At 35.4% G+C, this 287,597-nt stretch overlaps 8 protein-coding genes and 1 long non-coding RNA gene across 31 annotated transcripts; 5 read left to right on the top strand and 4 right to left on the bottom strand.

Moving 5' to 3' along the window:
- Nucleotides 1-73,233: 73,233 nt before the first annotated feature.
- Nucleotides 73,234-80,948, bottom strand: LOC106055067 (WW domain-binding protein 2-like). Of its 2 annotated transcripts, none has more exons than XM_056020748.1 (7): nt 80,752-80,948; nt 78,534-78,639; nt 77,065-77,203; nt 76,879-76,971; nt 76,355-76,501; nt 76,064-76,162; nt 73,234-75,444 (listed from the first exon to the last, which is right to left on the bottom strand). In XM_056020748.1, the coding sequence occupies exons 2-7, from the start codon at nt 78,609-78,611 to the stop codon at nt 75,296-75,298; spliced, it is 705 nt and encodes a 234-aa protein (XP_055876723.1). In that variant the 5' UTR covers nt 78,612-78,639; nt 80,752-80,948; the 3' UTR covers nt 73,234-75,295. The 2 variants fall into 2 exon arrangements, with proteins under 2 accessions (XP_055876723.1, XP_013066646.1); XM_013211192.2 differs by lacking the exon at nt 80,752-80,948 and adding an exon at nt 80,504-80,716.
- Nucleotides 80,746-97,786, top strand: LOC106055076 (uncharacterized). Of its 4 annotated transcripts, none has more exons than XM_013211227.2 (5): nt 80,746-80,778; nt 89,927-89,988; nt 91,386-91,658; nt 92,670-92,792; nt 93,385-97,786. In XM_013211227.2, the coding sequence occupies exons 2-5, from the start codon at nt 89,937-89,939 to the stop codon at nt 93,618-93,620; spliced, it is 684 nt and encodes a 227-aa protein (XP_013066681.1). In that variant the 5' UTR covers nt 80,746-80,778; nt 89,927-89,936; the 3' UTR covers nt 93,621-97,786. The 4 variants fall into 4 exon arrangements, with proteins under 4 accessions (XP_013066681.1, XP_055876724.1, XP_013066657.1 ...); XM_056020749.1 differs by having other exon boundaries at nt 80,778-80,829; XM_013211203.2 differs by lacking the exon at nt 80,746-80,778 and adding an exon at nt 81,919-82,185.
- Nucleotides 97,787-99,423: 1,637 nt separating this feature from the next.
- Nucleotides 99,424-103,988, bottom strand: LOC106055121 (uncharacterized). The gene is made up of 3 exons (XM_013211269.2): nt 103,159-103,988; nt 100,727-100,893; nt 99,424-99,645 (listed from the first exon to the last, which is right to left on the bottom strand). The coding sequence occupies exons 1-3, from the start codon at nt 103,371-103,373 to the stop codon at nt 99,548-99,550; spliced, it is 480 nt and encodes a 159-aa protein (XP_013066723.2). The 5' UTR covers nt 103,374-103,988; the 3' UTR covers nt 99,424-99,547.
- Nucleotides 103,989-114,113: 10,125 nt separating this feature from the next.
- LOC106055427 (inactive rhomboid protein 2-like) lies at nt 114,114-135,874 on the top strand. Of its 2 annotated transcripts, XM_056020745.1 has the most exons (17): nt 114,114-114,264; nt 118,395-118,446; nt 118,617-118,713; nt 118,887-119,187; nt 120,066-120,173; nt 120,712-120,791; nt 123,278-123,389; nt 124,068-124,207; nt 126,191-126,302; nt 126,431-126,505; nt 127,433-127,594; nt 128,524-128,615; nt 129,096-129,159; nt 129,503-129,685; nt 131,924-132,024; nt 132,220-132,373; nt 133,531-135,874. In XM_056020745.1, exons 3-17 carry the CDS (start codon nt 118,643-118,645, stop codon nt 133,972-133,974), a joined length of 2,199 nt encoding a protein of 732 aa, XP_055876720.1. In that variant the 5' UTR covers nt 114,114-114,264; nt 118,395-118,446; nt 118,617-118,642; the 3' UTR covers nt 133,975-135,874. The 2 variants fall into 2 exon arrangements, with proteins under 2 accessions (XP_055876720.1, XP_055876721.1); XM_056020746.1 differs by lacking the exon at nt 118,395-118,446 and having other exon boundaries at nt 114,119-114,264; nt 118,616-118,713.
- Nucleotides 135,875-141,243: 5,369 nt separating this feature from the next.
- LOC106055406 (inactive rhomboid protein 1-like) lies at nt 141,244-180,675 on the top strand. Of its 7 annotated transcripts, none has more exons than XM_056020743.1 (18): nt 141,244-141,364; nt 146,790-146,907; nt 147,150-147,262; nt 148,813-149,044; nt 151,671-151,772; nt 154,681-154,751; nt 156,493-156,582; nt 159,884-159,959; nt 160,070-160,200; nt 164,897-165,008; nt 167,547-167,621; nt 168,971-169,132; nt 170,173-170,264; nt 171,472-171,535; nt 174,717-174,899; nt 175,693-175,793; nt 177,765-177,918; nt 179,049-180,675. In XM_056020743.1, exons 3-18 carry the CDS (start codon nt 147,201-147,203, stop codon nt 179,490-179,492), a joined length of 2,151 nt encoding a protein of 716 aa, XP_055876718.1. In that variant the 5' UTR covers nt 141,244-141,364; nt 146,790-146,907; nt 147,150-147,200; the 3' UTR covers nt 179,493-180,675. The 7 variants fall into 7 exon arrangements, with proteins under 7 accessions (XP_055876718.1, XP_055876717.1, XP_055876716.1 ...); XM_056020742.1 differs by having other exon boundaries at nt 141,245-141,364; nt 146,790-146,882; XM_056020741.1 differs by lacking the exon at nt 141,244-141,364 and adding an exon at nt 141,743-141,864 and having other exon boundaries at nt 146,790-146,882.
- A 1,423-nt stretch (nt 180,676-182,098) lies between these two features.
- LOC106055456 (uncharacterized) lies at nt 182,099-190,431 on the bottom strand. Of its 4 annotated transcripts, none has more exons than XR_008776635.1 (9): nt 190,342-190,431; nt 189,369-189,524; nt 188,698-188,844; nt 188,252-188,334; nt 186,839-186,988; nt 186,671-186,757; nt 185,639-185,789; nt 183,108-183,196; nt 182,099-182,295 (listed from the first exon to the last, which is right to left on the bottom strand). It is a non-coding gene; the product is annotated as an uncharacterized LOC106055456 (long non-coding RNA). The 4 variants fall into 4 exon arrangements; XR_008776636.1 differs by having other exon boundaries at nt 188,767-188,844; XR_008776637.1 differs by lacking the exon at nt 188,698-188,844 and having other exon boundaries at nt 189,332-189,524.
- Nucleotides 190,432-194,332: 3,901 nt separating this feature from the next.
- On the bottom strand, nt 194,333-219,344 carry LOC106055388 (uncharacterized). Of its 6 annotated transcripts, none has more exons than XR_001215544.2 (7): nt 219,201-219,344; nt 214,416-214,682; nt 207,487-207,684; nt 204,958-205,091; nt 200,488-200,567; nt 198,958-199,138; nt 194,333-194,670 (listed from the first exon to the last, which is right to left on the bottom strand). XR_001215544.2 is itself a non-coding variant. In XM_056020737.1 (6 exons), exons 4-6 carry the CDS (start codon nt 200,550-200,552, stop codon nt 194,525-194,527), a joined length of 351 nt encoding a protein of 116 aa, XP_055876712.1. In that variant the 5' UTR covers nt 200,553-200,567; nt 204,958-205,091; nt 207,487-207,684; nt 208,889-208,907; the 3' UTR covers nt 194,333-194,524. The 6 variants fall into 6 exon arrangements, 4 of the variants coding, with proteins under 4 accessions (XP_055876712.1, XP_013067080.1, XP_013067096.2 ...); XR_008776634.1 differs by having other exon boundaries at nt 194,333-194,687; nt 198,999-199,138; XM_056020737.1 differs by lacking the exons at nt 214,416-214,682; nt 219,201-219,344 and adding an exon at nt 208,889-208,907 and having other exon boundaries at nt 198,999-199,138.
- A 141-nt stretch (nt 219,345-219,485) lies between these two features.
- On the top strand, nt 219,486-223,825 carry LOC106055436 (uncharacterized). Of its 4 annotated transcripts, none has more exons than XR_001215555.2 (4): nt 219,486-219,696; nt 220,725-220,955; nt 222,260-222,393; nt 223,404-223,825. XR_001215555.2 is itself a non-coding variant. In XM_013211697.2 (4 exons), the coding sequence occupies exons 1-4, from the start codon at nt 219,650-219,652 to the stop codon at nt 223,502-223,504; spliced, it is 390 nt and encodes a 129-aa protein (XP_013067151.2). In that variant the 5' UTR covers nt 219,489-219,649; the 3' UTR covers nt 223,505-223,825. The 4 variants fall into 4 exon arrangements, 2 of the variants coding, with proteins under 2 accessions (XP_013067151.2, XP_013067158.2); XR_001215556.2 differs by having other exon boundaries at nt 219,487-219,696; nt 220,725-220,842; XM_013211697.2 differs by having other exon boundaries at nt 219,489-219,696; nt 220,725-220,832.
- A 2,741-nt stretch (nt 223,826-226,566) lies between these two features.
- On the top strand, nt 226,567-272,768 carry LOC106069638 (sodium/calcium exchanger 3-like). Its single transcript, XM_056020736.1, has 14 exons — nt 226,567-227,226; nt 234,670-235,057; nt 236,994-237,196; nt 240,451-240,680; nt 241,514-241,569; nt 243,633-243,800; nt 249,149-249,369; nt 249,856-250,097; nt 250,737-250,969; nt 255,075-255,180; nt 259,705-259,883; nt 265,178-265,328; nt 268,648-268,826; nt 269,903-272,768. The coding sequence occupies exons 2-14, from the start codon at nt 234,812-234,814 to the stop codon at nt 270,140-270,142; spliced, it is 2,454 nt and encodes an 817-aa protein (XP_055876711.1). The 5' UTR covers nt 226,567-227,226; nt 234,670-234,811; the 3' UTR covers nt 270,143-272,768.
- Nucleotides 272,769-287,597: the final 14,829 nt, after the last annotated feature.

Here is a 287,597-nt window from a genome sequence, read left to right as displayed (position 1 = left end):
AGACCTACACTTAAACTGAAATTAACAAATAACTACCAGTCGAACATTGGCGCTACAGACAGAAATAAATAAAACTAAACAGCAACAAAAAAAAAGGAAAAGGTGTCTACACTTACTTAACAATTTTAAACACTACTTTTCGTTTACGGGTAAAACACAAATAACTAAAAGGAGCAGAAGGTTAGAAATAGCTGAAATTACAAACTATTCTGCACTGATCTATACAAAATGAAAAGAATATATGAAAGACACCAAATTACATATTTTCTAGCACTAGATACATTACAAGAATAAAAATAGACAAATATAGACTTTGGAGCGCCAGCTTACATTAAAATTTCTTGACTTTAAGTTAGATACGTGGACACACATCAAACATGTAAACGTGAATAAATCATTCTCACGCCCTGCTTAGAGCTCATCACATGTTCTATAGTTCATAGCTCTAAAGCCCGCCCCCTCCCCAAAATAAAAAAAAAAACGAAATGCACCGAATTTGTATAGTCCCTGATAATCCTATTTTCTGGCAGAAATAAAAACGAAATTAGTCCAACACCTGTCCCCCCTTGCTCGTCTGTAACTTGTATTGATTTCCCATCAAGTGATGATGTAAGAGCAGCATTGTTGTATGTCTATCATTCATTGTAAACAACGTCACAGAGAAACAAATCACAAAACCATTTGGCTTGCTACACACACACACACACACTCACACACGCACAAAACAATATTGTGAGGTCACCCCCCAGACGGATCAATTGTTTGAGATGCTGGATATTGCAATATTAGCTGGAACAGGATTAGGAGATTTGGAGAGAGAGAGAATGATAGAAAGAGAGAGAGAGAGAGATGGGAGATCGGAGAAGGAAAGAAAGAGAAAAAGAGAGCGACAGAATGAATGAGAGAGTGACAGTGAGAGAGACATAAATATAACCACATAGAGAGAGAGAGAGAGAGAGAGAGAGAGAGAAAGACAAGGACAGACAGAAGTCACTTCTAAATCCTCTGGCTGAACACTCACATTAAAACCAATAATGTCTTTGTTTGTTACAAATATACACGTATATGGCAACCGTGGGAGCTTATATAAAACTCATATACAATTTTTAATGTATAAATATCAGTATTTTTAAAACTTTTATTTTTTTGAATATTCAAATTTAATCCTTAACTTACATCATCATAATGATCATAATCATCATTTAGCATACATCCCATTATAACAAAAGACATGTGACTTCAGAGATGTCTTTACTTAACCACACTGTGGAAACAATGCGGAAAATAGTTTAATGCTTTCAATCCCAATTCAACGAATGAAGTCACGAACAAACATAAAATATAAATCACTTCTTTATATAAAATATTAACTTACTTATAATATTACCGTTGAATAAGTAAAGCGCAGTGAAGATGCTGATGATCAATTTCATTCCAGAATACTGACCAACGAACAATTTACTGGACAATGACCCCGTTAATTAGTTCTATTTTCAGTAAATGACATGACTTAAGTCTGTGCACTTCCAGGGGAGCATAGGGCCGCAATCAAACCTCTCCACCGAACTCGGTTGTGAGCAGCTTTCTTCATCTGCCCCCATGTCTCTCCAGTACCCTCAATTTACTGATGACTGACCTCTTCCAGGTTTGCTTGAGTCTGCCCACTTTTCTCTTTCCTTGAGGATTCCAATCAAGTGCCTGCCTTGCAACTTTGGTTGCTGGTTTTGCCTATCCAGGGTTTGTCAAGTTCTCTCCCACAAAGTGACAGTAGTTATCTTTTCTGGCCACCTAATTCCTAATATCCGGCGTAGGCATCTGTTAACAAAGGTCTGGAGCTTTTCCATATTTGTTTTAGTGACTCTCCAAGTTTCTGAACCGTATAGAAGGACAGACTTAACGTTTGTATTATAGATTCGTATTTTGTTATGTAGAGATAATGCCTTAGAGCGCCAGATTGTTTGAAGAGTTGAAAAGGCAGACCTAGCTTTATTGATCCGAATTAGTATATCATCATCAGCTCCGCCGTCTTTACTAACTCTACTTCCCAGATATGTGAAGTGATCCGTATCAAGGATATTCTCTCCATGTAGCATGATTGGGTTGGTATTTACTAATTTAAAAAATATGTAGCGAGTGTCTTTATCCATAAATTTGGTATAAATTGTAATTAGAAATATAACTATTTTAATTTAGGAAACCTATTGACTGACTATTTGGAGCCCCGGTGTTTCAGTGCCTACATGTTCAAGAAGATAGAGAAGTAAAAATTCATTTGAAGAAAAAGGTGCACGCTCATTTTTAGCTCGGAAACATTTCAGACCACACAAGTATCTGTTTAGTAAAGATTGTAGTATTTAACGCTTTACTAATAATAATAATAATAATAATAATAATAATAAGTTCTGCCCATAAGCTACTAGCAGATGAACAACAAGGTTGCATTGAAGAGTCGATGGGCTGTAAAGTACAGCTAACTATAGATGGTATTATATTGCATCAAGCTAATAGAAGAAAGAGAAATTTACACATGTGTTACATCGACTACAAAAAAGCTTTCGATTCAGTTCCGCATGATTGGCTATTAAAAACCCTGGACATCCATAGAATCAACCCAAGAATAAAACAACTATTGAAAGTCTGTATGGATAATTGGAAGATAAACCTGCACCTAAATCGTGATAAACTAGGTTCTGTGCACATAAGAAGAGGTATATACCAGGGTGACTCACTATCTCCACTCTGGTTCTGCCTAGCGATTAATCCTCTATCTACATTACTCCAAGACTCTACAAACGGTTTTAGGGTTGACACTAAATGTACAAAATGTGTGTCCCACTTATTATACATGGATGATCTAAAGCTATATGCAGAAACCGAGCAAAAATTACACACCTTAATCAAAACGGTAAAATGCTTTAGTGACGATATCTGTATGTCTTTTGGCCTGGATAAGTGTGGCATCATAAGCATTAAAAAGGGCAAGGCAACGAACACCAACATTGAATTTGAAGGCATCGAGGAATTGAACTCCGCCTCTATTTATAAATATCTTGGAATAAACCAGAATGCCAAGATAAACCATAAGAAATTAAAAGAGGACTTTCTAGGCAAATATAGGCAAAGAGTTAATAAAATCCTCAACACCAAACTGTCTGGCAGTAATCTCATCACTGCAATTAACAGCTGGGCCGTCCCTGTGCTCCTTTACACGTTCGGTGTGATCAAATGGACTGACACCGACCTACATGACATTGACAGACTCACTAGAAAATTACTAACCAAGTTTCGATGTCTACACCCCAAGTCCTCCACCATAAGGTTATACCTGCCCAGGAAGGATGGGGGTCGTGGATTGCAGAACATCTTCAAATTATGTAAGATGCAAGTTTTAAAAATACGATCAAAACTGCTCGCCTCCAGCAACAAATTAGTTTCCTTCCTACGGAAATACGACTCCGATGCAACCCCTCTGAACCTACACAATGCTGATGTCAATATCGGTTTGGACGACGTAGGGCATGAGATTCGCCAATGGGAAGAAAAAACACTCCACGGAAAATTTCCGGCTTCATTACATGGGGACAACATCGACAAGGCTGCTTCCTTAACATGGCTCAAAGCAGGTCATCTCTACCCTGAAACAGAAGGCTTTGTTACAGCAATACAGGACAGAGTAATCAGGACAAAAAATTACGAGAAGCATATCCTGAAACTCAATGTTGTCGACAAATGCCGAAAATGTGGAAATGTGGGCGAGTCGATTGAACACATTATGGCAGGATGTCCAGCCCTATCAGAATCAGCCTACCTAGGTCGCCATAACCAAGTTGCAAAGTTAATACACCAACACCTGGCTTTGACGTACAAATTGATCGGTAAGGACACTCCCCCTTATTATAAATACTCTCCGCAAGAGGTTCTCGAGTCTACTGAACATCTGCTGTACTGGGATAGGCCTATTCTGACCGACAAAACGGTAGATTTCAATCGCCCGGATCTGCTGTTTATCGATAAAAAAGAAAAAACCGCTACCATTATCGATATCGCCGTACCACTGTCTCATAATTTAAGAAAAACTGAGATAGAAAAACAAAGAAAATATGGGAACCTAGGCTTGGAGATTAAGCGTCTATGGAAATTGTCCAAAATAACAATATACCCCATTGTTATATCAACCGAGGGGATAATAACAACTGACCTCACAGACACCTTCAAGGCCCTTAACATTCCTAGGAACATCTTCGTTGCCTGTCAGAGGGCGGTACTGCTGCAGACCTGCCACATCACCAGAAAATTCCTCAGTGGAAACTGTTAAAGGGACTACGATGAATTTTGTTTCTCTTTAGCGAAACTCGACCCTGGCAGCGTCAGAGAATGACTATTCGTTCATTTCTAACATAATAATAATAATAATAATAATAATAATCTTTATTATCCGTAAGGAAATTTGTCTTACAATTTGTGCATTACACCAAACAAAAAACATTATAACTATAAGAAACCAGAGTGTACATTCACACCAGACTCACTCATAATTTACATGTGACAAAGTTTATACCAGGTTGTTCTTATTTAATGATTTGATTGCCAGGGGAACAAAAGAGTGTTTGTGTCTGTTTGTCTTTGCTATCGGTGTCTTGTATCTCTTTTGTGATGGTAAAATCACAAAATCCTGACACAAAGGGTGATTCTTTATTTCGAGGATCTTGTTAGCTTTTTTATAGATGTTTGTCTCAAACAACTGCCCAAATGGGGTTTGTTTTTTGCCAATGATTTTGCCAGCAGCATTTAGGATTCTATTAAGTTTATTTTTATTTTTAATGCTCAGATTGCCATACCAGGCAGTGATATTGAAACTTAAAATATTGCAGATGTGAGCGTGATAAAACATAGCCAAGGCCTTTTCGCTAACATTAAACGAGGACAGTTTTCTTAGTAGTCGTAATCTTTGCTGCCCTTTTTTGCTGATATAATCAGTATTTGCAGTAAAATTTAGTTTATTGTCTAGGATAGTACCAAGGTATTTAAAGGTTTGCACAATTTCAATAGTCTCTCCAGCTACAGAAACAATATCATTTTCCTTCTTGTCCCTACGAAAATCGATTATCATTTCTTTGGTTTTTTTTACATTTAATAATAAAAAATTATCTTTACAGTATTCCTCAATGTGTTCTAATTCTTTGAAATACTCATTTACGTCTGAGCTCTCTGAGAGCAGGGCAAGAAGAGCCGCATCATCAGCGAATTTTGTGAAGGAGCAACAAGAACTATCGGATTGAAAATCATTGGTGTACAAAATGAACCACAATGGCGATGTCACAGCCCCCTGGGGCGCCCCTGTGTTAACTATGCGTTCATTAGATATAACATTGTTTACCCTAACCCTCTGAGCTCTATGGGTCAAAAATTCATTAGCCCATAGTATTATGTATGGACTAATCTGCAACGCTTTCATCTTTTCAATGAGTAAATGAAGTTGTATAGTGTTAAAAGCTGATGAGAAATCCATAAAGAGCAATCTTACATAAGTGTTCGGTAAGTCCAGATGTTTGTAGACACAGTTTAAAATATTTAGGATGGCATCGTCTACACCTTTACCCTTTTGGTAAGCAAATTGTAAAGGGTCTAACTTATTACAAAGATCATTCAGAAGAAACATTTTAACCAATTTTTCTAAACATTTAGACACAATGGAAGTAAGTGAAACAGGTCTATAGTCATTCATTTCCTTCGGTTTGGAAACCTTTGGCACAGGTACAATTATAGATGACTTCCACACAGGTGGTATCTCATGGTTTAGTAATGAAGTAGAAAAAATATCTTGGAAAGGTTCAGCTAGTTGTTCAGCACATTCTTTTAAGATTCGCCCTTTTATTCCATCAGGCCCACCAGCTTTCATTGGGTTGACGTTTTTGAAAATGTTACAAACTTGCTCTTTAGTAATCGCTAATTCTAAGCAGTTGTTAACATTGACATCCTCAAGGGCTTTGAGTCTTAGATAATTAAAATCTTTCGTGTCGAAGCGACAATAGAAATCATTTAACTCGTTGGCAGTTCTTGCTGCCATAAAAATATCGAATCAAATTTTCACTTACATTAAATAATGCTTTCAGCAAAGTTTTTGTTGTTGCAATAAATTTACGATATTAAAAATAAATACGTAGGATTTTCATCTGTCTACAGCCCCCCAGTAGATACAGCTTACTCCGTCATTGTGATGCCGTTGTGTGACATATTGGCACTATTTAACTGTCAAAATCATCGGACAAGACTAGAGCAGTAGGGTATCCTACTAAAATATATTTTTATGTCTTCTAAAATTAATAGACCCCCCAACGATAATGAATCGTCTGGACCTAAATTATGCGACCACTTGCTAACAAGGACACTATATCTGTTTTGTTTTTCTTTTCATTTCAGTATACAAGCCTCGCCGACGGTTAGAGTCATATGGTGGGAATGACCTTGTCATATGAAACACTATTTTAAGCCATAATTTTACTAACAACCGGAAATTTCCAGTGACCTTCACTTGTGAATTTCATCAGTGGGCCTAACCCAAATCAGGAAATGACGTATCGGAGACTGTGGTAAATTATTAGGTTCAGTGTAATGGATGGTTAAGATGGGTGCTCCGTCCATCAAGTCCGACATCGGGGGTGGGGGGGGGTCTGGTCTAGAACCGTTCAACAATGATACTACGTCCACTATCAGAACGGACCCTACGCTCTGGCTAAATGACCATCAAGCCAAGAACCGGAGACACAAGAGAGGTGTCTTCTCAAGGGAGATAACTATAGTTAGTGGCATCACGTCAAGCTGGTCTTGTTTGTTTCCAACAGTTGTTCATGTCAGTGATTGTTGTCTCCAAAAAAATTACCGCATGGGTTATTGGAAGCTAAAAAACAAATATGTGGAACTAGTCTGAGTTTGTCTCTACCTGCATCAAGTCACCACTGCCGCAAATTTACAAAACATATTCATCACATTCCAAACTTATAATTATTTTTTAAACTTGTATTACAAATGTAGTCGCAGGCACACGTACTGCACCCGCAATACACTGACTATCCTCAAAAGATACATATTCACGCGGTAGAGATAAGACATATATATATATATATGAAACACATAGTTCTACTTATAAAACCTCCCTTTGTATTAAGAGTCAATGTATACTGTATCTTCAGTTGGACCTACATCTGCTATTCTACCAGTTCATTTAACAGAGTGATTCCTTAGTTGAGATTTAGCGTAAGTGAATTCACTCGGACGTGAACAAGACAATACATGTACTGTATGTAAGAAAAACTTGAATATGCTACATTTTTTCACTCACTGGCCTAGTACGCTGTGTGTAATTAATAAAAAAAACAAAAAAAAACAACCTTGTAATATTTATACGCAAAAAAAAAAAAAAAAGGTTTCCTTTTCCACAAAATTACTCTAATACCAAGAGGATGCAAAGGGTCTACTACATTATTCACATTACTACTATATGTCTACTCATAACTAGAAGAGAAAAAGAATTTGAAGATGAATTCATAAAGATCTATGCACTCTGCCTTGCTGACTACGGGCTAATAATGGCCAGAAATATTGTAGAAAGTTATGAACTTTTAATTGATTTAATGAAATATTTTGGCCATTTATCTTTCACGGCTTACTTAGATTTCCAGCTATATCCGCGATATTGTGGTCATACGCCCCCTTGGAAAAACCAGCGAAATAGCGAATCCTCGAGCAATGAACCGTATAGTGGCTATAAATAACTGTAAATCTGTAAACGTAGCCCACATCCACAGTGACCACTACCACTATACACAGCTCATTGACATCTGCAGAGATTAAGTTTAATTATTATTATTGCTGTAGTTATTATAATTACTTGTATTATTTGTATGTAATTATTTATATTTTTGTTTCTTTTTTTTTTTGCATAAATTCATTTATTTCATTATTAAACCATATTTGTCGGTTTTTAGAACTTTTAGAACATGGAAATTATATTTTACCCATTTTTTTAAATCTCGTTACATAGAAACTACTATTTATACTATTTTGGATGTAATCAGTGTACACATACCATACTATCCTGACATGACGCTAGAATTTTAGTGGCGTCTTTAAAAGCAGTTTCACAAACTTTGCTTAAAATGAACCTATTCTCTTCTAAGAGATGAAAATGTAACTGTAGAACAAATCATGACTAGTGCTCTCTCTCTCTCTCTCTCTGCCTCTCTCTTTCTCTCTCTCTCTCTCTCTGTCTGTCTCTCTGTCTCTCTCTGTCTCTCTCTCTGTCTCTCTCTCTCTCTCTCTGCCTTCTCTCTCTCTCTCTCTCTCTCTCTCTCATCTGTATTCAATGCTGCTTTCCTACCAACAGGCTATTGAGACGTTATACACTAGAGACATTTGGAACGCCTGTATAAGTCAGAGTCTAAAACAACTGTCGACATGTTCAATGAAAGTCTTTGAAAATAAACAATACAAAAACTGTAGAGACAAGATTCAGTGTGTACTGAGAGGACCCTGTGGCTTCTCCAAGCGTGACAAAAGTACCAAGGTCATGTTAGTACCATGTTAAACAAGGATTATCACATATTTATTGGTTCATTCATTCTTTACAAAGCTCTTACCACTAGCGAGGATATAATTAACACCATGCTGACTGACTTTCACACCGTTTGATACAACGGTGACAAAAGTATCAAATACAGATTATTATTACTATTATTATTATTAGTAGTAGTAGTAGTAGTAGTAGTATTAAATAAACATTTTGTGCCTTCATTGCAAGTATTTGCAAGAGAAGATAACTACATTGCAAGGGAAGAGAACTACATTGCAAGGGAAGAGAACTAGTTCTTGGTCGTTTCGTTGTTTTTTATATTCTCACAAATTAGAAAGTAAACTTTTCTTAAGAATTATACCGACATAGCAAAACAAAGGATGGTATCGATTACTTTTAATGGTATCGACTTTTGGCCTATGCAATATCGTAGAAGAACATTCTATTGATTTCAGCATCAAAGCCATCAATTATTCAGTGAAGAAGACACACTGGTCCAAGATCTGGGCTACAAACCATAGGGCTGTAGATAAAGGTCCTGCAACAGGGTCCAAAAAAAGTTTAAATAATCGATTTCTTTGTTGCATAAACAATTATCTTCTAACTTGGTTTGAAACAGAAGTAATTACAAGCCTTTAAAGTATATTTCTTTGTATGTAGTGGTAACAAAAAAAAACCCCGCTACATTTGTTTTTCATTTGTGAACAAAAAAGCAGATAGAAAAAAAAATGAGTGTATCATTAAGTCTGTGACTCAAAGAACACAAAAGAATCTCCAGTCTTTTCATGGCCACATTTAGAAACATATTTTCAACGTGGGCCCGTACAGAGTCTTAGATTTATGTTAGTGACTCAAAACTCGTTGGAAGCTACGAGTTAGAAAACAACACAAGGCAAAGCAGCAGCGAATTGGTCTCTGTGGTCCAATTCTCTCAGTAATTTGAGCTCACTAAAGGAGAACATGAAAATAAGCTCAAACTTCCTAATGACTAAACACAAGACTTCCAGTAGAGACGATCTTATGTGTCTACAAGTTTTTGTTTAACCTCACACTCTTCTGACTCTTGTCTCAATTTGAATTAATAAGATAAGTAGACAAATGTTTTCAATTATCTATTTCTGTATACAACTCTGTAGTGTTGATTTAAAATTATAAGCTAGGATTAAAAAAGTTTTTTTTATTTCAATTCATATTGAGCAGAGGTGACTTGTTTTTCGTTTGGGAGGGGAGGTATATAATGGTATCACACTCGTAGCACGTGCAGAATCGACGAAAAAATACGATAAATAAAAAAAAAAACAAGGTTCTCTAAAAGGAAGTATTCCACATTTACAGCTATATATCTCATTAATGTAGACGTTATTTCCCTTTTTCGATAATCAAAACAAAATAATTAATTGCTAATAATCATTAGACTAATTAGTCAATGTTTTAACTGATTCGTGTTTTGTTAGATACATTTAATAATTATTTAAATGTTCAGCTTGATCCGAGAATGGGTGTGGGAGAAAAAAGGAACAAATTTTGTACCAGACAGACAGACAGACAGACAGACAAAGGGAGTGGATATAAGCTTTGTAAAAAAAAATAAAAAAGGTCAGTTTAATGTGACTGGGGCTTCATTATGTTGTGTGGGCAGAAGTTTTTAGGGTAAAAGCCCAGGACGAAAAAAAATGCTTTAAACTGGGTCACTTCTGAAACTAGTTGATATGGAGTCACAGGACAGGAGCCTGAAGATTTATCGTCTGCTGTACACCATCGTTTAAGGGTGTCCATTAAGGTGTCGTGGCGCATTGAAAACCTCTGTCTGGATAGTTGTATCTAGTGATAGGTCAAGGACATTTTATCACCGCCATTAAATGTGTGACTGAGAGGGCATAAACAGCTTGGCTACCCAACAAGGCGGTTCGAGATCAAATCCCGATGTAGCTGACAACAGAGAGCTCATTTCTTTTGGATGTGTCATAACAGGGTTCCCGTGGCCACCTGATTTTCCAAGAGCTCCTGGAAATCTCCTAAAATTATTTAAATCTTCTAAAAACTTATTCAAATGTCCTTAAGATAGACAAAATAGTCATTTTGGGGTGCCATTCAATAAGATAAACACCAATCCTTCGCGTGATTAAAAATAAAACGGCATTGTCAGCTTTTATTTAATAAAAATGTAACGCTAAGGCGAATTTATTTTCTAATAGAGAATCTTCATTTTCAATCATTTTCCTTATCCCTACCCTGACTGGGCCGCGCGAAATCCATGTCGCATAGGGCCCCGCATTTGTTAGGGCCGGCCCTGCTTCCCATACATGTCCATACATGTCCATGAAAGAGTAGTGGCCAGAGCTCACTGAACATGCTATACCATGGAAGACTACGATAGTGATTTCAGACCTTTTAAGCCGCTCTTTTGAACCTTTACTCGAAACAAAGCCGCATACCACAATGAGCCATTTCTATTCCTAATCTCAATACTTCAACAGTAAATAGATCTAACTGCTAGAGCCGTAAACTTTACATAAATAGAGTATTTTATCTGCATATTACACATCATATACAATATCACAGGAACGCGACTATTTAGAAACTCTATAGCTTAAGACAATTTGAAAACTGCACTGTGATTGCCTGGCTATACAAGATTTAAATAATTGGATTACATTGGAAGAAAGAATGATCTCCCTTTTAAAAACTGAAACACATTTTCCACGACGGAAAACGTGTCTATTTAGCAAGTTCTCCGGGGTCTAATCCAATGAGTTTCTTCTTCCGGTTGGCGAAAAAAAATGGCGAGTCGATGGTGGCGATATTTCAATTGAAATGAATCCGTTTTTAAAGCAGATAAATGAGAAGAGGTCGCTGTTAACTAGATGACGTAGAGGCAGCAGACGCTACGTGACAGACGACAGAGAAGTGGAAGGAGGGAATCTAATTCTGTCTCCCCACCTCTTGGGATTTTTTTTTACTTCGATGTAGAGATACATTTATTACAAGACGCAAGAGATTGACGAGTGGAAGTTGCTGTGATGAGTCCTGTGAATAAAAGCTAGTTTTTTTTTAAGTTGAAATTTATTAACTTCTTGGAAGAGAGAGTTACTTTTAGAATTTTGGAGCTTGTAAAATGTATTCGAACTTAGACATTCACACACATACAAGGGTTACATGTACGTTGATCGGTCAAAACGATTGTCTAATTTCAGCAATACGCCCGAGAACATACAAAACCCGCATCAAAAACGAAGAGATTCGAAACAGGATGACCTGTTAACTACTTTAACTAAATCTCTATCGTCATTTCACAAGGTTCTCAAGGCTCTCAACGACCTTCCTTCAGGAAACAGTACATGAAAAAGTAGAAGAGGCAGACAGAGAAAGACAACATAAAAGAATGGACGGGCCTGTCATTGAAAGAAATTCTTTCCAAGGCAAAACACAGGAATGGAGAAAGATCATCAACAGATCTCTTGTGGTGCCCCAACTGCCTTACAGACTGAAGGATGGGTGAAGGTAATTTTGCCCGAGATTTCAAAAGGAAACATTTGTTGATCTTAGAAAGTTCTTTACAAACAGCCCTCAGTCTAGCTGACCAATGTTTATGGATGAGGTTGTCAAGCAATGGTTCAACTTTCTGCTACTTATGAATGTGTTGAAACCAGAAGATATGAAAGAATGAATCTTGATGGATGGATGAGAGTGAAAGCTGGACACAATGACACTTTAGGCCAAAGCCTGATGAACAGAGGACATGGACCTGACACTTTAGTCCAATGCCTGATGAACAGAGGACATGAACCTGACAATTTAGGCCAATGCCTGATGAACAGAGTACATGGACCTGACACTTTAGGCCCATGCCTGATGAACAGAGGACATGGACCTGACACTTTAGGCCAAAGCCTGATGAACAGAGGACATGGACCTGACACTTTAAACCAATGCCTAATGAACAGAGGACATGGACCTGACACTTTAGGCCAAAGCCTGATGAACAGAGGACATGGACCTGACACTTTAGTCCAATGCCTGGTGAACAGAGGACATGGACCTGACACTTTAGGACAAAGCCTGATGAACAGAGGACATGGATCTGACACTTTAGTCCAATGCCTGATGAACAGAGGACATGGACCTGACACTTTAGGCCAATGCCTGATGAACAGAGGACATGGACCTGACACTTTAGTTCAAAGCCTGATGAACAGAGGACATGGACCTGACACTTTAGGCCAATGCCTGATGAACGGAGTACATGGACCTGACACTTTAGGCCAAAGCCTGATGAACAGAGGACATGGACCTGACACTTTAGGCCAAAGCATGATGGACAGAGGACATGGACCTGACACTTTAGGCCAAAGCCTGATGAACAGAGGACATGGACCTGACACTTTAGTCCAATGCCTGATGATCAGAGGACATGGACCTGACACTTTAGTCCAAAGCCTGATGAACAGAGGACATGGACCTGACACTTTAGGCCAATGCCTGATGAACAGAGTACATGGACCTGACACTTTAGGCCAAAGCCTGATGAACAGAGGACATGGACCTGACACTTTAGGCCAAAGCCTGATGAACAGAGGACATGGACCTGACACTTTAGGCCAAAGCCTGATGAACAGAGGACATGGACCTGACACTTTAGGCCAAAGCCTGATGAACGGAGGACATGGACCTGACACTTTAGGCCAAAGCCTGATGAACAGAGGACATGGACCTGACACTTTAGGCCAATGCCTGATGAACAGAGGACATGGACCTGACACTTTAGGCCAATGCCTGATGAACAGAGGACATGGATCTGACACTTTAGTCCAATGCCTGATGAACAGAGGACATGGACCTGACACTTTAGTCCAATGCCTGATGAACAGAGGACATGGACCTGACACTTTAGTCCAATGCCTGATGAACAGAGGACATGGACCTGACACTTTAGTCCAATGCCTGATGAACAGAGGACATGGACCTGACACTTTAGGCCAATGCCTGATGAACAGAGGACATGGACCTGACACTTTAGGCCAAAGCCTGATGAACAGAGGACATGGACCTGACACTTTAGGACAAAACCTGATGAACAGAGGACATGGACCTGACACTGTAGGACAAAGCCTGATGAACAGAGGACATGGACCTGACACTTTAGGACAAAGCCTGATGAACGGAGTACATGGACCTGACACTTTAGGACAAAACCTGATGAACAGAGGACATGGACCTGACACTTTAGTCCAATGCCTGATGAACGGAGGACATGGATCTGACACTTTAGTCCAATGCCTGATGAACAGAGGTCATGGACCTGACACTTTAGTCCAATGCCTGATGATCAGAGGACATGGACCTGACACTTTAGTCCAATGCCTGATGAACAGAGGACATGGACCTGACACTTTAGTCCAGTGCCTGATGATCAGAGGACATGGACCTGACACTTTAGTCCAAAGCCTGATGAACAGAGGACATGGACCTGACACTTTAGGCCAATGCCTGATGAACAGAGTACATGGACCTGACACTTTAGGCCAAAGCCTGATGAACAGAGGACATGGACCTGACACTTTAGGACAAAGCCTGATGAACGGAGTACATGGACCTGACACTTTAGGACAAAGCCTGATGAACAGAGGACATGGACCTGACACTTTAGGCCAAAGCCTGATGAACAGAGGACATGGACCTGACACTTTAGGACAAAACCTGATGAACAGAGGACATGGACCTGACACTGTAGGACAAAGCCTGATGAACAGAGGACATGGACCTGACACTTTAGGACAAAGCCTGATGAACGGAGTACATGGACCTGACACTTTAGTCCAATGCCTGATGAACAGAGGACATGGACCTGACACTTTAGGACAAAGCCTGATGAACAGAGGACATGGACCTGACACTTTAGGACAAAGCCTGATGAACGGAGTACATGGACCTGACACTTTAGGCCAAAGCCTGATGAACAGAGGACATGGACCTGACACTTTAGGACAAAGCCTGATGAACAGAGGACATGGACCTGACAATTTAGGCCAAAGCCTGATGAACGGAGGACATGGACCTGACACTTTTGGCCAAAGCCTGATGAACGGAGTACATGGACCTGACACTTTAGGCCAAAGCCTGATGAACGGAGTACATGGACCTGACACTTTAGGCCAAAGCCTGATGAGCCGAGGACACAAAAGAACATAACTTGTAGATAAATTCAATGTTGCAAGGAACTGACTTCTTACTTAAAATACTGTAATGTGGTAGGGCAGCAAAGAACTCCACTTCAAACCTTATTCACAGCTATATTTCTCTCTATGCCAGTGTTTTTCGAACGTGTACCTAGGCGTAACCAGGATTTTGTTTTTGGGGGTGGGGGTAGAGGCAGTATCTGAGCCACAGGGGACGGCCAGGAGGTTGACTGATTGTCAGAGGCTATTTAAGACGCATGCCATTAGAAGAGTTTTATAGGTAGTGGTGTGCGTATTTCCAATACGACTTTACATCTTCGTAAACTCTTAAATCATAAACTAAATGTGTTCACTGATCCATGTTTTCCTAAAGCGCAAGGTCTGTAAGCGAAACAAAACAATGTAGACCCTGTTCTTTGAGTTGTCTCTTGACCATCGACTCACAAGAGAAAGACAAGTGTTAACGACAACATAAAAAGAAGGAATGCGTCTCTTGGGATACTGAAAGGAAACAATAGAAACGTTTGTTTTGTCTGGCATGAATGTTGATCTGTGACAGTTGTCTGTGGGACTGATGCTGAAGTCGTGCTGTGATAACTTCCATACTAAATGCATCCTTGGAATATATAAATACAGAAACTTTGACATAGTCTTTTTTTAAACAAATCTTATATCAACTCAATCTGTCTATATACCTGGTAAACATTTTGTACACGTTATGTTTCCGACACCCAATCTCGGATCAAGCTGAAATTTATTACTATCACTCCTCTTACATGAGAACACTAGAATCAATACAAACAAATTAAACAATTAGTTAATTAACTATTGGTAATTACTTATTTTGTTTGGTATCTTGAACAAGGGGAAGAAATCGTACTTGACAGAGTTGGTGGTATAAGACGAATTAGTCCCTTTTTAGGTCGCCGCTTTAAAGCAAGTCTAAAACAAACAATAGATAACTATAACAATAGATAACTATAACAATAGATAGCTTGTCAATTGTCAATTATTCCCCTTTTCTTATTTTAATGCTTTAAAAATAACGTTTACGACCAATTCCCCCAGATCATTTCTTCCTCACCCCACACCCCCCATTTTCCCAATGGGACCAGAGAGCTAAAAGCATGAAACAGCGCTAAACAAAAACAACTGATACAAATATTTCTAATCGCACAGATTGTTAGTCTAGATCTATTACAAATTTAATTGCATGACTGATCCAAAGGAATTGATGCAACTACTCTTAGCATAAGTTTGTTTGTTTTTTTAAAGTATTTTTGGATATTTTTTTCTTTTTAAATCATCCATGAAGTTTTAAAGGTTCAAATCCACTCAGGAAAAAGTCGTGCCGGAAAAAAAAATCCATTCTAAACAGTCCAGACCCTATTTCAGTTGTAAGCCTAATGATCCGTCTCTACTTGAAATAGAATGAAGCACAAACAAATATAGGAATAAACGAGAAAAATGTTTTTTAAATAAAAAAAAAAACAAACAATAAACTTATATTGAGTGTAGTTATTATTAAACAATAACAAATCTCTGTGATTAGAAATATTTTTTTACCATTTTTTTTTTGTTTAGCGCGATTTCCTGCTTGTAACTTTCTGAATGTGTACCAGTTGAGAAGGGAGGGGGGGGGGGAGGTTACCGTGATTGAAAAGCTTCTTATTTTTAAAAAGCTTTACGGTTTGAATTTGAGGGCTCAAGCCTTCTCAAACCAACTCACTAACCACTGTGCCAGCGAAAAGTTTATGATAATAGAAGGTTTCATAGCTATCCATTGTTAGTTTCCAACTTTTAAACACGACATTAATTCTCTACACAAGGTATAAAGGGGACTAATTCAACGTATACCGCCACATTGGTCAAGTACAATTTCTGGCTTTTGTTCGATACCAAACAAAATAATAAATTACCCATAATAATTGTTTAATTTTTTCATACATTCTTGTTTTGTCAGGTACAAGAAATAATTGGTCAAAATTTCAGCTTGATCTGAGATTAGGTATGGGAGAAATAGCATGTACAAAAAATTGTACCAAACAGACAGAGTGAATTGATATAAGCTTTGTTATTAGAACACTTTCGTACATATAGTGTATTTAAATTATTTCAAAAATTCAAATTGCATAAATAAACATATCTTTTTTACTGAAAATAATAGATTGACAAGAACAACCTTTTTTTCTGAAACAAATCAATTGTAATGCAAGCCCTAGTTATTTAGAAAGAATTCGCGATACTTGTGAATGAACTAGTCCAATTCGAGGCTGGGAAGTGACGTAACAGCAGAATGACGGAGCTTAGGGATATTTCCGTTCTTCATTGACCCGCGTACATGACGTCAAAGACTTAGTCCCCTTGTTTTTTTTTTTATTGTACTAGATTATTTCCCTTGTTCCAGCTGGGCTGCTCTGACACAGTGGTATTCACTCTACTTGGTTTACGAAAGAATGTACAACCGTATAACCAGTCACGCCTTTGTCTTTACGGAAGACTATATATTGAATTTAATTAAGGCCAAAAAAGAGAGTTCTTTGTTTACTGTTCTTTGTTTATAGTTTATTGTCCGGTGTCAGTCACATCTAATCTAACTACTGTAATAACAAACTGACACCTAATGGAGCCTGTTTATGTATATAAAATTAAATTTTTTACTTACAGAAAAAAAAAACAAGAAAAATATAATTCATACTTTTATCAAATAAAAGACAATACCTCTTTTGTACAACTTATAGAGAATTTTTTTGCTCTTAATAACTAATGAATGTTAAATTTTTGTTTCATATGGAACACATTTTACCCCGTTCCAGTCCCCCGCCGAGAAAAAATCTACTAGACCTTATAATATCCCAATGATAGGCGTTTAGATTGACTGAAAGTTAATTTATTAAACCTTTTAATGAATACGGCCTACATCCGAAAATACCAGAACACGTATAGTCTGTTCAAGATAAAGATTTTCTAGTTCTCTGGCAAATTTTAATTATTTTTTAATAGTTTGAAAAATTATAACCATCAAACTAAAGTTTTCCCCGTGTGGCCAACGAGTGAGGGAATTCTTTTTCCAAACGATATACATCAACAGTCAAATTTCTAGTTAAAATCGTCATAGCCGTTTTCGAGATCTGTGTCCATGAAGGAGCGACCTGAATAGAGGTATTGTAATGAAAGAAATAAAACTCCCGAGTATGTTGGCCGATTTGGTGGGGTCGGGAGGGGGCGATGGTATCAATCCCGCCCCACCCCCCATACACTTTCGAGTGGCGGGGCGGTCCAATTTATTTCTAGAAATCACAGCTTGCTAACAGAATCAATTAAATATCTTTATGATTAAAACTTGTTATTGATATTTTAACCGATCTTTATATTATGTCGATCCCTGTTTGCCGATGGGGGGGGGGGGGGGGCGAACAAAATTAATTCAATGAATATATACATTTTATATTATATCAATCCCCTTCTGGTATCTTGGCCGATTCGGTGGGGTTGGGGTTACATGTACTGCCCTCCCCACTCTAGCCCTCTGAGTGGGGGGGGGGGCGGTCCTATTTTTGATGGAGAATCATTGTTTGTGAACAAAATTTGTTGAGTCGCCCCACCCCTATTCTTTAATGCCAAATGCAATCTTTAGCAGAAATTTTTTAAGGAGCGAGGATTAATCATTTTTACTCTACCGCCCCTCCCCTTTCCAGACAGAGTTTATGTAATTTCAAATGATTTTATAATAATTATTTTAAGAAAGTTAGAATTCAAACGAAATTTTTCAGTATAAGAGTCAAGATTGAGATGAGTTCTAAACGCAGAATAGACATTGATAGTCCCTTTTCCCAACCTTTACTCAATCTGATATTTTGCTTGTTAAATAAATTTGGGACTATAACTCACAATTTATACTTGAATTTTATTGAATATTATTTATCGAATAATTATTTTTTCGGCGACGATCCTGAAATCCAAAATTTAAATTTGTGGGCTATCTTATCTTTTCAAGGAAAAAATCTGTTTTACTTGCAATGTATTAAGGGTCTTTAAATAAATTCCTATTAGAATCCTTTTCAAGCACAACATTATTCGAAAGGTCCTTTTCAATAGTATGAATAATAAGCCTTTGGTCAGGAGAATGCGTTTCTTCTGTGAAGAATGCAAGAAATCTTTTTTGGCGTCGGAACCCCACTGATGAATAATGAGCTGTAGATGTCAGGAGAATACGTTTCTGCATTTAAGAATGCAAGAAAACACTTTTGGCGTCGGGGCTTCGCCCCGAACTCTATTGATGAATAATGAGCTGTAGATGTCAGGAGAATGCATTCCTGCAGTGAAGAATGCAAGAAAACGCTTTAGGCGTCGGGGCTTCGCCCTTATAGCGCTGCCCCAGTTGTTTTGTTTTTTGCCGGAGGTTGAGAAATGCTGCTTTTTTTATTCTTAGATATATATGTATGTATGTATGTATGTATGTATTGTTACAAATGACCAGTGACAGGAAGAGGTTAACGTGTGACCCCGACGAGATAACACAGCAGCCGATGTTTTCTGGAATCTACATGTATAAACAAAGACAGGATGTGACGTTTCCTCACGTGTTATTCCAGAGGATACTAGCCGTGTTTGTGCAACTTTGGACAAGCGATTAGGGACTCTATATAAGCCAGAGAGTTAATGTGAAAGTCAGTCGTATGGAGTCGTGAGTGAGCCGTTACAGTCGATACAGACTATGTAAGACGTGTGCGGCTCTGTGGAAGAGAAATGTGTACGACTCGATGCAAGTTAACTAGGGTAGTGTTAACTGGAGTAGACTACTGTCGTTAAAGTCTATACAGCGAACTACAGTTGACTTGAACCGTTACAGTCGATACAGTCGATGTAAGACGTGTGCGGCTCTGATTCGGTAGACTTGAGTTCGACTTGGTTCAGCTTTGGGAGACCTGGAGCGACACTGGGAAGTGTGTCGTTGGTCTGTTCTGTGGAATACGGCTCGAGGAAAGTTGAGAAGAGATGAATTGCAACGAAGTGAAGAGATGAATTGCAACGAAGTATAGCTAACTGTAAACTGACAGATATTGTACAGTCTTCTACGCTACATGTTACAGTAACGAATTGTTAGAGTTAATAGTCATTAAAGTTATATGAAACTGAAAGTTTAGTCGTCAAGTTCTTTGCTGTGTTTTTATTTGTTTGCCAACTAATACATCTAGCCAGAAAATTCAGAAATACGTAACAGTATGTATGTATGTATGTATGTATGTATGTATGTATGTATGTATGTATGTATGTATGTATGTATGTATGTATGTATGTATGTGTGTCTGTGTGTGTGTGTCTGTGTGTGTGTGTATGTGTGTGTGAGTGAGTGTGTGTGTGTGTGTTTTGTACGCACGTTTATGCATAGGGTTAGGGTTTATTGGGCGTTTGGGTTAGGGTTTGGAAAAAAATCGCCCCCCCCCCACTCCAAAGTTCTGGATCCGCCAGTGATCTTATCATACCTGCCTATACCTAAACAGGTGAACAGGACTTCATAGCTTCAGTCTAAAATCCTCCAAGACCTCGTGTTGATGTACGAAATCTATCTACGAGTGTAGACTTCAGACTTTTTCGCGTACAATAACATTAATAGTTTCTCGCCCTTGAAGAGGTACTTAGTTTTATGATAATAAACAATCAGTGAAACAATTCATCTCCAGCTTCTCGTGTGTGCAGGCAGGGCCGAATTGAAGTATGGGGAGGCCCCTTACACTTTTCCAAAGCTTGAATAAAGATCCACTTATGAATAAAATACTTGTATCTAAAAGCAAGATATATTTTAGAAGAAAGATATAATCTACATGTTTTAGTTTTTAAAATAGTGTATATGTTTTAATATTTGGAGGGTAAGGTCCTTGGTAGACGCACCGTCGTAAATCCTTAGCTGTAGTTACTTATGCCAAGCATGCTTCAAGCGTACACTCCTTAATCTTGACATTTTTGCTTGCCGTAAAAATACTTTGTTTTGCATCAAAAAAGGAGAAAAATGCTACTTATTGAGAGATGTTTCTGTGTATATGAAGTTATTACGTATTTTTTAAAAGGCTTTTCTACCACTTATCATTCTCTGATCAAATTGAAATCGTGCATAGTTATTTATATTCAATGACAATGCACGAATCATTTTTTTAAAAAAAGTATTATTTAGTTAATCAATAAGTGGTAATTAATTAATTTTTTTATAAATATCATGATCATCATATAGAAAAAGGAGCTTATTCCTGTAGTATTGAGATATATGACAGTAATCATGCTGTTCTTTCCCTTAGATAAGCCATGTTGTTTGTTATTTTGATTTTAAGATTTTGCTTTTTAATAAAACAGGGCTTATGGGAGGAACAGTCACTTAAGTCACTAAGATGTTTTCCTACTTTTGACCTTTTTTATTTTCTAAAGAGTTTCTCATTTCTTAAAGAATGATTTCAAAGACTGCTAAACTGACACACATTTCCATTACACCTCACTCAAATTTGGATATAATGAGTTGTTTGTTGTTTGTTTTTTTAAACCACTGAGCCTGTCTGGCTCTTTGACGTCCAATGAGAATGTAATTTATTTCGTGTTAAAAACTGTCCGACTAATTCCCAAGTATCTTTGATCTCCATTAGTCTTATCAGCATTTTAAGGTTAGGCTAGGTTTGGCTCAAATGAACGTTTTGATCATGCCAAAACAGATTTTTTACCAAAATAAACTAAACGTGTTAACTATTGTAAGGCTCTATGTTAATGCAATTAAAACGAATTTTTCAATAAAATAACGAGGTACTTGACATACTATCTACTTTAAAAAAAAAGTGTTCTTAGCTTAAAAAGAATCTCAATTACAACTTAGAATGAATTTTTCATCATTGAAATTTTGTTACTTTGACTAGTAGAACTAAAAGTAAGTGAAACGTCTATAAACTATTGGATTAAAAGTCACTGAAATTCTGTTCACAATATGCAAGCGAGGACTAAGGCTTGCAGAAACGTTTGGATAGGTTTACATTTATTGAGAGTATTGGTGTCAGAAGTGGGACTCTGGTGAAGACACGAGATCAGCAATACATATAGGATGTATTTGTGCTAAGTTTAATTATATTGCTAAGACAAGACGTATTCTTATAATCATTATTAAATATAATGCATATTGTTTTCTACACCTCACAATTCAGTAGAACTCAATAGCAACGACAAATGGCAAATGATTCTCCACAAGACTTGAGACGTTTATGAAAAGAAAAGTATTTTATAGACATCGCGAAACCTGAATCACAAGATTTCTTGTTCGTGTGCTTTAACCAGTATTGGATAACTACCTATACACAAGTTACAATACATTAGCACATAATGAAGTACCGAAATTGTAATTACAGACATAGTATTACAAGTAGGAAAAGTAATAAATACTCAATCCACAATGTGTTGATTATGGAAAATAATGAAGACATGTTAGCAATAAGTCGCCAGGGATCGCCAATTAAATTATAGCTTCTGCTCTAAAAAAAAACAAAACTTGTTTTTCATTTGGAAAATGGCATGTTAAGAAAGTCTTAAGAAACGCGAGGTTTCAATCGATATTCCAAGATGATGTCTTTAAGACTAAAGTATCCTGGACAATAGATGTAGCCCCTGTGTGTTTACTTGCATTGTTATTGTGTTTGTACGCATTCTGTTCTTTCATCAAAGACAAAAAAAACAACATCAATTCGAATGCACTTTTAAAATCCTGATAGTTATTGCTCTGTCAGACATTAGACTCTAGTAGACATTCCCATGGACATTTCGTAAATAAATAATGAACGTCAGTTGACGTTATTCTTTGTGACTTGTTTATTTTGTTCGATTTACAGTGTTGTGGGCTAGTATTATCTGACTTCTGACTCTATCTCAATTATTACTTCACATTAGCCACAGAACATTACAAGTTAAAAATATACTTGATAACAACTTGATAACAACCTTCACTGTTATAAAATGACACCTTTATTTATCATTGGGAAGTCCGTCTAGTCTTCATAAACGTCGCTAATTCTAACTAACATCCAAAAAAGCCTACTTCTAGAAGAACGCCATGTTGGTCTCTCTTTAAGTTCACTACGTCATTAGTCTGTCTTACTACGTCACTACTTTTACCGTCGCTAACAACAATACACAGTATATTTATCTAACAAAACTAACCTACTCTCTAAACAAGTACATAACAACAGCTTGAGTTGTGAACTCTTAATTGATACTATATTGAAAACTAGCAAATCGTTTTAATTATTTTAATACCTTTTAGCCATGCAAACCCTTATCATTTCAAAATAAATAGTTCCGATGATTGGCACAGGGACTAGTAACACTTATTTCGCAAACATAATTTTTACAAGGCTTAAATCAACTCACTCCGTCCGTCTGTCTGTCTGTCTGTCTGTCTAGTACAAATAGTGCACACTTTTTTCTCCCACTTGCCATTTTTGGATCAAGTTGAAGTTTTGCATAACTTTTCATTGCCCCTGACAAAACATGAATCCATCAAAACATTAGGCAACATTCGAACATTACGTAACACCAAAACTAAAATTTATTTTGTCCTCCTCACCCTCTTGTAACAAAGCGTAACAAAACTCACCCACTTCCCGCTCCGTAGAGTAACATAAGAAGAAAATTCGACTTTTACAATAGACTTATTTATTAATTCTCATTTTCCCAAATTACATTTACCATCCTGGTATCTACAGAAATGATGGGAAAAGTCTCTACGTCTACCGGCCCTTGGATGACCGAGTCAGTCCTTCTCCCCCCCCCCCCCCCCCCCCATAGTGGACATAGACATTGGGCGGCCGCCAAATAACACATGCACACTGAAATTCTTTCCCAACACCGTGCTAAGTGCAAGTCGGACCCGCGAAAGTCAAGGGACCACTGTTATAACAATTGAAATCTATAAAGTGCGTTAAGAAACCTAATGTAGGCTCAAGGCACTGTGATAACATAACAAACAGAAACACAAGAGTTAAAGTAATAACAATGATCTGAACGTTTTTGTTCTTGCATTTGAATTTTTTTTTGTTACGACCCCCCGACTCCTTGTAACAAATCGTAACAAATGTGTATATTCCCCCTTAACCCTTTAGTCGTTACGTAATGTCCGAACGTGCCCTAACCAATTAATAAAATAGTTACTAGTTATTAATTGATTTTTGTAAGATATAGAAAAGAAAATAATTCTTACATTATTGAAATATATGGTTGTGAATGTGCAGTTCTTTCGCCTATATAATCCCTTTTTTAAAAGTATTTTTATATCTTCTTGTTATAAAGTTCATTTTGTTTACTACTTTGAATACATTTTAACTTTTGTCCTTTAAAATTGAATATCGGCTCCAGATTATAATGACATTTTTCACGATGGGACTTTTATGCAATTCTCAGCGGAGTGCAGAGTTTGGGACGTGATCATCCCATTTCGCAATTATATTTTTTGTTTCATTTAACGATTCCAAGTTTTTACTGGAAGTTGGAATTGATCAAAGAGAAACGCGTTTGTTTGTTTTTTTAGATGTTCTTCTTCTAATTCATTTATGTCATCAGATTGGAGTGTAACAGTAGCCAACCCTGAATTAATTTGAATGTCCCTCCACATACACTCTGAGCCCGTGAATCCTAGCATCCCTTATACTCGTACTACGCTACATTGAAATTGTTTATTGTTTGTTTGTTGTTTGTCTTTGTTGTTGTTTTAGTGCCAGACTCCCAGCTTCTAAATTGTATATGTAGATTATGATTGATCTACATAACATCAGAGTTAACTTAGTAAATACAAAGACACATACACCCACGCAGCTATTTCGTAATTTGGAAAGAAAAAAAAATGAATCAGATAGAATTAAGCCCCAAAGAGTGTTATTCAGAGCTTGGAAAGAAAAGGAAGTTTCATTTCATGCAATTATGTGTTGGTTTTATTGAAACGCTTTGGGACGAAACTGCGAAAGAAAAAACAAATCGTATTGGGAAATTTATCTGATGTCATTTCCATCGCAAAAATAATTTGGTTGTCCTACGTACCGTGTTATTTACATTTTTTTAAAAAAATCTAATCCAAGTGAGAGAACTAGAGATGATTCAGTCAGCTAGGACTTTGGCTTAATATTTATATTCAGTGTTTGGCTTAATATTTATATTCAGTGTTTCTCTTAATGGTTTTAATAATTCATTCGAATGTTTTGTATTGTTCATCGCTCAGTATAAATGTTCATTTTGAGAAGGAACAATTAGTATTAGAAGAAAGATTAGGAAGACATATAAAGATATTAGTGTGCCTAACTGCCTAGACAATGGGTTTTGTTTAGTTTACAAAGAGATAGGATTAGTTTACAAAGCAAAGTCAGCAAGAATAAAATTCTTTTAACGACATAAATTGACCTAGAAACAAAACACTACAAAAATGCAAATAGATCGTGATGGTGGAATTTATTTTTTTTTTGTCCTTACTCGAGATCAACTTTTGTTGGTTTTTTTTATATCCAACTTAGGTTTTTATTTCACTTCAAAACTCTTTTTACTCAGATTTCTATTCTCAGTGGGTTTTTTATATTGACATATGCTATATGTGATATTAAGCCATTCAAACATTTAATCTACTTTAGACTTGAGGAGGATGTTCAGATGAAAAGTTTGAAAACAAAAGACACGACGGAACTTTGTCAATAATTGTGAAACGAATGATGTAGGAAGACAAAAAGAGGATCGATATTAGTCGTTCCAAGGATTCGATCCTATTAATTGGTTTGCATTCAACAACGAAAATGTGAATTGATAGAACCTGACACTGTTTGTCATATTTCATCGACATATTCACATGTTGAATATGTTCGTTTTGTTTTCCGGTGATTGATTTTTATAATTGATATTCATCAACCTTGAAGTTTAGGAGGACAATGTTGACCTCAATGTGTCTGTGAATTTATTTTAATGGCGTCTGATTTTTTTTTGTTTCTTTTGCAGGCTCCACTGAACTATTTCTAGAGTTCCTACACAGTTGTTGTTTTTACGTTTATGTTCTCTATGGAGTCTTGAAATAGTTGAACTACAAAAATGTGTGAATTTGTATAAGGAATTCAAGTCTTAGTCAATAAAAATATTGTTTATTATATAAATTATTTTGATTCTAAAATATTTTTCTTCTTTAAACCTTTTGAAATATAAATTAACTATATAAATAAATAAATATATAAATAAAAATAAATATATAAATAATATATATTTATAATTCTCTTCATGGCTCAAGAGTTTAGACACCAAGGAATGGAAAGATCCCTCTTTTATTTCTGCAAGTCGGACGGACTATGGTTACCACATGTAATTTTAGAGGCGAAAAAAATAGAGGGGGGGGGGGGGACAACAAGCGATATTCATCCGTCACTAAATAGCAGGGCTGGACTTAACCATTGTGGGGCCCAATGCGAAACGGATTTCGCGGAGCCCAGCTTGGGTAGGGATACGGATAATAAGTGAAAATTAAGAGTTTGTATAAGAAATAAATTCGTCTTTGCATTTTATTCATTCTTTACTACCCATAGAATTACTACAGCGAAGTCATACAGTCTATCATAAGAATTCTGTTCCCTACATAGATCAAGCTCAATAGCAAGAATTACCAAATGTTTCAATCTCTCTTTGAGAATTGTTGACCTCGAGTAATTTGAGGCGCGAGAAGCTTCTTTTACTAGATTCCACAATTACGGGTATTGCATAGTGCAGTTTTTTTTATCGCGCGTAGGATTAGCGTTTTCCATATTGAAAGACACCCCAAATGACAATTTTTGTCATTACATTTCAGGAGATTTGTATGAGCTTTCAAAAGATTTAAATAATTTCCGGATATTTCCGGGACTTTTTTGTGTGTATATTTTGCAATTTCAGCAGATCTACAGGACCTCCTGGTAAATCAGGAGGCCGCGGGAAATCTGTTATAAGTTATTAAATGGTTTAATTTAATAATGTATAAACCTAGAATTAGCGCGGGTCCTATGAAAGTGCGGGTCCTATGAAAGTGCGGGTCACACTGCGGTCGCATAGGTTGCAGTGGACTAAGGCCAGCCCTGCAAAATAGAGGCATATGCTACGCCTCCGGTCTACTAGTATGATAATATAATAATAATAATAATGAAATATAATCATGATATTTTTTCAAAGAAATTGTTCAGCTAGCTATTGCCATTTACCATGCTATTATATTATGCTGTTTCGCAGTTCCATTTTTTAACCTCGACTTTTTAAAACCGGTTAGGCTTAGAGTAAAATAGCATCTCTCGGCCTGACAACTTGCTATATGAGAGTACCTATTCAACATGCAACACAATACCAGACTTAGTAGTAGATAGTGGAATACATATTGCATTTTATGACCTTTCAGAATGGTCAGAAAGAACAGATTCTGTTTTTATACGAGTGCACTTTTATAGATACGCAATGGTCCCGTCTTGCTAGGAAATGTTAGAAGTGAAGAATTTTTTTATCGTTTGGTCGACGTAGAGAATTATATATACAGATAGGCAACTACTCTCGGTCATAAAGGAAACATCAACTGCCATTCATTGAGACATTGCTAAAATTAGTTATCATTTCTTTTTTTTTCTCTTTCTGTCGGGTAAAAAGTTTGTATGTACTATTTTTCCCACACCCAATCTCTCAAGCTAAAATTGTGTACAACTGTTTCTTTTACCCGACAACAGAAGAATCAATAAAAAACAAGATTACAAAGAGAGTTTGTGTTACACAAACTCAGAGGCGGCCCCCGTCGAAGTCGGATCCCTGTCGGATCTACATATTCGCAAATAATATTCAAGAGGTGATTTAATTTTGATGGTCAAAAGTAATAATGTTTCAAAGATTCATTTGCCGTAAACTTAAATTTAAATTAAATAAAAAATTTTAGATTAGTTTTAGTATATTAAAACATTGCAATATTAATCAAAACGTTTGGAAATGAAAATGTACACTTTTTTTTTTACACTTTAAGTTTAGAAATTGAAATTCTACATCTTAATCTAGTCTATTTTAGTCTAAACTAGATCTAGAAATTCTAGATCTAGACTCTAAAATAATTTTAATTAGAATATAAAATCCAAATCTAGATATACTGTAATAAAAATCTAGATCTAGTTTAAAAAATCTAGATTAGATCTAAATCAAGATATTCCTTTTTTAAACGCGAGTTACATAGCGAGGCTTAATAAACATTACTATACCGAGTTCTTTTTTCATTTCATTTGAAGAATTAATTCCATATAACGTCAGAGGGAAAAAAACACTACGTCACACGGCCTAGCTAGACTAAAAATCGCATTCATCATTACGAGCCATTTATCAAGTGTTCATAGACATTGGTGCACCGAGTGCGTTCTTTTAGCATTTCTTTTAAAGAATTCATTCCATATCACGTCAAAGGAAAAAAAAACACTACGTCACACGGCCTAGCTAGAATAAAAATCGCCTTCATCATTACGAGCCATTTATCGAGTGTTCATAGACATTGGTGCACCGAGTGCGTTCTTTTAGCATTTCTTTTAAAGAATTCATTCCATATCACGTCAAAGGAAAAAAAAAACACTACGTCACACGGCCTAGCTAGACTAAAAATCACCTTCATCAATACGAGCCATTTATCGAGTGTTCATAGACATTGGTGCACCGAGTGCGTTCTTTTAACATTACATTTAAAGAGTTCATTCATATGACGTCAAAGAAAAAAAAATTCCATTACCTCACAATAGGCTAGTACCGGTACCCTAAAAAAATGTCTTTATTTACACGAGATATTTGACGAGGGTTCATATACATTGGTGCACTGAGTTCTAATAGAATTTATTTAAAGAGGATCAAAGCCGCATTGTTTTTGCGTTTTGTCTGTCAGTCGGTCTGTCCGTCATCTTGATATAAAAAAAAACAACTAAAAGTTATTAAAATTGATTAACCTTTATTTTACGTTTCAAAACATCGCAATAATTTTTAGGTATGAATACAATTGAAAAGTTTATATAATAGATTGTTCCGGATGTTTGTATAAATAGTAAAAGAAAAAGAGAATTTCAGATAAATGTAATACCGTTAATTAAATTTTTTGGATGGTTTCGTATAAAAATTAGATGTACTACAGCCATGTGGAGAGATTTTCATACCTTACTTTGGTGTTTGGATTCTGTTTTCCTTAAAAATCGGAACATAATATTAACGATAATTAGATTTTTTAATGTTTTAGGCAGAAAGTTAAATGTACTGTAAGAGAGTAGTGAGTTAAAATATTTTTCATAAAAATCTGAAAAAACATTATTTCGTAAATGAGAAGATTATTTGTTTATTAATTAGAAGAGAGGAGTTCAAACAATTATTTGGCGTTAGTAGATTTTTAAATAAATTCGGAAATTTATGGCGACGATTTGTAAGGAACAAAATCCGAAACATTCTTTATCGATTACAAAACTTCTATGTTATGTTTCAGCAAGAAAATTAAATGTCTAAAAAGTAATTTTCAGTAATCAATTCTAGTAAATTACTTTTTTTTTAAAGCCCTGAACAACCTATTGTCGATATTTTTAAAATTTGTTTAAAGATGAAAATACGGAACAATTTGATATTGATAACCAAATTATAGTGACGCATTGTCAAATAATATAAGTGTAATATTAGTAAATTATGCGATTTCAAACAATCATTAGGCATAATTCATGTTTTATAAAACAATATCCGGAACATTTTTACACTTAATGAAATATAAGTCAGTATAGAGATTTTGATTTAGCATTAATATGCTATTTACATAAAAAACGGAACAACATATTATTGATAATGTGTTTTTGCAACGTTTAAGAATGGAAATTGAATGTAATATAAATTAGAAGAGCAAACACACATTTGTTGGGGTTGATTAGTTTTGCACACAAAAAAAATCCGGAACAATCAATTTTTAGATACTTAAAACTATTGAGATGATATGGGAGGAACATTTAAAGGGTAAATCAGATTTTCAATAGCGTTTAGAGTTCTAGTTTTTTTAATCTAATCCTGACGGACAGACCGATCAACAGACAAAACGCACAAAAATAATCTTCTTTTATTCGGATGGGGGCACTAAACAAAAAATAAATAAAATCTGATTTTTTTAAAAAGTTTAATGAATTGGTTTAGCACCTGATCATGTTGCGACGTTACGCTACTGCACGAAAATCGCTGCATAAAAAGTCCATTTAAAAAAATGTGCGTGATATTAACATACAAAGTGCATTATTAGAAATGTTTTCTTTTAATTTTAGCAGCTAGTTGACCAAAAAAAACATCTTTAACTATTATTTATATTTGTTGTAAAAATTTCCTGTACATTTTAAAAATATATTTGATTTTGTGATACTGAAAATACACAAAAATTGTCCATCTTTGTTAGCATATTGTGACATTGCCTCCCTTACATTTACGTAATTGTTTTAGAATTGGTGTATTTTTATGAAAAAATCGCTTGCATATTTAATTTTATAAATTAAACGGTTTGCTTTTAGAAAACCAAAAGTAGCCGTTGCACCTAAACTTTTCAAGCCGCATTTAATGATGAAATAATATTTTTCATATCTCTTCTAGTTTTCGAGATCTGAGTGTGACAGACGGACAGACGGACATTTTGCACAAACCTAATAGCGGCTTTTTGCCCTTACGGGGGCCGCTAAAAATAAAAAATTAGTTAATTATTTATTGGTAACTGGGCACGAATTGTGCCGATATGCCCAAGAATCCAAAACTAAACTAAACTAAACTAAACTATTAGTAATTAATCATTTAGTTTGGTATGTCGAACAAGGGAAAGAAATTGTACTTGACTGAAGTGGTGGTATAAACTGAAATTATCCCCTTTATATGTCGCCGATCTAACTTGAAATAAATAATATATAACTATACAATCTTCTCTAGTCATAAGTACGTCACTAGCAGAGTGGTTAGCGCGTCGTCCTGAAGAGGCGTAAGCCAAGAGTAGATTTCAAATCGTTTCCATGAGAGACCAAAACTAATTAATAAAATGACACTTCGTATAAGATTTTTTAAAAAGTATTTTTGGTGTTTTTCTTGTTTTTTAAATGAAGTTGGCGACAGTCAAATTGAATTGAGTGTTTTGGACATTGTTGAGTTTCTCGTGAAAGTCTCCACTAGTGCTCAATACATCATGTGCTATGTAATAAACATTTTATATAGATATAGGTTTTGCTTCATTTCATAAATATTAGTGCTACTATATAGTATGTAATAAATCAACACAAAAACCATAAAGAATTGAATGCAGAGTTTCATGGAGGATGTATCGATTTGGTTCGAATGAACAAAGACACACATATAAAAAAAAACACACACACTCACACAAATGCACTTTTATTGTAAAGTTATGTTGAAAGTAACAGCAGGTTTCTGACCATTATCAGATCGTCGCTCATGGCTGAATTTAGGTTAGTATTGCTGGGGTCACTCTTGGCTGAGCTTAGGTCACACTTGACTGAGGCTAAACCAAGTAAATAAAAATCACTCCCAACAGCGCGAGGTAGCAATACATGAGTGGATCACCTCAGCCTGGTGGGGAAGACAACGAAAGTAATGGTACTGCCTCTGATCTAAAGACCATTGCTCACTTCATCTTTGCGTTAGGATGAGTCGGCATCTCAATTTTTTGTTACAGTTCAACCGACCTCTAAAACTATTACTTTGAACCTTTTAGTGTTACAGTTCATCTCACATTGAAGTCTAGCGAATTGATCTTACCGAGCAGCCTTAGAGCTGAATGTGTATATCTCCAGTTGCGGTGATAAATTCCCAAAGGCTCTTCGTCACACATTGATCACCAAACAATATTGAAATGAATATAGAACAGAAATAACGAATATAAATTTAAAATTACATACACTTTCATTAATAAATCATACAAGGATATTTTTTTTCAATCACAATATTGAATTCACAAGAGACAGAATTGTTACACCAAACTAGACGCAGATAAACAGACTAAATGCAACCAACAATGATACTCTACGAATTGATTAAAAAAAAAACTTTTTATCTTTCTTGTTTTTCTTTTTCGAACAGTAATCTATAAATGTATACATTTGATTGTCACTATGATACAAACACGCGAGGCTGAAACAAAATGTCAGTTTTACTTTTGTAATTCAATACCGAAAGTACTTTTAATAGAAACAAAAATACTATGTACAGCGGTCTCTTTATAAGCACGTCATGTAACCCATTAAAAGGAAGTTGAAACTTTAACTCTTTCTCTCCGTAATTATTTACCACATTCTTGTGGAATCAACGCTGGTATCGTCAGGAGAGAAAGAGTTCACTCTATGTTGAGAGGTGTCTTATAAAGTACGTCTTGTTTACAAGGATGTTGAAACTTTAACTGAGGGTGTCAAAAATTTTGAGTTTAACGGAACAGACTGCTGCGACTTCATTGTGAACTGTGGGCATAAGTTATAATGGGTAAGTTTTGATAGGCCAGATATGGCCCGAAAGTCGTAGGTTGGGCATCACTGTTTATATGGGTCCTTAGAAACAGGCAAGCATTGCTTATAGGGATTGCGTATCCAATAATTCAATTAGTTTTACGCACGGTACAGCATTGTGTGGCCACCTTTATTATGCTTTTAGAATCATTTACAGGAGTGACGTGTGTCTTTTAGTCTCACGGGTCTTATAAGATGTAAACAATTGTATCACAGCAAGTTGGGCTTCTATTTTTGTCTCACTTAAATTAGGTAAACAATAAAAAAAAAATTTTCATGTGCCAAAATAACTTTAAACAAGAAAAACATTTTTTTAAATATTGTAATAAACCTGGTGGTGGCACAGATGGGGGTAGTAGTGTGAGTGTAGTCAACTGAGCTCAGGGGCGTCACGAGAGTTGTAGTCATCTGACCACCTAGAAATGTCGAGCGACGTTCTGTCCGGTTCGAGAAGGCCAGTAGGGACCCTATATAAAGAGCGGAGGTGTCGCAGTCAAGACGGTTCAGAAAAGGGGTTCACGACAGAAGGTTCACTACAGCACAGTTCAACGGTGTGGCTCTGTACGGAGCATTACGACGGTTCAGTGCGGAGTACTGTCAAGTACAGTTGAGACGACTGGCGTCTTGATTTTGGTCTGCGATCGAGTCCGACACAATGAGCCTAGTGTGTGAAGTCAGTCCTGAACTGTTGAACCCAGTGCAAGCCCGTAGACGGAGAGGCCAGTGCAAGAGTTGATACGGCGGAGAGATATTTGTACAGTCTTGTGTTACGTGTTGCCAATTGTACAGTATTGGCTGTTATTTATTCAACTATTAAAGTATTACGTTACTTTGAAGCCCTGAGTTGTCAAGTTCTTTAAGTTGGTGCAGAGAGCCTGGATAGTGAGATTCGTAACAATATATTTTTATTTAAAGACAATGCCTCCATCATTAAACTTCAAATATAATAAAATAATTTTAAAAAATATTAATTTTAAAATATAACTGGGAGCGGGCAGGGTTTTAACCCGGGAACATCGATATATCCGAACGATAGTGCAGCGCGCAAATCGCCCGGGGAAGGGGTGGGGGGAGGAAGGGATATCTGGGTGGATTTTACCGTAATTTAAAAGCATTTAGAAAAACGAAAAAAAAAAAGGAGGGACATGACCTGAGTTTGAACTCGTGCCTCACAGCTCCTCGCTCCGACTCTGCTAGTGAGTAACTTATGACTAGAGAAGATTGTATAGTTATATTTTGTTTTTGTTTTTTCAAGTTAGAGTGGCGACCTATTAAGGTAATTAATTAAATCAAGTACAATTTCTTTCCCTTGTTCGACATACCTAACAAAATAATTAACAGTAGTTAATTAATTAATTGGTTACTTTGTTTTTATTGATTATTGTGTTGTCAGTTAAAAAAAAAATAATTGTGCAAAATTTCAGCTTGATCCGAGATTGGGCGTCGGAGAAATAAGACAGACAGAAAGGTTGAGTTGATATAAGCTTTGTAAACAAAAACAAAACACAACTAAACATATTGTAGACAACTGTGTTTAAAAACTTAACAGGATCATCCTTAGTATAGATCTCATGCTAAATCTCTGCAGCAAGGGGATATAATATATGTGATTTGATGTGGAGACATGATTGATGGCACTTACACGATGCAACGGAATACTCTATCACAGCGCTTCTCAACCTTTTTCAGCTAGGCGACCCCTTTTTACAGTTCCTCACTTATTCGCGACCCCCAACATTAAATTAATGTTACACAATTATAAATGGTATTGGAGGCCTAATGTATATATCTGATTTGCATTGCCAAAGCTTAATGTTTAATCACGGTACAGCATGTAACCTAATTATATACTTTAAAATATATATGTCTCCTTATTATTCAAGTACAAATAAATGAAATAATTTCTTTTTGACGTGCATCTATTTACGTAAGTATTTTATATTCACATTCCACATACGTGACAATTTTCTGTACTGGTGTTTAAACAGGCTGTTTCAAGAAATAAATATATTATTGCAAATGGAAGAAGGTGCAACAGAGACAAATAGAAACATGGCTTCAAACGCTTGATCCAGAATTGTGTCGAGGCCTAATTAAAGAGAAAAGTTGCACTGTTAAATTATTTATGTCTCCTAAAAATCTTCAACTTTGACTTTCATTGGATTTCTGGCAAGTGCAAATGAGATGTTGCGTAGAATTGGAAAGTAGGAGGAAATGTTGTCTACAGACATGCGCAAATGTTCTGTCACAGAAATTATCATTTTTCTGTTTGCCAGGTTCAAAGTAATTTCCCTCATAGAGAGCAGATACAGTTGGAAGCATGGATTTCTAAACAAAGTTTACGTATTAAAATTAAAATTTATGGATGCCTTATTCAACCTTTTTTAAAACGTACAATGTTTAGTCCATTTATTACGAATTTTAAATATTTTATGTCAAATCAAAATTATGGTACTTATACATTGTAGCATCAAAAAAAAAGAAGCCCAATAAAGAGGCAAGAGCCCAAAAAAGAGGCAACGCCCAAAAAAGAGGCAAAGAAAAGAGGCAAAAGCCCAAGGATTCCTAGGATGTACTAAGCCCGGGGTCGGCAACCTGCGGCTCGCGAGCCACATGCGGCTCTTTAGACTGGAAGCTGCGGCTCTTTAGTTCCTTACGCAAATTTTATTTTTATCGAAAAAAAAATCGTTCTTTATCTATCAACAATGAATTGGCACCGATTACATTTCTCAGCCACTTGTACTCGCTTTCCACCCCTCCCCTCCCCCGTGACACGCGTCGTCACTGTCGTCCTTCCGTTGGAAGCTCTCTATATTACGTTTTACTTGGCTTTCGACACAAGACTATTTGGCGTCTACTCCACGTGCTTTGGCTGTGAAGTGGAGTTTGTTGTTTCAAGTAAAAGAGTTAGAACTGAGTTATCTTCAAGGTCATATATTTGAAAACAATTTTGTCTGGTTTATTTTTAGAACAATAACTGTTAGCAAGGTCCTTAGCAAGGTCGTAGATTAAATTTATTACAAGTTAGTTTAAAATTAGGACAAGGTTGTGGAATTTCCATACGCTTCAACAATAGCTTAGAATTAGATAGTTCGATAAAGAAGAAAAGGGGAAGATTGTAGAGTATTAACTGTTTTAAGGAGAGAAGAGACTTTGGTAAATATATTGATATTAAAATTGTTTTGTTCATTTACCGCAATCATGGCATCTACAAAAAGAAAGAGAAGAACTACTGAAGAAGAGAATCGAGAATTTAATCTGGATTCATCTGCAACTCAGATGGCCTTCCGATTTGCCTCATTTGCCATGAAAAACTCGCACACAATAAGAAATCAAATTTAGAGAGACACTTCACTAAAAAACATACTCAGTTTGCTAGTAAATATCCAGCAGGCGAAGAACGAAAAAAAGCTGTTGACGAGCTCCAAAAACATAGATAGCAATCAAGTTTCATGTTAAGTAACTGGACTCAATCTACAAGTAATGTTAATCTGGCAAGCTTTGCGGTATCACTTGAAATTGCAAAAAAAGGCAAACCATTCACAGATGGTGAGTATGTCAAAGATTGCTTCATACAAGCATCTGAAGAACTGTTTCGTGATTTCAAAAACAAACCAGAAATATTGAAAAGAATCAAAGATTTGCCACTATCCGCTAAAACAGTACAAGATAGAATAGCTAAAATGTCTTCAAATGTAACACATATGCAGGTGGAAGATATTCAACTTTCTTCTGCCTTATCACTTGCCATAGATGAGTCTTGCGACATAAAAGACACCGCACAAGTTGCCCTTTTTGTTAGGTATATGTCTTCCCAAGGTCCAAAAGAAGAACTTCTAGGATTATTACCGCTCTCGGGACAAACTAGAGGGGAAGATATAGCAAATGCCGTGCAAACATGCCTTAAAGACAATAAGATTGATTTAAATAAAATTGTTTCAATTGCAACTGATGGAGCCAGCAGTATGACAGGAAAAAATAAAGGAGCTACTACGATTCTTCGGAGCAAAATAAACCATGAAATTCTTACGTTTCACTGCATTATACACCAAGAAGCGCTTTGTGCCCAAACATTTCCAGCCGAAGTTGTTGAGGTCATGAATTTGGTAATCAAGATTGTTAACAGCATCTTGTCAAAAGCACTCTATCATCGTCAGTTTAAAGAATTCTTAAACGAAATGGAGACTCAGTATTCCGACCTTCTTCTTCACAATAAAGTGCGATGGCTTTCCAAAGGTAAAGTGTTGAAACGTTTTGCTGTGTGCTTGAATGAAATAAATACTTTCCTAAATGATAAAGGCATTAATCACCCTGAATTAGAGAACGACAAATGGTTGCAAACATTTTACTTTATGGTTGATATTACAGAGAAATTAAATGAGCTGAATCTAAAACTGCAAGGAAAGGGAAACCCAGCCTATGTTTTGGTGGAAGAATTAGTTTGTTTTGAAGGAAAATTGACTGTTTTTGTAGAAGACATTCAGAGTAGTAAATTACTTCATTTTCCATTTCTAAAGCAATATCGCGATAAAACCAATGCAACTGTTGACACAAATTATTTCAGCACAGTTATTAAAAAAATTAAAGATGAATTTGCTGACAGATTTCAACAATTCAAAACAAACAAAACCACTCTAGCATTCATAGTTAATCCTCTCAATACAAATTGTAACGAGATCCACATTGAGCCATTTGAAATTGATGCTGGATCTCTAGAAATGCAGTTGATTGATTTGAAAGGTAAAGCTTTGTGGAGTGGAAAATTTACAGAAATGAAAAGCAAGTTGGAAGAGTTGGAGGTCCAGAAATGCATGTATGTAGCACAAAAAAAGTGGACAGCTTTAAAAGAAATGCCGAAAGTTGAGTCACTTATATTCGACACATGGAATAGTCTTCCAGATTGCTACAGTGAAGTGAAGAAGCTGGCATTTGGAGTGCTGACTATCTTTGGATCTACATATTCGTGCGAGCAAGCGTTCTCTTGCATGAATATAATTAAAAGCAAAGTAAGAAGCCAACAAACAAATGAAAATTTAGAGTCTTGTTTGAAACTAAAAACAACAAGTTATGAGCCAAATTTATCCAAACTCTCTAGAACCATGCAAAGCCAATTTTCCCATTGAATTTGTTCGCTCAAATGTATGTAATTGCTTTCCTATTTTAAATAAAAGTTACATTGTTTAGTAAAGTTTAAGTTTTCTATTTGAATAACCATGCAAAGCCATCGCACCCATTGAATTTGTTCTTTCAAATGTATGTAATTGTGTTTTTTTTAATATTGTATTTGAAGTACAAGTTACATTGTTTAGTAAAGTTTAAGTTTTCTATTTGAATAACCATGCAAAGCCATCGCACCCATTGAATTTGTTCTTTCAAATGTATGTAATTGTGTTTTTTTTAATATTGTATTTGAAGTACAAGTTACATTGTTTAGTAAAGTTTAAGTTTTCTATTTGAATAACCATGCAAAGCCATCGCACCCATTGAATTTGTTCTTTCAAATGTATGTAATTGTGTTTTTTTTAATATTGTATTTGAAGTACAAGTTACATTGTTTAGTAAAGTTTAAGTTTTCTTTTTGAATAACCATGCAAAGCCATCGCACCCATTGAATTTGTTCTTTCAAATGTATGTAATTGTGTTTTTTTTAATATTGTATTTGAAGTACAAGTTACATTGTTTAGTAAAGTTTAAGTTTTCTTTTTGAATAACCATGCAAAGCCATCGCACCCATTGAATTTGTTCTTTCAAATGTATGTAATTGTGTTTTTTTTAATATTGTATTTGAAGTACAAGTTACATTGTTTAGTAAAGTTTAAGTTTTCTATTTGAATAACCATGCAAAGGCATCGCACCCGTTGAATTTGTTCTTTCAAATGTATGTAATTGTGTTTTTTTTAATATTGTATTTGAAGTACAAGTTACATTGTTTAGTAAAGTTTAAGTTTTCTATTTGAATAACCATGCAAAGACATCGCACCCGTTGATTTATTTCGTTCGCTAAATTGTTTGTTATTGATGTACATGTTGGTGTTGTGAGTAAATGTTTGATTGTTAATTTTATATTTAAATAGTAAGTTATTACCCGATAAAGCAATATACATATATATATATAATGTGACAAACACAATTTTTATGTGAATAAATAACTACTTTTCTTATGAATGAAAAAATATATTTGTTTTTTTTTTTATTTTAAACAAATTTATGCGAGTACAATTTATAGATGGCAAGAAAAAAAAATGTGCGGCTCTTTAAAAGCTTTGAAAATTTGTAAATTTTAATTTTTGGCTCTTCAGACTCAAAAGGTTGCCGACCCCTGTACTAAGCTAGACAACTGTAGTCAAAAGCTAAAAAGCTGAGGTTTCCTAAAAAAAAAAAAAAAAAAAAAAAAATTGTAGCATCAATGCTTTTTTAACAACTTAAGTATGATGAATAACACGTTGAATTTCTGTAAACAGACGATAATTCAGAAGTAACGATACGTCATGCATTTATTTAAACGATACCCCGTCAAAATAGCGCAGAAAAAAAATATTGTAGTCATTTTCAAAGAAATACTTTAGATATCGTAAAATATTAATAGAGCCAAATTTATTTTTTTTTTTGTTTTAAAGTTATCATAATGTTTCAGACATTTTGCAGGAAACACTTTAGGTATCTTAAAACATAAATAAGCAAAAATCATAATAAGGTAAAATGAATAATTTCAAAATATAGCATTTATTTACATTATAAAGATGTACTTAGAAAACACGTAAAGATACTTGTCAAATCCACATACACACACACACACGGGTTATCTTTTTATATACCGTTTTTCATTATAAATATAGTCCCTGTACTATCCAGTGGCCTAATACAACTAAAAGTGCTTAAAAAATACAATTATAATTAAATAAGATTATTCTTCCTTATCTTATATTTCACACAAACATGAATAAGCGACAAAATAAAAGGACACATTACATGACTAGAAGTAGTACTGTTGTATTCAGATATGACACAATGTTTTTGTTTCCTGTACACATAAGTGAAAGTTGTTTATCTGTGCTAGAAGTCTTAGGAACGTTTTATATTTTTGAGTTGTCCCCCTTTTAGTATGATACCGAAAACTCATTATTTCCCTTGGTCTTGATGGAGACAATTTGTGAAATAAAAATAAGTTTACCTGTTTAGTTTTTTTTTTTTTTAATTTGTAGGTTTTTTTCTTTCATTTTTTTTTATAAGAAATAGATCACTTTCTTTTGGACACATAAGTGCAGTAATGCCCAAATACGGCCCGAGGGCCAGATCCGGCCTGCGACGTGGTTCCATCCAGCCCGTCGAAAAGTCGGCACATAGTATAGAAAATCTCACCCCCCCCCAAAAAAGGTAGAAAAATGTACCTATTTAGGGCCCTCATTTTTCTCTGATGGAATTGTACTATGACTTTAAACTTGAAACTAAGGGGATATAGCAACTATTTTTTCTTTGTGGAACATGATAATAAGCCAACGTGTTTGTTTTCTAAAGAAAGTGTGACGGTTTAAAAAAACAACAACAAGGTATAAACAGCATTATAAAACATTCTTGGTTTTAGCCGCGAATAAAAGATAGTAAAACTACGTCTAGAGATTGGAGGATCGATAGGAATATTCAGCAACAAGAGACAAGAAAATGACTCGTGGTAAGGCTAGATACAATGTTACTCAGATTTTAAGAAAAGAAATGAAGCCATTTTCTGAGTCGTAAAAAAACAAGAGATACTTAAAATATCCCATTAATTAATGTTAAATACTTAAAATATCCCATTAATTAATGTATGTCCAAGATCCACGAATTTCTAATAAAAATAGTTTCAGGTTAATTTTATTTTGTTTTTGTACCCTTTCGGTCATGTGGCCCGCGACACGAATATCAAAAATCAAAATGGCCCGCACGTCGTATAAGGATGGACATTACTGCACTAGACAAATGAACACTTTAAACATGTATCTAGATTCTCAATAAGAAAGTGAAACACCAATATGGAGTCACTCCCTTCATACCCAACAGCACTCGTATTCATATATCCCTTAGCATATATAAGTACCTTTTCTTAAATACCTTTTCTTAAATACCTTTTTTTAAATACCTTTTCTTAAATACCTTTTCTCAAATACCTTTTCTCAAATACCTTTTCTCAAGTACGCTATGCTTTACTTTACTAAAGACTGATTTTGTCTCATTTAGAAATCCTTCTAAAGAGACGAGGCCATCAACCATTAAAATGCATGTCCTCTTGGTTATCTCCGAGAGTATCCATGATGAGCTAATCTGTCATTTCTTGTCACTAGGAACAAATCTATTGGTCAGAGTGGAAAGTGGTTTTGCTTTATAGATTTAATTCCAAGAGACATGTTTTAATAATTGGATGAGAGCCCACAAACTCAAGGCATTCAATGCAAATCTGAACACAATCAATTTGTCTGCATATGTGCAAACATTGGTGTGTGTACGTGTTTGTGTTTTGTGACAGATCGAGAGGGTGGGGGGGGGGGTGCTAGCAAATTGGGTCTTGAACTAAAATAGTTGGACAACATGAGATGAAGAGCCAATTATCCCCCTTAGTTATTTCAAGATTGATTGATGACCTGCTTGTCTTTTTCTTGAACTTTTTGGTTCCAAGAAGAATTAGTTTGAAAATGTGTCCGTTACAGCTTGAATTGTGTTTGTTGAGCTCTTCACTTTGATTTCTTGAAGTTCAACTTGTCTTCTTTCAGTTTGGCTTCCATGTCTTAATGACCTACTTCCATATTTTGATTTATTGAAACACAGAATATGACGAATGAACTATGTAAAAAGTAGCTGAATTAAAATAACAAAATATGTAAATACATATCACAATGCTGAACTCAAAGGTTCACACTCAGACACTCAGACAGACACATATATTAGTTGTTTTACATAGTAGTTTTCATAATGTGGCTTTGAAAAGATTGTGTTTCTTGCTTAGGACATGACCTAAGTCGTGTACACTAGAGACCAATGCATGTCATGTCTTCTACTTAGTGTTTGTGTGTGTGTGTAGATTGAGTGTGTTGAGAGTGTGTGGAAAGAGTGTATGTGAGGAGAGTGTGTGTGGATTGTGTGTGGAAGATCAAAGGACCGGTTTGAATATTTTCAATATGACAATTATAGCGGTTTTTTTTTACTTCACAAATGAATGTGACCAGAGCCGGCCTTAGGCCACTGCAAATTATGCGGCCGCACTGGGCCCCGCACATTCATAGGCCCCGAGCTAATTCTAGGTGTAAATTAAACCATTATAAAATAACAGATCTTCCCGCGGCCTCTTGATTTTCCAGGAGCTCTTGGAAGTCTTATGGAATTATTAAAAAATCTCCTGAAAACTCATAAAAATCTCCTGAAAAATAGACTAAATTGTCATCTTTAAGGCATATTCTACCAAGAACAGCCACAATTCTAGTAGAAAGTTTAGCTCCACAAATGAATGACACCAAACTACTTTGTTGCTCTGGGAATATTTTTAACAATATCCATAAATGTGGCATCTGGTGAAAAAAGTATCTCGCACGTCAAACTATTCAAGATTGACTTGAGGTCAACAATTCACGAAGAGAGATTGAACAATTAAGTAATTCTTGCTATTAAACGTGATGATATACTTATCTTATCTTCTTATATAATCGCTACATGTAAGGCTCGTAAAGTAAATTAGATGGTGATTTTGTACTTAGTAAAGAATGAATAAAATGTAAAGAATTTATTTTCTAGTACAAAATCTTTGTTTTCATTTATTATCCTTATCCCTACCCAGACTGGGTCCCGTGCAATCCGTTTCGCATAGGGCCCCTCACTTGTTACGGCCGGCCCTGTATGTAACTTAGTGATTAATTATAGTAGTCAATGATAATATTAGGAACTAAGCAAGTCTCCGGTCTAACAAGTGTGGATATTAAAAACCATTAACTAAATAGTAGCCTACAATATAAAGTACAACACAATATTCCTTAGCTTAGTACACATCATTGAAAGCATGGGTACCAGCGATCACTCACATCCAATGCATTGCTTGTCACGTGTCTGAACGGATAACCTAAACACTTCTTCTCTGAATAGACAAAGAGATGAACAGAATCAATACGGATCTCCAAAGTATGTATTGTGATTACTGTGCAGCTACTTACTATAGTCACATAAAACTTCCTATTGAATCTTGTTTTAAAACAACGGAAATACATGTTTATATCATGAAATACATGTTTATATCATGAAATACATGCTCAACCAATGTACAAAACTATTTCTTAAAAATAGTAATTAACTTTTTCCCGTCAATTATTAGCAGCTAAAATATCATAAAACACATAAGTTGAAAATATTTATATTGAACTTTTCTAATAAGTAAATAGGAAGTTTATTTTTATATAAGTGTAATAAAATGTACATAACATTGGTCTCGTCTCCTATTTACCTTCACGGATACTATACGTAGAACATAAATAATTTGTTGAAAATAGTGTACTACATAAAGTGTTACAGCTGTCACCATGTGTGCAAATCAACCAAACGAAATCCAATAACACAGGGCGAAAGGCCAACACTATAGTCCACACTGAAACTGAATGTCGAACAAGATTAACAATAACGAAGGGAACTGTTGAATGTCGTCAAGCTAAGTCTCAACATTCCTAAAAAAAAAAAAACAACTTATCTCTAAAGCCGTCAATAATGGTCTGTTTACATCGGTTGATATTTCACTATTCTTCCTCAAAACCTCGTCTAGTTTTTACTAGTCGCATCATTGACTCTAAAAAGTCAAAATTTCCCCCATTTACGAAACAGATAACTAATTCCTAATTGTGGCATAACAATTGTATTTTTAAAAAATGTTTAACATAAAATAATTCACTTTCAAAAGACTAAGACTAGACGTTACACCTATTTTCAACACGCTACAGGATAAGATGAAATCACATGACTTCAATAGTACTAACAGTAATCTTCTTTTATCAAAACTTGATAAACAGACAGATGGACAGTTGTAATGGTATTTGTTTGATTTACAAAGTCTTCTGTGTTAAAGACATTCTGCACAACGGAGACAGAAGTGCACTAATTTATTTCTAAGTGGCTAACATTGAACTCCCAAACAGAAGACGTCTGACCTCATGTTGAAATCTTTTCTGTATTTTATTTCCCAGTATAGCAAAGAAAGAGCTGTAAATAACAATTACTTCGCCATGACAACGGTGATCATTCCTATCTCCTCTTGTTTCAGGGCCAACAACCGGAAATGTTATGATGACCCTGATTGTTTCCCTTTGTACATTCATGATCTATCCTAATAAAATGGTATGCCTATGAATAAAATGGTATGTCTATGAATAAAATGGTATGTCTATGAATAAAATGGTATGTCTATGAATAAAATGGTATGTCTATGAATAAAATGGTATGTCTATGAATAGAATGGTATGCCTATGAATAAAATGGTATGCCTATGAATAAAATGGTATGCCTATGAATAAAATAGTATGCCTATGAATAAAATGGTATGCCTATGAATAAAATGGTATGCCTATGAATAAAATGGTATGTCTATGAATAAAATGGTATGCCTATGAATAAAATGGTATGCCTATGAATAAAATAGTATGCCTATGAATAAAATGGTATGCCTATGAATAAAATAGTATGCCTATGAATAAAATGGTATGCCTATGAATAAAATGGTATGCCTATGAATAAAATGGTATGCCTATGAATAAAATGGTATGCCTATGAATAAAATAGTATGCCTATGAATAAAATGGTATGTCTATGAATAAAATGGTATGCCTATGAATAAAATGGTATGCCTATGAATCAAATGGTATGCCTATGAATAAAATAAGTGCCTATGAATAAAATGGTATGCCTATGAATAAAATAGTATGCCTATGAATAAAATGGTATGCCTATGAATAAAATGGTATGCCTGTTTATGAACAATCAAAAAAACGTGTTAGTAAGACAAAAGCGACGTTGTATTATTGAATGAAAGAACATGCGCTGTTATGACTGCCTTACATAATGCCTAGATAATTGTGTGTGTTGAAAATTTACAGGGAATCTTTTTTAGTTGCACATAAGTTGCATAGTTAATGTATTTCTCCGTTTTTACTTTCCGCGTTCGGAATTATTCATTTCCTCTCATTTGTATTTGACTAGCCTGTTAGGGTTAAACATCAGTAAAGTTTTTCTTTTCATCAGAAAATGATATAATTGATGTAGATAAATGCATACCTTTTTTATATAACACAAATTAAATTTTATAATAAAAAAAAAAATTAAGTTAATATACCACACTATACTACCAACCATGGTATCGTTAATCAGGAGAGAAAGAGTTAATATATAGCCATTGTTACTTTCAAATGTAATAAGCGTAAAAAAAATTCTTTACTGATTTTTTTCTCTCTCAAATAGGAGAGCAGTCTGTATCTTAAAAGTCTAAAGTTTTGAAAAGTTCAATTAGAGATGCTCAACCTATGGCCCACAGAACGTGTCTGCCCCCATCCAAATGTCTGCCCACTGTGCACAAGAAGCTGCTAAGGCTTGCTTCCGTTTTTTTCGAAGCTTTTTTTTTTTGTTTTTGGATGCTGCGGTCATTGATACGCGTGGCATAAATGTCACATGGTACCGATGTTGAAAAAAACGATGGACAATTCTAACAACAAACTCTTAGCTACCAAAGGTCGATTCTAAAATTCTTATTATTTATCTTCAACCACTTTCCAAATGCTTGTAGCTAAATGTAAATCTACATCGGTCTAACCTCCTGAACTCCTGACCTGCCTACAACACCCTTGAACTGATATAGGGAGTATATGAAATGAAACGAAAAATTCCCCTTCTTCTAGCTCAATAATCACTTAACAAAGCCTAAGTCATCTAATAGAACACAATCTTTCTAGTTGTTCAGTGAACCCATTCATTCTGTGGTCTTACAGACAAAAATACTGAGACTCTTCTTAGTGTTACATTGACTAGAAGATGACTTCACCCAAAACGAGAATTAGATCTAGATCTTATTACGATGGTATTACGACCATTTACATTTCACAGGATTGTATTCTAAACTTTAAAAAACGAAAGTAACAAATTAGATTCGAGGTAGTTTAATTGTTATTTAGTGGGTGGGAGAGGGGTGTGTCAGGGGGAACAGAGTGACAAAGGGGCATAACAATAAAGATACAAGTTGATTAAGGACCTTGATTTATGTGCAACTTGAGATGATGTCTCCACAAACCCTGACCCTGATATACTTATAGTACAGCCTGCACATTGGTGCACTTGGGCTTTCACAGTCCTAGACTGACCTAGTCCTAGACTGACCCAGTCCTAGAGTGACCTAGTCCTAGAATGACCTAGTCCTACACTGACCTTTTGTTTTAAAAAAGAAAGAATGCATTTAATAATTTATAAATCGAATACTATATAAACCAACAATTTAAAAAGCAGCATTTCTCATTCTATTAGATAAAAGTAGAGTGCCCTACATTACACAACAAATATGCTTAGACATTTAACTAAAGGGGACATTTTCTTCCTTGAGTCCTTGCATGAAAGATTGTCCCTTTACAAAACCCTCAATTACATAATCATTCAATTAATATCAGTTATTGTAATTTATAAGATAACATGATGAACTTAATACATCTCCGTATCCTGTGACAGCACGTAGTCAATTAGCCAAACGGTGCACTAGTATTGTAACACTATCGTTACGTGCAAGAGTCTGTATTTTATTGGCGAAGACAGAATTGTCATTGTTGATTGTTCTTAGATTATTATATTCATGATGAAAATATTGTAACCTGCCAATTTACCTGTCTGAGTGGACCACTTTGGGAGCCGATTTTGAGTTAGTGTTTACACTCACAAACATTCTTTGTAACCTTGTTTAATTTAAATATTGCTTGTAATGACGTGTTTGTATCACAAACTTCCACGCGTAAGAAACACAATCCATGCTTAGAGACATGCAGGGCTTGCAATATTTCAAAGCCACATATGGCAGCGCGTTGTTTGTTTCTTTACGCGGCTCAATAAATGTACATAGAAAAACTTCGACTTCGACCAATGCAGATCATTAATAAGCATTAATGAAAATACAATAATGCTACTTAATAAAACCCAATAAAACTCCAGCTATCCAAGAAAAAAACACGTTTTATAGAGAAAAAAACCTCAACAACTCAGTGACAGCCAAAGCGGCTGTTCTCTTTCACGCCAAGAAAGCAACTAACTCTAGCCACATAACTCACTTTGTCATACTGATAGTTCAATACTAACATAAGCTTCACATTCGTACGCTGGCAACACATCAACAAAGGTATGTAACTCTTTCAGAACATCAAGAACACAAAACAATACATTAAGTCTCACCATTCATGCTATTGACACACTCCTGTGTTTGTGTAGCCTTAAATCAACTGGGCCTGATTTATCTAAAGGTAACACAAGGCCCCAAAAATAATTAGAGCTGACATATAATACTTATACTTACAAAAGGCCCTATTTCAAATAGCTCAAGTCAAGTCTACATAAAGCACTGTACAATACAGAGAGATGAGCTACGGGTGAAAAGATCACTGGCATAGATTTAAATAGACTCACAATTACATGCTAAAGGTCTTAAAAAGATTAGACCTAAGTATCCACTAGTTCGCTGGGGAAAGCATGTATAGATCATATCAAAGGGATTCATTTTCAAAACAACATTCATCATCTAGCTTTTCAAAACCAATCTATCTGCTTTGAGATCTAAATAGTTACCGTTGCTTTGTAACAAAATATACAATGCCATTTTAAGATTCCGTGTAGCTGCTAAGCCGCCGGTTTATTTGAAAGCAGTGCAAAAAATGACTTGCTCAGTTGCTGTATCCAAACAATTCTTGTTGGTACTGAAGAAACAAATGATTTGAAGAAATAGAGAAAAACAATTTTTTAAGTGATTCTAACGAATGACTTGGTTTGTTCTGTAAATAAAAATCTCTCAGTGACCTGCTCAGTAAGGCTTGTCTTGTTTTACACTCCAGAGAGTTCTCCTGTAGCAGGATAACAAGTTCTGAGGAAACTATTTTTTGTATTCCCAAGACAACGCTGGTTCATCGCTGACGTGACATTTGGCTTTAAGTGTCAAGTAGCTTTACAAATAACTTCGAACTGGTTCAAGGTAAGTCAATACATTTTAGAGAATGAATCAAAACAATTTTGAAGATAACTTTAATTCTAGGAAGACAATATACGGTCCATCTGTGACAACAAACAATATGGTCACTGTATAGCAACACAAATGTAGTCAATCTTGGACAACAAACAATATGGCTCTTTGTAGCAGCAAAAATATAGTCAATCTTGACAACAAACAATATGGTCACTTAATAGCAACACTAATATAGTCAATCTTGGACAGCAAACAATATGGCCCTTTATAGAAACACAAATATAGTCAATGTTGGAGAACAAACAATATGGTCACCGTAACAACGAGAAGTATGGTCACTCTGTAGCTAATATCAACGAGTAGATTTGTTCTAGGAACAGCGATAGTTATAGATCAACTGATATGTATGACTTGCAGGAGACTTCAAACTGGAATTTGGACTCTCCCTTTCCGACAAAGTTGCCATTCATCAGACCTACTTTTTTTTGTTTGTCCTCACCACTGACTCCTATCGCCGGTGTCCACACAAAAACTTCTACTGTAATCATTTTGTTGAATGAAAAAAAAAATAGGAGGTATTAGAGCGCTAATGTCTGTCGTTGTGTGGGAGTCAAAACGTGACTTGTATTTCGACACGAAATCTTTCTTTAATTAGATTTTTGTTATTAAAATATTCTATTAGTTATTTTTATCAAAACAAAAATTTTGATTTGACATTACTTGATTCGATATAGTCTTGATTATGCGTTATTGCAACTAGACTTTTTGATAACATACGTCATAAACAAGGGGGAATTACTCTAGAGACTAATGCAAAAAACGCAATACAGGTTGAAGCGAGACCAAGCGTTCTAGAAGGCCTGAACACTGACCAGCAACGTCACAACCTGTGGGCAGTTTAGACCAAATAGCTCGTTTTTACGTCGTACAGAGCTGTGATGTGGCAACGAGCTATTAGTCTAAACTACCTTCAGGTTTTGACGTTGCAGGTCTCAAATGGTCTCACTTGAGATCCATACAATAGTATAACAGTACAAAGTCAACCTTCACAGATACACTCAGTCAAAACTGCATTCTAAAAGCCAATGCGTCTTTTTAGCGTCAATTCTCTAGCGAAACTGTTTTGATCGCTGTCACTATCTCCGTTAATTTTTATCTTCATTCAGTCACTTCACTATTAATTGTATCGATATCGTTTTTGTTTTATGCACCAACCCTTTCACCTCATCTATATCACAACAATAGTTCCCGGTGGTTAAATATTGGTACTAGGGAAATTTGCCCTTATACAGTGTAACCATGTATGCGGACTTCTGCATAATCTATCTAGAGGCCAGAGCTAGACACTCGACATATAAGCCCTCTATAAAGAAAAATTATATGGAGATAAGTGTGATTTATGAACCATCGGGCATTGGGTCAGGGTGTCCTGAAGTGGAAATTGGTTAGCTTGACCCTACCTAGGGAGATGTAGACAAAAGTGAACAGTTAAATTACCGAGGTTATAGTCCATTAAACAAAAGAATATACACTGAGGACATCTTTGTTGTTAGATCAATAAGACTTAGTCAATTATTTGGGGGAAGGGGCAAAAGGTTAAACTTTACAATTCATCCTTTGCTGAAAGTAGATTGATCTGGTATAGAACTAGGCGCCGATTCCCTACTGGATTTTATTGAAGGCATAGAACTAGAGGCGTACTGAGCGAAACGTGCGCCCGGGCCAAGATACTTTATTGGCGCCCCCTCCCCCATTTACATGAACATATATAGGTGCCTCTCTGTGTGTAACGCTCGGGGCAGCCCCCCCCCCCCTCAGTACGCATCTGTATAGGACATTTTGATAAAATGCCTCGTGACAAGAGAAAACGTTTCATTGTCAGCGGAACTGTTGTTCCTATGATCGTGCCATACGTCTGTTAGGGTTAACTTCTGACAACACGTTTGTGTAAACACTTGCTGCTTTCTGTTGTCTACATTCAATTCCAAGAGGGCAAGAAATGGAAAGATTGCAACACTAGGGTGAGTATTGGGAGTATAGTGGTATTGTTTTCAAAACATAAAAATTCAAACATTTTTAGCATACCTTGGAGACAAAGCGCTATTGTTTTTATTCAGACACTAACATGACATTCAGACACTAACATGACATTCAGACACTAACATGACATTCAGACACTAACATGAGATTTAGACACGACTAAGACAAAGACATAGTTCAGAGACACAATTATTTAATCTAGTCACGATAAGAAAGACATCTGAAATACAAAAATAGTGTCCATCTATGGGGTACAGTTCAACATAGGAGCAAGGTTAGATGACGTATTTATACTGATTTAAAGTATCCGTTTGACTCTGCACCTATCTTGCCCAATAGACAAAATCTCTAGCCTTGATAATGTCCCACTGGGTATTGTTACCAGGTTTACAATGAGTGTTGATTGTGATATTATTCAAATTATTACTCAAATTGTACGTTTCTTTTGCACGCATTTTAACTTAGTATGCTTTTCATTTCAATAGAGACGATCTATCTATAGCAAGGATGGTTCTCAGATTATCTGTTCCTGTTCTATTGGTATGGACAATTGTGGCTAACAGCTCTCTGAGTCTAGAGCAAGGAGGTGAGTGATCTAGATCTGGTGGGGGCTCTTTTGAGATGGGGAGGGATACAAAGAAAGCAAGAGATTTTCAAATAGAAATAGCTGATATATACTAGATGTATTTATAGATAGATAGATAGACAGACAGACAGACAGACAGACAGTCAGATAGATAGATAGATAGATAGATAGATAGATAGACAGACAGACAGACAGACAGACAGACAGACAGACAGACAGACAGACAGACAGATAGATAGATAGATAGATAGATAGATAGATAGATAGATAGATAGATAGATAGATAGATAGATAGATAGATAGATAGATAGATAGATAGATAGTGGAGGCGCCTCATGAGTTGGAGCTTCGGGCAGATGGGTTTCATCAACCAACTAATGCACTTTATCTAGGAGAGGGGTACTCTGACTTCAGACCCTCGTTGCCTTGCGGTTTACAACCTCGAAAGAAAATCACGAGTGAATCCCCTTAGTCGTTGGAGTATCCACTATGATATTCCCTCAGCTTCTACAAATGTGCCAAATGTAAATGGAAGCCTCCCTATGAATTCCATCAGCTAGGTCGAGAGAGGCTTCAGAACGAATGAGGTCTCCAGGAGTCCTTCATTGAAGGTCCCAGGAATGCGCCATGCTGCTTCTGTAAAGCGGTTAAAGCAACACGGGAGGGAACAGTTGTGGCTTTTAAATGCAACTTGATTAGCGTAATGTATATCCGTCAACTTCAGGAAAAGTGCAGAGAGCAAAGAATACCTTTGTTAATTGCATTCATCGACCTGACAAAGGCCTTTGATCTAGTCAACAGAGAAGGTCTCTTTAAAATCTTACAGTTATTAGGCTGTCCACCCAAGCTGATAAATATTATTATTTCTTTCCACCAAAATATGATGGGTACAGTACAGTTCAACGGCGCCTGCTCCGCCACGATTGTGGCCATGGCTCAGATGAGATTGGCTGTAACAGTAAGTTATGCATACTTATATTAATTAATTATGGACAAGAAATAATTGTGCAATGTTTAACTTGATCCGAGAATGGGAAGTGGGAGAAATAACGTGTACAAAATGTGTACGAGACAGACGGAAGGACAGACGGAGAGACATAAGCTTTGTAAATAAACTTCATTTTTCACCAATATACTTAGGTATAAATATTTACCAAGCTTATAACCACTCACTCTCTCTGTCTGTCTGTCTCTCTGTCTGTCTGTCTGTCTGTCTGTCTGGCCAAAAGTTTGAAGACGTTATTTCTCCAACTCCCAGTCTAGGATTAACTTAAAATTTTGCACAATTATATATTTTTACATTGGCAATACAAGAATCAATAGAAAAAATTAACCAATTAGTTAATTAACTATTGGTAATAAATTAATTGGTTTGATAACTCAAACAATGGAAAGAAATAGTACTTGATGGAAGTGAAGCTGAATTAGTCCCCTTTACATTTGCTTGGCGTCGGAGTGAATACAAACATGAAATAGAAACAATAGATAACCATGCTCATAGTCTCTTTGCTAGCAGAGAGTGGTTACTGCGTTAGCTTGAGAAGTCTGAGAGGGCTTTAACTCACTAGTTCGAATTCAGGTGGTTCACTTGTTTAAAAATACATTTTAAAAGCGATCACCCAGATACTTTATTCTTTCTCCCCTGTCACAGTCTCGGTTGACATTGCCTGTTAAATATTCACCTTGGGTTAAGAGGGTGAAAAGACACGTGAAACTCCTGATATAGAAACAGGAAGTAAGGATGACTGAATTGACTTTTAGTCAGTCAAGTAGTATCCTTTGGTCCAGGGCAGTAAGTATCTTTTTTTTTGTGATGTGGATGTGACTTTGTTTCTTATTGGATCATGTAACTGCCAAGAAGTGCGGTATTATTATGGTCAATAAATAAACTTTATATTTTGTCTGCCAAAGTGGCGTTAAGTCAATCAGTAATATCTATGTTTGTCACGTGTCAAGTGTGACTCCGGGAAGCACGAACCCAGCATTCTACGACATTCGCCACACACTAATAGTAGCCAGTCTCATGTGTAATATTATAATAGTACGTCAACACACTTAACGTTGACCTCTCCTCGACCCCTTTCCAACTGGTCCAGACATGTAATACGATCAAAGCGTATATGGAACGCTAAAAGCATGAAATTGCACTAAACAAAAACAATGGACCTCATTCACCAATCGTAAACAAACAACATTTAGCCACGTGATTCTATATTTCTTCTATACAAATTATGTAATCCATAGTGGCTGTCACGTGATACGTATTTCTCATTGTTGTATCAATATTATGACGTGGCTAAATATGTGTATTTACGATTGGTGAATGAGGTCCATTGGTAAAACAATATTTATAATCGCACATATATACATAAAGCATAGCCTATATTGCGCGAACGAGTCTTCCCAGCATCTTAACAATCTTAGACAACGACGCCTGCCTGGTTTGGTCAAGTTCTCCGGATGGGAGGACAATCGAATTCCCAAAGTCATCCTTTATAGGCAGGCAAATGGGCAGCTGGCTTAAGGAAAACTGGTCGTCCCCACTTCCGTTATGTGGATGTAATCAAACGGGACGTCAAAACAGTGACTCTTGTTGGTACTGACACGACAATATGCCGTCTGAAAATGGGTATAATAAAAAAAAGGAGGCGCGGTGGCTGAGCGGTAAAGCGTTTGGCTTCCAAACCGAGGTCCCGGGTTTGAATTCTGATGAAGACTGAGATTCTTAACTTCGGGATCTTTGGGCGCCTCTGAGTTCACCCAGCTCTAATGGGTTTATCTGACATTAGTTGGGGAAAAGTGATGCGGTTGATCGTTGTGCTGACCACATGACATCCTCGTTAACCGTGGGCCACAGAAACGGATGGCCTATAGATCGCAAGGTCTGAAAGGGGAACCTTACTTTATTAAAGTAAAAGCAGACAGCCTCTATTTTGAAGAATTACATGTTCATCTAGTCGCCGGTATGTTCCCTCAATGTAAGTGAATTCCCTTTTGTCATAAGTGCTAATTTAGTCATTTACACCTTTTGAATGTTGACGTTCAAGGATGTCTGCTTGATCGTGAGGTTTGCGCGTTGGACTGCTGTTTGGATGGTCCCGAGATAAAACCATGTCCGCTCACATCCCCCGTCGTCCTGTGGGAGGTTTGGACTAGGAAGTAAATTATCTTCAACTCTGAAGGAACATCCGAAACATGTCAAACATTGTACAGAAGTGTTTCTTTCGATTACGGTGTTTAGATGATACTCAAAGGGACACCACTGCTAGTTAACACAGCAAAATTTAAACGTGTTTGACTTCCGCTTCCCTTTTCGTTGCGAATGTTCTGCAAGTCTAGCTAGGAGAATTACTTCCCTTTTGAAACAATTACAAGCACCTTAAAAGGATGTAAGGGTCAATGGGTCAATGACATAACCATGTAGAGATGGAGCTAATCAATAGTGATGTCCATCCATCCATCTATCCATCCATCAATTCATCCATCTATCCACCTATTAATCCATCCATTCATCCATCCATTCATCCGTCCATCCATCTGTCCATCCATCTATCCACCCATTAATCCAACCATTAATCCATCCATTCATCCATACATTCATCCATACATTCATCCATACATTCATCCGTCCATCCATCTGTCCACCCATTAATCCACCACTTAATCCATCCATTCATCCATCCATTCATCCGTCCATCCATCTGTCCATCCATTTATCCACCCATTAATCCACCCATTAATCCATCCATTCATCCATCCATTCATCCGTCCATCCATCTGTCCATCCATCTATCCACCCATTAATCCATCAATTCATCCATCCATTCATCCAACCATTCATCCATCCATTCATCCATCCATCCATTCATCCGTCCATCCATCTGTCCATCCATCAATCCACCCATTAATCCATTCATTCTTCCATTAATCCATCCTTTCATCCATCCATTCATCCATCCATTCATCCTTCCATCCATCTGTCCATCCATCTATCCACCCATTAATCCATCCATTCATCCATCCATTCATCCATCCATTCATCCATCCATCCATTCATCCATTCATTCATCCATCCATTCATCCATCAATTCATCCGTCCATCCATCCATCTATCCATCCATCAATTCATCCATCCATCCATCTATCCATCCATCAATTCATCCATCCATCCATCCCAGTGTCCCATGGAAGTCTCAGGCCTGTACTAACACATCATTACATTTAGATTTCTCTCTTAAACCATTCCTCAGACCCGAACACTCTGTTCTTACAGGTCTACCTCTACATTAATGATCGTCACCCGCTTTTGTGTTGCTCCTTGTTTCAGTAGGTAAACCCTCATTTTTATCTCCCTTGTTTCCTTAGAATAGGACTACCAGAAACCCGTAATTATCTGCCACTTTTCGATATGTTACCTTGACATTTAGATACATTTCTGCTAATTTATGATTATTAATTAGTGTGCGCAGCATTTGCCTAGATCTTTTCTTTTATTGTTTCATTTAATTATGTTAGGATTTTGCTGATATAAAAAAGGTAATTGCTACGATATCAAAACGTGTTAAAGCTATCTTCCCATTACATTGAGCAGGGCGGACAACAACTGACCACCTGGTAAGGCTGGAAGCTTATATTAGAAATGCATTACTCAGAAGAGAACATCTAGTAGCTGTATTCTTCGATATAGAAAAGGCCTATGACACAACCTGGAAACATGGCATTCTACGTGACCTGGCGCTTATGGGGCTTAAGGGACACCTCCCCCGTTTTGTGGAGGAATTCCTGAAAGATCGAAAATTTCAGGTTCGAGTGGGCAACTCCGCTTCTGACACTCATGACCAGGAAATGGGTGTACCCCAGGGCAGTATTCTGTCAGTCACCCTGTTCAACATTAAAATAAATAGCATCATAAATGCGCTGTCCCCTGGCATAGAGTGCTCTTTGTATGTTGATGACTTTGTCATTCTTACTTATGGGAAAAACATGAACACCTTAGAAAGAAAATTACAGTTATGTTTAAACAAAATTCAGGGTTGGGCAAACTATAATGGTTTCAAATTCTCAGACTCCAAAACAGTTAGTATGCATTTTTGTAATCTAAGGGGACTCCACCCAGACCCTGAACTATTTATACACAAAAAGAAGATCCCTGTCGTGAAAACTACAAAATTTTTAGGCCTCACCTTAGATTCCAAATTTAATTTTCTCCCCCACATTAAGGAACTTAAGAAGAAATGCCAAAAGTCATTAAACATACTAAGAGTACTCAGCCATACGGACTGGGGAGCTGACAGAGATACCTTGCTGCTGCTCTATCGAAGTCTAATTCGATCCAAGCTAGACTACGGATCCATAATATATGGAGCAGCAAGGAAGTCGTACCTAAAAATACTGGAACCAATACAAAATGCTGCCCTGCGTCTCTGTCTCGGCGCGTTTCGTACATCACCTATCCCAAGTCTCCATGTGGAGGCTGGAGAACTCCCCATGGATATAAGAATGAAAAAGCTTGCAATTCAGTATATAGTCAAGCTAAAATCCAACCCCACGAACCCTGCTTTTGACTCCATATTTAACCCCACAGAGGTAGAATTATACAATCGAAGGCTTAACGTCATACAGCCGTTGGGCCTTCGAATGAGAGAACCCATCCAAAATTTAACCCCACCCATTGACCAAATCTCTAAAATAGAAACCCCTCAGAATCCTCCTTGGCTAATGAATAAACCCAAATTAAATTTATCCCTCCTTAATTTCAAAAAAGAAAATACAGACCCAAGCATACTACAAGTCCACTTTAGGGAACTGCAGGAGAGCTACGGAGATTGTGGCACCATCTACACAGACGAATCCAAAATGGAGGGAAAGGTCGCGTGTGCCTGCTCCTTTCGGAACAAAACAATCTCCCGTAGACTCCCCGATGGCTGCTCCATCTTTACGGCCGAATTGCACGCAATATTGCTTGCACTTATGGCCGTAAAAGCATCAGAAAGGAGGAAATTTATAATCTGCTCCGACTCCAAATCTGCATTGCAAGCTTTAGGGCGGATGAAGACTGACACCCCATTGGTACATAAGAGCCTGAAGCTGTTGGACCAAATAACAGCCGACCGTAGGGATGTCACCTTCATCTGGGTCCCCTCCCATGTTGGCATTGAGGGAAACGAAGCCGCAGACAGAGAAGCAAAGAGAGCCCTAAATCATGCGGTGTCAGGAACCCAAATTCCCTACTCGGACCTGAGACAAAGTATTGCCTCTGCCACCTATCGAGAGTGGCAGAACCGATGGGAGGCTGAGACTCACAGTAAACTCAGGCAGATTGTGGCGGATGTCAGGTGGCGGCCCACATCTAAGAGTCTGACAAGGCGTGGTAGCACGACCATGTCCAGACTTAGGATTGGCCACACCTACATCACGCACTCTTTTGTACTGAAGAGAGAGGAGCCCCCACTTTGTGAGTACTGTGACTCTCGCCTCACCGTGGAACATATCCTCGTTGATTGCCCCAGATACCAGGATGTCAGGGCGAAATATTTTGAGCCACTAATTTAAAAACACTATTTGATAATGTCGACCCTGGGAAGGTACTGGGCTTTATTCGGGAAGTGGGGCTATCTACGAAGATTTGATTTCTGAATTTGTGAATATGCACTATTTACATTAGATTTTTACCAAATATTTAAATTTTTACTACCTTTACTATTTTAACTGTAAATAGACCTTGATTTTAATTATATGACTGTATAGAATCTGACCCTTGTTGTTTAGAGATAGAGTGGTCCTTGGGGGACTGCAGGCACGACATGGCCTAAATTGTGCCGATGTGCCTCAAATCAAAAAAACAAACAAAAACAATACATTGAGCATCTTCAAAACGTTTAGCTTGCTGAATTACTTCCCCTTAATAGTTGCACGTTCAAAGACAAAATGATGCCTAGGAGGACTGAGTTGATCCGAGCAAGTCAACAGCAGGTCTATGAATTGTTCGATGGAGTGAATCAGTCAACCAGACGTACGTGGTCAAAAAGAACGAGACTATCCGATCTAATTTTGGAAAATATCTTTCTCTAGCATTACCGTTGTTCCCAGAGTGTATAGTGTTTATTTTGTCATAGACCAAACCCAATTTTCTTTATAACTTATAACAATATAATGATATAAAGTTAAACGCTCCTCCATACATTCCTATGGCCAGCTAATTCTAGTTGAATTGGACCAGCTCGTAAATTCGAGTATCACTTCTCTCCATCCCACCCCTCATCCCTCCAAATTTCCTCAGTAACAAATAGGGCCTAGTCTTATAACATTATATGACTACTAGTGTTACCCACTGGCTAAGCCCGTTGATTTAGCCCCTGGCTATATATTGTTTATTTTGCCATGGACCCCCCCCCCCCCACCTTCGATAACGTGGAACGGCCCGTAAATTCGAGAATCACTTTTCTCTCCCCCCTTCAACTCTCCTCCTTAGCAAACAGTCTTCTTGATCCTGTCTGACTCTACTTCTGCTTGTCAGTTTTCAATGAATACTTGATAGGCTCTGTGCTATTTTTAGTTGGTCCTTTTTTTTTAACTTTCCCCTTCCGGCGGCGGGGTTCAGTACCGAATCCCGCTGGGGGAGCTCACTGCGCGCCCACAGACCCCCTTGCTGGCAAGATTAGAGAATATACATTTTTCTCACTAACTCCTGGAAGATCCTATTCTATTGTATAATAAACATCTTCAGAAAGAATGAAGGGTCAGACGTTCTGTATTCAACAAACTCACATTAAATTATTTCAAGTATAACAAGGTCACTATTTGATCTGTGGCAACTTTTCGTGTCGAATACAAATGTTATTCTTTTTTTTTTTTTTTAAGAACAGACAAAAAGTGATAAGTTGTTTCACTTCGCATGTGACATGTGTATCAGTGACTTCTAAGTGTGATGGTCACAGTGATTGTGATGATGGATACGACGAAAAAAATTGTGGTACACGTTTTTTTTGTTTTTTGTTTTAATCTTAGCTTCCATTTACTTGTTAACAATTCTCATTCCACACCAGTGGCGCCATCTGGCCTGTTCCAACATATCTTTTCATTCGGATCTCTTCTATTAAATTTTCGTCATGACTCCAGGACTGCTGTTTATAGTCCTGCCAATACTTCATCAAGCCATCTTAATCGAGGTCATTTTCTTTAGGTAGTCAATACAGACGGATTATTTAATTTAATTATTTTTTAATTCTAATTCTACTCTAATTATTTTTCAAAAAACATCTAAAACTTTCCGAATGAAAATTTTCTTCTTCTTTTTTTTTTTCTTTTCCAGAATGTGCCGGCGAATAAAATGTTAAATGTGCCGACAACGATTGTATCGCATCCAAAAAAAAAAAAGTGCGACGATAGGCACGACTGTAAAGATGGATCAGACGAACGTAACTGCAAAACAGATCCTGGTAAAACAGATCTTTTTTTCTTAGATCTTAAAATAGGGCTCTAAACATTGTTCTTCGTCGTCCATCCACGCCAATAAGTCAAGGGCGAGATTTCATGCCTGATCGTACATAGGGATCATCAGATCCATGCATCCACGCCAATAGGTCAAGGGCGAGATTTCATGCCTGATCGTACATAGAGATCCCGCAAAAAGGTCAAGGGCGAGATTTCATGCCTGCTCCTACATAGAGATCCCACCAATAGGTCAAGATCGAGATTGCATGCCTGCTCCTACATAGAGATCCATTCAGATCCACGCATCCACGCCTATAGGACAAGGACGAGATTGCATGCCTGCTCCTACATAGAGAACCATTCAGATCCACGCATCCACGCCAATAGGACAAGGACGAGATTGCATGCCTGCTCCTACATAGAGATCCATTCAGATCCACGCATCCACACCAATAGGACAAGGACGAGATTGCATGCCTGCTCCTACATAGAAATTCATTTAGATCCATGCTGAACTTTTCGTCCATTACATCATCCTATGATTCGTGGTCTTTCTTTTGGTTGTCTGTCCTTTTGATTATCTGTACTTAGACAATTTTTGTGACTTGCCCTACCTAATGTGTTCTTTTCTATTTCTGTCAATAGAGATGGGTCTTCATTTTAGATATATGTCCTGGTTAGTACGTGCCCTACATTCAGTTTCGTCTTGTTGAGACTTATGTATGTTTTTTTTTCTGATTCTTCTTTTGCCATATTTTTAGCAGATTTTGTGCTGCTCTTTGTCAGTATCCTTTTTCTCACTTGCCTACATAAGTTTTGACATAATGTTGGAGATTTTCACCATAAACTAAACAAGGACGCTAAACTAAACAAGGGCGCTAAACTAAACAAGGACGCTAAACTAAACATGGGCGCTAAACTAAACATGGACGCTAAACTAAACAAGGACGCTAAACTAAACAAGGACGCTAAACTAAACAAGGATGCTAAACTAAACAAGGACGCTAAACTAAACAAGGGCGCTAAGCTAAACATGTTCGCTAAACTAAACAAGGACGCTAAACTAAACAAGGACGCTAAACTAAACAAGGACGCTAAACTAAACATGGACGCTAAACTAAACAAGGACGCTAAACTAAACAAGGGCGCTAAACTAAACAAGGACGCTAAACTAAACAAGGACGCTAAACTAAACATGGGCGCTAAACTAAACATGGACGCTAAACTAAACAAGGGCGCTAAACTAAACAAGGACGCTAAGCTAAACATGGGCGCTAAACTAAACAAGGACGCTAAACTAAACAATGACGCTAAACTTAACAAGGGCGCTAAACTTAACAAGGACGCTAAACTTAACAACTTAACAATAGGACGCTAAACTAAACAAGGACGCTAAACTAAACAAGGACGCTAAACTAAACAAGGACGCTAAGCTAAACATGGGCGCTAAACTAAACAAGGACGCTAAACTAAACAAGGACGCTACTACTAAACTAAACAAAGAGTTACGCGCTCTTGGCAAGATGGCTGCTCCATGTTTACTGTTATAAGAGATGAGTTAAATTTTTCGTTTTGTTGTATTAAAATCAAACCAAATTCATTAAAAAAAGCTATTTAACTAATAAACTAATATCTTTAAATTATATATTTAACTTAATTCAGCATTTTTTCCACGAATTAATTCCAATTAACAACTCTTAGCTTAGGACTAGATCTAGTCTATATTTATTATTATTATAATTATTATTATTAAATTATTAATTATTAAACAAGGACGCTACTACTAAACTAAACAAAGAGTTACGCGCTCTTGGCAAGATGGCTGCTCCGTGTTTACTGTTATAAGAGATGAGTTAAATTTTTCGTTTTTTTGTATTAAAATCAAACCAAATTCATTAAAAAAAAGCTATTTAACTAATTAACTAATATCTTTAAATTATATATTTAACTTAATTCAGCATTTTTTCCACTAATTAATTCCAATTAACAACTCTTAGCTTAGGACTAGATCTAGTTTTTAGTCTATATTTATTATTATTATAATTATTATTTTAGATCTAGTCAGTCTAGTGTTAGACTTAGACTTTAATTAAGGCTTTAGATCTACTAATCATCTACTAATACTACTAATAATAACTAATAGTAATATTCTATATAGTTAATTATACACGTAAATATATTGATCTAGAATTAGATCTAGATCTAGTCTAGGAAACAACAGTCATAATCAATCATCACACTTTTTAGATCTAGTCTAGGTCGTCTAGGTCCATATTTAAAAATATTTTGAATTTAATAAACCATTTCATTTGATTTAATTGTCATTGTAAATTAGCTTTCAACTTAGATTTAGACATAAATTAGGCATTGTAAACCTTAAACTTAAACTAGATTTAGACTAGACCCCTTTAAAAACTAAAATCAACAACAGTCATCATGAAATTGCTCTGGCTATTTATCCTAATAATTACTAAATACACACTAGCTGAACACAGAACCAGATCTACCTTATTCAACACTAAACTTAAAAAGGAAACAACAGTCATAATCAATCATCACACTTTAGATCAAAGCAACCTAAAAAATAACTTAACATACACATCCATAACACTAAAGAAGATTACCCATCACAAATGGAAGTTCTCAATCAGACACAGCAGAAATAAATACCTATCACTGTTAATATCAATAGCAGGAGATGTAGAGTCAAATCCAGGGCCTAGATCTAAAGATAAATGCAACATATCTGCAAAAAAGTATTCACCATGAAAAAGAGAGCCATTCAATGTGACACCTGCAATGAATGGTACCATGCATCATGTCTCCATATGAATACACCTGTGTATTATGCCTTAGGCAACAAAGATGCATCATGGCACTGTGTACCGTGTGGGTTACCTCAGTTTACATCAGGACTGTTTTATTCCTTTGATGCAGACACTTCTAACCCATACAACATCCTAAACACCATCCCAAACCAAACTCACCAACCACTAGCTAGATCCACTCCTGTTAAACCTAAATCTACTAAAATTAATACAACAGCCTCACTAAACAAACCTACTAAGGAAGTAACACCAAAATACCTTAAAACCTTAGTAATAAATTTTCAAAGCATTAGGAACAAAACACCAGACTTAGAAATTTTATTAGAATGTGAGAAACCAGACATAATTGCAGGCACAGAAACTTGGCTACATCCTGAAATTTATAATGCAGAAATTTTCAATAGTAATTATGAAATTTTTAGAAAAGATAGGGCTGATAATCATGGAGGAGTTCTTTTAGCAATAAAAACACTCTTATATCAGAAGAAATTACCTTACCTAACTAAAAAAATATAGAATCAACATTTTGTAAAATTAATACCACCTCAACATCCCTAATAATAGGCAGCATTTACAGACCACCAAATTCTAGTTTAGAATACATGCAGGAACTATGTAATCAGATTACTACACTTAAAGAGACAAATAAAAATGCAGTTTTTTGGATTATGGGTGATTTCAACCTACCTGATATAAATTGGAAAACACTAACCATAGATAAACACCAAAACCTTAAGGACATAAATGAGCTTTTCATAGAAACTTTACACAACCTAAGTTTAGATCAAATCATTAAAAAGCCAACTAGATTAAACAACACATTAGATCTCTTCTTAACCAACAGACCTGGATTAGTAGTTGATTATGATATTATCCCTGGTCTATCAGACCATGAGATCATAAAAATACACAGTCAGATAAAAGCAGTAGCCAATACAAAACCCAAAAGAAAAATCTTACTCTGGAATAAATGTAACCTAACACAACTACACCAAGCTGCATTAAACTTTCAACAAACATTCTTATTAGAAAAAGACATTAACCAACCAGTTGATGACCTCTGGAATTTCATTAAAAACCATCTTAAAAGCATTATAGAAAATCATATACCAACTAAATACACATCAAACAAAATAAATAAATGCTGGTTTAATAATAAACTAAAGAAGCTTTGTAAACAGAAGGAAAACCTATGTAGAAAATTTAAAGAAACTAATGCAGAAAGAGTTTACAAAAAGTATATAAAAATTAAACACTTAACCCAAAAAGTAAGCAGACAGCTGCAGAGTGAATACATAAACAATGTAATATCTAAAGATAACAACAAAAACCTATGGTCATACATTAAGTCTAAGAAAATGGAAACAACAGGCGTAGCGCCATTAAAAGATGAACATAACATAATACATAATGATAATGAAACTAAAGCAAACATCCTAAACAAATACTTTGCATCAGCATTCTCAGCCCCAGGAGACAAAGACATAATACTGAATTTGAACCAAGTAGACAACATAGAAGATATAGTAGTACAAGAAAATGGAATTCAAAAACTATTAGCCAACACCAAACCAAATAAAGCTTCTGGACCTGATGGTATTCCAGCTAGATTACTCAAAGAACTAAGTAATGAGTTAGCCCCAGTGTTCAAAATACTCTTTCAGGCTTCACTTAACCAGGGCAGAGTACCAAAGGACTGGAAAGAAGCTAATGTCACCCCCCTATTTAAAAAAGGAGAAAAATCTGACCCAGGAAACTACAGACCAGTATCACTTACCAGCATCACATGTAAAATCCTAGAACACATAATATGTAGCAACATCATAAACCACTTAGACAAACAAAATGTCCTCACACCATACCAACATGGCTTTAGGAAATATAGATCATGTGAAACACAACTAATAGGACTAATTGATGATTTTTCAAAAGGTTTAGATAATAGTGAACAAATAGATGCTATCTTACTAGATTTTTCTAAGGCTTTTGACAAAGTTCACCACCATAGTTTGCTTAAAAAATTAAAATATTTCGGCATTAATGGTCCACTGCATCAGTGGATTAAGGACTTTCTGATAGGGAGAGAACAAACTGTAATAATAAATGGCTCTAAATCAACACCGATAACAGTAAACTCAGGTGTACCTCAAGGAACAGTCTTGGGTCCACTACTATTTTTAATTTACATAAATGATTTACCAAATTGCATTACTTCAAGAACAAAAGTCAGATTATTTGCAGACGATTGCATAATATATATAGAACAATAAAAACAACACAAGACACAGATATTTTACAAAGAGAATTAGATGAATTACAGAAATGGGAATCAAATTGGAGCATGTCTTTCCACCCAGAAAAATGTCAGTTGTTAAGAGTAACAAAAAAACTAAAACAAATTAATTCCACTTATCTTATTCATGGCAAACCAGTAACACAGACTAAAAACGCAAAATACCTAGGTGTTATAATAAATGAAAAACTGTCATGGAATCCACATATTGATGAAACTACAAAAAAATCAAACAAAGCATTAGGATTTATTAAAAGAAATTTCTATAAATCAAATAAGAACATAAAACTAAAATGTTATTTAACCTTGGTTAGGCCAATAATAGAATATGCATCCTCTGTTTGGGACCCCTCAACTCAAGAAAACATTAAGAAACTAGAACAGACACAAAATAGAGCAGTGCGATTCATAACAAACGAATATTCACATTTGACTAGAGTAACACCTTTAGTAAAATCACTAAATTTAGAAAGCCTTCAGGACAGAAGGCTCAAAAGTAAAGTAGCAATAATACATAAAACACTGAACCATAATCTTCAAATACAAAAACAAAATTTAATAAAATACTCTGAAAGACACAAAGATAAAGGCACATTCCTCGTCCCATATGCTAGGACAAATTTGTACAAATACTCCTTCTTCCCTAGTGCTATTAGAGCATGGAATGGGTTGCCTGAGCTAGCCAGGAAAACCAGTGACTTGGCAGAATTTAAGTCATTGGTTAATATGCATGACTAAATGCATGACGCGTAGGACGTAATCATCTTCTTTTTTCAAGTAACGTCTGTATTATATAAGATAAGATAACTAAACAAGGACGCTAAACTAAACAAGGACGCTAAGCTGAATCTCTTTTTTTTCAACCAAATAAAAAAAACAAACAGATTAATCCTTTTTTAGCGGCCCCCATAAGGGGAAAAAGCCGCTATTAGGTTTGTGCAAAATGTCCGTCTGTCCGTCTGTCACACTCAGATCTCGAAAACTAGAAGAGAAATGAAAAATATTATTTCATCATTAAATGCGGCTTGAAAAGTTTAGGTGCAATGGCTACTTTTGGTTTTCTAAAAGCAAACCGTTTAATTTATAAAATTAATTATGCAAGCGATTTTTTTCATAAAAATACACCAATTCTAAAACAATTACGTAAATGTAAGGGAGGCAATGTTACAATATGCTAACAAAGATGGACAATTTTTGTGTATTTTCAGTATCACTAAGTCAAATATATTTTTAAAATGTACAGGAAATGTTTACAACAAATATAAATAATAGTTAAAGATGTTTTTTCTGGTCAACTAGCTGCTAAAATTAAAAGAAAACATTTCTGTTTGTTTATAAAGGCTAATAATGCATTTTGTATGTAAATATCACGCACATTTTTTTAAATGGACTTTTTATGCAGCGATTTTCGTGCAGTAGCGTAACGTCGCTACATGACCAGGTGCTAAACCAATTCCTTAAACTTTTTAAAAAAATCAGATTTTATTTATTTTTTGTTTAGTGCCCCCATCCGAATAAAAGAAGATTATTTGTGTGCGTTTTGTCTGTTGGTCAGTCTGTCCGTCACGATTAGATTAAAAAAACTAGAACTCTAAAAGCTATTGAAAATCTGATTTACACTTTAATGTTCCTCCCATAACATCTCAATAGTTTTAAGTATCTAAAAATTAATTGTTCCGGATTTTTTGTGTGCAAAACTAATCAACCCAAACAAATGTTTGTTTGCTCTTCTAATTTATATTACATTCAATTTCCATGCTTAAACGTTGCAAAAACACATTATCAATAATATGTTGTTCCGTTTTTTATGTAAATAGCATATTAATGCTAAATCAAAATCTCTATACTGACTTAAATTTCATTAAGTGTTCCGGATATTGTTTTATAAAACATGAATTATGCCTAATGATTGTTTGAAATCGCATAAGGCTTTAAAAAAAGTAATTTACTAGAATTGATTACTGAAAATTACTTTTTAGACATTTAATTTTCTTGTAAAACATAACATAGAAGTTTTGTAATCGATAAAGAAAGTTCCGGATTTTGTTACTTACAAATCGTCGCCAGAAATTTCCGAATTTATTTAAAAATCTACTAACGCCAAATAATTGTTTGAACTCCCTCTTCTAATTAATAAACAAATAATCTTCTCATTTACGAAATAATGTTTTTACGGATTTTTATGAAAAATATTGTAACTCACTACTCTCTTACAGTACATTTAACTTTCTACCTAAAACATTAAAAAATCTAATTATCGTTAATATTATGTTCCGATTTTTAAGGAAAACAGAATCCAAACACCAAAGTAAGGTATGAAAATCTCTCCACGTGGCTGTAGTACAGCTAATTTTTATACGAGACCATCCAAAAATTTAATTAACGGTATTACATTTATCTGAAATTCTCTTTTTCTTTTACTATTTATACAAACATCCGGAACAATCTATTATATAAACTTTTCAATTGTGTTCATACCAAAAAATAATTGCGATGTTTTGAAACGTAAAATAAAGGTTAATCAATTTTTAATAACTTTTAGTTGTTTTTTTTTATATCAAGATGACGGACAGACCGACTGACAGACAAAACGCAAAAACAATGCGGCTTTGATCCTTTTTAAATAAATTCTATTAGAACTCAGTACACCAATGTCTATGAACCCTCGTTAAATATCTCGTGTAAATAAAGACATTTTTTTTTATGGTACCGGTACTAGCCTATTGTGTGTGAGGTAATCGAATTTTTTTTCTTTGACGTCATATGAATGGACTCTTTAAATGTAATGTTAAAAGAACGCACTCGGTGCACCAATGTCTATTAACCCTCGAAAAAATTGCTTGTATTAATGAAAACATATTTTAGTCTAACTAAGCCGTGTGACGTAGTGTTTTTTTTCCTTTGACGTCACATGGAATGAATTCTTTAAATGAAATGCTAAAAGAACGCACTCGGTGCACCAATGTCTATGAACACTCGAGAAATGGCTCGTGTTGATGAAGGTGATTTTTAGTGTAGCTAGGCCTTGTGACGTAGTGTTTTTTTTCCTTTGACGTCATATGGAATGAATTCTTTAAAAGAAATGCTAAAAGAACGCACTCGGTGCACCAATGTCTATGAACACTCGATAAAAGGCTCGTAATGATGAAGGCGATTTTTAGTCTAGCTAGGCCGTGTGACGTAGTGTTTTTTTTTCCTTTGACGTCATATGGAATGAATTCTTAAAATGAAATGCTTAAAGAACGCACTCGGTGCACCAAAGTCTATGAACACTCGATAAATGGCTCTTATAGATGAAGGCGATTTTTAGTCTAGCTAGGCCGTGTGACGTAGTGTTTTTTTTTTCCCTCTGACGTTATATGGAATAAATTCTTCAAACGAAATGAAAAAAGAACTCGGCATAGTAATGTTTATTAAGCCTCGTTATGTGACTCGCGTTTAAAAAAAGAATGATATCTTGATTTAGATCTAATCTAGATTTTTTAAACTAGATCTAGATTTTTATTACAGTATATCTAGATCTGGAATTATATTCTAATTAAAATTATTTTAGAGTCTAGATCTAGAATTTCTAGATCTAGTTTAGACTAAAATAGACTAGATTAAGATGTAGAATTTCAATTTCTAAATTTAAAGTGTAAAAAAAAGTGTAGATTTTCATTTCCAAACGTTTTGATCAATATTATAATGTTTTAATTTACTAAAACTAATCTACTATTTTTTATTAAATTTAAATTTACGGCAAATGAATCTTTGAAACATTATTACTTTTGACCATCGGATGGCTGCCTGGTCGTGCGGTTTGCGCGCTGGACTGTCGTTCAGATTTATGGATGGCCCAGGGTTCAAACCCTGCCCGCTCCCATCCCCCGTCGTCCTGCGGGAGGTTTGGACTAGGAAGTAATTATCTTCAACTCTAAAGGAACATCCGAAACGTGTAAAACATTTTACATCAAAATTAAATCACCTCTTGAATATTATTTGCGAATATGCAGATCCGACAGGGATCCGACTTCGACGGGGGCCGCCTCTGAGTTTGTGTAACACAAACTCTCTTTGTTATCTTGTTTTTTCATTAAATGTACTAGCCTATAATTTTAAAATGCATAATTATATGCTGTTGTGGCCCATTTGTTTTAAAATAACTTTTACAATTCGCCACTGTCATAGAGTAAAGGGCTAATGCTTCATTCAAACTGAAATTATTTTGTTCTACAAAAGGCAGAACTTTAAAAATGTGATTTTTTGAGTGCTAAAAAGTACCAAAAAAAATGGAGTACACAAAATAAAATCCTTCACACTGTTGACTCACTGATTCTCACACTTGCCGTGGACGATAAAATTTAACCTTTTATCAGTGGCATCGCTAGGGGGCTGTGTGGGTGCGGGCCGCACCGGGTGTCACCCACCAGGGGGATTAGTAGAAGAAAATTCACTTTTGCAAGAACATACTTTTTTTCAAGAAAATAAGTGAAGTCGCTAGATACCCAAATATACTAATTCTTATTGATATCGTATTAATGATTTTTTTTTCTTTTCCTTACCACCAGACGATTAAAAACGTTGTATTGTTGATAATATCAACACTGTTTCAATGGATGAATTCAGCACTCTGTGTGTATGCTCACATTAAAAGTTGATTTCCATACAAAACATTTTTCTTTCAATTTGTTTTTTTTTTTTTTTTTTTTTTTTGCTTATTTTCATTGTGATATTCATTCCGAAAGATTCAAACAAGGCTTCAAATTGTTTTGAGGTAAACTTACTTCACCCTAAACTTTTAGATCTGCAAACCTTTTTATTAAAACTGCACATGAATCTTAACATGGGCATATAACTCAATAATAACTCTACAGTGTCATCTTTATATCAGTATAATCGAAATTAAAGTGTATTTCGAAACCAAAACTACCGAAGGACGACGAGGGATGGAAACGGGCAGGATATGAGCCCGGAACTATCGAGACGAACGAACCACAGTCCAGCGCGCAAACCGCTCAGCAAGGCAGCCATCTGTATTAATTAAAAAAGAAACAAGAATACTGAACTAAACACCCAACAAAATAAATGTAAATAACTATGGGACAACAATTTAGCAAAACATTTTTCATTAACAAAGATTACAGAGTTTTTTATTTTCGCTTTATGTTTTTGTAAATATATCTCAGATTCTACTAAATCTAGTCACACAATGATATAGTTAGTGCGTTTGCAAATATTTTATTACAATTATATTTGATAAAGTGCAGCTTTCATCTTTATAGTAATGCTCGAATCTTTTTTTTTTATTTATTTATTTTTGTGAACCGGGAGGTGGGAGAGATGGAACCATCTGGGGTAAGGTTCCCGCGCTATCTTTACAAAAGCAACACAAAATGTCATATTCTTGTTTCCATATGGCCGAGTGCCTTACTCCCGCTGTGTGAGAACCTCGAGCTGATATTCAACAGCAGTGTTCGCGTTGACAGTATTTTCACAACAAGAGGTTGGTTTGACCTGGAAATCCGGTAGAAATAAGATTTATATCGGTTCGAAACATGAAACAATACTTAACGGTGTAGCACTCAGGAGATATCTGGGGTATATATGACCTAAACATCGTCTGCCCCATACATCGCAAGGTCTAAAATACTCTGAAAGGGAAACTTTTTACTCAGGAGATATAACATATATGCAGTCTTCTTTTAGGCATTTCAGTTTTAGTTTTGTTCACATGTAAAAATATGTGTCTACTGTATTCGAACATGCACTTGTGATATCAGTTGATACTAGCGTTGACGTCATCAAGCGACGGCTACAGACGAATGCAACTTGTAGAAATGCACCACAGTGCTGCGGTTGAGGGCAGGATAGCAACCAGCACTATGGAAATCAATTGATACAGATGCTACGTCTAAGTAATAATAAACAAAACAAGAACAACATTTTTTAAAAAGCTTATTAAGTGTGATTGTATCCATTAGTTTGGGTCAGTCATGCCATTATATGTACCGTGACATAATAAATCTTTACGATTCGAAATATTTTTAACAATTGTTTTTGTTTAGCTTTTTAGCTTTCTCACTGCGCTATGATCCTATCACCTGTCTCGACCAGTTGTGAAAGGGGGGGCGGAAGAAAATGTTTTTTTTTGTGAATGTTTACATGATCGTTTTTTTTTTTTTATGCATTTAAAAAAAAGTTATCTGAAGGCTCGATTCCTACAGGGAACTAATTCAACTTATACTACCAGTTCTGTCGAGTGCGATTTCTTTCCCTTGTTCAAGATAATAAACAAAATAATTAATTACTTTATATATAATTCTCTTCATGGCTCAACAGTTTGGACACCAAGAAGTAAAGAAAAGATCATTCACTATCCAGAAAAAAAAACCCCTCTTTGTAATGGAAATAGTGAGTTCTATCTAGATTACAGAAAACCTTCTACACTTTTGGAATGAAAACTATTGATGCTATCACACTTCTTATGTATGTAGGCATATGCTATATGAAACATTACATAATGTAACTCTCTATACATATAAAATGTAAGCTTTATGAAACAGACATTTAAAAGGTAGACTTCACTCAAAAAGTACACTTTACACTCAAAAGATAGACTTAAGGAAACCCACACTCAAAAGGTAGACTTAAGGAAACCCACACTCAAAGGGTAGACTTAAGGAAACCCACACTCAAAAGGTAGACTTAATGAAACCCACACTCAAAAGGTAGACTTAAGGAAACCCACACTCAAAAGGTAGACTTAAGGAAACCCACACTCAAAAGGTAGACTTAAGGAAACCCACACTCAAAAGGTAGACTTTTAAGTGTAAATTTGTGCTGCCTGGTCGTGCGGTTTGCGCGCTGGACTGTCGTTCAGATTTATTGATGGTCGAGGGTTCAAACCCTGCCCGCTCCCATCCCCCGTCGTTCTGCGGGAGGTTTGGACTAGGAAATAATTATCTTCAACTCCTACTAGCCTAATTTTAAAGGGTGATTTAAAGCATTGTGTAAGACATTTGATATTTTGGGGTTTTTGGCACATCGGCACAACTAAGGTCATTTCGTGTCCATAATCCATCAAGGGTTACTTCCCCTTTATAGGTCAAGTGCTAGAAGTTACACAACTGAATTATTAAAAAAAAGGTCCACTCACAACTCAGAAAGTATACATTCATAAATCTAATAAAAATCTGTTTCAAACACATATTTACAATTACTGTGCCAGATCTCAGCTCAAAGTTTAGTAGTCCCTCCCACCTGCCAGATAAATCCTAGTGTTTATAGCATTGTGTAAGACAGTCCTGCAGAGATTGCTATTGTCTTGTGCATTGTTTACTCTATTACGTTTGACACGAGATCACAGTTTTTGTTGAAACCCTGTTCTCTGATTGGTTGCGAAGTCCTGATTGAGAGAACACGTTCTGGTAACACTCTACAAACTAAACGTGAACTGCAAATAAACACAACATCTATAGAACAAGTGAAGGCATATAAATATGTAGATGTCATCATTAATAACAATCTTTCATGGGAAGACCATCTTGGAATTCTGACAAAGAAAACAGCCCAGTGACTTTTTTTTCTATACAATAGCTTTAAACTAAACAAGAAGATCCTAGATACTTTTTACGGCGCGACTATACAAAATCTGCTAACATACGGAATAATTTGTTGGCAAGGCAACGCTTAAATTCATCTAAACTGTTGCGACGTCTGGAAAACATCATAAAAAGGGCATCAAAAATTACACTCACATTACCACATTTAAAGGAACTTTTTGAACAAAAGTGTCTAGGAAAAATCGAGAAAATCTTGGAAGACAACGGCCACCCGCCACAGGTCGTCGCCATGTGGGCGACTACTGTCAATCAAAACAAGAACAGAGCGGTACAAAAACTCGTTCGTACCTCACTCGGTCAGACTATATCAACGCCACTCGTGGATCAGGAAAAGGACCAAAATGCCTGTGTGTAGTTGCTGAATGAACTCTTTATGTTGTGTCTGTTCTATTTATGTGTGTTTCTGATGTGTTGTCTTTATATGATAATATATGTAATCACAACAAATTTCAATAAGGGTCAATAAGCCGTCTTAGTCTTAATGAGATATTTCTGTTCTTGTTTTTATAGACGTGTTTGTGATTTAGTTGGGTAAAGAGTTAGTTTAGCGTCAGAGGAACGAAATCTAAATATCTACAATACGTATTCGCGTGGTGAGACTGTGTATTGTAAAGGTATACACAGTATTGTAAATGCGGCTTCGGTATGATCTGGATAGCTATTGCTATGGTAGTAATGCTGAAATGGACAATTTTAGTCAAACAGAATTTAATTTGTTTGGACCAATAAAATTATCTTATGTTCCTGACGTAATTTAAAAGTTCCATCCCCAAGTTGTCCTCCCATTTATCTGCATTTCATTTTGCTTCAATGGTGCAGCGCCTGTTGAAATACTTCAGAAATACGCTCAGACCAAAATAATGGACCTAATAACTATAGTGACTGGCTGTACCAAGTGCGCATAACAAACTTCTGAGACATAATATGCGTATATCTTTCCTTTTCATTTTATAACAGGTTAGCTAGAAAAGAAATAAAATAAAAGAACCTTGAACTGTTTGGAATTCATCTGCTGCTCTGAATGAAACATATTCCCTTCACCCACATCTACAAAAGACAGGCCTAATGGACCTGAGCATGCTGTAGCGTGAGAGGCTTTAGGGTATAGCAATTGAAATGAATTAAGCTGGATGACCTATTCACTTGTGACTGAATTGTCTTTTCTTTTTGTAATAAAAATCCATTCCGCTTTTGAAAAAAAATGAACTACTTTATTTTTATGTGAGACAAAACATGACACTATTGACCCACCAGTATTCCAATAATGTTTGCTTAAATTGCACTTAAACTAAAGAGTCTTTAAATATAGTGGTCTGAACAGAAGTAGGCAATATTCATAATTAATATAGTGATTATTTTTGCCTATATTGGCTTATCTGCCCAGTGCACTTGTGTGTTTCCTATAAATTACTCTTTCTAAATCTTGACACCATTAATAAATAACACTGCTTCCACTGCATCATGGCGTTTGCCCTAAAAGAACTTAAGTTGTTACCTAAGAGAAACATTCTGTGATCACATGACTTCCCGTTTTATTTTTAATCAATGTAGACCAAGGTGTTTACCAAAACCTGGACCTGTCACATAATTATATTTTCAATGCATAACAGGAACTATATAATTTGCAATGACAGTGAGATACACTGCTTAATGTACGCAACCGAATATTTGAAGAAAATAGAAATGGAGTTCTACCAATATAGCCTTAGTAATGTTCATGCCATTTCACTTGTTTTCAAAGCCTAATTGTATTAGCAGGCAGATATACAATATACATGGCTGCCTGGTCGTACGGTTTGCACGCTGGACTGTCGTTCAGATTTATTGATGGTCCCGGTTTCAAACCCTGCCTGCTGCCATCTCCCGTCGTCCTGCGGGGGGTTTGGACTGTGAAGTAATTATCTTCAACTCTGAAGGAACATCCGAAACATGTAAAACATTTTTTTTTCACATCTCAATATACAAATTAAGTACATTAAGCAATGGATAACCCTATTTTAATAACCAATACAAAAATGACATTAGTAGTTTAATGACAATTTGTAACATCACAGTTAATTATCAAAGTAATATAGTCAGTGTTTTTCGTTTTGTTTTTTCTTTACTCTTGGGGGAAAGAAATGAACATAACAATAACTTCAAGATACAAAGCATACATAGCCTTTCCCCGTAGACAGTTCCAATAAATATTGTATGTACAAACATAAATAAATCCCTAAAACTGTAATAACAATTACCACTAATTTCAATTTTAATACTGTTAACTACTGTGAAATTTCAAACCTAAAAGATTAGTCTTTAACTTTGTTTTATGTTGAAAACAAATTAATTACTTGAACTGCCGTTTAGTCAATAGAACATTTAACTTGCACTAGTCAAAAAGCAAAACTTCTAGTCAAGGCTGTAAACTAGAGTTTGGTCTTTCTAGCCTTGAACCACTTCCTTCTCAGAGGGTCAAAACCTACACAAAGCAAAGAGAACGGAAACATCTCTCATTCTCTTATCAAAATTATTTTGCCTGATGGTGGAATCACTCAGTGCATCATTCCTTGGCCACACATTAGTTACAAGCAAGCCCTATCAAAGGGAGTTCATACTCCATGTTACACTCAACCATTAATACACTAGCCTCTATTCTAAGACTCATAACAAATTTGTTTTGGGTTGACACAAAAAGCTAACAAAGAAACAACAAAATAATTCCAGTTAGCAAATAGCCTAGGTTAATAAAATTGAGAAAACATGATCCTATTTAATGCTACTGAGGAAAGTTTTGACAGTAACAGACAAGCAAGTCAGCAAATGTGATGCTTGAAGAGATTAGCTAAATGATCAACCCATCAGGATGTACATTTGCACTTCATAGGCCATTAAAAAAAAGTGACAAACATGGAATCAAATGTACAGGCTATCACATTGTATAGAAAACAAAATCAGCCTCAAGTTATGAACACAGCCAAAACATAGTAAATACTATATGTTAAATATTTTAGTGACTGAAGTTGCTTTGAGACTTAGCTTAATTACTTCCCCAGCTCTAGCTATGGTCCTGGATATCAATTAACTGACTCAAAAAAAATAAAAATTACAAAGACTTCTAAAATGAGCTTTATTAAAACTCTCACCTAAGAGTTAAGATATTCAATTGATTCACTGCACATATAATACTGAACCACTTAGAAATCATATTATCTTTAAAAAAAAAAAATGTTGAGAAGCCTTTAAACATTGTATTTTCAAGGTTATTTGTTCACACTGTCATTCTCAAAGCATCAATTCAAGCAGTCACCTTTACAATTGTAATAGAGCCATTCATAAAGCATTAGTGTACAATAAAGTTATTAAAAAAAAAGGGAAAAAATGCATGTCAGCATGAAACACAATACAGAATGAAAGATATATACAATGCATTGGTCAATCAATACACAAAGTGAAACTTCAAATTAAAAACAAAAAATTATATAAAAATGTTGCTAATCAAAGAGATTTTTAATTACTAACCTATACAATTTTTTATCAGAAATGTCTCATATAAACTTTGTAGGTAGAATGCTAAATTTTGTCAATTGAGATGATTGGTAAAAAAAACAATTATGTTGTTATCCCAAAGATACAGAATTGTTTTATTGTAATAGTTTTTTTTTCTGAGCCCTAATTACCAAAGACATGTTTGGGATTCAGATGAAAGACGGTAGTGTTGGACTAATTTTGTATATGTTCAAAATAATCATCCTATTGAATGAAATCAGTATATAGAAGAACTTAGTTCAAAGGTGTGACAATCTTTCTTTACAAAAGAGCAAGACACAAGTTTTGTGGGCAGGTTTCTGATCTCTTCTAAGTCACATTGTAATTATACATATTCAATTTTTTTTTTCTGTATAATACATTTCAACATTAAATAGTGTTTAAGGAGAGTACTCTGCAGTTTATATCTTCATGTTTTTAAACAAATATAGTTGTAAAAATAATCATTAATATCTAAAAATTACACGATTAATACATAATGAACAAAAGATGTGCTTCCGATTGGATCATCTGACTAGTTTGACTTTTTCTCGTATTCACTGTAAGCGGGTGGAGGTCCAGGATATGTAGGTGGGGCCATTCCATATGCAGCTGGTGCATACAAATTATGCTGATTTGATGGATCATAATAAGCACTGGCTGCTGCTTCTTGAGCTTTAGCATCTGGACAAGTGGATGAGAGAAATACAAGGAACAAATAAATAAATACCATTACTGAAAATGATCACTAAAAAAATGCACTACTTTCTTCTTTATTTAAACAGATTTTTTCTGCTGCACTGTAAGCTCTTTTGTATTACGAAAATATACATAAGTGGATAAATTGTGTTAATACACAAATAATAATATAATAGTAATATAATATGGAGTACATATAATAGAATCTTTCATGAACACAGTAAAGCATATTTAAGAACTAGAATAAATGATTAAAATAAGAGTCATAAGGTTGTGTAGGATGCAAGAAACTAAATTAGAATCTTAGAAACCAAGATACACCTAATAGCTCTAGACTAACAATCTAAAAAGCGTAAACTTTTTTTTTTTTTTTTTACTTGAGAGTTACATTATAACTAGAATTAATTGTATTTATAATAAAGTATAGTTGTAGATAGAAGCAAAAGTATCATAATTAAGAAAGGAATTTTCTGCTTGCATTTGAAATTATTTGTTTTGACAAGCACCTTGACAGTAAAAACACAATAATGGGTCAATGAAATTCACTGATGACAACAAGGCTTAACTCTCTTTTATATCTTAGAAATCTGGACACATTACTTACCATGACCATTAGCCATAGGGGCTGATGGTGGTGGATAGGCAAGGTTTGGATCTACTCCTGGATAAGGTGGAGGGGCTTGGTACATATACACACCATCAGCTATTTGGAAATAAAAATAGTTAAGCACTATATAAATTGATTTGTATATGTCAGAATACATCATTACAAATAAATCATATCACAAATTTAAAGGTAAATTTATGGATCAATAATATCACACACTAGAAACTGAGACAAAAATTAACATGTATACTTTAAAGTACTATAAAAATATTGTATATGATACATTACCAGGTGGTGCAGTAGGAAAGGTTTCATATGGCACCCAAGAATAATAGGAATTTCTCGGAGGCTCATAAGCCGGTGGAGGTGCAGCATAGTAATTTGAACTAGGTGGTCCTTGGTATGGTGGAGGATTGGTTGGTCTGTTTCGTGAAGCTATCATTAATAAAAAAAATAAAAGCAAGTTGTAAGAGAATAGGGCAGAGAGTGCATGTAACCAAGTGTATGTGCATAGCTCCTAATTTAGAGTGTATAGAGTTTGAAGCCCAGTGTTCTGAAATTATAATTTTAATAACTTTTGAAGTTTTAAATTTCTTCTTATTTGTATCTAGTTGGAATTTAGTGACACTATGTTAAAGATATATTAATTACAGAAATGAAGAAGAATTTACCCCCCAAAAAATAATAAATAACTAAGATTATTATTTTTATATGCAAACTATTTTGAAAACTTTAATGTTAAAAATAAAAAGAACAATATGAGAACATAGTCCTGCATTCAAAAATAGAGTGGATCATACACAAGTTTGTACCTAGAGATGCAGCATGTAACATGGCCTTTCCAAACTCAATAGCACCTCCATGAGTAAAATGCATTTTAAACTTAGCCTCTCCTTCCCAGTTTCCTGTGAAATATGAATACAAATTTTTAAAAAATATTAGCAAGGAAAAAAATGACTTTAAAAGCTAATATAACAAAAAAAAAAAAGCAAACTAACCCATAGTCTCCGCTATTATTCTCCCTTTGATATAGTTAGCTCCAAATATTGGTTGCTCTAGTTCGACTTCTCTCATAAGCAAGAAAGGAAATGAAAATGATTGCATTTGGTCTTTGCTGTCTAAACTGTTGAATATCACCTGAAAAAGGAAAGTAAACAAAGTCAAAAGAATACAATTCTATTTTAGATAACATCAAGACATGTAAGTAGATGAACACTATTCTTTAAAAAGTTGTATAGTCTGCCAAAAGATCTACTATTCTTTTCATATTTTCACATTCAAACATCTTCCAGAAAATAAATATTAGATGGAGTTTATAATATAAAAGGGGAAGAGAAGAAATACTTCATTAAGAGTCAATTTAGAAATAGCATTTTTTATTTCATGTGGAATTCAATTCAATTTATGATTTTTGTGTCTTTATATTCGAAGATGTTATACCTGTTCATTGTACAAATCAATTTGTTTATTTAAATTATTCAAGGTTGTTTAAATATCAAATTGTATGTCAGCGATCAAGTCTTACAGATCCAAATCACATAACTGTGTAAGTCACTAGATATAGAATCATTAAAACATGAGACCTCTGTGATAATAACTCCACTAAGTCTTGCACATAAACCAGTAACAAGATAATTAAGTGAAAACATTTAGTCAACAATTGTCACTAAAGTGACAAGTTAAACCTTTTTAATATTAATTTCATACAGAAAATATCACAAATTTTTTTTTTTTTAATTTACATTAAATTAGTCATTTTAATTCTAGCATACCCTTAATTTCATGCAATCAATGATCATCATCATATTTCAAACTGTCAACAAAAACAAATAAAACCTAAACAGAATGTTCATTTTCTGCATTTGCAAAGCCAGTATATAATCATCTGCGATAAATATTATATTATGATTTTCTCTAACAGGCCTTCTATACAGACTTCTCAACACAACACATGTAACACAAGAACTTGACAACAAGCGAGTTCCAAATAACAATGTGGCCGTTTAATAACTAAATACACCAACAGCCAATACTATACAATGGGCTACACTAACTTCAAATGCTTTGATGTACATAACAAAACTGCTGTTATCAAACTCTCCTGTCTCTCTGTTTACTCCTGGACTCGTACAGCTACATTCTCAAGGACTCAAATTGTAACGCACCATCCTTACTGCCTTGCTGTCCTGGACTGAACTGCCCTTTCTTATACATTGTCTCTGGTCCACGAAAACTTCTGATCAAATGATCAATACCATTAGTCATATATTTGCGTGTACTAGTTGTACAGACCCTTGTCCATTGATAACAGTTGACCTGTGTTATTTGCCTGAGTCAGTGTGTCAGTACATCGCACACATATTAATCCTATCAGTATCTCTCCGCCACTAGAGTTACAACAATATTAAATAAAATGCATACTGTTAAAATAAAAAGTTAGAGGAATAAAATGACAAGACATACATACTCTGTGTGTAGTCAGAAATATTCTTCCTTTTTTCTTTCCCTTCATCTGAGTAACAGATGGAGGACCTTCAAATGTCATTTCAATACCATCATAGTAAATGAGTATTCTGAAAGAAAAAAAAAATTCTGTAAATCTCTGTATATTACATATAATACTAATACTAATACTATTAGTCTATATAAACTATTACTAGATCTATATCATATATATGAGACAAGTTAATGCAGAGCATCTGAAAGTTCATTATGTATGTTTTTTTATTGTTTATACCTGGCTGCCAGCCCAACTCCTCAAAAAATATTAAATACTGGTAAGGGCAGTAAGTAAGGCCAAGCCTAAGGCAAAAGGGCTGTATAAGGCTAATTAATTATAATTAAAATTATAATTATAGAATATAGATCTAGTAGAATAGATTCTAGATTGACTAGATAATCAAGTAGATAGAGTTGAATAGTTGAATCAATGAGACTCACTCAAGAGTCAATGACTGACTATCTGACTAGATCATCATGATCTAGAGACTAGATTCTAGATTTAAAATATAAAAAAATTTTAAATCTATAGTAGCTTCTTATATTAGGCACAGCTCATCGAATTCTCCTTTAAGAAACACATCGCTTTTTTTGTTTATAATTAATTTGTTTTTATGTTTGGAGCTAAAAACAATGTTTCGGGACAGTGCATGTCCAATTTTAGATAAGTTCCTGTATTTTTGTTCCGCTTTTCCAAAGCAGATGGCAGTTTTTTAGATTCTCGGTAACCAAGTATGTAAAGCTATTGTATAAACCTCCCCCGGCAATTCATACCCATATAAGGGATGAAGGCTATATTATGAGCCTGTTTGATCTTAGGCTGGTGGATCTATCAAAATAAGCTTCCAAACATCTTTAGAAAGACATTTCAATCACATTTATTCCGTAAGCTGTTAAATAAAATTAAAAAGGAGGTGTTTCAACATTAATAATGAATTTAACACATTCTCCTATAGTGCACAAGGCAAAATCGTAATAAGAAATATTACTGGGATTAATAAATCTATGATTTTTTCAATGAATAAAAGTGACCTAGATCGAGATATCTAGAATATATAATTTATGAATGAAAGAAAAAGTGCGGGCTGCTAATTTGAAGCCAGAGACCATGCCCACTGCAGGTGATCACACCAGGCGAGAGCTGGTGGTGAGGAGAGTTATACACTAAGCGTGTAGTGTCACAACCTATCTCATACAGGCAGTGGAGGGAAGGGGGAGAGAGTCATGAAAAGAATTATAAGCATCTATAATATGGGAGGGAGGGGATGTTAAGGTGTAACAAAACAAACATCCAAAATATATAAAGAAGAGGGTCCTTGGATGGGAATTAAAAGAAAGAGACAGAGAATACATGTAGCCTAGTTGAAAATATCATGTTTATTAAATTATAATAATTAATTTATAGATCTATAGTCTATAGTCTATGATTTATAGAGATTTATTTCTGTCTGTTTCTACACATAGATTATATAGGAAGGCATATATAAAGAGACAATATACTATAAATACATATTGCAGAAGTGAATCTACTTCTTTTAATACAATCTAAATAATTTTTAATTAACACAGATATAATTTATTAGCAATAACATAGTGGTGTTTCTTAACGGTGCTCGGTGTGCGCTAAAGGAGAAAGCACAAAAACTGCGTTTATTATAGGAGCATGAAGTGAACTGATTTTTTTTTAAATAAAATCTTGACAATGTGAATGAGTGGTAATTCAAAGAATCACAGCTATTTTTATAGTCCTTTAGTTGCAGAATAAGAATCTACTTTCAGTTTTTTTTGTAAGTTAAACCGTCACCAAATAAAAAAATAAAATAAAATTTTGACCTAGTTCCCGAATACGGTGTGCCTAATATAAGAATCTACTATACATCTTAGTCTTAGACATCTAATCTAGATATAGACTAGATCTAAATCTAAATTTAAATCTACCTTTCACCAGCATATATCAATACTCCACCATGAGCATGAGAATTATTAAGTGACATGCTTCGCCTTTGGTCTGGCCTAGAAGTATATAGTCTAGACTAGATATCTATCGGGACTAGATTTAATGTTATGAATATTTGGATCTGTCTGACTCTTTTTCTGTTTACTGAATTACAAAATGTTTTGATACAATAATGACGTCAAACCGGAAGAGGATGTTGTCTACAAAAATTTTCTATTCGAGAACTTACTCTTTCTAGGCTGGCAAAGGCCGATAGGTCTAGTAAAGTAGATCTAGGCCTACAGTCTAACTCTAGACTCTTGTTTAGGTCTAGATTCTAGATCTAGAATCCATTAGATGTAGATCTATAAATTAAAAAAAAAAATAGCCCCTGCCCTTATTTTATTTGCTTGTTCTATTCTTACTTAGACCACACAAATAAAAAAAAATTGATCAAGATTGAAGATTTAGACTTAGACTAGTTCAACTAAATAATGACAATAAGATATAATATAGAATCTATAGATCTAGATTTAGGAGTCTTGCTGTTCTAAATGTCAGATGATGACTGCATCATTATATTTATTTAAATACAACGTATTAATTTTGCACAATCAGGTCGTTCAACTGATAAAGTATTTAGATATATTACATGAGCAGATTATATATAGTGTTTGCCAATTTGCATTTTTTTATATAATCGATAATCGATCTCATTTAGAATCTAATCTATGTATTATATTATATAAAGATCTACATCGGCCCTGGTCTATATATACTATATATATACACAGAATTTTAGAATTATAAAAAATCATGTAAATCTCGATATCCCATCCAATGAATTAAAAAAAAAAAACATGCGAATATAGCATCTAATAATTAACATTATGGTACTCACAATTAGTGGGGTTTTTTTTATAATACAGTATAAAAAATAAGATATTTAATTTATTTCTTATAGCCTATATTGCATTCGTATCACAGTATAAGCAGATCATTGAAATAATAATAATGTGTTGTTGTTGTTTTTACAATTTAATGCCTAATTTTGTTAAGTTGTATAGATTACCCCATTTTGAAAAATAAAATATGAATATAAACTTGTAAAAAGATGTAGGCCTAATGTTACAAATAGCAGATGAATTTACCCAAATTATTTATATATTATATGGAGGGACTTTGAGTTGTTTGATCAAGTAATAACCAACACTTATGTCGTGTTAATACTAAGACTGCTTTATACTTTATTTATCCTTATGGAAATTTGTTGTGATATATATAAGGGCTCTTTTCTCATATAAAGTAATGGCACAAATTATTCATATAATAAATTTCATAATATATATATATATATATGTATATATATATATATATATATATATATATATATATATATATATAGTCATAGTCTAACGATAATGAATTTACTATTGAATTATCTTGAAAAAGTGAGGAAGAGGTTTCACTAACCATAGCATTGTCTCTTGTTCTCGATCTACAATAGCATTATTTAGACAGATCTACTACATTTTGTTTGCATACAATTTTAATAGAGTTGGCAACTCTGTTTGTTATTATTATCATAGCTAGAAATCAAACAATGATCTTTCAGTCATGGCCAATAAGGAAACGAAACAATAAAGAGATCGAGATCAATGTTTATGTTGATTTCTAACTAAAGGCAAAAGCGTTAATCATTCTAGTATATCTAATTAGATCTAATATCTAATCTAGATATTGAAGTCTAGCTCTAGGTCTATTTCTAAACACTTGTTTTATCAAATTATAGTATTTATAGGTCTAGTCTAGAAGGCTAGACTCTAAATTATTAAATACTCTAACTCTAATCTCTATATAATATAGATTAATAATATAATTATAATTCTAGATAAATAATATTAAATAGACCTACTACCTAGGCCTAGAGTTCTAGATCTAGTACTTATACTAGATTCTAGATCTAGATCTAAATTATTAAATATTGAAAATATTCATATTATTATATTAGTGGACGAATTGTTAAAGTTCCTAGTAGACAGGGCCGGCCTTACTGCCCTTAGGCCACTGCAGCCTATGCGGTCGCAGTGGGCCCCGCGCTTTCATAGGACCCGCGCTAATTCTAAGTGTACATTATTAAATTAAACCATTATGACGTATATAAAATAACAGGGTTTTCGCGACCTCCTGATTTTCCAGGGCCTCCAGGAAATCTCATGAAAATGCAAAATATACGATAAAGTCCTGAACCTTTTTGAACTTATTCAAATCTCCTGAAGAATAGACGAAATCGACATTTTGGGGTGCCTATAAATAAAAAGTGGCATTGCGAGCTTTCATTTGATAAAAATTTATTGCAAAGACGAAAGTAGGCCTATTTTCTAACTTAAAAAAAACATTTTTGACATTATGCTCATCCCTACCCAAACTAGGCCCCACGCGATCCGTTTCGCATAGGGCCCCGCAAATGCTAGGGCCGGCCCTGCTAGTAGATATCACTCTTAAGAACTTTAAAAGGATGGGTGTGATAATAACTTCAAAAGGAAGGATGTGCTAATATTATATGATATTACGTCATTGTTTGTTGTTTATGTTTTGTGCGAAAGAAAAAGGATTAGAGGGAAATAAAAAGAGAGTTTCCATTGGATTGAGGAAAGATGAATAACTCGAGTGTGAAGTTTAATTCTGAAATTATAGACGCCAAACCCGAATAATGGACTATTCTAGCATTATTAAGAATAACTTTTGAATCTGTTATACTTGATTCTGTAAATTTTGCTTTAAGGTTAATTAGTGTAGCCATAAAATACTAGCCATTTAGATCTATTATTAGTAAAGGTAACAAGATACCTGGAATTCGCTGTATATCCTGCAGTTTTATTCGTGGCAACAAAGTTTAAAATGTAAAACAAACTTTAAAAAAAACTTTGATCTCTGTGGGAAAAAATATTTTTAAAATGTCAACAAAGTCAACGTACTGATAGACCTAGATTTAGGTTTAGTCTTTGTGATAAATTTAATCCATAAATGTTGAAAAAAAAAAAAAAAAGACACCCGTTGACACTATTTGTCAATCAAATATATATTAATTTATGTATTTACAAATAAATTTCGGACACCCATTTGGGGGGATTTTAAAATTCTCCCCCTCCTTAGTTACGCCACTGGTAATATCCTATTTCAGCTCATTTATTTATTACTATTACTAGTAATACTAGTCTAGTAGATTAGTCTAGAATAGAATTGAATAGATCTAAAATAATAAATTGACTTTAACTTTAATTTTTACTTTATCTAATTCTAAATCATTGTCATTTAAATCTAGTCTAAATTACATTCAAAATTGCCATTGTGATTGTTATACTCATGACTACTTAAAGTTTACTTATTAAACTTAAATTAAATCTTTTAATTAATTTGATTTTAATACTCTAGTCTAGATCTAGACTGATTCTAGACTCTAGTAGAGACTACTACTACTACTACTAGTACTAGAGTATTCTAGAGTAGAGCTATCTAGAAGAATAGATCTAATTATTCTAATAATTAACTATAATATAGCCTATACTATCCTATATGCTAGGCCTAGATCTATAGATGATAGACTATCTAGATTCTTGATATATATATCCTAATCATAGATCTAGTTATAATAATAATAAGGCTTGTCTTTGAATCCGAATATTAATGAGTTAATGAGGAATGCCTGTCACCTGATGCACATACCTTGCCGTGGTGTGACAGCTTGAGTGCCTCAATGACCCTCAGATCTATACCGGCGGGAGCTCATCACTCCTGGCAGTTACTACCAAGCCGGACAGGTCTGTTAGGAAAGAGGCCAGACAAAAGGTGCATCCCCCTCCCTGGGACACAGGGGTTGTGCTATAGGCTAACAACCTGTCCATGGAAAAGAAAAGTGTTATAGAAACCAGAACAAAAACACAAACACTAAACATTGTCAGAGGCGAAAGTAGAGCTCCACAAAGGAGACTTATGAAGCTATGCAGGGAAAGTCAAACGAATCCTGTGAGGTCGACCACTCTACTTAAACCAATGAAAAAGAAACACTTCCTTATTCAGAAGGCAGCATTTAACTTAGGAACATGGAATGTCCGTACTTTAGTACTTTACTAGAACCAGGTAGATGTGCACAAATCGCCAAGGAAATGGCCAACTACAAACTACAGATCCTGGGAATGAGTGAAGTTTGATGGAACACATTTGGTGAAACAAGACTGCAATCAGGAGAAACCCTTCTCTTCACTGGAAAGGAAAAAGAAGATGACTTACATGAAATTGGTGTAGCACTACTACTAAACAAGGAAGCTTTCAAAAGTCTTTTAGAATGGGAACCAGTTTCAGAACGAATAATTAGAGCCAAATTTTTTGTCTAAGTTAAAAAATGTTCACATCATTATGTGCTATGCTCCCACCAACCTTGCAAGTGATACTGACAAAAATACATTTTATGACCAACTGCAAAGTATAGTTGACAAAATACCTAAAGATATGTTTTGATCGTCATGGGAGACTTGAATGCCAAAGTGGGTAGTGACAACAGAGAGAGAGAGAAAAGTTTGGGCACCCATGGACTTGGCACCATAAATAAAAATGGAGAAATGTTTGCAGACTTCTGCACATTTAATGAATTAGTGATAGGAGGCAGCATTTTCCCCCACAAAAAAATGCCACAAAACAGAGAATCAAATTGACCACGTTACCATACAGCGGAACTGGAGAAGCACATTACTAGATGTACGAAACAGAAGAGGAGCAGATTTTGGCTCAGACCACCACCTAGTTGTTGCCAAACTAAAAATGAAGCTGTCAAGCAATAAAACAAAGAAACAAAAGGAAACAATTTGACCTAGACAAGCTCCACAACACCCAGATTAAAAAGTAATTCCAATTATCCCTTCAAAATAGATTTGCTGTGCTACAACTAGATGAGGCCGAACAAAGCGTTGATAAATCTTGGCAAATTTTCAAAGAAGTTATTACTGAAACAAGCAATGAAGTACTAAGCCTTAACCCTAAGAAGAAAAAACAGTGGATTAGTGATGAGACAGGGAAATTAATCGAAGAGAGGAAATTCGCTAAACAGGCAGTTAACCTAGCAAAAACAAGAAACCACAAGCAACAATCAAAACAAGACTACCAAGCAGTTTCACAACAAGTCACCAAAATGCTCAGACAGGACAAACGATCATTTTACAATAATCAGGCAGAAGAAGCAGCAGGTAAAGGAGATATAAAACAAATATACAAAATCAACAAACTTCTCAGTACCAAAAAGGCTAATTGCAATGTTCCAGTCCGAGACAAATACGGAAAACTACTTTCTTCAATAAATGAACAACTTGAAAGATGGAAAGAATATTTTCAAGAAGTGCTTAATAGACCTAAACCACGAAATCCACCAGATCTAAATGCAGGACCAACACTAGACATAAACATGGAAAAAATAACAAAAGAAGAAATAAGGAATGCACTCAAACAAATGAAGACAGGTAAAGCTGCTGGAATTGACAACATACCACCCAAAGTCCTAAAAGAAGGAGGAAGTGAAATAGTTGACCAAATGCACAAACTATTCAACATAATTTGGTTAACAGAAACACCTCCGGGTGAGTGGAAAAAGGGCTTGCTAATAAAAATACCAGTGGAGATCTATCACAATGTGAGAAATGGTGAGGCATCAGTTTGTTGTCTTTACCAATCAAGATTTTCAGCAGAATCCTACTAAAAAGGAGCATGCAATGAACACCTAAGGGAAGAACAGGCCAGATTCAGAAAAGGGAGATCTTGTGCTGACCAAATAGATACACTCAGAATAATTGTAGAACAATGTGTCAAATGGCAATCTCCTCTCTATGCAACTTTTGCAGACTTTGAAAAAGCTTTTGATAGTGTCGACAGAGAATCTATCTGGACTGTAATGAGACATTATGGGATCCCCAATAAAATAATAACCATAATCAAGAACCTTTATGATGGTTTCACCTGCCAAGTAACCCACTGTGGCAAGCTGTCAGAGGAATTTCCAGTCACAACAGGAGTCAAACAGGGATGTCTTCTTTCACCACTTCTGTTCCTTCTAGTATTGGATTGGGTCACAAAAGAAGCCTACTCTAACACAGGGAAAGGAATCCAATGGACTCTCACACAAAAGCTGGAAGATCTGGAATTCGCTGATGACATAGCTCTATTATCACACAGACTACAGGATATGCAAGAAAAGGTCACAGCTTTAAGCGAAGTAGGAAAAAGAGTAGGCCTCAAAATAAACCACCAAAAAACTAAAGTTCTTAAAGTAAACAATAAACAAATTGGAGACATAATACTGGATTCTCAGACAATAGACCAAGTAGAAAATTTTATATACCTCGGGAGTGTAGTTAGTATATCAGGTGGAACAGATGAAGACATTAAACGCCGTATAAATCTAGCGTGTCAGACATTTACACAGCTAAAACTAACCTGGAAATCTCCTCACATCTCAAGCAAGACTAAACTAAGAATCTTTAACTCTAATGTCAAGGCTTTCCTACTGTATGGTTCTGAAACGTGGAGAGCAACTGAAGCCACAACAAAAAAAATACAGACCTTCATCAACAGATGCCTGAGAAATATCCTAAAAATACAGTGGCATGACAAAGTAGAAAACACCAAACTGTGGGAGATCAGTGGACAGAAAAATATAGAAGTGCAGATCTTAGAGAGGAAGTGGAGATGGATTGAGCACACCCTTAGAAAAGATACCAGAGCTAGGCAGGCCTTAGAGTGGAACCCCCAGGGAACAAGACGCAGAGGTGGACCAAAAAGAACATGGCGACGCAGTGTACTTGAAGAAGCACAGAAGACCGGGAAGAGCTGGGAAACCATAAAAAAACTAGCAAGAGACCGTGGAGAGTGGCGTTTTTGTCGAGGCCCTATGTTCCATGAGGAACTCAAAGGAGTGATGATGATGAATGAGGAATGCAGTATATCCAGTGGTTACGCAGCCCCAGCTGTGACCTACATATTATGCCAGGTGCAGGGCAAGCATAACCATTGTCCGCTGGTGGTCGATTAAGATTTTCTTTTCGCCGTCTGTGTCTGTCCTCGGCAGCAGACTATTACTATTACACATTATTTGTACCCTTTAGTTTAGTGTTATGATAATGTGCGTAGCCAGGATATTTTTGGGGGTAGGGGGCAATTTTTTTCTAACCTCCCACCACCATATATGATATGTGTGTGTTTGTGTATGTAATAAAATCTTTATTACAATCTGACCATTCATTCTTTCGGAATAAACGTATTGTACTCTAGAATAGGTTCTTCATTTAAAACAAAAAATGCATATTTTTCTAAGGTATCAACAGTGCATTATCTTGCTACTAAAAAATTTTAGTTTGAAAACCAAATGTGCTATTCACTGCACTTTGTTAAAATGGAGCCCAGTGACTGGAAAAAATTTGTAACCCCTCTTGGCTACATTTATGGAATTAGGTGGTTGTAGTTTGCCTTAAAGATTTTATATCAAAAAGGGAAGTTTTATCAACAAAATTATTATTTCTAAGGATTTTCAATTAGGTTTCCCGTGAACCATTTGTCAGGTGAATTAACTGTCATGAATGATTTGTCATGGAACCGTCTGTACATGGAGCTTTCATTCTGAGAGACTGAAGTCTGGGGTTAGACTTGAGATATGAAATTTAACACTTTCAGAGCAGTATTACTCTCAGGGAGTATCTTTACTAGCGTTGGTGAATGTTGTTACTCTCAGCCAGTATCTTCGTATATTATATATATTTCACTATCTTTTTTTATGTTTTTTAAACGTTTTTTATTTAGTGTAGGCTGGGTGTTTCCTCAAGCTTTTTTAAAATATATAGTCCCCGCATTTTAAGGGAGTTTTCAGTCTTGTCAATTTTCTCCAATACCGATATAAAAGGAAACATCTAGGTCTGAAGACTGTAGCTGGAATATCCATGGGACAAGGTGGGGTTGGCCAATGGTCCATTCTCCGCCATCCATAGAGCTCGCCAAATGGAACTTTTCTGCAGTAGAAAGCTTAAAGTGGAGTGTGCCCTGGGTATGCCCTTTGAAATCGTCACATCCTAGACCTAGGCCCCTTCACAATATCACATTCACCAGATCCAGAAAAAAAAACTTCATGATGGGTTTATATCTAGTATTGGAGTGTAGTGGGACAAGGACCTCCGTCTGGTGTAGTGCAATCCAGACCTCCGTCAAAAAGCACCTAGTGAAATGCAAGTGGGAAGGCAGTGGGGTTATTTATTTGTCTTGGTCATTTCCAAGCCCTGATACCCATACGGGGGAGTATCGCCACAAAGTGGAGGTTTGGAGTCAGAGTTTTCCTTCTCCTAGATGGGTTGCGTTATTTAGGCTGATGTGCCCCATCAACACGAAGCTAAACTGGTTTTGAGGCACCAGTGTTCCGCCTTTCATCCCTTCTCATGTCAGTTTGTAAGAACATGTTCCGCCGGATTTTTGGTAAAATCACACCTGAAGGCCAGGAGCTGGATTTGACTGTCAGAGGCATTTAGAGACACAAGCCATGGGAGCATTTCTTGGAAAGTGGGTGCTTATCCCCACTTTCGCCCCCGGCATTGAGAGTCCTTTGGAAGAAGAAGAAATGTTTTTTATTTAAACTTCTTAAATTGTTCTTTGCTTTTGTAGTAAATAGGATGCAGGACCAACACATTTATTTTTTTAAAAACACAACATTGTGTTAGTGGTTCCTCTTTTTTAGTTAATTTCCCGTGACCTAAAAAATGTAAATAATACAATTTCTTAGTGCATTTGTTCATCTTTTATGAAATTTGAAGTGATAAAATGTGTTTAGTGTTGTGATTTTTTCAATATTTATTAATTAAATGTTTAATTAAAAGGCTAAATCTTTCAGTCAATCGACTTTTGTAAGGAATTTTTAATATATTTCCTTTTCCTTGCTCTGTTTAAAATAAATTTTAAAAAAATGTGTTTCTAAAAAAGATTATTTTATTTATTACCCTTTTGTTGCCCTTTCATCTTCCTTTAAAATAAAATTAAATACCTTAGATTATTAAATAAAATTTTTAAAAGTTACCTAGTTTTAGTAACCAAATCCCCCCTTGAAAACTATTGCTCATCCCGGAAAACTCTATGTTTTCAATCAAAATAATTCGCACTGAAAGAGTTAAGAGATTACCGTCTCAAGTGGAAATTAAAATCTGGATGCAAACGTAAAAATTAGAGTATCATGCAGAACAAAAGTAAATTAATATCTAGTTTGTAACTTTTTAGAAGAAAATGATAGTTATAATATACAAAGTTAATCTACTTCTCTAAAATTGTTTCTCTCTCTCTCTCTGTCCGGAAAAACACAACAAAGTCTGATTTGTTTATATTCTTTTAAAATTAAATTTATTTTATAGGCTTCATGCAATGAATCAGTCTGTACCTAATCCTCCTCAGCCTCCTCACAGTCGACAGTCTGGTAAGCCATAATTCTTTTTACCAAGCTTATATCAACTCACACTGTCTGTCTAGTAAAAATTTTGAACTTATTTATCTCCCACAGATCAAGATCAAGTTAAAATATTCCACATTATTTATTTGTCCTAAAATAACAATATCAAAATACATTGATCAATAAAAAAAATTAACCAATTAGTTAATTAATCATTATTAATTATTTTGTTTCATATCTCAAAAGGAAAATAAATTATACATTATTGATAGATATAGTTTTAAATATAGAGTTCTTCTTGGATATGCTTTGTTTTATTTGGGTCCCCTCCCTTGTGGGAATAGAGGGAAATTATACTTCAGACAGAGAAGCAAAGAAAGCCCTAAAAAAATGTCAGATTCAGATTCCCTGCTCAGACCTGAGACAGAGTATAGTCTTTGCCACCTAATGAGTGGTTGGATCAGTGGGAAGCTGAGACCCCCTACAAGCTAAGACGAATTTTGCGGTCCACAACTAAAGGTCTGACACAGCGTGGAAGCATGACCATGTCCAGATTTAGGATTGGCCACACCTACATCACACACTCCTTATTGCTAAAGTAGAGAAGCCCCCTCTGTGTGAGTACTGTGACTCATCTCACCATAGAACATATCCTTCTTAATTGACCCAGATACCAGGATATTAGAGGGAAATATTTGGAACAGACAATTTCAAAACACTGTTGGATTATATTGATCCTGACTAATTACTAGCTCGTTGGCCATGCAGGGAAAACTCTTGTTTGACTATTTTTATTTATCAAAGTAAAAAATTGAAAGGAATTAAAAATTTGGTTAGAGAAGACTGTACAACCTTCACGTATTGCTGCATTCATTAATGTTCAGGAAAATTAGCACAGTCAATATATAAGGGCTGTCATTGGAATATTATAAAGTGTTAGTGTAGTACATCCGTTTAATCAGGCTGCTTAACCAAGAATCTTTCTCTGGGAGAATGGGAGGAATTGAGGTGGGTAAAAAATGTTCCATTATTTTTTAATGTAACATTCATTAGTTATTAAGAGAGAAAAAATTGCTATATAAGTTGTATAAAAGAGGTATTGTCTTTTTAAAAAATTATTTTTAATGTTTTATATTTTGCTTGTTTTTTAGTTTATAGGCAGCACAGATTAAAATTTCTCAATAAGTTTTTTTTTTAATGCATTTTTCAAAAGCTTTAGTATTCTTAAAAAAAATTGTGTCTTTATGCTATATATATTTCTGTATTTTTGTATATTTATTTTCTGTTTGAGATAGTACTAATTTCTGTGCCTTGTAACTTTTAGACAGTAGTTGAAAGATTTTATTTTTAATGTGTCCTTTGTAAGTATTTTAATTTCGGTTGCATTTTGGTTTCTATCAATATTTTTTTATCTTTCGCATTAGCTGCTAATCTATCCAGGTCACCAGTAACACCAAGAGCTCAGTCTAGACCTTACGCTGAATATGTTGCCCAGCAGCAGAGAGTTTTGGCCAGCTGTAGATCTGGACACAATAAAGATTTACCTGATGGACCTCGACTTTGGCGCCAGATGATGATAGGCTTCACTTGTGCTGGTTTTGTCGGCCTCACTATGCTAGTTCTAGGAACAGTGTTTATTGCTGAAGCAGTGGGCAAACAGCAGCCTATAACTGTTATGCTGTGTGTTATGGGAATAGGTAAGTTTCTTTTGTCATTTGAATAAATCTCAGTGGAGTCTTGCTTACAATCTAAAATTAAAGTCAATACAATTGAATTATGTTAATGACAGGATTGCTTCCATGCACGAACGAGTTGATTTTTATAAAACCAAATTTTAAAAATTTTACGCATTCAACACTGAAGACATTCAAGTTAGCAATGATTAATTCCTCTATAATAACTCACATTTTTTTTTCTGCTCTATTTCAAAGGCAATAATCTGATTATTTTAAAATATCACTGTGCAAGAAAAATGTTCAAAAATATAGGCCAACTGTGCCATTAGAACATTCCCATGCTTGACTATATTAACATGTGGACATGTGAGGATGTAATTATCTTCTCTTTTGAAGGAATGTCTGTAAATTATAAGATAAACTATGATAAACATCACGGTAGACCTGAAAGTTTGACTTAATTTGGTTCCTTATTTAGCTGTATTTTGATTGAAATAATATGTTCATCAGCTAACCATAATTAAAGAATATTACAATAAATGCAATCCAGCATAACAAGGCTTATTATAATACATACAGATGATATATATTATCTCTTCCTAGTGGCCAGGAAATAAAGAATTAATACATTCGAACTGCCTGAACTCCGTACAACTTAAACTTCTTTTAATAATAAAATCAAACTTTTACTGTTATTACTAAAATGAAACTTTCATCTATTTTTTTTGTCATATTGTCATCTGATCATTGTTCTTCAAAGCATTTTCTTTTCTTGTCATGTACCTTTTACACAGTAGAATAAATCTTATATAATCTATTTCTAATGTTGCTATGTACCCTGTAATGCATATTACCCAAAAAGAAGATGAACTGTATGAAATCTGAATAAGTATAGCTACTTAGAAGTTCATAGCTTTGCTCCATTTATTTTATATTTGTTAAATCTGTATTTTTTTTTTTTAAACTCTTTCATTGTATCAATTATTCTGTTAAAAAAACAACAACATATTTTCATTTACTCTTTTCATGTAGTGTTTGGCATTATCATTCTTGTTGGCACAATAATTCTTGGAAGACTTTTGATATCTCGAAAATGGCTAAGATGTCAAGGAAGAGAAACAATGCCAGCATCTCAGTGTTTTCATACCTGTTCAGGTAGAAGCTTTTTATATTTGTTTGTAACATTTGTCTTCTAGTTAAACAAGAAAAACAAAAACTACATAAAAGCAAAGTGAAAATCTAAGTGTTGTTATTGTGTTAAAATTAAAGCACACATCCCATACTCTTATTTTGATGGGAATGAATGCCCTGAATGTAGTCACATTTTCTGCAACCTCAAAGTTTTGTTCTAACTCTGCCTGAATTACAATGAGAATGTTCATGCTCCAAATATGATGACTCAGTGAATTCTGATTTTATTACCCTTAACACTGATTTGCTTGAAAGGCTATGTATCCTAAATAATGTTACATAAAATCCATTATAACCATCGGCACCAGTATTCAGAAAGTTAATGTCAGCTTAGCGCTTAATAATCTGTAGGTTGTTATTTTTGCTAGTGCTATTTCACAAACTTGCATACATTTTAACTAATTTTAATAGACAGAGCTTGTGCTAGCATTTGCGAGATTAATTATTGATGTTTTCTATATCAATGACTTTATTACTGTGATTATTATTCCATCTAATCTAAAGCATTTTGTTAAGTACGTCATACAGTTTTAAGCTATTCACATTTTCATTGCAGTGATTTACAGCCCATCATTAGATCAGCTGGGTGCCAGTGAAACCATGTTGGAGGCACCTCCTGCTTATGAATCAGTCATCTCCATTGTCCTCCATCCTCTGCACAGCCACAGTGCTCCAGCCTATGTGGAGCATCCTGTTGATGAAGATGATCCTACATCGATCATGGTTTTGCCACCAAAGTATGATGAGGTAAACATGCCTTTACCAGAATATTATGAAAAAAGAGACATTTAGCTCTCCTATATCTGTGTTCTTCTTGTTGTGATTTAAACATTATAAATTTGTAAATATTTACACATTTCTTGTATCTTATGAATTCACCATCTATGAATCTAATGTATGAGTCCTTTTAAGGTGGTCATTTTTATATTTTTCATTTGTGAAATATATACTTGAAAATATGTACAATTGATGTATGATTATGAATGAAATTCACTTTTTAATGCTTGCATTTTAGATTGAAATTTGAATTTTGAAGATGTATAAGAAACATTTTTAAATACCAAGTATCATACAACCAAAACATACCTTTTTTGGTAAATTAGAATTAGCACATTACAATTTTCCAATCGCCTTAAAATTTTAACACAGAATGTGTGATTTTATTATTTGACTTAAACATTAAGACTAAATGGAGTGGGCTTCTTTGTACATATAACTACCTGATTATATTCTTTCATGAAATGTTTTTGTAACTGATTTTGCAAAAGTTACTTTGGTGTAATTTTATTTTACACAATTTCTGAAATTTAAACATAAATAAATCTATTTATTGTATTCCTTAACAAACTTCTTGTTTTCTAATGGCTGTGCATTATTTCTTCTCATTAACTTATTATTATATTGATTTTGTTTTTGAACATACACACAGTGTACTGTGCTGTCAGTGTTTGGATTAAATATTTGTTTATCAAGTATTTCTTGTATTAAATATTTGTTTGTTAAGTATTTCTTGTACTAAATATTTCTTTATTAAGTATTTCTATTAAATAATATTGTTGAGACATATCTTTATTCATAATTGAATCCTTTTTATTTTTGTTCTTACTATTGTCTTGATTTTCATTCTATACAAAGCTAATAAAAAAATTAAGGTCTGAGCTGAAATATAACATTTATTTAAAAAAATATTTTAGATGAATGTAAATTTTTTTTTATTAACTTTTAAACCTTCATATTTTGTGCTACATAATTAACCTAGTTTAAAAACTACAAAGGTTATTATTTAATGTTGGCTCTTATCATTGAACATACATATAGCTATGTCACCCTCAATCTTTTACCAAGCTTATATCAACTCACTCCGTCTGTCTTGTAACAAGTTTGTACTGGTACATGTTACTTCTCCCACACCTAATCTCAGATTAAGCAGAAATTTTGCACATTTATTTCTTTTACCTGGCAATACAAGAATGAAAAAAAAAAAAGTTAAACTATTGGTTATGTAGCAATTGGTAATTATTATTTTGTTTGGTATTGAACAAGGAAAAGAAATTGTACTTAACTGATGTGGTGGTATGACTTGAATTAGTCCCCTTTATACTTTGCTTTAAAGTTTGAAACTAACAATAGGTAACTATAAATCCTACTATCGTCATAAACTCCTCTCTGGTACAGTGGTTTGTGTGTTGTAATTAAGCTAAAACCCTCCAGTTCAAATCCAGGTTGTTCAACTTTAAAAAAAAAAATTATTTTAAAAGGCTATCATGGTAATATTTACCCAGATACCCCCTTCTTTCTCCCCACCCCACCCCCACGGCTTTTCCAACTGGTCCAGACAATTGATAGGATCATAATGTACTGAGAAAGCTAAAAGTATGAAATTGTGCTAAACAAAAGCAATTGGTAAAAATATTTCTAATTGCACAGATGTATTATTGTTAGTTTAGCTCTATTACAAATTTAATTACATGACTGATCCAACTAATTGATACTACAATGCTTAATATAAGCTTTGTTTTTTAAAAAGTATTTATTATTATTTTTTAATAATTTTTTTGTTAAGTTTTTTTTTCTTCCTTACTTATTTAGTCTTTGTGATACATTTTTGTGATGTGCCTTTTTGGGTATCATTGCATTTTTCACAGTCTCTACTTTCTATCTTTGAGTTTTACTTCTTTTATGTCAGATATTTTCATTTTTCTTTTCTTTATAATTGCTTAATTGTGCTTAATCTTTTTTTTTCTTCCTATAATTTGTTTTTTCTAATGATTCTGTTTGTTCACTTTAACACTTTTTTGTTCTCAGTATTCATGTTAAAACAAAAAATGTGTAAATTAAGATGATATTATTGAACTCTGTTGCTGTGATTTGGTGTATTTTTACATTGAAAAGTAATTATTACTGATTTTCAAAATCTCCCTGCAATTCATAAAATTCCAAATGTTTTATTTTATTTCCTTTAATATACTTTGTTCACTTTATTCACATTTTGTTATAGTCTTATTTAGTAACGTTGTCCAATGCAATCCTAGTTATGGAGTGCATCATTTTATTGTTTATCAAGAAGACAACACAAAGCTCATCTCTGAATGTTCTTTTGCTTTGAGTACTACTGTAGTTGTATTTCATTTGAGTAATTCAAGTTTTCTTGTCAATATGGATTGAGAATGATAGTATATTTTCTCATTTCATTTTGTACTTTTTAACATTTTATCTTGTTTATTTCTAAATGATAATAATTTGTGTCCCAGAAAGAAATCTCATTTGCATAAAACTTTTATTTACAAATGTATGGATAGCTATTGAGTTCAATGTCGAACATTTTTCAACCTTCATTAATCTCTCATTTTTATTTGGTTGTGTTGTGGACCTTAGTGTATTTCTCTTTTTAACTTTTTTCAATGCAATAGAACTGATTATCCAGATAAATTGGGAACAGGGCCTATCTGGATAAACAAAGGCAGAAGATTATTCACCAGCAATATAAAAATATTAATGGTGGTAAGACACCATGCGTAAACTTAAAATTGAAGTAAAAGTCAGCATATTTGATTTCAGGTGACTGGCATCCGGATATTTGATGTTCCGGGTGACTGGCTTCTGAATATTTGGGGTTCCGAGTGACAGAAATCCGGATAGACATTCTAATTTACATTGCTTTTTTTGTAATCAAATAGGTGCCAGTACTCAGGGATGGATCGCCTTACTTTTAACTACTAATAAATTAGTAATAAATGTTAAAATTCAAGAAAAGTAATAATTTTTTCCCCACATTGAAAAAGGTGCCGGTACCAAGAAAGCACTGCTAATTTATATATAGAACAGATTTTCAAAATTCGTTTGTTTTTTTTTTATTTTTCTTGGGCCTTTCCAAATTATTTCTGAACATATAATTGAAGGGTTGTTGATTTTGTTTTGTTTTCCTGTTACTCCTCATCAAATGGATTGCTTGAGTGAAGTATTTGATTCCTATGTGGATTGAGGTTTGGAGACGGGGAATGATACAACAATGATATACAATATTTATTTCAGAAGTAACTTTTTACCATCTGTATTAGGGCTGTTGTGATTTGTGTTTTGTAAGATTAGCATGATCGTACTGAGTCATGTCTTACTACTAGCGTGCAAACTGTTCTAAGGAGAATTTTCTGAAACTAAAAATTACTGCAAGTGGTACATTAATAATGTTGAATATATTAATAAATCTTGGTAAGCAACTCAACGAAAGGGACCCGCAATGGATGAAAATGTTTTGTTACAAATGAGAATGATGCTAGAATTAAATAAACACACACACACGCATACATAGTAGTTTACCTCCAGCTACACCAATTCTATTTGTTATCGCCCTTCACTTTTGAGCTGAAATCATTTTATCTCTCACTGCTATCAAAAATCAAAACTGAATCATTCTATATTCAAATGAAATACTTCATCACGAAAATATTGTTTTATAATAGTTTAAATATATTATTCGAAAAATACTTTTTCTAACTCAGACCAGTAAATATACACTAAGACTCAGAATATATACTAATTCTACATTTCTATAATTCAATATAGATCTGCATAACACATTTAGAACTAGTTGGGATATATGTCTATATGTGTTTTTGTTTTTTACAATGTATGCCCTGATTGTAGTTAATGATTGACTGACTCAGCTGAACTAATCCGTTTAAGGATGTGCTGATTAAATTCATTATAAAACTTGTTTCAGTTTGAAAGTAGATTATGTAAAGATGTATATCTGTTGACTTTAAAAAAAAAATTAAGGTAGTGAGTGACCATTATGTGTAGTTGGAACATCTTTAGTTTTATTTTTATGTATACTATAATATTTACTATACCAGTATATACAGATGTATATCAGTAGTAGTTAAAAGTTTTACTTTTCTGGATAATGAAAGCTGAGCATGTATCAAAACTAAATAAAATACAGTACTCACACATTTCAACTTTCTTCCTGAATTAATTATTTAATATATACATTTCATTTTTACTATGTAGTTTTTGTTTTTGTACCTTTTTTTTTTTATATGTTGTTTTAATTTATTCATAGTACTCGAAAAAAAAATGCCAAGTCCTTTTAAGAGCGGGTCTGCAAAGCATTCACACAATCCTGATGCAGTCCCAGCTGCGATGGGCAGGACATGTATGCAGAATGGAAGACCGCCGCATCCCTAAACGACTCTTGTATGGCCAACTAAGCGAAGGAAAGCGCCCGGAAGGTGGTCAAAGAAGACGCTTCAGCGACACCCTCAAAGCTTCTCTGAAGGCGTTCAGCATAGACCCAGCCACCTGGGAGACAGAGGCACATGACAGCATCATGGCGTCGCGCTGTGAAAACTGGCGCACCGGTCGCTGAGGAAAAGATAACAACGCTAGCAGAAGAAAAACGCCAGAGAAGAAAAGCAAGGCCAATGACACTAGCTCCAGCTGGAATAACCTGACCAGTGTGCAGCCGAACATTCCGGGCTCACATAGGTCTCACCAACCAAATGAGAAGGCATAAAACCCCAGTGCAAAGCTTTCAGCCCCCTGGATGACAAACTGGTCATCATCGAACCACTATACATAAAAGTACTCGATCCACTTAGTTGTTTATCATCTATGTCACTGAAACAACTAATGTTCAGAATATGATATTTGATATTTTGAGTTTTTGGCACATCGGCACAATTTAGGCCATGTCGTGCTCATAAACCCTCAAGGGCTATTTCCCCTTTATAGCTCAGGATCTAAATGTTATACAGCTAAGTTATTAAAAATAAGGTCCATTCATAGCTCAAATAGTAAAAATTTATATAATATATTTATATATTAAATTTAATAAAAATCTTTTGTATAGATATATATTTACAATTACTTTCCCTATTTCAAATTAAATTTTCCTAGTCACTCCGCCCCACCCCCACCCCCACCCGATAAAGCTCAGAATATGTATGTCACACTAAACTAAAGCATCATGTGTTCAAAACATGAATGTCACACTAAAGTATCTGGTGTTCAGAACTTGTTTGATAAGTGCTATGTCACCATCAAGTAGCCCTTTTATTGCTCTGTGATTGGCAATGTAACGAGATTTTAGCATTTCTTCCTATCTCTGTGAAAAACTTTATTTCTTGAAATTCTTTCTGTTTTTTTTTTTTTGTACTGTTTGGCCATCTTCTAATACGTTATTAGAGATTCCCATACTGAAGGTTATTGGCAGTAATCTTCTCTGTTTATAAATGTAGTTAATCAATAACTCTGTATTCTGTACAACAGATGCACTAAAAAGCTTGCTATTGATTTGCCTCTATTTTATGGAAATCTCTGATACAAAAAAAAAATCTGATGTACTTAACCTTTCTGCTCCAATTGTAGCCTTGTTACGCAGCTGACCACATCTTCAAAAGCACTTCCCTGTAATTTTCCCAGCATCATACGAGTAGCCTAACTATCTTTCTGTCCTATAATTAGTTTTACTTTCTTAGCTTTATGATGTGTTTTTTTTTTCTGCTCTAAATTAGCTTTCCTTTGATTTGACTGCCTTATGTTGTAACAACAATTAACAAATGTTCAATATTAAAGAAAACAAAGTAGTTGAACATGTGCTACGACCACGGGAGTTTAATCTGTGTTTCAATGTTTCACCTGCTTTGAGTGCAAGCTCTCAATACAATAGTTCAAAGTTGCATAGTTTTCATCTGAACGTTTGTGGCACACGATAAGATTCAACAAAGTGGATCCGTGTAAAAATACTTCGCGCCAAATGTGTTCTCCCAGTTTTGATAAGCACCAGCGTACTGACAGTGATCTTCTTTCCAGTAATCTGCCAAACAAAGAAATTATAAAAAAGAAATTATAACAAGATTACAAAGAGAGTTTGTGTTATTACACAAACTCAGAGACGGCCCCGTCGGATTCCTGTCGTATCCGCCTATTCGCAGGGAATATTCAAGACGTAATTTTATTTTGATTGTCAAAAGTAATAATGTTTAAAAGATTTATTTGCCTTTGTAAAAAAAAAATGTCTTACATGTTTCGGATGCTCTTTCAAATTTAAAAATAATTAACTTCCTTGTCCAAACCTCCCGCTGGACGACGGGGGATGGCAGCGAGCTGGGTATGAACTCGGGACCGTCGAGATAATCACTCCAGCACGCTAACCGCACGACCAGGCATTCCTGTTAACTTTATAACAAACTGGTTAGCAGCTAGTTGACCAGAAAAGACACCTTTAACTAATATTTATATTTGTTGTGAACATTTCTAATAAATCTTATAACTATATTCGAGTTAGTGATACTTAAAATACAAATATATTGTCGTACTTTGTAAACATATTAGAACATTGCTTCCCTTACATTTACGTAATTGTTTTAGAATTGGTGTATTTTTTATGAAAACAATCGCTTGCATAATTAATTTTATAAATTAAAAGGTATGCTTTTAGAAAACCTAAAGTAGCCGTTGCACCTAAACTTTTCAAGCCGCATCGCATGGTGAAATAATATTTTTCATATCTCTTCTAGTTTTTGAGATCTGAGAGTGACAGACGGACATTTTGCTTTTTCCCGCTAAAAAGAGAAAAGATTTATATCAGCTTTTATAAACACACATAAGGTCACAGGCTTAAGCTAGGTAAATTTTTAGCTTAGCATAAAAAATATATTTGTAAGTATTAAAATGAGAAAAGTTTCTCTAACTCAACATGTGTGATTTGTTCACATTCTGCAATATAAATCATTGTATAGAAAAAGTTATGTCACGTGTTTCGCAGTTACGCGCCACTTGTGTCCATGTCGATAACGCATTTCTGCAGCTCCGAATTGCAGTAATTATGCGTGGCATATAAATCTAGTATTTTAAGTAATTGCAAGTTAAGCCATGGCCTTTATTTGTTTGCTCACCGAACCAGTTCGCTCTTCGTCTGACGTCGAATGTTTCCCGTGGGAGACCATACGGTAAAACTCTCGGATCTGGATCCTCTGGGGAGCAGATATTTCTCGCTAGTGATTTCGGTACATTGTATGCGATTCCCATGCAGTAGCGTCTCATTGGGCAGGATTCAAGAGAGCTTTGGGAGAAAGTATAAATTATATTAATGATCTACTTACTACATAACCTTCAGTAAGGCTGTCATGACGCTATATTAAGACATATAGGCCTAGTTGTGTTGTTGTTTTTAACTAAGACTTAGTACATGATAAACTTACATAAGACAAACTGTTTCGAGGTGTCTATGAATTTTTCTAGACTTTTTCCGCGCACAAATTTTGAATTTCACTCTAAACTCTACACTGCACGAGACTTGACACTTGACTTTTTAAATAAATTATTGTGGTTAAGCCTAGAGGCCAGTGAATCCGCAACTCCAAGACCTTATAAAATCCAAATGAGTTTAAGTTGATGCAGGGCTGGCCTTATATAGGCATAGGCAAACTAGTCAACCTCTAGGGCCTAGGGCCTCTGATTGGTTGGGGACTCAATCAGGACATACAACAATTTTTTTAGGGAAGAAATAGCGAAACTTTGTGACTATAGTTGTTGTTGGAGTAGGCCTACACCTCCTACAGGACCAGTACTTCAACGGAACCCATTTCAAAATTTAAAATACATATCTAAAATCTAAATGATTGTTTTTGATAGTCTTCGTTTAACGCTACTTATTTTGTATCAGATTTATCAAATGTCCGTATGTTCTATTAACATTTCAAATCTATCATTTAATGCGGTTGTTGTTTTATAGAGTATGTTACATACCAAGATTTTACATATAGCTTATAACAATTAACTCACTCTGTTTTGTCTGTTAGGTCAAAAGTTTGTACACGTTATTTCTCCGAAACCCTATTTCTTATCAAATTTTCACAATTATTCTTTTTACATGCCAAAACAAGAATCAATGAAAAAAAAAAGACTAATTAGTTAATTAAATATTGGTAATTAATTACTTTGTTTGGTATCTCGAGCAAGGGAAAGAAATTTAGTACTTGACAGAAGTGATGGTATAAACGGAATTAGTCCCCTTGATTGGCTTTAAAGTAAGTTTGAAACAAACAATACTAGAAAGTATCGATGTAGTTGATGTTATAGATTTCTTTGCTGCACATAATTTTCTATTTTCATGCCCACCTCACTAGCTGAGTGGTTAGAATGTCGGCTTGATGAGGCTTGAGTCACGAGTTTGAATTCACGTCGTTCTCATTTATTTTTTTAGAAATGCTTTTAAAAACGATGATGGTTGAATTCACCCGGATGTCCGTTTCTCCCCCCCCCCCCCCCCCATCTTCCCAACTGGTCCATATAAGAGATAGAATCATAATGTAATGAGAAAGTTAAAAGTATGAAATAGCGCTAAACGAATTGGTAAAACTTTCTAATCGCACAAACTTATTCAGCTTATTGTTGTTGGTCTAGATTCAGGGGTGGGCAAATTACGAACAGCGGGCAACAAGATAAGTGCTTGAAGATTTGGAAACTAAACTAATTATGCGGTCCTCAAAAGAAAAAGGTTGCCCACTCCTGGTCTAGATCTATTAAAAACTTAATTACATGACTGATCCAAACTAGTTTTTACAATTAGAACTACACTTCGTATAAGTTTTTTAACAAAATGTTCTTCTTGTTTAAAATTGTTTTCAGTGTCAATAACATTTTTATCATGAGGCTAGAATAGGAATAGATAAATATAGGACTAGTTATCAGAACCCTCAAACATAACAAGGAGAAAGCAGAAGCACAAGAGCTACATTTCAAATGTCTAGTTTACTACCAAGTCCACCACGCAGCTTGAGTAGACCTATTCATGCCTTTCGTAAATATGTACGTTTTCACTTAGCCCCAGCTCCACTAATGTAGGCACGTGGTGAGACTATTCGTCTTTCCAATCTTGTTTCAGCTAAAGGTTGCAAAGTGAATTTTAATAGTTTTGTTATCAAAATGTCCAATCTCTAATTGAATGCAATCATGCAGAGCAAAGCCTGGCTCTTGAACAATATAATTTATCTAATAGGGGCCTACGATTTTGAAGTAGTTTTGCGGAATCTTTAACTACTAAATTAAGACTGAGCTGAACACTGATTAAAAATGCATGTGGTTTTATAAATAAATAAACAAAGGTAACCTTGGAATAAATTTTTGGCCGCTTGCTTGCAATGCACATAGGTCCCCCTATTGCGCAATATGTTACTGCGGTCTCTGGCCGAATACTTTATTAAGAAATCAGCGCATAGTGTAATATAGATTGTCATGTGAAAGTGTGTCAGTGATTAAAAGTACTAAGTAGACTACGCACTGGTACTTGACATGTTACAGAAGCCTTACTATTAGCCTTACTCACAAGTGTGGATATCTCGGACGGGGCACATAAGTCCAGTCTTCTGTTGTTGTTTGAGATGGCGGTAATTTCAGGCCAGTCAAAGGATCGAAAGGTTTGGCTCTTCTTTTCATGTGTCTAATGGGTAAATTGGGATTTGGGATCTCGGTCATAGTGGGCAAATGGACCACGAAATCCTCTGTGATATAACGTTTTCCTGCTCCAGGTAGGTGGGTCATTGGTGAAACGTCAATTTAATCCCTCAATCATCAAAACTTCAACAATGTCATTTTGAAGTTAAGTCCAAATTTAAGGCCCTACTCTGGATATCTTCACAAAATCTACATCTAATCCTAGTAAATACTATAATATATAGGCCTATGGTATAGTCACAGTGTATCTTAATATGATAGGCCTACTATCTAGATTCTAGATATACTATAGACTAGTATATACTAATAGTCTAATATACTAATTATATTTCTATTCAAGATCTTAATCTAGAAATAAATATAGATTTTAAAGGTTGACTAAATTAGGCTATAATTTGATTTTTTCTTTAAATCTATAGAACATACAGAAGGCAGTCGAGCGCTTTTGATATTAATCTATATGTTTTGTTTTAAGAGTAATTTGATTAAAAGTCTCGAGTTAACTATTGCATTTTTAAAAGCAAGTAGCTGTATTCACAGGCTATGGCTGTATCATAATTGATTAACATCAAAAGGTGCTAATAAGTGCAAACAAATGAAATATGTTCACTGGTGCGCAAGATATCCAAAGATTAAAGCAGCGTAACATCATCATCAGTATCCAGTAACGTACCGAAGAAAGGGTGGGAAGAGCATGGAATGGGTTGCCTGAGCTAGCCAGGAAAACCAGTGACTTGGCAGAATTTAGGTCGTTGCTTAATATGCATGACTAAATGCATGAAGCGTAGGACGTAATCATCTTCTTTTTAAGTAACGTTTGTATTATATTAAATAATATCAATCCCTAGTGCTATTAGAGCATGGAATGGGTTGCCTGAGCTAGCCAGGAAAACCAGTGACTTGGCTGAATTTAAGTCATTGGTTAATATGCATGACTAAATGCATGACGCGTAGGACGTAACCATCTTCTTTTTTGAAGTAACGTCTGTATTATATAAGATAAGATAAGAATTTAAATTGATTTTAATATATTTGAGACTTTCAAGTAGCTTTTGACTGACTGGCATAAGGCCACTGGCGGATGCAGGGGGGGGGGGCGGTAGGGGCGATCGCCCCCCCCCACTTGTCCGACCCCCCCCCCCCCCGAGTGGGGGGGGCGGACGAATTATAGTATAGAATTCACACAATTTGTATGCGAATTTATTACTTATGTTAATAATATATACTAATTATTTATATTTCAACCTATTTTTAGATTATTTCGCCCCCCCCCCCTTTCTAGTATTTTGGCCGATTTGGTAGGGTCGGGAGGGGGCGATGGCATCAATCCCCCCCCCCCCACCATAAACTTTCCAGTGGGGGGGGCGGTCCAATTTATTTGTAGAAATCACAGCTTGCTAACAGAATCAATTAAATATCTATATGATTAAAACTTGTTATTGGTATTTTAACCGGTCTTTGTACAATTTCGTTCACCTGTTGGCCGATTGGAAGGGGAAGAGCGAATACCTCCACCGCCCTTCCCATCTAAACCCTTTGAGTGGGGGGGGGGGCGGTCCTACTTTTATGGAGAAATCATAGTATGTGAACAAAATTAGTCGAATATCTACATAATATGAACAGGTGGAAGTGCGATACATGCAATCCCCTTCCCCCCATCGGACAAATCAATACTTTTTCCTTTTGTATTATAGTAAGAAATTACAAAATTACAAAAATCTGTCACTAATATAATTTATATATGCTATAAAGTAAATTCTTATATCGAGTCGCCAAACCCCTATTCTTTAATGCAAAATGCAATCAATAGAAGAAATTATAAAAAGGAGCGAGAATTTATCGTTTTCATTTTACCGCCCTTCACTTTTCCAGACAGAGTTTGTGTAATTTGACATGAATTTATCATAACTATTTTAAGAAAGACATTGCTTTGGAAAAGTTATAATTCAAACGAAATTTTTCAATATAACAGTCACGGTTGAGATTAGTTCAAAAGCCAGATAATCTTTTCCTAGTCGACTTTTTCCAACCTTTACTCTATCTCATATTTTTCTAGTTAAATAAATTTAGGACTATAACTCACAATGTACGCTAGAATTTTATTGAATATTATTAATCGAATCATGACTAATAAGTAATGAGCTGTAGATGTCAGGAGAATGCGTTTCATCCGTGAAAAATGCAAGAAAACACTTTTGGCGTCAGGCTTCGCCCCGAACCCCACTGATAAATAATGAGCTGTAGATGTCAGGAGAATGCGTTTCTGCAGTGAAAAATGCAAGAAAACGCTTTTGGCGTCGGGGCTTCGTCCCGATCATCACTAATAAGTAATGAGCTGTAGATGTCAGGAGAATGCGTTTCAGCCTTAAAAAATGCAAGAAAAGTCTTTTGGCGTCGGGGCGACCCACTGATAAAAAATAAGCTGTAGATGTCAGAAGAATGAAATAACAATAAAAACAACACAAGACACAGATATTTTACAAAGAGAATTAGATGAATTACAGAAATGGGAATCAAATTGGAGCATATCTTTCCACCCAGAAAAATGTCAGTTATTAAGAGTAACAAAAAAACTAAAACAAATTAATTCCACTTATCTTATTCATGGCAAACCAGTAACACAGACTAAAAACGCAAAATACCTAGGTGTTATAATAAATGAAAAACTATCATGGAATCCACATATTGATGAAACTACAAAAAAATCAAACAAAGCATTAGGATTTATTAAAAGAAATTTCTTTAAATCAAATAAGAACATAAAACTAAAATGTTATTTAACCTTGGTTAGGCCAATAATAGAATATGCATCCACCGTTTGGGACCCCTCAACTCAAGAAAACATTAAGAAACTGGAACAGACACAAAATAGAGCAGTGAGATTCATAACAAACGAATATTCACATTTGACTAGAGTAACACCTTTAGTAAAATCACTAAATTTAGAAAGCCTTCAGGACAGAAGGCTCAAAAGTAAAGTAGCAATCATACATAAAACACTGAACCATAATCTTCAAATACAAAATTTAATAAAATACTCTGAAAGACACAAAGATAAAGGCACATTCCTCGTCCCATATGCTAGGACAAATTTGTACAAATACTCCTTCTTCCCTAGTGCTATTAGAGCATGGAATGGGTTGCCTGAGCTAGCCAGGAAAACCAGTGACTTGGCAGAATTTAAGTCATTGGTTAATATGCATGACTAAATGCATGACGCGTAGGACGTAATCATCTTCTTTTTTGAAGTAACGTCTGTATTATATAAGATAAGATAAGAATGCGTTTCTGCAGAGAAAAATGCAAGAAAACGCTTTTGGCGTCGGGGCTTCGCCCCGAACCCCACTGATAAATAATGAGCTGTAGATGTCAGGAGAATGCGTTTCATCCGTTAAAAATGCAAGAAAACGCTTTTGGCGTCAGGCTTCGCCCCGAACCCCACTTAAGAAGATTACAGCGCTCTCCCAGACCCCCAAGCTAGCAAGAGAAAGACTTTTTTTTTTCTGTTTTTTTCGCCGAAGATTGAGAAACAGTCTTATTTTATTCTCATATGTCGAATATATATATATTTATATTTATGATGTACGCACGTTTATGTATAGGGTTAGGTTTTACTGGGCGTTAGGGTTAGGGTTTGGAAAAAAATCGCCCCCCCCCACTCCAAAGTTCTGGATCCGCCAGTGCATAAGGCAGAAGCTGTCGAAACCTTTAACTTTGATGTTATAGCAAACTTTGTGAGTGCAAATCATGTGAAGTAGGCTACTTCTGTATGAAAACGCGAAAAATGCGACTGTCGCTACAGATTGTAAGTTCTGTATTGTTTACTGGTGTATGCTAGTATGCAAATATAGATTACGGACCGACACCACACTTTCATAAGTGTGAAGCGCACCGGCGACGGCCTCACAAGGACGGGGAAGGGGGGGTGAGGCCGGTCATTTTACTTTCAAGAGACACATAATTATTTTCATTGTATCATAGAAGTAAAGTGCCCCCTTCGGATCTTGCTATCTATGAGGAAGATGATTGTGACAAGTCAAAAGTTCGCTGCCAGAGTCACTCAAATTTATCACAGCATTAATTATTATTATTCATTATCTATTTATTTTATTTTAGTTATTTCCCCATCCTACCCCCAAATTCTTCACCCGCACCACCTTTTCCTCTCCAGGCTAGACTTAGTTGACCACATTGGAAATAACTAGGCCACGTCTTTCGATTTATCTTCCCTTGACCGGGGCAAAGATACACACAGTCTCTTTGATCTTACCGGCAGGATGTCTGACGGGCGCAGTTGACACCACCTTATGTGGAATGCAAGTCACTCTCCCCCCCCCCTCCCTTTCTCCCACGTCTCTCTTTGATTTAGGAGATCACGCGGACCAACACGCCCATTGACAATTCCAAGGTGCGACTCCCACCTCGAGTCAAATTCACCCACGTGTAGGATAATTCTAAGCCTATGACATTTTCTGTTTCCGCCCGCATTTTCCAGGCCTATATAAAGTAGATCCAAATCAAATCAGACCCTCTTATTTCTCATTGTCGTTGAGCAATCGAGTCTGGACTATATCATTTATTTTTACTCCTAGAGGAATACCTGGTGGTAAGCCGAACTTAATCACAAGTTCCATCTTAATTACTCTGTGCATATTTCTCACTGGAGATTATCATGTGTATTTTATTACTTCACGTATATTTAATTAGTGCATTGCGTATTTCTCACTGTCGTAAGTAGAAAACATAAACATGTCCTATGTATGTATTTAAGTATTGCATTAATCTATTACTGCTGCGTTGCTCAATTGATCGTTGATGCAACCATGTATATATTTGTACATCTTATTTTATTTCCTTTATCTCGGCTGTCCGCCTTGATAATTTTACTAGCGCACTGAGACTGCGTTTAGAAGAGAAGATAAATGAATTATCCCCCCTTTACTCATTATACTCTAACGAGAGTTGCGCCCCTTGAACGGACACCCTCTCCATTCAAGCGCGCTCCATTGTTCTCGGCCGACGGTCGTATGTAAACAAACCGTCATGGTCGTTGACCATCGCCCATCTCCCCTCCCCCCTTTCTCTCTTCCAACTTGTGTTGTTTATTTGATATTATTATTTCCCCTTTTATGTACATTTTATATTGCTACTATCAGCCATCTATTTTTCCATATCATCATCTTCCCATTGTGCTTTAAAGCAATGTTACCAATCTGACGAATGCACCTCAGTCGAGGGCATCGATAAGATGCATGAGAGACATGTCCTAACTTGTCTTTATTTATTCGCAGCCTCCCTCAGGTGTCTGCCTATTTGTCTACTCGACACCCCTCGACTATTTACCTTTGTGCTTAGTGCTATTCAGCGCTGTATTTGCTATCGAGAATTGCCTATGTGCTTAGTGCTATTCAGCGCTGCACTTGCCTATTTATCGGATCACTTGTCTACTTGCTATTGAGTATCAACTCCCGCCTACGCGGATCTACTCAACTCTACTACTTGGCGCTATCGGCCTTGCCCGCCTATTCGACAGCCCACCTGTCAACTTATTAGGTGCGACGTCCCTATAGACTCAGATCTGTGCGAGACGTCATAGCTACGCCAACCCTCTGCAACTCACTGGACATATCCTGCTCATTACGCTGCCCACGGCAGATCAGCTCTGCCCGCAGTACACTTGTGCCCACGGTAGCCGGCCACCCGCCCTACTGTGCCCACTACAGATATCAGAACTTTGGATTGAGACTCCACAAGTACTGAATCACCGGCATCCCTCTATCCGCTAGAGCGCCACCTCCCGCTGCAGAACCTCAAGCCAGGACACAGCCAGCTGCGACGTCAATAGGACAACCAGCTAAGTTCAGAAGACAAAGTGACATACTCTCTTATTAAGTGCAAGAGTGATGATTAAACATAGTATTCACTAGAGATAGATGCAAACCCTCCCCCTTTTTATTCTCATATGTAAATATTTATGTAAATAAATACTCTTCATTTTTAACTTTGTATCTATCTTTCATTGCTTGTCTCGTTGCGTGCCTGCTCCCGATTTATATGCTGACGGGTGGGTGTGTGATACTTTCAAAAATAATCATCCCCTAGACATTAAACGCGCCAAACACACATCCATTTCCCCAACCTGTCACAATGATGTTAAGGTCATCTGTTTCTGTTAACGAGAGTGGCCCTTGTGGCCAGCACAACAACCAACCGCATTTACTTTTCCCCCAACTAATGTCAGGATATATACCCATTAGAGCTGAGAATATTGAAAGTGATTATCGCCTATGAACGGGCCAGAAGGTGACATGAAGTGTTGGTGCTCTATGTGGGTTGTCTGGTCAAAAGGGTGTCTGAGAAACAGTGGAGGAGTTATTCTTGGGAGTGGAAGATATTCGTGCTGGTTTTTGTTTTTAAGGCAACCGTTCTTGAAACAATCAGACAACAGACTGTCGTGAGGTGACATTGACGGCGACAGTGAATCTTGAAGGCAAAAGATTTGGGGGAAAGTGGTGTAATATGAGATACTATAAAACCCATAATTGATTCATTTTTACCACCTGCTAATACAGAAAGGATTCAGCATATATGAAATAAACTTTCTACTAAAGATCAGATAGATTGAAGCATTACGTTTTGAGTTATAGGAATAAATTAAAATCCTTTGTGTGCCCCGTATTATCCTCTGTGAATGGGTAATATGGGATACTCAACCAATATCAGAAAACTTTACAAATAAAAAACAAAATATAATTGTGCATATCAAGGAAACAAAACAAGCATTTTGAAACATCACAAAAATGTGTAATAATCATAGTCTATGTGTGTTATATTTTACAAATATTTTCTGTTAAGTAGGCAATAAAACAAATAACCGTGTAAAGTGAACCGTGCGCACACCGAAGCCTCATTTTAATTAATATTCTTGGCCACTATCGGATCCAGAACTTTGGAAGGGGGGGGCGATTTTTTCCCAAACCCTAACCCTAACGCCCAGTAAACCCTAACCCTATACATAAAAGTGCGTACAGCAAATACACAGCAATTAATCTCACTGCTCTATTTTGTGTCTGTTCCAGTTTTTTAAAAATGTTTTCTTGAGTGGAGGGGTCCCAAAACAGAGGATGCATATATTATATTATTGGCCTAACCAAGGTTAAATAACATTTTAGTTTTATTTTCTTTTTTGATTTATAGACATTTCTTTAAACCCTAATGTTTGTTTGATTTTTTGATAGTTTTATCAATATGGGGATTCCATGACAGTTTTTTTTATTTATTATAACACCAATGGGTATTTTGCGTTTTTAGTCTGTGTTACTGGTTTACCATGAATAAGATAAGTGGAATTAATTTGTTTTTTTTTGTTGTTGTTTTTTTTTTTTTTTGTTACTCTTAATAACTGACATTTTTCTGGGTGGAAAGACATGCTCCAATTATTTGAGTCCCATTTCTGTAATTCATCTGATTTCTTTGTAAAATTTCTGTATCTTGTGTTGTTTTTATTGTTCTGTATATTATGCAATCGTCTGTAAATAATTTGACTTTTGTTCCTGAACTATAGGGCCTAAGGCCTATGCAATTGGGTAAATCATTTATGTAAATTAAAAATAGTATTGGACCTAAGACTGTTCCTTGAGGTACACCTGAGTTTACTGTTATTGGTGTTGATTTAGAGCCATTTATTATTACAGTTTGTTCTCTCCCTATCAGAAAATCTTTAATCCACTGATATGCAATAGCATAAAATCTTTAATCCACTGATATGCAATAGCATAAAATCTTTAATCCACTGATATGCAATAGCATCAATGCCAAAATATTTTTTAAGCAAACTATGGTGGTGAACTTTGTCAAAAGCCTTGACAAGATAGCATCTAATTGCTCACTATCATCTATAAACCTTTTGCGCTATAAAGATTTATTCAGGCGCCATTTCACTCTCACTGGCATAGAGAAAAGTACCTGGCAGCATTCTCATGCAGCAGATAGCCTCTGAGAGAAACAGTTGGAGAGCTCTTACAAAAACTGCGGGACAAACATTTGAAACTCAAAGAAAAGCCATTATTGAAGACATGAGCAAAAGACGGAAAGAAAACTTAAATAGAACACCAGCATACAACGGCTTTGTCTGCATAAAATTCGGGAAAATATGTAGGTCGCAGTTGGGTTGGCGTAGTTATGTGAAACACTGGACTCAGCCGTAATCTTCGGAATTAAAGGCAAAAACAGCCAATATTATCGTTATACAAAAATTATGTCAAATAATTTGCAGTGATTACACACAAAAATTAATTGTAAAGACTTTCTTTCAAATCCTAAGAATAGTCTTTGTTTAATTTTTTGAATATTAGGGCCTACTGTTTTTAGGTTTGTAAATTTAGTTTTATTTTTTAATATAAATATTATTATTGCTGAATTCACTACAAAAAGAAATCAAGCTAATGGGAACCTTGTGCTCCATGCAGTCTGACAATATTAGAAATTTTAAGCTTTAAATTTGCCAAAGCAATGCGAAGGTCTCTTCTAGTGGCTACATCCAGTCTATTTCTTTGCTTATTCATTAACTTTGTTACGCACTAAATCTAGGTTATGGGTTAACCATGTATGTTTACTGAAAAGCTAAAACATAATTCCAATTTCGACCACAGTTTTGGAATTTTAGTGAAATATTTAAATGCAGCCACATCTCTGTTGTGCATCCAGGGGCGTAGCTAGGAATTTTCATCGTTTGGGGCTAGGGGGCTTGACATCTTTGGGGGCCGCTGCATTTTGCTTAATATTTGCCCCCCCCTCCCTTTAAATGGGGGCCAAAAATCCCCCCCCCCACCCTAGCTACGCCACAGTGTGCCTCCTATGTTTACATTTTTTTTTACTGAAGACATAGTTTTGTAAATCTTTTTTTTCATGCAACTCAATTTGAACATCAGTAACAGATGTTTAATAATTGTCATTTATATATATATTTTTTTTAATTTTTAGAAGCGAATCTTAATTTCTTCATAGAGCAATGTTTTGTGAATTGCATAGATATCGGTGTCATTGGGCAGTAATTCATTTGTCAACAAACAAGTTATGTGAGATTGTAAAACTCTTTAAAATAGATTTAATATCTCTATAAAAGAGAAAATGATATTATCAATAAAAGCCAATCTCTTTCCTAGCAGACGGAGGTTCGTTTCCTTCATTTGCGTTAGATGCCTACCAAGTAAAACAATTTTTTTAGCCTGCTTTAAGTCATCGCCAATCGTCGAATCTTCCCGTTTCTCAAAAAAAAAAAAAAAAAAATATTTAAGAGCTTAAAAAACGAGCCATAACCATTAACAAACCCCTTTCGGAATCCAGCGAACTTTAGTTTACAACAAAAGTCTAACTTCTTTTTCATCCTTTGTTTCACAAATCTGTTGAAAATTGTGAAAGATGCCCTTATTTTCGGCATGGGTTTGTATTTTATTTACAGTTTTATAATTAGATTAAAATAGAAATGAAATTGCGGGCTAAACTTTTCTTGTGTATCATAGCTCACAATGTGAATAGATTTGTTCTTTATTCTATATTACCTATGAAGTCATTGTAGCGTCCAACCACTGATGGTTTTCTATATGTCCTCATAAGCTACATAACTAGACAATTTTGAAATAATATTTCATCTCTAACAGAAAAAAAAAGTCTATTTGTGTTACATATTTTTTAAAATAAATTTAGTTTTAATCAATTTTTCAACAATATCATACGAATTTTTAAAAAGCTATGCATTTTTCTAAGAAGCCATTAAAACATATGGCTGCTTTACCGTTTTTTTGTTTTTAATTGTAGATTTTTATAATTGTTCAGGAATATTCTTAAATTATTTTTGGATATCGCTATGAAATTGGTTTCATAACCTCATCTGAAAATGCCGTCAAAGTAGAACTTACTTTTTTTCTAGTGGCAATTCACTAAATCTCAAGGAAATATTACATGACATACCGGTGAGTTTTTGTAACAACATTTTATCAATGTTTTTTGTTTTTAAAAAATTATTCTGTTAAATGTTACCTTTAATGTTTTTTGCAATTAACATTTACATATCAATATATTAACATATGTAGATAAAATAAACTATAATCTAAAAGGCGTATTGCCTACTTTGTTTATCAAATCTTAAACGTTTAGACGCGCGAGATCCAAGGACAATAAATACACTCCAATGGTAGCAAAAGAGTAAGAATTTAAAAAGAGAAAATGGGATTCCCGAACTCAATTTCTAACGCTGTTTCTGTTCTTAAATTAAAAGCAAGTTAACTATAATTTGTCTATATTTAATTTCCCAGCTATAATGTTGAAGAATTTTTAAATTTGTTTTGTTTCAGAGCACCTTTAGATTCTTCTTTCCGCCTTTATTCCCCCTAACCGCCCCATTTTGTGCCCAGCGCCCCCCTACCGCCCTTTGGCTCTCAGCGCCCACCAAAATCTCGAAAACGCCTCCTAGGGGGCGATATCGCCCCCATTGAAGACCACTGATCTAGATCTTTCTATATTAGGGAGATCGTTGAAATTATTTTTTACAAAAAAAGGAGATGTTCCGGCCAGAAAAAAAAAAACAACAAAAAACTAATAACTAAATAAGCCTATAAATTATAAATGTTATCTGTCTAGAATAGTCTAGATTCTAGGCCCATGTCAGATTATTTCATACTATTCTATTCTAGATCTAGATCTAGAATGTCGATCTATAGTTTCTAGACTAGATCATAAAAAATTACAATAATCATAATGAAGGCAGTACGACGTTCACGTACTCGTATTGATACCCTCATACAATCCGGAAGAAGGTAACGATAAAAACATTGACTCAACTCTTACTCTTAGAGTTATAGACTACTAAGATCTAGATAAGGGTTTAGATCTAGAATCTAGATTTAACTTAGATCTATATAGATATAGACACCAATAGATCTGGCTCTAGATCTATATACTATTATAGTGGTAAATTATAGTAAGTAGATTCCAGTATGATCTAAATCTAGATCTAGATCTAGATCTAATCTAGACTCTATATGACATTTTAAAGTTTAAAAATTAAACTAAAGACTAAAGTAAAAGTAGCTAAAAATTAAAAACTTAAATAATAAATACTTAAAAAGCTAGTACTAGATCTACTTAGTACTACTAGAGACGATAGAGTAGTACTAGACTTTACTAGACTCTACTTCTAGTACTCTCTCTAGTATTTATGTGTATTTTTCTGTTGTGTTGTCTACTTTATATGAGAAAAGAGTCCTTGTAATCACAATAATAAAGCCTAAAGCAGTCTTAGTCTTAGTAACTAGATAACTAGAGTAACTTACATCTATCGAACACCTTCATTTTAAGGTACTTATCGAACACCCCATTTTATTTTTTAAAATTCTCCTTTATTTCGATGATTATGAAGAAACTAGTCCATTCATATTCAATATTGTCACTATTGTGCATCATCCATTGCTTTATTAACTTTATAGTTATACATTTATTATAATTTATAGTTAAGTTGTATTTTATTATTTAGTTTCATTTTCACCCGAGGATAATTTTTTTTACTTATATCTTATATTCGAAGTGCATTGGTAATATTTAATATTGGTATAAAAATTTCACTTTTTTTGACCTCTTGGGAAGAGTGAAGTGAGTCTCGGGTTAAGAGTTAAGGGTATTTTTTAATGCCAATGATGCTTCAGCTAAACAAAACCTATATAATTAATATGCTTCTAATTAGGCTGAGAAATAATTTGCAACTATTTGTTTAAAGTGTCCTTTGCTACCCAAACATGAAAATTGAGGTTTAAATAGGGGGTGTTCGATAGTAGCTTATCTGTTTTTATATAAGCAATCTCAGCAAAAAACATCAAAGGGATATAACCCAAAGAAGACAAAATATTTAAATTATATATTTTTTAATTGTTATTTTTTTAAATAATGTAATGCAAAGTACAGATATATAAATTACTCATATGTTACAATTTGTATCAGATATTTGTGGTTTACCGTAAATGTGCTATATTTTTCTAAGTAAATAGATTTACATCGATAACACCACTAATTGTACCCATTTTTAAAGCTTGATTTTATGACACATATAGTTTGATGCTAATATCATCGTTGTGATGACACCTGAATATTAAATCCAGAATATATTCAGTTGTGTTTTTTTTTTTTTTTTCAGATGCCCCATTCTATTAACTTCTGAATTATGTGTTATAAACAAATACCTAGCGCATGTGCTTGATGTGAAGAGATGTTAATAAAATGAAAGGGCTAAGGGGGAGGTATAGAATGTAGATATGGTATTTTGAAATAAAAATGTCTTTGGTAGGTAAAAAATAAAAGGGCGGGGGGATAGAAACAGTCAAGACACTGTATCAAGAGATCATCAATAATTGATCGACCATTAAAATGTGACGTCAGCCTCAAATACATAGTCAGTTGTGCTTCTCGATCTAGACGTGTGGCACCGGGTCTATAAAATTATATATATATACATTTTTTTTTTGCCATAAAGTATGATAAAGCTCATAACGTGCTACAAAGACACTCCTTTGAAACATCACAAATACACTAAATAATAACAATAACACATTTAACCACTCTCTTATTCTGCCTACACCCCCTTACCCGCGCTTTCTTCTTACACATTTCCACCCTCCAACATTCACACTTTTTCAGTGCAAAGTAACAACGTAAATTTCAAGACTCAATCCAAACGCAGCCACCAGACTAACACACAACAACAAAAAAAAAGGTCAGTGATAGCCCAACAAACAGGTGTAAACCAGGCCACCAACACAGCCCCAAAACATTGTTCAAGTTGTAGTAAGAACAATGTTGAGGGGAAAGGGGGAGGAGCCATCAGTCGAGTACCTACGGACAAGCCGCTAATTAGGTCACAAACACTAGGCGTGATATATATATATATAGATATGTTGTTCGTGTGTGTGTGACAAATACTAAGCGTGCTCTAAAATATGGTGTTTTTTTTTGGGTCAACCAGGTGATTTAGGGAGGGCGGATCTATCTACATCTATAGGTAACACAGCTCACAAGCTACCATAGCTTTTCAGCCCCTCCCCTTCCCCGCCCCGATCGAAAAATATCTTAACACTGACTTTTGGGCTGATACATACACTGAGCATGCTAGATCGGCGGCTAGTTACGTAGGGCCGCGTATGTTTTGTTTTTAGGTCAACCAAGTAAACTGTTGTGTCCTGCAATGACTTGGGGAGGGCAGGATTATCTATAGGCTACCAAAGCTTATTAGGCTCTCCCCCAAATAAATAATATCTGAATTTATTAATGGCCTTATATCTCAAAATAGCTTATACCTAAATAAGTACTGGTACGGTAATGTGTCGGTAATGCGTTACTGGACTTAGCACCGTCAGTTTCTAAGCATAGCTGATCAGTGATAGATTCCTTCGATGTGGAGCATGTGAAAATGACTAAAATCTGTCTGTCTTGACATGGTGTAAAAAGAAAATGATATTTATATAAATAAAAAAAAATATAGATTATAACACATTTGAAACACCATACTTTTCACAAAATTTTAAGATTATAACACTTTTAAAACACCATACTTCTCGTGTGTTCGATAGTTTCCTTATATGTTCAATAAGATAAGATAAAGGTAAAACGATGTTCGATAATTTAAGCTTTTGAAAGCATCTACCTGACCCACTTTAACATCAAATATAAGTTTAACTATGAGTAGTAATAGAATAAAACATGTCTACTTTTTAAGAAAAATGGATGAGGAGTTCATAGATACAATCAGTTTTTTTCTAGGTCTAATTTTTACGGGGATACACAAATTCAAACATAAAAAATGTCGGCGACTGAGCTTAACTTGTTCGATAAACGTAAGTTACTCTAGTAGAAGGGAAACTCCGATGGTTTTTCAAATTTGAGTTATTGACATATTTAAATTCTGCGTAAAAAGCTGTAATAGTAAACATTTTACCATTTTGTATTGCTATTGAGCGTGATCTATATACATACTTTTGATGATATGCTGTATTATATTGCTACACATAAGACTCGTATTGTAAAGCTAATTTAATTGTGATTTTGTCTTTAGTAAAGAATAAATAAAATGCATTAAAGACAAATTTATTTTCTAATACAAAATCTTAATTTTCACTTATTATCCTTATCCCTACCCATAATGGGCCCTTTGCAATCCTTTTCGCATAGGGCCCCGCAATTGTTAGGCTTGGCCCTAACTGTAGGCCACAGAAACAGATGACCTTTACCTCATCTGCTCCATAGATCGCAAGGTCTGAAGGGGGTACTTTACTTGTATTAGCTAAATCTCATTTTGAAATCTGTAATGACCAATAAAGGAACTTGGAGCCTATCAAACATTTTGATATTGACTTGAGAAGCTTACAAATAATCAGAGATTGTATTTAGGACTTTTTGTTTTGGTGGGCAGGTTTTTATTATTATGTTATCATCAAGCATCCAATTTAGGTTTTTGGCTGCCTAGAGGAATAGATAGTCCTTGAAGGATTAACGGGCACAACTTAGCCTCATTTTTTTGTTACATGCTTTGGGTGTTCCTTCAGATTTCAAGATTAATACAGCCTATCCCAAGCCTACAGAAAGAAGATGGAGAAGGGGGCATGAAAGCGACCCGGGTTGGATCCCCAGAATCATTGAGATAACAATCTAGAGCACATATAACAAACAATGTGCTAAAAAACATATCCATAACCAATAACCAGGGAGGGGGAAGAAAATTGATTCTGAAATTCTTGGCTAAAAGTAGGTAATGTAACAAGTACTAGAATTTACGGGCCAAAAGTATAATAAATAGTGACCGTCAAATAAAGAGACGTTTTATTGAAAATGAAAAAAAAAGGAGTGAGGTTCTTGTAAAAAAACTGTGATTTAGCAGAAAGATGCAAAGGATGAATTTTTAAAAAAGGCAAGGCGGGGGGGTCTTCCATTTTTTTTTAAAGTGAATAAAAAATGGGGGGTTAGCTAATCAAAATAAACAGTATATATACCATGGGAACAAATCAATGGGCATAACCAGTATTGAATAGAAGTTAATATATATAAAAAAAATTTCAATGTTCTTTTCAGACACGTTACTTGAGCATGTCACCTGACTGAAAGAGTACTGTTTTGTCCTTGGAAATATATTGCGATTTTATTAAATAAGCTACTTTAAACAAATTTTATCAAATTATAATTTTTAAAAAAAATTTAATTAGAATATTTCTGTTTTTTAAATTTTTTTTTTTTATATAAAAAATTAATATCTGCCGAGCATTCATGATGCCTAACCTTACAAATATTAACAGGTAAAATTATTGAGTAAGACAACAGAAATGGATTCAAGACTGCCCTCTCAGTCTGAGGACCTTAGTCCCAGCCAAAGCAAAACAAAAAATTATAGACAGTAAGAGAGCTTTTTTTTTTTCTTGTTTTCTCCAAAAAAATGTATTTTATTTGTAATGTGTTAATATTTGTATTAGATATATTACATACTTGAATTCTGGTTGATGTAATAAAAGAAATGGATTAAAATAGGCACAAAATAGGTTATGATTAATATTATATTTCTAATTATAGAAAAGCAAGGAAAAGTATTGCAGTTTTCTTTGGTGTTAGCGAAGAGGATGAAATGAATCAAATGCGATGGGAAAAAAGACGAATGAGGATAGCAAGCTCCATTGGTAAGGGGTTAAAAGATGAATATTTTGATCAACAAGACATGACAGATGGGAGGCCGTCTGTTATAGATCCTCTGTCTCGTACATCAAGGCAAATGTCAAGGTATTCAACTCACAGTGCTATGGGTGCCATAGGCCGAAGAGATACGCGTAAGAAATCTGTAATAGCTATGACAATGCAAGGCATCGCTGCATTAAATGTAAGTACTTAGAATTTTAGGATTTTTTTTAGCATAAAAAGTAAAAAATTTTATCTTTGAAGTCTTGTAATCTCTTTAAAAAAGTATGTCTATTTTACTCTCATGTCAGTTGTTATCCAAATATATTATATTCAATCTCATTATACCCTTAGCTTTGTTAATTTAGCATTAAATTGCATTAAATGCCGTTTTCACATCTAAAATATTCTTGTGGCTTTCATTAGTATAGTCAAGGACATATTCTGAGCATATTTATATAGTCTGTAATTAAACCACTGGTTTGTGTTTTCCTTTTGACGATCCAATGTAGAGTTATCAGGTTTTTAGCACAAGTTTTGCAACTAGGATTTGTGAATACTGGAGACCCCAGTCAGGCCATATTGCAGTGAGTGAAGTGGTCATCCATGAAATATACTATTCTTTTTATGATCATTCCTACAAATGGGAAAAATAAATAAACCTTTTTGCGAAGTGAAAATAATGAGAACTCATTCAAAAAAAAAAAGTTTGATCCAAAAAGCAGCCCAATAGATTCCTTATCTGCTTTTCAAGGAATAATTCTTCATCATTCACTAAACTCAGACATTGGTTATAACAAAATCTGAGGGAATAATTGTGTAAAGTTGCAAATGTGTTTCCTTCATTTTGGCTTCTTTCTCTTCTGAAACTAAACAATTGTTAGCACTGTCTTAATCCCTGAGAATGTGGAATGAAGTAGTTGTTGGGAAGCTGGAAATGACCCAAATACATGAACTTACATTTGAGTTAACTATACTTTTAAATCACTGATGAAACTAGTTTATATTCAGTGTCTAAATGCAACGAAATAGTTCTAAATTTTTCTATTTTTTTCTTCTTTAATTTGAATGGAACACCAGGCAAATAAACAAGAAGCTCAAAGAAGAAAATCATTCAAATATCAAGGCCAAAGCTTTTCAAGAGGTCAAAGTTTTGCCAGGGGAAGTATGAAGCCAACTTTGGAAGCAGTAAGTCATTAATAATTGGAGCTTTCTGTGCAATACATTTTATGAAGTGTGTAAATCAGAATTCAAACTGCCTAATATTGTTATGCTAGTTCAAGGATATTTCTAAAGTAATTTTTCTCAAACTGTCAGACTATTTCTCAAATGACAAAAAAATTCATGTAAATTCATATTTGAATATTAACTCTGTAAAATGACATTGTTACCAATGTTTCAGTTACTAAAATGTATTAAGTAAGGCATATCATTTGTTCTAAGTAGTACCTTGAAAAGCTTTTGAAGCAATATGAACTCAAATCTTTGTCACAATAGTCAGTCAATTGTATTTGTAATATTTTCTTAGTTGAACATTTTTCAACTAAATTTTTATTTTTTTGATTGACAACAGTAATTTTATTCTCAGTCTTAGTTTTAAAAACCTTCCTGTCTTAAAAATAATTTAAAAAAAACAACAACAAAGCAACTTGACACTATTGACAGAGTTGCTATTTTAAATTTAAATAAAATGTTATCCAAATCTATTTTAACATCTCCTGTACAGCAACACTCAGAGGATGCGTTTAGTTTAGTGGATGATGTCTTCTTTGATGAGAGCCCTGTAACAGCAACCAGAGTTTCTGGGTAAGTTTAGATGAAGATTAGTCTCCCTTTGTGTTGCAAAACATGTTTTCTTGTCTAAGTTTAATTATTGTGCAGACAGTTTGTAGACATTTTGATTATAAAAGACGTAAGGTGTCTTTTTACAAAGCTTATATCAACTCACTCTGTCTGTCTGCAAGGTAAAAAGTTTGTACAGGTTATTTCTCCCACACCCATTCTTGGATCAAGCTAAAATTTTGCACAATTATTCCTTTTACCTGACAACACAAGAATCAATGACAAAAAAATTAATTAGTTAATTAACAATTGGTAATTAATTATTTTGTTTGGTATCGTGAACAAGGGAAAGAAATCATACTTGTCAGATGTGGTGGGATAACTTTTTTTTTTATGCATTTAAAAAAACGATCATGTAAACATTCACCAAGATACCCCCTTCTTCCCTCCCCTTTTTACAACTGGTCCAGGCAAGCGGTAGGATCATAACACATTGAGAAGCTTAAAGCTAAGCATAAACAATTGGTAAAAGTATTTTTAATAGCACTGACTTATTATGTCTAGGTCAAGCATCTATCTATCTATATATATATAATTCTCCTCTTCCCTCAACAGTTTAAACAAGAAGTAAAGGAAAGATCACTCTCTTATTTCTGCTGATAGTCCACGAGAAAGCAAGAGTAGTGTTCACACTACGGATGACTGCCTGCTCGCCAGACTGTCGTTTAAATCTATCAAACCCTGCCCGCTCCCATCCCCTTTGTCCTGCGGGAGGTTTGGACTAGGAACTAATCTAAGTAATGTACTATGTATATATATATATATATATATTGTTATATATATATATATATATATATATATATATACTAGCCTGACATTACACGTGGCCCGCGGGTCTAAGTTTGTGTTTACTAATCTAGTGGATTGGATTTAGATGTATGTTAATTTTAGCTAATGATCCTTTCAAGTTTTTTTCTCTTTCGCTACGAAAATAAAATTAGTTTTGCGAAAATGGGTTTACCCGAAGCCGATACATTCATATCTATTAAAAACGAAAATAGCGATAGCTTTGTTAAATAAATGGGATTATAAAGTAAACAAACGAAATAATTTTTAGTATGCGATTCATGAATGAATATAGGCCTATCTCAACTCGGCTTCGCAGCTTTTGTAAACGAATGTAGTCTATTAAAAATGCTTTAGAAAACCAAATTTGAATGCTTATTTGATCAAAATATGAAATGAATGGACTATAATTAGTATGTTTATGTGTTAAAGTATAAAACTATGTGTGCGAAGAGAAGTTTTATCATCTTAGAGTTGAATTAGAGTTTTAGATCTAGGGATGGCATTATAAAGTAAACAATTAAACGAATTAATTTTTAGTGCGCGATTGCCTAATGAAATAATGTTTGTCAGGAAATCTGTATTCACAGATATAAGGAACTAATTTATGTAAAAAATTGTTTTGAAGCACAAATTTGAAGGTTAATTTTATTATATAATGAAATCAATGGACCTTCTTTTGTATTTTCGTGTGTCAAAGTAAAAAACTATATGCGCAAAGTGTATTTCTTAAAATTAGATATAGATCTAAATCCTTTCGATCTTTTCTCATGTCAGCATAGTAAACATGGCCTAGATCCACTACTATAGCCATTGAGGGGCCCTATGCGAAACGGATTTCACGACCCAAGTTTGGGTAGGGAAGCGAATAATAAGTCAAATTTAAGAGTTTGTATTAGAAAATAAATTCGTCTATGCATTTCATTCATTCTTTACTACATACAGAATTACTTTATGAGCCTTGCGTTTAGCAAAGTCATACAGTATATCATAATAATTCTGTTTCCTACATTGATCACGCTCAATAGCAAGAATTACCAAATGTTTCAATCTATATTTGAGAATTGTTGACTGCAAGTAATTCTTCATTAGTTTGAGGCGCGAGAAGCTTCTTTCACCAGATTACACAATTACGGCTGTTGCATAATGGCGTGTGTAAGATTGACATTTTCCATATTGAATGACATCCCAAAATGACAATTTTTGTCTATATATTTCCGTATATTTTAAGGACTTTTTTCGTATATTTGCGATTTCGGGAGATTTCCAGGAGCTCCTGGTAAATCGACAAGAGGGCGCTGGTAATCTGTTTAAAGTTATAAAATGGTTTAATTTAATACTTTATACACCTTGAATTATAGCGGGTCCTATGAAATTGCGGGGCCCACTGCGGTCGCATAGGTTGCAGTGGCCTACGGCGGCCCTGCAAAATAGCGGCGTATGCTACGCCGCCGGTCGACTAGTATATTTTATTACATAACTGATCCAAACTAATTGATACAATTAAACTTAATATAAACTTTGTTTTTTTTTTTAAAGTATTTTTTTTAATGTTATTCAATGTTTTCAATAATAAATTGTTAACATAGATATGGTTTGGATTTATTATTATTATATAAAAACTTATTTATTTCTCCATTTTTTTAATTCCTTTTTCATTTCAGCCCAGCAGGAGGCCCAGGACCAGGTTGGAGAAGAAAGCCTCCCGAAGCTTTACCTTCAACTCCAGGTGCCGATATGGTGGATGGTTTTGGATTTCAAAAGATAAAGGAAAAAGTAAGATTATATTTCCTTTCTTTGATTTATGGTCGTATAACTTTCAAAGTATTTGAGATAAATTTATTCTTTCTTTAGGAAATTAGGTACTCCAAATATTTAGAGGTGGTTGAAATAATTTGTTCACACCAATTTTAGAATCTACAAACTTATTATTCACATTTAACAATAAAGTATGGCCATCTTGCCATTACAATAGCTGCAGTCAGCTCCTTGTTACTCCTGGATCAGTTACCCATGATTGTTTTTAAAATTGGTTTATGAACTTTGACCCTGATAACTCCATATATCCTTTCAACTAATAACTTATTAGTAGTATGTTACAGTTACAAACAACATAAATAGTATCACCTTTTTTCTACTACAGATTGAGATAACTGACATAGGAAAATTTTACATTTCTATTTATAAAGAAGAAGACTTAACTACTTTTGTACTGCATAAATCTTATTCTGAGTTTAGAAGATTTTTCTAATCTTTAGAATAGCATTTATCTGCTCTGTTTTATCAATAGTGAGTTTTTAAATGGATTTTTACGCCCAGTTAACATTTAATTCTGTGATAGCTACAAAATGTATTTTCTTTTTTTTTTAATAGCTGGCTTTTAGATAGGAATTATTTCTTGAGAAAATCTTTTTATTTCTATGTACATTAATTTAGTGTTTTGTTGATTTGTAGGTGATTAGTACTGCAAGGAAACATGATAAACGGCAAATTGGAATGGGAGTTTTGAACAATGTGACAAGACAGCGCTTAAAGAGTACAGTTTTAATGAATAAAGAAATCAAACAACAATTGGATGACATTGATGATCACAGGTAATGATTTAATGACACTGATCTGTAACAAAAGGTATTAACAATTATTTAAAAAAAAAAGGAAAAATTATCACTCAGCGTCAAATTCAACAAGTGACAGTGCTTCCTTTTTCCTATAAACAAGGTGTTTTTAAAGAAAAATGAAACAACTGCTGTATTTAAAGTAGGCACGGTGGCTGAGTGGTAAAGTGCTTGGCTTCAGAACCGAGGTACCAGGTTCAAAGCCTGGTGAAGACTGGGATTTTTAATTTTGGAATCTTTGGGTGCCTCTGAGTCCACCCAGTTCTAATGAGTACTTGAGGAAAGTAAAGGCAGTTGGTCGCTGTACTAGCCACATACAGACCTGCCTACCGTTACGCAAAATGCGTATTCGTTACGCAAAATCTCCCAAAAATGACCGCCAGTACGCAAATACGCATTTAACCCGTCGCGTTACGCATTTCGTATGCTTTTTTGTTCTCCTCTCTAGACTAGCTTACAAGCGGTCACGGAGGTCACGCTAAGCCCACCTGTGGGGAGAGGGGCGAAACAGAAAAGGTGGGGTGAACACAATGTGCCCAGATCTATACGTTGATTGGTACTTAATAGCAATTAGATGTCTAGAAATGAAGAACGCGAGAGTGAGGGAGTGGCGGGTTGGTACCAGGTTGGTACCGTCAGTTAGCTGATTCACCAACGTGACTTTTGTTTTTGTGTAAGTTCATGAGTAGAAATTAATTATGTTGGTGCATTCCTGATTCTCGTATTCATTTGTATAGAAAAAAAAATCGAAGAGCTATCGATTAAAAACACATTGAGTGACATTGTAGATATCTAGTCTAGATCTAGATCTAGAATCTAGATAACTTGTTATACAGGAATAGATCTAGCTCGAGTCTAGCTAGTCATTACGTTATGATTCTCTACATTAATATTAGTACATTACCCTACAAACAAGTTATAGTATGATTTAGAATTTAGATTGACTAGATCTAGATCGATAACATCTACTACCATCTAGTCTAGATCTAGACTAGATTCTTAGTCTTAGTATAGAATAGATCAAGTATGAAGGTAGGCCTACGAAAGTTTGGAGTAGACCTAGAATCCTAGATCTACGTTTGTAGCCGATCCACGGCATTGGTAACACTTTTGAGCCCAGATCTAGAGTAGATTATATTCATTATATAGACATAGATCCATATCTAGTCTAGATATCTCTATTGATCTAGATTTAGATTGTAGATCTAATCATGACATCTAATATTATATATATATATATATATATATATATATATTATATGACAAAATAGAGGATCACGTAAGTGTTACGCATTCTGGTGCCAAAATACGCATTTTGACCGTACGTGTTACGCATTTGGACTTTTTTTGGTAGGCAGGTCTGCACATAACACCCTCCTTAACTGTAGGCCACAGAAACATAAACTTTTTTTTACTGTACTTAAACATTGCTAGCTAGTAATTGTTTTGTTCAGAAATTATGCTTATTTATTTAGTAATAGTTGCTAAATTAAAATATTGTCCCTCTTTGGGGTGAGCTCCAAACATTTAGCCATACCAAGATGGATGTTCAGATTTTTTAAGTTTAATTGTTTTACAATTTATTTGCAATATTTCACTTATTGCATAAAAATTTTTTTTATAGACTTGAGGTCCATTATGCATGAGAAGAAGTTATCTTGTTTTTATAGCAAAGAAAATTCAAATCTTCAAATGCCAAGTAAAAATCCATCTAAAACAATTCACAGTTGATATAACCTTTAATTTGTCATCCCAGCTTATTAAACTGTATATAATAAAGATACCTATAATAAATTATGAATATCGATCTTGATTTCTTGGGTAAATTTGAAGGGGATGTTGAATAGCCAGACTGGTTTAGAATGGTGCATACTTTTTTTTTGTACCCTGCCCCTGTGTTTACCTGTATATCTCAGTTAAAAGGCCAAATAAATTGCTTTAACTTTGTATTTTCTATTCCAGGCCATTCTTTACCTACTGGGTGACTTTTGTACAAATTGTTGTCTTTGTAGTTTCACTTGCTGTCTATGGTATAGCACCCATAGGATTCCAGACAACTATAGTGTCACAAAATGTAAGAACTATATTTTATTGATAAATTCAATTTAATTCTTAACTTTGGTATTAAAACTTGTAAAGGTGTGACATATGACCTATACTTTATTTGATATTGACAACTTTTGTCCATGTACTTTTCTAAAGGTTCGTATGCCGAATCTTGCTATCCAGACTGAAACGCATGTAGAGTATGATAATTTATGGATAGGGCCTCGGCAGGTAATTAAGTTGTTTTCTTCCTTGAATCTTTATAGTTTCTGGTGTGATATAGTAATTAATATTGGTACATGTTGTAATTCGGGTAAATGGCTTGACATGTTTCAAATTAGTTCAAACATGTGAATGCCACTTAAAAATGGTATAGATGTATATATGTCATTTGTAGTGTTTTTTTACTGTAATTATTTGTATTTTATGTACTAGCAGGACTTTTTATTTATACTTTCTTACTTGGCTATTTTATAATTACCACATGCACATATTTAAAGTTGACATAATAATAATAATCTTTATTGTCTGTGAATACTTTCTTTGCATATACATGTTAATCTAGTTGTTTTTGTTACTTTAAGTGAAGGTAAAGTTAATGCAGTCCATTTTCAGTTGGAGTGATGTTGTATTTGAATCAATTCTTTTAACAGTAAATTAATGAACAAAAAGCTAAATATAAAAAATCCTCTTTTTAAAAAGGAAGCACAATGGCCGAGTGGTAAAGGGCTTGGCTTGATGAAAACGTAAATTTTTTAATTTCAGGATCGTTGGGTGGCTTTGAGTCCTCAGATGACCTTTACATCATCTACCCTATAGATCGTAAGGTCTGAAAGGGGAACTTTACTTACTTTACATTCTATTAAAAAAAACAAAAACAGTTTAACTAAAGGGGAAGAACTCCACCTTTTAAACATATCTATCAATAATGTATATACTGTATAAGGTATTTCTTTTTCAAAATCAAATCAAATAATTAATTACCAATAATTAACTGACTAATTGTTCATGTCTTCCAATGAATAATTGTGCCAAGTTTCAACTTAACCTGAGAATGGGTATGAGAGAAATAACGTGTACACACTTTTTGACAGACAGATAGACAAACAGAGTGAGTTGATATAAGCTTTGTAAAAAGAATATATTTTTAACTGTTAGGTTGACCTCATTCACCTTGGTGCCAAATATTCTCCTTGTATGAGAGTGGATGAAAACTTGAATGAAGCTATAGGCTATGACAGAGCTGAGGAGAGAGAATCAGCTTGCTGTATAAGGAATGATGGCTCTGGTTGCGTGCAGACTGTGCAGTCAGGGTGCAGTGTAAGTATCATTTGTTTCATTTCAATGAAAAGTGTTTAATTTCACACATTTCACCCCCCTCCTCCGGGACAATGCTTATATTATAACCAATGCTTATGAAAATACAATTCCTTGTATAGTCCAGTGATGTTTAAAGACTCTTGAAGTGGAAACACTCTGCTTCTTAGTCCACTTTGCAGCTGAAACTTTCTTATTGTCTAATAAATTAACTTCTAGTACAAGACTGTGCATTAATAGGATTTTTTGGAACAAATGTATACATTAAATATGTAAAACATTTTTTTCTTATGAATAGTTTTTCTAAAATGAACTATTCATAGACGGAACAATATTTGTTGAGCAAAACAAAAATAGTAATACAGAAATGATAATATAGTTTACAATAGCATAAATAGTATTATAAAGAAGTTTTCTGCTTTGTATATTATTTCATGGCTTAAGTAGGCATGTTGAGCTCTTCACTTATGAACCAAAGGTTACAAGTGTGAATCCTACTGAAGACAAAGTTGTTGTTTTTTTAATGTCCATGTGTTTGCCCAACTCAGATTTTTTAAGCAAAATATGAGACTTAACCTCAAAACTGGACACATACCAAATTAGGCACTGGGAAAGGTGAACGTAAATTTATCTGCACTGTAGACATCTCAACTTTGGCCTACTCAGATTTTATAAGCAAAATATGAGACTGTTAACCTCTAAACTTGTCACATACCAAATTAGGCACTGGGAACAGTGAACTTAACATCATCTGCACTGTAGGCATCTACATTTAAAAATAAAATGATGTATATTGTGCTAATGTTGAAGGTAAAGCTGCCAACTTGTGTAAAAAAATATAATTCACAGCATTTTAAATACTAAAGTGACTTGATGAATCTTGTATTTAAAGACAATTTTGAAACAATTTTCAATTTTGAATTCCCCACCAGAATGTTTTGTCTCGATGGGAGAAGTGGGCTGGCAATGATTCAGTTGGAGTTTCTACTAGGTCCAGTGGCTCTGTCTGTGGCCAAGATCCTAAGTAAATATCTCACTTTTTATTTTCTAAAAATAATTTTTTTTTTCTTTCCTACTTAGCAGAATTAAGTTGTTTGCCAGGAAACAGTAGAATTTACTCTCTATTGTTTGCTAGGAAGTCGGGTACTAAGTAGACAAATGCTACACAAGCTTGCTAGCCAATTTTATGTAGTTTTTCTAAATGTATCTCACATGAATATGTTGGAAGATTCTCTTTTATAGTATAAATAATAGCATTACATTAAGAAAGAATGGCTCTTGGACTGAATTAGAATTCCATTATAAAAATCTATAAACATTTTAATGTGAGAGCTAATTTTATGAACAGTATACATTTTAATGTGAGACAGCTAATTTTATAAACAATAAAAAAAAATTTTTGTTACTCAGTTTGTACTTTATATACCTTCTTTTTGCTGATTCAGCCACTAATCATGTTGCATTCTCTTCATTTTTAAAACATTTTTGAAACAAAACATTTCAGATATTGTAACAATCCTTCTTCCACACCACCCTTTGAGTGGCCTGATGACATCACCCATTGGCCTGTAAGTCATACATTTGAGTACTAAGATCTACATCACTTAATAATCAATTTATTTATTGATGCACAGTTAATGATCAGCATGCTAATTTGATACATGATTTACATTAAGAACTTTTATCCCTCAAAGTCTATGTTTATTTGTGAAAATTTATTTAGTTTTAATTCTCTAATTTTTATATTCTGTAATTTTGTTTGCAGTCAGTATGTGCATGTAGCTTATGAGTTAGTTCTAGATAGTTGTTTTTTTTTAATGCACTCATATTTCTACGTTTATACCTTTTCAGACAAAATCTTTTCAATTATAGTTTTTGATTCATAACACTGAATGCTGTATTTATTCACAGCTGTGTTTGGAAACAGCCAAGCCCAACCAATCGCTTGCTAGCCACAAAGATGAGCATATGAGTTGTGAAATACTAGGCCGGCCATGTTGTTTTGGTATCCAAGGAGAGTGTATTATAACAACAAGGGAGCATTGTGATCTTAAGAGAGGTTTCTTTCATGAGGAGGCTACTCTGTGTTCGCAGGTAAATTTTAAAAAAATATTTTTACTAGCTTAGAAAAATGTTGGATTTAAGTCACATTTTTGATTGTGTAAAATTGTGAAGTGAAATTGTTCCTAGATGCTAAACTGAAAACCCTGGGTTTGTAACCTGATTGAGTTCAGACATTTTCACCTCATCTGAAATCTTGAATTCTTGATATAGAAACTGGATAGTTTTAAACAGCTTAAAATATTGTAATGGCGAGTTATTTAAATTCTCAATTTAAATAGGTCAGACATGAAAAAATAAAAGTTCTAAACAAGCTAAATATAAAAAAATCCTTTTTTTTTTTTAAATAAAGCTTATCTAAAGGGGAAGAACTCTGTCCTTAAAACTATATCTAACAATAATGTACAAGCTATTTTCCATTTAGATATCAAACAAAATAATTAATTACCAATAATTAATTGACAATTGAGTATTTTTGTTTATTGACTCATGTTTTCTTAGGTACAATAAATAATTGTTTAAAGTGTCAACATCAGAGAATGTTTGGGGGATAAATAGCATTAACAATTATTTAAGGTGACTAAACCCAACAAATTTAGCCCTATATGCGAATACTGAAGTATTAGTTTTCCTTGTTGCTATTAAACAAAATAATAAATTACCAGTAATTAATTGTCTAATTTGTTACTTTTTTAAAAAATTGATTCATGTCTTCTCTATGTCAATGAATAATTGTGCGAAGTTTAACCCATTTGCTCCTTCTGCAGTTGAAAATGGTTTCTCGTTTTTGTCCTTAACTGTTGTAGAATGTTTCTAAAATCTTCTTTTCAATATACTTGCTTTAAATTTTTAATTAAAAGATTTCGTCTCGTTACAAGCCTGATTACAAATCATTGTTGAGATTACGGATTCTATTTTTTTTCAAATCAGGAAGATTTTTATTGTTTAAATAATTTTTCAAACAAACAGCCCAGTGTTTATTCCCCCACCTGTGATGATTATTATTATTATTATTATTATTAAAAGTATATATTTTTTAAACTAGACATATCATTCTATTCTTTAACTTTTTCAGTGCGAATTATTTAGATCGAAAAAATGCTAATTATTTAGATAGAAAAAATGGAGTTTTCCGGGATGAACACAAATTTTCAAGAGGGGTAGAGTTACTAAAACTAACATAACTTTTTTATTTTATTAAATAATCTAACATATTTGATTTTATTTTAAAGAAAAATGAATGGGCTACAAAATTATAATAAATAAATTTAAGTATTCAAGAAAAATATTTTTTCATAAATTTTAAACTGAGCATGGAAAAAAAATGTATATTAAAAAATTCGCTTAAAATCGATATACTGAAAGATTTAACCTTTTAATTAAACATTTAATCCACAAATATTGAAAAAAACACAATACTAAACACATTTAATCACTTCAAATGTCATAAAAGATGAAAAAATACACTAAGAAATTGTATTATTTACATCTTTCGGGTCCCGGGAAATAAACTAACAAGAGGAACCATTAACACAATTTTCTATTTTTTTTAAAAAAAGAAAGATGGTACTGCATCAAATTTACTACCAAAACAAAGAACAATCACTCCCACATTCGAGAAATAAAAAAAAAGAGAGAAATAAAAAAGTTTAACTTAAAAAGATAGTAAAATAAATATTATAAACCAAGTTACTCGCTGAGAGTAACTCCGCACTGACCAGCACTAGCGAAGTTACTCGCTGAGAGTAACGCCGCACTGAAAAAATTAAAGTTATTTGTTTATTAATTAGTTTTAGATCTTAAATTTGATTATTTTTTCAAAATATTTATTTTTTAGGATTTTGCTTAGAGCCTGGGAAGGGTTTTTTCCTAACCAGAAATAGGAGCTATTGGGTTAAGCTTGATGTGAGAATGGGTGTGGGAGAAATAACATGTACACACTTTTTTACCAGACAGAGTTGACATAAGCTTTGTAAAAAAAAGTTAAAAATCTATTTGAACATCCTTTTACATTGAATGAAACATGTATTATTGTAGATAGTGCAGGATTTTAACATTCAAATAATGCATTTCATACTTTAAAATTAAATGTAAACCATTAATTTTATTTTATTCATTTTATCAAATTGTTGTGTTTTTTTTTTTATTTAACCTTAAAACATATCATTTTTAGCCTGATAAAGTTGTAACTTAGTTCTCTAGTTGCAATATGAAGCAAGTAGCAGATTGATAAGACATGATTCCATTGTTAAGTGGTTGTCTCTTCTCTAGGTGAACTGTTTTGAAGAAATATGTGGCATGATTCCTTTTGCCAATCCATCTTATCCAGACCAGTTTTATAGACTGTGGACATCTCTCTTCCTTCACGGAGGGTATGCATAAGTATATTTAATCTTATAGGGGAAAATGGCTATCACTTAGTTATCTTCACGGAGGGTATGCATAAGTATATTTAATCTTATAGGGGAAAATGGCTATCACTTAGTTACATGGGTTTGGTCTCATTGTAGTGGAGGTTGGGTGAAGATTGAATCTTCTTTGTTTACATTGCTCCATTATTTCCTCAGACTTCTTCACTTATTGTTGTCCATTGTTTTCCAAATGTGGATCATGAGAGATCTGGAGAAATTGATGGGAGCTATTCGTATCTCTATCATTTACATTGGTGCTGGAGTGGCTGGAAACTTGGCCAGTTGTACTTTCATTCCCTATCAAGTTGAGGTGAGAATGTTTCAATGAAAGTTTGTGTTTTGGAAGAACTGATTGTGGTGATTGATAATATATAGATGTGGATTTGATGTTTACTTTCATCTAGTTCCTATTGGAAAAAACATCAATACAAACATGAATCAAAGATCTCATGTAGTTCAAAATTAGAATATTCTGTTCTATTATAAAACCTAAATACAATTAAAACATTAGCAACTGACATTTATGTTCACTCTCATAAATAAATTCTCACCAGGTGGCACTATTATTTGCTAAGTCTAGTGATCAAAATATAAAATTCTTGGTCCTGATGACTGACTCCCTGATAATCACTAATTCTCCTACTTGTTGTTGACGATAAATTACACAAATTTAACATATTTCTTACTTAATTTAAGCTTATGACAACTAAGCCATTTTCAAGATCAAAATCACAGCTGTCAAATGTACCAAATATGACTTTTTTTTGTCATTTCTACCAAACATGCTTTTGACATTTTAATGTCTAAAGGGGGGTGGAGGAGCTTTGTAATGCTGGATTTCAGAGTGTTCAGGGCAAATAAACATATATATACCAACTATTGCAACCTTAGTGTAGCACAGGTTTCAGCCAGTCAAAAATAAAATGTGTATTAATGTCTAAAGTGCAATGATAAAGTATTTCCTTGAGAACACCAAGCTCTGTTATTTATGAAACACTTGACTTTCACCCAGATTTAAATTGATTTGACATGTCCTTAATGTTCTGGAATAAGAAGTCTTGAGTTTGTTTCATGTTATTAGTGAATATAGTTAAATTATTATACTTGCAATAAATATTCATGAAAGCTTATTAAGTGTTAACATCTACTATTTGATAAGTTACATAATATTCTTATCACAAATTAAAACTAGCATTAATATTGTCAAACTAGGTCAGACAGGGACAAAGACAATTTGCTAATGACAATAAAGCGGAAAATTTAATAGAAGGGGTACAAATAATTACAACAAACCTTTAAGAATATTTATTGCAGCATTTTTTAGAAGGCTTTAAATTATCAGATGTATGATTGGTTAAGAAAGTACAGTATAATTACCATAAGAATAGTTAGTAAATTGTGACCACCTCTTGCCAGCTTCAATGTATAAAGTAATGCCTAGCTACAAATGTTTTTGTTTGTCCACAGGCTGGCCCCTCTGGTTCTCAATTTGGCATTGCAGCTTGTTTACTTGTTGAAGTCTTGCAGAGTTACCAGATGTACAAGCATCCTGGACTTGCCATCATGAAAGTACTCGGTCCAGTCCTTTTCTTCTTCCTTCTTGGACTTCTTCCTTGGCTAGACAACTGGGCTCATCTTTTTGGCTTCTTTTTTGGCTTTCTCCTGGCATTTGCTTTAATGCCCTATGTTTCCTTTGGCCAATTTGACAAGCGAAGAAAAATCATTAGTATCATTGTATGCCTAGGTGGCGCTATTGGCCTGTTTACAATTTTAGTCCTGGTGTTCTATGTGGCTCCCTTAACAGATTGCCATTGGTGTGTTTACCTTAACTGTATTCCCTTTACAGCAGACTTTTGTGCTAACATGGGGGTGAAAATCAAGAAAAATGCTACATATTCTAGTTACACATGAAATAACATTGGTATTAACCTGTCTAGTATATTTGTATTTTTGTTTACATAATTCTTATACTATCTTTATTTCATTTTCCCCATAAATCTCAAATTTCCTTATATTTCAAAAGTAAATGAAAAACCAAGTCTTGGTCCAGAGAGTAATTGCTTTGATTGCCCTTGTTTGCTGGATTAGAAATGGAACAAACCTTAGATGACAATGTTGATCTATTTCATTCTAACATTCCTTTTTTTTTAAAAATAAAACAATAATGTCCTACAGATTTTGGTCTGCATTTGGTTGGAATTTCTTGTTAGAAAACAAAGCAAATTAACATGACACTTGGTGGAGCTGTTTGTTAATTTATGGTGAACAATGTTTTGATAGTGCTTTGTTTTGCACAGCTTTTTCTGTGCATTCTACGTTTCCTGAATGGGTTGCAATATATCTATGCATACAATGGTCTGTAATAATTATTTTGGTAGGCATTTTATAGCTTTGATCTCTGAAAATTTAAGCTAAATGTCACCTCTCAATTTTTTTGTGCTAATGTATTTTTTTTTTTCACCTTTTGATTAGTTACTGATATATTAGGATATTAAACAAATCTTATATGGTACACTTTAGCATTAAAATATTTCAGTTTGCAAAATAGAACTATTCCTATTAACAGTATTAAGTTTATCATTTCAAAAAGGATCATTCCAATAAGTAAAAGTTGGTCCTTATGCTTTTTCTTTTTAAGATAATTTGTAAATTGTTGATTTTATTTTAAATTTACATTATGTTTAACTGGAGTATCTAAAGTACGGAGTTATTTATCTTAAAACTGTAATAAAAAATTTTGGTTATTGATAATGGTCATATAATTTTTGTTTTTATCCAGTCAGTTAGTAAGATTCTATTCAAGGTCCTGTTGGCAGCTGATGTAAATGTTACCATTTTATTTAGGGTCTCTTTCTTTATTATGGATTCTTTCGGAAGTATTCTTTAGAAAACAAACTGTCTTTTATTAATAAACTTTATCTGCATATATTTATTTAAACTTAAGTATATACTGTACACCTGGTGTAGAAATGCAATAATTTATTTCAATCTGTTTGATATTTTTTAAAAATTTATGATGTGGTTTCCAGATGTTCAGCTATACTTCTTTCTGACCATGAATAAAGTATGATTCTGTTGCAACTTTGTTTCAGTAGATGTTATAAATTGTTTCAGTATATGTTATAAACTATTTCATGAAGGCTGAAAATTATTTGCTTTTTTTTTCTCCTGAAAATCATTGTTTATATAATTATGCATGACTAATACTAGTTTGTTACAAAAAATATTTTTTTAAAGCATTGATTTTGTTTTGTCTTTTAATGCTGCACTACTTCAACTAACTACATTTTAGTTGTGCATTACAATTGTATCAAAGTAGTGAGATGATGGCTCATAAAATGCTATTGATGTTGACTTAGCTCATTTCTATTATATCAAATGATTTTAATATTTTTAAAAATAGATTTTCCTTATTGAGGCATAATGTGGATTATAAATTAACTGCCATCATCTCCCTTGCCATAATCATCAAGTTTTATATAATTTTCTTGGCTATGTTTTAATTTCAATCCAAATCTTCAACTCAGCATTTTCCTTGCCAAAACATAATGTATAACAGACTATAATTTAAACTACTCAAGCATAGCATAGTGTAGTGAGAACAAATGTTTGTTTTACATCCTCATTAAGGACAACAAATTATTCTTTTAACATTTTGTTTTGGATAACCCAGTTTTGTTTAAGTTAACAACTCTTATGACGAAGTGCTCAGATTTTCTGAATGGCTCACTTGCTGTAACCCAAGTTTAGTCCTCTGTGGCATCAGGAAATATAAAAACGGAATAAATAAAAGCAAAAAAAAAAAACGAAACCACAACTTGTTTTAAGTAAAATATTAATTCTGTGTGATATATATATATATGTATAATCTGTGTGATATTTGATGGGTTTTTTATACTTTTATATTCAAACAATGTTGTACTTATTAGGTCCTACCTATACCATCTTGATTGTAATCATACTCCATTGTCCTCAACCTCAAAATTGGAAGAAATGTAGCAGTTGAGTTCAACCTTGTTATGTGAATTTAGCATGTTTAAATGTCATTCTAACAAAGTTCACTGATACTAGAAGCCAACCGTTGTGTTTTAAACTTGAATTGTTAGAATCCTTCACAGTCATAACTACCAGACACTGTTTTCTAGTGGTTACTAAATGTGCATGTCATGTGCCTCTTTTAAAACTTGTTGCTTTTCTTAAAAGTTAAGATGGTGGTGAGGAGGGTAACCACAGGGTGTTTTCTTTTTACTGGCACACCATAGTAAATCTCAAGTGTATATAAATAAGTTCTTTTTTTTTTTTAAACATTAATTTTAATGAAGCAGACTAGGTTGATTTTTTGTAAACCTAAGTATAAACATCTAGCATTTTAAAGTTCTGTTAGCTGGGTAAACTTAAACTAAGGAACAGCGTTAACATCTACAGTACTATTTCTTTTGACCTAAACATATTTGTGACAGTTACAATATTTTCATAGAAGAAATGTAGGAGTTATAAGATATATTAATTTGGTAAGTAAATTGCATAGTCACAAAATCAGTATTTGTATTTTTTATACTTTTTTCTCAAATTGGCTACCACATTTCTTTAATATAATTGCTATTTCTAGATATATTGTTCTATATTGTTATCAAAAGTTTTTAGTAGCTAACTTTCAATGTTGTTATAAATCACTATTCTTTTCAAAATTAATTTTATGAATAAAACTAATTCAAATGGGCTTAATATTTTGTATAAGTAATTCTAATTAACAAATTATTTGTGTGTTGAATTCTGTATCAAACAGATATATATTAAACATTTGATTTTAAGCTGTAAATATTCTAAGATTTTTTATGCTTTGAGTATGCTGTAAATGTTTTTTTTTAAATTAACCATTGATTTGTTAATGTTTTGTCTGAACACACTCTCATTTGTATTTATTTTTTCTATATCCTCCATGACCATGTTTAGTATCAAGTTTGACTTTATCCTTTGTGAAATCATAAATCAGTTAACAAGTTAGACTTTATCCTTTGTGAAATCATGAATCAGGGTAACTTCTTTAGGCAGGCAATGCTCTTATAGCACAGTTTTATTTTTAATTTTTTTTGTTAGTTAGGGTTAGGGCCAACAACTTAATTGTTGAAGGTTCCAACATATTGGCTGTTTTTCAAAATTCCACACTCCACATGCCTGTTCAAAATATTCCCTACATTCTATATGTGCTTTGGTTTTCAGTTGATTGAAGTGCTGATTATTTGAATCCATTTGTGCTGCTTATCTACTGAGTTGATTTTTTTTGGTCAAATACAGGTAGCTCAGCGTCCAAGATGTCTATTGAACTCATGAAAATTGTATGTGCAAGATGGAAATATGAGTTTTCTTCTCTTCTTAGACTAACACTCTGCTGAAAATACTTCATTAGTGAGTTGAGCTAAAAAGTTGCTATCCAGAGGTAAAGGTGGCTGCCAGGTTGTCTGTTGTGTGTCTGTTGTGTGTCTGTTGTCATGCTAGTCCTGAGTTTGAACCTCGCCTGTTTCCTCTGCTGTCCTGGAGGAGTTTTGCACAAGAATCTAATCATTTTGCATTCTAAAAGAACAGCCAAAACTTGTAAGACAAACAAAATAAAAGATAAATGTTTTATGTGATGTGAAAAATATTAACAGATACTTGAAAAAACTTCAGAATATTTGTATATGGTGGTGATGCACTCAAATGTGTCCATTTACCCTAATTATTATTATTTTTTATTTTTTTTGCTTAGACAGTTACAATAGGAAAAGTTTGTTTGAAAAATGTTTCAACTAGTGTTATGTTTGTAAAGAAAACCTAAATAAATGCTAATGATCATATTTACTTAAGAAAATTTAAAATAGAAATACAGTCTGGAGTTGAAAACGGAGAGGGGTGGGTGGATAGGTTGAATTACTTGTTAAATCTTTCAATGTGTGTGTACATACTGACACTTGTTTGTTTTGTCATTTGTATGTTATGTAAATAATATCCAGATTATTGTTCCACACCACACTCACTATGGGAAGTATTATCAACCATGTTGTCAAATGTACAGTTTCCTCATATTTCTTCAATGTGTGCTATAATTTAATTCTTATTACAATTAGCATCAGTGAGTGTATTTTTTTTTTTAAACGTTGGCAATTCTTTCAGTAATGTTTGTTTGGTTTGAAAAATAAAATTATATATTATATAAATAAAAAGACTATACTTTGTCTCTCTCATTAGTGAACTAGTTACAGAGGACTAAATTTTTATATATTTTTTTTTATATCGAATTTCCAAACTTTGATCAATTCTTAAACATAGCAGAGCTCTCGATGTCAATAGCCTAGCTCAAAGCCTCTACTTTGACTTGAACACTTGTTAGACTACCTATGTTAGCAGTCCCATATGTTTTGGTGAAAATGTCGAAACATTTCGAGTCTGGTTTGTTGAAAGCTTATGACATCTGCAAGAATATATTTAAGAAGCTTACGGAACCCTCGTCGCATGCTACGGAGATTGCTCTATATGAATTTCAGTTAATTATTGGCTTAGATTTAGATCCAGGTAGGTTTTTTAAAAATGGCATAATTTTATTATTTTGGTGTTTATTATTTACTTTTTGTTTCATTTTGGGCCACCAAATTCATTTCGCCTAGTGCCTCCAGTTACCTAAGGCCGGCCCTGCTTTTGGATTATGTCATGTCCAAAGGCTATCGTTCTGTTCAATTGTGATGAAGACCTCGTTATAGCTATGAGCTTGCAGTTTATTTCAAGACAACTGATGATTTTGCATTGCTATGTGTATTTAGGTATGTTAACTCTCAGATATGAAATCCCAGAAATGACTCTTGGATTCTTATTTCTTTGGGTATTCCGTCAACGAAGTTCAATACAATCATGATCAATCAATATCAAAAACTGATGCTAATCAACATATTGTACGCCTTGAGTGATTTCCATAAGCCTAAATATAGAGAAAATTTTAATTGGATCGTCTTTTTATTTTTATAACAATTACATACACAATATGGCCTGGGTTTTGCAACGACGTAAGTATTTTGTAGTTTTGTATGATTGTTCAAAGAAATCAAATGTACCAGGGCTAAGATTTGTTTGTAGTACACCTTAAAGATAGATTAATATTCGCGAAGACCCACCAAATGAAAGCTGCGGGAAAGCACACTATGCTAAAAATGCTTACGTACATTGATTCGTGATTTCGCATTTTTTAAATTTAATATTAGATATTGACATGCAAAAACATATTGAATACTAGACTCTAGATCTAAGTAAAATTATACAAGATTTCGATAATCTAAATTCTTAGTCAACATATTTTTTTTTAGAATTTTTTAAGGATCTATGTTGGCCCCTATTTATCATTGGTACGAGTTCATTGAACACCTTCGCGCCATGCTTGCTGCGCCCATTTTTTTTTCTAACCCGACAGAATCGAATGCCCATTCAAAATAAAAAAATAAATTAAAAATTAAATATAACAAGGTTTATATATAAGTCTAGATCATTTAGATTAGAGACTCAATATGTAGATTCTATATCTATAATCTATCTATCTAGATCCAGATCTATATATATGGGAAAGGACCAATGGCGAACGCTTTTGTGCCAGTTTTTAATGTAGATTTTTTTACTCCACAATGGTTAAACTTATTTTAAAAATGAAAACATCTGCGGACTCCTCAGCTATTGGGCGATAAAACTAAATTTGACTCTTTTTTCCATATCAGCTATTAAATTTATAATTCAAGTCAACTTACGGTAGGGGTCGGACCTAATCAGCGAACGCAATTTTCGCGGGAGTCATAATGAGCGAAAGGCCGTAAAAAATAGCGAAATAGCATGTTAAAATATAGGAAATTGTGCTTCAAATAGTTCTACTAATTTCTTCCATGAAGCATTATAACTATTGTCCTCCTTGTGGCATTAAATTTGTTTTCACTTTTCCCGTGCTCCACATCTCCTTTCTCTGCTTGGAACTGATGTCTATATATAGCCAACGAAACTTGCGATTAAATATTTTTTTTTAAAGAAAGAAACTACAAAATTCGATCTCGCCTCCTCCCTATAGGCTAGTCCACGTCGTTGTACTCTCCATTTCATAAACTCTCGTTACTGCGACTATTTTTTTTTAAGAACACACGTTCAGTGCACTTAATCACCATCAACTCGATCTCCCCCCCCCCCCACACACACACACACGCGCGCTGATTGACCCGAATGCGATGGATTGATGATGTATGGGGGGGGAGGGGGCAGATCTACAACAGCTTGGGTTTCGGGCATGGAGACGAAAGGCTCAGAAGAGATCTTGTAATTTTATACATGTATATTATATGATAATTCTTATATTTATTACTAAATATATAGTTCGCCTTTTTTCCGCTCCTGAAATCGAATATTTTCTTCTGGAAAACTCTTGGAAATCTCCTGAAATCCCAATCTCAGAATGGTGGGGGAACCCTGTGAAAATGAATTCTGATCTTTTAAACATTTATACACATATTAATATCATTAATTAGTAACAAGAGGTTAACCAGCCAGTTAAAAAAAGGAGGACGGCAAAACAGAGGTCCCCCGTATAAGCCGTATAGGCCTAAGCGCTGTTAAGATCAACTGAAGCGCCATTTCACCCTCAATGGCACAGAGGAAAGTAACTGCCAGCATATGACCTCTGAGAGACTGTTGGAGAGCTGCGAGTCAAACATTTTAGACGGAAAGAAAATGCGGGAAAATATGCTGGTCGTAACTGGGCGTAGTCATGTGAAACACGTAATGCACTCATCCTTAATCTTCGAAATCGAAGACATTGGGTTAAGGTTAAAAATAGGCCTATTATTTTAATATTTCAGTTTAAAAACAATAACAATAGATAAGACAAAAAGAAAAACAGATTAACAATAACAATAGATAAGACAAAAGAAAAACAGATTAAATCAGTCACTAAATTATCATTAAATGGCTTTTTAAGCTTATTATAGGTGTTTTCGCTGAATAGGTTTTCAGTTAAAAAGATTATTTTGAGCGAACACCCCATAATATTTTTTTTTTCAACGGAATAAATAGCCTTTGCTATTATAGCTAACTATTTCCTCATCTAAGTACAATATGCAAATTTTTTTCGGCCGATATCCATTGGTGCTTTAAAATCGCCTTAAGTTCGGACCTATTCTCGTTTATCCGGAAACCTTTTGAGAATGAAATTTCCATACATGTCAACTATGACCTTCAGCTATGCTTTATTGTTTGAGGGAAAACGAAAGTGAATATGTGGGAAATGTAGAAAAATGGAGTCTTTGTAATACCATTTTATTAGTTCTGCAGTTACTTTTGAAATAAATAAGAATGGATAAAAATTACGGGGAGGTGTTCGCTTTATATGCTATTTTGCTGATGGGTCTTTCCTATATAGGCTATTTATTTTAAAAATTAAATTATAGTAGAAATTCATATATCACTGGAAGCAATGCCAGGAGCAATATGGTTTGCATGGCCATCATTAATCTAGATTTCTTTTATTTTTACAGAGATAGAATTACGATAGATTTAGACGTTTTATCCTTATTTCATATAGAATGATTATTCTAGATCTAGATTTGTTTATGTCAATTTTTATGTCAATTTGAATGTAGATCATTTAAGCCTACAGGTAAACTTAAATTAAAATAAGGCCATTTGGCAGCAGGAAAAAAAGGGAACGAAAACGATTTTCAAAATTGGACCAGATTAGAAATAGATGACTACATTAGTCTAGATTAATCTAGATCTATACATAGATTAAATCTAGATATTTGAGATGTAAACTAAAACTAGATCTAGAATGCTAGATCTAAATCAACATCACTAGCCAGACCAGAGATTCAGATCCATTCAATTTAGATCTAGATCTAGTAACTCTATTAGACTTAGTCTTAGTCGACTTAGATCTAGAGTAGTTTATGCTATTCGGACACCTATAGATTCTAGGCCCAAATTTGAAAGTTTGACTTTGACAGCGCATTATTTGACAATGGTTCGACATAGAAAAGAAAATGAAGTATCAAAATCTTCTTTAGTTTAAGGAGAATATGGATGACTACTTATATTTGTACCCCTAACCTATATTTGTTATTATATTTAAGGTCAAAGAGGCTGTGTGTTTTCATTTAATTCGGACAAATTCGACCCACAATCACATTATTTGATTCCGGACACCATTATTTATTTCGGACAGTCTCTATATTTAGGCCTCAATAAACTCAGATTTTAATTCTTTACTAACATTAACTAAATTTTAAGATCCCCAGGCATAACCCTTCAAATTAAATCATTAAGATGTTTTGGAATTAGGCATAAATACGAACACAAAAAGTAAAAATATGAACACACTTATTCTACCAAAATTAGGTCACTGGGATAGTGACTTCTATACTGACTTTTAGACTTTGAATTGTTTGCATGATTATATGTGTGTTGAATGTTTGTGTTTTTTGTTTATTAATTTAATAAATTTCTAATACAGATGTCAGATGATCTTTTGTAGTATAGTACATGTTAGGATAGCCATTCTTGCCTAACTGAATCCTCTATATTCTCTCTATATAAATCTAGATCTATCTAGTAGGTCTAGATCTAAGCATTTAACTTCATTCAATGTACCAAGCTCACTTCAAACATTTGCCCATTTATTCTCTATTAAAAAAACAACAACAAACGAACAAATATAATATAAGATCATTTTTATTGATGTCCAAAACTGGCTGTCCGAAATAAATTTTGGTAAGAAAATCGCAATTTAATTCGGACACCCTATTAATTTTTTATTTGTATGGAATCATACAACTTGGCTTATAAATCAAATAAATCAGCTCCAAAAACAGAATAAATATTGCCGGGCTCATTAGTATAAACTTAGCCAATCAAAAAATATGATCTTAACACTAGGAAGAGGTAAAGTCATCCGAGCAACATTGGATAAAACAACAACCTGACTAACAAATTGGAAATTCGTTTTTCTTACATAAAAAGACAGCTAAATGGAAGGAAATGGGGTCAGAATCATTGGAAAATGGACAAGCACATTATACAGCGCATTAGTTTTATAATAAATATTAAAATAATTATTTAATGACCACGAAAACAGCGAATGTCTGAATTCATGTAATGTCCGAATTAAATAAACTACTATAGATCATACATACAATCATAGATCTTAAGACTAATCTTCTACATCTTCACTGATCTTCACTTAGATTTCTAGTCTAGATCTATAGTAGCTTCTTATATTTTGGACACCCCATCAAATTCTCCTTCAATGAACAGGTCGCTTTTTTTGTTTGTAATTCATTTGTTTTTATGTTTGGAGCAAAAATCGTTTCGGGACTGCGCATGTCCAATTTTAGATAAGTTCCGGTAATTTTGTTCCGTTTTTCCAAAGCAGATGGCAGTTTTTTAGATTCTCGGTAACCATGTATGTAAAGCTGTTGTTTTAACCTCCCCCGGCAATTCATACCCATATAAGGGATGAAGGCTATATTATAAGCCTGTTTGATCGTAGGCTGATGGGCATATCAAAATAAGCTTCCAAACATCTTTAGAAAGACATTCCAATCACATTTATACCGTTAGCTGTTAAATAAAATTTAATAAGGGGGTGTACAACGAATAATAATGAATTCAGCTCATTCTCCTTCATTGGACACAGCAAAATCGTAATAAGAAATATTATTGGGATTAATAAATCTATGATTTTTTCAATGAATAAGCTTGACCTAGATCGAGATGTCTATAATATATAATTTATGAATGAAAGAAAAAGTGCGGGCTGCTAATTTGAAGCCAGAGACCATGCCCACTGCAGGTGATCACTCCAGATGAGCTGGCAGTGAGGAGAAGTATACACTCAGCTTGTAGTGTCACAAACTATCCAACAGGCAGTGGAGGGAAGGGGGAGAGAGTCATGAAAAGAATTATAAGCATCTATGGGAGGGAGGGGGGTGTTAATGTGTCACAAAATGAACATCCAACTTATGAAAACAAGAAGAGGGTCCTTGGATGGTAATTAAAAGAAAGACAGAGGAAATACATGTAGCCAATGTAGCCTAGTTGAAAATATCTTATTTATTAAATTATAATAATTAATTTATCGATATATATCTATATAGATTTATTTCTGTCTGTTTCTACACATAGATTACATAGGTATATAAATAATAAACTATAAACGATATATATATATATATATATATATATATATATATTCTATATAGATCTATATTCTATAATATTATAGAGTTAGAGAGAGAGAGACAGAGAGAGAGTATATGAGGAAATAGACTATAAATACATATTGCAAAAGTGAATCTACTTCTTTTAATACAATCTAAAAAAAATTAAGTAACACAGATATAATTTATTAGCAATTACATAGTGGTGTACAATGACGGTGCTCACTGTCCAATTGAGGAGAAAGCCCAAAAACTGCGTTCAATATAGGAGCATGAAGTGACCCACTTTATTTTAAAATAAAATCTTGACTATGAGTGGTAATACAAAGGAATACAGCTATTTTTATAGTCCTTTAGTTGCAGAATAAGAATCTGCTTTCAGTTTTTTTGTAAGTTAAACCGTCACCAAATAAAAAAATAAAATAAAAATTTGACCTAGTTCCCGTAAGTCGGTGTTCAGGTATAAGAATCTACTATAGATCTAGAATCAAAAGCTAGAGACACACATTCACATACTGACTCTATTTAACTATTAGGCAACATTATGATCATATTATCATAGACATAGATCTAGACATAGAAAGATAGAATCTAGATGTATCTAGTAGCTAGAATCAACTGAACTTATCAAGATCTATAGTAGATCTAGAATAGAATATAGAATTTTTATAGATCTATCATCTCTAGATCTATTCTTATATTAGGCACACCGTATTCGGGAACTAGGTCATATTTTTATTTTATTTTTTTATTTGGTGACGGTTTAACTTACAAAAAAACTGAAAGCAGATTCTTATTCTGCAACTAAAGGACTATAAAAATAGCTGTGTTTCTTTGAATTACCACTCATAGTCAAGATTTTATTTTAAAATAAATCAGGTCACTTCATGCTCCTATAATAAACGCAGTTTTTGTGCTTTCTCCTTTAGCGCACATTGAGCACCGTTAAGAAACACCACTATGTTATTGCTAATAAATTATAGCTGTGTTAATGAAAAATTATTTAGATTGTATTAAAAGAAGTAGATTCACTTCTGCAATATGTATTTATAGTATATTGCCTCTCTCTCTCTCTCTCTCTCTCTATATATATATATATATATCGTTTATAGTTTATTTATTTATATATGCCTACCTATATAATCTATACAATGTGTAGAAACAGACAGAAATAAATCTATATAAATTATAGATCTATAAATTGATTATTATAATTTAATAAACATGATATTTTCAACTAGGCTACATGTATTCTCTGTCTTTTTCTTTTAATTCCTATCCAAGGACCCTCTTCTTTTCATAATTTGGATGTTCGTTTTGTTACACCTTAACATCCCCTCCCTCCCATAGATGCTTATAATTCTTTTCATGACTCTCTCCCCCTTCCCTCCACTGCCTGTATGATAGGTTGTGACACTACACGCTTAGTGTATACCTCTCCTCGCCACCAGCGCCCGCCTGGCGTGATCACCTGGGCATGGTCTCTGGCTTCAAATTAGCAGCCCGCACTTTTTCTTTCATTCATAAATTATATATTCTAGAAATCTCGATCTAGGTCACTTTTATTCATTGAAAAAATCATAGGATTTATTAATCCCAATAATATTTCTTATTACGATTTTGCCTTGTGCACTATAGGAGAATGTGTCAAATTTCATTATTATCATTGAAACACCTCCTTTTTAATTTTATTTAACAGCTAACAGTATGAATGTGATTGGAATGTCTTTCTAAAGATGTTTGGAAGCTTATTTTGATATATCCACCAGCCTACGATCAAACAGGCTAATAATATAGCCTTCATCCCTTATATGGGTATGAATTGCCAGGGGAGGTTAAAACAATAGCTTTACATACTTGGTTACAGAGAATCTAAAAAACTGCCATCTGCTTTGGAAAAGCGGAACAAAAATACAGGAACTTATCTAAAATTGGACATGCACTGTCCCGAAACGTCGTTTTTAGCTCCAAACATAAAAACAAATTAATTATAAACAAAAAAAAGCGATGTGTTTCTTAAAGGAGCATTCGATGAGCTGTGCCTAATATAAGAAGCTACTAGTACTTACTAGTAGTACTATAAATAACTAGGCCAACATTTACATACATTGTATTTGCATTTTTAATAATTATTTTTAATACTTACTAGATCTAATACTCTCTACTCTAGATCTATACTTATACTCTTTGATGTAATCTACATTCTATAGGGTGACTAAAAAGAATGTGTCACAACCATTATCCATTGAGCTATAAATAATACAATAGAAATTAATTATTAAAAAAATAATAATTTGATACCTAGTTGGAAACAAGTGTATAAATTCAAGTTTTTATTTCATGCTTTAGAAATGCTTAATGTGACCTCCACCAGTGCCATGGACAACATCAAGCTGATTTGAAAATTCATTCCAACTGTCCTTCAGGATGTCCTTGTCCATTGTGTTGAATGCAGCTAGCTGTTAATCAATCTTTCATATCATTGATATTTACTTTGTCTTAAACATACCTCCACAGGAAAAAGTCACACACAGTGAGGTCGGGGGGACCTGATAGGCCAAGTTCAGAGAGCTATCTATAGATCTACTCATAGATGTAGAAACTAAGAAAGTAATCAGTTGTGCTGTCATTACAAGTACTATTGATTACTAGATCTAGAGTATCTATAACACATAATGTATATATTTTTACCTAGAATAATCTAGGAAGACTCTAATCTAGATGTAGAATAAGCTTTGTGTCACATGATTATATGGTGATAAGGCTACATCATTTTATAGAGAGATCAGATAGGCCTAGATATATTCTTTAACATAATATTAGTAATAATACTAACATTTCGATCTATATATTTTGAGTGTATAACTTTTATTTCAGATCAGGACTAGTTAATCAAGATCCAACAATTGCAATTGTAGCTTAGCAGCAATGTCTTCAGACGATGATATAAGTGTTGAGCCTAGTGCTGCCAGATTAGCCAAGTACAGAAAGTGAGTAGGCCTATCTAATAGTTTCTAATGTTATTCTATATTTATTAATTGATTATGGACCTAAGTATTAAAAAAATTAATATGTCTATATAATGGGTTATTTATTAAAAGACATTTTTACAAATGAAACAAGAACATGTAACTAAAATTTTTGTTATTTAACCTTTGTTAGATCAATTTTAAAATGTTCATGCTCTGTTTGGGACCCCTCAACTTAAGAAAGCATAAAAAAACTAGAACAAATGAAAAATAAAGTAGTGAGATTTATAACAAATGAATATTCATATTTGACTAGTAGATTAACATAATTTGTAAAATCACTTTAGAACAGAAGCCTTAAAAAGTAAAGTTAAACATTAAACAATAACTTAAAAGTTAAAAAATGCAGGTTTCTTGAATCAGCCAGGAAAACCAAAAACTAAGCAGAATTTTAAGTCCTTGATTAGCATGCTTGCATTAATAGATTAAATCTTTCTCTCCATAATTATTTTCCATGTTCTGACTGGATTATCCATTTGGCTTATTTGTATTTGACTACCCTGTTACGATTAAACTTCAACAACTTTGTTTGTTAATAAGTTAATGTTTAGAAACTGTACCTGCAATGGGTTCATTTGTTCTTTCACAGCTCTCATGAGCTCTTGGATAGTCAGTTGTACTACGAACAGGCAGGTGTCTTGATCCTCATCTTCATCCACTAAGCCTTGTCAGATGCTTTCTTTATTAGTTTCCTTGTTTCTTTCAAAGCATTTCTGTTCTCAACATCAAAGCTCTTGTTTCAAGTCTTTCAGATCAAGTTCATCCAGCAGTTTTACAGAAGCCATAGGAAATCCCACTTGATGACAGCAGTGTCACGATTCTCTCTTGGGCTCTCTGTAATTTCTGCTCAACACAACTAACTTAAGAACTTGACAACAAGAGTTCCAAAATAATTTTATACTTATATAATAAATAACAACCAATACTACATAATTGGTAACACCATACACTGACTACAAATGCTTTACCAGTACTTTCTCTTGTACATTGACACAGTTGACTGTTAAGTAGCTTGCTGACCTGTGTCACATGTGTCAGCTGATTGCACACAGTTAACCCTATTGTGTTCCCAATACAGTTATAACAATATATACTTTGATAGTTTCGAAGACGAAAACAAAATACTCCATTTCCTTGGTAGGCATATGCTATAAACTGTTGTATCGGCACTTTTGTTAAACTAAGAAAAGAGCTATACACATCTTGTTTTCATTCAAATAGATTCAATAAGATTCTCATTTTGTTGGGAACAAGTCATGTTGAGCTCTTCTTATAAGATAGTTTAACCTATTGTCATTAACTTTCTATTGCATCATATCACAATAGGTTACCGTAAACACTTCATACTGTTGCAATAGTAGTGAATGGTTTAATCCACTAAAAATATTCTGATTACTGTACTTTATTTCATACCAATCTGAAGTTTGTAAATTATAAATCAGAAGTGATAGTTTTGTTAAGCATAAAAAACTGTATAGTAAATCTGCCCATTATTTTCTTTTATTTATTAGGAACACAAGAAAAAGTGTGGCAGTGTTTTTTGGTGTGGATGAAGAAAATAAAAATGCTCAAAAATGGGAAAAGCGTCGTATGAGAATGGCTAGCTCTATGGGAAAAGGAATAAAAGAAGAATTCATAGATGAAGAGGAGATGGAAGGTCCAATGATGGGTTATGTACCTCCAGTGGATGTCAGAAAGAAATCTGTTGTAGCCATGACCTATCATGGGCTAAAGCCAAAAAGTGTAAGTTTAGTTAGAGCAGTGTTTCTCAAATTTGTTGTCTCCCGGCGCAGTAAAAAAAACTACAAAAATCTCGCGGCACACCACGAAGAGCAACAGTTGTTTTATAATAAAAAGAAAAAATATTTTACCTGTTTTTAAGTATTACATTTAATGTGAAGGGTTTGCCTGTTTTTGAGAATGCGATCTAATCGAGGCTCCAAAGTCGACAAACAAACTCGCATTTCATCGTCTATTGTAAGAAATCTTTCTTTCTTATACTTGATTTTAGTCAGTGCGGAAAATCCAAACTCACAAATCCATGAAGACTTTTAAACTGATTGCAGAATATAACTTGTTGATTGAAATTTAAAACACATCCAGGCTTTTCTCAGCAAACTTGACTTAAGAGCTGCATTGTTTTTAAAACCAATGAGCTGCTCTTCTTCTTCAGTTTTAAAATTTGTAGCTTCATTGTTTCCAAATGGATAGCTGACCATCCATATTCATTACTTCCAACTATTGGAAAGTAATGCTGCAATGCTGACTGCAGGTGTGTCAAAGTGTCCAGAATTTCGGGGGTGATTTCTTTATTTGAAGCATGTTCATTGTAAGTAGGAAAGCAGTCGAAGACTCCTTTCGAGATCTTACTTTGCCACAAAGAAAATTTTTCACCAAATGACTTCAGTTTTGAGGATGCAGTGATGATGGTTTCGATGGTCCCTGAAGACTTAAATTCAATGAATTTAATTTGTCAAATAAATCAGAGAGAAATGTCACCTAAACCCACGAGATCTCATCATGAATAGAAAATCCAAAGTCTTTTTTTTTTCAGCCTCCAAGAATGAAATCAGCTCAACCTTGAGTTGGACAACATGCTTTAATACTTTTCCCCTGGAGAGCCAACGAACGTTGGTGTGATACAGGAGACATTCGTAGTCTGAATCCATTGCTTCACAAAGCTGAGAGAGAAGTCAGAATGCAAGCTGTCGCGATTTCATGAAGTTTACAACTTTAATCACTTGATCCAGAACAGACATCAAATCTTCTCTGTGGATCATGCAGTGAACAACTAATACATTTGGATTTTCTAGACGCACAAGAGTGACAAATCCCTTTCTATTTCTCAGCATGGAAGGACAGCCATCGGTGCAAACGCTGACACAGTTTTTCCACTGTAGTTTGAATAGCAAAATATTTTCGTTCATAACATTGAAAATATCTTCGCCTTTGCTCGTAGTTGGTAAGTATTTGCAAAATAAGAATTCGTTGTCACATTTTTCATCCTTTATGAACCGAATAAAAGCTAGCTGCTGATCTTTGCCGCTAACCTCAGTGCATTCATTAACTTGAAGAGACCACCGCAGAGACACTTCATCGTCAGTCACATCGAAGTGTTTGCAGATTTGTAAATCTGACGATAAGTCTTCAATTCTGCATGAGATAGTATCATTTGACAAAGGAACTTTTTTAACTTTTTCGGCGGCATCAGGTCCTAGGATCGTTTGTTTCAACAACTATTGCTAAAGCTGGTGCAATGACAGATTCAGCCCCCGTGTGTGCTTTCTTGCGTTTTGCTAATAACTGAGCTTTCTTATGACTAGCAATCTGGCAGTTTAAGGTAGTTGGTAAGTTTCCTAGCTTGTTTATTTTGTTGAGCCCTGATGTTTTCAAAGTATTCTTTCAGTTGCGCTTTTACAGCTGGATGTTTTGTTTCCAAGTGTCTCCTCAATTTGCTTGGAACAAGCGTCTCATTTGACAGAGTTACATTGCAGATCAGACAGAATGGCAATGGAGCATCTTCAGGTCCCAAAGATATGAAACCATATCTCTTCTTTGTACCTTTGTTTGGTTCCTTGATTATCATTTAACGCTTTCGCAGTTTCATTCTTGCTAACATATTTCTCCATCGATAATAAAATATAATGTTTATTGATAATTTGTTATTATTAGCAAACACCAAAAAAATGTACATGAAACACATCGCTTATTATTATTGTTACCAATTCAAAAACTGCTGTGCGTCTGCTAAGGCGGCCTACATTTGAGTCATTATAATAATATATGTATAGTGGACATTTCCATAACCTGAATAGCTAACACCCCTTTCCGTCAATATGGAGCGATCCACTACTATTACTGGTCGTTGCAAGTGGGGACGTAAAATAGAAATTTAATTGTAGGCAGACCTGTGTAATATTGCACGTGTGTCGTTCTGAAAACTTCCGCGGCACATCTGCAAATCTTCCGCGGCACACTACACAGTTTGAGAAACACTGAGCTAGAGGCATGCCTTTGTACTCTCCTGAGAGAGGTCAAATCTGAATCCAGGAGAAATCAGGCTTTCCCGTTCACTTCACTGTGCTTTGAAAAGTTGGTTTTGCTATGAATTTGATAAAACAAATGTTTAGAGATACATTTTCAAATGATTATTGAAACATGTTCTAATTAAACAACTTGGTTATCTTGACCATAAAGCCTTTTTTTTTTCTGTGCAAAAAGAGCATATTGAATTTAAAAATTAGTTTATGATAAAGGGATCAGGACAGCCATATGTTTTTTGTTGGACATGTTTTTATCTCTATTGTTTATTACTTTGTTTTTTCTTCATCATTGCAACTTTTAGAGAATTTTTTTTCTTCCCAAACAGGCCCTGGTCAAACAAGAAATAGAACGAAGAAAGTCAATGAAAATACCAGGTCAAAACTTTAGAAGAGTGAGCATTTCAGCAAAGATTCCAACAGACAAAATGGTAATTTAGTGTTTAACAATGCGTTTCTTTTGTCTAGTTAATGTAATAAGTCTAGTAGGCACTGCCCAAGTGATATAGCCTTGAACCTTGTTGACTATCAAAATTGCAACTAGTATGACATCTGATTTTTCTTCAGAGTGACACCCAAAGACTTTCCCATGATTGAATAAAGCTGCAAGCAGCAGAAGTTTGAATTGAAGAGTTTTCCTTCTCCTAGGTGGGTAGCCAGCCATGGCTAACGAGCCTCTCATGCCTGAAGCTTACTGGTTTAGATTCCAGTTACTCACCTTTGCCCATTCTCCTATTTGTGAAAACATTTCTGCCGGACTGAGCCATATGTGAAGGCCAGAAATTGGACTGGTTGTCAGAGGCTATTTGAGACACATGCCATTAGGAAGCATTATATAGGTAGTGGAGTGCTTATATACCTTCAAGGGGCATTCAAGGCTGAGTGTATTAGCAAAAGAAAAGCATTAATTATTTGCTGACAAAAAAATTATTAAATTCAGGATCTCATGCGACCTCCGTCAACACATCTGTTTGTTTTATAAAACAACTTCAAGCATCAGAAACCAGAATAAATAGCTTTATCTTACAACAGCTATTGAGCAGACTCAATAGCCCAGCTTTTAAATTAGAAACAAGTTCAATGACTAATTAGGATTATTTGCCTGAACAAAAATCCTTAAAATGTTTGTTATTAGTGATTGTAGAGGATGCCAAAGCTTTCATTGCTAACTTTGCAAAGAATGATCTGAAAGAAAAGTCTAAGCCTAATTTCACTTGTAACAAAAATTCCCATTCTTTTGAATAAATTTTCTGTTGCCGCTATCATGGAATATACAAGAGGCATTATGATGGTGAAATCATTGCCAAGAACGGCAACATTCTAACATTCTAGAAAAGTCTAAGACAAAAACTAAAAGGGTAAATATTTAAACAACTGTACAAAATTTTTAATATAACTTAACTTAGGATTGCTGCATTTTGGGTATGTTACGTGCTTGAATGATTTTTAGTCTTTCCTGAGTATATTTCTATATATTTATATATCATGAGTAAAAATACACATTTGCGCCTCAAAATACACATTTCCAGGTCTGGGGATACACATTTCCCTTTTGGCATGTAAGCATCTCTGGGTTCCCCAACAAAATAGAGCAGAAAAATATTTTTTCATTCATTTACAAAAACTACTTCAGATATCATAAAATATTAATAGAGACAATATTTTTTTATTTTAATGTTATCGTTTTTTTTTTCAGCAATTTTGCAGGGAACACATTAGATATCTTAAAATATAAATATGGAACATTATGAAAAAATTATAATAATCTATAATTAATAATTTCTAAATATATCATTTATGTAAATTAAAAAAAAAATGCTCTTCAAAAAAATGCTAATATACTTCCATACTTTTTAGATTTAGGCCTACACACATACACGTGCACACTTTTACAAAGTTGAATTGTATGAAAAGTCACAGAAACTTTAACAGTGGTTTGTTTCCATACATTGGCAATATAGCTGCTAGATGTCTGTTACGTTGGAGGCACTTGTTTTGCTTGCAGCTTTACTTCCTTCTCCAGCATTGTACCTCAGAATCTTGTTCTCAGTGTTGTCCTGTTTTCTGAGAAAGTGAGAGATAACATGTAGACTTTGGTGGTGACAACTTCAATAGACAACTGGTGCCATCCCTCCACTGAATTGTTTGTTCTTGGTAAATTGTTCTGTAATTGTCCTCTAACATTCCATGATGCTATCAGAAATCTTGGAGTCCAATAAAGTTGTCCTCCCAATATTCATATTATATAAATTCCCTGTCAGAGCATCATTAAGTTCTTCGAAGGCAGTATTTACAGATAAGAGTAGTGATTGACAGCTTAACTAATCCTGACACGCCTAAGTTTCCCAATGTTGTGCAAGAGATGCCCTGGTTAAAGAAAGATGCCGCAGATAATCAAGATTTCTAATTGTACTATAAAACATGTGTAACACACACGTATAATCATAAACCTAAACCTTGAACGGGATCACTACATTTCAAAATAATTGTTAGGCAATTTAAATATTGATGAAAATATAGCATACTTTTAGTTCTATTAATATTGAAGAAGATAGAGACATCAACGAAAAATGCTGCTCAGGACCTTCACTTACTAAAACCTGGTACTTTTATACACGTCATATATAAGTCCGCGCTATTTGTCTTGCGCTATTTTGTCGGGTCACCGCATCTCTGCTATTTACCATATTTTAGCACAATCATGCAAACTGTTATAGATTCTTGTCAAAAAATTATTTAAAAATAATTGTATTACTAAATTCATCTTCCTGGTACTGTTCCCTGAAGGAATGTCTTTGCGAGCCCTGAGGACCTTAAGATGTGGCCATAAATTTGAGTTTTTTGACAGTGGTTAGAAGGTCATCGTGGGGTCCAATAGCTGTATTAATCTTATTTCTAATCTCCTCTTTCATGAAGTGGTCTTTGTAATTTTCACCGAGAATTTAACTATATCTTTATAACTATCATATGAATATTAACAATGTAATGATAATAACATTAATAAATTTCCATTTTGTGTGGTATCACGTTAGTCAAACTAACTATACAACAGTATCGGCAACACTTTCAACATGAGCATGTCTCTTCTTTTTGTATCAATGAGTATAGGGTTGTATTGTTGATAGTTTGTAGTTCATAGTTTCTGATATTCTTCCTGAAAATATTGAAACATTTACCTGCCTCGGCAGACCACTTCGGGGGCCGATTTTCCACACAAACTGTCTTTGTTACCTTGTAGATATTTTAGAAACTTCTTCATTATTATAGTAATGAATAGAGCATAATAAAAATATGCTTGTTTTTTTGTTTTCTTTTTACATTGACATTTCCAAAATATAGGAAGAGAAACCAGGTATTCAGTTCCAGCCTCACAAAGATGCATTCTTTGATGAAAGTATACCTAGGCAAAGGTGAATAAATCAATCTATATTATATTTATCTTGACTTGTTTTGTGTTAACATAATTCACAGAAAAACATTTTAAAAATGAAAATGGATTTAGAATACAAATCAACCAATAATTGTATAAGATATTTCAAAATCTATAATTGCAGTGGAATATTTTTCTAAACATTAGAAAATTGAAGTGTATAATTGAAACCCCATGCAAAATATTAAAAGGAGGTCTATGAATGCATGATGTGGATTACAGTCCTTTAACAGTTAGAAGTTTATACATGGAAGGAAAAAGTATTCTATATGTATGAATGAATAGAAGCAGTGAAGTCCTCCATTATTGGTAGAGCTAACACAATATAAGCGCATTTGTGTTTACAATGTATGTACACCTACAGCTAGAGTTAGGTACAAGAGGGTTGAAAAAGTTTACATAACTATAAAGTAAACAAAAAACTTTTATTCAAATTATTTGTTATTTTTGTTTCTTTGCTTATTTTTTTTACCTACAGTCCCTTCATATCATTCATTTTTTTTTTTGAATAACTCTGCAAATGAATCCTGTTAGTTGTAAACATTTGATATTTGTCTACATTTTGATTTGAAGCATGATAAAACACACGTTTCCTAAGATTTAAAAAAAAAATTAGAAGCATGTTTTTTTCTTGCTTTCGTTCTATATATACAGCACATTTCATTTCTGGAAATTTTGGAAAAATACAATAAAACCTGAGTCATTATTTCTTAACAGTAATTGATTTCAGTAAGAAATTAAAATGCTTTTTCATTACTAATTTTCAAAAAGAAAATAGCTGATCAAGTATCCAAATTCATATATATAATTATCTCTAGGTTTCAGTATGAAGTTATCTATTGTAGCACTTTTACTTATTTATACCTATTTATATTAATTTTTATTATTCTACATTAAGTATACATTGTTAGCCTAAAAACAGGGTGGGACCAAGGTTATGAACACAATATTTTCCTGAGAAGTGTCCATGAACTTAAATGTTCAATTCTGGAGCACAAAAGTCTAATATTACACTTTATATTTGCATTCCAACTATAATTATTTATTTTTAATTTAAAACCCTTAAATATATATAAAACCCTTGATTAGTCTTCTTAGAAAAAGCTTCATTTGCTTTTGTGTTGTCATTTATCAGCTGATTTTCTTTGTCATGTTTAAATATTTTAAATATCAAAAACTAAAAGTGATATTGAATATCCAATGTCACTGTTGACTTCATGGATAAATAGGATCCATTTATGGAGACGCAAGGCTACTTTAGGTTTTTTGAATGCAAACCCTTTTGTTATTAAAATTAGATTTGCTTATTGTGTACATATAAATATAAACCATTTTTACAATAAAACTAAAAAGGTTTGAAGTTTGAATTATTTAATAATCTAGATATAGATCTACATTTCCATTGTTTATAAAGGTGATCTAGATGTGAATTTGTGTAACATGATGTTCAAGTGATTTTCAGGGGTTGACTATGAGTTTGTGTATATCATATTCATATCTTTACTTGTTATATACTTTGTCTTCTGTCGCCACTGCGAAATATAGATTCTCATTTCTGTGCTGCAAAAATGTTTTCAATTGTATAGCATTTAATATTATAACCTGACATACAGTTTGTCATTTCCTGATGTGTTCATAACCTGGGACCCACTGTAAACCTTAGAAATATTTTCAAAATGAAGAAAATAAAATTTTTCAAAACCTTTCGCTTGTGGCAAAAGGCTTAAGCCTACCAAACAGATTGAAGATTCTGAAGATAAAGTAGCTATTGAATCTAGTTCAAGTAAAATGGAGGCAGTTGAGGCAGAGAGGTAATGGATTTTCTTTGATTCAATTGCTCAATCATTCTCATCTAGTCGAAAGATAACCATTAAACTAGACTAACAGTCCAATCTTCCAAATTAATTGTTAATGCACAATACAATGAAAAGTTATTTGAAAGAATATCTAGATCTATAATATAGTAAGACTAAGAATAAGGTAACAGTATGTTTCTTTTAAAGGAGCTTTTTCTATGCCTACATTGTAACTATTGTTGCCGAGTCTGTTGGTAAACTTAGGCTTTTATAGATGTTGTACTTGTCAAGATCATGGATGCATAGGACATCAAATCAATCAAAGTGGTATAGAGATTTCTATTGTGTCTGTATTTTACCTGCTATGGATAGACTGCAAATACCATTTCTACTGTTCCTCTAGAGTACCTGAAGCTGCATTAACTTTCTGGTAATTGGTCAGCCCAGTTGTAGGTAGTCTTTTGTCAGGGATAGATAGGAGAATATCAGCAGAGGTTATTATAAGTAATGTATCTCTTTTGGGTGTTTTATTTATTTCCAGTTAGAAACCTTCTTTAATGATGTCTATGTTTAACAAAGCTAATGAGAGTAGCTTGGCACTTTGAAGTCAAGGTACTTTTGTTATGTCATTAGACAGTAGTTTAATTATTTCATTAATCCAATCCTACTTGTCTAATAGTATGGATTTCATAGCAAAGCCGACACATCAGCTGTACACCTTTTCTTGCTGCTTTTATCAATCCAGAGAAAATATTGCCTGTTTTACCTCTGTACCCCTCTGTAATTTGACCTTCATTTGCAAGCTGCATTTGAGCATAGCTATTGTTGTGGTTCAAAATAACAATATTGTACTTGGTTTAACAATTGATAGTTAACCTCTGAAAGTTAAATTACTTGACAAGAACATGGATGCATTGCACATCCAATCCATCAAAGTGATGCTGAGATTTGTACTTGTCTGTATTTTACCTGATGTTGATAGACTGCAAATACCATTTCTACTGTTCCTCTAGAGTACCTGAAGCTGCATTTGAGGGCTGCTCCAGCTTATGTTATGTCTTACAGTGCATTTAAATCTTCTGGACAATTTCATCAAGATCTAAAAGAGTGCAAATATTTCATATGATAAGTGTGAGTTCTTGTACCTTGTTAGGTTTCATCTTGGTTTTTATTCCTTTTGTTTTGTTTTCTCCTTCATATATGTTACTGGAGACTTGCCATTTTCATGAGATACAAAGAATTTTTGGGCATGTTTCTCACTTTATCAGTGTCATTCCTAAAAAATGGGTTGCTTTAAACACTCATCCACCACATAGTCTATGCTGTTCACATACAAGGCTACCATCAACACCTAGGCCTACTACTTTGTCACTTATTTGTTGCTGTACAATTTCCGATCAATGAACATGTAAGATAGGATTGTGATTTGCTCATGAAAAACTATTAAAGTGTGGGATATTGTGCTGCAACCTTTCTATTCCAGTGGCAGAAAAATGTCAGGACAAAAAGGAATTGGTTTTGGGTGCAGTGAATGACCAGGTTTCCGAGGTGATAACCCAAATCTCTTGTAAAGAGTGTTGTGCTATGCTAGGAAGTGAGCAAATATCACAAGGTCTGAAAGGGGAACTTTTTTTTTTTTTTTAATATCTAGACTAACAATAATAAACTTGTACTATCGGAAATATATTTATGAATTGTTTTGTTTATCGACACTTTTGTGCGCTATGATGGTCCAGTCACTTTGGTGGAGCAGTGGTAAGGGGAGGGTTATCTTGGAGAAGGTTTCCTTGCTGCCTATTTAAAAGCTATTTTTAAAAAAAGTTGCTCGAGTCAGACTTTGAACTCTGTGTCTCTAGCCTCCATGATGGAAGGCCAACATGCTAGCCACTGAGCTATTCCTATACTTATAAAATTAGGTTTTATAGACTTGTCAGTTAAAAATTTTTCATCAAACAACCTATTACTCTACATTAAGGCTATGTCGCCTACATTTTCTCTATAAAACTAATCTAATTAATCATGACGATTGACTAATTGTTTAGTTTTTTTTATTGATTCATGTGTTGTCAGTAACAACGAATAATAGTGCAAGGTTTCAATTTGATCGAAAAATTGGAAGTGGGAGAAATAACATGTAAATGATTCCACCCAGACAGGTAGAGGACGTGAGCTGATGTAGGTTTTGTACAAATAATTCACACTTCTCAAATATTTGTTTAGTGCGACACCTCTACATAAATGTCTATTTCTACATTGCCAAGTTCCAATGCAAAGATAAATGATTAATGTATGTGCACTTCAAGGATTCCATTTTCCAAATGATTTTAATTGATTAATATTTTCACTTAATGAAGCCTTTCATTTATTGATTCTTGTTATAGATCTATTCATTAGAATTTATCACTTTTACTACGTAACCTTTATATTTGTTCTGCTTGTATGGTCATGCTAGTCTGAATAGTATTCACATGTTGATTTATTAGAGGTATGGTATATATTTATATTATGAGTAACATAAAGTCTTCAGAGAATGAACTACAGATCTAACAAAACCAGATCTTTGTTTGTAGAGTTTGTTTCACAGTGTTGAAATCAACTAGTATAAGGATATATTACCTCAAAGAAAAGTTATTAGGCAAGCATTAGGTGGTAACTTCAATTATTCCATTTTTAATTTAGTTTGAAGTTATTTATTTCTTACTTCAAATTGGAGGTGTCAACTGTGGGTGGATATTACAAAGTTATAACTTTGGAAGTAGGGGGTGAGAATAAAAAATTAATATTCAATTAACCTATGCATAGCATATATATTCAATGCCTGCATTTGTATTAAATTTTCATATAACAAAAAAAAAGAATGATGGCAATGATTGTGTATTATGAGTAAAAAATAATTGGAAATTGTTGTTCATGAGATACAGTCAAGTTACTAGAAACTTATTTCACTTGAGTTTTTCCTTGTCCATTTTCTTTTCATTCTTTCAGTTAGTGTATAGTGTTTATTCTTTTTTTACCTTTTTTTATATACTTACTGGTTATTAACCTTGCATTTTTTCCCCTTCTTATTTCACTTATGGTTGCAGCATTCATTACCCTATGGATATGGCTGTATAAACATAGAGTTTAATTCCCCATTGAATCTCTTATATGCTACAATTAAGTTTAAGAAAAAAAAAAATTTAAATGCGCAACATAAGTGCATAGTACTGCATAAAAATGATGACCTGTTTTCAAATCATTCATTATTGTTTAAAATTAATTTAAAAAATTGTGTCCTCTTTTATATTTAGTTTTTTTTTTTGTTTTTAATTTTTAGAGTCCCAAGTCCTTCAATAAAAGAATCATATCTGATTGAACATAAACAAGTTGGATTCCAGAAGATTAATGAAACCGTTAGTATAAATAGTTTTAATAATCATTAATAAAAAAAAGTTACTTACTAATGACTAATATAATGAAAGACCACTAAATAAGACATTTTATGATTTAATTCACACTGTAGGTGATTAGTAAGAAAGATAAACGGCAGTTGGGAATGGGTACCATGGGCTCATTTACCAGACGTCGACTTAAAAGTACTGTTATGGCCAGTAAAGAAATTAAAAAACAGCTTGATGACTTTGAAGACTACAGGTATCAAAGTCTTTTTTTTTCAGTTCTTTCTTTTTTCTTACTATTTACCAACTATGCAAGCTTACAAAATTAGACATAATATTTGTTAACACTATTTCATGCCTGATAGACCTGTACTGAAATATTTCATTGGATTTGAAATTAATTTCCAACTCCCTTTTAAAATTTAATTTTCATTCAGTGTGTAATGATAATTATCTCATTATTTAAAGAAGTGTTAACATATATTTTGACTCTCATAGAGAACTTGTAAATTTCTTTATCTTCCATATTGATGTTCTTATATTTTTAACATTTAGCACATTGCCAATACTTTATTCATTGTATTACCTTTTATTTTATATAGTTTTATTATAAATAGAGTTACACTTAACTTCTCCCTTGAACTGGGTTGTATCTAATATTTCTATGTTCTTAGTTAGACCACTATTAAATGGCACTAACGAAAATAAAAATTTTGAGTAAATTATTAAAAAAAAATCTTGATCTATATCTAGCCACAATATTATTTCTTTGGTTGGTAATGACATTGCTTTAAGATGTTGAAAGATACTTTGGACAATATTAGTTTGTGTCATTTCTCCTTACCACCCTTTCATTGAAACCTCATGTCTCCTTTTTTTAGCGGCCCCCGAAGGGGAAAAGACGCTATTAGTTTTGTGCGAAATTTCTGTCCATCCGTCCCGTTTAGATCTCATAAACTAGAAAAGATATTGAAAATCCGACATCACAATATTTTAGACCATTCAAAGTTCTGATGCAACTGCTACTTTTTTTTTCCTGAAAGCGAAAAATCTAATTTTTAAAATCAGTTATGCAAGCAGTTTTTTAAAGAGAAAAAGCTAATTAGTATGCATTATAATTTAGACCCAATTTAAAACGAATAGTAATCTTATAAACTTTATTTTCTTGAACATTTTTTTAATAATGTATTGATTTTGAGAATTCGAATAAGAGATGAAGTATTTTCAAAACAATTACATCAAGTGAAGACCAGGAGAGGCACAGTAAAGCGCTCATCTTCCGAACTGAGGGTCCCGAATTCGAATCCTAGTGAAGACTGGGATTTTCAACTTCGGAATCCTTGGGCACCTTTGAGTCTACCCAGCTCTAATGGGTACCTGACATTAGTTGGGGAAAAGTAAAGACGGTTGGTCGTTGTGCTGGCTACATGACACCTCTCATTAACCGTAGGCCACAAAAACAGATGAACTTTACATCATCTGCCCTATAGACCACAGGGTCTGAAAGGGGAACTAGTTAGGCCAGGTTCACATCTAACTTTGCATTAACTTGCACCTATCCTTTGATCTGCTGGACCGTTGGGGCACTACACAAGATCTGTCAACCTTTTTTCTCCATTCTTATCTCTCATTTGTCTTTGATATAATTTCATTTGGATGTTCTTTCTGAAAATTTTAAAGCCTGCCTGGGTGGACCAATTTGGGGGCCGATTTTGAGTTTGTGTTTCCACACAAACTGTCTTTGTAACCTTGTTTTTTCTAAGCTTGCATCTAACCATAAGCTTACTGTTCCTTTCATGTAGCAACTGAAAGTTTCTCAAAGACATCCTTCATCTTTGATAAAGTAATATTTCATCTCCTGTTTTACTTAGCCTTCTTGGATGAAACATATTATTCTGTTGGTTTTAAGTCACAGAGCTGTAACAGATCATTTTATGGTTGCACCTGGGTAATGGTCCAAAGACAAAGAAAGATGAAGAGAGCATTTAACTGAAAAGAAAAAATTCCAATATGTATAACAGACCTGCCTACCTAAAAAAGTCCAGATGTGTAACACTGAAGGTCAAAATGTGTATTTTGGGATCTATATCAAGTATTTACAATTATATTTGTATAGTCTCTAATTATCTTTTGCAGAGATTTCATATCAAATCTCTCAACTCAACATCAGTATATTTTCTATCCAATGCATTTTCTGGTCTTAATTTGGCTATAAGCAATGCTTCCAAAGTGTCATTACTGAGGCTACTTCTTGCATCAGTCTTATTTTTCTCACAATTGAGAAAATGCATTCACATTGAGCAGATGAATGAGGAATAGTCAGAACTGACATCATTATTTGTGGCAGAAGTTTAAATATTTTCTCATGTTCTTTTAATTCTGCTATTGCTGACCATGTTGAATCTTGTCTATCTCTTACACAGCATGTATTATCAGTTATTACCTAGGTTGCTTACTCCAGTTGGATGTCAGCTACTGTTGCTTTTTTTGGCACTATGGTAGGAAATTTATCAGCAAAGTAATCAATGGCTGAAGTTTTCCCATCAGCTACATCATGTAAGGATGTATCTACAATTTCAGCATGTTTTAATAGCTCATGCTGAAGTGGAAGCTTATTTGTGAGATATTTAACAGAAGTTACATAAAACTGTTTGACTGCTTCCAAAAATTCTTGCAGACATTCCTGTCTAGGGTGAACCTCTTCTTTTCTCTCCTTGAAGTCACTTGCTGACTGACCTAAGTGAATTTCTGAGGAGTCTTTTAAGTTAGTTGCTACATCAATATTCACCCCCAGTACATCTTTGTTTACCATGGCAGATGGTTTGACAAAATGAATGAGCACGGATTGGATCAGCTTTTCAAGCCTTCTTCTTAGAACATGAACCATTGGAGAAGCACTTTGCGATTCAATGATGATGTCATCATCATCAAATGGTTGAAGAGCATCAACCAGAAAATGACAAATCAGTCGGTTAGTAGGTGAAGAGAAAATTTTTCTTAAGCTATCTGCCTTTTCACAAACTGATTTTGCATGTTTTTCTTGATATTTGAAAAATTCCAGTAAAGGCTCCCAGTTTTCCAGAAGCCTCTGTAAAAACCTCTTAATACTCAGCCACCTGGTGCTGACATGCTTCAAAAGCTTTGAGTTTGTAATTACAGTTGCTTTGTCTGACACAGCTTCTTTTAAAATAATAAAAACATTGATCAAAAGTTGGTCAACACTGAATGGAAAGCTTGATGCACCTTTTATGCTGCAATGTGTATCAAATGACAGACACAACCAGAAAAAAAGTTTTAGGATTTCTTTTCAAAATATATCCATAGACTCCTTTCTCTTTTCCAGACATTACTGGAGCATTGTCTGCGCCAAGAGAAATACAATGTTCCCATGGTACTGAGTGAGTTTTAAACTCATTTTCAATAAGGGTAAATATTGTCTCACCTGTTGCAGATGTCTCACATGCTGGCACTGTGAGAAGTTCAGACTCTATAACAGAAGATTCTAGATTTAACACTTGAATAACTATTGGAACAAGTTTATTTCTTCCAAAGTCATTGCTTCCATCTGTGGAAATTGTAAAAGAAAACATCCGCATTCTTGCTGCAAGACTTGTCGTACCTTTTGCAGCTATCTCCTTTACAATGGCAGTTCCTTTAGATCTTCCGCATTGAAATTTCTGTTCCACATTGCTTTAAAAGCTTTCGTCAGTTTTGTTGAGACATGCCAATGGTATGTTCATTTCTACTGCAGATCTACTAGCATTACTTCAGATCTAATAACCTCATTGTCTGTTTTGGAATCATATTTACTGGCAAAAAACTACTTATAGACTTTCTCTCTTTCGCACGTTTTGACAAATCGACATGTTTTTGGCTAGCAATGTGTGTATTTATGTCGAATTTTCCACTATGCTTTATAGAAAACTCACAATTACATATTTCACAATTAGCATTTGACTCACATGTTCATCCCACTTTAACAAAAGGAAACTCAACAGTATATTACTTTTTGAAAATTTGTCAACTTTTTTTTGTATTAGAAGGAGCAATATTTTCAAAAGCTGCACGCTTAGACATTCTCGATTCAAATGAACCAGAAAAATAATTGAAGGCTATTATAGTCTTCATCGACTTTTGTTTGAATTGGCCATCAAGAACCAATCATTAGTTGACTCACGGTACCAAAACATCACACACAACGCAATGTCTTCACCCCCCTTTTTTCCCCAATTAGACAACTTAGAGTGACCTTCAAGACCACTAGTAAGCTATCAAGAACCAATCAATAGTTGACCTATGGTACCAAAATGTCACACACAGCGCAGTGCGCTCTCTTCACCAGATAGATCTAGTATATTCACCCCACCTTTACTAATTATTTTTTTCCCAATAGGACGGCTTAGCGTGACCTCCGTGACCGCTTGTAACATAGTTTAAAAAGGAAAAAAAAGGATGTGAAATGTGTAACCCTACGGGCTAAATTCATATTTGCGTACTGGCGGTCATTTGTTAGAGATTTTGCGTAAGGAATACACATTTTGCGTAACGGTATAAGTAATGTTTAATTAATAGCAGCTTCTGTAAGGAAAAGCTGTGACTGGTCATCTTGTTTAAATAGCAAAAAGTATCAACACTTGAATGATTTCATTATCAATTTTATACTGCTCAAAATGAGTGTAGCTGCTATTTTAAATTTTCTCATACATTTTGATTTTAAAATTAATTAAAATAATGGCGCACTTGTGTTTGTTAAAAACTAAGTAGCCTATGCATATCTTTTTTAAAGCAAGATTTAAAAGGTAGTTAGTCTTAATCCACAATTCTCATTTAATAAGAAATGAATAGTTAAGTTTACAACTTTCTTACAAGGGCTGCCTTTGAATTTTTGCTGAAACAAATGTTTTTAATTTGTTTTATTTATGTATTTAATTTTTTTCAAATTGTCATTTCAGACCATACTTTTCATACTGGGTAACAACTGTACAGGTGTTGATATTTATTATTGCCATATCTGTGTATGGAATAGCACCTATCGGAGTTGGGAAAGCAACAGTAGTTGGCAATGTACATTTTTTAAATTTCATTCTTAAATATAATCCAGTATATAGTAACAACCTCTTCATATTTGTATGCATTTTATATTTGAAGTTTATCTACTTTATGAAAGATATAGGGTTAATTCAAGTTAATTGGCTCAAATAAATTAATCTTAATAAGAATTTCTCAAACTAAGATAAGCTTTTATCCTGGGGGCATAGTATAGCTGTCAGGGGTATTCAAAAGAATGTGGTTAACTGCACAAAAGGGCTGGCCTTTAAACAAATTGTTTACAGTGAACATTTTATACATTATATCTATACACATTGTCAGCGCTGGAGGAGCTTACAAGAATGAGAGAAAATTTCCAAAAACTTAACATAGTCTAAAAACTGCCTTCATCTTAACTAGCTTTCAGAAGCATAGCATAGCTAGATAGCAATGTAAAGCATAAAAGAACATTCAAAGTTATAGGAGTTTATATTGTGAAGCATTCAATTCAGTTCTGAGCTTTTTCATTAAATAGACATTTTATTAGATGGAATTACTCTACTTAAAGGAGTTTATTTGCTTCTTTAGATTACTCACTGGTTTTAAACTAATTGAAGGTATCATTTCATTGCATGCTACAGTGTGTTCTTTTATTCCTGATTCATATTCAACTGAGGAGCAGATAAACTCGCCATTGACATTTGTTTAATGCAATGATTATTGTGCTGGGTGCTTATAAAATTGGAGATACATGTAGATGATTTTAGTGGTCCAATCAAATAGAAATATGTTTTATTTATATTGTTATTTCTATTGAGAAACTACAAGTGGCTACTAAAGTCTGCAATACAGTATTCATTTTTTCATGACCAAGGAATAGACTTGAATAAAGACATTGAGCTTATCAATAGAGTTTTTAACAAAATCCTACTTTACCCCTTCCCCTTCTGACTGTATGTTCTGTGAAAAAAGAGTGCACAAGCTTCTATTGCAGGGGTGGGCAAATTACGACACGTGGGCCACATGCGACCCACTGACACCTACAAATATTAGGTGTGCCTACATATTATATCTTTAAAAAAATGAAAATTTTAAACTTTTATTATTTCTATATATTATTTCTATATAAATTATTGAAACTTATGATAAAGAGGCTAAAGAAACAATCTCTATACATGTCATTCTAAAAAGTTTGAAGAAAACGAAAATTATACTAATTGGCAATATGTGGAAATATTTAGTTAAAGACACAAAACTCTGGCCAGTTTATTCGTGCTATGAAGAACTATGTTGAAAGTGTTAGCATGGAGCAAGATAGAGAGTTGATCATCTGATGGAGCCAGTGCTTTGACTAAGAAAAACATTGGTTTGTTAATAAAATTAAAGAACAATATCCCAACAATATACCCTTACCTATTCATGGGGAAGTAGCCTGCTTGAAGATTTGGAAGCAAAACATTTGGTATCACTGGCTTAGCATGCATGGACAATGTATTGAAAAGAATATTAGATCTCATAGAAAAAATTGTTATGTTCTTTAACCGATATTGACTTTGACTTTGTTACTAATGTTTCTAATATGGAAGACTTGTTTGCCATCGACATAATTGCAATGGGTTGTTTACTGATAAAGTGAATGTGCATGTTAAATCTTCTCAAACAAAGATAACTCATTTCTCCAGGTCTTATCATTTCTAGTGCAAGATTTACTTGGACTTCTTATTGTAGAATTTAAAAGAAAATTTTAAGACATCAAGAACTTAAGAACCAGTTTTCAATAACCCTCAGTTCACTATTTAGTACAGAAGCTGATTCCACTCCAAAAGGACATACCAACAAGCAAAGTGAATGTGTAGTTCAAGTTTTTCCACTGAATTTTTATGGCTCTTTACCAGAAGCTGCTTTACCTTTTTTCACTTTATTTGGGAGTAAATACATATGGGAACATGCTTTACCTTTTTTTTGAAAAAAAAAAAAAGTATAAGAACAGGTCAATGCTGACTGACTGTAATTTGACAGCAGTTACGATGATAACAACTAGTAAGCTAGTTCCACCACTCCGGAACATTATGCACGAGTGTAAACAGTTAAATACTTCACATTAAGTACAACTATACATTTGTGGGGATGTAAAAGACGATAGTATAATTACTATTAATATATGTAAAATTAGTTTCAGAACTCTTTTTGTAATTCCTCAATTGATAATGTAAAAAAGATTAAATGTAAATGTATTATACAATATCAATGTAAATTAAAAGACATTATATATAGTATATATATATGCGGCCCCCCAATTCCCAAAATTTTTTCTATGCAGCCCTCAATAGAAAAAGGTTGTGCACCCCTGTTCTATCACATAACATTAAGTCTAGATAATGATCTTTGACACTACATTATTGGAAGATATCTCTAGTGTTTGTTTAGTTCACATGCATTGTAATCTGAACAAAAAAATGTCACATATTATATATTTGTAACATTGCAATAACTAAACATGGATTCTTTAAAGTTAGAAATGAGCTATTAGCTAAAAAAATTACTTAAGCTACTTAAGTTCATATGTTTTTTTAGGTGCCAATGCCGAGCCTAGCCATCCAGACGGAAAGTGAATTAGAGAAAAGAAACATGTGGATAGGACCCAGACAGGTATTTAAAAAAAATTGTTTTTGTTAGGCTGTCACTGTGGCAGGTCTGCTTACCCTTGTTTTTATATCTATAGTCATTGTGGCAGGTCTGCTTTATTTTGTTTGTTAAGGATGCAGGTGCGCTGGATTGACTCATTGACTGGATTACATTTCATTCTCATAAGCTTTCTTTCTCCTTGCAGTCTCCTTATCTTCATATATATGTAAAAAGTTCCAGATTTTGCTTTAAATTTCAAAAGTTTACTCAGTGCTTTGAAGATGTTTTGCTAAAATTCTGCCAAAGTAAGCCTTTAAAAAATTTGGAGGAGCCTTTTTTTTCTTGTCCAAGTCCAACTAATCCCTTACTGCAATTTTCTTATAGTGGAATTGTGACAAAAATGCATAATATATTTATTAATACTAATATGTTATTAATTAATTATTAGTCACAAATCTATTACAATGATACCAGTAGCAGATCAAAAAATTAGTTGATGTACTTTAATTATGTTTCTCTACATTCAGTTCACAAAATAACTATCTGGAACTTGACCTTATTTAAAAGTGTTTTTTTTTTAGTACAGGTTGTAAGTTAAATAAGAAAAATATAATAATATCTCTTGAATCAAAGTTCAGTAAGTGGTTGTGTTAAGAATATGTGCTACACTCTGGCAGAACCTGTGATGGCCCGCTGATCCCAAACTGTATTTGCTTTTGCCATTCCTTTGGTACTTCAGCTGCATGGAGAGGGGGTAATTGCTGTATGGGCGACATTCATCAGACCTTAGATATGTACAGGCATTAATTCTTCAGACCCTAGATATGTACAGGCATTCATCTCATTTCTATGAGATGTTTCATAGTGGCTTAGAGTTGAAGGAGGCCATAGTAAGGGTTACCGGCTCCTTATTTTTCCTTAGGGTTAACTTCCGAAGCCTTTCCCATGTTTGGGTATAGCCACAAGGCAGCAGAGGCTTGGATTAAGATTATCTCCTATGTGAGTAGCCATGTGTGTAACAAGCCCCTCCTGCTTACTGGTTGCTTTCTTTTGTCCTTTCTCCTGTCAGTGATATTAGTTCCACTGGACCCAAGATCTGAGCCACTCGTGAAGGCCAGGCTAGTTGTCAGGTTATTAGAGATGCATGACATTGGAAGCATTTTATAGATATTATAGTGGGGTGCCTATATCCATTACCCCTTCCAGCAATAACAACCTTATGTTCTAGATCATTGTAAATCATGTGATTTGTTCTTAGTTAATGAAATTGAAATGATTTATCAGTGATGTATTTACCCTGTTTTAAATAGATTACAAGGGGATGCAACCCTTTTATCTTGTAATAAAATGTTGTATGCACTTGTCTGTTGTAGGCTGATCTGATTCATCTTGGTGCCAAGTACTCTCCTTGCATGCGTCCTGATGAAAACTTGATAACGGCTATTGAGCTGGATATTACTGAGGAGAGATCGTCTGCCTGTTGTATAAGGAATGATGGTTCTGGTTGTGTGCAGACAGTCAAGTCAGGGTGCAGTGTAAGTTTTTACCTACATTTTGTGTCCTTTTAATTTTCTGAGATTAAGTAATGAGAATTTTACACAGGGTTTCAATGATTTAATTCACTTGATGTCCTTGAATTGGGTTAAATCAATTTGATTTATAATTTACAATAGAATCAATATCTAGGTGCAGGGTGGAACTGAACCCATGACTCGTATATGTACGTTGGCCACTGATTTACACAATCCTGATTTAACAATTAAAAGAACTTGCTCAACCTATATGAAAACAAACAGATTTTGTAACTATAGATTTTAAAAAGGAGGATTTGAGCCTCTCAGATTCTCCGTTAAAGTTCACTTGTGCACTTCAAAGAACTTGAAGCAATCTGAGTCTGTACATTGCCGGTAAATCACTGTTCAATGGAGGAAAAAAAAATTATAACATTTTTATTGTTCAAATTTTCCATTTTCTTTTTTCTTATAACAATAAAAAATTCCTGAAATAAAATCTAATATCGATCTATGTCAAACTCTAGTTCAGTATACATAATGGGTTCCTAGTTTTTCACTTCTGATCATGTTTAAATCAAAACCTAGCAATGTGATATTTACTTTGAAAAACAAATAATCCAGAATAAAAAATCTAATTTCATAATAAACTAATTGTAATCATATCAATCTGTAATTAAAATCTCTATTATCTGAAATGTTTTTAACTACTACTCATCTCTGTCTTATCAAAACAATTATTTGTAAAAAAAAAATGCTATTGGACTGTTTTTTTGTTTTTTATTTCTTTACTTGAACCTTCCTTTTACAACCTTCTCTATTGCTCTCTGAGAGGGGAGATATACATTTCAAACTGGAAAACACTGCTTCAGATGGATTTTCTGTGATTAAATATTAAAATCTCAAGCAAAATAAATCAGAGGGTCGTGAATATCACATGTTTGTGTCATGCACTCCACATGTCAATCAAACAAGTTGTTAGATCATGTGAAGAAGATGTTTTTCTATTCTTCTCTTGTTTCAATCCCTTGAATGAGCTCATAAAGTGAAACTGTTTTGTTCAGTATACTTTGTCATCATGGTACAAGTGGAACTTAATGGATGGCACTGAATTTGCAGCCATGAAAACTGGTTCAGTTTGTGGCCAAGACCCTAAGTAAACCAAAGCTCATTTTTGTTTGTTGTTTTTGTTTTTCTTTTGTTTGTTTGTTATGATAAGTTAACTTGAATAAAATATTTTCAAAATTTATTGGTACATAATTTAGGTTGTACTATTTAAAGCATTCAAATTTCTTTTTAACATTTTATTCATTCATTGGTTTTTCAAAGACTGTATTTTCTTTTACAAATTAGTACTTTTATTCTTATAAATAAGAAAAGGTGTTCAATTCTTTAATTCCTGATCACTTAATCAATTGATCATTTAATCCAGCTAGTCTATTAATCCTCTGGTGGCTTAATCGACGGGTCATTTAATCAAGCATGCTTTTAATCCACTGGTCACTTAATCAATGGATCATTTAATCCAGCAGTTTTTAATTCCCTGTCACTTAATTGTTTTATTCAAGAAATTTGAATTTTAAACATTTAGAAGTCAGTAATATTTTAAATAATTCAATTCATCTACATGACACGGTAAATAAATGATCATATGTAAAGATGACAATGCATTGACTCTTATCACTGTACAGTATTTGTAATTTATATCCTTTATGAAGTAGTATGAAGTTACTTTTGTAAAATCCAAAGAGGTAAAGATATCCTCTAGGGAAGCAATTATCATTGGAATTATTTGTTGAATGATTCTTAATTCTCATTTCCTTCTGCCTCCACACACTATTTTGGATCAAATACTCCAAAGGATATTTTTATAACCTGCTTGCCTCTTTTATTTTCCCCACACCTTGGCAAAATCATCTTTGACATGGTGTGCACAGGATAATGTTGAGATCCTCTAAGCAGAACCAAATAACTAAAATATATCCCTATTCATTAGAACTTTTTACATATGTTCTCTTCAAAAGTACATCCACCATCCCACTTGACCCTCCATTTACATCTTCTAAGCCATGTTTCATAATTCTCTGATCTGTCATAGATCTCCTCTCTAGGCTAAATTTTAGATAGGTAAGAACAGGTAAAAAATATCAACAAGAAGCATGTATGTAGCCAATTATATTAAAAGAATACTTAAAAGTCCAAGCCTTAACAGCACTATAACACAGTGCTGTGTAAAATATATTACTTTGGGAGTGACTGAGGATTAATGTGTTGGAGAAGAAGTGACCAGTATTTGAAAGAAGCAGTAATTAGAGAGTATAGCCATGCTATGACTGATATCACTTTGTACTTCCTGTCCACAGATTCTGTAATGTTCCGTCATCCACTCCACCTTTTGAATGGGGAGATGACATCACCAAGTGGCCTGTAAGCTTTTTTTTGCAGACTTTTTTTGTTGTTGTTTAGATGATATATAACAGGATCATTTTACTGCTGTTATGCCCTAGGGAAATAGGCCTACAACTCAAATGGACATCTGCAATGCACTAGTACTGACCTCAATGGTGGATTTTTTCAATTCATTACATTTTGAGTGTTAAATTACAAATCTTAAAATTGAAAAGATTTATTGTTCATGCAATTTGAATAGCACTACCAGGTGCTTAAACTTTTAATTGTGAGAACCTGTGTCTGTTGATTAAATTTGAAAGGAAAGTCTTACTCCATTGAAGAAGACAAAGCAAAACCTATAGATGAGGGCAGACTCTGGAACTGATGAATCAAAGAACTTTGTGTGTGTGCATGGGGAACTTAAATTGTGTGTGTGCATGGGGCTATAACAGAAAGCAGTTTGTGTGGAAACATGGTCGAAAGGCAAAGTACTCTTGAACTTGGCTTGGCTAACTTTGCAAGGGGCTTGAAGTCCGACAGCCGACTTGAGCAGAGTTATGTTTACTGAGCGCCTAAAGGCAGCACAGAAAACCTTTTCCCAGATACTGTCAGGTGGGGTTCCAGTTTACTTAACTAGGGGTGGATATACTTGCATTGAGTTCCCAGGTTCCCCCCACCTGAACAGTGTAAACCAGAACAAAGAGTATTAGCATATAAAACTTAACTTGCTAAACATGGAATAAATCTCATTCAACTGAACAGTTAGTGAATAACAACGATTGTTCAACACGAACAATATTAACCCTCTTAAGACGAAGCATTTTAGCATGTCTTGTGCCAAAAAGACGGAGCACTATTTCCAGCCTTAACACTTCTCTTACAAAAAAATTCCTAACAAATTAAACTAATTACTTTACATGCACAAAACTATATATATTATTGAAGAGAAATGAAGGAACTAATTTAATCTTATGGAATCTATCTGAAATATTAACATTTATTAAAATAAGCCAAGCTAATTTGCATAATTTATGCGCATAAAATTCCAAAAATGTTTTTTCAAAACAGAACAGAATTAAAAAGGTAAGAGTTTTTAAAGAAGTTTTAGGCTTGAATAAGCTCTAATCATGGTCTAGAGAAACAAGGCACACATAGAGACCCTTCAAACACTTCTATCACATTATTTTACTACTTTTCTCCCCCCCCCCTCCCCCATAAACAAACACCTTCATTTTTGTGACAGTGACCCATTTATAACCCAGGAATCGTTTTTTTTTTAGCTGTTTGTTGGTCAGAAAGTTGGCATATTATTATTAGTCTCCCTGACAAATATTTGAACTAAATTGATAGTAAAAAAAAAAGCATAAAACAGTCTACGGGGTGCTAATCCCTTGGGGTTCTCAAATGGGTCTTCTCTATCCAGCTCCTCACCCTTACCTCTAAACCATGTTACAATGAATTATAGACATCATCAACACATTCTAGATCTAGTAATAGTGTAAACTTAGATCTACAGCTTTCCTCAATACTGCCCTTATTTTAATTAGAGTTATCATAGTTTAAATAAAATCAGTCAGTGAGTTTGCTTTCATTAATATCACTGGCTAACATGTAAAAATTTTCACCTCTCACTAGCTAACTTAAAAAAATCACTAAAAAAAAATTATCTTGTTAAAACAGCAAAGGAAGCCGCCATTACAGTCTACTAATGTGTAAAAATAGTAAGAACTAATCTAATTGGCTGATACAAACACTGGCTAACCAATCCTGTGGTTTGAAACATCGAGGCCGATAGATTAGCCACTTCGTCTTTTTCGCCAAATAGCCTTGGGCCGATAGATCGGCTGCGTCGTCTTAAGAAGATTAATAATAATGATAAGTTAACTTAATTAGTTAACAACAAGAGCATAAGTTTAGCAATTTAATGAATAAATGAAGTATTATGATATGAATGATGAAGTCTCAATGGTATTCACAAAAGCAAGTATAATCAAATTATTTACAATAGATATAGCACACCTTAAGCTTGGTGCCATAATTCGATCAGGGCTTGCAAAGCCCACAACCCAATGCCATGGACCATACCAAAAACAAATCACTGTGAATCAGGCTTGGCTACAACAGCGCCGCAAGCCCGTATCCCTAAACAAGAAAAATACGCATTCCTTGAGACCGCCATTCACAAGATTGTATTAATAATGATTTTAAAACTACTACGAGAAGAATAAAGCAAACTAAACTAACTTACCCAATACTGGGGAAGAAAACAACAAAAGAAAACTCCAACAAAAGATCCGCCATCAGCACAAACACAACAGAAGTAATGACATCAACATAGCATGTCCTTTGGAACTAGTACACAAACCATTATGGTGCATAAAAGAAAACATCAAGCAAGAAGCAACTCTAGATGCGCACGAGATACCTCCTGCCCCCACTGGTCCACAAATAAGATTGGACTGTAGCACTCTGAGCATGCTATAAGCTTGAGAGTAGCGCTATATAAAAGCTATATATATAAAATAGTAACTATGGTGGAGGAAAAGTGGAGGCATTGTATCTTGATATGAGCTGTAATTGATGGGTCAAAGAATTTTTGTGGGGTCTAAATTTTACAAGTAGGTGTCCTTCTCAGACTGATATTTTATACATCCTTATCAAATACAACCAAAAGAAAAAAACACTACCATTAGTAATTCTAAGTTACATCATAAAGATTCTGGCGCAATATAGATAATGGCTTAAAGCTTAGTTGCTAGCAATGGATGATGTCTCAATATGATGAAATTATGTATAAAATGTCTTTTTTATTTTTATAATATTTATATTTTTCTGGTAGAAATTTGTTTTGTATAAAGGACCTAAAATATTACAAAATTTTGCCATGTCAATAAAATGTGCATCAATTTACTTAGGATCTACTTTTTGTGTTTGCAAAGATTCAAATCTAGCAGTATGCCTCCCTTTCACATGCAATTTGAGTATGGAACTACTTGAAAATCTTGGACTAGTGGCTTATTTATTGTGTTTCAATGAAACGTCTTTGTCACTATTAAATTCTTCACGTTTTATTGCAGTGTATTCATGTAAAAGAACAAATGCACTGCAAGTTTGACATCTGCAGAGCTCATTTTTATGTCTCCCATTTCTTCTAGATCTTTTTTTTTTACCTCCCATTTGGTCATTTGTATGAACTGAGTACTTGCTTTTTCATTAGATATGTCGCGAAACAGTCAAGCCAAACAGGTCTCTTGCAAGCCCTATAGACAGGCACATGAACTGTGAGATTTTAGGACGGCCATGTTGTTTTGGTATCCAGGGTCAGTGTATCATCACAACTAGGGACCACTGTGACCTGAAGAGAGGCTTTTTTCACAGTGAAGCAACCCTGTGTGCTCAGGTAAATGCTTTGAATTCTCTCTAAGACAATGCTGTATTGCTAGCTGAGGTTTAGTATTCTCCAGCATACTAATATATATATATATACATAAAGACTTTTGTTCCTGAACTAATGCAATTTGGTAAATCATTTATGTAAATTAAAAATGGTAGTGGACCTAAGACTGTTCCTTAAGTTACACCTGAGTTTATTGTTATTGGTGTTGATTTAGAGACATTTATTATTACAGTTTGTTTTCTCCCTATCAGAAAATCATTAATCCACTGATGCAATGGACCATCAATGCCAAAATATTTTAATTTTTTTAAGCAAACTATGGGGATGAACTTTGTCAAAAGCCTTGGAAAAATCTAATAAGATAGCATCACTATTAGCAAAACCTTTTGAAAAATCATCAATTAATCCTATTAGTTGTGTTTTACATGATCTATATTTCCTAAAGCCATGTTGGTATGGGGTGAGGACATTATGTTTGTCTAAGTGGTTTAGGATGTTGCTACATATTATGTGTTCTAGGATTTCATAGGTAATAAACACTTATGCTGGGAAACATCAATAAGTTTCTGATTCAATAAAAACAACTAATGCTCTACTTAAATATTTAATTCTGAAAAAAAAAAGAAAAGATATCCTTTAAAATAAGTTTTACAAAGTTTCAATTGGAACAAATGTTCTATCAAAAATAGATGATAAATTGTAATTAACATTTTTTTAAATATACATATTTTAATGCCAATGTTGTTATTTTTTAAAAAATATTTTGTGCTTTTAAGAAATGTTTGATTGAATGTAGGTTCGCTGCTTTGAAGAAATCTGTGGCATGATACCTTTTGCTAGACCACATTTCCCAGACCAGTTTTACAGACTATTTACTGCCTTATTTCTTCATGGAGGGTATGTATCTATGCATATTTACTGCTTACAATCTGAGCATTTCTCAAGCCTATTTCATATATATATATATACCAACAGTTCTTAATCTGTATTTCCTTGCCACTAGTAGTCCCTTTTTTTCCTTGTGTAGATTTTGTGGATTTTAAATTAATAGGAGCATGCCATATGACTCTTGATTTCAAAGACATGCTTTTTTTATCAAGGATAAAAACTCATAAGGATTTCCTTACACTAAGGCAAATAGATACAAGGAGTTAGTCTTTCCAAGTGTCATTTGGTCTTGATGGCATAAATCAGCCATGAAAACTGATGCTTTAAAGATTTGGACAGACCAATATTCATAGGCTTACCATATTTAAAGGAAGATTTGTAACTATATTGTTCGTCCATCGTGGTTCGATGATGACCACTTTGTCATCCAGGGGGCTGAGGGCTTTGCACTGGGGTTTTATGCCTCCTCATGTGGCTGGTGAGACCTATGTGAGCCCGGAATGTTCGGCTGCACACTGGGCAGGTTATTCCAGCTGGAGCTAGTGTCGTTTGTCTTGCTTTTCTTTTCTGGCGTTTTTCTTCTGCCTGCGTTGTTCGTTTTTCCTCAGCAACCTGTGCGCAGTTTTCACAGCGTGACGCCATGATGCTCTGTCGTGTGCCTCTGTCTCCCAGGTGCCAGATCTATGCTGAACGCCTTCAGAGAAGCTTTGAGGGTGTCCCTGAAGCGCTTTCTTTGCCCACCTTGCGAGCGCTTTCCTTTGCTTAGTTGGCCATACAAGAGTCGTTTTGGGATGCGGTGGTCTTCCATTCTGTAGACGTGACCTGCCCATCGCAGCTGGGACTGCATCAGGATTGTGTGGATGCTTTGCAGACACACTCTTCGAAGGACTTCTGTATCTGGTATTTTGTCTTGCCATTTGACATTTAGTATTTTTCTCAGACATGTCATGTGGAAGCGGTTTAGTCTCTTTGCATGTTTACTGTACACTGTCCATGTTTCTGAGGCATAGAGCAATGTAGGGAGGATGACGGCTCTGTAGACCCATAGCTTGGTGTTTGTGGTGATACCACGTCTGTTCCAGACATTTGTAGACAGTCTGCCATAGGATGCACTGGCCTTGGCGATACGCAGGTCGATTTCACTATCGATTTTTCCATTTCTGGAGAGTGTGCTGCCAAGATATGTGAATTTGTCCACTGCGTTTATATCCTGTCCATTTATAGTAATGCTTGGATCCGAGATTTGTAACTAATAAGATATGATACTCCATAGTAACATTTTCCAGAGACTGAAATGTTTTATTTCTATTAATTAATAATAGTAATAATCCTTAAGGAAATTTGTCTTACAATTTGTGCATTACACCAAACAAAACATTATAATTACAGAAAACCAAAAATATACATTCACTCCAGACTCACTCATAATTTACATGCAAAAAGTTTATATCAGATAGTTTCTATTCAATTATTAAGCAGTAAATAATTGGAACAATGCTCTACAAATGTGACCTTAGCTCTTTTTGTACCTAATTTGATCTGTTTAGTTTATAATGCTCTCAGACTCTTCAAAATAATCACAAATCAGCAGAACTTTTGCTTCTTACTAGTTCTTTGCCACCAGTTTTATTACTTAAAAATATTACTATGCACTCTAAGCAGTGTCAGTGTCCTTAGATATTTATATCTCGGAAGATAATCTATGACTCAATAGTTGCTTATTGCACAGCTACTACATACATTCAATAAAACTTTAATATCATTTTGGATGTAATTGAAGTCTTACTCTATTCCTTGATGACCATGTATTAAAAAAATATCAATGTTCCAGCCTGCAGATATTGAGTGGCCTAATACTGAAAGTTTTACAAATCTAAAAGTTTTACAAGTACACAAAATAATTGTTAAAATTCTAAAGCACTTTGTGTCACTTTAAATCATTAACCAAACATTTGTTTTTTTTAATGTTGTTTCTGCCAGTGTTTTACATGTGGTGATCACAGTTATATTTCAAATGTGGGTACTGAGAGATCTGGAGAAGTTAATGGGATGTGTGCGCATATCAATTATCTATATTGGCTCTGGTGTGGCAGGATACCTGGCCAGTTGTATCTTCATCCCATACTCGGTTGAGGTAAGCCCTAATGATATATATAGAAAATAGAACTTGATGAATGGAAATTTTAAAGTCATATGTTAAGGACATTATTTATGCTTAAATTTAATATTGGTAAATATGTTGTTAAGATATAATATTACAGTCTGTTATGTTAAGAATACAAGGACCAGAAAAAAAAACTGGAAAGATTTTTTGTTTTACTGTTTCAAACTTTACATTTAGAAATTTGATAGCCTGCAAAGTAGGAAATTAGTTTATGGCTTCTATTGTTTCATAGAAGTCAGTTTAATATACAAGAAACCGTTAAGAGCATTGTACACTACTAGTTAACTACAAAACCTTGTTCTGTAATGAAGCTCATTTATACGTTTATGGGGGCTAGTAAGAACAGCCATTCAGAGGGAACATCTAGACAAGGACAAAATAGTGTTAGGGATGGAAGGGTTGGTTTTTTTTATTCCAAACATTCCATTTTTTGCTGATAAACTATTTTTTTATTTTATGTTCAAAGTAATTTTAATGTGTATCTAAATTATAGAATCTATAGGAATTTAATTTTAATCAATCAATTAACATAGGGGTATTAGTAATTAGTTTGCAAGTAAAAAAAATTTAATTAAAAGACGGCTTGAGTTTTCAGCACACTAGTCTAAGTGCAACAGTACAATGAATCTGAGATGAGTGCTGACCCACAGTTTATTAGATATAGCAGATATTTATATTTACTTAGACAATGTTTATTAAACAAATGGTGAGGGCAAAGTTAATATTTAATAATTTAATAGAAACATATATGTATTTTAGTAGAAAAGTAGGGAAAAAATTGTTTTAAGTTTTGGTGAATTATAACTTTAAGCTAACTGATGATGAACATGTTATTGCAGTGATTTCATACATTTAATTTATTATAATAATTTAATAGGAAATCTTATTGGAAATCATTTCTCATATTATTTTGCATATTTAGTTTGAAAAGTAACTTATCAAGTTTGTTTGATTTTTGACTTAGTCAACTGAAATAGAATTTTGTGGTTCATAATTTCATTGACATCTGAACAAAAAAGCTTTATCTTATCTCTTGACATTTTATTTTTCCATTTACAATTGACTTCAACTAAAATGATTTTGTTTTTGTTCTCTTGAAGGTTGGACCCTCTGGTTCTCAGTTTGGAGTAGCTGCTTGCTTGATTGTGGAGGTTCTACAGAGCTACCAAATGTACAAGCACCCATTCTACGCCCTTTTAAAAGTCAGCACACCTCTCATTTTTCTCTTCCTCCTTGGTTTGCTCCCTTGGTTTGACAATTGGGCCCACATCTTTGGATTTTTCTTTGGCTTCCTCCTGGCCTTCTCCCTGATGCCCTACATTACTTTTGGCACCTTTGACAAGCATAGAAAGTTGGTAGGCATAGCTTTGTGTCTTGGCAGTGCTATTGGGCTCTTTGCTATTTTGGTTTTGGTCTTCTACGTGGCCCCCTTAACAGAGTGCTCTTGGTGCATCTATTTAAACTGTATTCCCTTCACGCCTGACTTCTGTGAGAACATGATGGTAAAGATCAAGAAAAATGCTACATACTCCATGTATCAATGAGCAGAATGGAGCTGGACATTCTAGCAAACTTTGCAATTCAATTTGAGAAAAGTTCATTAAATTAAATTTAGAAAATGACACATTTTAAGAAGCCTGGTTCATTGATAGTCCTTCATTGTTAGGAAGACTGATGGTGGTCTAGTGAAGTTTTTTACAATGCTTAGAAGTACACAGAAAGCTTATTCAAAGTTCACTTATTGCTGTAATTAATAATTAGCAGGTGTGAAGAAACTTTGCAAAATGACCATCCATCTTAACGTTCACTAATATACCTGTATACAGTGTACACTAAAGAGCTAACGACATCGTAAGTTTACAAATAAAGATCAGTTCAACAGTATTGAATTTCTTTGCCACCAGCTTTGATGTGTATTGATAAGAAGGGGAGGGGGAATAATTCTTCTAACATTTCCTGTTTATGTAGGAGTTCTAATTGCACTCAGGAAGTTGAAGAAGAAGACATGTTACTCTCCCTAGCATGTGTTACTCATGAAATTCTCTCTCAAGAAGTGTTTGATTGTAACTAGTAAAGTAAAAAACTTGGCTTACAAAACAGGAAATACTACATACATCTCCTAGGAGCCCCTCATCTGCTGAGGATAGTTAATCCCACTACTGTTTGGTGTATAGAGCAAACCCCAACTCCTAGGGGATTAAAAAACCCTGTCAAGTTAAAGCTTTAAAAAAAATCTTTAAACATGTTGCAGATTACTTTGGTCTATAATTTTTCTTTTTTTTTTTTTTTTAAAGATCATTTAATGATCTTCTTGTTCAAAGAAAAAAATACAATGAAATGATTATTTGAGCATTCAGTTATTGACATGTTTTTGTAGATTTGAAATGTTCATTGACTATAAGCCATCCTAAACAATGTATTTTTCATTTGGCACTAGCTGTTTCTCATGTTTCATTTCTTGCTGTTTATCTGATATCTAGTACATTGGAACCTGTTTCATTTGTGAGCTTCGGTACTAGTATTGTTCCTAACAAGAACCTGGACAATACTGATATGGGGATGCTTTATAGGTTTTCAAATTTAAGGAAGCCAATTAAGCACAGTTCACTGTAACATGACGTAATGTTCACAAGCAGTGATCAACTGTGGTAGGAATTATGAATTTCTTTTGTTGACTTTGTTAGTGTTACATTTGTCTGACATATGCAATAAACTATTTTTGAAAAAGTCTCTTCTTGTTCAACTCTTGGACTTTTTTGTTTTATCAGACAAGTCATTTAATGTTGACATAGAAATGATAAGATCATCACACAGGGTCCCAGAAGAATTGTGTCTATTTGCAATTCTGCTGGACTGTCTTCCTTTTTACATATACCCATTAAGTCAAGCTGATCGGCGACACACATCAATAATGTATCCTATTGGTTCGTTCCTTCAAAGTTGAGTTGAAGATTATTACTCCCTAGCTTAAACCTTCTTATGGATGGTTGTGGTCGACCCGGGGCCATTGAGTCGCCAGTCATACCAGACAGTTATTTTCACCCTAAACCTTGTCACTTTCTGATTTGCTAGTACGGTACCAGTTGGTTACTGTTCTAAAGTTGCATGAGCAGAGGGAAAGCAGACCGTTATGTTGAGAACTTCTTTAAAACTTAAGGAACAGATTCATCTACAAAAGATGGGACCAGTGTAGTACGGGACGCTAGGGGGCTCAGACGAGGCTGATGCTTGATAGCCTATGAGAAGGAATCTGGCTTTTTCAGCCAGTTTTCAGATTTGTCACTGCCGGACTGATGCATATTTGGCAAGGATTCCAAACGTGGCCTTCTCAAAGAAATATTTTCTAAGAAACTTTATTGTACAACTCACAGTTTCGATTTTGGGCTTTGTCTTTAGGTGCGAATGGTAGTGGGTCTTTTGTCTATAAATTACAGACGTTACCGGTATTTGAAAAGAGAAGATAATTATGTTCTACTCGTATGAATGTCTCCTTGAAGACGGGTAGCACAGCAAAGTTCTTGCTGCAAGACGAAGTCTCAGAGCAGTCAGGTTTACCTTAGTCAACACATTCGGATGTCCGCTGCGGACAAAGTCAACACAACAGGACGTGTCACATTGTGACAAGCCTCTTTACTCAAAGTTTAAAAAAAAAGTACGTAACAAAATAAACAATGGGTAATGCTACTAGAATATATCAATGTGGAGAGAGAGGAATCTTAGCTGAGAATATCGCAAGTTAACCATAAAACTGCAACCAACTTTGATTCTAAGATATATGCTTTTGACCTTATTAGAGATTAGGAACAAGACCTAATATCCGGACTAGATTTTGCAGCTCAGTAAATTCCACAGATTGTAAACACACGAGGGCTGGAAAGTGTAGGTCGCACTTTACGTTTCATTTAGTCTACATATACATACTTTGCTATCAATACAAGCGACCAATCGATACAAGTAGCTAGCTGAGACCAATCGTTATAAAAGACTTCAACACTGGCGTGGCATGTCAGTCGTCTCTGGCTAGCTTGATGTTCAAATCTGTTCGGCTGATGCTTTGTGTTCCAAACAATGCATCATTGCAATAAAACAGATCTATGTTACTTTAAAATCAATGTTACGATAACCAAAAAGAAAAGGCCAAGCAAGAAGATGGGAACTCTTCTTTTAATTCAACATTTCAAACAATCTTAAATACGGTAAACTTGAGCAGACGAGAGGGACTACATTTAACGTTATTGTGCCACTAAGTTCTGATGTCCTTCTAATGTTAGCCAAAGTTTCGATGACGTATGTAGCACATGTGCTCTGGACCAGAGTAAGAAGCTTCATAAGGGGACCAGTCAAAGTCTGTAAAGACAGAAAACGAATGTAACAAAGACAGAAATAAAACGAGAATTATCGTTCGAGTCTAAAGGCTCTTGAAGTAAGTATTCAGCGATCTACGATGGCGTAAAGGGGCTAGTGCAACTACCAAACACTTCTGCTATCCTGAAAAAAGAGTTCATTTACTTATCTGAACTGGATGCACTATGGAGGCAATATTTCCGTTAGAATAAAAATCTGGGACTTTTAGGTAATAAGACCAAGATGTCGGCCACTAATCTTCGTTATATCTTTCTACTCTTTCAGCCAGACGTCTCTAATTATTTATTTTGTTCTGATCGAGTTGCTCTTTTTGTTTTTTAAAGATTTATCAGCTTGCAAATTCTTCATGGGTTCAGGAATTTTAAAAAAGTTGGAACCTAGACACGGATCTCGAAAACGGGTGTAACGATGTTTTTAAAATAGAAATACGAAATTGGTTTAGCTACTGTCTTTTTATGTTTCTTAGCCTGGATCAATATCACCATACTGGATTCTTCTATAGGCTACCATATCTTGAACTAGCATTGTATTCTAGACTAATGTCTTATGATGTTACCATGTCCAAATCTGTATCACCAAAGTAGAATTTTATATAGTTCCATATTCTGTGTAGATTTATACATGCGCGTAACCAGGATTTTTTTTCTTCGCGCGTGTGTGTGTGTGTGGGGGGGAATTGGTGTGGGTTAAAAATTGTTCCAATTTTATAAAAATCTATCATTCATTAGTTATTAACTCATTAAGTTATCACTGTTACAAAAAGTCATCAATTTATAGACAATAAAAAAACGTACGTGAAAAATTGGGTGAACACCTTGCGGCACACAGAGAGTTCACTGGACACTGACGCATGTACCTTTGAACTATAGGCGGCCTGTGAAACCTGGTCAATGGTAAGAGATTGGACATCGCTTAGCCAACACTCATTTTAGAGCACGGAGAGCTCATGTGTCAAACAAGAACCTAGGCATTCAATGTTATTGGAGTTTCTTACTGCTACCAAGAAATATTACACACATAAAAGGAAAAGTATAAAGATAAAAGTTTTCTAGGATGGCTTTAGTAGGTTAACGACTTGGCTTATACCTAAATCTGCTCTAGATTAGCTTCATCACGTCACCTGTCTTACACCTAAACCTGCTCTAGATTAGCTTCATCACGTCACCTGTCTTACACCTAAACCTGCTCTAGATTAGCTTCATCACGTCACCTGTCTTACACCTAAACCTGCTCTAGATTAGCTTCATCACGTCACCTGTCTTACACCTAAACCTGCTCTAGATTAGCTTCATCACGTCACCTGTCTTACACCTAAACCTGCTCTAGATTAGCTTCATAACTCCACGTCACCTGTCTTACACCTAAACCTGCTCTAGATTAGCTTCATTACTACACGTCACCTGTCTTACACCTAAACCTGCTCTAGATTAGCTTCATAACTCCACGTCACCTGTCTTACACCTAAACCTGCTCTAGATTAGCTTCATCACGTCACCTGTCTTACACCTAAATATGCTCTAGATTAGCTTCATTACGTCACCTGTCTTACACCTAAACCTGCTCTAGATTAGCTTCATCACGTCACCTGTCTTACACCTAAACCTGCTCTAGATTAGCTTCATCACGTCACCTGTCTTACACCTAAACCTGCTCTAGATTAGCTTCATTACTACACGTCACCTGTCTTACACCTAAACCTGCTCTAGATTAGCTTCATCACGTCACCTGTCTTACACCTAAACCTGCTCTAGATTAGCTTCATCACGTCACCTGTCTTACACCTAAACCTGCTCTAGATTAGCTTCATTACGTCACCTGTCTTACACCTAAACCTGCTCTAGATTAGCTTCATAACTCCACGTCACCTGTCTTACACCTAAACCTGCTCTAGATTAGCTTCATCACGTCACCTGTCTTACACCTAAACCTGCTCTAGATTAGCTTCATTACTCCACGTCACCTGTCTTACACCTAAACCTGCTCTAGATTAGCTTCATTACTCCACGTCACCTGTCTTACACCTAAACCTGCTCTAGATTAGCTTCATTACTCCACGTCACCTGTCTTACACCTAAACCTGCTCTAGATTAGCTTCATTACTCCACGTCACCTGTCTTACACCTAAACCTGCTCTAGATTAGCTTCATTACTCCACGTCACCTGTCTTACACCTAAACCTGCTCTAGATTAGCCTTATTACTACACGTCACATGTCTTACACCTAAACCTGCTCTAGATTAGCTTCATCACGTCACCTGTTTTACACCTAAATCTGCTATAGATTAGCTTCATTACTCCACGTCACCTTACACCTAAACCTGCTCTAGATTAGCTTCATTACTCCACGTCACCTGTCTTACACCTAAACCTGCTCTAGATTAGCTTCATTACTCCACTTCACCTGTCTTACACCTAAATCTGCTCTAGATTAGCTTCATTACTCCACTTCACCTGTCTTACACCGTAACCTGCTCTAGATTCATTACTCCACTTCACCTGGCTTACAATCATTTTTTTAAAGCCCCACTTCAAACCATTCCTACTGAAAAGAATAACGATAAAAATAAAGTTCCAAATATCAGATCCATAAGTCATGTAGTCTTAAGTGTGAATATTACCCATCGCTGACGATGTGAAAGAATTTAGGGCTAGAATGTTTATTTTTTTCCCAACAGACTCATGTCAATTTGTTAAGCAGTTTTTCGTTTGATTTTCTTCTTTTAAAAAGGGTAAGAATGACGGGGTCTGCCAAGCTCTGTTACAGTAGTTCGTCATTTCGCGCATACTTCATGTTTATTACTTTACTTTTGTTTTTAAAAGCCAGGCTTATAGTGAGTGACATTTAAACAATTATTTGGAATCAATCATGTCATTGATTTTTTAGTAAATCTAGATTAACAATAATAAATTTGTGACATTGGAAATATTTGTAGGATTTGTTTTGTGTGGGCAACTTTCATGCTTATTGAGGGCCCAGTACGCTATGGTCCAATCACGTTGAAAAACAAAATCGGAAATAGGGGGGGGGGGGGAGAGAAAGTTTCTGTGCTGCCATTTTAAAAAGAGGTCTCAAGCCTCTTTTAATGGAAGGCCGACACTTTGGTCACTGAGCTATTCAAGTACTTTTAAAAAATACAAGTTTTTTATAGTCTAAAAAGTGTATAGTTTAAAATTTTTAGTGAACGACCGAATTCTCTACAAAAGGCTTATCTGGAGTTTCCATTTATCCGATAATGAGAACTGGCAGAAAAAAAAACCTGTAAAAGACTTTGACCAGACCGACAGGCGGAGAGAGTTAATCTAAGCTTTGTAAATAGACCAAAACCTGCCTTGGCAAATGTGCCACGTTGGGCTTTTCATTGACATAGTCTCTCCAAAGCAGGTTCTCCAGCCTACGCATTGGACAAAGAAATTCAGGGCAGTTGGGGTTCAACCAATGTAAGTCCATTGTAGTCTCAAACTCCTGGAAGATGTTTCTGTAAGTAGAAGAAGTTCAGACTTCGTGTAATACAGTTCTTTTTAATATACATTTTAAAGTCGATATTTAAAAGAAACAATAATTTTTTTTTTTACAAAGCTTATATCAACTCTCTCTGCCTGACTGGTAAAAAGCTTGAACATGTCCTATTTCACATTCTCAGATCAAGTTAAAACTTTGCATCCATTGAACCTGACAAGACATGAATCAATAAAAAAAAACAATTGTTAATTTATTGTTTGTGATTAATTTTTTTGTTGGAATTCGAAATAAAGGGAATAAATGCTACTTAATGAGACATGTGGATATATATATGGATTTAGTCTGAGTCTGGTCTGAGTCGCTGGAAGTAAAGGGTTGCTGTATATAGTTCCCAAATTTCACTTTCATCCAAAGACAACAGACTTATTTTATACACATATTCTTACAATTGCTTTTATATTGCGCATACTTGAAACTCAGTGCGCTATGGTCCAATCTCTTTTGTGGACCAGTTGGGGGAGGAGGAGGAAGGAGGTATCTTGGAGATTTGTTCTGTGCTGCCTGTAGGCGTTCAGCAAACATAACGCTGTTCGAGTCTGGGTTCAAACTTCATTGTCATGTCTTCGCTGCGCGGTTTTGGCCTCTCAGCCACACACCAAAATTATTAAGCAGTGTAACTTTATTATGGTTGGTTAAATCTCTAATGTTTGTGTGTTTTGTTTTAAATATAATTTAGTTCTTTTGTAAATGTATATAGAACAAAGATCGAGGATAAACGCGATGTTTTGAGTAAAGAAGACCTATGTAAACTAGTTAACTGCCTACGAAAGTGTTGGTCACAGAGATTTCAAGTCCTATCAAAGGAAAACTAAATATCTAGATTCTAGATCTACTTACATTTACTTCACGAAGACAATTATTTGGATTCTCGAACACTTTGACTTATTGTGTTTGTTTGCGTAATCCCTTGACTTGGTTTGTAATCTGAAAGATAGTAGACACACATACCAGAACGTTTCGATTTGTCAGTTTATAATTCATGAAGAACAACAGCCCAAAACTTACTGTATCTGCCGATGTTTACCGGAGGCGGCACAAAGCAAGGAACAGGAAACTGATTCTGGTACTCCCGGAATTGTGGGAGATAGGTATAATAAATATTAGAGGAAGGAAATGGCGGAAAGGAAGTGCCGTCTGGATCAAAGTTTGTAAAACCTGAAAGTATAGTAAAGATTCAATCTTTATTAAAGTAGCATTCTCTCAATCCTCTAAAGTACACATCTTTTAGTTCTACTTTGGTCTTTCTACAGTGTTGTATAGTCATGGGCTAAAAGATTTTAAATTGTAGAAGTCAATATAGTGAAAAGACTGTGGAATCGCTGGCTGGTATATTATTCAGAAACAAGAAACACACAAAAAAAAAAATAAATCAAATCCTCTTTATAAATATGAGATCATCAATTTTATTTTTCATTCTATTTATTTCTTGTAATGCTTCTTCATTGCAAGGAGTCTTTCCAGTGAACGTATTATACAATCATGTTCTCTTAACAGTACAGCTAATGATTTCTACTTAAGACGGCGTGCAGCATGTTGGTGTAGGTCTATTTATTTATTCAACTCTTCACTGAATACAAAGAAATATTTGAGTGGAGTGCGGGAATTCAAGAAACAAGCCAAATTTTTGATATAAGATGATTACATTTTAAAAAATTATAACGGTCAAACTAGAGTTTTCACTGTGTGCCCAATTAGGTAGCTATTTTTTCCCCCAGAGATATTCATAAACTGTCAAATTTCTAAGAAATTCTTTAGAGCCGTTTTTTAAATACCCGTCCACTGTACAGGTTCCAGCCTGATTTCTGAACCCATGAAGAGTTAGCAAGCTAACAGCAGAAATTGTAAAAAAAAAAAATGCGTAAAATAGGACTTTTTAATACATGAGTAAACCTATTCCCTCGTATTCGTAACTGTTGACATCATAATTCATATATAGTGTTGTGTATGCCTATAGATTATTGAGTAAGAATAACTCTGAAAGAACTCTTGGATGTGATGAAAGACAGTAAAGACAATATTGAACTCAACTGGTTAGGGAATTCTTAGAACTGGTTATAGCATTGATGTACAGACTAACGCCCGGGAGTAATATCCACCCCTTGAAACTTTTACCACAGTGCATAATGAAGATGCAGAAACTTGGTTTCATTCGACGCTACGGCTTGTAAATGTATATCCCTCTCCCTGGGGGCTGGAAAAAGTTAGACACTACTGCGTTTTAGAATAACTGGCTGATCTTGTGCTAGAATTTTTTTTCTCGGTCTGGCTTCAGTGTGGTAGGACTTCGGACTTATTGCCTACCTTCACCATTGTCTATAGTCTATGCTCAATTCGTATCATTTGATGTATTTCGAGCTAGACTTTTTGTCCTCACGCTGATTGGCCTATCCAGCAAAGAAAGTAAAAAGTAGTACTTACAGCTATAGTCCGGTCTGGTTCTTGCTTCGTGAAGAGAGTTCGCTAAATTCCGACAGCCCGATCTGTCGCCGTGTGATAAAAACCTAAAGACAACAATGAGTTTGATTTAAAACCATATTTAAAAAAAATATTCATTAATTGATCAAGTTATTCGTATATTAACACATTAACGAATTATGTTTATTAGATATACATGGCTCCCTCTGTTTCGGGAAGGGCAGTGGTGGCCTGGTGGTAAATCGTTGGCTTCCGAACCGATGGGGTCTCTGGATTGAATCTCTGTGTAAACTGAGATTTTAAATTTCTGGATTTTTAGGACGCCCCTCACTTTAACGCTTGGTCGTTGTGCTGGCCACATGAAACCTTCGTTAACTGTCAGCCATTGAAACAGATGACCTTAACAATCTCTGCCCTATAGAATGCAAGGCATTAAAGAAGTCCTTTACCTTACATCTCAATTAAAAAGGGGACAAATAAGCCACCCTGAAATCATCCTTAAATATTGTTGTAGTCACCCTTTGAGAGATGACCTCGCCGAGGCGTATACCAGTACTTCGGTGAATGGGATTATGAGTTGTCAATGAAATAGTGAACTGAAATGAAATGAAATAAGTTAATTTAACAAAGTTTAAGCAGCTTTGGAAAAAAAAATTCTGCTAAGAATTTCATTTGGTTTAAGAATTTGGTTTAAAATTAGGCTTTTACATGTTTTTATTTAAACACACACACACCTACACAAACACAGGAATCGTTGAATACCAGATGTTTACTATAAATAAAAAGTTCAGCATCAAGCCCCTAGGACGTATTGAGAAGGACATTCTACAACTTGCAAATGATTTGACGACTAAACGCGTTTCATATTCTTTCAAAAGTCGTCTACAATTATCTGGAGCATACATTCCGTTCGCCACCAGCTTTCTAATAGCCTACTTCTTGCAAGAGGTCTAGGCCATGTGAATCGTACTTATAAGTAAAGAATTCTATAGAACTATTTCTACTTTGTAAGACCTATGTGTCCAAGTCTTTATTTACTAATCATTGAATGTCCTCTTTTCTGACGTCCTTTAGCGTTGTTACCGAGTTGCTACGTCCACTAACTATCTAAAAGTTTTACCAGATGGAAGTCTGAGGTTTACACCAGTTTGAGGCAGGACGTCTGTTTATTGTTTCAGCATCAGAAGGCAACTTTGGGTCGTTCATAACCTCAATGAGACAGATGAACCAATGATGTTTCCACACAGCCGGATGAACTTTACTGTGCGTGGCTGCTCTGTTAAAAATTAATCATTTTAATCATATTAATGTATGAAGAGGTCGCAGTGGCTGAGTGGTAAAGCGCTTGGCTTCCGAACCGGGTTCGAATCCTGGTGGAAACTGGGATTTTTAATTTCGGCGCCTCTGAGTCCACCCCAGCTCTAATCATCATCTGCCCCTATAGATCACAAGGTCTGTAACATTGCACTACACCAGCAATGGTTCAGGAGGAGATGAAAGGGTTCCAAATAAAATTCTGTCAAGGTTTTAGTTGCTGTCAACGTTTAGGAGAAATAATGTTTCGATGCGTTTTTTTTATAACTCTAATTCTTTCAGTCAACTATTCCGAGTTAAAAAAACAAAACAAACAGACAAAACAGATAGGGTCTACATTAGTTTGGTATATTGAAGATTTTAATGCGCTCTGGTGGTAAAGCAATGATCTGCTTATGTAATGAATAGTCTCAAGAAATGTTTTGTTTCCTGGTTTCAAAACTTTCTAGAAGCCCAGGCATGGTAGAGAGAGTTAGCATGAAAGTAGGAGAGTAATAATGAAATTTCTTGTTTCTAGACACACCATTCATCATCAATTGTCTAGAGCTAGCATATTCCTAGATCTACATTTAAAATAAGATTTGTTCAGTTTATTCAAAAGTTTATGCAGCAACTTGAGCACAGGTCTGTTCAGTTCACATTGCGTCGTTATGTTCATTTCGGACAAATATTTATTAAAATTAGATATTCTAATGACTAATTCTAATAGATTAATTTTAATAGGTTAATGTATCGAGACATCTAGACTAAATCTAACTAAAGGGTAGCAACTACTTCACCTTGCTGAAGTCTCACGTTTAATGGTGTGTTCATCAAGCTCAGTATCCTGGACCAACGTAGTTGGAGATGAACGGAAATATTTCTAGCTTTAGACAACTTTATTTAGAACTTACCATACCACATACCTATATATATATTATATACGTCTGTGAGCCATACGCATTGACAGAAATATATATAGGTCTGTGGGTCATACGCATTGACAGAAATATATATAGGTCTGTGGGCCATACGCATTGACATAGAAATATACGTAGGTCTGTGGCCCTGCCTAAAAAACGTTTCTTTTCCTTGAAACTTAAGGTTGACAAACATTAAAGTAGTAGACGTTGCTTTGTAAGGTTTAGATTGGTCTTGTAATACTTCCATATATTTTAAACTTTATTATTATTATTTTGAATAGCTTAGGCCTTAGATGGATATGTGCTTTCCATAAATGCGATTTAGTTTTTGTGAGATGAAAGGTGGTCAGCGTAACAGAGGTGCCTCGCCCTCGAAAGCACTTTCAAGATCAGCGTAGGAAGCTTGCTTTGGCGGATATAGACGGGAGCACTTCCTAACGAGACAGCTGGACATTTCTTACAAAGGTCTCGGGATACACATTTGAAAGCAAAATAAAATCCACTGCCGAGGACAGACGTAAACAGCGAAACGAGAACTTCAACCAACCAGCGACAGACAGTCTGTGCTGGATGTGACAAAGTAGACCTAAACCAACCAACGACAGACAGTCTGTGCTGGATGTGACAAAGTAGACCTAAACCAACCAGCGACAGACAGTCTATGCTGGATGTGACAAAGTAGACCTAAACCAACCAGCGACAGACAGTCTGTGGAGGATGTGACAAAGTAGACCTAAAGCAACCAGCGATAGACAGTCTGTGCTGGATGTGACAAAGTAGACCTAAACCAACCAGCGACAGACAGTCTGTGCTGGATGTGACAAAGTAGTTAAAGCAAAGACTCATTAAATTAAGTCTTTGTATTTATTAGTAAAAAATGGTATGGTTTTCAATATTCAAATATCTAATATTTATGTCAAAAGCAAATTTCAGACTATAAATGAATCGTTTGCTTATGGCCCTGTACACGGAATGGATGTCTCTTTGGTCTTGTGGTCAAAATTATACTCAAGGACTGTGTTTATACTATAGTACTATACTCAAAGACTATGTTTATTGTTACATACAACTGGTAAAAGGAGCGCACTCTCCTAAAAGAAAAGAAAAGAAAAGTAAATATTTTGCTTAGGCCTATTGTTGTTGACGGCCGTTGACTTGTAGCACCGAACTGCTGGTAGACCGCTGTAGACGTCTTATAGTTGAACTGTTAAAGTATGAAATAACGTGAATAACTTCTTTTGTGAACGACATTTTATAGAACTTTTAATACAGTATAGACAAAAAAAAAACAACTTATGATGAAATGCACTAAATATAGTAGACTTTAATAATACTATAAAAAGGTATTCTAAACACAATCTAACTCACTACACTAACACTTCATCTCAGTCTCAAGTTCTGGAGTCGTCTGTCCTAAGACCGCTAACAAGTCATTGGTTAACATGCTTGACGCTTAGGACGTAATCATCTTTTTTTGAAGTAACGTCTGTATTTTATCAGATAAGATAAGACAACAGTACCGTTTGTCTTGCACCACTCACAACCAATGGCAAACATCTTCCCACCGTCACCATAAAAATACAAACACTCCATAACACACATGTTAAAAGTCTCATAATGTTGGCTTTATTAATCTGGCTTTCCTGCTTTCTACACCAGTGACACCTTTACCTTTAACTATCCTTTAGTCTGCTGGACCGTTTGGGGCACCACACAAGATTTGTCGACCGTCTTTCTCCATTCCTCTCTGTCTTTTGCCTTAGAGTCTCTTTCAGTGGCAGGCCCTTCCATTCTTTTATATTGTTTTCCCATGACTTTCTTTGTCTGCCTCTTCTTCTTCTTTTTCCTGGGACTGTTCCCTGAAGGAGGGTCTTTGCAAGTCCAGAAGACCTTGTAATATGGCCTTCTCACCAGTGATGCTCAACCTAATTCGACCTGCGGGCAATTTTAATTTCCGATACTCGTGTCGGGGGCCACATGACCGAAAATGTAAAATTGAAACTGACCTGAAACAATTTTATTAGAAACGACAACACTACCTAGCAGTGACGCAAAGCGAATGAAACCAATAGGAATGTTTCAAACAAATATTATTCTGGTCCAGAGTCATTCGCCCTTATGCAAATTACGATCACACTGGTCAATGGTCACATGCCCCAGCTAGTCCTGCCCTGAAACGACAACACCGCCTAGCAGTAACACATTGCAAAGCGAATTTAACTTTTAGACCACAGGAATGTCTAAAAGAAACATTCTTCTGGTTCAGAGTCATTCGCCCTTTTTCAAATTACCACCTCAGTGGTCCATGGTCACATGCTATATATATGTTTTTACTAATGTTTTGAGCCCTGCTGGTGCTTTTCATTTGTGCTCAATATTTATGTACCTATCATTGGTTACAGCCCCTAGCTTCGAATTGATAATTACGTTTACAGCTTAATTGCTCCTACTCACTGAAGCTTCTGTATATAGTAATGTAGTGTACTTATTTTGTCTACTTGTTATAATGAGATATACACAATTAGATAGAGCCATTGTTTGACTAATACATGCCTTACGGCTGTCTGTGTCGGCTCTGTTGGAATAGTTAGGAATCACTGTACTACGCAATAGATGCGTCCTGATAAATACTGTCACGTGGGGTCAAGGTTGCAAACATTGGTTTCTGGGGGCTTCGAGTTTCTAAACAAAAGAATAATGTTTGAGACTTAAGTAGCTTCCAGTATCAGAACTTTTGATTTCTGAGTTTGGGGAAAACCTATAAATAGGAGAGACGAACGGACATCAGGGTTCTAACCAGTTCATCGAGTCTGTATAGTTCAAGCCTCAAGTCTATAGAATGATTTTGTATAGGATTTGGATCATAATGTCTTTCAATTACATGAAATACAATGTGTTTTTTCTTGTTTTATGATTTCAACTTGGCCAATTCAATGATGAGAAATTCTGTTGCTACAAACTACGCATTGAACATTAGATCATAAAATTTAACTTCTGAGAATAGTAGTCACAAAATGGTAACCTAGAGTAACAAAGACATACATGTACTTAGTAGACTTCCTGCGATGTATTCGTTACCGATAAGAGTTGAGGGCTCGCGTTGCAGATAACTTTAGGGTTTTAGGTTACATAGGCCTACATAGTCGACCACCGTCCTGGGGTTTCGCATCCTTTTGCCGACGTCATTCTGGCAACCTCCTGGAAACGTCCATAATAAGTCATGGGTAGGGAACGATAATCTCCAGTGAGCTTCCACAGAAGCGAGTACATTCCATGTGATGAGGAAGAAATAAAGGTTCGCTCCTTGTCATCATCCGCCAACCTGCTCCTAACGAGGTCACACGTGTTGGAGGCCATCTCACGCCTAGTGGCGACACATTGTAGGAATACTAATGACTTCTGTGGAGTTCGGTTTCGGCCTTACCACGGCCGGCGGCTCAAAGAACCATGACCACACAGAACAGATGACTCTACAATTGTTGAGAGATCTGCTTAGCCAATATCTCTTTATTGGCCTCGACGAACAATTCTCCCCATTGTAGCTGGTCTTTGGGGACTTCGAAACTATTTATGAGCATTCTCAAAGGAGTTTCGCGCTATGAATTTGGTAAAGCGCCGAAGAATAAATAATGTGCTGTTTTTTTTTTAAACATACAAAGGTTTTGCGAAGAGAGAGACCCCCCTCCCCCAAGCTAAGCTCAGTTTTGCCATCTTTTGCTCATAGATCACTAAGTGCGCATTCTAGATTAGAAACATTAAGGTTAGATATATTACAGACCACCCAAAGTCATAACGTACTGGGAACGAAAAGAAATGTGTAAAAGTCGAATCAATTATTTACGAACTTTAAGCAACAAATAGATTTTTGAAGCGTTTTATTTTTCTTATTCCCCACTGAAACAAATTCACATGACAAGTCAATATCCATGTGATCGTTAATAATCAAAACAGCTTTGCTCTAGCTTCCATGTGCATAGAGTCAACGTGCGATGTGGGTGAGTCACTTTGCTGCTTTAGATGGTTGACATTCTTCTGCAGACCGGAAGTGCTCATGGTTAGATTACTTCTGGATGAGAGTGCTGCTATTGAGTTGACTGTGCCTAGTCGGCGTTGACTTGCCGTAGTAGTTGACCTTAGCTTTCTTCCTGGTCAGTCTGTCCAGTAGGGGGTAATAGCCATCTCGCTGTCTTGATTGCATCCAAATGACTGTAACACGAAATGAGCTTTACAAAGAATACACAAATAAGAATTCTTTTAACCTTTTTTTTTTAAATCTACTAGTATGACTCTGTTTATCATTGATTTACCTGGGAACTACTATTTCCTCTCGAATTGCGGGAGGGGAATGGTATTGATTACTTCCGTGTCACATGACTAAGTGTTTGATTTTGTTTTCGTTTTGTAGCTTCCTTTTTATAAAGCCTTATAGCGACTCTGTCTGTCTGTCTGTCCGGCACATTTTTTTTTGTACAATTTTATTTCTCTCGTACCCATTCTCGGATGTATTTTTAACTTTGCACAATTTGTTTGTTGTACCTAACAAAACACGAACCGATTAATAAACGTAAATAAATGCTACATCTTGAGAGATCTGGCTGTATATGTGGTGTTCATACTCTTAGAGAAGCTTTTTATTTTTTTAAATTCTATTACATCCTTCAAGGAAGTGCTGTACGATTGTAAGAGGCTAGTCTTAACTTGATCTATAAACAAACTCACCACTACGAAAAATAGTTCCCCTTTCAGCCCCTGTGGTCTATAGTGCAGATGATGTGGCCTACGGTTAACGAGGGTATCATGTGGCCAGCACAATGACCAACCGCCTTTACTTTTCCCCAACTAATGTCAGATTCCCATTAGAGCTGGGTGGACTCAGAGGCACCCAAGGATCCCAAAATTACAAAATTCCAGCCTAAAATTATGATTCGAACCCTGGGACCCTCGATTCAGAGACCAAGCAATTTACCGCTCAGCCACAGTGCCTCCTACTACGAAAATTACAAATGTAAAGAAACAACACTTTGTAACATTGCGCTGGACACAGCACACTTACGTCATAACTGGCTATAATAATACAATTAATTGCATGACTGACCAGTAGTCTCTTATGTGTGTGCACTGTTAGACTTAAAGCTGACATGTTGACTGGACTTTGTAAATTAATTACAATTATGTATAACATTATGATTTTCACGATAATCACGTAATAATACCGCACATTTCTTGTCTCCGTTGTAATAACTAGAACATAATATGCTGATAATAATGACGTGTGTGTACCACATCACCCGATTGTCCAAACATTGGTATTGGGTATAATCTGGACAATAATGCAAGTGTAAGCTTAAGGTTTACTGGTGAAATAAAATGCATCACTAGAGTTGGCTATCTTTAGAATAAAAATCAATATTTTTTCTTTACATATTTTAGATATTATTCCCTTCTCTCTAATAAAATCCTTTCACCTTTAAACTTTCGCCTTGTTCATTTAAATTAATAATACTTTTATACAACACATTAGAAATCATACGACCACTCTGGATTATCTTTTTTTTTTTAAAGCTATTCGCAGAATACATTTAACTTCCTTTGATTCTCATTGTTCGACCCCCCCCATGCCCAAATCAAGTTTAAATTAATAGGTCCTATTATCATACAGATATTACCTACAGAGCCCATTCAATTGTTAAGTCATCCTTCTTTTGTTTAAAAAAAAAGAAGCAGAATTGTGAAAACAACTTGTTTGACGTCTTCAGAGTACTAAATGTATGAGCGCTATGAATGCCTCTAACACACTGGCGGATCCAGGGGGGGGGGGGCGGTAGGGGCGATCGCCCCCCCCCACTCGGACGACCCCCCGGGGGGGGCGGATGAATTTTAGTATAGAATTTACACAATTTGTATACGAATTTATTACTTATGTTAATAATATATACTAATTATTTATATTTCAACCTATTTTTAGATTATTCCCCCCCCCCTCTAGTATGTTGGCCGATTTGGTGGGGTCGGAAGGGAGCGATGGTATCAATCCCCCCCCCCCCCCATACACTTTCGAGTGGGGGGGGGGGGCGGTTCAATTTATTTCTAGAAATCACAGCTTGCTAACAGAATCAATTAAATATCTGTATGATTAAAACTTGTTATTGATATTTTAACAGATCTCTATATTATGTCGTTCCCTGTTTGCCGATTGGAGGGGGGGGGCGAATACCTCTACTGCCCTTCCCACCTAAACCCTTTGAGTGGGGGGGGGGGCGGTCCTACTTTTATGGAGAAATCATAATTTGTGAACAACATTAATTCAATTAATATATAAATTTTATATTATGTCAATCCCTTTCGGTAGGGTTGGGGGGAGGGCGATTGCATGTACTGCACTCCCCACTCTAGCCCTCTGAGTGGGGGGGGGCGGTCCTATTTTTATAGAGAATCATAGTTTGTGAACAAAATTAGTCGCCCCACCCTTATTCTTTAATGCCAAATGCTATCGTTAGCAGAAATTATTAAAGGAGCGAGGATTAATCGTTTTAACTCTACCGCCCCTCCCATTTCCAGACAGAGTTTATGTAATTTCACATTAATTAATAATAATTATTTTAAGAAAGTTAGAATTCAAATGAAATTTTTCAGTATAAGAGTCACAATTGAGATGAGTTCTAAACTCGGATGATACTCTCATAGTCCCTTTTCCCAACCTTTACTTAATTTGATATTTTGCTAGTTAAATACATTTGAGACTATAACTCACAATTTATACTTGATTTTTATTGAATATTATTTTTCGGCGTCGATCCTCAAAGCCAAAATCTAAATATGTGGGTTATCTTATCTTTTCAAGGAAAAAATCGGTTTTATTTGCAATGTATTTAGGGCCTATAAATTCATATTAGAATACTTTTCAAGTACAACATTATTTGAAAAGTCCTTTTTTAGTAGTATGAATAATGAGCGTTTGGTCAGGAGAATGCGTTTCTTCTGTGAAGAATGCAAGGAATTCTTTTTTGGCGTCGGAACCCCACTGATGAATAATGAGCTGTAGATGTCAGGAGAATACGTTTTTGCAGTAAAGAATGCAAAAAAACGCTTTTGGCGTCGGGGCTTTGCCCCGAACTCCATTGATGAATAATGAGCAGTAGATGCCAGGAGAATACGTTTTTGCAGTGAAGAATGCAAGAAAACGCTTTTGGCGTCGGGGCCCCGCCCCGAACTTTATTGATGAATAATGATCAGAATGCAAGAAAACGCTTTTGGCGTCGGGGCTTTGCCCCGAACTCCATTAATGAATAATGAGCAGTAGGTGCCAGGAGAATGCGTTTCTACATTGAAAAATGCAAGAAAACGCTTTTGGCGTCGGGGCTTCGCCCCGAACTTCATTGATGAATAATGAGCTGTAGATGCCAGGAGAATACGTTTTTGCAGTGAAGAATGCAAGAAAACGCTTTTGGCGTCGGGGCTTCGCCCCGAACTTTATTGATGAATAATGATCAGAATGCAAGAAAACGCTTTTGGCGTCGGGGCTTTGCCCCGAACTCCATTAATGAATAATGAGCAGTAGATGTCAGGAGAATACGTTTCTGCATTGAAGAATGCAAGAAAACACTTTTGGCGTCGGGGCTTCGCCTCGACCCCACTAGGAAACCTTACAGCGCTGCCCCAGTTGTTTTGTTTTCGCCGGAGGTTGAGAAATCCTGCTTTTTTTATTCTCATATATATATATATATATATATGATATATATGTGTGTGTGCTGTACGCATGTTTATGCATAGGGTTAGGGTTTACTGGGAGTTAGGGTTAGGGTTTGGAAAATAAATCGCCCCCCCCCACTCCAAAGTTCTGGATCCGCCAGTGCTCTAACATCACTTACAGCGATTGCCATTAGTTGCTAAATATACGCTACTTTTAATCTATTACTTTTACTAATTCTCTCGCTCAGCCCCCCCCCCCCCAAAAAAAAAAAAAAAAGATGTTTGGTTATTTTATAAGAATTGTTGAAACGGTTCCAGATAGAAGAAAACAAAAAGTTGGATGGTCGATAAATATCAATTAAGGTTCTATAATATTCAACACGTTTGCCACAAATGATCCCCACAAGGAAATATAGTATGAAGATAAAGAAGTTATCGACTCATTGCTAGTTATTCCAACATGTTCTGCTGAGTCTGCACCATTGCTGTGAAGACACACGCTCCCCATCACACCCAACGTGACCGCTTAGCGGCTCTGCAATTGAACACAATATTTTTGCTTTTCATCAACTGTAAAATGTGTGTGTGTGTTTCCTCGCGTTTATCCGTGTCCCAAAGCGCCATTATCCTAATGGCCGTTGGAAAGGATTTTGTAAAGCTGGCGTAGCGGACTTATTGGACTGGGTTGTCAGGTCAAACAGGATAACCCAAAGGAGGTTGTGTTCGCTACCCATCATTGGCCTGTGCGTATGAAAAGGAGAGAGAGAGGGAGAGAGAGAAAGAAAAAAAGAAAACAAGAGCGACCTTAAGAGGTTTTGACAATGAACTAAGTACACTTGTATTACTCAAGTCATCTTTTTTCTTTCTGAAGTCTGGCTTCAATCCAATCTTGAGAGGACTATATACAGTTTCTTCAGGTCGAGGGGACAGCGATTCTACAGGTGTACACAGTTCTGGCCTGTTAGGTATGGTTAAAGTAGCTGACCTGAGAAGACAATAAGTGCATTGGGTGATATTTAGGAGAGAGAGGACGAGAGAGAGGGATAGAGAGAAGGAGAAAGAGAGAGAGAGAACGAGAGAGAGAGAGAGAGGGAGAGATAGAGGAGAGAGAGGAGAGAGAGAGAAAGAGAGAGAGAGAAGGAGAGGGAGAGGGGGAGTATTAGAAAGAGAGAGAGAGAGCGAAAGGTAGAGAAAGAGAAATGCTTCTTTCTAAAGGATAAAGCAAAAATGACAACAAACAAAATCATGATATCAGTTTTCAAATTTAGACTCCAAAATACAATACATTTTTACAATACCTCTATTCAAGTCACTCCTTCATGGAACCTGGGTGAACGCGATTCTCGAATACTGCTCTAACTCTAGTTTGAACGTTATAATTTTTCAAAGTAAAAAATAAATAAATGTACATTTGACTAGAGAGAGACTAATTCTAGGTCTAGATCCAACATCGGTTTTGAAAGGACTATTGCGTTCTTGAAAGGACTTTCGCGTTCGGGTATTTCCGAATGTAAGGCTTTATTGATTCAAGAGTGAAATAAATGAATGCCCAGGCCGTCTTGTAAGTGTAGGTGTAAAGATGCATCACGGGAATCATTCCGATTGGAAAGTCAATCTGATAGAGATTACATCTAGATTCTATACCTATAAGTAGATCTAGACTAGTTCTTAAGACCTTCAAATCAAGACTTTAACTTTAACTTTAGGCTTAAGTCTAGTGTTAGATCTAGATGTCCATATAATTAAGATACCAATAAATTATCGCACAGGTATGCCTTGCCCCCTGGCCTTGCCCCCTGGCCGAATCAGAAAAAAATGTACGTTCATGCAGCTAACAGTGTCACGAATTCGTTACCCGAATGGAGTCAAACATTTTTTTTAATGATTATTTTATTATATGTTAAGTTCAATAATGAAGGTATTGTCTTTTATATATATATATATATATATATATATATATATATATATATATATATATATATATATATATATATATATATATATATATATATATATATATTAATGTTTCTCTTGTAAAAAAAAAAAGCAAACAAAAGAAATCCCACTGTATGAAGCTGGCCGTGGTCTCCTAGTATTTATTTGATGTAATGTTTGCCAATTAAGAACCTGATTTTTTCCCCAAAGATTTACATAAAATGTGAGAGCCGTTTTCAACCTTCAAGGACTTTTTCTTCCAAACTTTTTGAACCCATGAAAAGAGTTGACATGAACAAATTTATACGAAACGAAACAATAAATGTAATGCCCTGAAAGAATTTGAACAATGCCATAACACAAAATGAAGCCTATTGTCTCTAACAGAAATGAACTCACCATTTGCGAAAAGCTTCTAGTCCTTGTTGCTTCGATTCTGCAAATATTCCCGTTCTTGATGACATTTTTCAAACCAGTTCCTCAAATGATCCAAAGAAGAACACAACGATGTAGTTCAACAAGTCTTAATCATTAATATACACTATGATTTTCTTTTTCAAGTGTATTATATAGTTAGATACTGAGACCAAGGCCAATGTTTTTCATTAGAAAACACCTGACACTGCAAACGTTTTCGCAACTATTACTCTCGTCTAGAAGCATTCATCAACTCTACCTCTACCATCGTCATTATCCTAAGAGTTGAGTCTAAGACTCTTAGAACGCTAGGCTTATGGAAGTTTACCTCCATCTGCTTGTCTGAAAACAAACTTCTGTCTGGGAAAGATCAAAGCAGATGTAAAATGGTTAGTATTCGGAGACCCATGAGTTATAAGCGAGGTCAAAGGCCGAGCATCCCGGAGAAGTCCACCAATTTTCTTTTCTGTAACACATCAGCCGTGCTGATGTCCGCCATACAATATGTCCTTTGTTGGGGATTTCTTCCATCCGCACCAGCGCTATGGACTCGGTCCTTCTTCATCCCAAATCCCAAATAGTCATATCTGATAATCTCAAAGACTACACCAGAGTCACACATAATGACTAAATTTAGAGCTCAGAAGATCGTGTAATCATTCAGCAACTATTCCTTTGTTCTGTTGACCTTATTAGGCTGGGCACAAAATATGCTTCATGTTAGGTACGTTCTCTTTCTATTTACAAATAAACTTTTTTTAGGCCTGCAGACTTTGAGATCTTGCTCCATCCTAACAGAAGATTGAGGGTGGTATAGTCTACGAGAGTTCTTAACAACAGAAGATTGAGGGTGGTATAGTCTACGAGAGTTCTTAACAACAGAAGATTGAGGGTGGTATAGTCTACGAGAGTTCTTAACAACAGAAGATTGAGGGTGGTATAGTCTACGAGAGTTCTTAACAACAGAAGATTGAGGGTGGTATAGTCTACGAGAGTTCTTAACAACAGAAGATTGAGGGTGGTATAGTCTACGAGAGTTCTTAACAACAGAAGATTGAGGGTGGTATAGTCTACGAGCGTTCTTAACAACAGAAGATTGAGGGTGGTATAGTCTACGAGCGTTCTTAATATTATTATAAAAGCCTAGTAAGAAGCAGTCTGTAAATATCAAATAATTTCTATTATTCTTGGGCTTTAATGCCAGAATCGAAACACGAAGTCCTGTCATATAAATCTAGTATATTAGCATATTCTAATATCATTGAGTACTGTAGATTGGATAGAAAGTAGAGATATTACAAGTTTGAGTTTTTAGTTTTTGCACATCAGCACAATTTAGGCCATGTCTTGCCTTCAGGGGTTACTCTCCCTTCATACCACAAGAGCTAAATTTGATAAAGTTAGGTCACTAAAAGCATGGTCTATTCACAGTTAAAATAGTAAAAATTTATTAATTTAATAAAAATCTATTGTAAATATTATATTGTTATAAACCTGGTGGTGGCACAGATGGGGGTAGTGGTGTGAGTGTAGTCAGCCGATGCAAATCGCCCCAGGCCAGCGCTAGACGAGCGGTCAACCGTGACGAGTTACGACGGTCAGCCGAGACGAGTGTCAACACGGCGGTTCGGGAAGGATCGACGGCGGTCCGGGAAGGATCGACGTCGTGAACAGAGCTCAGGAGCGTCACGAGAGTTGTAGTCATCTGACCACCTAGAAACGTCGAGCGGCGTTCTGTCCGGTTCGAGAAGGCCAGTAGGGACCCTATATAAGAGCGGAGGTGTCGCAGTCAAGACGGTTCACGGCAGGGGTTCAGAGCCCGGTTCACTACAGTCCGGTCGACTACAGCACAGTTCAGCGGTGTGGTTCTGTACGGAGCATTACGACAGTACAGTTGAGACGGCTGGCGTCTTGATCTTGGTCTGCGATCGAGTCCGACACAACGAGCCTAGTGTGTGAAGTCAGTCCTGAACTGTTGAACCCAGTGCAAGCCCGGAACGAGACGGAGAGGCCAGTGCAAGAGTTGATACTGCGGAACGGTGTTATCGGAGAGATTTTGTACAGTGTACGTGTTGCCAATTGTACAGTATTGGCTGTTATTTATTCAACTATTAAAGTGTTACGTTACTTTGGAGCCCTGAGTTGTCAAGTTCTTTAAGTTGGTGGTGTATGGTGCAGTTTGCAGAGAGCCTGGATAGTGAGATTCGTAACAATATGTTCACAATTTCACAAGTGTAACTAGGAAACTCTATCATAATATTGTTAGTGTCACAAATTAATGCAACATAATTTTAGTTCCAATCTATGATATTGTGTGTGATTGTTTCTGAGTGTTGGTGAGCCTAAATAAAGAAATATCACAACAATTGTTGAAAATTTCGATTTTTGAAATTGAAAAGTCCCTCCCCCCACCCCCAATAGATCGAGATCTAGTTCAATCGAATTAAACATTTCGATTGACTTGTGTTGAATCGATACACTTGTTTCCTCAATCATTTAGACAAATCAATATTTTGAAAAGTAGTCAATGCAAGGCTTACAATCCGCTGCCATTAATATCCTATTGATGTGCTGGACGAACTACGCCTCAAGGACTAACTCTGGCCCGAAATGAAATGTTTAATCCAGCCTCCCACCTATTTTAAAACAAGAATTTTAACCAATAATTACACCCATAAAGCCAAAATTTAAGTGCATATGCACTATTAATTCTCTCCGACGCATGTACTAATTAAATTTGAGATAAAAGGGAAACAATCAATAAGGTCCCATTGCCAATAGTCGATCCCCACCTTAGACGTTTCTAACAACGATTTGTTCTATTCGCCAACTATTTACTTACAACTTTACTGATTATACACGTTGAAACCGATAAGCTACTGAGGAGAGATACTTCAGAGTGCATTACAAATAATTCCATGCAATTGAAAAACATTTAGATATTTTAAGTTTCGCATCTTATCATGGACATTGTAACAGTGAGACTAGACCTGCATTTTTAATTGCTTAAACTAAATTAAACTAAAATTAGTATTCTGTTGAATTACAGTTTTCCAAATTTAATCTCACAATTTCATCTGCCGAGAATGTAATCAATTTGCACTTCCAAATATTTTAAGCCGTTTTTTTTTTTTGTATGTAAATTCATAATGGACGTCATTCACCAATCGTAAACAAACAACATTTAGCCACGTGGTTCTCTATCTCTTCTATTCAAATTACGTAATACACACAGGCTGTCACGTGACATTTTAAAAATTGTTTTATCAATATTATCACGTGGCTGAATGTTCTTTGTTTACGATTGGTGAATGAGGTCCGCTAGGTTTAGAAAAAACAAACAAACTGTGTCATAAATAAATATATTGGTTTAATTTTGATATTATACAATTTTCAAATTAATTCACTGTATTTTGGGATAATGAACAAATCATTAGGATTATTGCCCGTTAAGCCTTTTTAGTTTTTGGTCTGCTCCTAAAAAATGTGTCAGCCTAGTGGTTTGTACCAACTGATATAGTATATACATCAGAAGAAATAACTCTTTAATCATTTTTATAGACCTATATATTATATTATATATATATATATATATATATATATATATATATATATATATATATATTGATTTAGATTTATAAAGACTTTTATACATAGAAATTATTCTAAATCTAGACCTCAGAAATTCAAAACATCACTGCTCATTTTATTACCTCGAGTCAAACTAGCAACATTTTGTTCAAAAGTGTGGGCAGTAACAAACTAATATAGAGGATGAAGTCAAAACTAAGCCTACTTCAAGTGAGCTCTGCAGTATCTTCTGCGAGTTTAGATTCTTAACATTGTTTCCGTTTTCTAACGATGCTCTTATAATTGTAGGAAAAAGGAAAAATGCGTAAATGTATTTATACTTGGTTCAATATTTTTGTTAGTCTAAACCAGAGGTTCTCAGCCTTGGGGGTCGATAGAAAATTTGCCAGGGGTCACCTAAGACCATTGAAAATATGGATTATTTTTCTTTATTCTTCTATTGCTGTGTGGGTGGGGGTCGCGGCAGAGTGGGGGGATCATAAAAAAAGGGGGTGCCGAGCTTAGAGGTTGAGAACCGCCGGACTCTAAACAAACGCAAATATTCAATAAAAACGTCCTTGAACTTTATTGCAAAACGAAAGAGAGAGGGCAGTAAGAATCTAATACTAGTAAATCTCCAGGTGTGGATCTGACCATCTGGTCTTGAAAGAAAAGAGAGCATACATTTCATTATCCACGAGCAAGTATTTAAAGTGTATTCGCGACTCGCCAGTCAAATTGCACGAGAACTTAATGGACCCTACTTGTCACTTCATGGACGCTTTCTACAATCTCTTTCTACGCTCACTTTAATGCCTTTCCAATTCCAGCTGCACATTTATCGAGTGCTCAGCAACCTTAAAGTTTCCATTTTGTATTTACCTTTATAGAAAAATGACGTCGCAAATGATCTGATTCAGTTGATTCAGTTGCTTCTCAAGTCATCGCTGCCCCTTGGCTCAACATAGTACTCCTGATAGACGTAGGTTATTGGTCGGCAGTTGAGCTTGTCCGCTCTAAGAGATGCACATTAGTCAGGCAGTGAACAGATGGTGATCATAAAAAGGATAGTTGCAAACATTTTTTGTTTTTTTTGTACTATAAGAACCACTGCTTTATATAGTTTACTTACTCAGCTATAGGTAATGAAATATTTTTAAAAAGTTCCCCTTTCTGACATTTTGGTCTATAGGACAGATGATGTGAAGGTCATCTGTTTCTGTGGCCCACAGTTAACGAGGGTGTTATGTAGCCAGCACAACTACCAACCGCCTTTATTTTTCCCTAACTAATGTCAGGTTTCCATTAAAACTGGGTGGACTCAGAGGCTCCCAAAGATCCCAAAATTAAAAATCCCAGTCTTCACCAGGATTCGAACCCGGGACCCCCGAGTCAGAAACCAATCGCTTTACTGCTCAGCCAATGAAATATTTATACACATCAAAATAAACACCTATCCCAAGTGATGCATTAGGACGCAATTAGCAATTTATTTTGCTTTAAGTATCCCTCGCAGGGTTAATTTTATAGCTCAGGTTACACTTGCCTTCATCCACCCATCGCAGTGGCTCTACAGACCAAGGAGGGCTCTGGCCTGCTTCAACACATCCTTCTATTTAAATCTCTTGAAAATTTCGGCTCCATGCCCGAGCTTCTAAATTGTACATCTGCCTCTACATCATCATTTCATCATGTTCGTGGTCAGACTTTGAGGCGCCTGCCTTTGGTTTTTGTCGGTCACTATTTTCGCTTCTCTGTTCTCTGACATTCTTTCAAAGTGACCAGTCCAGCAAACCTTGTTCTTTTTTTTTTTTTTGAGTTCAGTCCAATAACATTTAGCTACCATTGCCTTTCTTACAACAAATCCTGTACCCAAGTTGTTAGTAAAGTTCCCCTTTCAGACCTTGCGATCTATAGGGTAGATGATGTAAAGGTCATCTTTTTCTGAGCAGAATCTTAATGGGGCACTTCAAAGCATTCACTGGACGCAACTGAAAGTCACTTCGATTGATAAAAGAAATAAGTTCATTTTGATCACTTGTGAGCGCTACGTCAATAGAATCTCGGCCCACCAGACACAGGGTAGCCCAAGCTAAAGTACGCTTAGCCTGGAGATATTCGGGGAACCAGTTGGGAGACACACATACAAGAAAAATTAAAAAAGAAAAACATCTTTTGTAATTTGGTTGCTACATGTACACAAAGAAGTACTTGGTACAGAAAAATAGGTTGGCAAACGCAATGCTAGCATATTATCGATTACTTTGCTCATTAACTTTTGATTACGGTGTTTCCAAAGCTGCAAGAGGAGGGAATGGCCTGGTGTGTAACGCACACGAGGTCCTATAATGGCGAGACATGGGATTGAGACAAAGGTAAAGGGGTGGCTGTCTGCTCGTGCGTATGCGCGCTGGACTGACGTCGGACTTATCGATGGTCCCGGGTTCATACCCTGCCCACTGCCATCCCCCGTCGTCCTGCGGGAGATTTGGACTAGGAAGTAAATTATCTTCATCTCTGAAGGAACATACGAAACATATTAAAACATTTTACATTTGACAACATTTATAAATCTACCTCTGCCTTCTTCAAATTAAAATGAAGCTTCGCTCTTTTTAAATATTTAAATCTTGTGATAAATATCTAGTCTTACTAACTTCAATTTTCTCCCAAGGATAATGTAGAAAACATTTTTTTTAAATTCTTATAACTTAGGATAAAGGTAGAGGCGTACCTAGCAATGCTCAGTTATTGAGGGCCGCACTAAGCATCACATTCCCTTCGTACGTCACTGGTTAAATGTTATTGCCATTGTGAAGATGCGCCTATGTGACTTTCCTTTCGGGATAGGTGTCCAACCCTAGTTAGCTGTCGAATTTTAGCTTGTGCCTCTACACTGTTTACACCCGGCTTCTAGAAGATCTTGGCTATTGGTAATGTAGTCTAATCTTGCTATCCTATGCCCTATATGGAGCGCAGGCAATTTTGAAGCGTTCAAGGAGTCTTAAATGCATCATATAAAGCACCCAGGTCTCAGACTAAAGAACCACTGCTTTATATACTTTAATTACTGAGCTCCTCAAATCACTTTGAACGACTGCCACTTAATGCAGTTGACCACAGCACAGTGTCTCACAACGCATTACTGTTTAGAAAAATAAACAAAAGTTTGGCTAAGGCCAACAGCATTTTTGCTCGCTTCCAAATGAATCGGTCCCTCCACATACCGCTTAAAAGCTAGGCTAAAAGTAGGCATAGTATCTGGCCATTTAAGTCAACAATTTCATTTTCTTTTGTTATTTGTTATACATACAAGACTTGAGACCTATTCACTTACACTCATTAGAACACATGAATTTGGTAAAATATTCAATTTTACACTACAATATATTTTTTTTTTTTGATGATTACTTGGAAATCTCTGGACAGCACATCTGAACACCATCGTTGTAGCAAGTACCCTTTCTTGAAGCTTCTCTCATCTCTTTCCTTAGAATTCTCTCAGTGGGAACCACGTGGTAATGTCGGAACATGTCTGACTCAGGCAGTTTGACGCCTGCCGGGTGTAGGAGGTGAGCTTTGGCTTGCATGGGACTCTGTTTGTGCAGACTGGAAGAAACAAACAATTGGCTCGTAAATCTACATGTTGCGTTATTTACTTTTTAGCGCCCTTGAAAGGGGGAATAGATCCTATTATTTTAGTGTGGTCTGTCTGTCTGTCCGTCAGTCCGTCCGTCCCGTTTAGATCTCGTAAACTAAAAAAAGATATTGAAAATCCAACATCATGTTATTTTAGACCATTCAAAGTTCTATGCAACGGCTTTTTTTTTCTTTTCTGAAAGCGAATAATTTAATTTTTTAAAATCATAAAAATACACCTTTTTTTACAACTATTCACTATTGATAGTAACAAACACTGGAGGATATTTAGTAATGGAGGAAAGCATTTACTATATTTATAACACATTTATGCAAACGGTTTTAGATTTGTTTTGTAAAAAAGTTAAGATCTATCATACTAACTACTACATTTACAAAAAATATTTACTTTTACTTTTAAATAGGAAAATCTATTTAGTATGCATATAAGTAGAACATAATTTAAAACAACAATTAATAAGTAGTTATTTCATATTATCGAGTGAACTGAACATACCGCAGCACACAGACGGTACACTGAACTAAAGGAAGAGGATTTATTTTAAGGGAATGTTTTTCTCCTTGAGGCTTTGAATAAGAGATTGACCCTTTATAGAACAATTAAATCAATTAGATAAACATTATATGACATGTTAGGCCAGGTTCACGTTGAACTTCTCCTTCACTTTCACCTATCACTTGGTCTGCTGGACCTTTGGGGCACCACACAAGATCTGACAACCTTCTTTCTCCATTCTTCTCATTTCCCTTTGATAGAATTTCATTCTGATATTCTTTCTGAAAATATTGAAACCTGCCATTTTACCTGCCTGGGTGGACCACTTCGGGGGCCGATTTTGAGTTTATGTTTCCACACAAACTGTCTTTGTAACCTTTTTTTTTTTTGTTTTTAGATTTTCAAAACATTGAGGCAAACCAATAAATAACCCTGACCTTGTAAAAAAACAAACAACTAAGACCAGTGGCGTAGCTAGAGTATATGATGCCTGGTGCGGTACCTCATATTGATGCCTTCCCCCCCCCCCCCCAAAAAAAAAAAAACAAAAAAAAAAAAAAAAAAACTAATTAATAACATTGCAAAACCTTACTTTTTTTTCAAAATAATATGTATTCATTAATCAAATATTGTTAATTCTTTCATGACCTTAATGACCTTTCATGACCGTACAGCCTTGACCCCTGCAGTCCATTATGTCTTAGCCATCCAAACGCAATTTCTCTAGAATCATCTCAGCGATTCCAGCAGCATGCTTGTCCTTTGTGTCGATGAAGTCAACAAAAGACTCAAGAACCTGCACCCCGTCATTCTCCATGACAACATACCGTAAAATTTGGGAAATTTGATCCAGCTTTGAGATGTCAGGTGTACTGTCAAAAATAATAGAGAAATATTTGGCTTGTTTTACTTGCTGTATGATTTGTTTTTTAGCGTGATCCCCCAATATTGTAATAAATTCATTTTGTATTTGTGGAGACATGTATGTATTCGGACTGGAACAAAGCTTAGTTCGAAGCACATGCTCCCTCAAGAGTGGATCGTACTTTGATAGTAATTTACTAACTCTCCAGGTTTTCGTCTCTTGTATAATCAAATCTTGGGCCTTGTTGCCAATATTGTTCCCTACTCTCAGGCAAACTTCAAGTTCCCTCCAAGCAAGCGATGCTCTGCTGGTCTCATTGAATCCATCTTTGGATTTAAATGAAGATTTGGTACTTGATCTTGTTGAGAAGAGTGTGCAGGGGAAGCAAAATAAGAATTCTTTTTTTTTTTTTTTGCGAATAACACATCCACTTTCTAAGAACTTTCTCGCCGTTTGACATTTGCCTGAAAAACCAAGCCTTTCAAAGCTTTCTAGCCTTTCCTTTTGCTGATTCTTGATGTCTATACGCCTCTCTGAATTGACTGTCCATACGCTGAACTGTTTCAGATCCTTGAGTGAAAAGGTGTATGGGAATATTATATGTGATGACATCAGGCCAATCTCCAAATGTCGTTCAGTCTAGAGTTTATTATCCTGCTTTCTGTATTGTTTACACTGTCTGATGGTTCAGCTTCTTCAGTATGAATTTTTGAGGACATGCTTGTGTGCTGTCCTTTAGTCTCTAGAACCTGCGGTATTGAAGTATTTTCTTCTTTTCACGATGTCGGCCTCATCATTTTTTTTCTGGATTCAATGATAACCGTCTCATCTTGCTTTGTTGCTTTTAATTGTTCAGTTAATTCATACCCATTAACAGATCGCCTATAGTCGGTGGACTCTGGCAATGATGTGACTTGAAATTGTCTCGATGTTTCTTTAGACTTAAGAAATTTAAGAAACGCACCTCACTGCGGTCAAAGAAACTGCTTTATGCGGATGACATTGTCCTCTGGTCAACCGGCAAGAAAGCCGACCTAATACATGCGGCATTACAAGCAGACCTCCAAACCATCTCCTCGTATTGCGACAAATGACAGATTCAGATAAACGTTGCCAAAACGACCTGGTCCCTGTTCAGCCTAGGGATCGACATTCTTAAAGCTCTATTCGAGCTTCAACTCGGTGGGCTGCGACTCCAACGTGAAAACACGCCAAATATCTAGGGGTAACCCTGGATAGAAAGTTGTCAAATGTTCCAGCACGTCCAGGAAGTTGAAAGAAAAGCCTCGGAGAAGTTAGCGTTACTAAGAAAGCTAGCCAGCACAAAGTGGGGTGTCAAAGCTTACATGCTACGCACATTGTACTTAGGGGCACTCAGATCACAATTTAAATTGAGTACAGCTCAAGTATATGCTAGTAAAACTGTCCTCGAATCACTCAACCGAGTACAATCACATGCACTAAGGTTCGTTTGTGGCACTGTAACCACTGGCCGAAGGATTGTATTAATAAGTTGATAAATTCATATGAAGTGAAGAAAGAAACATCTCTCTGTATTTTCTTAAAACTTCTTTAATAATACTTCTTCAACTTTCACATCAAATTAACTTCTCAATTCAATAACAACTTGACTTGATACTTCATAAATAAAACTTAAAGAAACATAAAACTTCACTTAGTATAACTTCAACTTCAACTAATAAAACTTTAACTAATGAACCTGCTAATATCACAAAACTTGAATAAACCTTTACTAAGAGAAGAATAATCGAGGACCATCGCTCTACAAGAACTACTACTATGCGAGGACCCCGTCTAACTGACTTTCCCCTAATTAATACTTTCTTTGATCGTATGTTCCAGAATCATGGAACTTTCTCATATAATTATTTTAGTAACTTTGAACTTCTAGAAGCTGACGTGTGCTATTTTTTTCCTTAACCTCTTTCTTTGATTGGATACCTAAAATTAACTTGTTTACGCTGGACACTTGCACTGGTTTGAACTCGCTTCTAGAAACTGGTAGAAATAGGTCACAGACTCGACTCGTGACAGGCACCTTTCGGACAAGCCCAACAAACGCTGCTGAAATCTTAAAAAACGTGACCCCTTTACATTTAAGGAGGGAGAGGGCGGTACTTACAACCTATGAGGGCTATGAAAGGGGCGACTCTAGGCTTCCCACCTCAATATTAGTGCGACAGTGGAGAGAGAGGAAAAGCATAAAATGCGATCGTTCCTCCACATTGCGGCCAATTGGTCAAAATCAGCTGGGCTCTCCACTGACAGAATCCCAATTATAATAATTAGTACTTGCCCTCCGTGGAGGAGAAGTCGGCCCCACAAATAAGCATGTCCCTTATAGGGCAAGAGGGAGCCACCAAGAGGCGATTAACACCTGCCATACTCCAAAACTTGGCATCAGCTACACTAAAGTCCTACCCATCAGATACCATTTTCTGTTATACCGATAGGTCGGTAATAAGGGACCCCGATAGATCTGGGTATGGGGCCCTTATAGTCTACCCAGACCGGACAGAACCAGAGATGCCGATTTCTCCGTCTGAGCTTAAAAGGGTTTTGAGGCGCCAGCCAGACTAGTCAGTCTTGAGCATTATTCATCATTTTGTTTACGTTACAGTATTACAATTAATTAGTTAGTTAAAAAAAAAAACTCGTAGAAAACAAAGGTTAGCTTATTTTAAAATATTGACATTACAATAGAATTAATTCCAAAATTAAACTCTAAAGAATCATAAAGAAATGAATAAACTAAGACAATTGTTTGGAGCTAGAGTTTAGAAATATATTTGTAAAGTCAATATCTAGATTAAACCAATGGACTAAACAATGAAGTAAAAAAAGGTTGGCCTATCTTCTTCTTTATATTACAGAGCATTGATCCGTGTAGTAACAACATGTACCGTGTGTCCGAAATAAATCTAGTAAATTAGATACAAACTGTTCTATAGCTTACATTGTATGGAAGAAATAGTCAAGGAGATGAAACAAAATAGCGACATGACTAGTTTATAAATCGTTAGTTCATGTTTAAAATACAGTAGTTTATGTTTGTTCGTGTCCATACAATTAGTCGTTTTTACTGAAACGCCTACGGAAATTAATACACACTGGGGGAATTTTGGTGCCCCTCTCCACTTGGTGCCCTGTGCGGCCCGCACCACCCGCACATTGGTAGCTACGCCACTGACTAAGACTATGGCTACAGGGAACAGTACCAAGAAAAAGAAGAGGAGGCAGACAGAGAAAGCGTCAACATAAAAGAATGAAATGGCCTGTCATTGAAAGAGGTTCTACCAAAGGAAAAAATTATAGAGAAATGGAGAAAGACGGTTGACAAATCTTGTGTGGTGCCCCAAAGGTCTAACAGAAATATGAATAGATAGATGAAGGTGAGCTAGAGAGCAGATGATTGTAATGTACGTTTAGTCTGAACATCTCCACTCATTGAGACGAGTCTTGAGTTCTGAACATCTCCACTCATTGAGACAAGTCTTGAGTTCTGAACATCTCCACTCATTGAGACGAGTCTTAAGTTCTGAACATCTCCACTCATTGAGACGAGTCTTGAGTTCTGAACATCTCCACTCATTGAGACAAGTCTTGAGTTCTGAATATCTCCACTCATTGAGACGAGTCTTGAGTTCTGAACATCTCCACTCATTGAGACGAGTCTTGAGTTCTGAACATCTCCACTCATTGAGACGAGTCTTGAGTTCTGAATATCTCCACTCATTGAGACAAGTTTTTAGTTCTGAACATCTCCACTCATTGAGACGAGTCTTGAGTTCTGAACATCTCCACTCATTGAGACGAGTCTTGAGTTCTGAACATCTCCACTCATTGAGAACGATGAAACGAGTCTTGGGTTTATTCATTGAGTCCAATCGAATCAAAGACATATTAAATAAAGACAAAAGCTAGGTCTCGTTTTAATTATAACACAATGAAGGATGGGGAGCCGGGCGAGGTGTTCATGTAGAGCAGTGATGCCCAAAGTACGGCCCGCGGGCCAGAACCGGCCCGCGACGTAGTTTCATCCGGCCCGCCGAAACGTCGGCACAAAAGTAGAAAATCAAATCCTCACCCCTTCAAAACTGTTAGGGCCTCCACTTTTTCTCTGAAGGATTGGTGCCATGACCTTTAACGATTGTGCGTTTATGAGTTTATGAAATGGGAATCTACCGAGAAAAGTGAATGGATTTTTTTTGTGGAACATGATAATTAGCCAGCATATTTGTTTTGTAAAGAAAGTCTGGCTGTTTCAAAAACAAGAACATATACAGCGGCATTATAAAACAAATATGAAGGCCTTTTTGGTTTGAGCCGCGTATAAAAGATTGGTCAAACTACGCCTAGAGATTGGAGGGTCGATGGGAATATTAACCAAAAAGAGACAAGAAAATAAGTTGGTGGTAAAGGTAGCTACAATGTCGCTCACATTTTAAGTAGAGAAATGATCCCATTTTTAGACGCGTAAAAAATGATGACTTTAAATATCCCATTAATTAATACTAGATCCAATATTTTCAAATAGTTTTTGGAGAATTTGGATTTCATTATTTTACCTTTTATTGATGTGGCCCGCGACACGCGTGTCGAAAGTTAAAATGGCCCGCAGGTCGAATTCGGTTGAGCATCACTGATGTAGAGAAAACGCCGCTTGCAATCAGAGAGACTCAATGAAGACTTGGATTTAAGTATTTAAGACTTTCTTTGCATTTTTTTTTTGGATTTAAAGGCAGTCGGTCGTTGGGTTGGCTACATGACATCATAGTTAAAAATGCCACCCGTATTACAGGGTATCAAAGGGAAATTAATTTCTTACTTTTAATAGTTTTATTTTTATAGAAAATTTTTTTTCAGCTTTGGTGAATGGATTTTTTTTTGTTTAGAGTTAATGGATAGTGAGTGTACTTAGCATTGATGGTTCCCAATTTTTATCTTTAATTAATTTATAGTGAAGCTAGTAGTTATCATTTTTTTCCCATTTCATTTAATTAAATAATCAAATTATCTAAATATCCAATCAGTAATTAATCTTCATTGTTTCTGGCTTACTGTGTGTAAGTTATTTAGTGGATTCATATAACTATTTTTTAAGAACTCGTGCAAGTAATAATTAAATGAAGTTAGCAAGACATCTCAGGGTACATAACAGCACCAGCAAAGGACAGCTAGTGTTCATAGATTATGCCTTTCAGTATCAAGACGATGGTCTGGAGCTTACGTAATAATCTCATGTGGGTTTTTTTTTTACAAAACAACTATTGATTTGGGCCGACACATCTTACTCACGCAGTGTCGCTACTGCCGGCATGAGCCTTGCAAACAAACTTCGGCCTGAGGCTGCAGCCAGGGTCCACCCATTCCTGTCGGGACTGCGGTCGTGGAAGTGGAGGATACACCATGTTAAACCTGAACATGTCGGATTCTTGAGTCTTGACGCCTGCTGTGGGCATCCTGTAAGCCATTGTAACAAGGGAGAAAACTTAGACGCTCTTACTGACTGACTTTCTACCTCGCTTCTTCTAAGTCTGAGTCTGTTGTAGCCTGCTGACTGGTCTAGAAGTTAAAAAAAAAAGCACAAAGGTTCAATTATTTAGAGGTAAAAGTCTTACTTTGAAAAATGAACCTCCCTTTTTTTTATAAAGCTTATATCAAGTCTGTCTGTCTGTCTGCCTGTCTGTCTGGTAAAACGTTTGTACACGTTATTTCTCCCATACTCTATCTAGGGTCAAACTGAAATTTTGCACAATTATTTCTTTTACCTGGCAATAGACAACTATTGGTCATGAATTATTTTGTTTGATATTTCGAACAAGGTAAAGAAATTGTACTTAACTAATAGGGTGGTATAAATTGAATATAAGCTTCGTTTTTTTTTAAATTATTTTTTAAAAATGTTTTTAATTGTATTTTTTGTCCATTTAAACTCTGTACATACTGAAATTATCCTCAGAAGGAATTTGCCATAACTTAAAATGATAATAATAGGAAGAGGGAATGAGTTGACCTATTGATTTAATCCAGTAAACTTTCCACTTATGTTTCTCTCTAAGTGCAGCGCCAAGTTGCACGGCGGGTGATCTGATTAGACTTTCAATTGAATGTCCCATGAGGTCTGTTGTTATTTATAATGTTCACTGAAAGTGTGTGAGATCTAGTCTAAAATTACTGTTCTTTGACTGAGTGGAACTTTAATGTAATACTTGTGCTGATTTTAATGTTTTCCTGTTGGTTACATCGGATAAATAAATTCTATGATCAACATTTGAGTCTGGATTTAATTTGCTGTATCATAGTGCTAAACATGAAGTAGAGCGACTAGAGCTTCACTTGATAGAACGTAGATTACATACTGCGCTTGATACACAGTCCGTAACACAGCAATTACATTGAGCTTATGTTCTAAATCTAGATCAAGGTGTCTTAGGATTTAAGTCGATATCAAATCTAGATCAAGGTGTATTAGGCTATAAGTTGACATCAAATCTAGATCTAGCTGTATTAGGGTATAAGTCATAAGTTGACATCAAATCTAGATCAAGGTGTATTAGGCTATAAGTCGACATCAAATCTAGATCTCGCTGTATTAGGGTATAAGTCATAAGTTGACATCAAATATAGATCTTAGATTTAGATTACTAGTCTAGTAGTACTTTAGATAACATTACTCGTTGACTTATTTAGTACTAAATAAATGACTTTAAAAAATATAGATGCAAGATCTAGTTCTACGTATCTTATATAATACAGACGTTACTTCAAAAAAGAAGATGATTACGTCCTACACGTCATGCATCTAGTCATGCATGTTAACCAATGAGTTAATTCTGCCAAGTCACTGGTTTTCCTGGCTAGCTTAGGCAACCCATTCCATGCTCTAATAGCACTAGGGAAGAAGGAGCATTTGTACAAATTTGTCCAAGTATATGGAACGAGGAATGTGCTTTTATCTTTGTGTCTTTAATCAGGTTTTGTTTTTGTATTTGAAGATTATGGTTCAGTGTTTTATGTATAATAGCTACTTTACTATAAAGTCTTCTATCCTGAAGAATTTGCATCCTGTGGTGATTGTATTAAAGGCTCAAAGGCTAAGGCTAAACTCAAAGTGTTACTCGTCTTCTAGTCTAGTCAAATGTGAATAATTAGTTGTTTGTTATAAATCTCACTGCTCTATTTTGTGTCTGTTATAAACAGTGGCGTAACTAAGGGGGGGGGATGGGGGGAAGGAGAATTTTAAAATCCCCCCGGGCCCCCACCTAGGGGGGGCCCCCAAATGGGTGTCCGAAATTTATTTGTAAATACATAAATTAATATATTTGATTGACAAATAGTGTCAACGGGTGTCTTTTTTTAATCAACATTTATGGATTAAATTTATCACAAAGACTAAACCTAGATATTTTAAAAATATTTTTGCCGCAGAGATCAGTTTTTACGAATGTAATGCATCTTCCGTTTTACAATTTGTTGCCACGAATAAAACTGCATGATATACAGCGAATTCCAGGTATCTTGTTACCTTTACTAATAATAGATCTAAATGGCGAGTATTATATGGCTACACTAATTAACCTTGAAGCAAAATTTACAGAATCGAGTATAACTAAAAGTTTTTCTTAACAATGCTAAAATTGTCCATTTTTCGGGTTTGGCGTCTATAATTTCAGAATTAAACTTCACACTCGAGTTATTACCCCTTTATTCATCTTTCCTCAATCCAATGGAAACTCTCTCTTTTTATTTACATCTTATGATCTAGTCCTTTTGCTTTCGCACAAAACATAAACAAAAAATAATGACGTAATATCATATAATATTAATACATCCTTCCTATTGAAGTTATTATCACACCCTTCCTTTTAAAGTTCTTAATAGTGATATCTACTAGCAGGGCCGGCCCTAGCATTTGCGGGGCCCTATGCGAAACGGATCGCCCGGGGCCTAGTCTGGGTAGGGATAAGCATAATGTCAAAATTATTTTTTTAATTAGAAAATAGGCCTACTTTCGTCTTTGCAATAAATTTTTATCAAATGAAAGCTCGCAATGCCACTTTTTATTTATTGGCACCCCAAAACGTCAATTTCGTCTTTTCTTTATGAGATTTGAATAAATTCAAAAAAAGTTCAGGACTTTATCGTATATTTTGCCTTTTTATGAGATTTCCTGGAGGCCTGAAAAATCAGGAGGTCGCGAAAACCCTGTTATTTTATATACGTTATAATTGTTTAATTTAATAATGTACACTTGGAATTAGCGCGGGTCCTATGAAAGCGCGGCGCCCACTGCGACCGGCACTGTCTACTAGGAACTTTAACAATTCGTCCACTTCTGGTTGTCTTGACCGAACAAGTTCTCTAGACGTTGGTCTATAACTGTCTGTTTCGTTTGTTGCAACAGTTTGCAGTTCATTGTCTTCATCGGTATCATAGTACCCAGAGATGTCTTCATCGAAACTCTTATTTAAAAAGCGTTGATTTCTTCTGTATGTTTTCCCATTGTTTGTCTTTATGATGTAAGATCTGGGTGCTGAATGTTTTTTATGACAACTGCTTTCTGCCATGTTTGATCTAGACGAACTCTCCGACAGAATAATCTTTAGGTAGTCTTGCTTTTGCATCGTATTTCACTTAGCTTTTCATCTGTCGTTCGTTGAGTAATGTCTCTGCATTTTCAGCTACCAATGGTTTCAATAGTTTGTGATCAGTTGGAATGATTCCCTGAGTCTTCTACTCGTCAGCAGTTGTGATGGTGAATACGGCAGTCCACTTAACGGAGTATTTCTATACTCGAGCATAACGAGATATGGATCTTTCCCACTTTTGTATACCCTGAATCCTTTTGCTTTCGCACAAAACATAAACAATCAACAATGACGTAATGCCATATAATATTAGCACAGAATCTTCTTCATGCAGTGGAAAATTAAGAATTTTTTGCCTATCTGGAATTCTGGTCAAAGCTCCTGTGCCCAATTAATATAGTTCGGAAGAAACTACAAAAGTCTGGACTGCATATACGGGAATCTGCTAAAGAAATTAGTACCCTTTCATGCTTTCTGCAAAATGATGAGAAACTGACAAAAACCCAATCCATCGAAAAAGCAAAAGAAGGTAGTGAATACTATGGATTCCCTGTAATCAAAACAACCATATGAAAGAAAAGACTTGATGGGAAGTTGAGTTCTAATGTAGGACTGTCAACACAACTGCAATTCAAACGTGTTGTGACAGAAGTGCTGGACAGATTTCATATGGAGATGAAGGGCAGATTCCAAAGGCTGGAAAGAAAGTGGATACCTTTGGGTTTCTTCTTGAACCAAGACACCTGTTAGAAAACATGCTTGTGACAAACTGTGCTACTATTCCTGTTTGTATGATGAAATAAATGGAAAATAGCTTTTTCAATGATGTCATTGATGCACGAGCACTTTTCATCAACAAACAGTAATACAATCACCAATAGACATATTGAGGAAACAGGCTTCATATGGGAATTACGTGTGCTCAGACTTTGCAACCTCCTCCGATTACCGCTAACTCAGGCCACTTCCATTACGTCATGTGAGAGATCATTCTCAAAGCTCAAGTTCATCAAAAACTATCTCAGGAGCACAATGACGCAAGAAAAGCTTATCATGATTTTAATGTCAGTGAAGTCACAAATACTAGAAAGTATCGATGTAGTTGATGTTATAGATGTCTTTGCTGCACAGAATGCACGACGTGAAGCGATATCAATTTAGATTTGTCACTTGTGCATTATTTAACTAATAAACAACGGTATTATTCATTAAAAGAGTCTTGATGATTACTTTTTGTTAAGTTTACTGATATACTGAACCAATTTGATTTGGGGCTTATATATTTTTGCGTACATTATCTCATGATATATGTCGAATGTCAAAATGCAAGGGGCCCCCAAAGAGGTCAATCCCCCCGGGCCCCCAAATCCCTAGTTACGCCCCTGGTTATAAATATAAGTTAAAATATAAGTTTAAAAAAAAATTAGCAATTAACATAATGGTGGTAAAGCTAAAAATGAGCGATAAACAGCAGATATAATATTTTTATTACCATGAAATAGACTAGTCAGTACTGCTACCAAGACCGGCAAGAGTGAACATTTGTTTTCATGAAATTACTCGGATCTAGACAAGGTGTTTTTAATACACCAAGAGGAGTTTCCCGATTTTGTGTGCAATGCTATTCCGGACTTGTTGATTTTTGTTGATTTTTTAAAATCTTTTTTATATTCTTTTTTTTTTTTTTAACTTTAAGCTGATAAGAAAATAAAAGATGTCAATAAATTTCTCAATAAGAAATGACGCTAACAATAAAACAAAAGGGGGAAATGACGTCATTATTTTAGTTACCTACAAATAACAGCAACAACACGACAACTAATAGAAGACATGAGTCTACCGTAGTCTACTATTGTTTCAACAATGTTTTGACTATCATGTAAATTAAAACATAATAAATACAATTGAAACTAAAGAAGACAACGGGACCTCTACCTGGCCATGTCTTTGTTCAGTGGATCCCAGAATATTCTCATCAATAACCTACAGTGAGTTCGTAGTTTTATTAAAGTTAAAGACCTTTTCTATGCTATTATTCTAATAATTCTTGCTAGAATGATGAAGAGTATACATTTCATGCTAGATAAGACTGATCTCTTGCTCTTTAGTTTTCTTTTAGATCTAGATTTCTATTCAATTTTAGATTAAGCTAGATCTAGATCTTTCTAGCCTAGTTAGTAAAGTTGTTATTGCCGGAAGTGGTCATGTAAATAAGAACTCCACAACCTACATGCTTCCAAGCACAACCAGTTGAGCCCCTGAACTTCACGTGTGGGTCAGATACTTGGTCCGGCAGAAATGACCGACAGTAAAACACAAAGAATATCGACACAAGCAATATAATGATCAGAAGTTTAAGGTTTGAGAACCTGAGAACCAGCTATTGAATGGACTTCAGCGTTACACACCGAGGCACTACTATTTGTCAAGAGAGGCACTACTATTTGTCAAGAGAGGCACTACTATTTGTCAAGAGAGGCACTACTATTTGTCAAGAGAGGCACTACTATTTGTCAAGAGAGGCACTACTATTTGTCAAGAGAGGCACTACTATTTGTCAAGAGAGGCACTACTATTTGTCAAGAAAGGCACTACTATTTGTCAAGAGAGGCACTACTATTTGTCAAGAGAAAGCACACAGGTGTTTATTGTTATTATTTACATACCCCCCATGGTTTTGACCAAACGTTATTTGGGATGACTTTTATGGTTCACCTAAAATACCGGTACGTGAAATCGTCTCGAAGTGTGCGAATTATGTCCAGAAAAGGCATGAAATGAGTGCTACAAAAACTCATTTGTCCCCTACTCTACTCGTTGCTGGAAAAAGGTCAAGAGGTCAATGAATCTCATTGGATTTTTGTCTGTTCTTTTTTTTTTTAGTATGTTTTAAATTGAAAACGCTTATGTGATTATAACATATTTTCAATTAGGATCAATGAAGTTGTCTTAGTCCTAATCATTAATTCTCTCTATGTATTTATCAACAAATTATCGACACAACGTTTTTTTTCAGGGAGGACTCCCCGCAAGATAACATCCGATTGGCCTTGATCACATGTCGCCCTAGATACAGCGCTTTCACCGTGTCGTCCAGTAATGAACAGCCTTGGGTCATTTCAGGGTCTCTGTCTGTTAAGTAACTTTTTAGTTAAATCATTACTTGCTCCAGACCAGAACTGACAAGACGAATCCACTCTAAAAACACTGCAACCGAAAGGGGATCCAGTTGAGAATTCTTCTCTACGTGCGTAAGCTAAGGTCTTAAGACATGGCCTACTATATTCCATACCGTCGTGAGTATGAATTGTTCAAGTTTGACCCCATACAGCATTTCCAGAAGGGTCAGATTATCTACACCTACCAACCTGAACCGATGAAGCCTTTTCCAGAATTTTCTCAACATTTCGGGTACTATTCTAGAAAGAAATGAAAACAAACAAAATTAGTTCCAAGCTAAGTCATTAATATTGTTATAACCCTGCCATCCCATCCTGACACCTGTTGCTATAAATTCAAGGAAGGCAACTCAACGAGGAAAGGTGTTTCTTTACAGGACATTACAAATATAACAGTCCACCTTAAGCGCAGATTCTTCTTTGACTTAGGGCCAAACTTCGTTGTTTCTACCTTGTGACAACATTCATTCCGAGTTGAGAGCGCACACCTACAGCACTAGCTTAAATGGCGATGTGCAAGGCAGGGTTATAACAATATAATACATCATATAATAATTCATTGCTCGCTACATATTGACATATAGGAAACGTTTTGAATAATGTGTAAAGGCAAGAAGAAAACAATTTTAGCTGGTCCTTGTGTTGATCAAATGTGTTTTGTTTCATCTATATGTTTAGGTGAAACATAACACTAAACCATATATTACAATCACATTGTAACTTGTTTAACTATTAAAGAGTTCCCCTTGTATTTACTGAGGAGAGGAAAAGAACGCTCGGAAACATTTAGGGGACGACATGGCGTAAAATGTTCCAATGTTCCAAAAATTGAAATCAAAATAAAAGCAACCTAATAAAATACTCAAAAAGAAAGATAAAGGCCCCTTCCTTTTTAATTTGCTTTAACATGGCTTTCCGTCGTTTTTTTTTTTCTGCCTCATTATTTTCCCTGGTACTGAAAAGTCTTTGCGAGCCCTCGAGATTTTATGGCCTTACAGCCATAGCTTGCGTTTTTTTTTTTTTTTTGACAATGGTTTAGAATGTCATTGTGGGGCGCCATTGTGGGGCGTCATTGTGGGGCGTCATTGTGATCATGTTTCGTATTTCCTTATGAGTGGTTCGACCTTTGTAGGTGATACCTAAACTCCAATTGTGGCAAAGCCATTGCCATCGACACAAAAAATCAGACTGAAGCGCTCCTTGTTCATGGCGACATTCTTTGCGAATTTTGGACTTCATAACTAGACATTAAGACCAAAGTCATGGATTGGAGATGCTATACAAGAGATTACTCGTGCTAGTTAAGAAAGTTCTAGGCTACAATGAAAATCTTGACATTCTTAATCCGTGTACTTTGAATGGTCTTTCTCAGGTCAAGGACACCTTTAGAGGAATGCTCCATGTTTGAACAGCCTTATTTCTCAAGCAGGTATATCCAGATGCCTACCAACTACAACACTTTCTTGCCAAGATGGGTCAATGCTCGGATTACCAAAGACAACTTATGTAAGCAGCCACCCGCTCATTAACTAAGTCAAGTCTACGGCAAACACAATTGGACATGTTAAAAATGTCTACTTTCATTGTGTCATCTTAGTGTGTATTTTGTATTGAAAGATACGTTTTTAAAAATATATTCTCATAGCCGAGACAAAGTTGTGACCCATAGACCTGCCACACTTAACGTTTCTCTACTGAGTTGATATTAATCTCTTTGTCTGCTCTTTTTGTTTTCGACGGTAGTGTGTGTGTGTGTGGTGTGGAGGAGGGTCTCTAAAGCACTAAACCAATTATTGTTTGCTGCTCTATGTCCTTAAAAGTGCTAAGGTCACTAAGGCTGAAACGTTGATATACTTTCTAAAGAGACCTAGCACTAAAGTCTTCAAGCCAATAAAGTGTCTGGGAACTATTCCCTTGTAAATGTAGAGGGCGACTGGAAATGACAGCATGCAGGATTCAAACTTGGGATCACGGGGATGACAGTCCGTAGCGCATAGCACACTTAAAAGTCTTAGTTTTTAATGAAACATACTTAAGTATAGTAAGTCTACAAGACTGATTGAACTCAAATGGCTGCTGCTGTGGACTGTCTCTCTGGTCCCGGGTGCCTGCCTCACCCCCCGCCGTCATGAGGAAGGTGTAATAACCTTTAATCCGAAACTTGTCTTACAAACTCTATAGGAAACTTCGTCTTTGTGGTAGAAGATGATCACACAATCTTATTTTCTAAGACTTCGAAGAACACTATGAAGTTCAATCTTTGCTTGAATAGCTGACCCGCACATAGCGTACGTTAAGACTGTTGCAGTTTTAAGATTATTTCACTAAACTGACTATCGTTTCAAAAGGTCAATCTTTATTATCGTTAGGTAGTTCTACTTTCACTGTACCAGACATTGCACGACAGACTGAGCCAGCCTTAATAAAGGAAGAGCTTAGCGATGTAGTGAAGGTCTGCGCGTATCGTGGAATAAATTTACTGAGTCAACAGATTTGTTTTTCATCTTCCCTGACAGCTGTTTGGGCCAATGCAGGCATCTATCACGACAGGGCGTTTGGTGAGTGGCACAACGTCTTTGGGCCGCGCTATTTGTATGGGGAGAACAGACGACTGTGATCTGGTTTTTGAGGCTTCCATCAAGTCAACGCACCAGACTAGGGAAGTTGTTGCGAAGTTTCAAACAGCCCAGAATGTACATGAAATTGTTTCATGTTATCTGCAAGTCAGTTGCTGAGTCATCAACATCAATGAAAGGGACAAACAAAGCAGTTTAAAACAAAAAAATTTTTTTGATATTTTTGTAACTTAAACAAAAAATGTGTTTATATTACCATCAAGTACACATTTTTAATTGCGTTGATACTTTCATTCATCAGAATAAAAAGTGTATTAATTTTTTTCATCAAAGTAAATAAATCCCCCTTGCACTATACATCAGTAATGAAATGTGTGTGTTGATATGTTGATTCGTGTTTTACAGCTTCCTCAACGCTTAGCTCAAAGTTCTGATTCTACTTTTTTTCTTTTCTGAAAGCGACTTTTTAAAAATTTAATATGCAAGCAGTTTTTTTTTCATAAAAAATATACCAGTTTTACAACTATTTACTATTAATAAAAAATAAACTGGGGGGGGGGGCACTATATTAAGGTTAAACACATTATGAAATTTTTTTTTTTTTTAAGTAATGTTACAAACAAATTAGACTTCTAAGCCACCAAAGATGTTTGCGCTCCATCATGGACATACGGTGGCAAGACTGCAGTACAAACAGCGATGTCCTCCCGAACGCCGGTATGGGCAGTATAGAGGGACTTCTTTTGGTCCGACAGTTACGCTGGGTAGGGCACGTATCCCGTAAAGGAGACGAACGTATGCCAAAGGCAGTCTTTTTTGGTGAGCTAAAAGGTGGTCGACGTAACAGAGGCGCCCCACGGAAACGCTTCAAAGACCTACTTTCCTTGGCTGACATAGAAGAGAGCACCTGGTTGCATGCACGGGAAAAACTGCATTCCTCACTAATCCTCAGACTCGAAGATAAGCCTTATTCAACTCTGAAGGAATATCCGACACATAAAAAATATTACAAACACACATAATCTACTTCACGACCAGGCAGCCATAAGAAACTTTTTAAAAAGCTTGAAGGGGCCTCCCGTTAGTTGGGGCCCAAGACTCAAATCATGCTTGCCCTTCAACCCGCCCTCCCCCAACGTCTCCTGGCTTGATGACATTAATGAGTAGGTCTACTATACCTTCCAAACTAGAGCTCACATTTACACAAAATATTACAAACACACTTATTTGAAAGTTATGGGCATTTTGGGAGGTGGGGAGGGCAGAAGGACCAGCACCTCCTCAATGATCTGGGGTTCAAATATTGAAGGCGACGTGCCAGGTGTCATGACATTAGTCTAACGTCTGTCTGTAATTGTGCTCTCTTTTGGTCACTACGTTGGTTCGCCCACAAGTATCCGAGCTGTATCTAATACCAGTGAGAGAAATCGATTTTATTGAATGGTATCAGTATCCTCGTTTATCGGTGAACCATGGTGGAGTTATCGAACTTAATATCACCATCAACTGACGGCCATTTTGTTTGTGTCTGCGCTCTACCATTACTTCTGTGTAAATACTCTTTGAAACACATCACGTGAGAAGGATAAAGAATACAAACAAATATTCCGCTTCTTTTATGTACAAAATATTGACAATCAAATTGAATACAAAAAAACAACTTTCAATGCATAAAGTTTGTATATATCATGTTATGCTTGAATGTGATCAGTGACTTTATGTTTCCCACACATAAAGATGCAATAGAAGGCATGTTACCTTATGTGCTGCTCAGTGAGGTAAGTATTGAAACAATAAAATAAAACCACTAATACAAAACACACACACATACACACACACACAAACAATCTTATGTATTTCCCAAACCTAATGGTAACATTCAGATGGGCTATGTTTTGTTTACGAGTCCCCTTAGTTTAAACATTTTATTTAGAAATACTTCAGCAGGGATATAGAAACATCTTTTTTATATTATTATAGCATTAAATATTTTATTAATAACAAAAAGTAGCAAAAAAAAATATAATTTTTCTCTTATGCCATTTATAAAAAGTGCGCCGAGCTAGAATACAACATTGAAGCATAATTTACAAATAGAAAACAAAACCTAATGAAATACACAGAAAGACACAAAGATAGAGACACATGTCTTATTTCAAACGCTAGAACAAATTCATAGTGTCATTAAAGAATGAAATGGGTTGCCTGAATCAGCCAGGAAAACCAACGACTTAGCAGAGTTTAAGTTATTGATTAACATGCATGCCTAGATTGACACATGAAATGCGTATGATTTAATCATCTTCTTTTTTGAAGTAACGTCATCACAATGGACCTCATTCACCAATTGTAAACAAACAACATTTAGTCACATGATTCTCTATCTCTTCTATACAAATTACGCAATACACTATGGCTATTGCGTGACAGTTTTTTTTTTCGTTGTTTTATCTATATTACCACGTGGCTAAATGTTGTTTGTTTACGATTGGTGAATGAGGTCCATTAGTGATTGTTGTCCTTATAGCGACTATTGGTTTATATGGTTTATACGTATTATGACAGTATTTATTTAAATTTGTTTTGCAAACAGGTCAAAAGTTGGATTTGTTTTATTATTTGCTACCAAAAAAGAAGTGCATAATTTGAGCCGCAAAGAGACTTCTTACACTAGATTTGATATTGCTGTCATCATCTGGAACTAGAATTTTAAATGTAAAATATGAAGACGTTGATTTCAATATTTGAATTGTCTTATATAGCTGTCAGCATTCCATTTGGGTTTTGGGTTTTGCTGGGTAGATAAATAGACTTTAAAAGTCTAATGGTCACGACATGGCCTATGTCGAAATGCCAAAGAACACATTTATAAAGTAAAGGTCTAAAAAGTACGCTGAGAACTTCTGGGCCGTGTCACGTGTGTACCTCGTTCAAAGAACTTCTCTAGGCGTGTACTTTACTGCCTTCATCCCCCCTCCCCTGACAACATCAGCAGCTTGACCGGTTACCAATGACGCCATTGAAAATAACAAAAAAGTCATCTGCGTCTGTAGTTATTAGGCGGTCACGTGACTGCTTGAGCGGAAACAGTGCGCGGCCACTTTTGGCAAGAAACGTTTAGAGAAAGAGAAGAGTTTTTTGTTTGTTTGTTTTTATGGGGGAGAAATTGTTCTCGGATAGTTTCTCTTTAATGTTCTGGTTTGTTCTGAATGTGATTTCATGACGTCACTCATTCGATAGTGACATGAATTTAGAGGTGCAGGCATAAACAAAATAAAATGCACTTTCAACCAACGTTGTGAAACAAAATATTAGGCCTATAGTAAAAGGAAAATCAGAATGAAATTGAAATAGTACGGGATACTTGTGATGGAACAAATAGGACAAGCTCCAGCCTGGCTAACTACTGGAATGTTCTGGATAATATGGATAATAGTTTGTTTTTTTAACTGCTCATTCAAAGCATTCTTATCTTATCAAGTGCTTACATATTGACCACATGAAGACTATTGCGTGAGATTCAGTTCCTTATCAAGTGGCTCATGTTTAGAGTTTTCAGTTGTGCAAGTGTATTTCATTTTTTTTTGCCAACAATAAGACCAATGAAAAAAAAAAGAGTAAATTACCTATCAACCCAATACTTTCTGACAACTAAGTAAATTTATATGAAAAAAACTGATGTATTCGTAGTCTCAATGTTCCCTTCATAAAACTGCATCAGATTATGTAAACATTGACATTAACACATATTTTCTTGAAAAAGGTGTGTATAGATAAACTAACATCTATATAGTTATTATTATTATTATTGTTATTATTATCATCATCATTATTATTATTATGTTTGAAAATAACAATTATTCATTCTCTGGCGCTGCCAGGGTCGAGTTTCGTTAAAGGGCAGCAAAATTCATCGTAGTTCCTTTATCTTTTTCCACTGAGGAATTTTCTGGTGATGTGGCAGGTCTGCAGCAGTACCGCCCTCTGACAGGCAACGAGAATGTTCCTAGGAATTTTAAGGGCCTTGATGGTATCTGTGAGGTCAGTTGTTATTATCCCCTCGGTTGATATAACAATGGGGTATATTGTTGTTTTAGATAACTTCCATAAACGCTTAATCTCCAAGCCAAGGTTCACATATTTTCGTTGTTTTTCCAACTCAGTTTTTCTTAAATTATGAGATAGTGGTACGGCGATGTCAATAATGGTAGCGGCTTTTTCTTTTTTTTATCGATGAGCAGCAGATCAGGGTAATTAAAATCTACCGTTTTGTCGGTCAAAATAGGCCTAACAAAGTACAGCAGATGATCCGTAGACTCGAGAACCTCTTGTGGTGAGAATATGTAATAAGGAGGAGTATCCATACCGATCAAATTATGTGTCAAAGCCAAGTGCTGGTGTATTAACTTAGCAACTTGGTTATGGCGACCTAAGTAGACAGATTCCGATAGGGTCCTGCCATTATGTGTTCAATTGACTCACCCACATTTTGACATTTTCGGCATTTGTCAACAATATTGAGTTTTAGGGTATGTTTCTCGTAATTTTTTGTCCTAATTACTGTCCTGTATTGCCTTCTGATTCAGGGTAGAGCTGACCTGCTTTGAGCAATGCTAAGGAAGTAGCCTTGTCAATGTTGTTCCCATTTAATAAAGCCGTGAATTTTCCATGGAGCGTTTTTTTTTCTTTCCATTGGTGAATCTCATGCCCTACGTCGTCCGAACCGACATTAACATCAATATTGTTTAGGTTCTGAGGGGTTGCTTCGGAGTCGTGTTTGCGTAGGAATGAAACTAGTTCATTGTTGCATGTGTGCATTTTTATACTATTTTTAAACTTGCATCTTGCACAATTTGAAGATGTTCTGCAATCCACGACCTTCATGCTTCCTGGGCTGGTAACCTTATGGTGGAGGACTTAGTGTGTTAACATCGAAATTTGGTTAGTAATCTGTCAATGTCATGTTGGTCGGTGTCAGTCCATTTGATGACATTGAAAGTGTAAAGGAGCAATGTTTATTGCAGTGATGAGATTACTGACAGACAGTTTAGTGATAAGAATTGTATTTACTCTTTGCTTATATCTACCAAGAAAGTCCTCTTATAATTTTTTATAGTTTATCGTGGCATTCTGGTTTATTCCAAGATATTTATCAAGGGAGGCAGAGCTCAGTTCTTTGATGCTTTCAAATGCAATGTTAGCGTTGGCTGCCTTGCCCTTTATTATTAGTATTATTTTTTATTTTTGTATTATTATTATTATTATTACTATTTTATTATTATGTTAGAAACGAACGAGTATTAATTCTCTGGCGCTGCCAGGGTCGAGTTTCGTTAAAGGGAAAAGAAATTCATCGTGGTCCTTTTATCAGTTTATTATTATTATTATATTTATTATTGTTATCGAAAACAAGAACTAACAGTGATTCTCCGACTCTGTCAGCAATTGGGAATCGCTAAAGGGGAAAACATTTTTTTTATTCCACTGAAAAGATTTCTGGTGATGTGGCAGGTCTGAATCTGTACCGCACTTTAACTAGGAACTAGAATCTTCTTAAGAATGTTCTGAGCCTCAAGATGTCTGCGATGTCAGTTGAAACATATTTAAAAAAATCAGTGTTAAAAAGTATAAAAAAAAGAGAATAATAAGCTCCGATGACTTTTGGTGACTCATTCAGTAGCAGACGTTGAAATTTAGACCGTCAAACTTCCTGTACCATCTGTACAAACATCACGATTAGTTTTCAGTGAGATGTTCCAAAAATGAATCAACTTTCTGATATCTCGTGTTGTAGTCGTTTCGAGTGGTTTGCAAAAGAGAAACTTGTCTTATAATCGTCATCATTTCTCTACCAAAACATACCTCTACATGACTTGGTCTCCATGTCTGCAAAGCTCAGATGTTGAATATCAATAGAACGCTGCAGTTATTTAGGTTACAGTGATTCTCATTATAAAACTTCGCTACAAATGTAGCACTGGAATTTCAAATTTCTAATTCCCGCTTATACTGTTGAGGTAAAACCAAACCGTAAATAAATCAACGTATTATTTTCTGTTCTTAAAGTTTAATTTCTGTTGGTTCTTCCCTGATGAAAGTATTTCATTTTCATACCATGGACTATTTCAACAACCTATTACTTCCTAGAATCTCTTTTCACTTTCGCTATGACGTTACCATACAAATACAAACTACGATTCCGCATCGTTGCGCTACATTAATGTAAACTAATAAAAAATTATGTATGCTGCGACAATGGATATGTTAAAGATCACTCTGATTTAGTTGTCTATTCTTTAACATCAAAAACAAAAAATATGAACTTCCAATAGAAAAACTTTGTACAGTGTCAAGTTTTACAAGTTAGAATAGAGTCGAGATAGTAAAAAAAATCCATATTTTCGATGGTCTTAGACGACCCCCAGCAAATTGTCATTCGACCCCCAAAGGGGTCGTGACTCACAGGTGAGAACCCCTGTTGTAACCAGTTATCAGACTACGGCCTTACTCTATGTTCTCAAAATACACCAGTGTTAAACAAATAAGTTTATTTTTTAAACCCTGGCCTTGACGCATACATTACGTGACACACATGTTACGGTGAAGGGTTTTTACCCATGCTAACGTTAGCTTTAGTGGCTTTAGAAAAAACCTTCATGAATTTTCTTTCGGGGGGGGGGGGGGGCCTTACATCTACAGAAAAAATAGCATGGCCTTAAAATGACTAGAATTTAGATGATAAAAAATAATTATATATTTCTTGGTCTATTTCCTTCTTAGAGTACTAAAAAATAACTTTTACTATGCATTTTAGAATCTCTACTATTTATGCATTGTTTAGAATACTTTCCATTATATGGTCAAAGATCATTGTTCAATCTTGTCTGCATAAACACATTACTGGTTTGGACACAACGAAACGACGACCCGCGCTACAATTTGTTTGATTATCGGGAAAGAAAAACATTATTTGGACTATGAAGCCTCGCTGTTGGGCATTAGAAGCCCGCTGTTGGGCAATTGAAAGCCTCGCTGTTGGGCATTACAAGCTCGCTGTTGGGCGATTGAAAGCCTCGCTTTTGGGCATTAGAAGCCCGCTGTTGGGCATTAGAAGCCCGCTGTTGGGCGATTGAAAGCCTCGCTGTTGGGCGATTGAAAGCCTCGCGGTTGGGCATTAGAAACCCGCTGTTGGGCAATTGAAAGCCTCGCTGTTGGGTATTACAAGCTCGCTGTTGGGCAATTGAAAGCCTCGCTTTTGGGCATTAGAAGCCAGCTGTTGGGCATTAGAAGCCCGCTGTTGGGCGATTGAAAGCCTCGCTGTTGGGCATTAGAAGCCCGCTGTTGGGCAATTGAAAGCCTCGCTGTTGGGCATTAGAAGCCCGCTGTTGGGCAATTGAAAGCCTCGCTGTTGGGCTTTTGAAGCCTCGTTGTTGGGCAGTAGAAAAAACTAAGCATTTACTTTCACTTTTTAGAAATTACTTTTTCTAATTAAAAAGAAACTTTATTTAACAAACACACAAACAGTACAGAGAGAAGTTAACACAACAATCTAATTCCATTTTTTTTTGGATGCATTTTTTTTACTGCAAGCATGCAGGACGAGTACAATAGTAGCCTACTGCTTAGAGATCAGACGTAGAAAAAAATGCAGATATTATTATAAAACTAGTCTGTTACACTGGATATAGATGTTTACGTTTTGAGAAGTTCCATCAACGCTCCATGTGAGTGTAAACTTTTAGTCTCGCGAATCTACTTTTCTAACTTTACTAGAGTCGATGTTTACATTAGAGATTCTTTCCTGGACTCTAGATGTGTATCGCTACTTAATTCATTTTTAAATATTTTCAGTTGTCAAACTTTACAGTGTTCTAGATTCTAGAGCATAGTGCTATCAAGCTGGTCATATTATTGGTCATAATATTAATAATAATAATAATAATAATAATAATAATAGTAATAATAATAGTAATAATAATAATAATAATAATAATAATAATAATAATAATAATAATAATAATAATTAGGCATTACTGACGATAGGGCTGTGACCAGATAAAAATAAAATCTTCTCAGTCAACAGATTTTCTATATACGTTCCTCCCAGGTCGACGGCACCTAACAGTTGATGTCTCTATGACAACCAGTACAGGTCGAACCCGCCTTGACACGCTAGGCATAAATCATGATTGTATCAGGGGGGGATGGCCTGACATGTCAGTTGGCCAGCGGCGTGGCCTGCCAGAGCTACTTTATGTCATAGCTGTCGTCATCCCGTTTGTCTTGACCTCCGAGGCTAGTCAATGACATTGATCGTCTGGCGGGCCCACAATGACTTGACTGGTTTTAAGACACAATGTTTTGTATATGGACAGTCTTAGTTAGTCATTGGGTCACTCTGAGTTTGTCATCAGTTTATTATAACATTTTACTATAACATTCAACTATAACATGATTTCGAATGCAGTTTTCACTTTGAAAGTAAATTATTTGAAGTCAGTTGTGGGACAAGAAGGTTTACCTTCATCTTCACCTCTCCCTTAGTTTGTTGAACCGTTTGGGCATTACACATGATCTGTTGACCGTCTTTCTCCATTTCTCTTTGTCTTTTGACTTCAGTAGAATCTCTTCCTGTGACCGGCCTGTTCACTCTTTGTCTTTTGACTACAGTAGAATCTCTTTCTGTGACAGGCCTGTTCACTCTTTGTCTTTTGACTTCAGTAGAATCTCTTTCTGTGACCGGCCTGTTCACTCTTTGTCTTTTGACTTCAGTAGAATCTCTTCCTGTGACCGGCCTGTTCACTCTTTGTCTTTTGACTTCAGTAGAATCTCTTTCTGTGACAGGCCTGTTCACTCTTTGTCTTTTGACTTCAGTAGAATCTCTTCCTGTGACCGGCCTGTTCACTCTTTGTCTTTTGACTTCAGTAGAATCTCTTCCTGTGACCGGCCTGTTCGCTCTTTGTCTTTTGACTTCAGTAGAATCTCTTTCTGTGACCGGCCTGTTCACTCTTTGTCTTTTGACTTCAGTAGAATCTCTTCCTGTGACCGGCCTGTTCACTCTTTGTCTTTTGACTTCAGTAGAATCTCTTCCTGTGACCGGCCTGTTCACTCTTTGTCTTTTGACTTCAGTAGAATCTCTTTCTGTGACAGGCCTGTTCACTCTTTGTCTTTTGACTTCAGTAGAATCTCTTCCTGTGACCGGCCTGTTCACTCTTTGTCTTTTGACTTCAGTAGAATCTCTTCCTGTGACCGGCCTGTTCACTCTTTGTCTTTTGACTTCAGTAGAATCTCTTTCTGTGACCGGCCTGTTCACTCTTTGTCTTTTGACTTCAGTAGAATCTCTTTCTGTGACCGGCCTGTTCACTCTTTGTCTTTTGACTTCAGTAGAATCTCTTCCTGTGACCGGCCTGTTCACTCTTTGTCTTTTGACTTCAGTAGAATCTCTTTCTGTGACCGGCCTGTTCACTCTTTGTCTTTTGACTTCAGTAGAATCTCTTTCTGTGACCGGCCTGTTCACTCTTTGTCTTTTGACTTCAGTAGAATCTCTTCCTGTGACAGGCCTGTTCACTCTTTGTCTTTTGACTTCAGTAGAATCTCTTCCTGTGACCGGCCTGGTCACTCTTTGATGTTGTCTTCCCATCGCTTTCATTGTCTGCCTCGTCTTCGTTTTGTCCTGGCACTATTCCCTGAAAGAAAGTCTTTCCAACCCCTCAGGACCTTGTATATGGCCATAAAGTTCTACTTTGCGTTTTATTTTACAGTGGTCAGCAGGTCATCATGGGGACCAACTGCCGTTGTGATCTTATCCCGAATCTCCTTTTCTTTGTAGGATCCTTCTATAGCATCTCAATTCCAGTACTAGGATCCTCTTCTCTAATCCTCAAGTTAAGCGTCCTAGATTCGAAAATAAACAGGAATGTGACGATGACCATGGAGCGTATCAGTCTGATTTTAGTGTCCTGGGCTATGCCATTGTCTTTCGAAATTGTTTTGAGTTTGTAAGTGTTGCTGTGTACTGTGCGATTCTGACCAGTAGTTCAAGTTTGGTTTCTTTATCTGAAACAATAGCTCCAAGGTTTTTAAAACTTGCCACTTGCCAGCTTTTCACCTTCAATAAGTCCATTTTAAAGACCTAATGGCAATTGGTCATAATGTGTGTTTTTTCGGCATTGATTTGCATACCGCCCTACCATATGTTACAGAAAACTTGTTTATGCGCATCATCAAGTCAGCTAGCCCTTCTGCTGTCCCTGCCAGACCATCTATGTCAGCCGCGAAGCGCAAAGGAGATTGCCATCCTGTGATTTTTTTGTGTGACGGTACGCACCGGTACGGCATACCGGCACCTTTTTTAAATGTGGGGAACTTTTTTTTACTTTTCTTGTATTTTTAACGTTTATTGTTAATTTGTTAGTAGTTAAAAGTTAGGCAATTCCTCACTGAGTACCAGCTCAAAGCAATGTTGCCATCTATCGGCGAGGTTTATGATACGACTAGCGACTAGAGGGTTATGATGCGGCTAGCGGTTAACGAGGGTTATAACATCAGCAGTAGTCAACAATGTTTGTGATACGACTAGCACTCAACGAGGTTTATGATGAAGCTATTAGTATATTCGAGGGGGGTCGTGTAGTTAAAAGCTAACTAGTTCTATTTATATGCCATTTTGTCCTCTTCTAAAGAGGATATCAGTAAATAAAGGAAACATTAACTAGTCTTTTCATCTTAATTGCTCCACCCTAACTCCCCCTTTCTCCAATATTATACATAAAAATCCCCTTTCAGACCTTACGATCTATAGGGCAGATGATGTGAAGGTCATCTGTTTCTGTGACCCACCGTTAACGAGGGTGTCATGTAGCCAACACAACGACAAACCGCCTTTACTTTTACCCAGCTAACGTCAGGTCCCCATTAGAGCTGGGTGGGCCCTCTAAAGATCCCGAAATTCAAAATCCTGGTGCTCATAAGGATTTCGAACCCGGAACAGGTTCGGAAGCCAAGCGCTTGACCACTTAGTAACTGCACCTCATTATACATAATTGAAGTTAATTTTTTTTTTAAATTGATGTCTGCCATTTAGGCATTAGTTTTATATTCTAGCTATTTTTATTGATGAATCTATTTATGATGAGAGAAAGTGGCACTTGTTAGCTCAAATCTATGCTATAACCTAGACTTAAATTTTGTAATGTCTCATCCGCAGCTTCAGGTCTAGTTCTGATTAGTCTGTTTGTCTGCTGGAGATGTTCTCGTGCCAATGCTGGAGAATGTCTGCAATGGAAGCATCATAACATCACATCTTCAAAACAGTCATGTGACCAGCGTTGTTAACGCCACAGGGCGCTATGAACAACACCTGTAACTATTCCACCTGCTACAACGTTGGGCTCTTGCTCCCTATCCTGAACGAGTCCACCTGGTCAGTGGGCGCCAGGATATTCTTCTACGTTATTGGCATGCTGTGGTGCTTCCTGGGATTGACCATCGTGTCGGACTCGTTCATGTGCGGTATTGAGTGCATCACAAGTAAGACAAAGACAGTCACAGTGGCGAAGTCTGGGGGCGAGGGTTTCCAGCAGATTGAGGTGAAAGTAAGTGACACTTTTAAAAATTAATTTTTACTTTTTTTTTTACATACAAATATGTTGCAAGCTTAAACTTAACGAATTGTAAATAAATACATTTATTAAACTATTTTAGTTTATTGTATAATAATAAAATTAGGTTACAATAGATGGATAAGTTTACTGTTATCAATTATATACCTGAGTATAACCTTACCCGACACGACTAAATAGCCAACGACAAAATAGCTAACGGCAAAATAATACTGACGAAATTGTGCTGACAAAATAGCGTTGATAAAATAGCGTTGATAAAATAGCGTTGATAAAATAGCGTTGATAAAATAGCGTTGATAAAATAGCGTTGATAAAATAGCGTTGATAAAATAGCGTTGATAAAATAGCGTTGATAAAATAGCGTTGATAAAATAGCGTTGATAAAATAACGCCTACGAAATTTTAGAGGAGGAGAGGCATTTTTTTTAAGAAACCCTAACTCTATGTCAATCATAACCCCACACTCCGTATATATATACTGAATCGGGGGCGTGGTGGCTGAATGGTTAATTGTTGGCTTCGTACCTAGGTCCTGGGTTCGAATCTCGGTGAATACTAGGATTTTGAATTTCGGGATTTTTAGGGCGCACCTGAGTCCACCCAACTCTAATGTGTACCTGACTTGAGTTTGGGAAAGTAAAGGCGGTTGGTCGTTGTGCTGGCCACATGACACCCTGTTCGTTAACCGTTGGCCAATGAAAAAGATGACCTTAACATCATCCGCCCTATAGATCAGCATTTATCTACCGGAGGTGTGTTCATAAGCCATCTCTTGTATTCTTAGAGACACAAAACCATTCTTTGTTATGTCTAGAACTCACTAACAGTGGCCTAGCTAGAGATTTGGGGGCCCGGTTGGGAGGGGGCTTGGCTTCTTTTGGCCTCTGCATTTTGACATCATAAGATGAGATAATTTACTTAATAAATGTATGTCTAATGTGTGGGATATATGCAACAGGGTCACTAACTTATATATCATCGTGAATTGCAAGATAGAGTGGCAGTGGCTTAAAAATATAATGTAAAATAAAATAGTTCTGACGTGAATTCGGGGGCCCATATCAAGGAGGGGCACGGGAGGAAATTTTAAAGTTGGACCCTCTTCCCCCTCCCTTTGCTACGCCACTGCTAACTTACCATACTATAAAAAAGGCAGGTCAAATTAAGTTAAATAAAATCAAAATGGTGGGTATGGTCGTCTTTGCTAGTCAAGGGGGCTCTGGGGGAGCGTTCCACGTCGTAAACCGAAAAACAAGTCCATTTCCAGGCCTAGGTCGTTTTCCATTGAGATCTGTCCGGGTTTTCTTGTGTGTAGAAGCTTTCGTAACAGTACTTTTTATAAATATATATATATATATATATATATATATATATATATATATATATATATATATATATATATATATATATATATATATATATATATATATGTGTGGCAGGGTTGTTAGTAATTGACTAATTGAATTTTTTAAATTGATTCATGTTTTGTTAGGCACAATAAAGAATTGTTTGAAGTATCAACTTTTTTATCCACAATTATTTAAGGGGACTAATCTCAACAAATTTAGCCGTAGATGTGAATACTGAATAATTAGTTTTTTGTTGCTGTCAAACGAAATAATTATTTATCAGTAATTAATAAATTAAATTGATTACTTAAAAAAAAATTTAATTCATGTCTCGTCTATACCAATGAATAATTGTGCGAAGTTTCAGCTTGATCTGAGAATGGGTGTTGGTGAACTAACGTGTATACACTTTGTACCAGACAGATAGAGGGAGTTGATATAAGCTTTGTACAAAGAAACGAATTTGTAATATGGACCGACAAAATACTGGTATGAAATATTTACTTAATTCTAAATGACTGTCTGTACAAATCGTAAAGCTATTTTTTCAATTCCAGGTCTGGAACGACACGGTGGCCAACCTCACGTTACTTGCCTTCGGCACCAGTGCACCAGAGATCCTCCTTAACGTCATCGAGATATGCGGGCAGAATTTCGTTGCTGGGGACCTGGGTCCAGGGACGATTGTTGGATCAGCGGCCTTCAACTTGTTTATCATCACCTCCTTAAGTATCACTTGTATACCAGACGGCGAGACCAGGTCAGTAGGAGTCTGTTTAGCCCTCAACCGTTGTCCTGTATATCAAAACCGCTTGACCAATCTTGATAAAACTTGGCAGAAATGTTCCCTGGGTACTAACTTAGACCGTAGAGTATGTATTGTACCCCTAAAAAAAAACTTAAGACCCTCAAAAAAAAAATTGACTAACTCTATGAAAGTATAGTATCTTATAAATCTAGGCCATGTTACCATGTTTACATGATGTGTCACTGACTAAGGTTTCTTTAACAGTGGAAGACACAGATCTAAACAGAAACTTGAAATAACCGAAAAAGAAATGTAGGCTAACATTATCATAGACAATCTTTTTTTTTATTACTAGATGAATTGATATACTTCTTAAATAAATTACCACCTTTTTGTTTAAGTCATTATTAATTATTCAAGCTGAATAAATGTATTGTTACGTATTTCTGAATCTTCTGGCTAGATGTATTAGTTGGCACACAAATAAAAACACAGCAAAGAACTTGACTACTAAACTTTCAGTTTCATATAACTTTAATGAATATTAACTCTAATAATTTATTACTGTAACATGTAGCGTAGAAGACTGTACAATATCTGTCAGTTTACAGTTAGCTATACTTCGTTGCATTTCATCCCTTCACTTCGTTGCTATTCATTTCTTCTCAACTTGCATCGAGCCGTATTCCACAGAACAGACCAACGACACACTTCCCAGTGTCGCTCCAGGTCTCCCAAAGCTGAACCAAGTCGTACTCAAGTCTACCGAATCAGAGCCGCACACGTCTTACATCGACTGTATCGACTGTAACGGCTCAAGTCCACTGTAGTTCGCTGTATAGACTTTAACGACAGTAGTCCACTCCAGTTAACTCTACCCTAGTTAACTTGCATCGAGTCGTACACATCTCTCTTCTACTGTCTCGCACAGTAGACAACAGTACCGACGACTCATTCACGACTGACTTTCACATTAACTCTCTGGCTTATATAGAGTCCCTAATCGCTTGTCCAATATTGCAATAAACACTGCTAGTATCTTCTGGAATAACACGTGACGAAACGTCACATCCTGTCTTTGTTTATACATGTAGATTCCAGAAAACATCGGCTGTAGTGTCATCTTGCCGGGGTCACAAGTTGTGACCTCTATCTGTCACTGAACATTGCTAGTACCTTTTGGAATAACATGTAAGGACACGTCAGATCCTGTCTCTGTTTGTACATGTACATTCCAGGGAGCACCCGCTGCTGTGTAATCTCGTCGGGGTCACACGTTAACCTCTTCCGGTCACTGGTCATTTGTAACAGTATGTTATTTGCAGAAACAAATCCGAGCAAAGCCGGGTAATTTAAAGCTAGTGTTACAATAAAGTAGCCGTGAAATCATTATGTTACTTCAATTAGAACTATTTCCTTTAACTCTGCCTCACCAACCTCCTGTAGCTCTGCCTCACCAGCCTCCTGTAACTCTGCCTCACCAGCCTCCTCTAACTCTGCCTCACCAGCCTCATCTAACTCTGCCTCACCTGCCTCCTCTAGCTCTGCCTCACCAGCCTCCTCTCTCCTAGCCCGAGATAGAGAAGAAAATAAAAAAAAATTGTAGCGACCACTTTAGAAACTGTAAAAGCCAATCTTGGACTAGATGCTAGATACATAATAGAGGCAGACTGGACACAGACTGGACACAGACTTGTCATAGACAAAACACGGAGATTAAAAAGCTACCATTAAAGTTAACTAGCAGCCAATGCAATAAGCGAATGTTGCCAAACTAAGCAGAACAAAGAATATAATAAATCATTACTTCGTATGCATCGAAAGTGCCGGATCTTTTTTTGTGCACATGAAGGTTGAAAGTGCGCACAAGTTTCCATAGTATGACCATGGAACTATACTAAAGGAACATTAACTTTTTTACAAATCTGTATAGAAATTATGAACTTTGCATATCATATGTCCTATTTTAAAATAATGACGGAGACAAAGAAGGATTTCACGCCTCGATCACGCGCGATGTACTCGTGTTGAGAAGAACTATTTTGTTGGCTCTTTATAAACAGATTCTTAAAAAACTTCATACATTTTCAGACAGTTGTTATGATAGATATAATTTGTCAGAGTAAGAGATCATCAGAACAATGATATATTGTAGATCACCCTTCGCGTCCATTTTCACTGTAAGTAGATGCTTCAGTTTTCAATTTGCAGTTTATTTAGTATAGTTCTATGGTCAAATGTTCCTGCCTTTTGGACTGATGAAGTAGGCCTATAGTTATACAGCAGACTTTTCTTTGGAAATATTCCCATTTGGAATTAGCGTCAATTAAATTTAGATCTCTTTCTACTTAGGTATTTTCCAATCAAAGTTTCGTTTTTATATCATGCCAAAGACGCTAGGTTAAAAGATTACTGTTTGCCAACTAAATAATTAAAATTAGTTTGTGCTACTTCTTCTTCTTCTAGCCAGCTTTATTGCTGCTGAGCTGTGAGCTCTTTTGCAGACTGTGCCAAGGAAAAAAAGTGTGCTGTTTTCTTCAGTTGTTCAGCACTGCCGTACAGGGTGTTTGTTATGTTGGTCTGTAGTGGAAGTAGGGTCTGCCTAAGGTGGATTAGGGAGGGGCATTCAAAGAGGATATGGTTTACGGTTTCAAAGGGGTGGGCGCAGTGTCTGCAAAGGGGTAGTTGTCTGGAGTTTATTTTGTTCAGGTGGTAATTTAATAGTGGTGTGTGTCCTGTTCTTAGTTGGAAGATTGTAGACTGTTCTTTGCGGGGGAGGAAGTTAATACTGTCCAGTTTGTTAGGCGTAGTCATTTCCCTGTACATGGCTCTGCCTGTGTTTCCTGATGCCCATTGGTTGAGCCTCTCCTCTTTGTGATTGTTGACTAACATTGACCTTAGGGTGAGGTAGTTAACAGGTCTATCTGGTTGTTCCATAGATGAACCTGCCTTTGATAGCTTATCTGCCTTTTCATTTCCCATGATGCCAATGTGTCCAGGGATCCACTGTAGTGTGATATTGATATTTAATTTAGTTTGTGCTACAGGCAATAGAGCTTAGACATTTGATTTACAACGGCAAAAAAGTGCACAAAATAATCGTACACTTTTACAAAGCTAATGAACACTTCCTACATTCTGAACACTGCATACACCAAATAGTTAAAAGTAATTCGTCAAGGATGAAAATCTCCTGAAAGTTATTTGAAAAATGTTTTTTTTTCTCAGTTATTGTTTTTTTTTTCTTTTATTGTTCTGAAATTTAGGAAAATCAAAGACATGCACGTGTTTGCCTTGACCAGCATCTCTGGCATCCTGGCTTACGTCTGGCTCATCCTTGTTCTTCTGGTAATATCTCCCAATGTTGTGGATCTGTGGGAGGCCATCTTGACCTTTATGATGTTCCCGGTACTTATTGTTAGTGCCTACGCTGCCGACAGAGGTCTCTGGTGCCGGCCCAGGAACAAAACTTCTGCTCAAATTGAAATAGCTTTAGGTAAGTTTAGGTAGGACATTTGGTTGCTACCGAGTACAGAGACCATGACTCTGAATGTCTGATAGAAAAGGTATTTCGGTGCTAAATAGTCCATGTCTCTGACGTTTTTAGGTATATGTCATTTGAGTGCTACAGAAGTTATGTTTCTGAAGTTCGTGCAGAAGAGTTATTCGGGTACTAAAAAGGCCATATCAGTTAAACACTGAAAAGAAAGTCCTTTTGGTACCAAAGTGGCGTTTTGTGAAACTCTAATAAAAAATACAATTTTGATTACTTTTTTGAAGTAACGTCTGTATTTTATCAGATAAGATAAGATAATGGAGCGATGAGGCGATTTATGATTTTGTGGTTGTATTTGTAGTTGTGTTTTCATATTGAATTCTTTCTTTCACTCGCCACACAGCAACTTCTATGAAGACACCAACAGCAAGTAACTTTGTTAATGAGCTACTAGCCGTTATATAGATCATAAATGTACATGTTTAGTACACATTTCTCATTCAAAAGGAAACAAGGCGATCTAACAAACTATATAATCAACAACGTTATTAGTATAGCCAGTGAGTCATGAACCCCCCCCCCCCTCCCGTTTAATTCACTACGATCAGACATATATACGCCACTATAAAAAAATTAAGTTTACCTCTCAGACCTTGGACCCCAGGTTTGGAAGTCAAGCGCTTAATCACTCAGCCACCGCGCTCCCATACACCACTATGCCTGTCTCCAATACTATTACTAGCGACTTCATCTCTCTATTTTAGTTTGAAACATATACACGCTAGCAACACATTTCTTCTATTTCATTCTTTGACTCAATATCTTCCTTACAGAGGCTAGTAAACGCAAGTCATATAGTAGTGATACAGACATAATAGATGTGGCCAGAGTAAGTACTTTGTATATATTTTGTATCATTGCAATATATTTTTATAGACATCTTTATCTGTTTTTTTTTCCTGCTAATGGCTTTCTACTTATTAAAATTCCACTTCCTCTTTATCTTGTTATCTATTTCGACTTTACAATGTTTCATAATATGTACATATGTATTGATTTGTTTAATAATCTGTACATATGGATTATTTTGTATCATACTCTGTACATATGGATTGTTTTGTTTAATAATCTGTACATATGTATTGATTTGTTTCATAATCTGTACATATGTATTGATTTGTTTCATAATCTGTACATATGTATTGATTTGTTTCATAATCTGTACATATGTATTGATTTGTTTCATAATCTGTACATATGTATTGTTTTGTTTCATAATCTGTACATATGTATTGATTTGTTTCATAATCTGTACATATGTATTGTTTTGTTTCATAATCTGTACATATGTATTGATTTGTTTCATAATCTGTACATATGTATTGATTTGTTTCATAATCTGTACATATGTATTGTTTTGTTTTATAATCTGTACGTATGTATTGATTTGTTTCATAATCTGTACATATGTATTGATTTGTTTCATAATCTGTACATATGTATTGATTTGTTTCATAATCTGTACATATGTATTGATTTGTTTCATAATCTGTACATATGTATTGATTTGTTTTATAATCTGTACATATGTATTGATTTGTTTCATAATCTGTACATATGTATTGTTTTGTTTCATAATCTGTACATATGTATTGATTTGTTTCATAATCTGTACATATGTATTGTTTTGTTTCATAATCTGTACATATGTATTGATTTGTTTCATAATCTGTACATATGTATTGATTTGTTTCATAATCTGTACATATGTATTGATTTGTTTCATAATCTGTACATATGTATTGATTTGTTTTATAATCTGTACATATGTATTGATTTGTTTCATAATCTGTACATATGTATTGTTTTGTTTCATAATCTGTACATATGTATTGATTTGTTTCATAATCTGTACATATGTATTGTTTTGTTTCATAATCTGTACATATGTATTGATTTGTTTCATAATCTGTACATATGTATTGATTTGTTTCATAATCTGTACATATGTATTGTTTTGTTTTATAATCTGTACGTATGTATTAATTTGTTTCATAATCTGTACATATGTATTGATTTGTTTCATAATCTGTACATATGTATTGATTTGTTTCATAATCTGTACATATGTATTGATTTGTTTCATAATCTGTACATATGTATTGATTTGTTTTATAATCTGTACATATGTATTGATTTGTTTCATAATCTGTACATATGTATTGATTTGTTTTATAATCTGTACATATGTATTGATTTGTTTCATAATCTGTACATATGTATTGATTTGTTTCATAATCTGTACATATGTATTGATTTGTTTAATAATCTGTATATATTGTTGTAACTCTCTAAGGCAGGCACTCAACGAAAGGCATGTCGGCAACAGTAAACGATGTATTTATTTATTATAAGCATCAACAAATAGTAATAGTTACTAGTTAGACTTGGACTTCTGCTATAAAGTCACAGAGAGTAATATGTCTTAAGTTTTAAGAGTCCTACTTCATACCAGAACAGCAGAACAGACCACCGAGACACTTCCCAGTGTCGCCCCAGGTCTCCCAAACATTTCCCTAGTATCACACAGGACAGCACTCAGTACCAGACTTCAGACTCCCATGACTTCAAACCAGTCCTTCTTCCTAGTCTAAACATGTCTCTACTCCTTGTGTTGAATGTCGCTCTGATGCGCACCATCAGTGAGGCTCGGCAGCGGAGTTACAACACTATGAATTGATTTGTTTAAAAATCTGTTTATATGTATTGGTTTATGATTATCGATTTCCACATTTAGACTTTTATACAACACTTATGCTTTGATTCTTCGACACATTCATGTCAGACTACTATGAAACTGATCTGAATCATATTGATCTTATGGTTGAATGACTGATGGACTGACTGACTGACTGATGTAGTTTAAATGATGGAAAGTCTCACATCCTACAGAAGCTGGCCAGAGACAAATCAATCAACGAAGACGACGTAGCCCAAGCCATGGCTGCCCAGATTGACAGCACGAGGCCCAAGACCAGTAGCTGGTACAGAGTTAATGCCAGTCGAATGATGTCCGGTGGACAAAAGTTGGTGGTGAAACCCAAGAAAAGCGCTACGGAGGTAAATAAATATAACTGGAGATTTGTACGTTAAATTAAACAATGTCAAGGACACTACATTCAGCGTCACTGTTGCCAAATAAATAAAAAAGAATAGAGCTAGTTGTTTTTAAACAAAATGTCAATGCGTGGCAGATTATCTTCGTGTAAAATCTTTATTACCACTATTTAGTTGTCGATTTGTTTTAAAAAAAAAACATTCTAAGTCATATCGTGAAAGTCTACTGCCCCCTTCCTATTCAAATTAGTTTGTGCTGTATATGGAAATAGCTTAGACCAGGCATGTCAAACTCATTAAGGTGTATGGGCCACAAAAAATCTTACTATGACCTGAGGGCACTGGCGGATCCAGGGGGGGGGGGGGCGGTAGGGGCGATCGCCCCCCCCCACTCGGCCGACCCCCCCCCAGGGGGGGGCGGACGAACTTTAGTATAGGATTCACACAATTTGTATACAAATTTATTACTTATGTTAAAAATATATACTAATTTTCTATATTTCAACATATTTTTAGATTATTTCGCCCCCCCCCTTTCTAGTATGTTGGCCGATTTGGTGGAGTCGGGAGGGGGCGATGGTATCAATTCCGCCCCCCCTACACTTTCGAGTGGGGGGGGCGGTCCAATTTATTGGTAGAAATCACAGCCTGCTAACAAATCAATTAAATATCTACATCCCTGTAACTTGTTATTGATATTTTAACCGATCTTTATATTATGTCTTTGCCTGTTTGCCGATTGGTGGGGGGGGGGGGGGGAAGAGTACCTCTTCTGCCCTTCCCACCTAAACCCTTTGAGTGGGGGGGGGGGCGGTCCGTTTTTATGGAGAAATCATAGTTTGTGAACAAAATTAGTTGAATTAATATATAAATTTTATATTATGTCGCTCCCTTTCTGGTATTTTGGCCGATTCGGTGGGGTGAGGGGGGGGGGGCGATTGCATGTACTGCCCTCCCCACTCTAGCCCTCTGAGTGCTGGGGGGGGCGGTCCTACTTTTGTGGAGAATCATAGTTTGTGAATAAAATTAGTTGAATATCTATATAATATAAACTACGTATTGATATGTGACCCATTGTAAATTTGTCGTACCACACTCTAATCTCAAATTGTATCATTAGTAAATTTAAATGAAAAAGGGTTGTACCAGGTGGGAGGGGCGATACATGCAATCGCATTTCCCCCATCGGACAAATCAATACTTTTTCTTTTTGTGTTATAGTTAAGAAATTACAAAATTTAAAAAATCTGTCACTAATATAATTTATATATACTATAAATTAAATTCTTATATCGAGTCGCCCCACCCCTATTCTTTAATGCCAAATGCGATCTTTAGCAGAAATTAGTAAAGGAGAGAGGATTAATCGTTTTCACTCTACCGCCATTCCCATTTCCAGAGTTTTTGTAATTTCACATGAAGTTATCATAAGTATTTTAAGAAAGACTTTGCATTGGAAAAGTTAGAATTCAAACGAAATTTTTCAGTATAAGAGTCATGATTGAGATGAGTTCTAAACTCAAATAACGTTTTCATAGTCACCTTTTCTCAACCTTTACTCAATCTGATATTTTTCTAGCTAAATAAATTTGGGACTATAACTCACAATTTATACTAGAGCATTCTTGAATACTATTTATCGAATAAGTTTTTTTTCGGCGGCGATCCTCAAAGCAAAAATCTAAATACGTGGGGTATCCTATCTTTTCAAGGAACAAATCGGTTTTATTTGCAATGTATTATGGGCCTATAAATTCAAATTAGAATATTTTTCAAGTACAACATTATTCAAAAGGTCGTTTTGAATAATGAGCTTCAGGTCAGGAGAATGAGTTTCTGCAGAGAAGAATGCAAGAAAACGCTTTTGGCGTCGGGGCTTCGCCCCGAACTTCATTTATGGGTAATGAGTTGTAGATGTCAGGAGAATGCGTTTCTGCAAGGAAGAATGCAAGAAAACGCTTTTGGCGTCGGGGCTTCGCCCCGAACTTCATTTATGGGTAATGAGTTGTAGATGTCAGGAGAATGCGTTTCTGCAGAGAAGAATGCAAGAAAACGCTTTTGGCGTCGGGGCTTCGCCCCGAACTTCATTTATGGATAATGAGTTGTAGATGTCAGGAGAATGCGTTTCTGCAAGGAAGAATGCAAGAAAACGCTTTTGGCGTCGGGGCTTCGCCCCGAACTTCATTTATGGGTAATGAGTTGTAGATGTCAGGAGAATGCGTTTCTGCAAGGAAGAATGCAAGAAAACGCTTTTGGCGTCGGGGCTTCGCCCCGAACTTCATTTATGGGTAATGAGTTGTAGATGTCAGGAGAATGCGTTTCTGCAGAGAAGAATGCAAGAAAACGCTTTTGGCGTCGGGGCTTCGCCCCGAACTTCATTTATGGATAATGAGTTGTAGATGTCAGGAGAATGCGTTTCTGCAGAGAAGAATGCAAGAAAACGCTTTTGGCGTCGGGGCTTCGCCCCGAACTTCATTTATGGGTAATGAGTTGTAGATGTCAGGAGAATGCGTTTCTGCAAGGAAGAATGCAAGAAAACGCTTTTGGCGTCGGGGCTTCGCCCCGAACTTCATTTATGGGTAATGAGTTGTAGATGTCAGGAGAATGCGTTTCTGCAGAGAAGAAAGCAAGAAAACGCTTTTGGCGTCGGGGCTTCGCCCCGAACTTCATTTATGGATAATGAGTTGTAGATGTCAGGAGAATGCGTTTCTGCAAGGAAGAATGCAAGAAAACGCTTTTGGCGTCGGGGCTTCGCCCCGAACTTCATTTATGGGTAATGAGTTGTAGATGTCAGGAGAATGCGTTTCTGCAGAGAAGAATGCAAGAAAACGCTTTTGGCGTCGGGGCTTCGCCCCGAACTTCATTTATGGGTAATGAGTTGTAGATGTCATGAGAATGCGTTTCTGCAAGGAAGAATGCAAGAAAACGCTTTTGGCGACGGGGCTTCGCCCCGAACTACATTGTGAAGAATGAGCTGTACTTGTCAGAAGAATGCGTATCTGCAGTCAAAAAAGCAAGAAAACGCTTATGGGGTCGGGGCTTCGCCCCGAACTCCATTGATGAATAATGAGCTGTACTTGTCAGGAGAATGCGTTTCTGCAGTGAAAAAAGCAAGAAAACGCTTATGGCGTCGGGGCTTCGCCCCGAACTTCACCAGAGAACCTTATAGCGCTGCCCCAGTTGTTTTATTTTTTGGCCGAAGGTTGAGAAATGCTGCTTTTTTATTCTCATATTTATATATATTTATATATATATACATATATATGTGTGTGTGTGTGCGTGTGTGTGTGTGTGTGTGTGTGCGCGCGCACTGTATGCACGTTTATGCGTAGGGTTAGGGTTTATTGGGCGTTAGGGTTAGAGTTTGGAAAAAAATCGCCCCCCCCCCACTCCAAAGTTCTGGATCCGCTAGTGCCTGAGGGGCCGGAGCAATAAATCAGTTACAATGTAAATTAGAAACAATACAATAGAATACAATAATTAATGGCATACATGTCCCTTAGTTAGCTAAATTTCTAGTACTATTTGATAATTAAAAATTACTATGATTATGCATTATTTTCTTTGTCCTGATGCTTGACATCTTTTCTGGGATACAAGTTTATTAATGTCAGGTTGAAGTTTGTTTGTCACTGGCACTTTCATCACTGGTGACACATTCTGATCAGATAATCTCGAACGGTGAGGTGATTTTGTAGCTTTCATTACGGAAAAGAACTGCTCACAGAGATCAGTGATTGCAGACATAGCTCGAATTCTGGCTGCAAATTTCCGCAATTCAACTTAGTGTTCAGGGTAAATAACTGTACAATTTTGGCACAGTCATTTCAATATACTTCGATTTCAACAAAGAATCTGCTATTCTATCAGCTCTAGTTGCACATTACCAGCAGTATTTTCAGAATCAAATGAGAATGGAGATACAAACAATGACAATTCTTGTTCGTATGAAACGAAGTCACGAAAACGGCCATTGAAAGTATATACTAACGATTCCAGGTGTTAGACATATTTACCAAATGTTGTAACCGTATTTAATGTTTTTAGTTGCTGACATGTTGTTCAATATTTGGTTTATCTACAGTCGTAATTTGGTTTGAAAGCACTTCACATCACCACACGCAGTTGTGACAATTTTGTCTTTACTTTGAAGTTTAAAATTCAAGTCGTGCAGGTGACAAGTGAGATTAACTGCAAATGCCAAATCTTAATTAATTTTTTAAGTGGCCAAGCTGGCCGCATGCCAAGTGGTCGCGGGACGCATGAGGCCCCCGAACGCTGTGTTTGACATACCTGGCTTAGACCATTTGATTCTGCAGTGTTACACACAAATGATCACATAAACCTTTAAAAAAAACATAGTTTACAAACACTTCCTTTAGTTAAGATACCGTATACACTAAAACAGCTGGCTGTTTATAATTTCTCTGTTATGTAGGAAATTCTCCTATTCAAATAAAAATCACATAAAAATATTCATAATAGACATAGACATAATAAATGATCACGTAAAAAGACTTCTATCAATCGTTGTAATGTGAGAAAACATCTTCCTATAAGTTTGGATTGTTAACCTCGAAATATGTGAGCTTAATAGATGCTTCTTTAATTACGAAACTTTTGCCAAGGTGGTGAGTAATTGTAATATTGATAAGGCCTAACTTGAAGAGGGAAGATCAGTACACTATTTACAAAGTTTATCAATCTATGAACTCATTCCATCTGACGGAGCGGCATCTTCTGCACGTTATTTCTCCTTCATCCAATTCTCAACTATTTATTGTCCAAGACAACACACGAATCAATCCAAAAATATAATCAATGAATTAATCAATTAGTCATAATTAATTTTATTTTATATAGAAAACGTACTAAGCTAATGGGAGATAAGCCTTATGAAGAGAATCAGGTCGTTCGCTAAAAATTTTAAACTAACAATAGACTATAAAACTTTCTATTTTTATAAGTATATGAATATCTTAGTGGTAAACATGTCGACCTTCCATCGTCAGGCTCGAGTTAAAATCTTTCTCTGTCTCCCTGTCTCTCTCTTTCTCTCACTGTCTCTCTCTCTCTGTAACCTAAAATCTGAGGTGCAATATTTTATATACATTTAAACTCCAAACACGTCACAATTGTCACAAAGTATACATACGCACAAAAAACATGACCCTTAACACTTTAAAATGCACTATCCTTTCTCAAAATTTTCTCAATAACAATATATTTTATTACATGTGAATACGTACATTCTTATAGAGTTTGAAATTCAATCATTCCGCAATCCCAAAATATATCTCGTCCATCATTCCAGTCAATGACTAACTTTTTTTCGGTCTTGCTGTGGTTAGCTGCTGGAGAAAGTCCATGCTGGATCTTCCGATTTATCTCGGCTCAATGATCATCTCGCCAATGGAGTCAACGGTGCTGTTTCGTCTAGAGACGTCAATCTACAACCCAAGAAATCTGTCATAGAGTTTACTTCCGCTTCTTGCAGTGTCCTGGAGAATGAGGGAATGGTCAGAATTGGAGTGAGACGGACAGGGGACTTAAGCAGACAAGTGACCATTGGGTAAGCGCTAGAGCTAAAGACTAGAGATAAATCCAGGTAAAAACCATTTGTCCACCGCCCTTTATTTCTCATATTAAAATTATAATCAGTATGATCATTAAACTCCATGTGAGTGAGCACCCGAGAGGTTCAAATGCTTTCTTGCCATTGTCCTGGACTAAAACCATGTTGTTGTGCATAATGCACGAATTTTTAAAAAAATCGAAATTTGAAAGTCCTTTTGCATTTTATGAACCATATAATCCGTTCGGCTGTTTTAGAACGGCCAAGTCACTATCGAGCTTAAACAGCTGCCTGATCACTGCACATCAAATAATTCTTCAATACGTCCCTAATCAAAACTACATAGATCTAGTTTATTCTGTACAATAGAACATACGGAACCGTCCTTTTAACTAGTAACCCACTATCTTATCTCTAACCTAAATCTGGCATCCTTCAGGGCACAAGGGTATAAAATGATCATTTCATCAATTCTATTGACAGAGTGGAGACTCTCGATGGCACAGCTCTAGCTGGGCAAGACTACAAGCCCACCAAGCAGCTGATGATATTCGCAGCTGGAGAAAGCAAGAAGGAGCTCTACGTTGATATTGTTGATGACAACGTCTGGGAGCCGGACGAGTTCTTCTACGTCAAGCTGTTCCACCCGACACCAGGTAGCACTGTGGAGGACGTAGAGATAGGCAAGGTAGCCACCAACAAGGTCACAATCATTAATGATGATGGTAGGTTCCCCGCCTTTTTAGCCGCTATTAGTTTTGTATGGTTTGTCTGTCCCTCCTTCCTTATGTTTTTTACGAAGTTTTTATCAACTTTGTCTGTTTGTCTGTCTGTACGTCCTTCATATGTTTTACTTTCTCTGTCTTATCACTCTCTCCATATTAGTTAACAAAATATTTGTATTATTGTGGATATCCATTAACAATTTGTATTTAGCAACAAGAGAAGAAAAGGTTTACTGCTTAAAATGTTTTTTTTTAATTAACCTGATATTAGGTAACTTTTATGGTTTATCAGTGAATGTGTGTTTTATTAATTTTTTAAACTCTTTTTTTTTGTAAATTGGAGATTTTTTTAAATACTAAATGTTATTCCCAGTTATCTATTTTGAATTTACATATTGATATTTAAGTGGAATGTACTGTCCTAAAACAGTTCACACTTATTACTACAGGGTTAAAAAAAAGTGTATAATTTATCAATATTTTTCCACGCCGGATACACCAATAAGCTTGCTATTTATGGATTTCCCTACATTTTATGAATCTCTCCAGTAAGAATATTTCTTTATAAATATAACACACAAAAAATTAATAATGTGATTAAACTGTTTAAGTCAAGCGTGATCCCTGATTATTTTTCAGAGCCAGGTAAATTGGAGTTTAGCAAGCCAATTTATATCGTCAAGGAAAGCGCCTTGAATGCCAGTTTGATGATCAACAGGGTCAACGGAGCAGACGGCGAGGTTCAGGTCACCTGGACAACGACTGACATCACCGCTAGGTCGGAAATGGACTACGCTGGCGGTGAAGGCAAAGTGCTTTTCACACACGGAGAAACCAGCAGCACCATCTCAATCGACATTTACAGCAACAAGGTAGAAATACGCAAAGAAAAGTTTTCATTCGCTTGGGAATAAAACGATGTTTGGTTTCAATTCCAAGAAATATTCCCTCTTAAAAAGGCTGTCTGGTCGTGTGGGATTCGCCCTGGACTGTCGTTCGATGGTTCGAATCCCACTCCCACTCTCCTATATGCCCAAAAAGAAAGTAATGGCCTTCACACTTGCTTAAACTCCACCTCCTTTTCCCAGTTATGTCCTTGACCTGATCCCATGTTTTTTTAAAAATAGATTTACCATAAAACTATTTCAAAACTCTTATATAACTTTTTTTACGCTATCCTAAAATTCTTTTTTTTAAAAAAAAAACTAAAACAAAGTTTTCTAGAAAAAATAAAGAAAAACATTTTTTTTGGCCAATCTAAAATTGTGATAAGATTTTTATTTCTTTCGCTGGAATTCCCCGCCTTAATGTTTTGGATTGTTCCATATTGCCTCGGTAGCCTGGTTGATTTCGTGTTAGTCCTGGCCAAAGTATGAATCAATAAAAGTCACTGAGAGCTACATCAGCGACAAAGTCTTCAGGTGAAGACTCAATGTTTAGATTTAAATCTTTTCCCTTAATAACATTGTTGCAGACTGTGTATCACCTAGACGATAAACAGAAGGTCATCGACATGATACTTATAGAGTTTATAAATGAAACAGAAGGTCAGCGACATGATACTTATAGAGTTTATAAATGAAACAGAAGGTCAGCGACATGATACTTATAGAGTTTATAAATGAAACAGAAGGTCAGCGACATGATACTTATAGAGTTTATAAATGAAACAGAAGGTCAGCGACATGATACTTATAGAGTTTATAAATGAAACAGAAGGTCAGCGACATGATACTTATAGAGTTTATAAAGCAAACAAAAAGATTAAAACAAGAAAGACATTAAAGAAATAAAATTTTTTTAAGACAATATCTCCATTATACAACTTATAATAATATAAAATTAAAAAAATAATCTAAAAAAATATTTCTTAAACCGGGTATCGAACTCGTGCCCTACACACTGTTAACTCCTCGAACGAACGATGCTCCCCATTAGGTCAGAGGGCGTTGTTTACTTAATTTATTATTTATTGGTACTTTCATTATATACACGTTAGAACTAGATTTAAACTTCTGATTTAGAACTCTGAATATGTAGTCTATATCTAGATCTACTTCTAGATCAAGGATATAAACATAATCTATATTAGATTTACGTAAAAATCAAATTCAGATAAGCTATCAATAAACTTTAAGAAATTTTAAATTTAATAACAACTCAGTTAAAGGTACACTACGGCTAACTACGCCAAGTTTGCTTTTTTTTTTTACCCCAATCTAAAGCCAAATTAAAATTTATTTCTGTTATAGTTAGAAAAAATTATAACGTTGAAACCAAAGTCTTCCCCGTGTGGCCATCGAGCTAGTCATTCTTTTCTCAGTCATTAACTGTTCAATTTTTAGGGAAAATCGTTAGAGCCTTTTTTTGAGATCAGCGTTCAGGTACCTCCATGAAGTTGTGACTTGAATAGAGGTATTCACAAAATTTAACATCTTCTTAATGATAATTCTATTATTTATTTGAAAAACAATAACGTTATTGGGGTTCTTTTCAAAGTGATCCAGATGGATGAGATTTTAGGAATATATAATCCAAGAAGATTATTTGACTATTGGTGATCCATCATTCTCTGTAAATATGTGAAGTATTTCCCTTAAAAAAAAAGTACGAAGATACCTTTTGTCAACTCGTTTCGTGTGATTAAACTTGAGGTCCAAAAATAATTGTTATTGAACGCTCTCACGCACCGACGTTATTAGAAGCAGTTTCAACATGCCGGCTGTAAATCTGAGAAATGACTGCGATTCACGTCATGAGAACAATGCTTGCAGATTCCCAATCAGTCAAAGATTATGGGATACAGATTATCGGATGCAGAGCTCTAGTCATGTTTGAATTCTATTCGATCTATTTTCGGTTCATTGTTTTCGTCCCGAGCTATTCGGACTGCATTACGTTATCTTGAGGCTGTCTCTCATTTAAGGTCTGTCCAATGATTGGCTGATTTTAAAACTATACAGAGTTCTAAGATGGTTCTGACTAAAAAGTTGGCGTCGTGGAAGTTTTCATTCCGCATGATACGAAAGTCTATGTCAAAGCTTGCGTTAAACAGATATTAAAATAAATCAATCTCTTAATGACAGTCTCTGCATAGATATTTTAAGATTCAGTTTTAATTAATCTTTGTTTACTTTCATATTTGTTCACTTTCATATGTGTTTACTTTCGCATGTGTTTACTTTCATATGTGTTTACTTTCATATGTGTTTACTTTCATAAATCAATTACTTTCATATGTGTTTACTTTCATATGTGTTTACTTTCATATGTGTTTACTTTCATATGTGTTTACTTTCATATGTGTTTACTTTCATATGTGTTTACTTTCATATGTGTTTACTTTCATATGTGTTTACTTTCATATGTGTTTACTTTATTTTTAAGATCTATGACATCCTCCAGTGACTTACTTTTCAATACCATTACAACACATCGCGTTTCATTCTATAAGTAACTGCACTAATGAATTGTACTAACTTGACCTCGTGGTGCACAAGGTCATTTGAACTTAGATCTTCTCATCAAAACGTTTGGTTTTCAACCTTACCAAATGAAGGCGTTTTTTGTTTTCATAAAAGTACACTATTTTACAAACTTTTTTACTGTTAATAGTAAAAACTGGGGAGGCTATATCAAGTAAGGGAGGTGGTATGTGGGAGGTGGTATGTGGGAGGTGGTATGTGGGAGGTGGTATGTGGGAGGTGGTATGTGGGAGGTGGTATGTGGGAGGTGGTATGTGGGAGGTGGTATGTGGGAGGTGGTATGTGGGAGGTGGTATGTGGGAGGTGGTATGTGGGAGGTGGTATGTGGGATGCGTGGTCGAGAGGCCAAGTACGACTGAATTTTACTTGTCTTGGCTATCTATGAAGGGGCTTCGACACCCGACTCGAGTAGAGATGTGTTTACTGAGCACCCAAAGGCAGCACGGAAAACCTTCTCCCAGATACCCCCTTCCCTCACTGGTCCACAAATGAGATTGGACCATAGCGCTCTGAGCATGCTATAAGCATGAAAGTAGCGCTATATAAAAGCTATAATGTAATTTTTAATTTATATCTGTTATCACATTTATGTTTTTGTCCCTAAGTAATGTTTGAAATTTTGAAACACTATTAATATTACTGAATTATGGGCTTTCTATTATACAGGCTACTGGAAATCTACTGAAACGTCTACTTTCGTTTTAACAAAGAATGAATGTATTTTATATGCATATAACTAATATACGTTATATTTTCAACTCATTATGTTCAGTTATTGAACGAGAGATTGGACCTTCGCCAACCATCAATAGGACAATCATTCAACCACATCGTTAGGCTTGGCTCACATAAAAAAAAACCAGATATAAATAACAATCAGTTTATTGATCACCTAGGAGTTCAACACTGAAATACAAAAATCTCATTTTGTTTTTGTTTAGAAGTTTCAGATGTTTCTTCCGATTCGAAGATTTATTACTTCCAACAGGACGGCGGGGGAGGGGTGGGGACGGCGGGGGATGGCTGGGGGCTGGGCTCGAACCCGGGATAATCGAGATGACAGTCCAAAGCACATACTACAAGACCAGCCACCAAATCATTATAATAACATTGATATATCTTCGTACATTGCGGTATCGTAACGTCAGTTGGCATCACAATATAACCTGCACACATCTATGTTTGGTTTGGATTGTTGTTGATAGTCTAGACTCTATAGCCTCTTATATTCATGCTGAAAAATGGAATTCTGCACTTTTACCTGGCTAGGTGAACCTTTTCGGGGATTGATTCTGAGTTTGTGTTTCCACAAAAGCTCTCTTTGAAATCTTTTTTTTTTGCAACATAGATCTACTTTTAAAACTTGAATACTTAATATCTTGGAAAGATTTAATCTACTGTAGGAAACGTACTGGTTTAATAATAATGTCGGTTGTACCAACTCAGCATTGACCAGTGAGACTGACTTTATGATTGTTTTCTCTTGAATCAGACCAAACAAGATGAACTAAGTTTTCAGGTTGAGCTGTCCAACCCAACAGGTGGCGCTGACCTAGGAAAGATTACAAAAGCGGTGGTCACGTTGATAAATGATGAAGGTAAGTGTCCCACCTCGTCTTCTTTTTCTCAAGCCTGTACAAACATACAAACAAACACACACACAATGAGTCAAGCATAGTGGGTTAAAAGTTTAGTTCAGTGACATTATCCCCCTCTTTTGCGTATTGATAATTGACATGATTGTTGAATAGGGCTGTGTTTTTTTTTTTAAATGTACTTTGTTATGGCACGATTAGGAATTAGTTATTTGTTTCCTAGAAAGGGAAAGTTTTGACTTAGTGACAGTGACGGGCGACTAGTAAAAACAAGACGAGGATTTTGGAAGAAAAACGAAATGTAAACAGACTAGTTTTGACGGCTTTATAGAGAGGCAGGTTTTAGGAACGTAGAGATTTAGCTTGAGGACATTCGACGGTTCCCTTTGTTATTAGTAAACTTCTCGTTCGACGTTCACTATCAGTGTCGACTAACTTATTTTGTTGACCTTTCACCTGTGTTGGTTGATTTCGTTATTTTAGTGTTACCTCCCTAACCGTTGATAGGACTCTGTGCGGAAGGGCCTAACAACTCTGTGCGGAAGGGCCTAACAACTCTGTGCGGAAGGGCCTAACAACTCTGTGCGGAAGGGCCTAACAACTCTGTGCGGAAGGGCCTAACAACTCTGTGCGGAAGGGCCTAACAACTCTGTGCGGAAGGGCCTAACAACTCTGTGTTGAAGGACCTAACAACTCTGTGCGGAAGGGCCTAACAACTCTGTGCGGAAGGGCCTAACAACTCTGTGCGGAAGGGCCTAACAACTCTGTGCGGAAGGGCCTAACAACTCTGTGCGGAAGGGCCTAACAACTCTGTGCGGAAGGGCCTAACAACTCTGTGCGGAAGGGCCTAACAACTCTGTGCGGAAGGGCCTAACAACTCTGTGCGGAAGGGCCTAACAACTCTGTGCGGAAGGGCCTAACAACTCCTTGAGGCGTATCTGTCACCTGAATTTAAATAACGCTGGAGATTTCCTTTTTTTGAACAAAATAAACTTGACTTTTATTCACAAAATATTTGCAGGTTTTTAGTCTAACAAAAAACCAACACAATTTCAATGACAAAATTCAAATCAGTTCAAACCTTTCCATCTTCAATGCTCTTGTATACATTCACATGCCTCTAGAAATAACATCAGTCGATACACACACACACCTACCATAACACTGACTATACAGTACTTATCTGAGCCCAACACGATATGATATAGATCTAAGTTTACATCGCTTTGTTTACAGATATATTGGAACTCAGTCTGTAGTAGGGTAATCAGAGATGAACGTTAGAATGATTTCACTACATTTTAGTTTGTAATAATTCAACAAGCTGCTCTCTGTTTGTTGTTGACGGTCGTTCGGTTGTTGACTTGTAGCACCAAGCTGCTAGTAGACAACTAAACCTCTGTAGGAGTATTACATCTGAACTGATAAGCTTGAAATGACTTGAATAACTTCTTGATGAACAAGACTAAATGTAACTTTTATTATAATGCAGACATAATCAAGTTAATATGGAATAAAAGAAATGTCCTAGACTTCAGTAATATCTTTTAACAAAATCTATCTCACTACAATAACACGACCTTTCTGTTAACAAGTTCTGGAGTTGCCTTTTTAAATGAAGACGAGTGACGACACTGCCAACTGTCTTACAGCATTCACAACCGATCGCTAACCTCTTCCAACCTCACCGTTTAACACACACACACACACATTCCATAACAGCGTTTCAATGAGCTGGTCGCTATATCAATAAACTGGTCATTGTTTCAACAAGCTGGACACTGTTTTAAAAAGCTGGCCACTGTTTCAACAAGCTGGACACTGTTTTAAAAAGCTGGCCACTGTTTCAACAAGCTGGACACTATTTCCAAAAACTGGCCACTGTTTCAACAAGCTGGACACTGTTTCCATGAGCTGTTCCCTAGTTCAAAAAAAAAGGTAAAAAAAAAAGCATTGTTAAGTTTGGAACTAATAGATACACCACTGAACTAGTTATGGAACTAATAGATACACCACTGAACTAGTTATGGATTTAATAGATACACCACTGAACTAGTTATGGAACTAATAGATACACCACTGAACTAGTTATGGAACTAATAGATACATCACTAAACTAGTTATGGAACTAATAGATACACCACTGAACTAGTCATGGAACTAATAGATACACCACTGAACTAGTCATGGAACTAATAGATACACCACTGAACTAGTTATGGAACTAATAGATACACCACTGAACTAGTTATGGAACTAATAGATACACCACTGAATTAGTTATGGAACTAATAGATACGCCACTGAACTAGTTATGGAACTAATAGATACACCACTGAACTAGTCATGGAACTAATAGATACACCACTGAACTAGTCATTGAACTAATAGATACACCACTGAACTAGTCATGGAACTAATAGATACACCACTGAACTAGTCATGGAACTAATAGATACACCACTGAACTAGTCATGGAACTAATAGATACACCACTGAACTAGTCATGGAACTAATAGATACACCACTGAACTAGTCATGGAACTAATAGATACACCACTGAACTAGTCATGGAACTAATAGATACACCACTGAACTAGTCATTGAACTAATAGATACACCACTAAATTAGTCATTGAACTAATAGATACACCACTGAACTAGTCATGGAACTAATAGATACACCACTGAACTAGTCATGGAACTAATAGATACACCACTGAACTAGTCATGGAACTAATAGATACACCACTAAACTAGTCATGGAACTAATAGATACACCACTGAACTAGTCATGGAACTAATAGATACACCACTGAACTAGTCATGGAACTAATAGATACACCACTGAACTAGTTATGGAACTAATAGATACACCACTGAGCTAGTTATGGAACTAATAGATACACCACTGAACTAGTTATGGAACTAATAGATACACCACTGAACTAGTTATGGAACTAATAGATACACCACTGAACTAGTTATGGAACTAATAGATACACCACTGAACTAGTCATGGAACTAATAGATACACCACTAAACTAGTCATGGAACTAATAGATACACCACTGAATTAGTCACGTTGTGTCTCATTGACGTACAGAACTAATTAACGTTACTTCGAGTACAATGTCTTAGGAATTCCATCTACTATCTTGTACAACTACAGTTTCATCCAGGCAGGGCCGGCCTTAGGCCACTGCAACCTATTCGGCTGCAATGGGCCCCGCACTTTCATAGGCCCCGCGCTAATTCTAGGTGTAAACCATTTTAACTTATTATTAAAGGGTTACAGCGGCCCCTTGATTTTCCAGGAGCTCCTTGAAATCTCCTGAAATTGCAAAATATACTAAAAAGTAATGCAAATCTCCTGAAATTATTCAAATCTTCTCAAAACTCATAAACATCTCCTGAAAAATAGACAAAATTGTTATCTCGGTGTGTCATTTATTAAGGAAAATGCTAATCCTACTCGCGATTTAAAAACAAAATGTCTTTATCAACTTTCGTTTAATAAAAATGTAATTATAAGGTGAGTTTTAACCAAAACAAGAAGTTCAAATACTTAATTAACTTTAATAGTCACTAGCATACAAATCTAGAACTAAATCTATCTCGACTTCTTAAAAAAAATCAAAAGCGATATTTTGCTGGTCGATCGTAAATCTAAAAGACAAAATGAATGTTTATCGGCTTTTTGTTGGAAAACTATCATCTACTGTAGATGGCTCGTAAAGTTAATTTGACTGTGATTTCATACTTAGTAAAGTATGAAAAAATGCAAAGACGAATTTATTTTCTAATATAAAATCTTAATTTTCACTTATTATCCTTATTCATACCCAGACTGGGCCCCACTCAATCCGTTTCGCATAGGGCCCCGCAATCTGTAGGACCGGCCCTGCATCCAGGCGTGTTGTTATTATGTGCAAAGTTTTTCTCCGCCTTCATTAGTTTTTACTAACTTCTTCGAGGTGTAACTTCAAGTTGTTACGTCAAGTTGTAACTTCAAGTTGTTACGTCAAGTTGTAACTTCAAGTTGTGAGTTCAAGTTGTAACTTCAAGTTGTGAGTTCAAGTAGTAACTTCAAGTTGTGAGTTCAAGTTGTAACTTCCAATTTTGTTTCTTCTTAATTGAAGTTGTTACTTCAAGGTGTTTATTTCAAGCTGTTCCTTCAAGTTTTTTTCGTTATTAAATGTTTCTTTAAACTGTTTCTTTAGATTTTTTCTTTAAGTTGTTACTTGAAGTTGTTACTTCAAGTTTTTTAAGTTGTTGCTTTAAAAAAAAAAATCTACGTTGTAAGTCTTTTTCTTTTCTCTCGCCATGAGTGTTGTGGACTAAGATTTGGACAACTTGGACCAAGAAGCTGAGTTACAAAAATGTGGCCACTTTTTACAAATTATATGACAACTATTGAAGCATATATTCAATGTGTACTTTGTTTTCTTTCTATGAATGAAATTGATGTCTTGAAATAAAAAAAAAAAGAAGAAAAACATAGATTTAGTGTTTTTTTTTTTTCAGAGTTCGACCGAATGGTAGCTCGTATCGCCAGTAAAACTCAAAAGAATCTGGACAGTCTGAAGTTAGACACCAGCACCTGGGGGGAGCAGTTCCAGTCTGCCATGAACGTCAACGGAGGAAACCTGGAAGCTGCCAACTATGTTGACTACATTTTACATTTTGTAACCTTTTTCTGGAAGGTAGAAGATTTGTAACAATAAGTTCTTTGTTAGTTAATGGCAATATCAATATATAGGAGATAATAAACCACGTCTTGGCTTGTCATGTACGAGTGGTATTGTAGACTCTAAGCCCTTTTCTTTCAATGTTTACACATTAACCAATAAGTATTAAGCGGTGACGAGATTCTGAACATTGCCTACTACATATTACCTCTACTAGTATCTTCCTGTCATGTTAACAAGAAAAACAAGCACAATTTAAAAAAAAAAAACTAAAATAAAAATTAAATCGTGTAGAAGGGGAAGAACTGCACATTTACAGTCATATAATCTCAATACTGTTTGATATATTTCATTCTTCCTTATCAAACAAAATTGATTTATTACCGCTAATTAAATTATTAATTGGTTAATTTTTGGTTGATTCGTCTGTTGTTAGGTACAAAGAACAAATTTGTGCAAAGTTAATCCGAGAATGGGAAGTAGCAGCAATACCGTGTACAAAATGTACAGACAGACCGACGTGAGCTGATTTGTACAAATCGATTGATACGCAACAGCCGGTGACGATAGAAAGAACTCCCATAAATGGAAATTCCTCGAGATGCCCTTTTGTGCCCTAGAGATGCCCTTATGTGCCCTCGAGATGCCCTTATGTGCCCTCGTGATGCCCTCATGTGCCCCCGAGATGTATCTAGTTTTCTCATTTTAATCAATGCTTAACAGTTTTAACGGATCTCGAGCCGTCTGTCGAGGTTCATTTGCTTATAGATTTAGTTGTTTCGTTTAACTTCTTTCACACTTTTGGTTTAACAAATCTATTTATATGAGTTCAGTGTTGTGAACCTAAATATTCTTCTTCTGGGATCTAGTATATTCAAGTATTTAGAATTTCTTTTCTCAGACTTTTTCTTTGCTTAAATGTGTATATATAAAGTGTAATATATATATATATATATTATTATATATAATATATATTAAATATGTTGACGGTGGGAAACAATGTAACTGCTGAAGCAAATTTAAAACATCATTTATTGACTCCTTTATTTTAAAGGCAGCTGTCTAATGTTCAAATAATATTACAACAGACGCTTATTTCGCCTTAATTAATAATGCAGCAGTTTCATCTTGACGTCACATCCGGGTCGGAACACCACTATTGCACATGGCCAGACAGTCTGAGCTCTGAGTTAACTATTAAGCCTTCGGCATTTGGCATTTACAGCGTGCGCATAAACGATAAGTTTTTTTTTTAACACTTCTCATGTCCACATTGGCTTCCCCCCTCCCCACAGCTCCCATGTCCACTACGTTCCCCGCCCTCCTTCCCCACACTTCTCGCGTTGTTTCTCACATGCCCATATCAGCAGCATGAAGAACAAATAATAATAATAAGGCCAGTCTTTGAGTCCGATGTTTGCTTTCAATAACAAATAATAATAATAATAAGGCCAGTCTTTGAGTCCGATGTTTGCTTTCAATAACAAATAATAATAATAAGACTAGTCTTTGAGTCCGATGTTTGCTTTCAAGAACAAATAATAATAATAAGACTAGTCTTCAAGTCCGATGTTTGCTTTAAATAACAAATAATAATAATAAGACTAGTCTTCGAGTCTGATGTTTACTTTAAATAACAAATAATAATAATAAGACTAGTCTTCGAGTCTGATGTTTGCTTTAAATAACAAATAATAATAATAAGACTAGTCTTCGAGTCTGATGTTTGCTTTAAATAACAAATAATAATAATAAGACTAGTCTTCGAGTCTGATGTTTGCTTTCAATAACAAATACTAATAATAAGACTAGTCTTCGAGTCTGATGTTTCCTTTCAAGAACAAATAATAATAATAAGACTAGTCTTCTAGTCTGATGTTTGCTTTAAATAACAAATAATAATAATAAGGCTAGTCTTTGAGTCCGATGTTTGCTTTCAATAACAAATAATAATAACAAGACTAGTCTTCTAGTCTGATATTTGCTTTCAAGAACAAATAATAATATTAAGGCTAGTCTTTGAGTCCGATGTTCGCTTTAAAATAAATAATAATATTAAGTCCGATGTTTGCTTTCAATAACAAATAATAAGAATAAGCCTAGTCTTCTAGTCCGATGTTTGCTTTCAATAACAAATAATAAGAAAAAGCCTAGTCTTCTAGTCCGATGTTTGCTTTCAATAATAAATAACATCGCGTGCGATTCTTTCTGGTCATTTTGTTAAAAGCTGAAGGTTGCAAAGCAAATGTATTCTGCTACTGAGACATAAGTGAGACAATTGTGGTGTGTCTAGCGCCTCAAAGAAAATGGGGATAACCAACTCCAATGTCTTGACTTCCCAAATAAAAATATGAGTTTTGAAACAAAATATGTGCAGGTAGTCCATGCATCATACACATGTTTGTTACAAAGCTAATATCAACTCTCTCTCTCTCTCATTCTCTCTCTCTCTCTCTCTCTCTCTGTCTGTGTGTCTGTTACAAAGCTAATATCAACTCTCTCTCTCTCTCTCTATTTGTGTCTGGTACAAAGCTAATATCAACTCTCTCTCTCTCATTCTCTCTCTCTCTCTCTCTCTCTCTCTCTCTCTCTGTCTCTGTCTGTGTGTCTGTTACAAAGCTAATATCAACTCTCTCTCTCTCTCTCTCTATGTGTGTCTGGTACAAAGCTAATATCAACTCTCTCTCTCTCTCTCTCTCTCTCTCTCTCTCTCTCTGTCTGTGTGTCTGGTACAAAGCTAATATCAACTCTCTCTCTCTCTCTCTCTCTCTCTCTGTCTCTGTCTGTGTGTCTGGTACAAAGCTAATATCAACTCTCTCTCTCTCTCTCTCTCTCTCTGTCTCTGTCTGTGTGTCTGTTACAAAGCTAATATCAACTCTCTCTCTCTCTCTCTCTCTCTCTCTCTCTCTGTCTCTGTCTGTGTGTCTGTTACAAAGCTAATATCAACTCTCTCTCTCTCTCTCTCTGTCTCTGTCTGTGTGTCTGTTACAAAGCTAATATCAACTCTCTCTCTCTTTCTCTCTCTCTCTCTGTCTCTGTCTGTGTGTCTGGTACAAAGCTAATACCAACTCTCTCTCTCTATCTCTCTCTCTCTCTCTGTCTGTGTGTCTGGTACAAAGCTAATATCAACTCTCTCTCTCTCTGTCTGTGTGTCTGGTACAAAGCTAATATCAACTCTCTCTCTCTCTCTCTCTCTCTGTCTGTGTGTCTGGTACAAAGCTAATATCAACTCTCTCTCTCTCTGTCTGTGTGTCTGGTACAAAGCTAATATCAACTCTCTCTCTCTCTCTCTCTCTGTCTGTGGGTCTGGTACAAAGCTAATATCAACTCTCTCTCTCTCTGTCTGTGTGTCTGTTACAAAGCTAATATCAACTCTCTCTCTCTCTCTCTGTCTGTGTGTCTGTTACAAAGCTAATATCAACTCTCTCTCTCTCTGTCTGTGTGTCTGTTACAAAGCTAATATCAACTCTCTCTCTCTCTCTGTCTGTGTGTCTGTTACAAAGCTAATATCAACTCTCTCTCTCTCTGTCTGTGTGTCTGTTACAAAGCTAATATCAACTCTCTGTCTCTCTCTCTCTCTCTGTCTGTGTGTCTGTTACAAAGCTAATATCAACTCTCTGTCTCTCTCTCTCTCTCTCTCTCTGTCTGTGTGTCTGTTACAAAGCTAATATCAACTCTCTGTCTCTCTCTCTCTCTCTGTCTGTGTGTCTGGTACAAAGCTAATATCAACTCTCTGTCTCTCTCTCTCTCTCTGTCTGTGTGTCTGTTACAAAGCTAATATCAACTCTCTGTCTCTCTCTCTCTCTCTGTCTGTGTGTCTGGTACAAAGCTAATATCAACTCTCTGTCTCTCTCTCTCTCTCTGTCTGTGTGTCTGGTACAAAGCTAATATCAACTCTCTGTCTCTCTCTCTCTCTCTCTGTCTGTGTGTCTGGTACAAAGCTAATATCAACTCTCTGTCTCTCTCTCTCTCTCTCTCTTTCTGTGTGTCTGGTACAAAGCTAATATCAACTCTCTGTCTCTCTCTCTCTCTCTGTCTGTGTGTCTGGTACGAAGCTAATATCAACTCTCTGTCTCTCTCTCTCTCTCTGTCTGTGTGTCTGGTACAAAGCTAATATCAACTCTCTCTCTCTCTCTCTCTCTCTCTCTCTCTCTCTCTCTCTGTGTGTCTGGTACAAAGCTAATATCAACTCTCTCTCTCTCTCTCTCTCTCTGTCTGTGTGTCTGGTACACGTTTTTTACACGTTATTTCTCCCATTTTCCCATTCTCGAATCAAGGTGAAACTTTGCACTATTATGTATTGATCCTAATAGAAAGCGAATCAATTAAAACGAATAATAAACAAATGAACAGTGGTGATTAATTAATTTTGACATCTAAAAAGGGAAATAACTCTTAAAGCATTGAAAGGTATGGCTGGAAATATTGAGTTCCTCTCCTCAGATAATTATTTTAAATAGTTTTTTTTTTATATTGTGCTTGTTTTTATAACTTAAAATTACAAAAAAAACAAACAAACCCAACAACACAAGATCAAGAGTTTAAATTTGTATTAATTTTAGATCTAGATACTAGAGATTATAGCCCAACAAAAAAGCAAGACAAAACATTACATTTACTTTTTTTGAAAATACGATACCTACTACAGGTACCAAATAGACATGTTCATCAGACAAATGGAGACCAAAGTTTGGCGATACTCTGTCAAGCACTGCTACAGATACCAAATAGACATGTTCATCAGACAAATGGAGACCAAAGTTTGGCGATACTCTGTCAAGCATTGCTACAGATGGCGCTGTAAACGATCTTGTGTCAAAAAAAAATATTTTTGTATGTAAAACAAAAAAAGTTTAAAACTTTAAAAGATGTACAAGAACTGTATAACTTAAAAACTCAGTAAACTGACTAGAGAATGGCTACAACCAATAACTCGTGCTACGGTGTATGTATCCATTAGAGATTGGTGGACTCAGAGGCGCCCAAAGATCCAGAAATATAAAATCCCAGTCTTCACCAGGATTTGAACTCGGGACCCCCAGTTTGGGAGCCAAGCATGGTACCACTCATCCACCGTCCCTCCCACAGGTTATATTCAGGTCTACTTTAATACCAATAGTCCTCTTCTTATTCTTTATCTCTGCGAGCTGCTGTGTTCACCAAAGTTTGCTCTCATTTGAAATCCTAAACGTATGCTGTCTGGCACGTCATTAGAAAGACCATGAGTAACTAACTAAATAATGAAGGCGTTTTTCTGTTCATTTTATATTCTATCCTTTTTTTTTTTGGTCTCAATCTTATTTCTGCAGGTTCTGTTTGCTTGTTTACCTCCACCCTCAGTGGGAGGGGGCTGGCCCACGTTTTTATCTTCTCTAGCTGTGATTGCACTACTGACCGCTATAGTCAGCGACATGGCCAAAATATTTGGTTGCCTGGTTGGCCTATCCGATTACATCACAGGTAAGCAGGTCAAAGTTTCATTTGATTACAAGAAATCAATAACAAATTTACTGTAGTTCAATTTTCTGATCGATAGACAAGATAAGATTTTGACTACTTTAAAAAAAAAACAATAAGAAAATGCGAAAATAAAATATCTATAGATTAGCTGTAATTAAAGACGGAAAAACCCCAGGGCTACAAGAGAGCGAGAGAGATGCCGCTACAAGCTGTTCATGATTCAACTATATGGTGTTGTTTTTTTAGTTTGAAAATTGATAAAGAGTGCTGCATATTTGTATTTGTCTCTATGGTGCTGTCGGCCAACGCGTTCAGCTGTTAACCGAAAAGCTGATGGTTCGAGCCTAAACTGAGATGACATTTTTTTCACATCTCATTCTTGACATTCCATTCTTCACATCCCTGCGTAAACCGATCAAGTATTTATTGTTAGTTGGGCTTACAAATTGTAATATTTTTGTCCACATTTATTTGTATCTGATTTTAAGTTCTTTTTGAGGTGGGTCTTGAGAGTGGTAGTCTTTCAGAATGTTGTGTATCCTACATGAATGATAAATGTACAAAATATTGTCTTGATCTGATTAAAAATATTTTTTTTTAAAACGGTTTTCATGCTTAAAAACAACAACCCACATCGCTCTCTTAGTTTTGTGCTGTTTGTCTGTCAGTCGTTCACGTAAATGCTGAAAACTTCAAAGCGTTGTAGAAGAGCCACCGCCCGTCCAGTTTTAGAACCTCTGTGACAGAGATGCCAACTCTTTAGTGTCTTAATGAATTTGTAAATGTATAATCTCGAAGCATCATTAACACAACTAGATTAAATCTCGTACATAATGAAACGAATAGAGAGTAAACTTTGATATTTAATGATGAGGTAAAGAGTTCACTTGTTTTGTTTTCCATAACATAAATAGTATCATGTAATGATGTTTGTTAAATTCATTCCATGAAGTTAACAATGTGACTCGTTGGTGCAAATGTTTATTGTGGCCTTTTACACAAAATTTGAATTAAAAATTTTGTTTCAAAAATATATTTAAAAAACCGTTCCTGGTCATGTGGCATACGCTTGTATTGTCTATCACTAATCTTTATGGTCCTGGGTTTGAACCCTGCTCGCCTCCATCTTCAGCCATCTTGCGGCTAGGGAGTAATAATCTTCAAATCTGAAGGAAAGCCCGAAGCATCAATAAAAACATATTTAAAGATCAGTTGGTGTTTATTTGCTAGTAGGCTATGTAAGACTGACCTAGGCTACAAATAGTGTGCTGCTTAATGTGTTAATTAAAACTGGTCTGCAAGTTAAAATAGAAAAAAAGTAAAGTTCCCTTTTCAGACCTTGTGATCTACAGGGCATATGATGTAAAGGTCATCTGTTTCTGTGGCAAACGGTTAACGAGGGTGTCATATGGCCATCTCAACGACCAAACGCCTTTACTTTTCCCCAACTAATGTCAGGTACCCACTAGAGCTGGGTAGACTCAGAGGCGCCCAAAGATCCCGAAGTTGAAAGTCCCAGTCTTCAACAGGATTCAAACCCAGGACATCGGTTCGGAAGCCAAGCGCTTTACTGCTCAGTCACCGCGCCTCCTAGTCTGCAAGAACCGCCTACAAGTCTTATTGAACTCCTTTCATTTTCTTGTCTGCGTAATACTTGTCTTTCAGTATTCGATTGCATGCGTCTATTGTATTTATAGCTCTTTTATACAGTTTATATCAACGCACTCAATTTACCAATTAGTCAATTAATTACTGGTAATTTATTACTTAGTTTGATACCAACAAGGGAAATTAATCATCCAGTATTTAATGCTATGGCTAAATATGTAAGTTTTTCAACCGTCAAATAATTGAAACCGTTATTGCTACCACACCCATTTACGTATGAAGTTGAAACAATACACAATTAGTTATTGTACCTAACAAAACATGAATCGATTTAAAATAAACTACTAACAAATCAATTAATTATCAGTTATTTATTAATTACGTTCGATATTGTTTAAGGGAAATAAAAATCTTATGGCTATAAATGTACAGTTGTTTTCCTTTTATAAGCTCTGTTTTTTTTTAAAGTATTTTTTTTTTATATTTTGCTTGTTTTATATGGTGCTCCTATTCATCTGGTATTCAGATGTGTATTACATTCCTTGTCTATGTTATGGCATCCTTTGGCTATCTCATATCCTCGTTTCTTAAAACCACGGATGTCTCTTTAAGAAAGTGATTAGATGTTTGTTTCCTGGCTATCTCACATCCTCGTCTCTTAAAACCACGGATGTCTCTTTAAGAAAGTGACTAGATGTTTGTTTCCTGGCTATCTCACATTCTCGTCTCTTAAAACCACGGATGTCTCTTTAAGAAAGTGACTAGATGTTTGTTTCCTGGCTATCTCACATCCTCGTCTCTTAAAACCACGGATGTCTCTTTAAGAAAGTGACTAGATGTTTGTTTCCTGGCTATCTCACATTCTCGTCTCTTAAAACCACGGATGTCTCTTTAAGAAAGTGACTAGATGTTTGTTTCCTGGCTATCTCACATCCTCGTCTCTTAAAACCAAGGATGTCTCTTTAAGAAAGTGACTAGATGTTTGTTTCCTGGCTATCTCACATCCTCGTCTCTTAAAACCACGGATGTCTCTTTAAGAAAGTGACTAGATGTTTGTTTCCTGGCTATCTCACATCCTCGTCTCTTAAAACCAAGGATGTCTCTTTAAGAAAGTGACTAGATGTTTGTTTCCTGGCTATCTCACATCCTCGTCTCTTAAAACCACGGATGTCTCTTTAAGAAAGTGACTAGATGTTTGTTTCCTGGCTATCTCACATCCTCGTCTCTTAAAACCACGGATGTCTCTTTAAGAAAGTGACTAGATGTTTGTTTCCTGGCTATCTCACATCCTCGTCTCTTAAAACCACGGATGTCTCTTTAAGAAAGTGACTAGATGTTTGTTTCATGGCTATCTCACATCCTCGTCTCTTAAAACCACGGATGTCTCTTTAAGAAAGTGACTAGATGTTTGTTTCCTGGCTATCTCACATCCTCGTCTCTTAAGACCACGGATGTCTCTTTAAGAAAGTGACTAGATGTTTGTTTCCTGGCTATCTCACATCCTCGTCTCTTAAAACCATGGATGTCTCTTTAAGAAAGTGACTAGATGTTTGTTTCCTGGCTATCTCACATCCTCGTCTCTTAAAACCACGGATGTCTCTTTAAGAAAGTGACTAGATGTTTGTTTCCTGGCTATCTCACATCCTCGTCTCTTAAAACCAAGGATGTCTCTTTAAGAAAGTGACTAGATGTTTGTTTCCTGTACTTTCAGCCATTACTTTTGTTGCTCTTGGAACTAGCATGCCCGATGCCTTCGCCTCCAGGTGCGCGGCCATCAACGAAAAATGGGCCGACTCATCCATTGGGAACATCAACGGAAGTAATAGTGTGAATGTCTTCCTTGGGCTGGGCCTTCCCTGGCTGTTGGCGTCTGTATACTGGAACCTCCAGGTGAGTCAACCAGAGGGACCGTTCATCTCTGTTGTCTTTAGTTTTTATGGTGTAACATAAGATTACAAAGGGAAACTAACATGTCAGTAGCTTCTTTTCATCATTGATTTACTTCTCTCTATTTTATCATTAGATGTTGTTTTACATTGGTTACCTACTTATACATACATCTATTTATTGTCTGTGGAGATTAACTTGATGTGGTTTTAATATTTGTGTTCTTTTCAATGTCCCAAACATTGTGAGTGCCCAGACCATTTAGGGCATTTCTATTTTAATCGTATACAGCAGTGATGCCCACACTTATTCTGCCTACAAATCGTAAAATCTTTCGACACTCGTGTCTCGGGCCACATCAATATAAAATTTAAATAAAGGAAATGGTCAATAAACCATTTTGGTTTAGAAACTCGTTGATCTGGTGTGTATCAAAGTTCATGAGAAGTGTATCCTAAGCCAACGTTCAAATATCCGGCTGCATAGATAAGACACCCAGTGGAAGCACTGAATCTAGCATTCTAAATACTCATCGTGAGACTATTACGTAAACTAGGTTTCGCACGATTCATCACTGAAAAGGTTTGTCCCCACAAATAAGTGCTTGTAATTATTGTGATCATTGTAAACCCTTTTTTTTTTCTGAGATTTAGAAAAGTTTCTGCAAGCAACACGAAGGAGACTTCAATTTCTGAATCACTTGAAATTTAAAGTCAACCAGTTCCAGATGCAACTCTGTCTGGGCAATTAACACATTGGCCGCAGATATATTTTAGAAATTACGAATATTGTTCAATCTGAACACGATTTTCATCCCATGGTCCAGGCTGAACATCTTGCTACATACAAGGGCTTGCTTCCATTGGACTCGACAACTTTTCTAATAACCCTCAAAATTCTAGATTTCGCCTGGATTCGAACCAGAGACTACTCTGCTCGAGAACCTAGTGCTTTACCACTCAGCTGCACACCCTCTATTCTCAATGTGTTGTTCGTTTGTTTTTCGATTTAGGATTCTAACACACTGATGTTTGTATTGTTATATTTGTTACTAATATTTAGTCTTTTTTTTTCACCAGGGAAAAGACTTTTATCATCCTTCTGGAACAGTCGGACTAAGTGTGACACTCTTCACCATCTGCGCCACTTTAGTACTTCTTGTACTAGTCGTTAGAAGACGCATGGCCAGATTTCATTTCGCGGAGCTGGGCGGTCCAAAACTAGAAAAATATTTGACTGGAGTTGTGCCATTGGGCATATGGGTCATCTACGTGTTGCTCTCGTCTCTCCAGGCCCAGGGAGTTTATACTGCGTTCTAGCCAGTCAGAGAAATCTGGCTACAAAGTATGCAGGTGTAACAAGTACATATATATTGTAAATATTAACAGAGTCGAACCAAAACTGAAGCTTCCATTTTGAGGATTCGCAATTCTGAGGATTATTTTGGATATCTATCTAGGTTTAACAAAGATAGGTACACTCCATCTCCTGGAAGGAACTATAGTGAAATGCTGTGAATGTAATAATCAACTTAATGTGTATAAGACTTTCATTCTGATAGTGAGTGGCTGGGAAGACTATTGATAAGCTCATGCAAACCATGGGAAAATTGTAAATCTTTCATTAACAATCACGCTGACCTTTAACCTATACGTGATTGATTGTTTGATAAGCTGAATGCAAGTAAAACCTGGATATGATCTACGCCCACAGGGACATAAAACACGTAGGCTTAAGTTGAATGTACCTAACTGTATGCAGTGTATGTTGTGTTAGTTTATGTTGAGTGCGTAGACATCGGAACTTGGAGACTGACTAAGAAATGTCAACTTGATTTTCGTCAGTGGTCATCCAAAACCAATCTGTTGGACGTTTGGGAACAGAACCAAACAAATACTCTTTCTAAAAGAAATATTTATTATTGATAATTTAACATTTGATAGAAGCCTTTATTCAAAAGTACAAATTTATGAAATACAGGCTCAGCTGTAGCTTAGTATATCTATCTATCTACATAAAAGCTTCTTCTCTCGTGGTAATTACAACAATCACATATCCTATGAACTCAAAGATCACTGCATTAAAAAAAAAAGCACATTACATAATGTAGAACACTAGATCCGCATTATACCAATTACCTCGCTATAGGACCTTGACCCATCTATTTACCTATGACTCAGCTGTTAAAAACTGACTCAGTAAAGAGTTAATAAGCAATTTCTTGTTGAAACAGGAGCCACAACATTTGTTTTATTTGAAAGGGACGTACCGCAAGAAAACTGGGGCTACGTCTTTCATTCAAAGTTGGCATTACATTTTTTCTATTAGGAGTTATTGATGTTGGTTCGTAGCTTTGTCAGAGAAGTATTAAAGATACTTGTTTTGCAAATTTGTCATGATCTGATGACACTGTAATATGAGAAGCAAACTAAATGTTTTAGTGAAAAAGTTGCAGGAGTAAAAAAAGTTATTAGTTTAGTACACGCAGACTGTGCTATCTCACAAGAAGCTGTGTCTTCTGGGCCTTTAAAACCATTTCAAATATTACAAAAAAAATAAATAAAACAAAACATGAATGTTGAAAGATTAACACCCAAAGAAACAAAAGAACATACAAATACAACTTTTAAAACATTTGATTACTAATTACTACTATTTATTTCTGAATCGCTGATCTCCCTTGGATGACATATTCTCTGTGACATCTTCGAGCTATACGAAGTCGGGATGAAGTTTTTACAAATATGGCGACAGTTTCGTTTGAGCCCATTCATAGTTGCATCTCTGAGTATTCAAATTATTGACACACAAGATGGATAATTAGTGCCGTAAAGAAGAGGAAAAAATAATAGACATGGAAATAGTTAGAGTTTAGAGAGGGCATACTGAAACTATAAGAAGTTTATTAGCTACAGTTTAAACATTCTGGTTATAGTACGTTAATTCTTTAACAATATTGTTGTTTAGCTTATTTTTATTATTATTATTTAAAATCCAATCTATTGGTTCATTTAAATTTGAGATCATTTAACAGCTGAAAATGTAAAAGTAATAGTGATGTCAAAATGAAACGCATTTAATCAGAATTAATCTTACATTCGACTATGACATATCAATGTGACGCATGCTCAGTATTGACCACAGTGTAGATCTATCTATGTTGGCATCAGAGGCGGACTTAATGCCCGGTGGGCCGGTGCCCAACTGTGCCGGTGGGGCTACCAAATGGGCCATACTAAATGTCAGTGTCCCGTAAACGTGATTTGACTCGCCTTAACATTCCTAAAATATGTTTACAGATTTAACTGTGTACTATTAGCCACATATTTCAAAATCATTGAATCGCTTAAACACGTACACCGTGCCTCTGTGAGTTTCAAATATCTTAAAACACAAAGAGATTAACTAACAACATAAGACTTATATTTTCTTTTTATAGTCCTTAGAGGTTGTAATAACAAATAAGTAGAAAGCTCTGCCAGGAGATGCAGTCAAATGACTGATTTTCTCGCCAGTTTGGCACAGACACTTCAGAAACGTTGCTGAGTCTCATAACTTTCACAAAGGAACATTTACAACTTCATTTTTTGGGGGAGATCATGCAACGTTAGAGGCAACAACTCGCATCCACAAAGATTCAGATGTAAACATGTAAAAAATACAATAGGTTATAGAACCCTACGTTTGCTTATATACAATCAATTTATGGGACCAATCGTTTGGCAAGGCCGCTTTTGACACATGAGTATACCCGTGCTGTTCACTAGCTATATTTATGTTTTTTTCTCATTTTAATTTTAAATATGTATGTAATAAATACAGTAAATCCCTATATCCATAAAATGTATTCTTTTTTTAAATATTATATTGTCAACCTTCAAAAGTTGTTCCAAACAATTCATAACAAAAATCTTATGTAAACAATTTTTTTATTCACAATAAAACTATCACACCATCGAGACGTTTTTCTTGTTGATGTTAAACTAATTTGAAATCATCGAATCAAGTCACTGATGGTAAGACTGATGGTAAGACTGATGGTAAGACTGATGGTAAGACTGATGGTACGATTATTCAACTGTCTATATAGGAAATAAATGGTCTGGGTTCTAAATAAACACATTGGTGGTTTAAGGAAACCATTACATCTACACATAAGTTATGTAGCTCGGTCGTTGGTTTGTAGCTCCAAATAGTTACAACTAAACTGATATAGGTGTATTCAATTCATTAGGGCAGACCCACTCATGGTTTCCACAGAAACAACCACTCCCCTTACCTTGGCGCTACCTTGAACACACACACACACATATACACTTCAAGGAACAAGAGCATGAAACATAAGAAAACTTCCAGTGTCGTAGCTAAGGATTTGAGGGAGGAGCCTTACCTCAATAGGGGCCCCTACATTTTGACATTTGACATCATGACATTAGATAATGGCGTGATATTTAATGTAAAAAAATTTCGGACACTCATTTGGCATCACCCTCAAGTGGGGACCGGGGAGATTTTCAAATTTGGAATCAGCCTAGCTACGCCTCTGAAAACTTCCGTTTGATTTTGATTTATATTCCAAGTTGACCTTGAAAGATGTGGCAGGTATAGAGCGCTAGAAATATTATCAGAAATACGTCTTGGAGAGAATTTTGGGTGTGTGTGTGTGGGGGGGGGGGGAATGTCGTGGTGGCGATGTCGCGGGATGATTTAGAAGGCCAGATGTCCTGGCTCTGCATACAGCTTAGAGTTATTGAGCTTAGAGTTATTGCGCTTAGAGTTATTGAGCTTGTTTTGATCCCATGAATTTCCTGTATATTGTTTTACTTCCAGATGCCTGAAGACCAGATAATCATTATGTTTTAATATTGAATGAATAACTTCCACTAGTCAACTTTAGCAAAGTTAGTAGCAAGAAACCAACGAGATACCTGGGTATATAACTGAATAGAGAAAAAATCAACATGAAGACCTCAAACTAAATACCATAGGAGATTTGCATTCATGGCATATAAGTATAGTATATAAGTATATCATCTCATTTTTGCCTGCCTATATATATACATGGAAGTAATTTGTATAGAGTGCATCTATCATGTTATAGTATACAGAGTGTGCTAGGGTCAAAACTTGTGGATGCTTGGGGAAGTGGGGAAGTGGGAGAGGTTTCTGTGATGTCTTAGGGGTGTAGCAAGCACACAGCTCAAGTCAAAATTCGAACTCAAACCGCTTAGAAAGACAACCAAATGGCCACACTATCCACACTATCCACACTACCCACAATAGCACTAAGTTTGTGAGATCTCAACAAAGTGTATAAATGTGTTTTGGCATTAAGAAAATATATGGGTTTTCTTTAGCTGTTGGTGGGGGAGTTGTCACACACTCGTTTGAGGCTCACTGTGACATGAAGTGACTTAGTAATCATTTGACTATCTAGTGCTTTTTTCACGAGAAAATTATTGGTCTGTAACTGACCACGAGGTGAAAACCTCAGTTATTTTTGGGCCTCTGCGGAGTAAGTAGATGTATGTATTTTCTCCGCTGTAATAGTATATAATGTAAATGATTTAGGGATTTCATATAAATTGTATACCTAGGAGTGTTTCACTGGATTTGATATGTACTTGCTGGTGGCTGGAATTGCCAGCAAATTGTTATTTTATTTCTTATTCAATAACTATACATATAGTGCCTGCTGAACATGGACTCAGTTTGTGTTTATTATTTACTGTTGTGCTCTAGTAGTAGTCAAGCGAGATAGGAAGTAATGCAAGGACTCAAGCAATATCAAGACATCTTTAATCATACTAATAATACACAATAAATGTAACACAAGAACATTGGCATCGTGGCAGTGGTTGTCAACTCAGACGCATTCACATCCCAGAGAACTCAAATTGGGTCATGGAGGGTTCAGTCCCCGTCGCCTCAGCGTGGCACCTCCGTGGAAACGTCTCCTTAGAAACGTCTAGTAGTGGAACTAGATAGGCTAGGAACGGGTGGGGATGGAACAAAAGCCAGCAACCCAGTCCAAAAATCCGCAGCACTGACATTAGTGTCCCATTAGCAAGAGTGGCGGTCCCTGCACGGAACATGGCGGTTATAGTATAGGTCTATAGGAGGCATAAAAGTAATATGAGGTAACGCCCGATGGTTAGCGCTGCCCTCAGCCACTTATAGAGTGTGGGAACCAGGAACGAGGCGTAGAGCGCTGTGTACGCGGTACTGTTCCAAAACTCGGCTCATTGCCTTTACTGCTGCGAGTCCTCAGACATGACTTGGGGTAAAAAGCTCCCGGTCTAAGCCTGTTCGCTGGACAATAGCCTTTCCAACGATCAACGGGATAATGGCGCCGATTCCCTACTGGACTTTATCGAAGTTAACAATGTTTCAGGTTAGCGCGAATCCGCAGCCATTAGATATAAATATACTTGAAGAGTGAAGACTGTAGTCGTTGCTTTAAGATTTTTGAGATATATCAAAAAAAAAAAAAAAGTATAATATAGTATAAAAATATATAAAGATATATAAAGTATATATAGGTCTACATTAAAAAAAAATTCTGCTAAAATTTCAGTTTAATTATTTTTGAAACTCAAGCCTCTTCTGTTTTGGCCCCTCGGACATCGGCCTCGCAATGACAATAGTTATCCTCTTATGCTGAAGCTCTTAATGATAAACTCAAACTAAAAAAATAATAATTATTAAAAACTAATAGAAAAATAAAAGAAATAAATAAAACATACTGTGTAAAAGCTGGGAAAATACATTACCAACCTAATGTTTGAATAACAAATTGTTTTTGTGAATATATGTGGCTCATAGACTATATATAAACAGGACTGCCAACACTAAGGGTAACTAAGCATAAGTTTCGTTCGAGACGAGGTACTTCCGGTATAAACTTATTTATGACATTCACGATGTTTGAATGATGATGCAGCTTGGATAATATATTTCTCTTTTCATCACATTTGACAATTTCTTTTTACATTGAGTTAAATAAGCGATTAATGAAAGAGTCAATACAGTTTTGAGAGTGTCATTTTTTACTTAGGTAGCCTATAGGCCTATAATGGGTGATAGAAGTTAAGTCTGTGAGTGAGTCAGTCTAAAAAAAAAATAACAATAGTGAGTCCCTGAGCCTACACACTGGCATCTTTACCAACTTTTATTTACATCTAGATTGTATACCTATTTTTTAAAATGTATTTGTAGTTGTTTTTTTTAAGATAGCATGCAGTATGCATTATATATATATATATATTTATAGCTTTTATTGACTTGACCAAGGCGTTCGACCTTGTCAGCAGAACCGGCTTGTTTGCCGTATTAGAGAGAATCGGCTGTCCAAACAAGCTACGGAAACTAGTGTCAGCTCTTCATGAAAACATGCAGGGCACCGTACAGTTTGACAGTTCCGCCTCTAGGCCATTCTCCATCAAGAGCGGAGTAAAACAAGGATGTGTTCTGGCTCCAACACGATCCATGGTGGCGACTGAGGAGGTCAGAGCAGTCAATAGTTGCGCAGTGCAGGACGGAACATTGTCCTATTGGGGCATACTTTGCCCGGTTCCGCACTAACTTTGACTCCCGATGCCGTCACTGTGGAGAGAGCGTCGAAACAGTGTCGCATGTCTTGTACGAGTGTCCCCAGCTCCGCGAGCTAAGGGGGGACTTGCCTGTGCAGTCACTCGACTTGTATGGTAGCTATGAGGCACTACGCCGGACGGCTAAGTTTCTTGCCAGAGCACTACGGGAGGACTAGTCCTTCCTGCTCTGATTTTTCAATAGGAGTTCATCTCAGGTTCCAACACTATTCGGCATCTTCTTTTCAGTTGTACTCACCAGCGCATTCAAATTCCTGGAAGATGGAATATATATCCACAGTAGATACGATGGAAAGCTATTTAATCTGGCACGCCTTAAAGCCAAAACGAAGAGACAGCGTATCTTGATAAGAGAACTGCTGTTCGCAGACGATGCCGCACTAATATCTCATTCACAAGAAGGATTACAGAGGCTTGTGAATGCACTGGCAGCTGCTTGTCAAGAGTTTGGCCTCACAATTAGTCTCTCCAAGACTGAAATCATGGCACAAGATGTTGCAGAAATACCAGTGATACTGTTAAAGCCTCCGCGCGGTGTTGATATGTCTAGTGTAGATCTGACTGGAAGTAACGCTGAACTCAAACTACTTCAATAACACCGGCGAAAGGCCAAAACAATCAAATATGTAGTCGACGCTGATGTTGTTCTATAACGATATTTAATAATCAAGAAGGGAATCGTCCGATGTCAGCTATGTCCGTAAATCTGTATCTATTTTAATGCTCTACAAGAAGCGTCTTCCTTTTTTGCGTCGCTTAGAGCGTTTTTATTTTTTAAAGATCTGTCACGTCACTTGTCGCTAATTAAAACTTTCCCCTTATTCCCGAAACAAATAACGATTTCCTAATCATGTCATAACAATACACATTGTAAATCACACACTTACGGTGGTGCAGGAATTCACATACTTGGGAACAACAATAGCCAGCAACCTAAACTTAGACACTGAGTTGACTTAAAGAATAGGGAAGGCTTCTGCAACAATGGCAAAACTCTCTAAGCGTGTGTGGGAAAATACCAAATTGAGCACGGCAACAAAAATCCTTGTCTACAATGCCTGCATTCTGAGCACACTTCTCTATGGCAGTGAGAGCTGGGCAACTTACATGCGTCAAGAGCACAGGTTAAATAGCTTCCACCTACGCTGCCTGCGAAGCATAATGTGCATCTCCTGGAGGGATCGTGTCACCAACCAAGAAGCTTTGAAACGGGCCAACATGCACAACATCTATGCTCTCTTTCAACAGAGAAGACTACGCTGGCTCAGTCATGTCGCTCGCATGCCAGATGGAAGAATCCCTAAAGACATCCTGTACGCTGAGCTAGCAGAGGGGGCCAGACCCAAGGGCCGCCCAAGACTAACTTACAGAGATGTCTGCAAGCGAGACATGAGAGCCATGGGCATCGACCAAAGTATGTGGGAGGAGATAACCCAAGACCGGACAGCATGGAGACAGAGTGTACGTGCTGGTACGAACTTTGCTGAATGCAAAAGAAATGAAGCTGCATCGGTCAATAGAAAGAAAAAGAAAACTGCCCTGCCAGTGAGCCCTAGGACAGATGAATATAAATGCTCGAACTGTGGCAAACTCTGCCGATCCAGAATTGGCTTGATCATCCACTCCAGATTCTGCCCCGTCTCAAGACGTAACCAAAGCCAGTGATTCATCTGGGCGCATCCATTGTCTTACGAGAGAGAAGGAGCCATATACATATATATATATATATATCAATGGAGAATGAAGCCATTAAAAATTACAAGCAATCGTGTATTTATGACTAATTGAAAAATATGCATAAAACTTTCAGCTCTTCAAGTTATTTATTTTTTAAACTAATTAAATCCTAAATAACATCCAATTATTCTAAAAGCCATACAAAAATTGATTGTTCCAAACTTTTTTTCACCTAATAGAATTCTAATCATTGTTTCTACTTCAATAAAAATTCATTTGACCCAGACTTAGTGACCTATGGCTATAAACTATATCTACATATACGACCATACACACCACTATAATTTGTTTTTGGAAAAAAAGTGCTTAATGGGTTTTTAATGATATATATAAACTAGTTAGAACACTATCTATGTAAAAGATCTTTTTTTAAGTTGGTAAATCAGATTTTGTTGTTATAAAAATCTGGCAATGTCTATCGCACTGTTACCAAAATATTTTGAACGTAGTGTTTATCTTTAGTGATGGTTTCTTTATATAGTAAACTAATTCACCGGAAGTCATTCTTCTAACACTACACTGCAACCAAGGACGCCTCGGTGTACGGGACTTATTGAATTGAATAATATAGGCGTGGTGCGCACAGTTGGCAGTCCTGTATATATATAGTCTATGATGTGGCTGGATTGTGGAAGTGATATCTTTGTTATTATTATTATTAAAATCTGTTTTATGATTGGGTAAGGTAAATGTATCATGGTACATTCAATTAATTGACTAAGATTCCATTAAATGGATTCAGAAATTTCACTAGACCAGGGTTGGAGAGTCAGTGATGCCCATATCCAGCCCGTGACCTGGGGATATCCGGCCCTTCTGTCAAGAGCGGGGGTGTGAGGGATGTGAGATTGTGTGTGTGTTTGCTTTTATCAGGGTTTTTCAGGGGGTTGATAGAGTATCTAGTGGTCAGTCTAGTCAGTTGGTGTGCTGATCTGGTCTTGGTCAGAACTGTGTTTTTGTGGGGGATGTATTTTTCATGTATTGTATTGGGATAATGTCTTAGCTCTCATTGACAAATTACTTATGATCTAGATTGTATGTTACCTAGCTATGCCTAGCTTTATGTATTGGTTCATTTTAAACCTATTGAACACTAATTATTAAGAACAATGTATAATGCACATGATAGTCTTGTAAATAAAGTCTAGGACCTATTATACCTCAGTGTTTCTTTATAGTATCTTCGTTGTTTATGCTAGAGTGCCATAAAGCGATAACTCTAGGTAACATTCCTTCATTAAGCTTACACCCCACTGATTGAATTTTACCCCTACACGACACGAATATTCACAGATATCGACTATTTTCTTTTCTATTTTCAAAATTGGCTCTAACTATTTTCCTAAAAAATTTAACACTTGATGTATATCTTGAGCCGTAGTGTTGTTATGGAGTGTGCCTGTGTGTGTCTCTATGGTGACGGTGGGACGAGGTTAGCGATTGGTTGTGCATGATGCAAGAAAAATTGCATTGTCGTCAGCGGTCTTAGTTTGGACAGTCAGACGCCTCCAGAACGCCAGACTGAAAAGAAGTGTTATATTGCAGTGAGTTAGATTTTGTTTAAAATATCATTTATTTAGTATGACTTAAGTTTACTACATTTGTTTCATTTCATCACAAGTTGATATTTTGTGTACACTTTAATAAAGTCATCAAGTTATTATTGTTCACAAGTTGATATTTTGTGTACACTTTAATAAAGTCATAAAGTTATTATTGTTCACAAGTGGATATTTTGTGTACACTTTAATAAAGTCATAAAGTTATTATTGTTCACAAGTTGATATTTTGTGTACACTTTAATAAAGTCATAAAGTTATTATTGTTCACAAGTTGATATTTTGTGTACACTTTAATAAAGTCATAAAGTTTTTTATTGTTCACAAGTTGATATTTTGTGTACACTTTAATAAAGTCATAAAGTTTTTTATTGTTCACAAGTTGATATTTTGTGTACACTTTAATAAAGTCATCAAGTTTTTTATTGTTCACAAGTTGATATTTTGTGTACACTTTAATAAAGTCATCAAGTTTTTTATTGTTCACAAGTTGATATTTTGTGTACACTTTAATAAAGTCATAAAGTTATTATTGTTCACAAAAGAAGTGATTCCAGTTATTTCAAGTCTTACAGCAGTGTAGATGTCTACCAGCAGTGTAGATGTCTACCAGCAGTGTAGATGTCTACCAGCGGTGTAGATGTCTACCAGCGGTGTAGATGTCTGCCAGCAGTGTAGATGTCTACCAGCGGTGTAGATGTCTACCAGCAGTTTGGGGCGACAAGTCAACGATCGTTCACCACAAGTGTACCGAGTTGTTTATTACATTTTGGTCGCGATGCAAGGGGCTACGTTCATACTCGCTTGAGTGACTGACACACATGATACCTGAACTTTAAAATAGAATCCAGATGGTGTGTATAAGCTGTTGACAACGCAGAGATAGAGAGATAGAGAGAGAGAGAGAGACAATTGTTACGTAATGACAATGCCTCTAGCTGGCTGAGTCTGAACGTCTCTCCCAGTTAGTTGACCCCCCCCCCCCACTGGCGAATCCAGCGTACATCACGTCCAGTTAAAGTTGAGAATCGTTAAAAAAAAAAAAAAAACTTAATGAAAATGAAACCTTATGATGCACTATAAGTCAGGACTTGAAGTCATTTGGAACTCGCCTACACGTTTCCTAATCGGTCAGATTGCTACTGAAAATTTCTCAGCGTTTTATTAAGACTGACAAATTATATTACTTCGGGCCAATTGAATGTGTGTGTGTGTGTGTTATTGTGTAGAGGGAGGGCTCACCATTTAGTCCTTACATCTTGTTCAAATGACATCATGACATCTGTGATAATCCCTGAGAAAAGTGCGAGATACTAGATAGTTTCGTTCTAAATTGATTTATCTAATAGTAAAAATATACTAGTACGATATAAGTGTGTATTAAAATGTTTGGACAAAGCTACTTCTGTCTGTCTGGGTGGATTCTTTCACAAGTTTTTTCTTCCACTTCCCAATTATGTATCAAGATGAAATTTTGTCCAATTATTCATAGTCGAAGACAATACACGAATCAATAAAAAAAATTAGCCAAATAGTTTATCAATTAGCAGTAGTTAATAATTTTGTTTTATAAAAAAGGGAAGATATAGCCCAACACTGCAGTATTGAGAGATATGGCATTGATTGTGCGTTGATTTCCCTTATAAAAAGTTTTTTTTTGTTTTGCTTGTTTACGTTTAATGGTTGTATGTTGTGTGAGTTAACCCCATGGCATTTTAAAACTACTTTCACTTTTAAACTATGAGGTTTCTGTGATATTCACATGCGTGAATATAAACATTTAGGACCACGTGACAGTTCTTCTAGTAGTTTTGTTCGTCTTGATTTCACCGGTTGTATTTTAACTGAATTCTACTGCAGTATGCGGCCTGTTAGGCCTGGTGGTCTCGTCTATCAGCGTCTTTGATTGTTATGGTGTTATGGAGACAAAACTTCTAGAACATGATGGTGAGATTATAACCTAAGATAAAGATCAAAGTTAGCAGCCAAGAACGATAAGTTCTGGTATGTTGACTTAATGTAGTTATTTCCCTTTTCACATAAATACACGTAAAAGAAACAATTATAAAAAAACAGAGCTTCTATCTTCATTTTTTTTCTAAAAAATGTAATATTTGGAAATCAGATTAGGATTTATTATTACACTAATTGGATTTTTTTTTGTTATAGATTAAGAGTTTCATTTTAAAAAATACTTCATGGTCATGATATCTCCAATGCAAGATTTTTATATATTTTTTTAAAGAGTAGAGTATGATGATAAATATGGGTAAATTTATGTAAGGAAGAGTAGAGCTAGAACAAAAAAGAACAAATGATAATAATAATAATAATAATATCAGTATAATATAATAATAATAATAAATAAATAAATATTTTCACACAAATTCAGAGACGGTTACCGACATCTTATCTTTTCTTATATAATACAGACGTTACTTCAAAAAAGAAGATGCATGGCAGGTAGACAGACCAGACAGTTATGCCTTAGGCATAGGTAAAGTAGGCAGCCACCTAGGACTTCCGATTTGGGGGCTCCGCTTATGACTCTAAACAATTTTTTTAGAAAAAAAAAAGCGAAACTTCTCCCCAATGCTATTGTTGTAGTGCACTAGGTTTTAAATAAATGGAGTCATTTTAGTTTGTTTCACTGTTTAGCTGATTTTTTTCTATTTCATTCGGGGCCACCAAAAATCACTTCGCCTCTCTGTAGAAGACAAAGATATGGGAAAGAAATAGTCTATGACCTTACTATATTCTATGATTTTACTATATTCTATGACTTTACTATGCACTATGACTTTACTATGCACTATGACTTTACTATGCACTATGACTTTACTATGCACTATGACTTTACTATGCACTATGACTTTACTATATTCTATGACTTTACAACATTCTATGACTTTACTACATTCTATGACTTTACTAAAAATCTATGACATTACTACTTCTCGTGGACTTAATGTGGCCTTTTATTTTGTTCTAAACACAAAGATCCTAACACTTATATACTACATCGAATTGTGCTAACACATGTACAGCTAATGTTTGCCTGAAATAGTTTCTATGGACACATTATGTGAGGCTTTATTAGATCCCTTCTCCATGTTACACTCAGTGTACCCACTAACGAGAGCACACACTCACACACACACACACACACACTCACACACACACACACACACACAAAGCACACGTGAACACACACTTCTCCATAAAGAGGTTACAAAAGCTATTTTCACTTTGTAATTAATTTTGGTGTCACGGCTCAACTGAAGCCATTTTGTGGAGCACTTCATTAACCATTTAAAAACAAATCATTAAAAATAAATAAAAAAAACATTTTAAAAAATCCTTGAGCTCCATTAAAATTTGATAGCAATGTCTTGCCTGCTTCTGCATCTGTTCTAATTACTTGGAAACAAAAAAAAACTATTCTAACTGACAATATAATCAACGCAATGATCAGAAACAGAAAAAAAAAATGTTTTTAAAAATACGTATTGCCCGTTTGAGTTCCATGAACAAAATAGCACATTCTACAGAACTTCTCTATTTTGCTGAGTTTCAAAGGCCTATGTTTATTATTGAACCTTCGCAAGTGTATCTATTCTTTTGGTGTAGATTTGTCTTTACGTATTTATTAACAAAACATGTTTCTTAAAACAGAGTTGTTGTTGATGAAATATGTTTAAACTGCTCCAGTAGAGAACAGATATTATTGTGTTCGTGGTCTTCTGAAAGCGTACCATTTTGTTGATCGAGTACACTGACCTGTATATGAAAGTAGAATCGAATCGCGTTCATGTATCGGATCTACATTATTTTGAATGCCAGCCTGAAACGCACTGGCGGATCCAGGGGGGGGGGGGGGAGGACGAATTTTAGTTATGAAATCACACAATTTGTATACGAATGTATTAGTTATGTTAATAATATATACTAATTATTTATATTTTAACCTATTTTTAGATTATTTCGCCCCCCCCCCTCTCTAGTATGTTGACCGATTTGGTGGGAGGGGGAGGTGGTGATGGCATTAATCCCGCCCCACCCACCATAAACTTTCGAGTTGGGGGGGGGCGGTCCAATTTATTTGTAGAAATCACAGCTTGTTAACGGAATCAATTAAATATCTATATAATTAAAACTTGTTATTGATATTTTTAACCGATCTTTATATTATGTCGTTTGGGCGGAGTGGTGGGGGGGGGGGGCGAATACATCTACTGCCCTTCCAACCTAAACCCTTTGAGTGGGGGGGGGGCGGTCCTTCTTCTTTTATTTAGAAATCATAGATTGTGAACAAAATTAGTTGAATTACTATATCATTTTTATATTATATCGCTATACTTCTGGTATCTTAGCTGATTCGGTGAGGGCAGGGGGGTGATTGCTTCTACTGCCCTCCCCACCCTAGCCCTCTGAATGGGGGGGGGGGGCGGTTCTATTTTTACGCAGAAATCATAGTTTGTGAACAAAATTAGTTGAATTTGTATATAAGCTACATATTGATGTTTTAACCCATTTGTAGATTATGTCGCACACATACTCTGATCTCAAATTTTATCATTAGTAAATATAAAATGAAAAAGGGTTCTACCAGGTGGGAGGGGCAATACATGCCTTCCGCCCATCGGACAAACCAATACTTTTTTCTTCTTGTATTTTAGTTAATTAAGAAATTTAAAAAAATGGTCACTAATATAATTTATATATGCTATAAATTAAATTCTTTTATCGAGTCGCCCGACCCCTTTTTCTTTAATGCCAAACGCAATCACCAGCAGAAATTATAAAAAAAGAGCAAGGATTAACGTTTTCACTCTACCGCCCCCTCCCCTTTCCAGACGAAAACATAACGTTTTAAAACAGAAAAGTCAAATATGGCGACACAGTTTGCGTAATTGCACACGAATTTATCTTAGTTATTTTAAGAAAGACTCTTTTTTTTATTGAAAATTTAGAATTCATACGAAATTTTTCATTATAAGATTAACATTTTAGATGAGTTCATAATCCAAATATTATTTTCCTAGTTATATTTTTCCAACCTTTACTCATACTGATATTGTTCTGTTGTATAAAATATTTGGGACTATAACTCACAACAGCATATCCACACTTCAATCCTAAAAATGAAAAAAAAAATAGAGATGAATCTAATTGGCTCACTTAATTTCTCAAAAAGGTCCCTTTTTAATAGGATGAATTATGAGCTGTAGATGTCAGGAGAATGCATTTCTGCAATGAAGAATGCAAGAAAACGCTTTTGGAGTCGGGGCTCCGCCTCGATCCCACTGGGGGAGCTTGCTGCGCTCCCCCAGATCCCCTGCCTATCAAGAGAAAGGCCTCAACATGGGTGTTTTATTTTTTTTGGGAATAATCTTTTTCGGCGGCGATCTTCAAAACCATCATCTAAATATGTGTGTATCTTATCTTTTCAAGGAACAAATCGGTTGTATTTGCAATGTAGTAAGGGCCTATAAGTTCATATTACAATATTTTTCAAGTAAAACATTTCCAAAAGGTCTTTTTTGAAAGAGATGAATAATTACCAGTAGATGTCAGGAGAATTCGTTTCTGCTGTGAAGAATGCAAGAAAACGCTGTTGGCGTCGGGGCTTCGCCCCGATCCACATTGGGGGAGCTTTCAGCGCTCCCCCAGACCCTTAGCAGTCAAGAAAAAGGCCTCAACATGGCTTTTTTTTTCGCCGAAGGTTGAGAAACACTGCATTCTAATACACACACATGCACACACACACACACACACACACACATATATATATATATATATATCACTGGCGGATCCAGAACTTTGGAGTGGGGGGGGGCGATTTTTTTCCAAACCCTAACCCTAACGCAGTAAACCCTAACCCTATGGTTAAACGTGCGTACAGCATATATATATATATATATATATATATATATATATACAATACTATAAGACTGTTTCTCAATGTTCGTCGAAATAAAACATAACAAAACCAAAAATGTTGAGGTCCTTCTCTTGCAAACTTGGGGGTATGGGAGAGCGCTGTAAGCTTCCTCAGTGGGGTTCGGGGCAGCTCATTATTTATCAGTGGGGTTCGGGACGAAGCCCCGACTCCAAAAGCGTTTTCTTGCATTTTTACTGCAGAAACGCATTCTCCTGACATCTACAGCTCATTATTTATCAAGCATAAATTGTGTGTTTTAGTCCTAAATTTATTTAACTAGAAAAATATGAGATAGAGTAAAGGTTGGAAAAAGTCGACTAGGAAAAGATTATCTGGCTTTTGAACTCATCTCAACCGTGACTGTTATATTGAAAAATTTCGTTTGAACTATAACTTTTCCAAAGCAAAGTCTTTCTTAAAATAGTTATGATAAATTCATGTGAAATTATACAAACTCTGTCTGGAAAGGGGAATGGCGGTAAAATGAAAACGATTAATCCTCGCTCCTTTTTATAATTTCTGCTAATGATTGCATTTTGCATTAAAGAATAGGGGTTGGGCGACTCGATATAAGAATTTACTTTATTGCATATATAAATTATATTAGTGACAGATTTTTTAAATTTTGTAATTTATTACTATAATACAAAAAGTAAAAAGTATTGGCTTGTCCGATGGGGGGAAGGTGATTGCATGTATCGCACTTCCACCTGTTTATATTATATAGATATTCGACAAATTTTGTTCACATACTATGATGTCTCCATAAAAGTAGGACCGCCCCCCCCCCACTCAATCGGCCAACAGGTGAACGACATAATATAAAGACCGGTTAAAATACCAATAACAAGTTTTAATCATATAGATATTTAATTGATTCTGTTAGCAAGCTGTGATTTCTACAAAGAAATAGGACCGCCCCCCCCCCCACTCGAAAGTTTATGGTGGGGTGGGGGGGGGGCGGATTGATGTCATCGCCCCCCCCCACCCTACAAAATCGGCCAAAATACTAGAAGGGGGGTGGGCGAAATAATCTAAAAATAGGTTGAAATATAAATAATTAGTTTATATTATTAACATAAGTAATAAATTCGTAAACAAATTGTGGGAATTCTATACTAAAATTCGTCCGCCCCCTCCCAGAGTGGGGGGGGGGGGCAATCGCCCATATCGCCCCCCCCCCCCTGGATCCGCCAGTGATATATATATATACTGTACGCGCCTTTAGGGTTAGGGTTTACTGGACGTTAGGGTTAGGGTTTTGAAAAAAATCTCCCCCCCACTCCAAAGTTCTGGATCCACTAGTGCTGATACGTAGGTGCCTAAGGTGTACAATGTACTAGTGTATCTGATGTTACAGGCATAGAAATTCTTTACATTTTTCTTATAATATCATTACAATGATTAGCTTTACAAATCTCATCTTAATCCAAATCTCCTTCAGATTGCATTTCAATATTCTCTTCAGCAGATTCTTTCCAAACCACGGCCCTGAAGTGTACAAAATAAATTATTCGTACTATTCCCCCCCCCCCCCCCCAAAAAAAAAAGATATATTTATATCTGGCAAAAATTAAATACTGACTCTTATTAAGCTTTCTGTTTGTTTAGTATGCGCTTCGTATTGCCTTCAAAACAGTCCCGAGTTCAAACCTTACCCACAGACTTTCCTGCTGTCCTACAGGGAGTTTGAATTAAGGCGTTATAAGCTTCATATATGCAGGAAAGTCCAAAGTAAACAAAGCATTGTTTTGTATGTTGTACATGTTACGTATGTTCTTTCAGAGTTGATCATTTACTTCCCACACGTCAACCACCATCGAGAAGTCCAAGTAACAGTCCAGCCACATATCACACGACCAGGCGCCAACCTGACTAACGCCAACCTCTTTCCTAAAAGAGCACCGTTGTGTTTAGACGTTAT

The sequence above is a fragment of the Biomphalaria glabrata genome, chromosome 2, assembly GCF_947242115.1.
Source record: "Biomphalaria glabrata chromosome 2, xgBioGlab47.1, whole genome shotgun sequence".
Taxonomy (NCBI): domain Eukaryota; kingdom Metazoa; phylum Mollusca; class Gastropoda; family Planorbidae; genus Biomphalaria; species Biomphalaria glabrata.
This window is presented reverse-complemented; position numbering and strand designations above follow the sequence as displayed.

What these genes read in the sequence shown, in the direction of transcription:
- LOC106055427 (XM_056020745.1), top strand. Translation starts at nt 118,643, where the DNA reads ATGGATTCAAGACTGCCCTCTCAGTCTGAGGACCTTAGTCCCAGCCAA. An exon ending in TATGGATAGGGCCTCGGCAG is followed by an intron (nt 126,506 to 127,432) that starts GTAATTAAGTTG and finishes TTTAACTGTTAG; the next exon opens with GTTGACCTCATTCACCTTGG. An exon ending in TCATTCCCTATCAAGTTGAG is followed by an intron (nt 132,374 to 133,530) that starts GTGAGAATGTTT and finishes GTTTGTCCACAG; the next exon opens with GCTGGCCCCTCTGGTTCTCA.
- LOC106055076 (XM_013211227.2), top strand. Translation starts at nt 89,937, where the DNA reads ATGAATCAGTCTGTACCTAATCCTCCTCAGCCTCCTCACAGTCGACAG. An exon ending in TCCTCACAGTCGACAGTCTG is followed by an intron (nt 89,989 to 91,385) that starts GTAAGCCATAAT and finishes CTTTCGCATTAG; the next exon opens with CTGCTAATCTATCCAGGTCA. An exon ending in GCTGTGTGTTATGGGAATAG is followed by an intron (nt 91,659 to 92,669) that starts GTAAGTTTCTTT and finishes CTTTTCATGTAG; the next exon opens with TGTTTGGCATTATCATTCTT.
- LOC106055436 (XM_013211697.2), top strand. Translation starts at nt 219,650, where the DNA reads ATGTCTTTGTTCAGTGGATCCCAGAATATTCTCATCAATAACCTACA. An exon ending in ATTCTCATCAATAACCTACA is followed by an intron (nt 219,697 to 220,724) that starts GTGAGTTCGTAG and finishes GTTTTTTTTCAG; the next exon opens with GGAGGACTCCCCGCAAGATA. An exon ending in GATTACCAAAGACAACTTAT is followed by an intron (nt 222,394 to 223,403) that starts GTAAGCAGCCAC and finishes CTTCCCTGACAG; the next exon opens with CTGTTTGGGCCAATGCAGGC.
- LOC106069638 (XM_056020736.1), top strand. Translation starts at nt 234,812, where the DNA reads ATGAACAACACCTGTAACTATTCCACCTGCTACAACGTTGGGCTCTTG. An exon ending in TCCAGCAGATTGAGGTGAAA is followed by an intron (nt 235,058 to 236,993) that starts GTAAGTGACACT and finishes TTTCAATTCCAG; the next exon opens with GTCTGGAACGACACGGTGGC. An exon ending in AGCAGACAAGTGACCATTGG is followed by an intron (nt 249,370 to 249,855) that starts GTAAGCGCTAGA and finishes TTCTATTGACAG; the next exon opens with AGTGGAGACTCTCGATGGCA.
- LOC106055067 (XM_013211192.2), bottom strand. Translation starts at nt 80,559, where the DNA reads ATGTCACTTAATAATTCTCATGCTCATGGTGGAGTATTGATATATGCT. An exon ending in TATTTCTGACTACACACAGA is followed by an intron (nt 77,204 to 78,533) that starts GTATGTATGTCT and finishes TTCCTTTTTCAG; the next exon opens with GTGATATTCAACAGTTTAGA. An exon ending in AATAATAGCGGAGACTATGG is followed by an intron (nt 76,972 to 77,064) that starts GTTAGTTTGCTT and finishes CATATTTCACAG; the next exon opens with GAAACTGGGAAGGAGAGGCT.
- LOC106055406 (XM_056020743.1), top strand. Translation starts at nt 147,201, where the DNA reads ATGTCTTCAGACGATGATATAAGTGTTGAGCCTAGTGCTGCCAGATTA. An exon ending in ATGGGCTAAAGCCAAAAAGT is followed by an intron (nt 149,045 to 151,670) that starts GTAAGTTTAGTT and finishes CTTCCCAAACAG; the next exon opens with GCCCTGGTCAAACAAGAAAT. An exon ending in TCCAGAAGATTAATGAAACC is followed by an intron (nt 159,960 to 160,069) that starts GTTAGTATAAAT and finishes TTCACACTGTAG; the next exon opens with GTGATTAGTAAGAAAGATAA.
- LOC106055121 (XM_013211269.2), bottom strand. Translation starts at nt 103,373, where the DNA reads ATGACCCACCTACCTGGAGCAGGAAAACGTTATATCACAGAGGATTTC. An exon ending in CGTCCGAGATATCCACACTT is followed by an intron (nt 100,894 to 103,158) that starts GTGAGTAAGGCT and finishes TTTCTCCCAAAG; the next exon opens with CTCTCTTGAATCCTGCCCAA. An exon ending in ACGAAGAGCGAACTGGTTCG is followed by an intron (nt 99,646 to 100,726) that starts GTGAGCAAACAA and finishes TTTGTTTGGCAG; the next exon opens with ATTACTGGAAAGAAGATCAC.
- LOC106055388 (XM_013211626.2), bottom strand. Translation starts at nt 214,591, where the DNA reads ATGGCTTACAGGATGCCCACAGCAGGCGTCAAGACTCAAGAATCCGAC. An exon ending in GCCGGCAGTAGCGACACTGC is followed by an intron (nt 207,685 to 214,415) that starts GTGAGTAAGATG and finishes TGTTTCTTCCAG; the next exon opens with TCTGCACAAACAGAGTCCCA. An exon ending in TGCTGTCCAGAGATTTCCAA is followed by an intron (nt 205,092 to 207,486) that starts GTAATCATCAAA and finishes TGCATCTCTTAG; the next exon opens with AGCGGACAAGCTCAACTGCC.